This window comes from Sus scrofa, chromosome 16 (genome assembly GCF_000003025.6).
Source record: "Sus scrofa isolate TJ Tabasco breed Duroc chromosome 16, Sscrofa11.1, whole genome shotgun sequence".
Lineage (NCBI taxonomy): Eukaryota > Metazoa > Chordata > Mammalia > Artiodactyla > Suidae > Sus > Sus scrofa.
The window spans coordinates 24328439-24583187 of record NC_010458.4 but is presented as its reverse complement, the minus strand read 5'-3'; the positions used below and the strand labels follow the sequence as shown (position 1 = coordinate 24583187).

Genomic DNA, 254749 nt, shown 5'->3' with positions numbered 1-254749 from the left:
GTCAAGAAAACCTAATTTTGGGAGTTCCTGTTGTGGCACAGCGGAAACTAATCCAACTAGTATCCATGAGGATGCAGGTTTGATCCCTGGCCTTGCTCAGGGGGGTTGAGGATCCAGCATTCCTGTGGCTGTGGTGTAGGCCGGCAGCTGCAGCTCTGATTCCCCTAGCCTGGGAAATTCCATGTGCCATGGGCGTGGTCCCAAAAAGCAAAAAAAAAAAAAAAAAAAAAAGGAAAGAAAGAAGAAAACCTAATTTTAAAATTAAAAAAAAAAGAGAATTTAAGATTTGCAAAGCATCATCTCCTATTATATTTAGTTTGGTTTACATATTGCCAACTAGTAAGTCTGTATATAGTTTGGTCCTCAAATACTAGTTTCCTTTGGCCAAAGTCCCAAGTTCCAGAAGCCAAATATAACCGAACCAAGTGAAATCAACTTAGTTATCATTCAGTAACTATAAAATAATTATGGAATAACTATGAAGTAACCATTATGAGCCTGCTTAACTCTCTGTATACAGTCAAAATATTAATGTAATAAAAAAAAAAAGTTGCCTTTGAGATATAGAAACCAGAAAGACAGGGCAGGTGATGACTCATTAACGAAAATAAGGGATGTGAAAAGAATGTCCTTGAACCTATCTACAAAACAGAAAGAGACTCATAGACATAGAGATCAGACTTGTGGTTGCCAAGGGGGAGGGGTGGTGGGGGGAGGGATGGACTGGGAGTTTGGGATTAGTAGATGCAAGCTATTACATTTAGAATGCATAAGCAATGAGATCCTACTATATAGCAGAGAGAACTATATTCAGTCTCCTGGGATAGACCATTATAAAGAATATAAAAAAGAATATGTGTGTGTGTGTGTGTGTGTGTGTGTGTGTGTGTGTAGGACTGAGTAACTTTGCTGTACAGCAGAAATTGGCACAACGTTGTAAATCAACTATACTTTAAATAAAGATTAATTTTAAGAAGAACCTCCTTAACAGGGACAGGGCAAGATTATGAGTTTGATTTTAGACATGGTAACTTCCAACTTATCATGGGCAAATTAAGTCCATCTGGAAATCAGAAGTACTTAAAGATCATGAAACCGGAAAGTAACATCATAAGCTTTGCAACTTTCAGAAATTATCACTTTAGACAACTATACTTCCAAAGCAAGAACCCAGAAGACACGGGTAAGGGAACTTCAACAGGCCACCCTTTGAGACTTCTGGTTCTAAATAGTAGGCTTAATCTTCAGAGCGGGTAAGAAAAGTTAACTATAAACGGAGGGGGGAAGAGGGCAGAGGAGAGGCCCCCAAGGAACAGCAGTGTTTGCACGAAGGAAGGGAGCTAGCAAAAGGGAAGCTGAAGAACAGAAGATGCTGTATCACAAAGCCAAAGAAAAAGAGAATTTTAAAGTATAAGAGTGGTCAGTAGGGTCAAATGCCTCTAAGGGACAAAAATGGAGCCAAGAACTATCTTCCAAATTTAGCAATAAAGTCTTCAATAGAGTAATGAAGGCAAAAGCCAGGCTACCCTAGATGCGGCATAACCATGTGGTAAGGAGAAAACATTGACACATGTCCTGCAAATTTTGGCTGACAAGGGTAGTAACAGTATGACAAAATAGAGGAATTCAGTAGACTTCTTTAATGATAAAAAGAGATGAGCATATTCTCAAGGCTGATGAGAAGGAACTGATGTAAATGAAGCAGTGGAGGATGTGAGAGAGAGCAGCTAATACGACAGAATCCTGGAGCATCAAGGTGTAACTGCAGATAAAAGCAGGCTCCCCCTTCCTCCAAGATACGATTGAGATGCAGGGAAGTTGACATGAGAGACTCCCACTGGAAACAGAAGGTGTTTCTGAGTTTCTCAGTAGAGCAAGAGGTGAAGGAGCCACTAAGAGAAATGGGAACAGGATCTGCCAAAGTTAAATGAAAAAAACAAGTAAACAGATGGCGTTCCCGTCCTGGTTCAGTAGCTAGCAAACTGGACTAGTATCCATGAGGACCTGGGTTCTATCTCTGGCCTCCCTGAGTGGGTTAAGGATCCAGCATTTCTGTGAGCTGTGGTGTAGTTCACAGACGCGGCTGGGATCTCCAGTTGCTGTGGCTGTGATGTAAGGCTGGCAGCTACACAGCTCCAATTTGTCCCCTAGCCTGGGAACTTCCATATGCTGCGAGTGCAGCCCTAAAAAGACACACACACACAAAAGGTAAACAGAGATGAGTGTCCAACTAGATTACTAGATTCAGGCAAAGCAGCAGAAAACTGAATTGGCAGGACTGATCCCAGGATGAGAGTTTGTAGACAATGGTCCATGCTGTGGAAGGGATGTAGGGGAGCTTGAACTTGTGAGAGGAGCTCGTTAAAGGGCAGGGAATCCAGACAGAGGAGGAAAGGAGGAAGGGCCAGCAAGAAGGTGTTTACTGGAGGTAAATGGAAAAGTCAAAGAGTTGAAGTCTCAACAAAGCCAGAGAAAGGGGAAGCCGAGAGTATTTTAGGAGTAGAGGTAGCTGGAAGGACTGGAAATTGTGGCCAGAGACCAGGCTGTGGATATTCTCAATGGCAAAGAGTTCAGCAGTGGGCTGAATGGAATGGAGACAAATATTGATAGAACTAATGAAATCAAGGCAGTGAGTCAGGATGATGCCTGTGAGAATACTGAAATAACTAAAGTAAAAGCTGGAGTTTGACTGGAGAAGGAAATTATTACGCCATGTCAAAGCCTTCGGTGAGGGAAGGCATTCAAGAGTGTTGGTAAACGGAAAGGTAGGAGGTGGCCGAGCTGGACTTTGTGAACTTCTAAAGACAATGGAATATTACTTAGCCATAAAAAAGAATGAAATAATGCTATTTGAAGCTACATGGATGGCCCTAGATATTATCACGCTAAATGCAGTAAGTCAGACAAAGACAAGGATCATACAATATCACTTAAATGTGAAATCTAAGAAACGATACAAATGAACTTATTTACAAAACAGACTCACAGACTTCAAAAACAAACTTGGAGTTCCCGTCGTGGCACAGTGGTTAACGAATCCGACTAGGAACCATGAGGTTGCGGGTTCGGTCCCTGCCCTTGCTCAGTGGGTTAACCATCCGGCGTTGCCGTGAGCTGTGGTGTGGGTTGCAGATGCGGCTCGGATCCCGCGTTGCTGTGGCTCTGGCGTAGGCCAGTGGCTACAGCTCCGATTCGACCCCTAGCCTGGGAACCTCCATATGCCGCGGGAGCGGCCCAGGAAATAGCAACAACAACAACAACAACAACAAAAAAGACAAAAAAAAAAAAAACTTATGTGAACCAAAGGAGGAAGGTGTTGGGGAGGGGTGAGCAGTATGAACAAACACACATTACTATACATAAAATCAAAAATCAACAAAGACCTACTTTATAACTCATGGAACTCTGCTCAATATTCGGTAATAACCTATATGGGAAAAGAATCTGAAAAAAGAATGGATATATGTATATGTATAACTGAGTCACTTTGCTGTACACCTGAAATTAACACAACATTGTAAATCAATTATATCCCAATATAAAATAAACATTCAATTTAAATAGAGAGAGAGGACATGATGGAGGATGGTGTGAGAAAAAGAATATATACATGTATAACTGGGTCACTTTCCTGTACAGCAGAAATTAACAGAACACTGTAAATCAACTACAATAAAAAAAAATTTTAAAAAGAGAGTGAGAAAGGGACAGTGTTGAATCTCCCATCAAAACAAAGTGCTGTAATGCAGTCAAGTGGGCTCTAAGTAGTTCCATGTGATTGTAAACAGATCTGAGCCACAGGAATCCTCTTTACTGTAAAGGGATAGCCAGACTTGCATTCTCCCCATTGAACTTCGCAGGCAGTCCCAGAACCACTCAGAGAGAAACCCTCTCTGCTCTCTCATACAAGAACTCATCTGAAAGTGGTATGATGAAAATGGTGCAGACCCAGCAGTGACAAGAGCTGGAATCTGATGCTACCCCTGCTCCTGATTGTGTGACCTCGAGTGTATCATTTACTCTTCCTGGACATCGTTTTCCCCATCTGTATTCATTCAATCATCTATTAGTGCATGTAATTTACAATGTCTATTGAAGCTTGATATGTGATAGGCACAACCCTAGATGTTCGGGACATGGCAGCAAGGAAGACACATCTAGAACTAAGGGATCTGCAATGAGGGTCAATTCCAAGTTCTCCCTGTTCAGTGATTTTAATGACCTGCAGTGAGTACACGTGTTGTCTGGCATTTGAAGACCCGAGGATCTTTTGGGACTCAGAAGCAGATATTAAATCAGACAACAATTCCCAGCTTGAAATTCCTGGACACTAAAGAGAGGGTCCTTGAAATTACCCATAATAAACTTTCAGAAAACTGTTTCTATCACTTTAAAAGAGCCAGATGGAAATTTTGCTCAACACATTTATATCACCTCAGTAAAAATTCAATGTTTCTGCCTGATGGTCACATGTTCCAATACACACGTGTACATGTGTCTGCCTTAAAAATGAGGAAAACTATTATTGTGCAATAATTGTAATTTAGCCCCACAAAGTTCCCAAGCAAATTGAAACCGACAGGATTTTTTTTTCTTTTTCTTTTTTTTTTCATTTTAAAAGCTGAAAACTTTCACCTGAGTGGTAAAAATTTTGAGAACCCCAAGCAGAGTGGAAAACCCTGGAATTAGCATTTGAAAACAAGATTTCTTCAAATCCCACCTCAGCTCCTTCTTGACATGTAGCCTTGGCTGTGTTTCTCTGAGCTTCATCTGTAAGACTAGACTGAAATTTACCTTTTGTGGAGTTGAGATGATTTAGTGAGGAATGTTATAGTTTCATGTAGTTTCACATGACATAATTAGAATATTAAGAGTAGAACTGATGGTGTGCTAGGAGGAACTGAGCTACACCAACTTCAAATTCCAGCTACTCACACTGGGCATGGATGATGCTGGATAAATGTCATCTCTGTGCACCTCAGTTTCCTCATCTGTAACATGCGTTATCTTGAGATGACACATATATACCCTGGTACATTATAGAAGTCTGATAAACATTTACGTCCTTTGGGAACCGTTAAGTGTTACGCAAATTTTTAAAAAGTTATTATTCCCACTTTTCTAGTCTAATGTATCATAATGCTTCATTTCCCAGAGATACAAACAGAAACCTAAACCTCCTGTCAAAACACGTGTGATATGTGATAGATGCTAAGGGCAAAGAAGAGTTAAAAACACTAAAAAATGTAAGACATACTATATTTTATATATATATATATATATATATATATATATATATATATATTTTGGCCATGCCCACAACATGCAGATATTTTTGGGCCAGGGATTGAACCCAAGCTACAGCAGTGACCCACGCCACAGCAGTGACAATGTCAGATCCCCAGCTACTAGGCCACTAAGGAACACCAGATGTATTTTATAGTAATAATTATTATAACATATTATTATTACACTTTACCACTCCCATTACTTTGCTGTATTACATTTAGCCAGAACCGGGGGGTGGGGGGGAATACATATAGCTTCTACAGAGCAAGCTAGGATTCAAATCAGTCAACTAAGAAATCCTGTCCTCCTTTGTCCCCTCTCCAGGGAGTCAGTCTCAAAGGAGAGAGGTGATTTTTCAATCTCTAGTCCCGTCTAATTATTGAGTCAGTTATCACAAAGTCTAATCAATTAACATTGTCTGATTAGCATAAAACATCGTTCTTCCCTGCCTGCTTCCATATAGATCCTGGCAGGGTTCAGAGAGCCCGTGTAAGAGTCCTTAGAATTGTTCCCCTGTATCTGACAGATTTGTACTACATCTGGATACAGCCCTCTGGCCATTAGCAAAGATTCCCAAGCAGTGTCCTTTGGGCATAGATTTATTCATCCACTGTAGTTACAGGGGTCACCACGCACATCCCAGATGAGCTCAGGCACTTTCAGGGTGATATGGCCATAGACCACACACATTCCAACCACTTTATTACCTGGCAATTCTGCACGGCCTACGTGCCGACCATATAAATTGTCTACACAGCAAACTCAGGAACTGGTGAGATTAGTCCCGTTAGAGAGCACTAGCTCTGCATTGAAAAAAAAGGGGGATGGAGTTCCCATTGTTGCTCAGTGGGTTAAGAACACCACATAGTGTCCTTGAGGATGCAGGTTCGATCCCTGACCTCACTCTATGGTTGCACAACTGAATGACTTAGGGGCTTGTGAAAAAACGTTGATGTCTGGCTACTCCCAGTTTGGTACTAATAATTGATCTGGGCCCAGACCTGCTTCAGCATTTTTGAAAGCTTGCTGGGTCTTGAATGACCCATACTTGAATGTGTGTGGCCAGGGTTGAGATTTCCAATGACCACTATGGGAAAAAACTCAGGAGATGTGATATATTATTTTTAAAAACCTGCTGACACTGAAGGGGACCTCATAAGTATTTGTTAATTTAGAAAAAGGCATGTTTCCAACATTAGCACATATAGATAATAGATATAGAGCTAATTTTTCCAACACTGCCTACCTTTTGCATCTTTTCCAAGGTCCTACCTGGCATGACAGTTATCTACTCTCATCAACCTTTCTTGCCCCCTGTTTTTTTAATGTTTATTTTTAATGTATACTTATTTATTCATTTTCTTTTTACGGCCACACCAGCAGCATATGGAAGTTCCTGGGCTAGGGGTCAAATGGGAGCTGCAGCTGCAGCCTACACCACAGGAACCCCGAATCTGAGCTGAATCTGTGATCTACGCTGCAGCTCATGGCAATGCCGAATCCTTCAAAATGACCTGAAAAAAAGCCGGGTTTGTAAATGCATTTTATGTGGTCATGTGGAAGCAACCCACACGGCTCATCCCCAGATTGGAACATCTATGCCAGTGTCTTTGTTTCCAGCCAGTGCCATTCTTCTGCTAATTTTGAGTTCATGCCTCTCTGAGAATCACCCACAGACCTTTTTATGCCAAAATTACAGAGTCCTTTATCATCCCTCCCACAGTCTCCCAAAATGAGGAGCCCTGGCGTTTTCTATGTGTGTGTTTGTTGTGGTTTTCTTTTCAATACAGCATGGCTGCTCCTCTAAGCCATTTAGCCCTCACAGGCTCCTTGCCCGAATATGCAACTGATAAATATATTCCTGGCTCAAACAGTAGGCCCCAAATTACGAAATGACTCTCCTCTGACTGGACTTTGGCACCCAGGAAGCCCAATTCGACAGAAGTCTTGAGCAAAGACAAACAATTGTGGTGCCCCAGTCCTTGGCAGATAAATGTCTTCCAGGCACTGACTGCCATTCCGCTTGGAGTTGCCTCACTAGAGCAGATGCGGGTCCGCCGGAGGTTCACCTTTGCAGTATGCATTTTAGAAATAAGCATTCTGAGCGCCGGGCCCACACCCAGGTGAGTCGCTTTTCTCTTCGCCTCTAGAATTTCCCCAGGGCTTTGGTATTGCAAGGTCGGCTGTTTAGCAGCAAAGCAGGTAGGACACTTCCACCCACAATGAGATATCTAGCCCCAGAATTTAAACTTTGCAAAAGGGGGAGAAAAAGCCCAGGTGTGTCTTTCAGAGCTTTCTCGGGAAAACTGCCACTGTTTGTTTCCAGGGATTTCTTTTAAACAAGGTGTTCAGATGTTAAGACCGAGATATTCTTTAAATACTGGACATATGAAACAAAGCCGGTTCTTATGAGCGTGTAATAAACCTGGGTTTATCAGTGTCTCAGGCCTGAGGAGTCTTAAGTTTCAGGAAATGAACTTTCCCTCCCTCAGCCTTCCTAACACTCTTTAGTTATTGGCTGCACCCTCCTTTGTCCCCCACGTGAGGTGAAGGTGGCTCATTTTGCTTCTCCACCTCGACATTCCAAGTTGTGTCCAGAGGCACACACTTTGCCCTTAGGTTGAGGGTGGGTTTCCTCCGTTCGAGAAGAATCCCCATCACCCACGGTGCAGACCTGTCGGCTGGGCTTCCAGCAAAATGCTCTCCTCTTGCTCTGATCCTAATCGGGAACATGAAGCCCACACCAAGCCCATCCAAGAAATAAACCAGCCAGACAACATGTGCTCACAGACCGACTATGCTGTGCCCAGGATGGCCGGAGAACACACAGACCTGTGTCATCCGATACGAGTGCCAGCACTGAAACATTCTGGGCTGTGACAATAGCTGGGCGAAATTATCTACCCAAACACCGTCCCTCTGTCTGATGTGACAGTGACCTCTATTCAACTTGCCTTTGTCATTTGACGCTTGGTTTCACCAAACTCTGTTTTGGACCCTGATGTCCATCGCAAGCCCATCTTCGCCTGCCTCTTGGCTGCAGTGGAAACTGCCATCGGGCCCTGCTAGGCACATGGTTTGCTCACTGGGCTGTGTCTTCCAGAAGGAGACACACAGAGATACTACAGGACCAGGGATTGACTGAAGCACTCTGCCAGGCTTTCCTTCACCCTGGCTCTCCCTCTTGCCACCTTATCTGAGAAGTATTGCTGCATTCAGGAAGTACTGCATTTACTGGGCATCAGGTACAAAGAGGACTCGGGAAGCCAGTTACTGAAAGTTGCTTTCGCCCTCTTGTACTCACCCTGACCCTTTCTTAAGTTAAAAAAATAATTTCGACAACCCACATTCCTGGGTTGTGACTCCTGCTGATCAAAAATGAGAGGCCATGGGGAAGGCTTCCACTGCTTTGAAATTTGGACCCCCTGGGTCCTGGCCATGCTCAGCTGTCCCTGGGAGGGGTAGAAAGCCCCCTCGGCTGGCCCCCCCAGCTCTGAGCAGCTGCACCACTGGCTTGGATTTGGCTTCAATCACTCCCACTGTCATGCCCTTGAGAGTCTGGTAGGGGTGCCCTGCTCAGAACACTCTGTGCTCTGCCCTTTGATATAGAGCTGCGGTCAGAGTGTTCAAACCCATCATGAAATGAGACATAAAGTTCAGCCAAGGAACTAAAATTTGCGAAAGATTTGAAAATACAAAAATGAGGAGTTCCGTTGTGGTGCAGCAGGTTAAGGATCCAGTGCTGTCACAGCTTGTCACTGCTTGTCACAGCTTGGGTGGCTGCTGCAGCACAGCTTTGATTCCTGGCTCAGGAACCTCCACATGCCACAGGCTCATCCCAAATAATAATAATAATAATAATAATAAATAAAATACAAATTTGGTCAAACTGGAGCATCCCTTTGGAGCTAGACTTTCCAAGCTCAAGCTGAGGTGCCATCACTTGCTTATCAACCATGTAAGTCTGGACAGTCTCTCCGAACTCTTACTCAACCTCCCTGTTTCTTGGTTCCTTCATCTGTAAGACAAGGATTGTAGTCACTTCCTAGTACCACAAACTGGGTGGCTTCAAAGAACAGAAATTTATCGTCTCACAGTTCTGGAGGTTCCATGGCTGAAATCAAGGTGTCAGCAGGGCCGTGCCCCCTCTGATACTCTGGGTAGGGACCTTCCTAGTTTCTGGCAGTGGCCAGCAATCTTTCACATTCCTTGGCTGCAGCCACATCATTTCCATCTCTGCCTCTGTTATCACGTGGCCACCTTCACACCATCTCCTCTCTGTGCATATCTGGCTGGCTCCAGATTTCCCCTTTTCTGAAGGACATCAATCATGGATTAAGGTCCATCCTAATGACCTCATCTTCATTAGATGACCTCTGTGAAGACCCTGCTTCCAAATAAGGTCACGTTCTGAGGTACAGGGGTTAGAATGTCAACATATCTTTTTGACGAGACACTTGACGAGACACAATTCAGCCCATAGCAATAGCAATGATAGCACCTACCTAATAAGATATTTTGTGAATTATTTTATGTGGAATGTATTTCATCCGTGCCTGCTATGCTGTAAGAACTCTGTAAATGTGAAGTATGCTTTAAAATAATAACCTTGCTATTTTTTTCACTTTGGTATGCTTTCTGGTGTCGGAGAGGAGGGGATGGAGTGACAGCTAGCCTTCTGGGGAGAGCACATGCGTGCAGACATTTTATCTTAAGCCAACACTACAGTGAGCTCTTGCAACTGGTGAATCACTGGGGATTTTCAGTGATCATTTGTTTGCACACATAAGCATACCCATAAGAGCCGGTCATGAGGGGGACATCATCTCTTATGTCTCTCAAGATAAAATAGAAATGTTAAAACAAAAACAAAACAAACACCAACAACAAAACGCTGTGCAAGTAGAAGAACAAACAGCTCAGAACATAGGTTCCAGCACCAGGAAGCTTGGATTTGAGTTTGAGGTCCACAGTCTACCAGCTACATGACCCTAGGGAAATTCCTTAACTTCTCTAAACCTCCTCCTAGCACCTGCACATGGGAATAAAAATGTGCCCCCCTCTGAGGAATCCCCAAGATAATAAATGCAAAGTGCTTAGCACGTGACGGACAAGCAGTAACTGTATGATAAGTATAGGCATGGTTAGGTTTTTTTTTTCCTTTTCATTTGTAAGTCACAAAATATGTACAGGGTCCAAAGATCAAAAACGTATAACCAGTATACGCTGAGAAGACTTGCTCTCCCCACTCCTACCTTTTCAAGAGGTTTGTGTTACAGGTGAAGTACTTAGAACACGTCCCACGTCTCACCTCACCCTTTCCCAACAGGGAAGGATCTTTATTAGTTCCTTGTTCCCTTAATTAGCTCTTTCTTAGTTCCCGTAGTTTTCCAGTATGTCTTTGTGTGGATTAAAGTACAGAGCCCAAAGGAATCACATGCTCTCCCTTTCTTTCATAAAAGGTGTCATATCATATATAATGTCTTGTACTTTGTTTTTTCTTCTTTTTACTTTGCAATATATCTTGTATCCTTAGAAAAGGAGCTTCCTCTTTCTCCTCACAAATGGTGACTTTCCCATTGTGTGGATTTACTGTTCAGATAACCCTGTCGTTTATTGACAAACATTTGGGTTGTTTCCAATTTTGTGTTCTAAGCCAGTTGCAGTGAATATCCTTATTCATGTATTATTTTGCAAATGGATAATTGTACTTGAGGATTAATTCCCAGAAGTGACATAACAGGATCAAAAGATATCACCTTTGCTGAAATTGCCCCACAGCCCTGTAGGTGGGTGTGAAAGTGTTTATTCCCCCAGAGCTTTGCCAAGGGGAGATCTAGGCCAACTGTTTGGTATTTTCCAATCAAATAGGTGACAAACAGTATCTTTGAATATTTTAATTTGCTTTTCTCTTATTGAATCAGACTGCCCATGACAATGTTTAAGGCTGCATGGGGTTTTCCGTGTGTGAACTATCCATATTCTTGGCCCATTTTCCTACTGGGTCTCTTGTCTTTCACGCAGAGATGATTATGATGACTTTATAAGTTAATCCTTTGTCTCTGGTATGAATTACAATCATTTTTTCCCAATTTGTCATTTATCTTTTGTCTGTATGTTGTGTGTTTATAGTTTTCATATTTATTTTATTTTTCACTTTTCCAATAGTTAAGGAATAATAGACCAGGGATTACAGAGCCTGAGAGTGTCTAGGTCTGTTGCCTCTGGAGAGAAACTGCCTTGGTTTGAATCCCAGCTCTGCCACGAAGTAGGTGCTCCATAACTGAGAAAAATCACTCACCATTTCTGTGGCTTAGTTCGTCACCTTGTCAAGAATTATCACACTGGTAGCAGATCTCTCGTAGGGCTGATGTAAGAATTACGTGAGATAACAAATATAAAAGCTTGGAAGAGACCCTGACATAAACTAATGCTAGCAATTACAACTCAATTTATTTTAATTAAATTTATTTTAACAGTCTGGAAAAATACCCAGACACTCGTTAACAGAAAAGATGGGGGTAAGCATGAAATTGAAGATACCTAAAATGTCAGTTTTTTGTCCTTTGGTTGTATCCATCTTTGGTTTTAATATCCATATTTAATACAAGTTGTTTATGTATGAACTATTATTGGCCAAGTATGGTCATCTGATTTTTTTTTTTTACTCATTTAGTATGGGCAATCTTTACTGAGTTTGCAACCTGGGCTGGACATTGCTTCAGGGGCTGCCGTGTAATACTGAGCATGTTACTGAGGGTCTCTGCCCTCACTGAACTTATCATCTAGTGACAACTATCAGCGAGTAAACGGCACTTGCAACTCAGCCAGGTTCTCTGGGTGAGGTCTTGATGCTAAGGGGACACATGACCCCGAGCCTCGCCGACCCCCTGTGCACCAGCTTCACCTGCTCCAGCCATGCCAAGGACTTTGCTCCTTTCATTGTGCTCCCTCTCCCACACCATCAGCATCCCCCTTGGTACTGAACCATTCCCACCCCCATGCGGACATTGCCTTTAAATATTGGTTCAGCCCTTGGCCTTACTCCGGACACCCCCACTCACTTGCAGCCTCATGGTGTGAAATACACTTGTATTCTGACAATGTTCCAATTTTTATCTATGGTACAGACCTCTAAGCCCAATGTCCAACGACTTATCAACATCTCTTCTTCAAAATGTAACAAACATAACTATTGGTTTCTCCACCCATCCTCACCCAAGCTGCACCACTATTCACCAAGTGACTCAGGTTAAAAACATGGCGAGTTCTCATTGTGGCTCAGCAGGTTAAGAATCCTACTAGTATCCATGAGGATGCAGGCTTGAGCCCTGGCTTTGCTCAGTAGGTTAAGGATCCAATCTGGCTTTGCTGTGAGCTGTGGAGTAGGTTGCAGATATGGTTCAGATCCCACGTTGCTGTGGCTGTGGTGTAGGCCAGCAGCTGCAGCTCTGATTCAACTCCTAGCCTAGGAACCTCCATATGCCACAGGTGAGGCAGGTGTGGCCCTAAAAAGAAAAAAAAAATCATGACAAGAATACTTGACTCTTCTATTTATATCATTCCCACATGTAAAGTAACCGCAAGTCCTATAGGTATTTCCTTTAAAATATATCCCAAATCTACTCACTTCACACTGACTCCACTGTGACCACTTTAGCCCAAATCACTATCCTTTCTGCCCTGCATCCATTCTTGCCCATTCCCAATAGTCAAGTCTCCATCCAACCACCATCGAAATCTTCTGAAAATGTAAATCTGAATGTTACCGCTGCCCTCACATTCCCCTTAGTATTCCCATCAAATCCAACCTCCGCATCCCCGTCCCCAAGGCATGAGCTGCCCCTGCTGTTTCCCCGACACATCTCATGCCTCTTTATGCTCACTCCGCTCTGCTTGCTGTGCCTCCAACGTGCCACCTCAGGGCCTTTGCACTTACCTGTCTCTAGCTTAGAACACTCTTTCCAGACCCTCACATAACTTCTCTCAGAATTCATTCAAGTATCTAATCAAACAGCACCTACCTGTTCTGGCCATGTTTTACTGTGTAAAAACCACTCTGAAACAGTAACTTAAAATAATGCCCGTAATCCCTTTGGCTCATGAATCTGGGGGGTTGACTAAGGCTCAGAGGAACAGTTGTCGAGAGTTCCCATTGTGGCTTAGAGGGTTAAGAACCTGACTAGTATCCATGAGGATGCAGACTCAATCCCTGGTCTCATCCAGTGGGTTAAGGATCTGGCAGGATCCAGCATTGCCATAAGCGGCAGTGTAGGTCACACACATAGCTCGGATCTGGAGTGGCTGTGTCTGTGGTGCGGGCAGGTAGCTACAGCTCTGATTTGACTCCTAGCCAGGGAACTTCCATATGCCGTGGGTATGGTCCTAAAAAGACAAACAAAAAACAAAAAAACACAGAGGTGGGTCTCCCACAAGGATATAGCCAGACGGTGGCTGTGGGGTCATTATGACAGATTATTCACTCATGTCTGTCACCTGAGCTGAGAAGATCCAAACAGCTGAGGGGCTGGAGCAATTGATTCTCCTTAGGAATCCCTCTCTCTCTCGTGTGTGTGTGTGTGTGTGTGTGTGTGTGTGTGTGTGTGTGTGCGCGCACGCCCTCTCTCCACGAAGTGGACTCGGGGTAGTCTGCTACATACACAGCGGTGAAAGACTCCCAAAGCAAGTGTCTTTAGATCAACCTGCAGAACTTGCGAGGCCTTCTCTACCCTAGCCTTAAAAGTCATGCAAGCTCATCCACTGCCCTCTGCTCATTAAAGGCATGAACAAAGACCCCACCAGCTTTGTGAGGAAGACACATAAACCCCATCTTTGATGGGCTTGATGTCAAAGAAGTTGTAGACACATTTGTGAAGCACCACACCTCCACCCTCTGTAAGAAACACCCACCCCAGTCCTATGGCACTTTCTATCCTCTTTCCCTGGTTTATTCTCCTTCACAGCTCATGTCTTAACCAATATTACATGTTGTAGGTTCTAGATTACTTGTTTACTGTATCTCACCATGGGAATGTAGGCTCTCTGATGGTCAAGATGTGGTCTTGTGGCCTCAGCCACCAGTATCATTTGTGACACAGAGCAGACCCTCCGTAAATGTTACTGAATGTTGGCTCATTGGAAGCATGTGGGAGAAGCTTTTTACTAAGACTTGGGAAACCAGGAAAGGGCCTGAAACTTAGAGCGCTGGCCGCTGCCGTTACCTTAGCTTTTCATCTTGATGAATTGCAGGAACGAAACAAACTGGCAGATCCATGGGTTAAGAATGCAGTTCTAATTAGCTTACATTTCTCCACTCAAAGGAGCCACGGTGTCTTATTTATTGACAAAAAGATTCCTTCCTACAGCAGGTGTTTTCCTGCCTGGGTCTATCACAAAGTGTCCCGGGGTGTGAGCTGCTCCTGAGGTTTTCTTTTTCTAAAGCTGAAAACTTCTCTGCATGGCAAGGAGATGGGACCAGGCATACATCAATGCCTCTCCATTTAATGCATTCCTGGCCCGGAGTTAGACCTCCTGCCATGTTGATATACATCACTTTGATCTAGGAAATGACTTTCAAGCTGAGACTGAAACCCTAGGAAATAGGCTTGACTTGATAAACACATTTCATCTGAGAATCCACAAGTACTTTGCAAATATTTCTTACTCAGCCTCATAGCTCAGCCAGGCAAAAGGCAGGTGGTAAGCTTTGTGCATATACAGTCTTTGAGCTACAGAAGATCATTTGTCCAGTGACTCAAAGGGGCTGGGGAGGTGGTACTGGGCTCAGAAGGAGCTATCCAAGATCACTCATCTTTGGAGCTCCCTGGTTGCCTAGTGGTTAAGGATCTGATGTTGTCACTGCAGTGGCCTGGGTTCAATCTCTGGCCTGGGCACTTCCATTTGCCAAGAGTGCAGCCAAAAAAAAAGAAAAAAATCACTCATCTTCTGGAGATCCGAGTTGGCCTAGCGGTGGCATGGGTTTGATCCCTGGCCTGGGAACTTCTGCCTGCTATGGGTATGGCCAAAAAAAAAAAAAAAAAAAAAAAAAAGATCACTCACCTTCTTTGTTAATATTTATGGAGGAGTTCCCATCATGGTTCAGCGGAAACAAATCCGACTAGGAACCATGAGGTTGCGGGATCAATCCCTGGCATCGTTCAGTGGGTTAAGAATCTGGCCTTGCCATGAGCTGTGGTATAGACTGCAGACGTGGCTTGGATCTGGCGTTGCTGTGGCTGTAGCGAGGGCCAGCAGCTGTAGCTCAGATTCGACCTAAAAAAGCAAAAAAAAAAAACCATTTATGAAGTGCATTCATTTCATTCATTTTGATAACACGTTCCTTTCATATAATCTGTTATTTCCTCCTAACAATTCCCTTGAGTTCTGCCTTTATTTTTGCCTCTGATTATCCAGGTACCTGGTGCAGTGAAGCCAAAACATCCAGGTGTTCACACAATTTTTAGTTTATTTTTGCCTAATTTGACAACATTTAGGTGTAAGCTTAAAATACATCCAGGCAAGAACCAGACTGTCCAATTGATGTGCTTTACTCACAGCTGCCATATATATATATATATATCTGTTAACTGAATGGGTCTCCAAATGTCTACTAATTATCAGACTGGTACATCCAGAAATTATTGAATAAGCTATGGCCCCTTAGGTTACTTCAAAGGGGATTTGAGTTGGGGGGCGGGGCCAGGGAGGGGGCAGGGAGGCAGTACAGGAGACCAAGTAAAACCTCAGTGAACTAGGAGTGGAAAGACAGATTCTAAACCCACTTTTGCTACAAACTGTCCAACTTTGAATAGGTAGCATAATCCTCTTACTAGCTTCCCATCTATAAAATATAACTGATAAATTTATACAAAATTTTACCCTCAGTGGTAAAGGTTTAGTGAGAAATAGAGCTTTGGAAATTGTCTAGTAAAACTAGTGGAAAACATAGGTATTGCTTAATCAGAAATTATTAGTGCTGGAGTTCATATCATGGCTCAGCGGTTAATGAACCCAACTAGTATTCATGAGGACACGGGTTCGATCCTTGGCCTTTCTCAGTGGATTAAGGATCCAGCATTGCCGTTGAGCTGTGGTGTAGGCCGGTAGCTTCAACTCTGATTCGACCCTTAGCCTGGGAATCTCCATATGCCTTGGGTGTGGCCCTAAAAAAAAAAAAGAACAAAAAAAAGAAACTATTAATGCATGATATGGACTGAGTTGTGTCCCCTCAGAATTTATATATTGAGGAGTTTCTGTCGTGGCTCAGTGATTAACGAATCCAACTAGGAACCATGAGGTTGTGGGTTCAATCCCCAGCCTTGCTCAGTGGGTTAAGGATCCAGCATTGCCGTGAGCTGTGGTGTAGGTTGCAGACAAGGCTCAGATCCTGCGTTGCTGTGGCTCTGGTGTAGGCTGGCAGCTATAGCTCCTATTCTACCCCTAGCCTGGGAACCTCCATATGCCGTGCAAGCGGCCCAAGAAATGGAAAAATAGACCAAAAAAAAAAAAAAAAAAGGAATTTATATATTGCAATTCTAACTCCCAGTATCTCTGAGTGTGACTGCTTGTGGATCATTAATAGGGGCCCTAATCCAGTAAAACTGGTCTTTATATAAGAAGAGTAAATTTGAACACAGACATGTACAGAGGAAAGAGCCAGTGAAGACATAGGAAAATGGCCACATGCCAGTCAAGGAAAGAGGCCTCAGAAGGAACCAACCCTGCAGACACCTTGATCTGACTTCCAGCCTCTCAAATTATGAGAAAATAAATTTCCGTTGTTCAAACCACACAGTCTATGGTGCCTTATCACAGCCCTGGCAAACGGATAAATGCACTGAGCCCAATATCTAGAAAGGTGTAAGTCCTGCTCTGCAGCCAAGGGCGGGATGTGTGACAACCTCCCTGTGGGATCACGTTGGATCATTCAGGGGATAAATCCAAATCACGGGCTAGGAGGGCAATAAAAGATCAAAGGCAAGGAGCTGGTGCTTTGTTCTAAGGCCAAAGTGTGAGTCATGTTTGTACAGGAGAAAGGGAGTCCTTAAGTCAGAAGTGAGACGAGAATCAGTGTGCCCAGGGAAATTAATGTGGGGCTATTAGTAATGCAAAAGGTATCAGGCAATGCCAGGATCATTGGAGCAGGGTCCTAGTCTCTGATGTGTGAGACATGAACAGACTTTTTCATCGGCTCCCATCACTGCCTCGGTTCTAGGTTTGCCAAATAAGAGACTGTAACTCACTCTGTAGCATTTGCAGTGGGCTTCACCTTCCCTACTTGATCCCCCTGGTCAGTACTGTATTCTCTGAACTAGTTATTCATTGAAGCCGTTCTCAGTGGCAGATAAGAAAGATTGAGGTGTCATGTCACTGGTCTATTTAAGGTGTGGTTTCTAGAACCAAGGAAGTCATATCTATGGGGGAGATGCTAAAACAAAAGGCGAACATGATTCTCTAAGTAAGTGATAAAGACAAAAAGAGAGGAACAGATATTCCAGTGGAAGGCAGCAGACCTGGGACTGGAGAAGCTAGAAGACACTCAAAACATCCACAGAGACAGTAATAAGTAAAGCCTAGAGTAATTCCTAAAACCAATGATAAACCTGCTCAGTGACTCAGGTCAGTGGTGACCTCAAGTTTGGGTTATGTGACATAATGGGCACCCCCTTACTTGAATTCCACAATCCCCCCACCCCCAATGTCATGGATACTTACCAGATAGTACCAAGACGTTTTCCTCAACATTGTATGAACACGAGAATCACCCGAGATACTTTTTTAAAATATTGATGCCTGAAGCCCAACCTCAGAATGCCCGATTTAACTGGCGTGGAGTGGGAATCACAATTTTACAATTCTTATTTTCACTGTCTGTGGGTTATCATATGCAGTTGCTATTGAGACCCGTTGTTCTCCGTCATAAACATGCATCTGCCATTGTCTCTTGATGTGCCTGGTCAGTTCCAGATGAGGCTTTAGTTTTGGTTTTTTGTTTGTTTGTTGTCTGTTTTGGGGGGGTTGGTTTGGGGCTTTTTGTCTGTTTGTTTTGTCTTATTAAGGCCACACCCACAGCATATGGAAGTTCCTGGGCTAGGGGTCAAATCAGAGCTGCAGCTGCCAGCTTACACCACAGCAACGCAGAATCCCAGCTGTGTCTGCAACCTACACCACAGCTTGCTGCAATGCAGGATTCTTAACTGAGTAAGGCTGGGGATCAAACCTGCATCCTCATGTTTAGAAGGTGGGTTCTTAACCCTGCTGACCCACCACGGAATCTCCAAGGATTTAGTTTTATGGAAAAGTCTACTAGAGAATTGCTCATCTATGTGGTTTCAGATAGTAATATGAAAGCTTCCATGAAAGCAGGTTCATCAAGGAGTTTTGGCAGCTTACGTAATACACTTGTAAAAAAATTTGGGGGCTGCCCTGCGTCATATGAAGTTACCCAGCCAGGGATCAGATCTAAGCTGCGGTTTCAGCAATGCCAGATCCTTTAACCCAGGGATCAAACCTGCATCCTGGCACTGCAGAGATACCACTGATCCCATTGTGCCTGTAGAAGATAGAGAAGATTGAAGCTCAAAGGGCCTTCTGATTTTCTGGATGAAAACCCTATAGGCAAGGGTCAGGCTTACAAAAATGGCCTATGGTATCTCCAGTCGTGAAAGCTGCCTAATGAAAAGCAAGTCTTGCAAAAATAAGATGTGAAAAGTTCACCAGGAGATCATACCTAGAGAAATACAGGCCTAGACCACATGATCAAGGGCTGTCTTCATTGTTCATTTATTCACTCATAAAACATTTCCTGAGCACCTACTATGTTCCAGATACTTGATGTGCAAATTGAACAAGACTGAAAAGTTCCTTTGCTCACTGATATTTTTTCTAGAACATCAGCTCTGTTAGTTTGGGGATCACGGCTTCTGATTTATTTTGTTCTGTTGTTTCACGCAGCATTGTACCCTTCATGCCCAAGCAAATAGTGGATGAGTAGTAAATGTTTGATAAATGAATAATAAGTGAATGAATAAACTAAATCAATGGACTATATCATTGCACAGACATGTTTGATATAGGGAAGAACAGGATGCTGTAAGAATACATGGAGAAGTTAGCTATTTAGGGAAGGCTCTGAGGGGAAAAAGAAAATTATGTCAAGGATGAGCTCAGTGTGGTGAATAGGAAACAGTAGATTTAAAGGCCTGAGACGTGAGAAAAAGTAACTTGTGGGGAACTTCAAGTTCAGTGTGACCGGTTTTTAGGTGGGGAAAAAGGGCAGTAGAAGAATTAGGAAGGACATAGGCCACGTTGCCTTCACTCAAGTACCTGTCTTAATTTCCTACTATACCTGTAACAAATTACCACAAATTAGTGACTTAAAACAATATAAGTTTATTATCTTACAGTGTATAGGTCAGACATCTAAGAATAGGTCCCACTGGGCTAAAATCAAGACTTGGGCAGGGCTGTGGTCCTTTCTGGAGGTTCTAGGGGAGAATCTATTTCCTCGCCTCTTCCAACTTCTAGAGACTGCCTGCATTCCTTGACTTAGCTCCTGGTATCTTCAGAACCAACGATAGAGCAGGGGGTGGGGTGGGGTGGGCTGGGGTAGGGTCCTTTTTCACACCTTGAATGTCTCCTGCCACTTCCATCTTCAACATTTTCTGAACCACGTTTCTGATTTGAAGAGCTCACATGATCCTCATCCAGATAATACAAACTAATTTCCTCTTAATCACATGTCAGAGTCTCTTTTGCCATGTAAAGTAACCTATTCAGAGATGCTAGGATTTAAGACCCAATATCTTTGGAGGTCGTCACTCTGCCCATCACATCTTGTTTAAAACCTTGGATATTGCATAAAAGCAGAGGGAAGGTACTGAAAGTGTTCCAGTAGCGGAATGAATGGTTAACATTGCATTTTTAAAAGGGCTCTCTGGATGATTTATGGCAACTGGATTAGAAGGAAATTATTGTTATCTAGGAGAGATGAAGTGTTAGTGTAGACCAAAGACATGTCTGGAGGAAATGAAGGATGGAAGGATTTGATAGTCATTTCTTTTCTGTTTTTCTAAGGCAGCATCCATGGCATATGGAAGTTCCCAGACTAGGAGTCAAATCCGAGCTATACTTGCCAGGCTACACCACAGCCATAGCAACATGGGGTCCAAGCCTTGTTTTCAACCTGCAGCACAGCTCACAGCAACACCGGATCCTTAACCCAGTGAATGAGGCCAAGGATCAAACCCAAGTCCTCATGGATACCAGTCAGGTTCGTTACCACTGAGCCACAATGGGAACTCCATGAGTCATTTCTGAGACTGTAAAGAACAGGTTTTAGTGGTTGATTTGTTATGGGGGATGAGCATGGATAAGACAAGTGCCACCCAAGTCTCTAGCTACGGTGCACCTGCATAAAGGTGCTATTTACCAAGACTGTCAATACAGGATGAAGGGCAGCTTTGAGAGAAGAGGGAAAATAATGGATTTGTTTCAGGATACATTAAGCTCAATGAGCCATGAAGCCATTCCAGTGCAGATGTCCAACTGGGAGTTATGTCCACGGATTTAACATTCATAAGAGATGTCTGGACTGTGGACTTATCTCTGGGTATTATTACATCTACAAATCCAAAGCTCTGGGAAAAGTGTAGCGAGAAAAAGAAAAGACACCCTAGGACAAGAGAGGAACTTGACAAAAACCAGCATTTCAGAGACTATTAAAGGAAAAGGAGTCTGCATAGGAGAGTAGCAGAACAGGACAGAGGGGAAAGAAGTGAAAGAGGTCTGGTGTCATTAAGTCCAAAGAAAGAGACTGTCTTTTTTTTTTGTCTTGCCATTTCTTGGGCCGCTCTCGCGGCATATAGAGGTTCCCGGGCCATGGGTCAAATCGGAACCGTAGCCGCTGGCCTATGCCAGAGCCACAGCAATGCGGGATCCAAGCCTATGCCAGCTACACCACAGCTCATGGCAACGCCGGATCCTTAACCCACTGAGCGAGGCCAGGGATCAAACCCGCAAACTCATGGTTCCTAGTCGGATTCGTTGACCACTGAGCCACATGGGAACTCCAGGAAGAGACTGCCTTAGAGAGCAAGCAAAGTCCACTGCCTTGACTGCTGGGAAGCAGTCAGTAAGATAAGGACTGAAGGGAACCAGGTGAGTGGGCCACTTGAAGTCACTGTTGACTTTGGCAAGAACAATGACCTTGGGGCAGGAAGATTGAACTGTGATTGGAAACAAGGAACAAGAGACCAGAGCCCAAACTACTTTTTTCAAGAAAGTTGGCTACAAGATGATGAGAGAATTTGAGAGGTAGCTAAAAGGAGGAGGTGAGACTTTTTCTTTTAATTTTGGAAGAGAGAGAAACATAAATATATTTATAGCAATTCCTTTAAGTGCCACTGTGACAGGCAGGGGGAGATGGAGGTGGCTGGAAGTAAACATAAAGTTCAGAAAGAGTGTTCTAGGATTTCCTGTCATGGCTCAGTGGAAATGAATCTGACTAGTATCCATGAGGACGCAGGTTCGATTCCTGGCCTCGCTTAGTGGGTTAAGGATCCAGCATTGCCATGCGCTGCAGTGTAGGTCACAGATGTGGTTTGGATCTGATATTGCTGTGGCTGTGGTATAGGCCGGCAGCTGCAGCTCCAATTCAACCTCTAGCCTGGGAACTTCCATATGCCACAAGTGGGGCCCTAAAAGAAAGCAAAAAAAAAAAAAAAAAGTGTTATATTTGGTCATTAATTTGTTCATGTTTAATGTCCAAGACTTGAACACATTCTATTACAAATGGAAAGGAAATGGTAGTAAGAGGGAATTTTAAAAGCGGGAGATACTTGACCATCAAGATCTCAAAGAGATGCTGGGATCTAGAGCTTTGGGGGAGGGATTGGCTTTACCTGCTCTCCCTTGAGAGTGAGAGGCTATGCTGTAAAAGGGTAGGTGCCAGCTCAGGAAAGTGGGGCAGGAAGTTTATAAGACTCCTGTTTCATGGCTTCTGTTTGGGGTTTTCTGTCATTAATAAGATAGTAATCCAAGGTGGTGCTGCAACCAGAAAAAATCCAAATGGTGACCCAAGAAAGAAAAGTTCAAAGCCAGAAAAGCACAGCTGGCGGTGGGAGGGATTGTTCTAAGTGCCAAAATATATATGTCGAAATTTCAGAAAGATGAAGAATAAGTCCTGAAGTGGAGTGTGAAGTGGTAAGTTTAGGACATACACAACTCAAGGGTGGGAAAGCTTGATTTATGAGGTGCTTGCCACAGGAATGGCTAGGCGGGCTGGCTTAAATTCGCAAGAAAACCAGGCAACTTAAGGCTTTGCCAGACTCTCTGGGGGTGACAAAGAGAAACAAGGTTTCTAGCTCCAATGGGTCCATAAATTAGTTGAAAATGTATGAATAGTCAGTGAAAAACGTGTAGCAGGACGACTTGCTAGTTTTCTTCATTGCCGTTATTATTGTCGTTGTTATTGCTAGGTTGAAGATTCAATTACAGTGCAGTACAAGATTTAACAAAAGGATGTGTTGAAAATATAAAGCAGCATATCATTAAGCATTAAATGAGAGATGAGGTAAAAGGATAAGGACTGCGATTCAGAAGGGGGAAAGGAGTAAATAAACTGAGTTGTGAAGATGTTTTGGAAACAAGTACACATAATGGTCATTATAAGTTGACCTGTTTTATTATCTTAGTTACCACCCGAAGCCCGTGGACTGCAATGGCACACCATCGCCCATTGACTGCAGGATGAGTCCCTGGGGCGAATGGTCAAGATGTGACCCTTGCCTCAAACAAATGGTAAGTGTTCATAGTTATTTCCCTCTAATGTCTTTCCCATATGGAGACTGTATTGGCAGCATCTCCAGGAAGATGACCATGAGGCAGGGAGCCCCTCAGTTGAGTTACAAACCCAGCAGGAAAGGCAGATAATCTAAACGAATGTGGCTACCCTTGCTGCAAAAGTTGAATGTGGCTGCTTACTAAACAAGAATCACGAGGATCCATATTCTGTAGAAGAACCCATCAACCCTACCATGTGAGGGCTTCCTTCAAACGACATCAGCGACTACTTTGGGGACATCCATCTTTTTTTTTTTTTTTTTTTTTTAGTGTAGTTGGTTTACAGTGTTGTGCCAATTTCTGCTGTACAGCGTAGTGACCCAGTCATACGTGTATATATATACATTCTTTTTCCTCCCATTTTCTTCCATTATGATCCATCCCAAGAGACTGGATAGAGTTCTCATTGCTTATCCATTCTAAATGCAAGGGGGCTTCCATCTTAAAGCCATTGGCTCAGCTGGGTGTGGAAGGCTATAGTGGTGTGGATGCAGTTTTAGATCCTAATCCCTGTGTGGCCTTAGAAACACTAACATTTCCAACTGGTTCTATACAGTTTCGCTCAAGGAGCATTGAGACCTTTGGACAATTTAACGGGCAAAAGTGCGTGGACGCCGTGGGGGACAGGCGGCAATGCGTGCCCACGGAGCCTTGCGAAGACCTTGAGGAGGACTGTGGAAGTGACTTTCAGTGTGGTACAGGTAGTCCTCCCATTGCCTAGGGTGGGTTTCCATGCGCCCTCAGGAGCCAAAAGAGAGAAACGAGCTTCCAGACACTTATGCTTCCAAGTGTGAAAAGGGGGCCATCTATACAATCCCAACAAAGAATTCGAATATACCTATGGTTCCTCCCCTCTATCCTTAAAGTACGTTTGATGGCTTCAGAAAGAAAGAAAATTCGGCATCAGATACACAGTGTCTTTCCTGCTGTTGACTGCAGGCAGATGCATAAAGAGGCGCCTTCTGTGTAATGGTGACAATGACTGCGGAGACTTTTCAGATGAGGATGACTGTGACAGTGATCCCCGCCCCCCCTGCCGTGAGAGAGTGGTGGAAGAGTCTGAGCTGGCACGGACAGCAGGCTACGGGTCTGTACTCCACTTGGATGTTTCTAGATGGAGATGAGTAAAGATGATCCCTACCCCTCCTGCCATGCTGGAGTGGTAGATGGCTTCAGCTGGTACAAGGAGTATTCTGTCTGAATTACACTTGACGTTGAAAGAAGGTAAGTGCTGAAGCAGAATCTCAAGACGATTTGGACAACCTGCTTGACTTCAGTAGGTGTCTCCAGAACAGATCATCAAGATGGTAGGTGATGACGTCTGAGTCCAGTAGGAGAGGAGACATCTTATTTATCAACCCCCAGAAGACCGTAGTGGTATTAAAATGGCATGTTAATATTTGAAATGGAATTGCCAGTAGTAGATCTGGCAACTCGATTCAAATATTTGAATGGCCAGGAAGGCTGTCTTCCGAGGCAACTCCTCCTGGATCTACACCCGGGGATAAGTTCTCAGGGGGTCCCAGCATTCTGGAATTCACCCAAGAGGAAAAGGAAAGAAGTTCTGATGCCAGGAGGGTTGGTTTTGAGATTCTGGTTCTCATCACGGAGCTGAGGTTTCACTCGTTTCCCCTCAAACCATAGGCACCACGGCAGGGTCAGCTCAGAGAAGAGGTCTTGGACAGTTTAGAATTTAGTTGTACAGGCTAGAGACTATTTGCCTCCAAAACTTGGACAATGACATAGGTGCCGATCTGTTTTATTTCATTTAGTTAGAAAACACTCCAGGGATGTCCACAACAAAGTTTCCATTAATCGTTCTGGGGTGTTTTCAGTAAAGGTACTTTGTGGGGATTTGCTGGCAAATTGTCTCCAGCAGAGACAGAGCTGTTCCCCCCTCCTGTGGCGTATGAACAGAGATGGCACCTCACTGTGGTTCCTCACCTGGAGTGCAGTATGTCTCTTGATCCTCATAATTCCAGTGCCTGGTTCATGGTAGGCACTCAATTAATACTGATGGGTGGGAGTTCCCATTGCAGCTCAGTGGAAACAAACCCGACTAGTATCCATGAGGATGCAGGTTTGATCCCTGTCCCCGCTCACTGGGTTAAGGATCTGGTTATTGCTGTGAGCTGTGGTGTAGGTTGCAGACACGGCTCAGATCTGGCGTTGCCGTGGCTGTGGTGCAGACTGGCAGCTGCAGCTCTGATTCAACCCCTAGCCTGGGAACTTGCCTCTAGTATGGCCCTTAAAAAAAAAAAAAAAGTTGGTGGATAAATAGGTGAATTAATTATTAAAATTAACTATTTAAAATACATGCGTCTAAAACATTGTCAGTTGCAGCAGATGAGATTGAAACTAGGTCCCTGGAAAGAAATCCAGGTTCAGGACTGGAGTCCTGGGAATAAGGATGAAACAAGGAAAGAAGAAGAGAGCAATGGGTAGAGCATGGCTGGGAGAGGACTAAGGCAGTGGTTCTCAACCAGAGGTGATCCTGAACCCAGAGGATATTCAGTCAGGTCTGATGGTCCCAGGGGTGGGGTATGGAAATGAGGAGCTTGCTGGGAGTGAAGGACCATCCGGTGGGTAGAGGCCCCAGATGATGCTGCACATCCTACGATGCACAGAACAGCAAGACGTCAGTAGTGCTGAGCTTGGGAAGAACCCAACACAAAGGAACTGGGCCATTCCTAGGATAGGACCTCTGAATTAGGTCTGGCTAAAAACGGAGATGTCTCCTCTATCCAAGGCAGATGAAACTTCCATTTGTTTAAACGCCATAAGGAAAAACTCCTGGATACCAAGAGTCAGACACCAGATAAAACATTTCACATACCCTTTATTGACATTATAAAATCTCACCATAGCCTGCAGCCTAAAGGTAGGAATCTCAAATCAAATGGATAGTCTCGAAGCCCACACTCAGCAGGGCCTCTTAAAAATTGGTGGCCATGGAATGGGGGTGTCCAAAACCTTATAACCAGGTCACTGCCTGAGCCAGTGAGTTCTGACTCTTCTTGCTACTTTCCTCAGGAAGACACTGAGCCCTTGGGAAAGTTCATTACTACTTTATTTACTTTATTTGGGATCCAAGAAAGTTTTTCTCTCTAAACAAATAGATTTGAAGCAGGGCATGGCGTGTGATAGGTATACTCACTGGATGCACATTTATATCTGATTTTATAGGGAAAGGATAGAGAAATCGCAGCCCTCTTGGCTGAAAAACAATCCCTTGTAATCTGTAGGTTCCCTTTGTTTGGGGGAGAAGAAGATATGTTCTGTAGCATCTGCCAGGGAGTTTCATAGTGAGGTATCCCAAGGGAGTGGCTGGGATCCCTTAAAGACCTCACACCTTAGCAGTCAGGGGTGGTGATGAGGGATCTCACAGGCTGAGCTGTCAGGACTAAGTGAGCGGCTGGGGCCCCAGCTATGGAGAAAGGTTGGCTGAAAGGTGGAAAATGACATAGGCTCTGTTAGAGCCAGTCGCTAGCTTTTTTTTTTTTTTTTTTTTTTTGTCTTTTTGTCCTTTTAGGGCCACACCCCACAGCATATAGAGGTTCTCAGGCTAGGAGTCTAATCTGAGTTGTAGCTGCAGGCCTACACCACAGCCACAGCAAAGGGAGATCCGAGCTGCGTCTGCGACCTACACCACAGCTCACAGCAGCACAGGATTCTTAACACACTGGACAAGGCCAGGGATCAACCCACAACCTCACGGTTCCTAGTCAGATTCACTTCCGCTGCGCCACAACGGGAACTGTGACTAGCATTTTCTAAGTTCCCCATTACCATGAGCAATCACCTGTAACTAATTTAGTCTTCATAAAACCTATTGTTCTCCAATAGCTTTCATTTGCATAATATTTGGAACTTTTCAAAATCTCTTTTGCATATTCCTTCTCTTAGCTTTTCATAATAATCCTGCAAAACAGTTAAGGGCAGTATTATATTCATTTTATAGATAAGAACTGAGTGAAATAAATAAGATCATTTGACTTATTAGTTGCTAGCAGAACTAAAACCCAAGTTTCCCTGACTGATAGAAACCTATTTTTTTTTTTTTCCTTTTTGGCTGTGCCCACGGCATATAGAAATTTCTGGGCTGGGGATCCAACCCACACTGCTGCAGTAACCCAAGCCATGGCAGTGACGATGCCAGATCCTAACTGACTGAGCCACCAGGGAAGTCCAGGAAACTGTTTCTTTTTTTCACATTGCCACCTTCGCTCTCTTTCTCCACCCATGCCTCTCACCACCCACATCACTTCCTCCACATTGCTACAAAGCCAGTAAGTCAACTCCCTAACTTTAAAGCAAAACTAGCCCCCTAGAAAATGAAACTCCTTAAGTAGCTATTTATTACCCAAATATTTGAATTAAGCAAATAGAACAGTAGTATAAATCAGTAAGCAATATTTAAGAAGAGGTTTTAAACTAACATGCTTCATTATAATTATGATATTCCTCAACCCCATGAATGTTATGTATTTATTGACTGCACACCTCTTATAGTAATGGGACTATATTGAAACAGAAGTATTAGGAGTAAACATTCAAATCATAACAGCATGCTTATAAACTGTCCAGTCTGGAAAACCTCAGTAAGTTTTATCAGCAGCCATATACAGTCAGATGTCACAAGTACTCATAGCAATTAATTTATACTTTTTTTTCATTTGAAGGACTCTGATTTAAATTCTCATGCAGGAGTTCCCCTTGTGGCGAGGTGGAAATTAATCCAACTGGGAACCATGAGATTGCAGGTTCGATCCCTGGCCCTCACTCAGTGGGTTAGGGATCCAGCATTGCCTTGGGCTGTGGTGTGGGTCGCAGATGCAGCTCGGATCTGGCATTGCTGTGGCTGTGGCAAGGCCGGCAGCTGTGGCTCCGATTAGACCCTTAGCCTGGGAACCACCATATGCTGCAGGTGTGGCCCTAAAAAGCAAAAAAAAAAAAAAAAAAAAATTCTCATGCCAGGAGAATTTGCTTGTATCACAAATATTTCAGCCTCTTGTCTTGTAGGCATCTGAGATGCTCTAGAAGTGTTGAGGGAAATCCCCAACCCATCTTGCATTCACTGAAAAGATATAAATCCAAACCAGCTGTAAACGATGTGCCATATGCTAGGAATTACGTTTGCACGTGATCTAAGCATAATACCACTTCCGTGGAGGGAGACTTCTCTTCAGCTCACCTGGTAACTTGGAACTGCCTGCAGTTCTAGGTGTGGGTGTGAAAACAAGCATCTCCAAGTGCTGCCAAAGAACACATGGTTTTTATTTCCTAGGCGATGACATTCCATCCATGAGAAGTTTTCATGTTTCTTGGCAGAAAAAAAAATATTGGCTCATTCTAGACTAGACTGGCTGTCTCTGTAGCAGTGGAACCAAGTCAAAAGGTTTGAAGCATTTCTTCCTTAGTTGTACTTTAGACTGTGGATCAGCTTTATTGTAATTTCCAGATGCATCCAGAGAACTGGTCAATTTGCCGTTCTGTAAAACAATTCCTTCAAGCTGGTATTGTTTGGGGTGCAAAAAAGACTTTCCAAGGGGGACACAGGTGAGTTTTAAGAAAATGCTTTCCTCAACTATTAGTTACTTAACAAATCCAACTACAAATAAATCTTTCATTCCGTATGTACATATTTTTCATAAAATTGATAAGGTTGACCATTCAGTGGCATTTGTTATCAAGCCCATTCTCCGTTCCCACCTCCCCTTCTATGATCACTTACTCCCACTTCTCCAAAGAAGATATATCCCTCACCCATCTCACATTTTACTGAGTAGTAGAAAAACCAGGAAACAACTCCAGTTGAACTTGGACTCTAATAACTTGTAAGTCAAGGGATCTCCAGTTCTTTGTACCAACAGCATGGAAAGATGTCCTAATCAACTGTCAGGACATGGACTATAAAAATAGCTTTTAATGGAAGACTAGTGTATGTTTTTCTTTTGGCATAAAATTCAGATGATCAAAGAATTGAGTGACATTGCTATGACAAAATTCCTTTTATTCTTATCGACTTACTTATGTGAGTAAAGTTTCTCGGCCTTTACATCCATAAAAATGGAAAGAAGAAAAAATTGATACTGAGCCCTGCCTTTTTCTAGCAATAAGTAATATTCATCCATGGTATAGTAACTAATCAATTAATTTTTAAAAAGCCCCATTCATTTCACTGAGAGACACTTTTCCAATAAAACTGTAATGTTTGTTAACTATTTTTAAATTTTAATATACTTCAATACTCTACTACTAGCAACTCAATCCAGAAGATTTTTTAAATACTTAGATATTTAGTGTTTTAAAATTTTCAATGAATACTTTTTTGGTACAGAAAAGTGTGAAAAAGTGATGAATTTAAAATTTAAGCATAGGAGTTCCCGTCGTGGCTCATCGGTTATCGAACCTGACTAGCATCTATGAGGACGAGGGTTTGATCCCTGGCCTTGCTCAGTGGGTTAAGGATCTGGCATTGCCATGAGCTATGGTATAGGTCGCAGACGCAGCTCAAATCTGGTGTGCTGTGGCTGTGGTGTAGGCCAGCAGCAACAGCTCCAATTCAACCCTAGCCTGGGAACCTCCATATGCCACAGGTGCAGCCCAAAAAGACAAAAAAATAAAATAAAATAAAATAATAAATAAATAATAAAATTACAAGCATAAAAAATTTAAGCATATAAGTATATTCCATTAGGTTAAAATTCTGAAGCAGAAATGGACTAGGAATACAGATTCAAGCATAAAAGGCGGGTAGGACCATAGGAGAAATCACCCCATCATCATTCATTTTGCCATGAACCTCAAACTGCTCTAAGAAATAAAGTCTATTTAATAAAAAGAATCAAAAGTAATAACATAAAACATGCAGCTGTTAAATAAATATAAACATTGTAGTTACTTGATACCCACCATCACTACAGAATTTCTATTCCATTGGATTTATTTTTAAAGGAGGAGAAGTCAGGAGTTCCCATTGCGGCTCAGTGGGTTCAGAACCTGACATAGTGCCTATGAGGATGCAGGTTCAATCACTGGTCTCACTCAGTGGATTAAGGATATGGTGTTGCCACAAGCTGTGGTGTGGTTTGCACACACAATTTGGATCCAGAGTTCTCATGGCTCTGGTGTAGGCCGGAAGCTGTAGCTCTGAGTTAACTCCTACCTGGGGAACCTCCATACACTTCAGGTGGGGCCATAAAAAAGGAAAAAAAAAAAAAAAAAGAGGCAAAGTCATTATATTTTAATTCTATTATATTTTAATTATTATTTAACTGTTTAATTAATTAATAATTAAATATTATTTAATTATATTTAAGTATTTAATTATATTTTAAAGTGTAAATATTTACAGCCTGCTGGGAAATTATATCCTTTGCAACTACTTAAACTGGGAACATTTTAGAGGTCCAACTAAACTGTACAAGTAGGTATAGCTGATCAACATTTTTTAATAGAGTAGGCAAGCAGTCTTTTTCTGAAGACTACTACCTGAAAAAAAGCCATAAACATTTCCACCTAGAGAACTCTGCATCTTCATTCCCTTGCCCTTCAAGCCCCAGCCTTCAAAACTCAAATCAAATCCGACTCCTTCTAAAATTCTTTTTATGACCCTGCCATGGGGGCTCTTCCTCTTGGGAACCTGTACATCACTTACCTGTACTAAACATTTGGCACATGTATATTCATCCTTGGACTTTTTTGGAAATAGGTGATCATATCCCCAACTCCCTGCCTTGAATACAATTTTCATGAGATCAAAGTTGTATTAACGTCTTACTACCACTCACTGTTTATTACAAACACTACACTACCCATTTTTATAGTAGTCACCGAAAAGTGAATCATCATTATAAACAAAGATCAATGTCATTATTCACTGAAAGTGAAGAGGTATAGGGTCTCTGTTAATGCAGGAAGATGGAAGATAAGTTCACTATGGAATAAAGAAAATGCGCTTGAGGTCTTATTTAAGAAACAAACACAGAGGAGGTCCTCTTGTGGCTCAGCAGTAATGAACCCAACTAATATCCATGAGGAAATGGGTTCCATCCCTAGCTCGCTCAGTGGGTTAAGGATTCAGCGTTGTCATGAGCTGTGGTGTAGTTTGGAGACGTGGCTTGGATCTGAAGTTGCTCTGGCTGTGGTGGTGGAGGCCAGCAGCTATAGTTCCTATTCAACCCCTTGCCTGGGAACTTCCATATGCCAAGGGTGCAGCCCTAAAAAGCCAAAAAAAAAAAAAAATTGAAGCCAAAATGTTAATCTATCACCAAAGATAAGCTATTTCAGTATTTGCATAGTGTTTCTTTTTTTCTCTCTTTTATTCAAGTTATTAGGTCTAATTTTTGCCCCTTATTAGAAATTTAGGGCCATAGCATTTTTCATGAAAGAAATGAGGAATTAATTTTAACTCTATGGTCAGCCTTGGGAAAGACATCCCTGCATCAGTTCCTTAACTTGCCTTTCATTCAAGTTGAGCTGCTATGTTCATCTTCTTTCTAGATTCAAAATTTATTAAGGATGTGCTGTTTGTGTGTAATGATGTTTTTAACTAACCCATTGGCAATAGGATACTCTTCCAATTATTTTTCTTGCATTAGGAATGAGTCTTCAGTAAGCCATCCACACCCTTCGACAATTTGCTCTTGAAATCAACATCCGGATTTGTAATCCCGCTCACTGGAGTTAGGGTTGTGGTCCAGAGCAATGGAAGAGTTTATGCCTTGGGGCCAAAAGTAGTTATAGATGTGAGAATCAAACCTGCATTTTGACCTCCCTGCCCTGAACCATTTATGGCAGATACAGTCTAGACAGCAATGACTATGCTCATTAGTACTTCACAAAGAATGAACTTCTTCTTGTTCATATGTTGGGTTTTGGTCTACAAATCAAAGTTAACATTTTTTTAGGCTAAACAAGATTCCTATCTTTGAATTAAAGCTTGCCAAATAAAAATATTTTACTAGGAGAAAAAAAGTAGAACTTTTGATACTGCCTTGCTGGATGACGAAAATTTTGTGTTCCTCTTGGAAAGTATAAAAACAGGAGTAAAATAAGCCTGAAGCGAATGAGGTTCTTGACAAGCAAGGAGGCAGCTAGAGGGAAAGGTTTCAGTTTAAAAAGAAAGGGGAGTGAAAGAGCCCCAATGTTGATTCACAGATTAAAAATTACATGCATATGTTATACTGGCCCCCCGAGACACTCTGTTCTCAAATAGTTTAAAGGGGTGATATGCTAGCATTGGCTCCTAGTTCACTAAGGGAGGTTAGCTAAGAGGCATAGCGGTGAAATTGGATTCTTGGAGCCAGATGATCTCTTGCTTCCTACTTACTGAATTTTTTTTCCTTGTGGTCAAAAATGCCCTAGTTGCCTAAAAGAGTTTATAAGACCGTCCTAAGGTATGCTTCCTGCCCAAGACACAGAGCAGGTGAACAGGCTCTCGCTTGTGTTCCTAATTCTATCCCACACACACTGAGTGATGGGAACAGGAGCTGACCTCTCTTCCCCCAGCTGCAGGGGACTGCCTGGCATTCACTCCTGATGCTACTTTGTTCACTCTCAGGATCAACATCTTAGGAATGGACCCCCTCACCACCCCATTTGACAACGAGTACTACAACGGACTCTGTGACCGAGTTCGGGATGGAAACACCTTGACCTACTACCGCAAACCCTGGAACGTGGCTGCCTTGATCTATGAAGTAAGTCTCCTCAGAAGAGAACACGTTGTTCAGCTTTGACCTGAAAAGTTATTTCAATAAGTACAGCACTTATCATGTGAAAAATTCAGTAGAATAAGAATTTGATGCAAACATAAGATTGACTGAAAGAAGAGGAGGTGTGCTTGACTCTCTTTAGAAAAAAATATACAGTAGTCTGCAGAGTTCCCATTGTGGCACAGCGGAAATGAATCCGACTAGGAACGATGAGGTTTGGGGATTTATCCCTGGCCTTGCTCAGTGGGTTAAGGATCTGGTGTTGCAGTGAGTTGTGGTGTAGGTCGCACACTCGGCTTGGACCCTGTGTTGCTGTGGCTGTGGCGTAGGCAGGCAGCTGTAGCTCCCATTTGACCCTTGGCCTGGGAACCTCCATATGCCACGGATGTGCCCCTAAAAAGCAAAGAAAAAGAAAGAAAAGAAAATATACAATAGTCTACGATCAAGCCTCAGTAACAGGCACCCAGTGATAGAGTTTTGGTAAATACCTAGACTCTGAAAAACATCATTTAAGGTTCTGATGAGACTAAAAATTCAACTTGTGCTGATTTAAAGGCTAAGTACATTGCTTCCAGGCTACTGAGGCTCCGATTTTGCTGCCTATAAATGAACAACCATCTTTGCATTTGTTTTTCTCCAATAGTCCCCTTTGTAAAGCCTGCTTGACTAATGTGAGTGTTTATTCTCACTCACCTCAAGCAAGCCCCTCCTGTTCTAGTGAAACTACGTCTTAAATCGATTTTTTTTTTTTTTTTTTTTTTTGGTCTTTTTGCTATTTCTTTGGGCCGCTCCTGTGGCATATGGAGGTTCCCAGGCTAGGGGTCCAATCGGAGCTGTAGCCACCAGCCTACGCCAGAGCCACAGCAACGCGGGATCTGAGCCGCGTCTGCAACCTACACCACAGCTCATGGCAACGCCGGATCGTTAACCCACTGAGTAAGGGCAGGGACCGAACCCGCAACCTCATGGTTCCTAGTCGATTCGTTAACCACTGCGCCACGACAGGAACTCCCTTAAATCGATTTTTACTGCACAAAATGCCACCTCAAACCAACCACCTTTCTACAAGTCACCTAAATTCTCTAGAATCACCCACAAACTGTACCCCTCATTCAAAGGATTAATACTTATCACCTTTAAAGATACTTTTTTGGACTAAATGAGATGTAATAAAGAATAATAATTAGCTTATTCTGAACCAGGAACTACAATTATCTGTTTCTTTAATTGGTCCCAATGGGGACCTATAAAGTTTGTTTATTTAGTCATTACAATGTCCTTTACTGTACCTCTTATTTTTACTAATCAGAATTTGTCAAGTGCACTTTGGCCATTTTGCATAAGAATGAGAACCTCAGCCATGGAACCAAACTTCCTGGGTTTCCTTGCTGGCTGGGCCACTTCGTTGCTGTGTGATCTTAGACAAATTTTTTAACCTGTATTTTCTTGTTTGTAAAATGTGGGTGACTATAGAAATCACTTTAAAAGTAGGAAGTTAGGAGTTCCCATTGTGGCACAGTGGAAACAAATCCGACTAGGAACCATGAGGTTTCGGGTTCAATCCTAGCCTCGCTCAGTGGGTTACAGATCTGGTGTTGCCATGAGCCGTGGTGTAGGTTGCAGATACAGCTCGGATCTGGCATTGCTGTGGCTGTGGTGTAGGCTGACGCTACAGCTCTGACTGGACACCTAGCCAGGGAACCCCCATATGCCATGGGTGCAGCCCTCAAAAGACAAAAGACAAAAAAAAAAAAAAGTAGGAAGTTAAATGTTTATTCTACATAAAACACTTTTAACAGCTGCTGGCACAGAGTAAGCACTTAATACATATTAATTATTATTGTTGGCTATATGAGACCTGCATATTAATTTTAATGAATTTTTACTATCATCTACTTTGTAGCAGGACCTTTACTAAATAGTGGGGTGATAGAGACACATAGGTAAGATGCATATGTATGGTCCCTGACTTCTTTACCCTCTGAAAGTCCATTAAATAAGCAATAATAAAAGGAAGAGTTTTTCTGGAGTTCCCTTGTGTCTCAGCAGGTTAAGAATTCACTAGGACCCATGAGGACTCAGGCTCCAACCCTGGCCTTGCTTAGTGGGTTAAGGACCCAGTATTGCCTCAAGCTGTGGCACATGCTGCAAATACAGCTCAGATCTGGCATTGCTGTGGCTGTGTCATAGGCCGGCAGCTACAGCTCTGATTCGACCTCTAGCCTGGGAACTTCCCTATGCCACAGGTGTGGCCCTAAAAGAAAAAAGAAAAAAAGGGGAAGCATTTTTCATTTTGTTTTATTTTAAAAGAAGAGCCATGAGCGCTTATAGAAAACAGATTTGTTAGTCTGTGGGATCAGGAAAGATCTCCCTAAAAAGCTGATGTTCAAGCTGAGACTTGAAAGAGGAGTAGGGATTAACCAGGCCAGTGGGAATGTAGCCTGTATGTATGAATGTGTATAATGTTTGTATTATGGGAGGATGGGGGGAGGGGCGGTAAAGAACATTCCAGATAGTAAAAGCCATGTAAGAGAGCCTTGTGATGGGAAGAAGCCTAGGCTATGGGAATAGAAAGGAGGCTAGAGTTGGAGTACAGTCAGGGTGAGGTCAACTTGGAATAAGTCTAGTTTAGACTTTACCTTAAGGGCAGTGGGAAGACAGAGCGATTTGAAGCCAGGAAGTGTCATGGTTATGCCACACCTTCCCTTTGCATTGAGCACTCTTCCCAGCATGCCTTTTTTTTTTTAAGGAAATTTTATTCACATTTTAGTCTTTCCCATTAAATGGTAAATTTAGGTTTCTTGTCTTAGCCTGTTTAGGCTGCTATAACAAAACACCACAGGCCAAGTAGCTTGAAAACAACAGAAACATATTGCTCACCGTTCTAGAGGCTGGAAGTCTCAGATCATGACCAGCTGAGGGCCCTCTTCTGGGTTAAGGACTTCTCGTTGTATTCTCACACGGTTGGCAGGGGCTTGGGTGTTCTGTGGGGTCATTTTTGTAAAAGCACTAATTCCTTAAATGTGTTGCCAAAACTCAGCTTCTGTCCACCAGTGCCGAACAGAAACATGGAGAGGTTTGGGGGTGAAGGAGAAAAAAATAGCCTTATCGCTTTGCCAGGCAAAGGAGGCCACAGCAGGGTAATGCCCTAAAGACTGTGCCCTCCTTTGGGACAGAATAGAAAATGGTTTTATTGTCTGAGTGTTGAAAATAAGATCATGGTAGATGCAAGTTTGTATTCTTCTTCAAAGTTGTTGTTGGAGTTCCCATTGTGGTGCAGCAGAAACGAGTTGGTATCATGTGGTTGCAGGTTTGATCCCTGGCCTTGCTCAGGGAATTAAGGATCCGATGTTGCTGTGAGCTGTGGTGTAGGTCGAAGATGAGGCTCAGATCCTGTGTGGCTGTGGCTGTGGCACAGGCAGGCAGCTGTAGCTCCTATTCTACCCCTAGCCTGGGAACCTCCATATGCCAGGGGTGCAGCCCTAGAAAACAAAAACAAAAACAAACAAACAAAAAAAGTTGTTTAGTGGCCCCAGGACTGGTTCTGGTGGTCTTCCTCTCTGGTTTTCATTTGTTGGGGATCTAGTTCTGCAGAAAACCTCAAAGATATTGCTGTATATATTCCTCGAAAAGGGACCAGGACCCTGACCCACGGCTGCACTATTGTTTCTTGACTGCTCCTCTCTGGTCTCTGCATCCCCTCCCGTTCCTGATTAGCAACTGTTTGAACCTTCCCTTTGGAACTCAGGGGACGTCATGGAGGTTGAAGCTTATTCCCTAAAAATAAGAAATAGAGCACACAGAAAAGCTTGTTCCTAGGACCCCCACAAGGTCCTGTTTGGTTTCAAATAAAGGCCCCTCCCAAAGGCCCCACCTCCTAATCCCATCACACTGAGGTTAGGATTTTAACATATGTGTTTGGGAGGGATACAGAAACATTCAAACCACAGTGTTCCCTGTGCAGAGCAGTCGCCCAGTGTACGCTGTTGAATCCAAACTGTGCCACTGCCTGAAGAGACATGTGTCTCTTTCCCAGACAAGAGTCATAGCCTGTTTCAGGGGACCTGTAGAAAGAGAGCTTAATCCTTGAATAGCCCTCCCATTGAAGCCTGACCACAGCCAAGGTGGCAAAGAATATTTTAAGTGAAAGTGTTTTATTTATTTATTTTTTTAGGCATGCACCTGAGGCATATGGAAGTTCCCAGACTAGGTGTTGAATCAGAACTGCAGTTGTCAGCCTACGCCACAGCCACAGCAATGCAGGACCCAAACCACAACTGCAATCTATGCTGCAGCTTGGGGCAATGCCGGGTCCTTAACCCAGCGAGAGAGGCCAGGGATTGAACTTGCATCCTCATGGATACTAGTTGGGTTCTTAACCCACTGAGCCACAACAGAAACTCCAAAAGTTTTCATTTTTAGCTAGGTTGTTTAGTTCAGTTTTGTTTTTTTGTTTGTTTTGTTTTTGTTTTTGTTTTTGTTTTTCATGCAAAAATGAATGTGGTTAAAAAAAAAAATCAAAAAGTCCAAACAGCCCAAAAGATTATGCAAGAAAAACTAAGCCTACTACCACTCCACATGCTCATTTATTCACAGTTCTCCTTTTCAAGGGCAAACACTCTCTGTGGTTTGTCTAGTTTTCCAGTAATTTTCTATGTGCATAAAAGCTTAAAAAAGAAAAAAAAGTAGGCAGTAGAGTGTAAAGATTAAGAGGCAACTCAGTGCTCAAGTCCTGGCCTTTTTACTTAAGTTAATTAACATGTGTGAAATACTCAAAACAGTGCCTGGCCCATAAGACTCCAGGAAAGATTAGCTTTATCCTGTCTATGTGTCTGTCTGTCTGTCTTCCTTTCTTTCTCTTTCTTTCCTTCCTTCTTTCTTTCTTTTCACATAGATGTATGTTATGCATCTGTTACACAACTTGCTTTTTATTATTAATATGTTAACTTCAAAAGCTTGCTATATTCTTTGCCCTACATATGCATCATTTCATTATTCCTCATAACAACTTTTGGGCCAGGTGTTGCTGAAACTTGGCCTCTTGTCCACTGTTGCTGAAGAAAAACAGTAGAGACAGAGTTTGGGTGAGGGGGGAAAAATAGCTTTATTGGTTTGCCAGGCAAAGGAGGCCCCCGCAGACTAATGCCCTAAAGACTGTGCCATCCTTTGGGAGAGAATAGGAAATAGTTTTATAGTTTGGAGACCACAGATAAGGATCAGGATAGATGCAAGCTTGTACTTTTCAAAGGTAGTGTTTAGAGGCCCAGGACTGATTCTGGGTGGTCCTCCTTCTTCTTGGAATGAAGAATGCTTCATAACTCTTTCGTTTGTTGGAGGTTTAGTTCTGCAGAAGAACCCAAAGATATCTTTTTGTGTGTGTGTGTGTGTCTTTTGTCTTTTTGTTGTTGTTGCTGCTATTTCTTGGGCCGCTCCCGCGGCATATGGAGGTTTCCAGGCTAGGGGTTGAATCGGAGCTGTAGCCACCGGCCTACGCCAGAGCCACAGCAACGCGGGATCCGAGCCGCATCTGCAACCTACACCACAGCTCGTTAACCCACTGAGCAAGGGGCAGGGACCGAACCCGCAACCTCATGGTTCCTAGTCGGATTCGTTAACCACTGCGCCACGACGGGAACTCCCCAAAGATATCTTAGTGTATATTCCTTGAGGAGGAACCAGGACCCTGACCCAAGGCTGCACTGTTGTTTCTTGACTGCTCCTCTCCTGTCTCTGCAGCCCCTCCCTTCCCTAATTAGCAACAATTTGAACCTACCCTTTGGAACTCAGGGAAGATCATGGATGCTAAATGAGGCCTATTTCCTGAAAACAAGAATGGGGGACACAAAGGCTTTTGTGCCCCGGAGCCCCATGGGGTCCTGCTCAGTTTCACAGGTGTGGGGAGAATCCCTAGTTTACAGACTAGGAATCAGACCAGGCTCAGAGAGGTTATCACGTAGCCCTCAAAGTCAGTGAATCTGTATTTGAACTCTAGCAGTCTCACTTAATGCCTTCAGTCTTCTTTGCTCTACTGCCTTTCAAGTAATTGCCTGACTTTGTCTTTTCCTGTTTATTTTTGGTGGGATTTTTTGTATATTGTTTTCAAGAATACTTCGTTATTCCCTTTTAGACCAAAGTTGACAAAAATTTCAGAACTGAATATCATGAAAGACAGATTCAAGTACTCAAAACTATCATCGAAGAGAAGAAATCAAATTTTAATGCAGATTTAACTATAAAATTCACACCTACCGAAGCAATTGAACAGCTGAAAAGTAAAAATGTAGAACTTGCCAACGAAGAAAACTCAAATCCTATGAATAACAAGGCTCACTTCCGATTTACATATTCCAAAACGGAAACCTACAAACTGTTGTTGTCATATTCTTCTAAGAAGGTAAGAGCAAACGCTTAATATGGAGAATATAAAGGGATATTTCCCAGACTAACCAAACCTCCCCCTGGCTTTTTTTGTCTTTTTAGGGCTGATCCTGTGGCATATGGAGCTTCCCAAAGCTAGGGGTAGAATCGGAGCTGCGGCTGCTGGCCTATGCCACAGCCACAGCAATGCCAGATCCAAACTGTGTCTGCGACCTACACCACAGCTCATGGCAACGCTGGATCCTTAACCCACCGAGCAAGGCCAGGGATGGAACCTGCATCCTCTTGGATACTAGTCATATTCATTTCCACTGAGCCACGACAGGATCTCCAAACCTCCCCTTTTAAGTATAATTATTTAGAACAGCTAGAGCTCACAAGAAAGAGGAAAATAAATAAATAATATTCAACAAATTCTCTAACATGTGGCTAGAATGCTAGCTGGAGAAAAAGCCCTTCAGTAAGGGGGTGAGATGTTTGGTGGTTGTTAACAGAGCAAGCAGGTTAAGAATTCAGAGCTTACTTTGTGATTGAGATTGCGGTGTAATAGACTACTCACTTTATTCTCTCTTCAGAATTACAATGAAAAACCATACTAAGGAATTTGGGTAATTCATTGCAATGTCTTAGAATGATGAGTTATTGCAAAGTGTGTTTCTAAAATCATGATACCATGACATTTGTACAATTGCTTATGAAACTGGTCAGCTTACTTTGCAAGCATACCTTTAATTTGACACTTTGAAAATGTGTTTTGTTTTTTTTTTAGTATTTAAGCCAGATTTAGAAGTTTGTTTTGTCACCTTTGGATAAATATAGAATATACTTTCTGTAGTCAGTATGATGCTGGTGAAATGCTTATTCTCCCTTTTTTGATATCACAGTCACCTATTTAGATACCTTCTTCCACTTTAAAAGTAATCCTTCATCCTTCGTACTTAAATTATGCCTAATTGTATAGTTTTTTTTATGAGTCTGTACATTGCCTCTATATTCACATACACACTCACCCAAATGTGCAGTTGGAAAATTCTTTAAATCCTTTAAGTTTGTTCAACAAATATTTAATTGTGGACTTACTAGGTGGCCAGGCACTGTTCCAGGTGCTTAGAATATGTTTGTGGACCAAACTAACAAAGATTCCTGTCCACATGGAGCTGCAAGTTCAGCAGGATGAGACAGACCAAAAAAAAAATTAAAATATAGCAAACAAAGAAGCTATATAGTGTTTAGAAAATGATAAGTGCTATGGAATAAAATGAAAAGTAGAGTAGTTAAGAGCAATCAGGAGTCTTGGGCCAATGGCAGTATTAAAAAAGAAACTTAGGGTAGGCTTCATTGAGGAGATGAGATCTGAGTAAAGATTTGAAGGAGAGGAAATAGTTCAATAGTTATATTTGGAATGATATATCTGGCAGAAGGATCTATTAAAGACAAGTCCTGGAGTTCCCATTGTGGTTGGGCGGGTAAAGACCCCAACTAATACCCATGAGGATGCAGGTTCAATCCCTGACTTCACTCAGTGGGTCGGGAACTGCATTGCCGTGAGCCGTGGTGTGGGTTGCAGATGTGGCTCAGATCCCCCATTGCTGTGCCTGTGGTGTCGGCCTACAGCTGCAGCTCTGATTTGACCCCTACCTTGGGAACTTCCAAATGCCCCAGGTGCAGCCTTAAAAAGAAAAAAACAAAAACAAAAAAAGACAAGCCCTTAAGATGGGAACATACCTGACCATTGGGCCAAAGTGAACCAGAAAAAGAAAAGTTTAGAGATGTTACCTTAAATCAAATTGTAAAGGACCTTGCAGCCTATTCTGAGAGTTTTGTTTTCCAATGAGTGACATGAGTGACCACTGGAATGCTTTGAGTAGAAGGTTGATATATTCTAACATCAGATTGCTCTCCGTATTGTTGAGAATAAGTGATGAATGCTAACAGCAAAAACAAGGTTTGTTAAGAGCTATTGCAAGAATCCAGGTGAGGAGTTCCCGTTTGGCTCAGTGGTTAACGAATCCGACTAGGAACTATGAGGTTGCAGGTTTGACCCCTGGCCTTGCTCAGTGGGTTAAGGATCCGGCGTTGCCATGAGCTGTGGTGTAGGTTGCAGATGCAGCTCGGATCCTGTGTTGCTGTGGCTCTGGTGTAGGCCGGTGGCTACAGCTCCGATTTGACCCCTAGCCTGGGAACCTCCATATGCCGCAGAAGCAGCCCAAGAAATGGCAAAAAGACAAAAAATAATAATAATAATAATAATCCAGGTGAGAGATGATGATTGTTAAGAAAGGACAGTTATAGAGGCAAATATGACTCCAAAGATTTTAGTCTGAGAAACTGAAAAAAATGAAGTTGCTAACAACTAAAATCGAGACAACTTCAGGAAGAACAGGTTTGGAAAAGACCAGTAATCAAGTGCTAGTTAGATTAAGGTTAAGATGCCTATCAGGGAGTTCCCGTCGTGGCGCAGTGGTTAACCAATCCGACTGGGAACCATGAGGTTGCAGGTTCGATCCCTGGCCTTGCTCAGTGGGTTAAGGATCCGGCGTTGCCGTGAGCTGTGGTGTAGATTGCAGACGCGGCTTGGATCCCGCGTTGCTGTGGCTCTGGCGTAGGCCTGGCTACAGCTCCAATTTGACCCCTAGCCTGGGAACCTCCATATGCCGCGGGAGTGGCCCAAGAAATGGCAAAAAAAAAAAAAAAAAAGATGTCTATCAGACCTTCCATTGGAGATGTCAAGTAGGAAGTTGGTGTTACGAGCCTGGAATTTGGGAAAGAGTCTGCGCTGAAGCTCTAAGTTTGAAAATGGTTGGTATATGGATGGTGTTTAAAGTCATAGGCTTTTTTTTCTTAAAGATTTCTGTTAAATACGGAATCACCCACTATCACCTGAAGTTAAGTCATGTGGTGTGAACAAGCAAGTTTCAAAAACATAAAAAGCTTGGTGTGATGTTCATTTACAGCAAGACTTACCTTTGAAAAAAAATAAGATGTTTTAAACTATGGGATCAGCATGTGCTAACCACAACTACAGCAGGAGAACGTCAAAAGAACCACCCACAAAATCATGAGTGTCAACTGTAGTTTAGTTTTGGCTGGGACCGTCTTTGGCATAAATCACATAGTTCTTTTTCACTGCTCCAGTGTTCTTTTGGGATTCAAGCCATCAGCCCTGGGAGCTGCTAAGGTGTTTATTTTGTCTTGAGAGCCGTTCTTAAAATATTGTCTGTCCCATCTCTGTTATCAGAGATTGAGAGGACACAGTAAGAGACCTGACACCTACATTCTTTGCACCAATCTCTGCCACATATGATTGCCAATATCTGTGTGATTTGGAGCCAATAATTCGATGTCTTTAGATCAGAGTTTGTTCATGTGTAAAATTTGGCTTCATATATAACATCTGCATTTCCTTCCATCACTGATATTTTTAAATCAACTTAGATGTAATTTACATACAATAGAATGCAGAGATTTTAAGCATGTAATTCCATGAGTTTTGACTGTTGTATTCATTTCCTCAAACAAGATGAAAACATTTCCATCACCTCAAGGAAACTCCCTCATGCCCTTTGCATCCAACCCCTATCCCCTGAGAGGCAACCACTGACCAGATTTTTCTGACCATAGCTTAATTCACTTGTTCTAGCACTTCATATAAATAGAACCATATAGTAAGTATATACTCCTTGGTGTCTGACTTTTTCACTCTGTATAATATTCTTGAGATTTATTTATATTATTGCCTATATCAGTATTTTGTTCCATTTTATTGCTAACTGGTATTCCTTCATTGGGAATATAAATTCCTTAATTCCCCTGTTGGTGGACATTTGTCATTTTCAATTTTAAACTATTCTTTTTTTTTTGTCTTTTTGCCATTTCTTGGGCCGCTCCTGCGGCATATGGAGGTTCCCGGGCTAGGGGTCGAATCGGAGCTGTAGCTGCCAGCCTACGCCAGAGCCACAGCAACGCAGGATCCGAGCCGCGTCTGCGACCTACACCGCAGCTCAAGGCAACGCCGGAACCTTGACCCACTCAGCAAGGGCAGGGATCGGACCCACAACCTCATGGTTCCTAGTCGGATTCGTTAACCACTGCGCCATGACGGGAACTCCAATTTTAAGCTATTCTAACTAAAGTCATCTATACGTCTTTTTGTGAACTACTTTTTTATTGATCTCAGGTAACTATGTAGAAATAGAATTGCTGGCCGTGGGGTAGATGTGTATTTACTTTGAGAAGAAGCTGCCAAACAGTTCTTTCCACCAGCAGTGTGTGAGAGTTCCAGTTTCAGCAGTTCTTCATCAACAGCATCGAGAGTATTTTAAGTTAGCGATATCTTGCAGAAACTGCTAAAAAAGTGTATTGCCTATGAAAATTCTAAATTTTGTGATTTTTGAATTCACGATAATGGTGATAAAACTCATATTTCTTTTCTTCTGCTCCACAATGAAGGAAAAAATATTCCTGCATGTCAAAGGAGTAATTCACCTGGGAAGATTTGTGATGAGAAAGCGGGATGTCATGCTGACAAAAACTTTCTTGGATGATGTAAAGTATCTGCCAAGTACCTATGAAAAGGGAGAATATTTTGCATTTTTGGAAACCTATGGAACCCACTACAGTAGCTCTGGGTCTCTGGGAGGACTCTATGAACTAATATATGTTCTGGATAAAGCTACCATGACTGAGAAAGGTATACCTAGAAACAGAGCTCTAACTTCTAAAGCCATTTTACCCAATCACTCTATCTAGTGCTAACCTCTTTCAGTGGTTAAAGGCTTTACAATAGTGTTTCGTAACCTGCTTCTTTGTGAGAACTCTCTCCTTGACTTTCGTCCTCTAAAACCCTGTCAAACAGCAAATTGACTTCTACCTCAAACAAGATGACCTGAGGGGGTTCCCGTTGTGACACAGTGGAAATGAATCTGACTAGCATTCATGAGGACTCAGTTTTGTCCCTGGCCTCGCTCAATGGGTTGGGGATTCAGTATTGCTGTGAGCTGTGCTGTAGGTGGAAGACACTGCTCTGATCCCACGTTGCTGTGGCTGTGGTATAGGCCAGCAGTTTCAACTCCAATTCGACCCCTATCCTGGGAACTTCCATATGCCATAAGTGTGGCCCTAAAAGGCAAAATTAAAAAAAAAAAAAAAAACCAACATGACTTGGTCATGCCATACTCACCTCTACTACTGAGAAATGCACAAAATTGTATTGCAAAAGTAACATTATTTGGTGGTGCTGCTTTTAGTGAAATGTTATTTAAAAGGTGAAAGAGGAATTCCCATTGTGGCTCAATGAACCTGACTAGTACCCGTGAGGATGTGGGTTTGATCCCTGGCCTCCATCAGTGGGTCAGGGATCTGGCGTTGCGGTGGGCTGTGGTATAGGCCAGCAGCTGCAGCTCCAATTCAACCCCTAGCCTGGGAACTTTCATATGCAGAAGGTGTAGCCCTAAGGCAAAAAATAAATAAATAAAAATAAAATGAGGGTAATAATACTTACTTCAAAAGGTCAATGTGAGGATTAAATGAGTCAATGCATACAAAATGCTTAGAGTAAAGCTGAGTGTATGAGTAGTCAATACATGTTAAACGTTGTCTCCCTTCTATGGTATTAGAGGTAAAGGACTTTACTACAACCACCCTTGGGGTAAATTTAAATGTCCTTTACAATTAAGTTGACTACCAAAGTCAGAGAAGACCATTAGACTCTTTTTTTTGGCTGCACCCAAGGCATGCAGAAATTCCCAGGCCAGGGATCAAACCTAAGCTATAGCAGTGACAATGCCTAATCCTTAACCCCTAGGACAGCAGGGAAGTCCACCACTAGATTCTAATATGAAGGCAAAGCAAGGCAGATATAACCTTGCTTTGAGTTCAGCAATAATGTCTAGGAATCCAAGCAAGTGTATTTCTTACGAAATAACAAAATTGGAATTTCATTATGATGTTGATAGACATTATCTAATAATTTCTAACTAAATATATTAAACAGGTATTGAACTACGGGATGTACACAGATGCCTTGGGTTTAATCTGGATTTATCTCTGAATTTTGGAGTTGAAATCAAAGGAAAGATTGATTCAGAAAATTGCTTAAAGAGGGGTGACGGTAAAACTGGTAAGTATGACCTAACCTACTAGGGTAAAAAGAAAGGGGGGGGGAGCTCAGTGGTAATGAACTCAACTACTATCCATGAGGAGGTGGGTTCAATCCCTGGCCTTGCTCAGTGGGTTAAGGATCCAGCTTTGCCTTGAACTCTAGGCCGCAGATATGGCGCTACAGCTCCAATTCGACCCCTAGCCTGAGAACGTCCATATGCCAAGGGTACAGCCCTAAAAAACAAAAAGACAAAAAGATGATTGAGGACTTCCCATTGTGCCTCAGAGGATTAAGAACCTGACTAGTATCCATGAGGATGCAGGTTCAATCCCGGGAGCCTCGCTCAGTGGGTTAAGGATCGAGTGTTGCCTTTTGTAGGTTATAGATGCGGCTCGGATCTGGCATTGCTGTGGCTGTGGTGTAGGTCAGCAACTGCAGCTCTGATTTGACCCCTAATCTGGGAGCTTCTGTGTGCTGCAAGTGAGGCCCTAAAAAAAGAAAAGAAAAAAAAAAGATGGTTGAGGAGTTCCCGTTGTGGCTTAGTGGTTAACGAGTCTGACTAGTATCCATAAGGACGTGGGTTTGATCCCTGGCCTCACTCAGTGGGTTAAGGATCCGACATTGTCATGAGCTGTGGTGTGGATAACAGGCTCAACTCAGATCTGACATTGCTGTGGTTGTAGTGTAGGCTGGTGGCTACAGCTCCAATTAGACCCCTAGCCTGGGAACCGCCATATGCCATGGGAACAGCCCTAGAAAAGGCAGAAGGACAAAAAAAAAAAAAAAAAAAAAAAAAAAAGATGGTTGAGGAGTTCCCTAGTGGCTCAATACTCAATGGGTTAAGGGTCCAGCATTGTCATTGCTATGGCTCTGGCTACTGCTGTGATGCAGGTTCAATTCCTGGCCCAGGAATTTCCACCTGCCACTGATGTGGCCAAAAAAAAAAAAAAAAAAATACGGATGATTGAAATCCATAACTGACTACTAATAAAAATTACCCTTGGAGATTTGGGGTGAGGAAGAGTACATAAGTAATATTTATAAGTAAAATTCAATTTATGTGCCAGATTACACCTTATGAAAGGGGTTCAATAAATGTTTACTAATATTACAGAACTATAAATGCTTCACTTACATTTTCTCTCTCCTCTCAGAAAACATCATGAATGACGACTTCATAGATGATGTTATTTCATTCATAAGAGGAGGAACCAGAAAATACGCAACTGAACTGAAAGAGAAGCTTCTCAAAGGAGCCAAAATGATTAACGTGACTGACTTTGTAAACTGGGCCTCTTCCTTAAATGATGCTCCGGTGCTCATAAATCAAAAAGTAAGCAATGTTTATTTTCAAATAGAAGATTTTTTTTTATTGTCTTAATCAGCGTAACTTAGTGGTTCAGAGGAACAGTCAAGTTCATCTGAAAGAAATATAAGCGTTCAAATGCACTCCCATCCCTGAAAGAAGCATGACATAGAAGAGAGACACAGAGCAGGCACTGGGCCAGCCTGGGCTGGGTTTGTTAGACATATATTTTCTGACTTCTGCAACAGTAAATTCTCTAGGGCTCCGTGTTTACTCTGAGGACTTGATAAGATTGCCTGTATAGAGGCTATAGCACAGATTGGCATCATATAGTTGCCCAGAAACTGCTAGTTCCCTTCCATCTGCCCCAGTGGTCCCTGGCCTCCGGGTGACATCATACTACCACTCTCAATACAGGAGAATCAAATTTATTAAGGGCCTTTGTGAAAGGGAGGTTTTTAAGTTCTCAGAAAATAAGACCAAGGATGAGCAATTCTCATGGTCAGGAAACCCTATCCTTTTTTATTACAGCAGTCTTCAGTTTATAAACCTTTTGAGACTTTACAGTCTGGTACTTAAGGGAAAAAAATCTGCATTATAATTATAAATATATAAATGCCAATGTTATTATAGGCTCATCATTCTCTCCCCAGAATAACGAAAAATGTTATGTGTTTGACTGCCCTGCTTGGTTTGTGCTTGATATTGTCAGGAAGTATTTTTCCTACTTTCTTTTGTAGCTTTCAATTTTCCCTGTATGCTTCACAGTTTTTTTCCCTCAGGTCTCATTTATCTTTGATTGCCTCCTACTTCAGCTTGATTAACTGGAGTTATAAACATGCTGACATTTATGATAGGACTAGTTATTGGAGAATTTTGTTCTTTCATTCTTTGTTATTGTCTTTAAAGAGTGAGGAAAGCCACCAAAACTGCTTCTTTTATGTGAGGGAGAAACTCAGAAACTAGAAAATTGTAACATACTCTCCTTTTAGGTTATGTAAATCTAGCCAATGATAAATGTCCAAGCATAGCTTTGAGCAAGCATAGCAAATATTTTGTCCCAAACTCGAACAAAGAGAGGAAAAAACCTGACCAAATTAGCATGGCTATATACATAAAATTAAAATCAGAAGAGACCCCTTCTGTTATGTTTAAATAATTTTAAATGATTTTTATTTTTTTCTGTTATAGCTGGTTTACAGTGTTCTGTAACCAATTTTCTATTGCACAGCAAAGTGACCCAGTCACACATACATATATACATTCTTTTTCTCACATTATCCTCCATCATGCTCCATCACAAGTGACTAGATATAGGTCCCAGTGCTATACAGCAGAATGTCATTGCTTATCCATTCCAATGTCAATAGTTTGCAGCTACTAACCCCAGATTCCCAGTCCATCCCACTCCCCCCCTTCCTCTTGGCACCCACGAGTCTGCTCAAGTCCATGAGTTTCTTTTCTGTTGAAAGGTTTATTTGTGCCATATATTAGATTCCATTTATAAGTGATATCATATGGTATTTGTCTTTCTCTTTTTGACTTACTTCACTTAGTATGAGAGTCTCTAGTTTCAACCATGTTGCTGCAAATGACTTTTTTTTTTTTTTTTTTTTTTTTTTTTTGTCTTTTTGCCTTTTCTAGGGCTGCTTCCCATGGTATATGGAGGTTCCCAGGCTAGGGGTCTAATCAGAGCTGTAGCTGCCGGCCTACGCCACAGCCACAGCAACACCAAATCCGAGCCGTGTCTGCGACCTACACCACAGCTCATGGCAACGCTGGATCCCTAACCCAATGAGTGAGGCCAGGGATTGAACCCGCAACCTCATGGTTCCTATTCGGATTCATTAACCACTGAGCCAGGATGGGAACTCCTATTTTGTTTTGTTTTTTATGTCTGAGTAGTATTCCATTGTGTATATACACCACATCTTCTTAATCCATTCATCTGTGGATGGACATTTAGGTTCTTTCCATGTTTGGCTATTGTAAATATTATTATTATTTTATTTATTTATTTATTTATTTTGTCTTTTTGCCATTTCTTGGGCCGCCCCCATGGCATATGGAGGTTCCCAGGCTAGGGGGTCAAATCAGAGCTGTAGCCACCCGCCTACACCAGAGCCACAGCAACACCAAATCCGAGCCGCATCTGCGACCTACACCACAGCTCACAGCAACACCCGATCATTAACCCACTGAGCAAGGCCAGGGATCGAACCCACAACCTCATGGTTCCTAATCAGATTCGTTAACCACTGTGCCACGACGGGAACCCCTGTAAATATTATTTAAATTCATTATCTTGAACTCAGTGAAATAAATCTATGTCAGAAGATCTTAAAAAAATTGATTTCGGTGGATGTTTACATTCAGATAGATACCTAAAGTAGCTTTTTTTCTCACCTCTACAAAGGAAGTTCACCTATCCTTGTACTGATCCAAGATTGTTCTCTGAGGAGGTCTTAATAATAGTCTATCATACTCTAGAGCTGATTTTTAAAATTTCAAGTAAACAAAGTACCTGCTGAAGATTTACTACTAGATTTACTAGAACCATGAAAGACTTTCATCAACCCTATTGGGACAGTCCTTCTGGCTGCATGCAAAATAGACTTTATCCTATTTTTAAGGGCAGTTATTGACCCATTTAGAGGAGTAGGCAGTCCATCTAAAATATTTGTAAGTTTCATCCTTCAAGAATTGGAAACCTAGACTTTTCATGTCAATGTTCTACGTAAGAAAATGGCAGCAGTGATGATAAGGGCATGAAATACTTTTTAAATTTATCTTCTTGTAGAGGTTCAGAAAACAGCAAAATATTGTTGTTTTTACTGACTTTGTGGGGCTTTTAAATTTCTAAAGAGATGTGAGATATACCTTAATTTGACCTTGAAATAGATTCCAAGTTAGTTTGTTCTCATAAGTTCAGGTGTCCTTTGGTTAATTGGCATTTAAGTGAGTGAGTTAGACAATATGTAATCACTAATTCTTCCTTTGATAAGTTGAAGAATTCTATTGTCTGTGTATGACGTGTTCGCACAGTGGGGGTGATCTTAATATTAAAATAGTTGGCCCTCCTATTTAATTACGTAAAGAATTGATAAAGCCTCTCCCCATTCACACTAACTGGTTTATATTTCATTCTCTCTAGCAATTTAAATCAATTATCTAGGTATTTATGTTGCAAACGTTTTGTCTTAGAAGAAACACAAAGTTGCATTACTTGAAATTAAAGTCTGTTTAAATATATTACAGAGGAGTTCCCATCGTGTCTCAACAGAAACAAATCTGACTGCTACCCATGAGGACAAAGGTTCAATCCCTGGCCTTGCTCAGTGGATTAAGGATCCAGCATTGCCATGAGCTGTGGGTGTAGGTTGCAAACGTGGCTCAGATCTGGCATTGCTGTGGCTGTGGTGTAGACCAGCAGCTGTAGCTCTGATTCGACCTCTAGCCTGGGAACCTCCATATGCCACGGATGTGGCCCTAAAAGGACCAAAAATATATAATTTTTCATTACTGAGATTTTTCTAAATAAGACACTTGGTTTTACTGAGATTTATTTTCCATACTTGAATCTTATGGCTTTGACTATCCTTTAGTTTATGTGCTTCAGCAGACCCCAGATCACTTCCTGAGGAATGTCTTGGCCCAATCTAAGAATTTTCCTTCAGCCTTTCTCCATATGCAGAGGAAATAGGCTGGACCTCTCTTTCAGCGTGGACTTTGTCATAATCTTCAACTTTCCTGAAAGTATATTAATTCGACTTCCAGCTTGCCTACATGGGAAGACAAATGGCTCTACATTTTACCGCAAGAGAATAGCTGAATTTGGTTTCCTAGGCTTTCCACTACAAACGAGTTATAAAAATGTCAGATGAGAGAAATGACATTTACTGACGATTGCCTGAGAGATAGGAAGTTTATGATTTCCTCTAGAGTAATAGAAGTAGAGATTGCTGTAACTAGCATGGAGCAGATTGGCTTCCTGTACAGTTTTGTTTTGGCATTATAAAGGACAAAGTTATGCTTGTTTTATTGGCTGAAAAGATGTTACATAATACAAGGTCCCCTTTATGAGAACTCATGGGAGACATTACTCTTCATTTTCAGTTTTAAGGACAATTTTGTTTCTCTTGGGAATCAGGTCAGCTTTTCTTATAGGCACGTCCTCATTAAAATCCAGTTGTCTTACTCAACATGCTAGAAGTATCATCAAATCCATGACCCTGGATGGGTCCTCCTGCATGAATTTTGTGCACTTGTGTTGCTTTTGCCTTTGTCTTGCCCTTTCCCTTCATTCTCAAGTCTTTTCTTTTTTCTTTTTTCTTTTTCTTTTTTTTTGTCTTTTTTTGCCATTTCTTGGGCCGCTCCCACGGCATATGGGAGGTTCCCAGGCTAGGGGTTGAATCGGAGCTGTAACCACCAGCCTATGCCAGGGCCACATTAATGCGGGATCCAAGCCGCGTCTGCGACCTACACCACAGCTCATGGCAACGCTGGATCCTTAACCCACTGAGCAAGGCCAGGGATCGAACCCGCAACCTCATGGTTCCTAGTTGGATTCATTAACCACTGCGCCACTACAGGAACTCCCTCAAGTCTTTTCTTGTTGCTCTCAGCCACTCCCATCCACCCACATATCAAACTATCTTCAGCTCTTTCTAGAGCAACTTTGAGTAATAAGGAATTAATTTAGCTACCATTTTGTTATACCGTGCACCCATAAGAGTGCATCAGATGTTAAAGAGGAGCAATTTTTTTAAAGAGCTGTGGTACCAGTGTTCTATGTTTTGGTCCCTACAGTTGTAATGATATAGTGAAAATCATTCCTCTCTCTTGTACAGAGATTTTTAAAATACTGCTCCTTTCAACAAACTATTTTTGGTACATATGGTTTAATTAGTTGGGAACCCTAAAAGAAACCTGAAAATACTTCATATTAAACTGTATTGTTAATCTATTTGAAGGTTAGCACGTTGCAGGGTAGATTATATCTACTGAAAATGAAAGAGAGTTAGTGAGTATAGGGAGAAAATTTTAAGCTGTTTTCTTGCATAACAGAATGTCAAAGTTCATCAGAAGAAAACTGTGGTTCTTCAAGAAAACTTCAAAAGTACATTTTAGTTATTCTTTGTCTTCTTGTAGGTTTCTCAACTCCAGAGTTCGAGGCTCCTCTGAAACCGTTTGCCATTGCACGTCCTTCCTTCTTTATCTCTTTAAACACTGTTTATACATTTCATCCAAATTGTATTTTCTCCATGACCCTCTATTCCTGTATCTTAGATCATCTGGCCTTGACTTTCTTTTGAAGGATAAAACAAGATGAACTTCTTTTCTTGAAAATCAAAATAACTCCACCACATGCTTATGTTGTTTGTGCCAATGTGGAAACATTGGTAAGAGGTTTCATTCCTCCAAATAAATACGTCATAGTTGAAATCTGAACCCTACATGCTAATTCATAAAAGACTGTGCTAGGGAACAGTTCCGTGGACTTCATACTTCATTTTCAATATCTTCTTCTCAACTGTATTTCATTTAGTTAACTTGGCTTCAGCTGTATCACATCTGCTATTTAACCAGTCCATTAATTTGTGCATTATAATAGCACGTGCCGGAGTTCCCGTCCTGACTCAGTGGTAAATGAACTGACTCGTATCCAGGAGGACGAGGGTTCGATCCCTGACCTCGCTCCAGTGGGTTAAGGATCCGGTGTTGCCATGAGCTGTGGTGTAGGTCGCAGACACGTCTCAGATTCCGCTCTGCTGTGGCTCTGGCGTAGGTCAAAGGCTACAGCTCTGATTTGACCCCTAGTCTGGTGACTTCCATATGATGTGGGTTCGGGCCTAAAAAGACTAAAGAAAAAAAAATAGCATGTGCCAATATTTCTCTTTACTTTTTTCAAATCTTCTATTTTTAAAAATAATTTTCAAGATTTCCCTTATCCAGTGGGTTAAGGATCTGGCATTGTCACTGCCGTGGCTCTGGTCACAGCTGTGGTGAGTGTTCAATATGTGGCCCCAGAATTTCCACAAGCCATGGGCTCGGCCAAATAATCATAATCATAATGACCAGTTCTCTGCTATAATTTTTAATCTTGCCTCTTATTTTATGTTTATGTACACATAGTTATTTTATTTTATTTTATGGCCACACCGAAGGCATTTGGAAGTTCCTGGGCCGCTGCAGTGACAATGGCAGATTCTTAACCTGCTGCACCACAAGGAAACTCCAAAGGGATTTTGCAGATGAGACTACATTAAAGGTCATTTTGTTTTGTTTGGCCAGGTGTGCAGCAGCTTGATGTGGGGGTCTCTGTTCCCAGACCAGGGATTGAACCCAGGCTGCAGCAGTGAAAGTGCCAAATTCTAGCCATTTATTTTAAAGTCTATGTCTGATAACGCAAATCTTGGCATCCCGGAGTTCCCGTTGTGGTGCAGCAGAAGCGAATCCAACTAGTAACCATGAGGTTTCGGGTTCGATCCCTGGTCTTGCTCAGTGGGTTAAGGATCTGGGGTTGCCATGAGCTATGGCATAGGTCACAGATGTGGCTTGGATCTGGCGTTGCTATGGCTGTTGTGTAGGCCAGCAGCTGCAGCTCTGATTGGACCCCTAGGCTGGGAACCTCCATATTCCTCAGGTACGGCCCTAAAAAGAAAAAAAAAAAAAAAAAAAAACTTGGCATTGTCCAAGCTCTGTTCCTTGTTTCCATCATTTCTACTGGTTCTCATTTATGTTGGCTCATTCTCTTCATATCTCGTTACTTTTATTGTGGGCTGGATATTATACTTTAAAAATTGCTACCAGAGTAGTAGCTTGAGGCCTTAGATGATTTTATTTTCTTCCAAAGGAAATCTATATTTGTATCAGGAAAGCTTCTGGGAGTACTAATGACTTAGGATTATTTTAAAACTGGGTTGCAGCCTTTGCCAGGGCTACCTCAATTCCAGGTACCTCTTAGTTCCAGGGCTGTAGTCCTTTGGGTCCTAACCCCAAACACAGCTTGTTTATCTTTGTCGTACCTGAATTCCAACGCTTTTCCCTCCAGTAACATGCTGCTCTTCCTCTTAGCTCCTTGACTACATCTTCCGGATATAGGAAATGTGTCAAGGGAACTGGTGACCCAAAAGTACCGAATTTCCACCCCCTCCCCACCCCAAGTCTTAGCCTACTTTTTGTTACCTTGTTAGTTCTCCAGGGCCCTCCAGCAGATTTTTTAAAAATTTTCTTTGACCCCATGCTTGGTATGTGGAAGTTCCCAGGCTAGGGACTGAACCTGACCCCAGCCACTGCAGTAAGAATGCTGGATCCTTAACCCACTGTGCCACAAGAGAATGCCATAGATTTTGGGTTTTTTTTTTTTTTTTATGTTTTTAGGGCCTAACCTGCAGGATATGGAGGTTCCCAGGCTAGGGGTCAAATTGGAAGTGTAGTTGCCAGTCTACACCATAGCCACAGCAACACAGGATCTGAGCCTGGTCTGCAACCTATACCACGGCTCCAACGCTGGATCCTTAACCTGCTGAGCCAGGTCAGGGATCAAACCTGTGTCTTCATGGATACTAATCAGATTCATTTCTGCTGAGCCACGATGGGAACTCTCTGTACATTTTTTAAATTTTATTTTTACTTTGTTCAGCTTTTCTTGTTGTCCTCAGAAAAAGGATCACTTGACATTATTTAATCTATCATCACTCTTCTGTAGGAACTTATGGTATATTTTCTAATCTTTCTTTCTTAAATCTTTAGATTCTAATTTTCTTCTAAATTTTTGTAGTCTCTTATTTCAAATTGCTGTGCCACTGAAGGGTCTCAATTTCTTACACTTTATTCAAACAGATCTTTATCGTTACATAATTAAATTTGATTCAATAGACATACAATACATTCTTCTATATGTGGTGTGTGTATAATATAACTATATTTTCTATATGTGTTATATAGGAAACATTACTATAGGAATTTTTTGAATTCTGCTCTATATGAGTAATCGTCTTTCCATCTTAACACACTTAGATCTCAACTTAATAGTCATTTTCTCGGGAAAGCTTTTCCAAACTTCCCTGTATCTTACTCCAGGAATTTAAGTAAACAAGATAAATCATTATACTTCATGAATTTAAGTATAATTAAATTTGATATTGAGATCCCATCCCTCCAGGCTGCTGGAAAATTCACCCTTCATTCATTTGTTGGATGGGGTTCAAGGTGGGTTTTGCTTGTCCTGATGCTTCTGTCTGGGAAATGAGGATATAATACATGGAAGTATTTAGTCCGCTGTGGCCACCTTTATGATCTCATCATTCAAGCTTACGAGTTTGCTTGAAGTCATGTGGTTCCAAGCCTTCCATGCTGAAATTGTGCATCAGAGTCAATGACAAGACCGTAGCCTGTTCCTTGATATCCACCTTCCCTAGGGGCACCGCAAAGGTCTAGCTCCTTCCCAGAACAGCTGCTAGAGATCTAGTTCTGGTTTCCTGCTGTGAAAAGGCATGTGCTAAGTCTATCCCCTTCCTGGACATGAGGAATGCCCTCCCTCGCTGGCATTTCTCACGCTCCTTCTCCCAGCAAAAATTTCTCGATGAGTTCAGGCCTTTAGAGAACAAAGTCAACTAAGATTTTGCCTTAAGGGGCTTTCTGAATTGGCCTTCGACACCAACCTCCTCTTAGACAAGAGATCGGAAGCACCTGCCTACCTTCTGGAAGAGAGGAGGCGAGAAGAAGGCAGCAAAAACTATTCACAATAAATGTCTGTCAATAAATCATCCTGCTGAAAGTTTAAATCCCTGTTTGTTCATTTTTAAAACACATATACCTGTACTTTATAGCGCCTATCACAGATTCCATTTTACATGCATCCATATGATTATTTAGAATCAGTCTCCTTACCTCTATAATGGAATCGCCATGATTTTACAGAGATCATGACTAGTTTTGATCCCAGGGATTTAGTCTTAAAAGTTAACATCAGAGTTCCTGTTGTGGTTCAGTGGGTTAAGAACCCAGCTAGTATCCATGAGGATGCAGGTTTGATCCCTGGCCTCCATTAGTGGGTTAAGGATCCCCTGTTGCCACAAGCTGCAGCATAAGCCACAGAGGCAGCTTGGATCCCATGTTGCTGTGGATGTGGCATAGGCCTGCAGCTGCAGCTCTGATTCGGTCCCTAGCCTGGGAACCTCCATATGCCTCAAGTGTGGCACTAAAAAGGAAAAAAAAAAAAAAAAAGGCTAACATTATATCTGGGAATAATAATCATTCAGTAAGCTGTGGGTTTTTTTGTGGGGTTTTTTTATTTCCTTTTTTTTGCTTTTTAGGGTCACACCTGAGCCATATGGAGGTTCCCAGGCTAGGGATCAAATCAGAGCTGCAGCTGCCGGCCTACACCACAGTTCATGGCAACACCAGATTCTTAACCCACTGAGCAAGGCCAGGGATTGAACCTGCATCCTTATGGGTACTACTTGGGTTTGTTACCATTGAACCACAACAGAAACCAATAAGCCTTTGTCGAATCAATGAATCAACAAATCAACGAATAAATAATTTAGAAAAAATATTGCACAAGGTCCGTCCACAGAAAAAGATTTAATGTTCTGCTCTCTTGCAGCTGTCTCCGATATATGATCTGATTCCAGTGAAACTAAATGATGCACATCTAAAGAGACAAAATTTGGAAAGAGCCATTGAAGACTACATCAATGAATTCAATGTAAGAAAATGCCAACTGTGCCAGAATGGAGGGACAGTGATTCTGCTGGATGGACAGTGTTTGTGTTCCTGCCCAAACAAATTTCAGGGAATTGCTTGTGAAATCCCAAAATAGAAAATCTCTGAAGGTGAGAACAACTTCTTTGATATTATTAAGGACATAAATATACATTTAGGTGTTAACTTGAAAGCTATCTCTTGAAGTAATTTGCCCTAAACTTTCTAGGTTATCCACATAAACAGAGGATGAAAATGGAATGAATAGTGGAAATGGGCAAATTAGCCTTTATATATCATTTAGCGTGCAGTTTTAACATCTTCTACCTCTATATCTCAATAGAACTATAAACAAATAATAAATTGTAATGACTGTGTTGCTTTTTAATTATAAAAAAGTTCATATAAAGGAAAAATTTTCAGAAATATAGCAAGCATCCAAGTACTCACCATCCAGAATTAGCGAATGTTAAACACATATATATCATGGAATTCTCTTGTGGCACAGTGGAATAAGGATCCAGAATCCAAGCTGCTGTGGTATAGGTTTGATCCCTGTCACAGGAACTTCCACAGGCTGCAGGCATGGCCCCCCCCCAAAAAAATCATATATACTTTATATATGTATATATAGTATACTATATGTGGATATGTGTATATACATTGGCATAAATACTTCAGAACCCCTTTACAAGAAAACAATCACAGGGAGTTCCCTGATGATGAAGCAGGTTAAGGATCCAGCATTGTCACTGCAACACCTCAGGTTGCTGCTATTGTCAGGTTTGGTCCCTGGCCTGGGAACGTCCATGTGCTGCAGTCCCGGCCAAAAAAAAAAAAAAAAAGAAAGGAAAACAATCACAGATACAATACAAATACTTTGTACCACATCACCTCCCCTCAAAAAAAACCCAGATCCATTCCTCTGTCCCATACTACTCAGCTGTGGTCACTTTCTTTTTTTTATTCTTCCAGTTTTACTGATACTAAATTGACATCCAGTACTGGGTTTAAGTTGTACATTTAAGTATACAAGAAGATGACTGACTTTCATACATCGTAAAATGATTATATTACCACAATAAGTTTAGTGAATATCTATCATCTCATCTATCAATACCAAACGAAAGAAATAGAAAAAAAAATTGTTTTCCTTGTGATGAGAATGCTTAGGATTTAATCTCTTAACAGCTTTCACATATAACAGAGCAGTGTTAATTATATTGTTCATGTTGTGCATTGTATCCCTAGTACTTATTTATCTTATAATAGAAGTTTTACCATTTGACTGCCATCAACCAATTCCTCCTCCTCCTACCTCCTGCCTTTGGTAGCCACAAATCTGATCTCTTTTTCCATGAGTCTGTTTGTTTTTGAAGTATAATTGACCTACAACACTATCTTAGTTCCTGTAACACAATATAGTGATTTGATATTTCTATACATTTCAGAATGAATTCCATGATAAGTCTAGTTACCAACTGTCACTATTTGAAAAAAAGAAAAAAAAAGAAAGAAAGAAAAGAAATGAAAGAAAGAAAAAGAAATCATATTATTTTACTTTTTTCCAAAGAGGAATGACTTTAGCTGTGTTTCTAACACTAAGAGGATCTGCTTAGTCTTTCTTTCTGTTAGAAGTAATAAGAATGCTGATAGGTAAGTAAGATTTAACTCAACTGTTAATTATCACAAGATTAGCTAGTTAGATTAACTCCTGTGAAAATCATAGCTTACATCTTTGATTGAATAAGCAGTTTACTAAAAGAAAACGTCAGAAGCAATTATATAGTTTCCTCAAAGATTCACAGCCTCAAGTCTATCATTCAACCATACTTTCAATTATTGCTATAAAATTTTTAATATTACAAGAATATCTTTTGCCCTTCTTAGCAAACACACTTAGAAATCTATATGTACAGTGATGATATACATGTAGATTTGCCTTAAATTTTAAGATAATTGGTTTATCCTACATACTAACTCTGTCTCCCATGTATCTAAAATGTCAATCCAGGAGTTATTGGTGGTTCAGCAGAATAAGAACCTGTCTCTGCAGTGGCTTTTGTTACTGTTGCAGTGCAGTTTCCATCTCTGGCCCTGGAATGTCGGCATGCTGCAGGCTTTGCCAAAAAAACAAACAAACAAAAAAGTCAATCCAATGTTCTGTGTTCCAAAAAGCATTTTTGTAGTCTCCAAAAATCCATACTTAGTACCTCCGTTTTCTACCTATTTTTCTCTATGTGGAATATTCTGTAGCTTTCTCTGATTTCTTTAGCCCTGTCTTCTATTTTTCCAGTTTTTGTTTTGCTTTGTTTTGCTTTTAGGGCTGCACTCTCCGCATATGAAAGTTCCCAGGCTAGGGGTCAAATCCACAGCCACAGCAACGCCAGATCCAAGCCACGTCTTTGACCTACACCACAGCTCATGGCAATGTTGGATCCTTAACCCACTGAGTGAGGCCAAGGATTGAACCTGCACCCTCATTGTTCCTAGTCAGATTCATTTACCGCTGAGCTACAAAGGGAACACCTGTTTTTGTTTTTGTTTTTTCCCAGCTACATATAATCTATACCTTTTAGCCAATCTTTTGAGGATTTTTAAAAAATTGTTTTAATTGGAGTTCCCTTGTGGTGCACTGGGTTAAAGATCTGGCACTGTCACTGCAGTAGCTAGGTCAATACTGTGGTATGGGTTCAATCCCTTGCCCTGGAACTTCCACATGTTATGGGTGTGGCCAAAAAAAATATTTTAATTATGAAAAAAGTATAATTAAATTGTAAATAAATTTAATTTCTTTTTTTTTTTCAAGTCTATTCTTTTTCCTCCCTAACCTTCTGGATTTTTTTTTCCTATTTTTATCTCTTTGAACATGTAAAACATATTCACATATAAATTTCTCTCAGGAGTTCCTGTCATGGCTCAGTGATAACAAACCTGACTAGTATCCATGAAGACAAGGCAATCCCCAGCCTTGCTCAGTGGGTTAAAGATCTGGCATTGCTGTGAGATGAGGGGTAGTTTGCAGACTCGGCTCAGATCTGGCTTTGCTGTGGCTGTGGTGTAGGCTGGCAGCTACAGCTCCGATTTGACCCTTAGCCTGGGAACCTCCATATACTGCAGGTGTGGCCCTAAAAGGCAAAAAAAAAAAAGTTCCTCTCAGAGCTCCTGGGTGGTTCAGCAGGTTAAGGATTCAGTGTTATCACTGCTGTGGCTCTGGTCACTGCTGTGGTGAGGGTTCCATCCTTGGCCCAGGAATTTCCACATGCCACAAGTCTGGCCAGTAACAACAAAAAAAAGTCTCTCAGATTGATCCATAGTATATAGTTTCTATAGTTACTCTCTATAATTAATTTCTTCCTTGAGTACTTCATAATTTTTTATAACAGGCCTAGCCTTCAGTGAAAATAGTTTTCTGTGAGAACCCTGTCTATTCCAAGTAGTGAGAGTATACGCTACGTTAGGGTTAGTTCTCTTCTTGGGAGGCCCTGTTGTTTTCATGCATTTGCACCAGTCTTTATGTAAATTTCTTGGTTTAAGTTCTATATTTTGGGATTGTGAATAATGAAAATCAAGGTCATTTTTGGGAACGAGGGACCTTCAGGTTGACCTTTCACACCTGACCAGGGAAGGTCCATGGATTCCTTGCTGAGACATGAGACCACAGTGAAACCTTTCCTGCTGAGTCTTTCCCTTGAGGAATCGCTTCCAGCCATCTAAATCTGTGAAGAATGAATGTTCAGCTCCAGCTTTCCACTCAAACAGCGATCCCCAATCCTGAGATTGAATACCTTAAGATACCATCTTTCTCTTTTTCTTTCTTTCTTTCTTTTTTTTTTTTTTTTTTTTTTTTTTTTTTGCTTTTAAGGGCACCACCCACAGCATATGGAGGTTCCCAGGCTAGGGGTCCAATCAGAGCTGCAGCTGTCGGCCTAGGCCAGAGCCACAGCAATGCCAGATCCGAGCCATATCTGTGACATAACACCACAGCTCATGGCAACGCTGGATCCTTAGCCCACTGAGCAAGGCCAGGGATTGAACCCGAGTCCTTGTGGATACTGATTGGGTTCATTAACTGCTGAGTCACCATGGGAACTCCCTGGTGAGCTTTTTTAAAAGGGCAAAAACAGAAACGTAGCAAAACAGATATCCATCCTAAGTCAGTTACACCAACACCTTTGTGGTGGATGTTGCCTGGACATGGTTCTTTTTCTTCTTCTTCTTTCTTTTTTCTTTTTTTAATTCTCTAGTTATTCTAATCTATGGCTGGGGTTTAAAACCTCCATTCTGGACCCAGGCCATTTATCACTTCTTTGATGAAATCTCCTCCAGCATCTCCAGGAATCAGTTCTCTATCTACACTCCCTGAGTTCGATTCCCTCTGTTCTTCTGGCACTAATGACATTTACTCTCTGGGCACAAGATGAACAACCCCTCTCCTTTGGAAATATGTCTTATATCTTAATTCTTTATTTGATGAGCTGCATGCAAAATTTCTCAGGCCAGGGACTGAACCCTCACCACAGCTGTGACTCAAGCCACAGCGGTAACAACTCTGGATCCTTAACCTGATGAGCCATCAGGGAACTTAATGTGCATTAAACCTCATTCTTTTCCCAGCACCTACGAAGTGTCTGGCCCATCATGGTACAATAGGATAAGAGGATGAATAAATGAATGAGTGTATTGACTCAAAGTTGAAATCCTGTTAATCTTTAAGATTTGCTAATCCTTGGTCTTCTCTAGGATTGCCAGCCCCCCACCAAAAAAAAAAAAAACAAAACAAAACACTGAGCTGTTGGTTTCCCTGGGATCACATGGGAAGAAAAACACCAGGACTCCAGGACTGTCTAGAGGTAGTCCTTGCTGCCGAATGAAAAGCAACATGCTTCATGAAAATCCCCCCAACCTCTGAAGTCTCCTCTCTCAGATCCACAGAGCTTCTTCTCTTCCTTGAACTCCTATGGTTTCCAGTTTTTTATTACATAATGAGGAGAGTCAGCAGTCAAATATGCCAAGACTGCTTTCTCCCACAGGCAATGCCAATCTCTTGCTAACAAAACAAAATTAAATTAAAAAGAAAGTGTTGGTTAAAAAGACCTTAAAGTCATTGCCAAAGGTCTTTGTATGACGAATACGTTCTGCCAGGTCCATCACCACAAGTCTGTACCATGCAATTTCACTCCTGTTTACATACTTGTGTCATGTTCGGTCATTTGTAGATACGTGCATGCCTTCGTTCTGAAAGTACAAACACCCACCACAAGCACAGCACTCTGCTTTTTAAGTCTTAGCTCTCTGGTTTAACTCTATGTGTCCAAGGAGGAAAATGTATTGTATTTGTAACCAAAAACTATTAGATTCAGTAATGTGAAATTACCTTTATTCAGTCATAGTTTACCAAAAAATGAAAACAAAACAAAAAACAAAACCCAGCAATTCCATATGGTCCCCTTAATACCTAGTGTTACGAGTTGTATAAAGTCTACCCATATAAGAAGTTAATTAAAGGAGCTGGCTGTACAATTGTATTCATTAGATAATGTGGTACTTGAGAGCTTTTAAAGTTCCCGTCATGGCTCAGTAGTTAACGAATCTGACTAGGAACCATGAGGTTGCAGGTTCGATCCCTAGCTTTGCTCGGTGGTTAAAGATCCGGCATTGCCGTGAGCCATGGTGTAGGTTGCAGATGCAGCTCGGATACCAAGTTGGTGTGGCTGCGGGGTAGGCCGGCGGCTACAGCTCTGATTAGACCCCTAGCCTGGGAACTTCCATATGCTGCGGGTGCATCCCTAGAAAAAGGCAGAAAGACAAAAAAAAAAAAAAAGATCTGAGAGCTTTTTAAAAGGTCTGAGGATTCTGAAAAAGGAAGGAGGAGGAAGAGAGGGAGAAGGGGAAGAAAAGAAAGGATTCAAAATATGAAAAGAAAAACACAAAATCAAAATTAATCAATTTTTAATTAAATGCCAAGAACATTATCATGATTATCGTGTCAACTCCACTCCTTGTTATACTTTTTTTTTTTTTTGGTCTTTTTAAGGCTGCACCCTTGCCATATGGAAGTTCCCAGGCTAGCGGTTGCTGTTGGATCCTTAATCCACTGAGTGAGGCCAGGGATTGAACCGGAGTCTTCATGGATACTAATCGGGTTCATTACTGCTGAGCCATGATGGAAACTGCTGTTATTCTTATTAATAAACTTTTTCACATCTTTATAAATAAATTTAAGTTAGTTTTTCTCACTTCAAGAAATTTTCAAGAATATACATGATGGTTGAGAGATCATAATAACAAATAATTTTGAAAGTAAAACCTAAAAAATACTTTTCAAGTTTTTTTTTTTTTTCTCAAAGTAAAAAAAAGATTGTTGGAGTTCTCACTGAGTTGCTGCAGTGGGATTCTGTCCCTAGCCTGGAGACTTCCGTATGCTATGGGGATGGACAAAAAAAAAGAAAAATATTGGTGGATATGAGATAAACAAACATATATGTATTTTGTCTTTTCTAGGGCTGCACCCACCGCATATGGAGTTTCCCAGGCTAGGAATCTAATCAGAGCTGTTGCTGCCACCTACACCATAGACACATCAACGTGGGATCCGAGCCGCATCTGAGACCTACACCATAGCTCACAGCAAAGCCCGATCCTTAACCCACTGAGCGAGGCCAGGGATCGAACCCACAACCTCATGGTTCCTAGTCAGATTTGTTAACCACTGAGCCACGAAGGGAACTCTAGCATATGAGATATATTTTAATGTTAGGTATGGTACAAAGATGGTGCTCTAAAAATAAAAGTCCTGGGCTCTCGAGGGTGTAAAATAGCTCAGAGCTCAAAAGACTAATATTTCCTACTCCCAGAAAGCTGAGTGAATCAGAAAGGATTAGGATGTTAAATGAATACAAATACTGAACTCTGTTCTTAGTCCACTGTTGAGTTTTTGATGGATCTGGATCAAGGTAAAGTTATCATAGTTACTACTGAGACTTCCTTGCAACCTTGCAAATTATAAAATAGCCAAACAAGAGGTTCTTGTCATGGCTCAGTGGAAATGAGCCCAACTAGTATCCATGAGGATGTGGGTTCAATCCCTGGCCTCACTCAGGGGGTTAAGATCCAGCGTTGCCACAAGTTGTGGTGTAGGTCGCAGATGTGGCTCAGATCCTGTGTTGCTGTGGCTGTGCCGTAAGCTGGCAACTATAGATAGCTCTGATTGGACCCCTAGCCTGGGAACCTCCATATGCCACCAGTGAGGCCCTAAAGAGACAAAAGACAAAAAAATATAAAATAAAATAAAATAAAGTAAAATAAAATATAAAATAGTCAAACAAGAAAAGAGCTGAGCCTTGACCAGACCCCCAAGGGTAAGCTTAATAATTTATCAGAGTCCCTTTCCTGGAAGTGGGGGAATAGTGCAGATTCACTGTTGACAGTGAGATTCTCCAACTTCCTCCAAAGGCGGTGTATCTGGTAGAGCATATCCAGCAGGGTGCACCATTGACACACCAGACACTGCCCAATGGGAATCAGCACAGAGAAGTCTCTGGACTAAACTGAGGAAGAATCACCAGAAATTGGGGGAAATGAGGACGTCCTGGCTGCTAAATTTACCTGGCTCATCTTGGATTGTGGTTTCCTGAGAAGGGAAGTCCTAGCTTGCTCCCGCCAGACTGAGTGCAGTACGACCCACACACACCCAGAGAGCACCACCAACTCAAAGAGCAAGGGATGTTGGGGGGAAACAGACTGCATGTTCAGATCATTGTACTGAACTCCAGCCTATATCAAAAGGACCTGGGGGCAGTTCCCGTCATGGCTCAATGGTTAATGAATCCGACTAGGAACCATGAGGTGGCGGGTTTGATCCCTGGCCTCGCTTAGTGGCTTAAGGATCTGGCGTTGCTGTGTGCTGTGATGTAGGTCACAGACGTGGCTTAGATCCTGCATTGCTGTGGCTGTGGCTGTGGTGTAGGCTGGTGGCTATAGCTCCGATTAGACCCCTAGCCTGGGAACTTCCACATGCCCTGGGTGCAGCCCTAGAAAATAAGAGGGGGAAAAAAAAAAAAAAAAAGACCTGGGGAAGCTAGATGGGCTTTCGTGTTTCCTTGAGTATAATGGGAAAACAAGCTTCAGAGAATCACTATATTTAAAAAAATTTTTTTTTCGCTTTTGCTTTTTAGGGCTGTACTCTTAGCATATGGAAGTTCCCAGGCTAGGGGTCCAATCAAAGCTGTAGTTGCCGGCCTATGGCACAGCCATAGCAGCACAGGATCTGAGCCACATCTGTGACCTATCCCACAGCTCATGGCAACGCTGGATCTTAACCCCCTGAGTGAGACCAGGGATCGAACCCATATCCTCATGTATATTAGTCAGGCTCATTTCTGCTGAGCCACAACGAGAACTCCTAAATTTTTTTTAATTGAAATACTGTTGATTTACAATGTTGTGTCAATTTCTGCTGTATAGCAAAGTGACCCAGTCATGCATATCTTGCTGTTGTACACATAGCAAGACACTGTGCCCCAAAAACTCACAAGAGCAGCCCCTGAGTTAGTGTCCCAATATTTATGAAAAACGCCCAAAATGGTTAATAAAAACTAAGCTCTGGAATCCCCAGGCTGCCTAGCAGTTAAGGATCCTGGGTTGTCATTGCTGTGGCTCAGTTTTGATCCCTAGCACAGGAATTTCCCCATGCCACGGGTGAGGCCAAAAAAAAAAAAAAAAGTAAGCTCAGCTTATATTTATCCTAAAAGAAAATAAAGCTTCTCCCTCTCTCCTCTACATACTCTATACAGTACATATATATATATATACTATAAGGTAAGGGTCCAATTTTATTCTTTTGCCTGTGAATATTCAGTTATGATCAGTAACTTTTCACCATTTCACCATGTGCTACCCTACTAAAGTCAATCTGCCTGGAAAGGACAAAAGAGGACAGGATGACATAGAATTCTTTCACAAATTGTATTCTAATGTTTCTTTTCCTAGCTTCATTACAGACACTCCTAAGCCCTCCATGTAACATTATTAAATAAATAGTAGTAGTACATTTCAAAAGCTACTATAGAATTGAAAATAGAAGCATTCCTATTCTTCTGACCAAAAAGAAAATTGTCACTAGGTTATACTCAGACATGACCAGCTTTGTAATAGGACATAATTTTTGTATTAAGGTCAGCTTCCTATGTGAAAAAATCCTAATTTGAGCACAAACTATAGAAAAAGACAAAGCTTGAGTAATTTTTCAAATGGAGAGAATAGTGTATCTAGGGTGAAAAAAAAAATAAAGAGAGAAAGGGAACACAAGGAAAAAGAGTAAAGCCAGGTGATGTACTGAAACTGCAGAACTCCTGGTGGGTCTTGAACCCACAGGCTGTGACTTGACCCCAGCCAAAACCCACAGTAGGACTTGACTACTGCCTTTTTTTTTTTTTTCTTTTTTAGGGCCATACCTGCGGCATTTGGATGTTCCCAGGCTAAGGGTCAAATCAGAGCTACAGCTGCCCCCCACAGCCATAGCAACACCAGATCCTTAACCCACTGAGTGAGGCCAGCGATAGAACCTGCATCCTCATGGATTTTAGTCAGGTTTGTTTCCACTGCACCACAACAGAAACTCCCCTGACCACTGTCTTTTAATTGAAATCACACACCTGGTCTCAGGACTCACTGAAGTTGAGGTTCTTTATATCTCAGTGCAGAAGGAATTCATGAGAGGCAAAGTGATAGGAAAGAAGTTGCTTTATTGAGAGAGATACACACTCCACAGACAAAGTGTGGGCTCTTAGAAGGTGAGAGTGGCTCTGAGAGACATCCCACTGACAGAGTGTGGGCTGTCTCAGAAGGTGGTGAGATTTTATGGGCTGAGGAATTTCATAAGCTAATGAGTGGAATTTCATAGGCTAATTTCATAGGCTAATGGTTATTCCAGCTATTTCAGGGAAGGGGAGGGGATTTCTGGGAATTCACTTCTGGGCCTTTAATGGTTGGCCTGGGAACTCTCATGGCGCCTGTGGGCATGTCATTTAGCTAATGTATTGCAATGAGCATAGAATGAGGCTCAAGGTCTAAGAGAAGTCGAATCTTCTGCCATCTTAGATCTAGTTGGTTCTAAGGGGTTTTTGTCATACCCTCAACGTCTACATCATACTTTTAAAGGCTGTGCCCTGCCCCCTTCCCTCCTGTTTCACTGCGAGCCCTCAAATTCTGAGAGAGGGTAAGATACAAATTGTAGCCAAAATAAGAAAGTAGTGAGTAAATTCATATATAACATAAGAATACTCCTAGAAGCTTTGTCTTTTTGCTCTCCAAGTTAATTGGTTTGATGAAAGACTGACTCCTTGGAGTTCCCATTGTGGTTCAGCAGGTTAAGAACCCAACTGAAACTGACAGCACTAGTGGCCTGAACCTAGCCAGAACACAGATTGGGACTTGAACCCACATTTTAAATTAGCACTCACCCGATGTTCAGGTTCTTTATGCCTCCACGCAGAAGGAATTCAGTGAGAGACAAAGTGATAGGCAAGAAATAGATTTATTAGGGTAGGATGCTTCTGAGAGATGCAAGCAGGAAGCTCTGACCAGAGGATCCGGTGGGCTACAGCTTTTATCATCCAAGGGTGGGGGCAGGGGTCGGAAGAGACTGCTTCTTCCTTTACTAGCTCCTCCTTAGTGTCCTGTAAGGTGTGTATTCAAATCAGCCGAAGGGTGGTCCTCAAACGCTTGCCCTTGGTCTGTCCTGAATACAGGCCTAATCCCACCCCCACCCAACGACCTGAGGCAATTCTCAGGCCTCCACTAGTCAACCAAGCTTGCCTTGCACTGATGACTTTCTTCAGCAGTTTTTTGGTTTTTTTTTTTTTTTTTTTTTTTTTTTTTTTTTTGTCTTTCTGCCGTTTCTTGGGCCAGTCCTGCAGCATATGGAGGTTCCCAGGCTAGGGGTCGAATCGGAGCTGTAGCTGCCGGCCTACACCACAGCCACGGCAACACTGGATCTGAGCCACGTCTGCAACCTACACCTCAGCTCACAGCAATGCTGGATCCTTAACCCACTGAGCAAGGCCAGGGACTGAACCTGCAACCTCATGGTTCCCAGTTGGATTCATCAACCACTGAGCCATGACGGGAACTCTGAGCAGTTTTTAACTTATAGTGATCTCCCAGTGTCCCCTTAATTTCCTTCTTTAACTATGGTCCTTTATCAGGACTTCTACAGCCACCTGTGCCTACTCCATCCCTATCACAACTAGTATCCATGAGGATGTGAGTTTGATTCCTGGTATTGATCAGTGGGTTAAGAATCCAGCATTGCCGCAAACTGAGACATAAGTTGGAGATATGGCTTGGATTTGACATTGCTGTGGCTGTAGCTGTGGCTGTGGCCTGCAGCTGTAGCTCCAATTAGACCCCTAGCCTGGAACTTCCATATGCTGCAGGTGCAGCCCTAAATAGAAAAAAAATAAAAAGACTGACTCCTTAAGTAAAATTTGGATTATTTCATCATTGTCCTAATTCAGCAGGTTTTTTTAGACTTCAGTAAACATTTGTCTGGGGTTGGGTTTAAATTGTAGAGACAATTATTTCCTGCCCTCTTGGGTTTAAGTACAATCTATTCATCCTGTATGCAGATAGGGTAGGGGATCCCCAGAAAACAAAACAAAACAAAACAAAACAAAACAGGCATGGCTTTCTTGACATGCGAGTAGCCATTTTTGGCCTAAGCCATTTTGTGTGCTACGTCTGGCCATAATGTTTGTCCTTGAACAGGTCTCAATAATTAATGCTCTTAAGGGAACAAAAGAATGCAAAACAAATGACTGTTATCAGGCAAGAGAAGTGACAATAACAAAGATAATATATCAGTTGTAAAGACTTCCATTTCTATTTCAGATCAGCCTGAAGCACTCAATGACAAGATCAACTGGAATCTAAAGCATGATGATGTTGACCTTTGCTGACCCTCACGACTTCATGAACTAAAGCTTGGACTCAGTCAACTGCCCCTTCATCAATATACATCTACCCTTAGCTTAAAACTTCCCCAATTTTGTTCTTCTGCTTTGGAAAAAAAACCTCTGGTCTTCTCTTTACTTGCTACAAGTAATAAATCCTTCCTTTGCTAAGGTTTGGTTGTGTCTTTAGGCTCAACACCCACCAAGAAGCAAACCCAACTTTCAGGTTACAATTCTATTGAAAGATGAATTGATTTTTCACTGAAGTTAATGAATACATATTTCTTCCCAGAGCAATCATGTTCTGAAAGGTTATGGCCTCCCTTCATCAAAATATGAAGCACAAGAGTGAAAAAACAAAACCCATTTTGTTTTCAAAACAAAAAGTGAAAGAGAAATAAGCCAAATCAAGGAAGCACCCATTTCCTCTACACAGCCTTTTTAAGCATGCCTGTTCTTATCCTGTTTTCTGCTTGCTGCTTTCCACTTGGCTATTTCATATCTATCCATGCAGGGAAACTAGAATTTCCTTGAATTCCTATGAATCTATTTTGTGAGTTTGTGTTGTACTTTCCTGGCACAGTTCACCTGCATGTTGATAAAAGGAGACAAGTTTACAAAATAATGGAAGTTTTTCGGACCAGTTTTCTGGTCTGGAAACTTGTGAGGTCACTTAACCTTTCTATGTTTTCATTTCATCATCCAAAAGCACCAATGTAGTGACCATCTCCTAGGGTGTTAGACTATTTTAGCCAAGAGTTCTCCTCCAGCTTCCCATAAATGATGGGTTTCAAGGAGGCTGTCCACAGGGAGAATTTGTGTGCAAATTGTATACTGCTTTCATCAGATTCTGAAAAATAAAATAAAATAAAATAAAAGCCACTCTAGGATTTAGGGTAACAGAAGAAAGTAAGAAAATCAATTCATGCTAGAGGAGTTTCAGATCTAGTTAGGGAGTTAGACTTAATGCGGCCAACACAATGGGAGAAACATCAAAAGCAGACAAAAGAGCTTCCTTCCTGGTGCAGCCTGCAGGAGTCCAGGAAAAGGGGGAGATGAGTGGCCCAGCGGCAGAGAAGGCTTCCTGGAAGAGGTGAGATGCCATGTCCTCCTGTTCTATCTCGGGGGTCTTGCCCAGGCTTGTGCGTGTCAGGCACATAAAGATGGTTATTTGTTTCTAGACTTTCTAAAGCTGAAACTGTGTTAAGAGTTGATAAGTATTTGTTAGACCTTTATGCTAACAATTTCAACCATGCTCCTTTTACAACCTGATAGGTACGATAACAAAGCCTTTTTTTTTTTTTTTTTTTTTTTTTTTTGCTTTTTTGCTTTTTAGGGCTGCGCCTGCGGCATATGGAGGTTCCCAGGCTAGGGGTGTGATCCGAGCTATAGCTGCTGGCCTACACCACAGCCACAGCAACACCAGATCCAAGCTGTGCCTGCAGCCTACACCACAGCTCTGGGCAATGCTGGATCCTTAACTCACTGAGGAGGCCAGGGATCAAACCCCCAACATCATGGTTCCTAGTTGGATAGGTTTCCTCTGCGCCACGACAGGAACTGCAACAATGCTTTTAAATAAGGGTCGATAAATATGTTACTGAAATTGTTATTTGTGTTCTCTTCTTCTGTCTTGCAAACTGACTTTAGAAAAAGAAGAAGAAGCTGGATACCCCACCCCCTTTAGGTCTCTGGGTCTCACAGTCACCACTTAGCTCTCACTTTGTACCAGGGGGACGGCCTCATTCTACTATTGCCTAAACAAAGACAGTTCTCTAGCATGCAAATTCATGAAAAGAGATTTGAAGAATTACAACCAGTTTTGCATTCTCTAATCTACTTCTCCCTTCTACTAGAAGGAATTATCGCAGCACCGATGCCACAAAAAAATAACTTTATCTTCTTTAGATGGTATCATTCTTCTGTGTCATCTCTCTTGCATTTCCTGTTTCATTCTCCTGCTCAAGGATTTACATACTTAATTGACTTCACAGGGAATATGCTCACATATGTGATATTTGAAATATATATATTTTAAAAGTAAAATGATTATACTCCAAAAACCAAAAATAAAAACATTGGTGCATGCTGAGTTATGGATAAAGCTTCAGCCTGTCTTTTCTTAGCCAATGCTTCTCTGAAATATGTTTCTAAGAGATTGCTGAACATATGTCAATAACAAATAAAAATTACTTTAATCTGCATTTTGAAATAAACACAAATTGAAATGGAATTCAAATGAATAAACTGAAATTCAATGTTCTCTTAACCAGAGACATGTATAGTTAGCCACGCCATTAACAGTAATTGCTAGATTTCTGTTTATTATGTAATTTTTGTCCAATTTACAGGCACAGAGAGAAAATCATAGAATGATCAAGAATCAGTCATTACTACATAGCGCATGGTAAAAATATGTTGATAATCTGAATAATAAACCGTTTCAGAGTGTCAGGATTACTGTTGCCAAAACTTGGCCTCTGTCCACCAGTGCCGAATGGAGACACAGGGAGAGAGGTTTGGGTGAGGGAGAAAAAACTAGCTTTATCGCTTTGCCAGGCAAAGGAGGCCACAGCAGGCTAATGCCCTAAAGACGGTGCCCTCCTTTGGAAGAGAAGAGGAAGTGGTTTTACAGTTTGGGAGCTGAAAATAGGGCTGTAGATAAAGATCAGGGTAGATGCAAGTTTTCATTCTTCTTCCAAGTTGTTGTTCAGTGGCCCCAGCCTGGTTCTGGTGGTCCTCCTCTCTAGTTTTCATTCATTGGGGGTTTTTGTTCTGCAGACGTCCTCAAAGATATTGTTATGCATATTCCCTGAAGCGAACCAGGACCCTACCCCAAGGCTGCACTGTTATTTCTGAACAGCTCCTCGCTTTACTCTGCACCCCTCCTTTCTCTGCTCAGCAACTGAACCTTCCCTTTGGAACTCAGGGAATGTCCTGGAGGCTGAAGCTTTTTCCCTAAAACTCAGAAATGGGAGACCCAGAAAGTCTTGTATGTCCAGAAGCTCCATAGTGTCCCGCTTGTTTTTAGTATTTCGGTCTTTTGTCTTTTTGTCTTTTGTTGTTGCTATTTCTTGGGCCACTCCCGCGGCATATGGAGGTTCCCAGGCTACGCCAGAGCCACAGCAACGCTGGATCCGAGCCACGTCTGCAATCTACACCACAGCTCACGGCAATGCCGGATCCTTAACCCACTGAGCAAGGGCAGGGACCGAACCCGCAACCTCATGGTTCCTAGTCGGATTCGTTAACCACTGCGCCACGACGGGAACTCCCCGCTTGTTTTTAGTATTTCTACTGACAAGTCTTGCCTGCTAATCTGTTTATCATCTTCCTCGTAGGAGTAACTTGCTCATCCTTTTATTTTTTTATTACTCAATGAATTTTATCACATTTATAGTTGTACAATAATCACACAACCAAATTTTATAGCATTTCCATCCCAAACCCTCAGTGTATCCTCCCACGCCCTAACCTGTCTCCTTTGGAAACCATAAGTTTTTCAAAGTCTGTGAGTCAGACTGCAAAGAAGTTCATTGTGTCCTTTTTTAAGATACCACATGTAAACGAGAGCATTTGATGTTGTCTCATTGTCTGACTTACTTCACTTAGCATGATAATTTGTAGGTTCATCCATGTTGCTAAAAATGCCGGTATTTTGTTCATTTTAATGGCTGAGTCATATTCCATTGTATATATGTACCACATCTTCTTTATCCATTCCTCTGTCAGTGGACATTGTTCCATGTCTTGGCTATTGTATACAAAGCTGCAATGAACATTGGAGTACATGTGTCTTTTCGAGTCATAGTTTTCCCTGGATAGATGCCCAGGAGTGGATTGCTGGTAGCCATCCTTTTAGAGCCCAGATTTGCCTTCACCTTGAAACCAGATGAAGAACTTTAAAAAGTACTGACCTTTGGGCCTCAAAACTAGGTGGATGTTTATTTAATGGTCTGGGGTTAAGCCTGGGAGCTGGAATTTTTTTTTTTTTTTTTAGATCTTTTTTTTTTACAGCCATGCCTGCGACATATGGAAGTTCCCAGGCTAGGGTCGAATCGGAGCTACAGCTGCTGGCTACACCACAGCCACAGCAACACCTGATCCAAGCCACATCTGTGACCTACACCACAGCTCACAGCAACACTGGAACCTTAACCCACCGAGTGAGGCCAGGGATCAAACCTGCGTCCTCTCAAGAATGCTATTCAGGTTTGTTACCTCTGAGCCCCAATGGGAATTCCAAAGGAACTGGGATTTTTTAAATCTACCCAGATGATTTTAATGTGCTGCCAGATTAAAAGCCTCTGCTTTAGACTCTAAACTGTACTGTCCCAGCAGATAATGAACGAGAAGCTTTCTGGTTAAACTAAAGAATGTCTCCATCTCAAGGTCTTCTTCTGGCAATGGCTTATATCTGAAAGCTTACCTGGTCTCATATCTGCCTTGCCTTCCTTTTCCTGTTCCACTCATTCATTGATGGTTTACTATGTGCCAGAGACGGTGCAATTTCAGATTCCTGACAACCCTCCTAACTCCTGACTATATCAAGCACCACCCTTCTTTAAAATACCTACAGGTTTCCAGGCAATCTCAGGGTTTTTTTTTCCCCTGGGACATGACTCTTGCCCTGCCTTTTTACCTTGTCCTGGCAATGACTCCTTCCATATTCCTAACCATATCTTGATTCTGAAAAACATTTTCATTTTAAGAAATACATAATAGGGAACATCCTTTTAATAAAGGATTTTATTGTCATAGTAGTAATTAGCATTAGCTCAGGATTAAATGAAAAACTTTGGTGTTCATTTACTAGTTAATGCAGTAACAAGATCTAGAAATTTACAACCCAAAATAAAGGAGTCAGTTGCCTTTCCTTTGCAATAGGACACAAAGATTATCTTCAGCCCTTGAAATTACCTTAGTGTCTATCTATCTTTCTATCTATCTATATGTATATATTATATATATTAAAAATAAAGGAGAGGAATTTTCATCATGGTGAAGCGAAACGATTCCAACTAGTATCCATGAGGTTGCGGGTTTGATTCCTGGCCTTGCTCGGTGAGTTAAGGATCTGGCTTTGTCATGAGCTTTCGTCACAGATGAGGCTTGGATCCTGTGTTGCTGTGGCTGTGGCGTAGGCCGGCAGCTGTAGCTCAAGTTGGACCCCTAGCCTGGGAACCTCCATATGCTGCAGGTGTGGCTCTAAAAAGCAAAAAATAAAAAATAAAAGAGATAAATCCATGTACCAGTATGTGTTCAGACAAGTATTACAGAAGATTGGCGGGAAATCTGACAAGTTGGGAGCAAATATCATGTCCTTAACTCAAGAATCTCTATTCACCAGTCTGAGACACTAAGGCATCTATGCTAATGAATATTACCAAAAAGTTAATGCATGAACCTAGACTGACACTTACTTTATATTTTCTATGAAATTAATAACACCCTGTGATAAACTTATTAATATGTTCACTATTTAAATATTGGTGAGATAGGTTTAAATACATTTGGAGTTGATTAAAGTTGTCATGATCCTTCTCTTCTTTTTAAGATTATTGTTTTGTTCTAAACAATTATTATAAGGAATTCCTGCTGTTGCTCAGCGGTGATGAACCTGACTAGTATCCATGAGGATAAGGGTTCAATCCCTGGCCTTGTTCAGTGGGTTAAAGATCCAGCATTGCTGTGAGCTGTGGTGTAGGTCCTCAGATCTGGCATTGCTGTGGCTGTGGCTAATACTGCCAGCTGCAGCTCTGATTCAACCTCTAGCCTGGGAACTTCCATATGCCACAGGTGCAGCCCAAGGGGGGAAAAAAAAAAAAGAAAGAAAGAAACAAGCATTACATACACAAAATAAAAAAGTCAAAAAGTCAGCAAAATACAAAACAAGAATTATTTGTGATAATACCTCCACTTAGGTCAACCACTGTTAACTTTTTTTTTTTTTTTTTTTTTGCCTTGTAGGGCCACACCCATGGCATATGGAAGTTCCCAGGCTAGGAGTCAAATCGGAGCTACAGCTGCTGGCCTATCCCACAGCCACAACAATGTGGGATCCAAGCCAGGTCTGCGACCTGCATCACAACTCACAGCAAGTCAGATCCTTAACCCACTGAGCGAGGCCAGGGATCAAACACGCAACCTCATGGATACTAGCTGGATTCATTTCTGCTATACCACAACAGGAACTGCCTTAAATATTTTAAGGGGTTTTTTTTGTTTGTTTGTTTTTTAGGGCCACACCTTTGGCATTTGAAAGTTCCCAGGCTAGGAGTTCCCAGCATGGAGCAGTGGAAACAAATCCAACTAGGAACCATGAGGTTGTGTGTTCAATCACTGGCCCTGCTCAGTGGGTTAAGGATCCGGTGTTGCCATGAGCTGTGGTGTAGGTCGAAGACGCTGCTTGAATCCAGAGTTGCTGTGGCTGTGATGTAGGCCAGCAGCTGCAGCTCCAATTTGACCTCTAGCCTGGGAACCTCCATATGCTGCAGGTGTGGCCCTAAAAAGCAAAAAAAAGAAAGAAAGAAAGAAAGAAAGAAAGAAAGAAAGAAAGAAAGAAAGAAAGAAAGAAGAAAGGAAGGAAGGAAGGAAGGAAGGAAAGAGAGAGAGAGAGAGAGAAAGAAAGAAAAAAAAAGAAAGAAAGAAAGACAGTTCCCAGGCTAGGGGCCGAATTGGAGCTGCAGCTGCCAGCCTACGCCACAGCCATGACAACACAGGATCCAAGCCACGTTTATGACCTATGCCGAAGCTCACAGAAATGCCAGATCCAGATCCTTAACCCACTGAGAAGGGCCAGGGATCGAACCCACATCCTCATGGATACTAGTCAGGTTACTGCTGCGCCACAATGGGAACTCCTATTGTTAACACTTTGATGTGAGTCCTTGATAGATAAACAGATGATAGATCCACAAATACACATTTTATGTAAAGCGAGCTAATAACATACATGGGATTTACTATTCAGGCACTTTTTAAAAAATTTTATGTCAGTCTTCCAGACTTCAGAGCTTCACCTGTAGCTGTTTTCATATTATTAATGTGTAATATCTGGATAAACCTGGTCAGTTATACAAATGCTCTGAGAGCTGAGATAACATGCAAATAAACCTTATATATCAATGTGTGAAGACTGGACAGACCACACATTTCAAAAAAGGAAGTACACCCTGCCTAGCAAAGTTGCACACTCACTGTCAGACTCTGACAGCATCTTCTGGGTCGCTGTGTGCCAGGACTTCAAGTCTTTACAATAAAAATGGTAAGTAGTAGATTTTATACCTCTGCTTCATCTCCTAGCAAACATCTAATCCTTTCTAGGTAGAGTGGAGAGGCGTGGGGGTGTTTCAGGGCCGGTCCTCCAAGCCTTTGGAATTTTTGCTTATCTCATCATTGTTATATTTCCTAACATACTACTAAGGCTTTATTATACCAGAGACGGTGGCTTCAAGAGTTCCGTTTTCTGATTCTAGATTTCAGAATAGAGGAAGAGCTATGCCTTAAAGAAAGAAAAGCTGCGTTCTTCATCTTTGCTTGTTTAGATGGTTGAATGTTAGAAACCAGTGTAGTCAAGTTTCCTTTTATGAGCATTTTGGAACCCTGACCAGCGCTCCAGTGGTATATACATTGGGCAATATTGCCGAGGATGAATGCTATTTTGACAACATACTGTGTTTTATAAAAGGAACTCTTCTGTTTAAGAAAACGCATTTTGTTGTTTTAATTAACAGAAGCAAACAAAGCCCAAATAGTCCAAATCTTAAGGACGGGTTGTGTTCCCTGAAGTTAACTGAAAGTCACCATTTGGAGAGCACTTAAAAGAGTGCTGAGTTCCCAGGGTACCATAACAGCTGGCTACATTCAACCCGTAGCGTTGCTGAACCACAGCATTAATATCCTGCTGCACGGTTTCTATTATTTCTCTGTACAATTGGCTGAGCTCTTGCGTGTGTGCTGTTCTCAGGCTCCCAGAGTCCAGAAGACAGTCCACTTTGTAGCCCACATCCCCCTCCCCGACTCCGCAGCCCCCAGGAACCTAGAGATCCGTTATCCCTTCTCTTGTCATGGAGAGGATTCCTTCCTTTCGCAGCTCCAAGTGAGCAGGTGGGACTGAGGCAAGTACCCCTACAGGTACTCCGTGGGGGGAGGGAGTGCGCCGCAGGCACTAGAATAGAGAGGGCGAAGGCTTCGTGGCGTGTGTTTGAGCTCTGAAATCTTTTGAGCCAAAAGGCGAATGTGCAGGGGTTGAGAGAGTGTAATCTCACCACGAGGAGAGGGGGAGGAGAGAGTCATGGGGAGAGAATACCACAAGGGGGCGCAGCGGGTGGAAATGGTAGTTCATGGACTCTCCCTGCAGCCCCATGGGTAGAGGAAGGCAGTCACCTGTCAAGGTGAGATTTACAAGCCCCTCTAGTGTTTGCAAACTGGGTCTTCAGATCCAGGATTCTTAGAGGGGAGCTTGACCTTCATTACTGATATCGTCTTCAAAAGTAAATAAGGGAACTGTGCTTTATAGGGTTGTTTGGATTTTCTTAAGGGAAACAGGATGATAATATAAGAAAAAAGAAAGAAAGGTTAGCTGGATAGTGTGTGTTTGGTGTCAAACATAAATAAGAGATCATCGTCTTGGAGTTCCCTGGTGGTCTAGTGAGTTAAGGATCCACCACCGCAACTGCTGTGGCGGCAACAAGTTTGATCCCTGGCAGGAAATTATGCATGCAAAAAAAAAAAAGAGAGAGAGAGAGAGAAATATTTCTGTCTTATTATTACCAGAGTAACACACATCTGGAGTTCCTGTCATGGCTCAGTGGTTAATGAATCCGACTAGGAACCATGAGGTTGCGGGTTCGATCCCTGGCCTTGCTCAGTGGGTTAACAATCCGGCGTTGCCGTGAGCTGTGGTGTAGGTTGCAGACGCAGCTCAGATCCCACGTTGCTGAGACTCTGGTGTAGGCTGGCGGCTACAGCTCTGATTGGACCCCTAGCCCAGGAACCTCCATATGCCACGCAAACGGCCCAAGAAATGTCAAAAAAAAAAAAAAAGAGTAACACATTATTAGAGAAAATTTCTCAGAAATATAGATATGCAGAAATGAAGAAATGACCTAATACATATTTAGCATATTTCTATAACCTCAGGGGCAATCACTGTTAAATTCATCCAGATCCTTTTAGAGTTTTGTCATTTAAAAATATATCTTAGGCAGTTCCCCATCATGGCTCAGTGGTTAACGAACCCGACCAGTATCCATGAGGACGCAGTTTTGGTCCCTGGCTTCGCTCAGTGGGTTAAGAAACTGGCATTGGTGTGAGCTGTGATGTAGGTCACAGACATGGCTCAGATCCCACATTGCTGTGGCTGTGGTGTAGGCTGGCAGCTAGCTGCAATTTGACTCCTAGCCTGGGAAATTCCACATGCCGTGGGTTCGGCCCTAAAAAGAAAAAATAAATAAATAAATAAATAAATAAAATAAAAATATATCTTATAGGGAGTTCCCCTTGTGGCTCAGTGGTTTAAGAACCCGACTAGAATCCATGAGGATTCAGGTTCGACCCCTAACCTTGTCAGTGGGTTAAGGATCCGGTGCTGCCGTGAACTATGGTGTAGGTCTCAGACTCAGCTCAAATCTGGCATTGCTTTGGCTGTGGTGTAGGCAGCAGCTGCAGCTCTGATTTGACCCCTAGCCTAGGAATGTCCATATGCCACAGGCATGGCCCTAATTTTCTTCTTTTTTCTTTTTTTCCTTATTTAAAAATAGTTTTCTATAAGCACTATCACACTTTATATAGCATTTCCTTACCTGCTTTTTTATTTAAAATATCTTGAGGAGTTCCCATCATGGCTCAGTGTTTAACGAATCCGACTAGGAACCATGAGGTTGTGGGTTCGATCCCTGGCCTTGCTCAGTGGGTTAAGGATCCAGCGTTGCCATGAGCTGTGGTGTAGGTTGCAGATGCGGCTTGGATCCCTCGTTGCTGTGGCTCTGGCGTAGGCTGGTGGCTCCAGCTCAGATTCGACCCCTAGCCTGGGAACCTCCATATGCCATGGGAGCGACCTAAGAAATGGCAAAAAGACCAAATAAATAAATAAATAAATATATCTTGAAAAATATCCAAGTTATGCAAGCACTTTTAATGAAGAATCATTTTTAATGACTGCATTGTATTCCATAATTTGTTTTAATAATTTCCATACAGTTGAATGCTAAGATTGTTTCTTATTTCAGTTCTCTTTATGGTAACATAGGCGAGACTGTCACAAGCATTCTTTTATATACATTGCCTGATTATTTTCCATTGGCAGAACTACTAGAAGAATAAATGGGTAAAAAAACCAGATATATTTAGACTTTTAATATGTTACCCCCTTGTTAATCTATTTTAAGTTTACCTACTATGTAGTGCCATAGTAAATGAATTTCCCAATTGCAGTTATGGTATATACCTGCTGATCTTTGTAGCACATGAAAGTTATACTAAGGAAGAAATAGATTTCCTTTAGTGTCTCTCTCCCCAACACTGCCTCTGACATTCTATGAGAAGTTAAAGAAAGGCTCGTAGCATATTAAAGGAAGAAAAAAACTCTTTCTATTTTTTCTCCTTGGAAAACATCATAGATCAGTCAAAGGGCCATATTCCTGGATTCTTATGCTCTGCTTACTAGTTATGTGTTTTTTTCACAAGTCACTTAAGCTCTGAGTTTGTCTCCTCCGACAGTGATGAAGATGGTGATGATAGTAACATTCGCACAGGGTTATTTTAAGGAGTAATAAGGGGAGCTCCCGTCGTGGCTCAGTGGTTAACAAATCCGACTAGGAACCATGAGGTTGCAGGTTCGATCCTGGCCTGCTCAATGGGTTAAGGATCTGGCGTTGCCGTGAGCTGTGGTGTAGGTTGAAGACGCGGCTTGGATCCCACATTGCTGTGGCTCTGGTGTAGGCCGGCGGCTGCACCTCCATTGGACCCCTAGCCTGGGAACCTCCATATGCCACGGGAGCGGCCCAAGAAATGGCAAAAAAAAAAAAAAAAAAGGAGTTTCCGTCGTGGCGCAGTGGTTAACGAACCCGACTAGGAACCATGAGGTTGCGGGTTCGATCCCTGGCCTTGCTCAGTGGGTTAACCATCCGGCGTTGCCGTAAGCTGTGGTGTAGATTGCAGACGTGGCTCTGATCCAGCGTTGCTGTGGCTCTGGCGTGGCGGTGGCTACAGCTCGATTCACCCCTAGCCTGGGAACCTCCATAGCGTGAACCCAAAAAAAAAAAAAAAAAAAAAAAAAAAAAAAAAAAAAAAAAAAAAAAAAAAAAAAAGCACTATCAGGAACCACCAACCATGATGTTGGTTTCTTTGTTTTCAGCCCAAATAAATGATTTCCTCAAGAGGCATAAAGACTCCTAGTGAACACAGGAGGAGATGATAATGGCAGTTAACATTTGTGAGCTTTGACCTATGCAGCCCATTAAATTCCTGTAACAACCCTCACAAAGATTTACTGCGATTGTCCCTATTTTCCAGCTGAGAAGATGAAGTCTTGGGAAGGGTGACTCAGTTGCTCACAGTCACAGAGCAACTGAATATTGGGGCTGGAGTGTGGGCACAATTCTATCTGCCCTCAGAGCATGGGCTTTTCTACATGGCTGCATCCGAGAAAAAGTAAAAGAGTAGGTACAGAGGAAGACACAGCAAGGTGGTCCACGAAAAGCCCAGGACGCGCTCTTTGGCGTGTGAGGGGCTTTCCTCAGGCTGGTGATCGCCTCTGTTAGATTTGGGATTCTTCTGCTGTTGCCATTAGGAATCACTTATTTTCAGAATTCTTACTTGATTGAAATCTTGCAGAGCCCCTGGGAAGGGAGACTGAAGGGGGTCCTGGCTGTGGTTCAGAAAGCAGATTCAATGAGCAGATGCTCCCTCCCCCTTGCCCCAAGCTCACCTGCTGGGTAACTGGTGTGACTGACGCCTCCTCCTCCAGGCTGAGTGCAGGAACAGAGCATCAGAAAATGGAACCACACCATAGCCCAAGTGATTATGCACAATTCACTTTTTATTGCCCTCTCCCTATAACTTATGGGTAGAGGAACTGTGGAAACTTGTGAGAATAAGGCAGAAAAGTACACTGGGGAGTTCCTGTCGTGGCGCAGTGGTTAACGAATCCCACTAGGAACCATGAGGTTGCGGTTCGGTCCCTGCCCTTGCTCAGTGGGTTGGGGATCTGGCGTTGCCGTGAGCTGTGGTGTAGGTCGCAGACGCGGCTCGGATCCGCGTTGCTGTGGCTCTGGCGTAGGCCGGTGGCTGCAGCTCCGATTCGACCCTAGCCTGGGAACCTCCATATGCCGAGGGAGCAGCCCAAGAAATAGCAAAAAGACAAAAAAAAAAAAAAAAAAAAAAAAAGGTACACTGGGCTTTGTGAGAAGGACATCAGCTATTAAGAATGATGGGGGTGTTCCCATTGTGGCTCAGTGGTAATGAACCCAACTAGTGTCCATGAGGACATGGATTCAATCCCTGACCTCGCTCAGGGGTTAAGGATCTGGTGTTGCCATGGCTGTGGCGTAGGCCAGCAAGCTCCGATTCAACCCCTAGCCTGGGAATTTCCGTATGTCACAGATTCAGATCTAAAAAGACCAAAAAAAAAAAAAAAGGAAAAAGAAAGAAAGAAAAGGATTGGTTTTGGAGTTCCCTGGTGGCTCAGTGGATTCAGAAGCCAACATTGTCACTGCTGTGGCTCAGTCACAGCTGCAGAGAGGGTTTGATCCCTGGCTCAGGAACTTGTGCAGGCAGCAAGCATGGCCCAAAAAAAACAGAAAAGGAATGATGGGTTTTAGCCACACAGTGGTAAGGAGTGGGGGGTTCTAGGCCCAGCATACCCTTAACCTACAATAGGATCTTGCCCCACTCTCTCCAGCTCTCTCTCAAGCTGCTCAGTAAAGGTAGATGTGGCCTAGGTATTCCTTGATGTTCCTTATCATATGATTCCACATTTTAGAAGCAAAAAGAAACGACAGTAGGATTCTACTTCTCCAACATCTGGCCTTGCAGAAATTCATCTGCAACCTTAGGTAAATCAGCTCGATTCACAGCCCTGCCCTAAATAGAAATAAAAAGATACCTGTCCCCATGACAAGTGTTTAGGTACATTCCCAGTTGTAGAATTTTCTGGGGGAAAAAAGGGATGAGCAGATATCAAATAAGGCACACTTTTTTGTATGTTCATCGTGAGGAGAAAAATAAATCTTTTATGAATAAATCTTAAAGGTTTTAAGAAATGAAATAAAAGTTGGTTTGGGGTTTTTAGGTTTTTGTTTGCTTGTTTGTTTTTGGCCATGCACGTGGCATTTGGAAGTGCCCAAGACAAGGACTGAACCCTTGCCACAGCAGCAACCCAAGCCACTGCAGTGACAATGCTGGGTCCTTAACCCGATGAGCCACCAGGGAACTCCAGTTTGAGGGTTTATTAGTTTGTTTTGCTTCTTTCAGTCATCTTTCAGTTCACACGTGAGCTACTAACAAAGAAATATGTCATCATCACTTTTTATTCAGTGAAGGTTGATTGAGCCCCTGCTCCACGTTGGGCTCTGCTGGACAAGAATGCAGGGTTGCAGGGTGAAGGAGTTCCCTGGTAGCCTAGTTGTTAAAGATTTGGCATTATTATCACAGTGGCACAGGATCCCTGGCCTGGGAACTTCCACATGCTGTGGGCCAAAAAAAAATGAATGCCAGCTGAAGAACACAGGAGGGGTCCTGGCTTCCTGGGGCTCACTCTTAGTGCAGTGGGGCTCCCACATTAGCATGCATCAGAATCGCCTGGAGGTTGGGGATGGAGCCTGGGAATTTGCATTTCTGATAAGTTTCCAAGCAACGCTGATGCTGCTGGTCTAGGATCCACACTCAGAAGACCACTGTTCCCCAGGAGAGGAAAAGTTAATTCAAGTAAACAAGTAAAATACCAGGCAGTGAGCTATGAAGGGTGTAAATAAGGAGCTGAGATAAAACAAATATAGGGGCCTGGTCTTTGATGAGGTGATATTTAAACTAAAGCAATGGTGGAGTTCCCGTCGTGGCATAGCGGAAACAAATCTGACTAGGAACCATGAGGCTGCAGGTTTGATCCCTGGCCTCGATCAGTAGGTTAAGGATCTGGCGTTGCCGTGAGCTGTGGTGTAAGTTGCAAACGCGGCTCGGATCCCAAGTTGATGTGGCTGTGGTGTAGGCTGGTGCCATAGCTCCAATTAGACCCCTAGTCCAGGAACTTCCATATGCCTTGGGTGCAGCCCTGGAAAAGACAAAAAAAAAAAAAAAAAAGACAAAAATAAATAAATAAATAAATAAAATAAAGCAGTGGTTCTCAATCTTGGTTGCACATTGGAATAATGTGAGTAGCTTATAAATCATAGCCCCAGCCCAGACCTGTTACATGGAAACTTTGAGGTGGGAAGTGGGGCCCAGCACAGGCTGAGAATTACTGCACCAAAGAGTGAGAATAAGCTGGGCACAGGAAGGTGGCAGTAAAGACTGTTTCAAGCACAAGCAACGGTTGGTGCGAAGGATTCGAGGCAGTGGAGCACCTGGATCTGCAAGAAGACAGGGTGGTTGGAGGAAAGCAAGAGGAGAGAGGGGGCAAGAGGTGGTTTCTAGAAATAAGCAGCAGCCACCTCTTGCTAGGTCTGGAGGGCCAAGACAAGAAATTTGATCTTATTCTCTTCACCCTGGCAGTCACTGGAGGCTCCCAAGCAAAGGCCTGAGTGCCTTTATCGGCTTCACATTTTGAGGAGTTCCCATTGGGGCTCAGTAGGTTAAGAACCTGACCTTTTTTTGGATAGGCAAGAAATAGATTTATTAAGCTGGGACGATTGTGAGAGATGCAAGTGGGCAGACACAGAAGCTCTGCTAAGAACCCGACTCATATCCATGAGGATGTGGGTTCAATCCCTGGCCTTGCTCAGTGTGTAAAGGATCTGGCATTGCCGTGAGCTGTGGTGTAGGTCGCAGACATGGCTCAATCTGGCATCGCTGTGGCTGTGTTGTAGGCCAGCAGCTACAGTTCCGATTGGACCCCTAGCCTGGGAACCTCTCCTCTATATGCTGCGGGTGCAGCCTAAAGAGCAAAAAAATAATACTAATAATCAAAATAAGTGTAGGGTTTGAGAGGGGAATGGGTTTGGGTCTGCAAATAATTTGAGGCCCAGCAGAGAGCTGGCATCCCAGGGAAATCAGAGCATGAGCCTGTGCTAGAGGAATTCCTCTAGGAGCTGGGGTTCCAGCCCACTTCTTTCAGGGAGAGCAGTGATTCTTGTCCTTAGAGTGTAAGCCAGAGGGTGGTCAATCACTGTCGTGAATGACATGATACCAACCCCAAGAGAAACCCACTCATCCCTCCTCACTCCCTTCACACACGCCCCTACCCTCTTCTCTCACTCTATTTACATCCTCTGCTTCTGCAAAGGAGCTACCTCTTTTTTGTTGCAAGATCTAGACCAATATGTTTAAACAAACAAACAAATTAAAAAAAAAAAAAAAACCTTCTCCGTTATGACACATGAGTTTTAAGACCAAAGCAAAAAGTTCAGATTCTAGAAGGCTGCACTCATCCAGAGGTCAAAGCGCAGGAGGAAACGAGAGGAACCTTTTTCGAGCAGATTTGAGCAGACACTAAATGGGCAGCACCCTTGCTCTCGGAGCAAGTGGGTGTGGGGCTCCAGTTCTGGATTTGGTAACTTCAACAGCACTTCCCTAATTCTTAGAGATACATTCTAAGGGCCCTTTCTTTCCTGTCATGTCTTTCTCTTTAAAAAACATTATAGTATATTATGAAACAAATCACGAACCAAATACAAACTCACTGCCTAGAGGTCACATATGTTGTTGCCATTTTGCCATCTTTTCAAAAAAATCAAAAAAAGTTGAAGCGCTCTTTCTGCCCTTCCCCAATTCCATGCCCCTCCTCCAATTCCATGCCCCTCCTCCCAACAGCAGAGGAAGACCTACTCCAAGAGTAGCAGCTTGCCTTTCCTGCCATGGCTTTTTCTTGTTCGTTTTTTTGGTTTTGGTGGTTTGTGTGTGTGCGTCTTTTTAGGGCTGCACAGAAGCACATGGAGGTTCCCAGGCTAGGGGTCTAATAGGAGCTGTGGCTTCAGGCCTCAGCCACAGCCCCAGCAATGTAGATCTGAGCCACATCTGCTTAAGGCAACGCTGGATCCTTAACCCACTGAGCGAGGCCAGGGATCAAACCCACAACCTTAGGGTTACTAGTCAGGATTCCTTTCTGCTGAGCCACAATGGGAACTCCCTGATGTCGTTTTTATAAAGTAAGTTCTCTTATGATACAGCAGGTTAAAGATCTGGCTCTGTCACTGTAGTTGCTTGGGTCACTGCTGTAGCTCCAGTTCAGTCCCTGGCCCAGGAGCTTCCACATGCCGAGGGTGCAGCAATAAATAAATAAATAAATAAATAAATAAGGGTATTCTCTATTATCAAATATTAAAGATATTTTCTAAACTTTTCTCTAAATGTTTTAAAGATTTGGTTTTCATGTTTAGGTCCTTAATAATCACTTTTATTTATACTTGTGATGTGAAGTAGGCGTCTAATATATTCCCAAGGTGTAACCAGTTGTCAAGTACTATTTATTTTAGTCTGTTCTTTTCCCCTTCTGCTCTGATGCCTCCTTTGATATATGCCCATTTCCTATATATGGATATTGTCTAGTCTCCTAACTCTGTGACCAGTAGGTCCATATACTTATAAAATTCCATGTGTATTGTTTCTTCCGCCTTGCTCTTCTACTCTAGATTCAGTTCTCTTCTTACCCAAGTACACATGCTCTCACCCATTGTCTAAAAATTTCTACAGTTAGTGTTTCTGTTATTTTCCTCCCAAATACAACAAGAATCTAAATACAGTGTAGTGACCCACTGACCATTAGCAAGCAACTCTATTTCTAGTTATTAAAACTTCTGGCTTGAAAGAGATGTACTTCATTTTCACTCAGTTATCTAGAATAAGTTACACAGTCATGCCTCGGCTGCATAGGACAGAGATGTGGGGATGTATAATCCCCATGAATTCAGGGGAACGGCGGAGTTGGGTACCCATTTGGAAGAAGAGTAATGTTGCATTCTGCAATGTATGTTGGGTCTTGTATGACTGAAAACATTTTCATTTTGACTTCACTCATAAATGTTAGTTTAGCTGTATATAAATATTCTAAATTGATACTTTTCCTCAGCACTTTACAGATTTACCCATTGGCTTCTTTTTTCTTTCTTTCTTTTTTCTTCCTTCCTTCTTTCTTTCTTTCATTCTTTCCCCCCCCCCTTTTTTTTTAGCAGAATAAGATTTACTTCTGGGTCAAGCAGCAGAATAGGTGATTTGTGCTCAAAAACCTGGAACTCTCAGACTTAACCCCTTGAATTCTATTGTTGCTGTTTTGTTCTTTTAAGTCTAATTGTCACGCCCTGTAGGTGAAACTGTCTTTCCTTTTAAGATGTTATTTCTTTTTCTCTATACTCTACAGCTTTACCACGCTTCATAGGCATGTGAATTGATTTTTATTTATTCTGCTTGGTATTCAGAGTGTAAATTTAAAGCAGGCATCAACAACATTTCTGTAAAGAGCTAGATAGTTTTTTTAAAAAAAGATATGAATCACTTTGCTGTACAGAGGAAAATGGCACAACATAGTAAATCAACTATACTTTAATTTAAAAAATAATAAATGCCCCCTGAAAAGAGCCAGAGAGTAAATATTTTTGGTTCTGTAGGTTTTGTGGTCTATTACAACTGTTCAGCTCTACCTTTATAGCATGAACACAGCTGTAGACAATGCATAGACAAAGGTTGTGTCAGTGCGCCAAAAAAAACCTTTATTTATAAAAATGGCGGCAGGCTGGATTTGGCTCACAGGCTGTACTTGTCAAAAACCTGATGCAAAGCCTAATGATGTTCTTCAACTCTATCAAATTCTCAGGTGTTATTTATTCAAAAACTATTACTCTACAATTTCCTCTTTCCTTTTTTTTTTTTTTTGTCTTTTGTCTTTTTAGGGCCACACCCATGGCATATGGAGGTTCCCAGGCTAGGGGTTCAATCAGAGCTACAGCTGCTAGCCTACTCCAGAGCCACAGCCAACACAGGATCCAAGCCATGTCTGCGACCTACACCACAGCTCACTGCAATGCCGGATCCTTAACCCACTGAGCAAGGCCAGGGATCGAACCTGCAACTTCATGGTTCCTAGTTGGATTCATTTCCACTGTGCCATGATAGGAATTCCCCTTTCCTTGCTTCTTTGTCTAGAGTCCTTGTTAGGTAAAAGCTGGATAAACTCAATTTATCCCACATAATTTTAACTGCTTTTCTAATTTTTTTATCTCTGTGATTCTGTGATGAATTCCAAATCAGTTTATGACTTCATTTTCCAGTTCACTAAGTTTTCCTTCATCTGTGTCTATGGTGATTAATGGTCTTATTTTGCCCAGCACTTTCCCAGTTTTAGCACTAAAGGCCCATGTCCCAGAAACTTCTCAGCCCTACACAGATGAGGATAGTTTCTCACCTTATCTGTGTCCAATCTATACTTCATCCCATATATTGAATTTATGTTTCAGTGATTAAGTTTTTATTTATAATTTTTTAAGGGCCACTCCTGTGACACATCGAAGTTCCCAGGCTAGGGATCAAATCGAAGCTGCAGCCGAGACTTACACCACAGCCATAGCAACGCCAGATCCAAGCCACATCTGGGACCTATGCCACAGCTTGAGGCAATGCTGGATCCTTAACCCACTGAGTGAGGCCAGGGATCGAACTGCATCCTCATGGATACTAGTCAGTTTCTTAATCCCCTGAGCCACAATGGGAACTCCTTATTTCTAATTTTTTGAATTGGTTGTTTTTGATAATCACCTGTTCTTGCCTGATTTCCCCCCATTTTTGTATCCTATATTCTTATGTTCTTCTTAGATATAGATATTACTAATTTTTTTCTTGATGTATCCTAAATTCTTAATGTCACTTTCAGATTGTTCTATTATTTTAATTCAAGTTAAAGTCAACCCATCTTTCAGTTGTTGATTTTGTTGGGTTTTTGTTTCATATTAATGGTCTCTCTGTATTTTGGAATTTTGTGTTATAGACCCATTTGAAAATGTTTTGTTTGTTGATGGCTTAGTTTTCTCTTTCTAGCTTCCATCTCTCCATCTTTTCTAGTGATGTGCTTATCTCTGCTCCTTATGAGGACTCCAGCCAAGAACCAGGTCTATATTGACAGCTGATCCAGGCCCACAATAATTTTGCGTATCAGCATATTCATTACTAAATCAATCAGCTTCCTGACCCAGATTCTGATTCTAGGGCTGTATCTAGCCCAGCATTTCTCAGTTTCAGCCCATTTGTGTGTTATAGGATGTTTAGCAGCATCTGTAGTCCCAACCCACCCGATCTTAATAGCACCCTTGCCCCCTTACTGTGACAACACAAAACATTTCTAGATATTACAAAATGTGCTCCTTCCACCGCCCCCCCCCCTCCCCGTGCCATGTTCTCATCCACAGGTGAGAACTGCTTGTCTATCCAAGGTAATTCTTAGTGACTGATAATTTGGTCTCCTTTCCTGGCTCTAAGGATGGGGAAAAGTGTATCTGCCCCTGTCCTTGGTTTCAAAGAATGACTCTAGCTCAGGTTTTCAGTTGCTCTATAGAAGCTGAACTAACACATACTTCTGTACCCTGAACCAACAGCTCACCCTGCCAGTCCTTCAGTCCTCCAGTCTTACTCATTTCTGTTCTGTTTCTGACATAGAAAGGTGAATTTCTTTTTTATTTACCCAGTTATATAGTGGGTTTCTTGCCCTTTTTTGGAGGTTCAAGTTCTTCTACCAGTGTTCAGTAGATGTTCTGTGTAAATCATTCTACATGTAGATGTGGTTTTTTCATGTGTTTGTGGGAGAAGGTGAGTGCAACACTTTACGCCTCTGCAATCTTGATCCTTTTCCCCTGAAATTTTTTTTGCAGGTAGCTATGTTTAAATTTTCTCATTTTGTATTCTATCCATCAGTGACATGTTGTTAGGTCAGTGAGAGAGTCATAAACCTTAGCGTACTGAAGAGTTGATTCCCCTTCTCTATCTCTTTTCCCTCACTTCCCTTTAGTTCATATCTTCCCTTTTTTTTCTTCCCTCATCCTCCATCAGTGTTATTGGATAAAGCAACAAAGTACAAGAAATGTGTCAGCGTCAGTGTTGATGAGACAGTAGGACAGTTAGTCCAGTTTCTTCCAAGTCTCTATTACCCTCCCCTTTATCCCCATCCTAACTTGTTAAGAAAGTTGTTCTCAATGTAGTAGTCCCTATACCGGCAGGATCAGCATCACTGAATTGGGAACTTGATGGAAATTCTTAGGCTCAACCCAAGACTGATTGAATAAGAATTTCTGGGTGTGGGTTTAACACCCAGCCACTTGGGTATTAATGTGTCCTCCAGGTGATTCTGATGCATGCTTATGTTTAAGATTCCCTGTACTAAGCTGTAGCTAGAAGTTTGGATCAGTGGTTCTCAACCTGGCAGCACGTTGGAATCACCAGTTGAACTTAAGTTGCAGGAGCCCCAGCCCTAGAGATACTGATCTCACTTGCCTAGGTGGGACTCAGGTGCTTTTTTCTTTTAAGTTCTCCAAATGATTCAAACATCCAAAGTTTGCTTTAGTTATTCATTTACTGCTTAACCCAATTTGAAGATCACTTATGCAAACTCTTACCCAGTGTTTTGGAACTTTAAGTGGATATTGGTAAACTTTTAATGAACAGAGTCTAAAGTGACTCTGGTCTGGAGTTGAATTTCCTGGATTTGAATCTCACTGTTGCCCATTTTCAACTATGTGGCTTTGATCAATATACCTTCTCTGTGTCTCAGTTTCCCCATGGGTAAAAAGAACTGAATAACTATACCTACCTACTTACTAAGGTTGTTATAAAGCTTGCCTAGGTTTATATATTAATGTCTTCAGAAAAATGCCTGTCACATAGCAAAAGCTATACAAAATTTTTCTAAAATATTTATTTTGTAAGTAAAACCTGCAAAGAATTTGCAAAACGAACTTGAGTCAAAATAATTGTTTTGAGAATGGGATTTTAGAAGCATTTAAAAGATGTTTCTCTTGGAGTTCCCGTCATGGCACAGCAGAAACAAATCTGACTAGGAACCACGAGGTTGTGGGTTCGATCCCTGGCCTTACTCAGTGGGTTAAGGATTCTGTGTTGCCATGAGCTGTGGTGTAGATTGCAGACACGGCTAGGATCCCAAGTTGCTGTGGTTGTGACGTAGGCCGGCAGCTGTAGTTCCAACTCGACCCCTAGCCTGGGAACCTCCATGTGTTGCTAGTTTGGCCCTAAAAACCAAAAAAAGAAAAAAAATTTCTCTTTTTTCATTTTGGGAACTTTTGTTTTTATATAACTCACTTTTTCCTCAAAATGCTATACACTGTTTTAAATAAAATGTTACTTCAATAAAAATTAACTTTTTTTTCATTAAAAATGCTAAACGAGAGTTCCGTTAGTGGCTTAGTGGTTAACGAACCCATCTAGGATCCATGAGGATTCGGGTTCAATCCCTGGCCTCACTCAGTAGGTTAAGGATCTGGTGTTACCATGGGCTGTGGTGTAGGTGGTAGATGTGGCTCAGATCCGGAGTTGCCATGGCTGTAGGGTAGGCCGGCAGCTGTAGCTCCAATTCAACCCCTAACCTGGGAACTTCCATATGCTGTGGGTGAAGCCCTTAAAAAAAAAGCAAAAAAAAAAAAAAAAAAAAAAAAGCTATACAGTGTTTTAAAAAATATTACTTCAAAAAAATTAAATGTTTTCATTAAAATTTTCAGGATTTTGCCATATATGTCATATGATTTTTAAAACCAGCCAGTGGGATTATAAAACCAGAACTCAGAATCACTGGTCTGTAGTCAGATTTGAGCAACAAACACTGATAAGCCAACAATAAATTTGATCCTTATGTAAATTCTGGCAGAGATCAAAAGAAGTGGAGTTGAAATAAACATCTGCTGAATTTGACCTACAACAGAAATGTAATTGAAAGAATTCATGAGAAACCTAGCAAAAACGGTTTTAATATATAGGCATTTGGGAGGTTTAACTTAAATGAATACATTTTGTTTTGTCAATGTATGGGCATAGTCCCAAAGACCTACTGGCAATTTTATTCATTACAATCTTGAAAGAGAAGTAGTTGAGTTTACTTTATCACAAGAGGACAGTCGCCCAAAAGAAACTAATTTTATCACATATACCCACAACTGCATGAGACAGCATTTCAGGGCTGGGTGTAATTTTTTAAATAGCAGAACAGACTATCCCAACACCGTAAGGCTAAGATACACACTGTTTAAATTAGTTCCTTAGAGGGTGGGGCAAGGGGAGGGGGGAAATTTCCAAACTATCTGTTGTTAATTATCAAGCAAACAAAGAAGAGACTGTAAGGGTAGAATTGTTGTAACTTCTGATTTCTAAGCAAAGTCCACCTGTAGCCATTGCACAGAGATGTTTTCAGTTCTCAATAGATGTAAAAGTTAGCCAACCTGAGCAAACATTGACTGAATTTGATAACCAGGGCAAGAAGGAGGAAGTTCCAGGAAATAGGCCAAATGACCACATCTTAGTGGCTAGTGGGTATGAAAGACCACATAAAATTTCCGTATATCTTGACCCTTCTACATCCCCATTTTTCTAATCAGTCTTCCCTTCCATATGGGGTAACTCCTTCTATTTAACTTGCAAGCCACATAGATTTAAAAAAAAAAAAAAAAAAAAAAAGGCTGCTGGCACCTGCTGGCACATTCCTGAGAAATGACACTACATCTACCCTTTGATCAGTGAGAAAACCGGTTCTCTTTTCTTTGGGTTCATTACAGAGTGGTAGTCAATCCATCAGAGATGGGGGAATATTGCCTTCTTGGGCAAGCAATGTGCAAAAACTAGAGACATACTGCATCTCTCTCTTTTTTTTTTTTTTTTTAAGCTTTTTTAATGCTGCACCACAGCATATGGAGGTTCCCAGGCTAGGGGTCTAATCAGAGCTACAGCTGCTGGCCTGTGCCTCAGCCACAGCCACACAGGATCTGAGCCACATCTGCAACTTACACCACAGCTCACGGCAACGCAGTCTCCATTAGCACACCCGCTGGATTTTCTTACAGGAGATACCCACTTTTTATGCTACCTGCTTGTTCCTGGAAAAAACAGAGTTGATGACCCCAGATCAGATATTTTGCCTAACCCATGAATTGAATAATTTACATAGTTCTAGATATATAGAAATAGGGTAAAGTTTGGCAAATTACCTTCTGGATAGGCAGCTGATTTGGGACCTTTGGTTAGGAAGCAGTGCCTAGATATGGGAAATGAGGTCAGATTTCAGTGGATAACAGCCTTCTGGAAGAGTGTTTGCCAAGAGAATTGGTAGGTAGTCAGAATTTAGTATCAAATAGACTATTAATATCTGAAAATCATTTTGAAAGGTGTCGAAAAAACAAAAGTAAATGAATAAATGAGTAGATATAAAGCAAAAGCAAGAATAATAAACTGCTAAAAATTGTAGAATCTGAGGGGGCCTGCATGTTAGCATTCATTTTCAATTCCAATTTTAACTTTTAGATATGCTTGCAATTTTTCATAATAAAAAGTGGGGTAGAAAGTTTGTGTCAATACACTGGGCAAATGGAGCTGGGACTTTTGGTACAATACTCCTTCTTCTACATTCTTAACCAGTGCATGTATCTACTGAGTTTCTGTTTATCTACTGAGATATCAGCAAAATATATTTTTCTCTCTAAATGCAAGTAGCTTCTTCATTTTCCCCTCTTATAAAAATGAGATGCATGATGATGATGAGTATTTTCCAAATATATAGGAAAATAAAGAGAAAGTAAAAATTCCACTATCTGAAGAAAACTAGTTAACATTTTAGTAGTTATTTTCCTTTTCTTTTTTTTCTTTCTTTTTTTTTTTTGTGTGTGTCTTTTTGCCTTTTCTAGGGCCTCTCCCGCGGCATATGGAGGTTCCCAGGCTAGATGTCGAATCAGAGCTGTAGCCAATGGCCTACGCCACAGCTCACGGCAATGCCAGATCCTTAACCCACTGAGAAAGGCCAGGGATCGAACCCACAACCTCATGGTTCCTAGTCGGATTCATTAACCACTGAGCCACGACGGGAACTCCTGTAGTTATTTTTCTAGACATATCACTAGAGAGAGTTTAAGATCATCCATATATGCCCCTTGTAGCTATGCTTGTGCTACTTCTCTGCTTTCTGCTCTGCCCAACTAGCTCTGATGCTGCCTTTAATGCAAGGCTCCACATGTCTTCCTTCAAGAAACTTTCGACTTTTCATTCTCACCCCACTCTTAATCCCCCTGACTTGCCATGTTCTGCCTTCACCATTTCTCTTGTCAATGCCTTGAAATTCTCTTTCGTATTCATATGTGAATCTCCCCAATTATTTTGCATGCTACCATGCCATCTTGACTACCCCAAGCTGTTAATACATGTTTGCTGTCAGATTCATAATTTTACAAAAGCCTAATCTGATTAAGGCAAACTATGCTACTGATGTGATTGGTTACTCGGTAGTTTAAAACAAAATTCTCACTTGAGACAGAAATCAGGATATCCATGCCAATCCAGTTCTGCTAAATCATGGGAAACACAGAGATTATAATACATAATATTCTTATTCCAGAAAATATAAGCCAACCTCTCAGCTGATGCAGAATTAACTTGAATTTTTGTCATTTACATTTCCCAAGAGTTCATGATGAGTGATTGGGATAGTCTCTGCAGAGCAGGGAAGTTTCAGGCTCCCTAGATGGGTATTGGCACTGTTTAGGGATATTTTTATTTCATAGAAATAAAACTAGATTTTGATTCTTTAAGAGCAAAAAGAAGTATTTATTTTTTGTTTGTTTGTTTTTCAGGGCCGCATCTGTGACATATGTAAGTTTCTGGGCTAGGGGTCAAATCAGAGCTGCAACTGCTGGCCTATGCCACAGCCACAGCAACTTGGGATCTGAGTTTCATCTGCAAGGTATGATGCAGCTTGTGGCAGCGCCAGATCCTTAACCCACTGAGCAACGCCAGGGATCAAACCCATAGCTTGGTAGATCCTAGTTGGTTTCCTAACCCAATGAGCCATAGCAAGAACTCTGAGAATTATTTTTAATACATCTACTTCAGGGAGTTTCCATGAATTCACTTTTTTTTCTCACTGTACACTTTCTAAATGGTTTCCTGATTTATTGAAATATCTTCCTTATCATCATTGAAAACTTTCAGGGAGTTGCAAAGACTAGATTAATAGACTTGATAATTTGGGCAGTAAAAAGTGCATTTTTCTAAAGAAAGTGAGGAGAGAAATGGGTTGTTTCTATCTTCTTCCTTTAAGTGTAGCACTGTCCTGAGCTGTATCAAGTTTTCAAACTTTGTATTTGAAGAAATAAAGAATATAGCAACAATGATCAATATGTGCCTTCTACATGCCAGACACTGTTGTATTTCAAAAATATCAATTCATTAAATTCTCAAACACTGGGAGATAGACCATTTTTACTGCATTTTTAGGGATCTGGAAACCAAAGGAGGCTAAGTGACTAGCAACCAGCAAGGAAGTGGTAGAACTAAGATCCATCTGGGCTGGCTCCAGAGCCTGTGCCCAAACCATTCCACTTGGCTGACTCTCTAGGCTTCAGAGCAATGGCACTCCGGTATCCTAGAGGTAGGGTACAATGGGAACTTGCTGTTTCATAAACTTCAAAAAAAATGTATCTATGTCTCTCTGGGTGGGTCTTACAAGGTTAATAGCAGATCACTAGTAAATGTGCTAAATTGATGCCATGAGCCTTTCTCTTAAATACATGCTTCAACATATTTCTGTCATTTTGATTTTTATGTTGGTTGACTTCGGGCTCCTTGCCTACTCTCCTGTGCACAAGAGATTTTTCTTCTCTTTGTGTCTGTCGTGCAAAATATGTTAAAGGAAATTTGAAAAGGGGAACAATGCACAGTCAGAGCTATTTCCCTTATATGACCATTCTGTTTTGTATCTGCAAGTAAATACATATTTTTACATAATTATCATAGCATTTTTTTCACTTAAGGTTAACTCACAAACACTCTTCCATGTTGTTACACACTGTTCATAGTTCATTTAATAATTGTAACGTGTTCTGCGAAGCTAGGGTATCATAGTGTACTTAGATATTTTGGTAATTATCAGGATTTTTCCAATTAGAAAAATTGCCAAAAAGATTACTAGGAACCATGAGGTTGCAGGTTCGATCCCTGACTTCACTCAGTGGGTTAAGGACCCAGTGTTGCCATGAGCTGTGGTGTAGGTCGCAGACTCGGCTGGGATCTGGCGTTGCTGTGGCTCTGGGGTAATCTGGCAGCTACAGTTCCGATTAGACCCCTAGCCTGGGAACCTCTACATGCCTCGGGTGTGGCACTTGAAAAGACAGAAAGACAAAAAAAAAAAAAAAAAAAAAAAAAGATTTTTATGCATATAATTGACAGCTGTTTCCTTAAAGTCCTAGAGGTGGTAAAAAATTAAATTTATTATTACTTTATGGGAATATACATTGACAGAAAGGATTTTTAATTTGTTCAGGTTAATTATTTAATACCTAAGACCATATTAAAGAACTATTTTAAATAACTTTTCTTTAATCACCCTTGAATTGAACACATTCAGTTATATTAGGTTAATATTTGCTCTCACATAGGATTTAAGGGCATGCGGGAGGTGGGGGGCTATCTATTGACATTTAATGAAATGCTCATATTTAAATTCCTAATTTAGAATGTATTAAATTTTCATCCCATTTGTGCAAATATATTATACATTTTGCTTTGCCTTTATTTTATCACTGTTGTCCGTTGTTTGTGGCAGGTTTTTCTTCTTTATGAGTTGGTCTTCTCTGTTGTAAATTCTTTAAAAGTCCATACCTTTTTTGGATAAATACTATTGTCCATGCTCTGCTGATTTTCCTTTTAACTCTAGAGTCTATTTGGAAGTTATCCTTACTTACAGAAGGAATTCAATGTGAAGTTAAAATAACATCTATTTGGACATGCTCTTTCCCCATTTTGTTATTTTTAGATTATCATATATGATGGCTCTTTCTTGAGCCATCTATATCTTATTTTTATATTATCATACCTTTTCAATTACTATTGTATAATCCATTCTGTAGTCTAGCAGAGCTAATCTCTCTCACCCTTTCCATCACTGCTCCTCTTTTATCACGATATTCACTGATGTTTTTACCCATGTACTTTTCTAAGTAAATTTTATAATTTTCAAGTTCTTCAAAAAGTACAGTTGTGATTCTAATTGTCACATGTTCAGTATCAAAACAAAAAACAAACGAAACTAGTATTGGAACTAGTACTGGAACTCAGTATCCAGTTTCCTTTTCAGTTACACTCTGTATAGAGTACAATTTACTTTTCACACTTCAGCTTTTAGAGCTGTTCCCACCTCCTCAAGTAGCCCAAAGTATTCTCAGGATGACTGACTTCTCCGGTCAGGGCAGAGTCTGGCCAAAGAGTAGAGAGCAGCCCCTATTGACAATAAAGTCATCCCTTAATAAAACTCTAGTGCTACTTAGGACTCATTCCAGTCTAACCTAGGGAGCCAGCTGGTCACTGGCCATGAAGGAGCTCCTTCTTTTATTTCTGTTGCTTTATTATTATTATTATTATTATTGTGTTACTGCCCATCAAGTTCACTTTCCCTCAGTGTGGTTTAGAGAGGTAAAAGTTATTTAAAGAGTTCAGAAATGTGTGTTCCTTAGATTTTCATGCTCTCCCAAAGCAGTTCCTTCAGGAACACACAGCAATTCTTATTCTCTCCTGAAATACTCTTGAAAACCGCAAGCATGTTTTCGTCAGTTTTTCCATATTTTAAGACAAACTTTTAAACAACAAATCAAGCAAAGTTTGAGTGAGTTATATTCATCCACTAGGCATGTAAAATATTTTCCTAATATAAACCTCTTCAAAGGTGGCTATAAATCATCATTTGAAACTTCTCCATTGAGGGGATGACTAATCCTTTGACCATTAAATTGTGAAATGGAAAATTCCCAAATCACGTGATTCTATCTTAAAGCTATTATTATTTAGGTTTTTTTTTAATTAAGGTGGCTTCAGGATAAAACGTTTATATATGTCAAGTGTGACTTTGCATAAAACTCCAAGGTCCCCTGTCTTAAGAAGTCCATTTTAGTCCTCATGTATCTTAAAATCAGAATACATATCATTTTAAGAGCTTATCAAGCTGTTTTCCAACACTTACAGCATGAGGCTCACCCAAAGGGTTTGCACTGAAATCACTTCATGCAAGACCAGATAAGATCTCACTTGCCCTTCTACCCACAAATAGAGTGATTGCTGGACATATCATTTACGAGGGCCAATTCAAAGGACCCTAATTGTCTCCCTTCTTTTAAGCAATCCTAACACTACACACATACACATAAGCACACACACACGGAAACCATGAATGTGAAAAGTCATAGCTATCATCATAATGAGCTTCAAATGAGAATTCAAAATGAGCTTCCTGAGTTCTCACTGTGGCTCATCAGGTTAAGAACCCAACTAGTATTCATGAGGATATGGGTTCGATCCCTGGCCTCACTCAGTGGGTTAAAGATCCAGCATTCCCACAAGCTGTGGTGTAGCTTACAGATGTGTCTCAGATCCCGCATTGCATGGCATGGCCAGCAGCTGCAGCTCTGATTCAACCCCTGCCTGGGAACTTCCATATCCTGCAGGTGGGGCTCTAAAAAATAAAAATTTTTAACCATGAGCTTGCAGGTTCGATCCCTGGCCTTGATCAGTGGGTTGAGGACCCGGCGTTGCTGTGAGCTGTAGTGAAGGTTCCAGATGTGGCTCAGATCCCCTGTTGCTGTGGCTGTGGTGTAGGCCGGTGGCTACAGCTCTGATTAGTCCCCTAGCCTTGGAACCTCCATATGCCATGGGAGCAGCCCTAGAAAAGGTAAAAAGACAAAAAAAAAAAAAAAAAAAAAAAAAAAGGTGTTTTTGACAATTTGATGGTAACATATTTTATTTCATTTCGTGAAATCTATTCTGAAAAACATTCTAAAAATGACCCCTGGAGTTTCCTCTGTGGCTCAGCAGTTTACAAACCTGACTAGTATCCGTGAGGATGTGGATTTGATCCGTGGCCTAGCTCAGCGGGTTAAGGATCTGGCAATGCTGTGAGCTGTGGTGTAGGTTGCAGATGCAGCTTGGATCCTGAGTTGCTGTGGCTGTGGTGTAGGCTAGCAGCTGCAGCTCTGATTCAGCCCCTAGCCCGGGAACTTCCCTATCCCACAGTGCAACCCTAAAAAAAAAAAAAAAAAAAAAAAAAAAAAAAAGCAAATAGAATACAATAAAAATGACTCCTAATTGCCAAACATAATGGAACCTTCTTATCTCCTCAACAGCACTTGAGTCTTCCTTTGATTTCTGCAATCCCATCCTTCCCTGGTTCCGCACACTCCCCTCCACCTGCCCCATCTCTGTAACAATTCCTTCTCAATTCCCTTTGAACCCACATCTTCCATTTTGGTAATACTCTAGGCACCATCATTTGCCTCCCTTTCACTCTGCGTGTACTTCCTAGATATTCTCTGTCATTCTCAAGGCTTCAGCTACTACCCACTGCTAATGACTCACATGTGTGGCATCTCAAATGCCACATGATCCAAACTGAAGTCATCATCTTTCCCCAGATCTGTTCTTCCTATATCATACAATCTGGTGCTGCCAGGATGGTGCATCCATCAGCTACCCAGTCACCCAAGCTTTGCACTTCCACATCGATTGATTGATTGATTGATTGATTGATTTTGTCTTTTTGCCTTTTCTAGGGCCGCTCTCGGGCATATGGAGTTTCCCAGGCTAGGGGTCGAATCGGAGCTGCAGCTGCCAGCCTACACCAGAGCCACAGCAACGTGGGATCCAAGCCACGTCTGTGACCTACACCACAGCTCACAGCAACACCTTATCCTTAACCCACTGAGCAAGGCCAGGGATTGAACCTGCAACCTCATGGTTCCTTGTCGGATTCATTAACCATTGAGCCACAACGGGAACACTTCCATGTCATTTTCTATTTCTTCACTACCATCAGTGCCCTGCCACCTAACTTAAAAGCACATACATATTCCCTCCTCAAGAACCATGTTCAATGGGCTGCATTCAGAATTCAGGGCTTTATCCTCTTTGACCAGACTATTGGAGGGTCTAGCATCTCACACTCCTTAAATTCATCCTGACTCTGCTACAGAAATGATCTTACTAAAGCTCACATCTGATTATGCAACTTTCTGGCTTCAAATTGTCCAGGGGATTCCTAGTGGCCTAGTGCAGTGGTCAGCAAACTATGGTCTGTGGGCCAAGTCCAGCCTGCTGTTAGTTTTTACAAATCAAGTGTTACTGGCACACAGTCACACTCGTTCCTTTATGTCTTGTCTGTGGTTGATCTCATCCTACAAAAGTCGAGTTGTAAAGTTTCAGCAAATACCATGTGGTCCCAAGAGCCAAAAATATTTACAATCTGGCCCTTTACAGGAAAAGTTTGCTAACGCCAAGACTAGTCGGTAAAGTCTGAACTCCATGGTATGACATGCAAAACCTCCATCCTCTGGCTGCAACCTCTACCTCCAGTCTTAGCTTTTGCCACACACCCTTTAAAACTTACCCTCTAGCAGCGCTTATCTGCTTGCAGTTTCCCAGCACTGAATGATAGAAATTTCTGCGGTAATGGAGATACTTTTCACCTGCACAGTCCAATGTGATAGCCACTAGCCACATGTGGCTACTGAGCTCTTAAAATGTGGCTAGAGAAACTAAGGAACTAAATGTATAGTTATACTTAGTTGTAGTTATAGAATTTTTTTTTTTTTTTTGTCTTTTAGGGCCACACCCACGGCATATGGAGGTTCCCAGGCTAGGGGTGGAATCAGAGCTACAGCTGCCAGCCTACAGCACAGCCACAGCAATGCAGGATCTGAGCCACATCTTCAACCTACACCACAGCTCACTGCAACTCTGGATCCTTCACCCACTGAGCGAGGCCAGGGATCAAACCCACAACCTCATGGTTCCTAGTTGGATTCATTTCCGCTGCACCACAATGGGAACTGCTGTAATTACATAAATTTAAGCAAAGCCACATGTGACTAGTGGCTACCGCATTGGTCAGTGTTGTTCGAGATTGTGTCACCAGCAATATCTTTGTTCACTCTAACGGGAATATTTAAAATATTTAGAATACTTTGTCCATCTGGGAAACACGTTTTAACAGTTAACTTAAGGCTTGCCTTTTCTAAGGAAGCTTTTCTGACTCCTAAGCCCTAGTCTCCCCCCGAAAGAACCGGGTATCCTCCTTCTATGCCCTCACTGTGCCATCCTATTGCCAGAAAATAATTATTATTTTTTATTTTATTTTATTTTTTTAGCCTTGCCTGCCACATGCGGAAGGTCCCCAGCCAGGAATCAAACCTGGGTCACAGAAGTGACAATGCAAATCCTTAACTGCTAGGCCACCAAGGAACTCTGGAAAAAAAATATTTTTAGCTCTGATGTGTCTCCCCCAACCAGAATAGCAGTCCCTGAATGCAGATCCTGGTCCAGTTTGTCTCAGTTTCAGAAGCCCCTAACCCATGAGTTCCCAGGTAACAGTTAAGGATCTGGCATTGTCACTGCTGTGGCTCAGGTTGCTGCTGAGGCAAGGGTTCAATCCCTGGCCTGGGAACTTCTGCCTACCATAGCTAAGGCCAAAAAAAAAAAAAAAAAGCCCCGAATCCAGTGTCTAGTTTGCACCAGAAGCTTAATTAAAATGAGTCAGATAGATTAATTCTACTTTCAAACTTCTTTTTCAACATGTCACTCTTTCCTTCACTTATAGTTCTTTCACAAGTGAAGAATGACAGCTTGGACAAGGGCTAAAATACCCTTGGTTGTGAAACACCACCCCCCAAGCCCTCTGCCACCCATTAGACGTTGACTTCTCTCTGGGAAAAATACCTGGTTACAATCCCCTCAGCAATTTGACTTTGTTCACAGTTTAAAGTTCACTTCCCTAATAGCATCTTTGAGACTTAAAAATGCCACATTCTTCTAAAAGTAATGAGGAATCCATGACCATTCTGCCAAGCTACTTCTTTGATCGCTATAAAATGTGCTCATTTTGACTTTTTTGAGAACACACTGGTTACTAGTGGTGACCCCTTGGCTACTGCAGCTAACTTGTTTTTTTACTTAGTTGTAGTAACTTTTAACATTATGTAAACTAAGGATGAGTTTTGAGTTTTGTGTTTTGAGTTTTCTTGATGACACGAGCCCAGTGTGCTGAGTTGTGTATGCGACACAAACAATCAACAGTCATTAAAAGGAGGAGCCAAAAAATGTCAGTGTCATTTCTGAGAGTGTTGGAGGATCTAGCCCTGTCAGGTGGATTTCAGAGTCAGCCAAGAATCTAAAACTGCACGTGTTCACAGGTGCATGGTATCAAAGCAAAGTTTCCACACACATCCTTTTTCAAATCCAACTTAAATATTGACAATTTTAGGAACTCCTTTCTGCCCATATAGAATTCAGAACACTTTAAGAGACATTACTTCAAAATGCTTTACAATCTCCCAACACAGACATGTTTTAAATTATTGAGGTTTGGAGTTCCCATAGTGGCTCAGCGGTTAGAGAACCCGACTAGCATCCATGAGGACCCGGGTTCAAACCCTGGCCTTGCTCAGTGGATTAAGGATCTGGTGTTGCTGTGAGCTGCGGTGTAGGTCGCAGACGAGACTCAGATACCAAGTTGCTCATGGAATGTTTGCTCTTTTATTTGTCTGAGTTCAAATGCTTCAGAATTCCTGTTGTGGCTACAGCTCTGATTTGACCCCTAGCCTGGGAACCTCCATATGCCGCAGGTGCAGCCCTTAAAGACAAAAAAACCAAAAAAATTAAAAAATTAAAAAAATTAATTGTTGAGGTTTAAAATCAGATGATTTTAATCCATTTCAACTGGTTTTTAAAGCTCTAATATCTTTTGCCTTTAGGATTGAGAATGTAAAGATAAATGATCAAATAATGAATGATGAGGGTGCAGTTTGTTCATCAGGTCACTTCTCTTTCATCCTCCTACCAAATAGTCAGTGCTGCCCATACAAACTCCTATGGGTCCTCTGTCTAAGGGATTAGCACAATGGTTATGAATAGTCTCAGAGCCAGACTGTGTGCAAATCTACCTTCTGCCTTTTGCCACCTGCTTCACCTGGGGCAGCTGCCTCATTCTCAGTGGCCCCGTTCCCCCTCTGTAGAAGGGGGGAAGGAGAACCTCTCACCTGTGGGCACCAGTGAATGTCAGAAGAGCCAATACAGAAGCCTTTTGTACTGAGCCCACCACACAGACACTCATGGAATGTTTGCTCTTTTATTTGTCTGAGTTCAAATGCTTCAGAATTCCTGTTGTGGCTCAGCAGGTTATGAACCTGACTGGTACCCATGAAGATGTGGGTTCAATCGTGGTCTCCCTCAGTGGATTCAGGATCCAGTGTTCCCATGAGCTGTGGTATAGGTCACAGACGAAGCTTGGATCCCATGTTGCTGTGGCTGTGGTGTAGGCCGGCAGCTGTGGCTCCAATTCGACCCCCAGCCTGGGAACTTTCATATGCCACAGGTGAGGCACTAAAAAAAAACAGTTTTTTAATTAAAAAAAAATAAAATGGAGAGGTCCCATCGTGGCACAGCGGAAACAAAACCGACAAGGAACCATGAGTTTGTAGGTTCGATCCCTGGCCTTGCTCAGTGGGTTTAGGATCCAGCGTTGCAGTGAGCTGTGGTGTAGGTCACAGACGCGGTTCAGATCTGGTATTGCTGTGGCTGTGGCATAGGCCGGCTGCTACAGCTCTGATTAGACCCCTAGCCTGAGAACCTTCATATGCCGCAGGTGCCACCCTAAAAAAGGCAAGACAAAAAAATAAAATAAAATGCTTCAAACCTCAAATGCAGATACTTTCACAGCCTTAGCTTAAAATCTGAAAGCTTTGGATTCCCTTCAAAATGGTTTTGAGGAGCTCAAAATTATTTTTTTATTTTTTTATTTTTATTTTATTTTTTGTCTTTTTTAGGGCTGCACCCACGGCATATGGTGCTTCCCAGGCTAGGGGTCAAATCGGAGCTTTGTAGCCGGTGGCCCACTCCACAGCCACAGCAACGCCAGATCCTTAACCCACTAATGGAGGCCAGGGATCTAATCTGTGTCCTCATGAATGCTAGTCAGATTCATTTCTGCCAAGCCACTATGGGAACCCCTCAAAATTCTTAATTAAAAAAAAAATCAATAGTGTACTTTCTAAAAATGCTTAGAAATGTCTGAGATTTCTTGGGAGATATGGAAGAAAAATAGAAGCAAATATGATCAGTGAACTTGAATAGGAGGCTCTGAATTATGGAAAATGGATAATTGTAGAATGTTTCTACCTGACTCCTGACCCACCCAGGGAGTGGCCAGCGGGTAGAGATCCCCTTTAATAGGAATAAATTTCCTCTTGTTACACAAGAGCTACCAAAGAGGTTTACTTTGACTTATAAGCTGCTGGACCAAGTTTCCAAAACCTCAGAAGAACAGAAACAGGCTCTCTGAAAAAATACAGCAAAGTACACCCAGAGCTTCAAAAATGCAGTATTGCCAGTGGATCAAACTTTCAAATGTTTATAAGTACAAACTTTTCTAAAAGCACAGTATGGGCCTTGCATATACTAGATGCTCAACAAATGTTTGGTAAATGAAGTTTGCTAAAATTACCTTGGAGGTATTATTTTCCTTGTGTAAAATATTACAAGACAGTGAAATATCATAGTTGACATATAAAGAAAAATGCCTATAAATATAGTTCTAGGGTAAGAAATGTCCAATATAAGTGATAATTTATAAAAGGGACAATCTATTCCTTTACTTGAGATTTTCCCTTTTAAAAATCATAGTTTTTAGAGTTCCCTGGTGGCCTAACATTTGAGAGTCTGGAATTGTCATTGCCATGGCTTGGGTCACTGCTGTGGCGCAGATTCAGTGCCTGGCCTGGGAACTTCTACATGCTATGAATGTGGCCAAAGTAAATAAGTAAATAAACCACATTCTTACCATTTGTGGTGCTAACCTGGAAACATGAGCCCAGTTGGTGGAACTGAGCCAAAACTATGAGTACTTATCCTTTTTTATAACTAACTAATAATCTTGGAATAAGAGCTTAAGGCAAATAGAACATTGAACTCCATTTGCAAATACAAACTAAAGATTTTAACATGTGTCCAAATTATGTGGGGATCCTTTTTTGTGCATATGCTGTGTAATGATGAAAAACATTTTCAGTTGCGCAGAACCAAGTAAAAATATGCAAAGTAGAAAATCTTTTAAACATTTCAGAAACTAGTATCTGGAAACTATAATCCACTAGGCAGAAAAGTGACCATTTTTAAAGTCATCTTCTTGGGGAATATTTAAACTTTAAGGCTTACTTTGAGTTTGTAGCATTATCCTATATCGACATAATTCTGAGGTTTGTGCTATGTCATCATTATTCCCATTTTCAGATGAGGAAATTGAGGCACAGAGAAGTAACTGCCATAGCTAACATGCAGACCCAGGCCATCTGACTCCATCCAGGCTCTAAAGCTCTGTGTTACTCTTCGTTGAATGGGAAGATGCTGTTTCCATTATGCTTCTTGTGACATTACTCTGTAACAGGATTTACAGAATGGTTCTGTGATTATGAATGATTATAAGCAAATATGAGAATAGTTCTGTGATTATGTTCTGTGACTATGAGCTGTTATGAACTCATCACTGTGTCCCCTAAATCATGAAATTGTACACTTCAAAGACCACCCCAAATAGAGGTACACTGCCTTACTTTTTCTCTGTAGGGATGAAACAAAACAGAAGTGTAAAAAAAATATTTTTAAGAGTTCCCGTCATGGCTTAGAAGTAACAAACTCAACTAATATCCATGAGGATGAGGGTTTGATCCCTGGCCTCACTCAGTGGGTTACGGATCTGGCGTTGTCAAGAGCTGTGGTAGAGGTCACAGACACAGCTCGGATCTGGCGTGGCTGTAGCATAGGCCAGTAGCTGTAGCTCCAATATGACCCCCAGCCTGGGAACTTCCATATGCCATGGATACAGGCCTAAAAAGACTTTTTTTTTCTTTATCCCTTTGGCACACAGTGTTACAGTGCAATTTCTAAAGAAGAAATTAGAATTCTTCTAGGAGAATGAAAACCCCCCTCCAAGTCTTACTGTAGTCTTCTTTGAAGAAGGATCCTCTAGTAGCTAATAACTCTGCTTGCCAAGTTCTACAAAATCCTGTCCCTCTTCATCCTGCCCAGACATCCCAATCCAGGAAGCCTCTTCTCTCAGATGTCCCTAAGGGTACCCCCCTGCTCTGCCCTAAGGGGCTGTTTGGTCATGTGAGATGATCATGAATTCTCAGTTAGAACTTATTGGAAAATTCAGAAGAATAACCCATCTAAGTAACTGTCATCTTGTTCTTGCTTCTTTCTCAGCAGAACCTGATAAATTATGTTCTCCATCTCCTCTCCCTCTCTCACCCAAAGACACACACACATCTGAGACTGGAGGGAAGGGAGCAGGGCACAGTCATTAAAAAATGACATAGCCCTTGAGGACACAACAAAAACTGGTTAGAACTATGTCTGGAGTCCCCTGGGGGCTCAGCAAGTTAAGGATCTGGTGTTGTGACTACTGTAGCATGGGTTCAATCCCTGGCCTGGGAACTTATGCAGACTGTGGGCATGGCAAGAAGCAGAAGAACAAGAACAAGAAAAACTGACCAGGTCCCAGAGGATGGAAGATTCAACTTCCAGTGGACATTATATAGTCATTATTAATATGTTAGCTAAATGACACATACCTAGGCACCATGACAATTCTGAGGCCAATCATAAAAGCCCAAAAAGTGGGTGGTGGCCCAGTTCTTAGAAATCTCCACCCCTTCTCCAAATAATTAGTACTCCTCCTGTCTACTAGCCTAGGATATCAGTCAGTCCTTAAAAACTAACCACCACATATTTCAGGGCCTCTCACCTTCTAAGATGGCCCACACTTAGTCTATGGAATATGTATCTTTCTCAATATACCTACTTCTTACCTAACACTTTACCTCTCACTGAACTCCTTCTGTGCTGAAACATAAAGAACCTGAGCTTCGTTAAGTCCTGAGACCAGGTGTGTAATTTCCGCTAGGAGATTGTGTGTTCCAGTCCCAACCTAGGGTGTGTGGTTTCACAGCCACACAAACATTGATGAATAATTATTAACTTGATTAGTACAGAGATTTATATTTTGACCCTATGTCTCATTTTGAGTTGGGAAAATATTCCTGTACAAATTAGAAGCAACCCTCCTTCCCCCGACCCCCACCTAATTCATGCACACATGTACACTTTCATTTATTTATTTACTTCGCCTTTTTTTCTTTTTTCTAGGGCCACACCCATGGCATATGGAGGTTCCCAGGCCAGGGGTCAAATCCAAGCTATAGCTGCTGGCCCACGCCACAGCCACAGCAATGATGGATCTGAACTGTGTCTGCAACCTACACCACAGCTCATGGCATCGAAGGATCCTTAATCCACTGAGCAAGGCCAGGGATCGAACTTGCAACCTCATGATTCCTAGTTGGATTTGTTCTGCTGTGCCACGACAGAAAATCCAACACACACATACACTTTAAAAATTAATTTTTAAAAATTAACTCTGGATTTCAGCATTTGACAATTTTAAGAAAATTGTTGAAATAGATTGAAAAGAAAAACTTGGAAGTAACCTAGGAGAGTATGGGATTATTTCCACCAGAGGGGAAAAAACCCAAGAGTGAAGTGATTTAACAATTTCTGGTTTATGAAATAACATGTAAGAGTCTAAAGGTTCTCAGTAGCATAACCTCATAATGACTAAAATTAAAAAAAAAAAGGGTGGGGGTGGGGGGTGGATTACAGCCAAGAGGGAACATAATGCAAAATTCTTGGCCTGATCCAACTTCCTTTGGGCTTTAATGTAAATTTACAGAAGAAATGCACTTTAAATAACAAATTATCTGAATATGGTTATAAACAGGTGCCGTCCAGCAATTAAATATAGCATGAACACATCAGATGAGCCAAAATGACAAGGCTCCTTTCCAAAGCACCTGCTTTTCTAAAACAGATTCTTGCTAGAAAGTGCTGTGTATCATATTCCACCTTGTGACTGGCACCCCCTAGGGTTGTGCAGGGCACAGTCAACTCAACCATACCTGTTCTTTTGCCTGCACAGAGCCATCCTTAGAAGTGAGATGAGGAGTTCCCTTTGAGCCTCAGTTATAATAAACCCAACTGGTATCCATGAGGACGTGGGTTCGATCAGTGGCCTCACTCAATAGGTTAAGGATCTGACGTTTCCATGAGCTGTGGTGTAAGTCACAAATGCAGCTGGGATCCTGCGTTGCTGTGGCTGTGGTGTAGGCTGGCAGCAGCAGCTCCTATTCAACCCGTAGCCTGGGAATTTCCATATGCCTCAGGTATGGCCCTAAATTAAAACAACAACAACAATAACAACAAAGTGAGGAGGTTCCCATTGTGGCTCAGTGGAAACAAATCCGACTGGGAACCAAGAGGTGGCAGGTTCGATCCCTGGCCTCGATCAGTGGGTTAAGACTCTGGTATTGCCGTGAGCTCTGGTGTAGGTCGCAGAGGTGGCTTGGATCTGGTGTTGCTGTGGCTGCGGTGTAGGCCGGCAGCTGTAGCTCTGTTTCGACCCCTAGCCTGAGAACCTCCATGTGCCATGGGTGTGGCCCTGAAAAGCAAACAAAACAAAACAAGGCAAAAAAGAAGTGAGATGAAAAAGGAAGTGGGAACCCCAACCACACTGCCAAGCTGAATCTCATTTCCCTCTCCTTTTACCACCTCTCCACTGTTACAGAACCAAACTTGGGTCTGCTCCCCCGCATGCAGTAGAGCCCATCTACTCTTTTTTTTTTCTTTTTTTTTTCATTGTTTCCCAATTTTATTGATTCTTTATTAAAAGTATACTCATTGAATCAATTCTTTCTCATATGAAAAATTATATATGTTAAAAACGAATTGGCAAGTCAAATGCAAATTTTACGTGTAAAGGTTTTGCTTTCGTGAGTTTCCTTTTGCAGCCATTATTTCCAGCAAAGTGAAATTTTCTCAGATTGAATTATACAAATCTAAATGCTACTGTATGCAGTTTTATCCACTATAAATTTTCTTTTGTTTTAGTCTTGCTGCTATTCATATTTTGTTTTTGAGCCCATCTACTGCTACTGGGTTGTATGGAAGCAAAGTGGGGCATTTATTACAAAGACATCAATACAAGGAGGAGGAAGGGTGGCTTGTGCTCTAAGCTCCCAACTCCCCAAAGGATTTCAGCAAAGCAATTTAAAGTCCAGGTGAGGGATGGGGGGGAGGTCACAGGGTGTCTGATCGGCTCATGCACAGTTCTCTGATTGATGGTGAGATAATAGGGCAATGCTGCAGGGGTGAGCATTGTCAATCCTTAGGCTTCAGGAGCCCTGGGGGCTGCATGCTCATCATCATCAGGTACTTAACATCTTCCCCTTGGTAGGAGGTTCACTCTGTAAAACGACTCAGGAAACGTGTATCAGATACTGTTATCTAGGTACTTGAGAGAGGAGCTAAAGCAGAGGATATAGGGAGGGCTGCCTGGGGACCCCATAGGGTCCTGCTGGGTTGCACCACTCCTCTAGGCTTTGAGAGGCAAGAGAAAAGGGAAAGTGGAAGAGAAGGAGGTAGAAATAAATGGGAAATTGGGAGGAATACATGGAGCTAAGAGCAGGTAGCTCCAAAGCCCAGGCGTGAAATTTTAACTCACGTCCCCTTGGACATCTCCCCAAATTAAGTCTGGAAGACCCAGGGATGGCTACAGTTCCTTTAGAGTAGCTCCATGTACGCCCAAGTCGCCGTGACCAACCTGGCTGACCAACAAGGCACAGTGGCCTGTGCAGAAGTCTTCAGTGCCCTGTAACACACAACAAAGAGGTTTTCACATGTCAGAAGGGAAGTGGTTTGAAAGCCTAGTTATTGGAGGCAAGAGGTGAACAAAACTTCAAGTCCCATTCTGATACCCTCTCGCCTTTCCTCTGGGGTTAAGACAACTTTCTAAATTGTGTCACTTCACTTGTGCGTGTGTGTGCAGTTATCCCTGAGAAGCCGCTAGACACTCTTGCTGCTGATTTGGGGGGAGCTGTTGTAGAAATCACACACTGATACTTAGAGGGCCCAAGCGGCTTTCTTCTCTTCCTGTGTCCTGGTAATCGTTCTGCATCTCGCCACAGAGACTTCATCGTCTTCAGCCAGCTCTCTCCTCCTACAATAGCTGCTCTTTGTGGTCCCTTCTTTAGGAGGCAGGTAGGCTGGGGCACAAAAGTAATACAAACCAACTGATCTTGGCTTAAATGTTGTGAACTTCCTCAAGTCAGGAGTGAATTATTTAAGACCCAAAGGAAGAAACTAAAATGGCACCTAGCAAAGGGTAAAGAATTCTCTTTTTCTTTCTTTCTCTTTCTTTCTTTCTTTCTTTCTTTCTTTCTTTCTTTCTTTCTTTCTTTCTTTCTTTCTTTCTTTCTTTCCCTCTCTCTCTTTCTTTCTTTCTTTCCCTCTCTCTCTTTCTCTCTCTTTCTTTTTTTTCTTTTCTTTCTTTCTTTCTTTTTCTTTCTTTCTTTACTTCTTTCCCTCTCTCTCTTTTTCTCTCTCTCTTTCTTTCTTTCTTTCTCTTCTTTCTTTCCCTCCCTCTCTCTTTCTTTCTTTCCCTCTCTCTCTCTTTTTCTTTCTTTCTTCTCTCTCTCTCTTTCTCCCTCTCTTTCTTTCTTTCTCTCTCTCTTTCTCTCTCTCTCTTTCTCCCTCTCTTTCTTTCTCTTTCTTTCTTTTCTTTCTTTCTTTCTTTTTCTTTCCTTCTTTACTTCTTTCCCTCTCTCTCTTTTTCTCTCTTTCTTTCTTTCTCTTTCTTTCTTTCCCTCTCTCTCTCTTTCTCTCTCTCTTTCTTTCTTTTTCTTTCTTTCCCTCTCTCTCTTTCTTTCTTTCCCTTTCTCTCTCTTTTTCTTTCTTTCTTTACTTCTTTCCCTCTCTCTCTTTCTCTCTCTCTCTCTCTTTCTTTTTTTCCTTCCTTCTTTCTTTTATGGCCGCACCCTTGGCATATGAAATTTCCCAGGACAGGGATTGAATCTGAACAGTTGCAGCCTACGCTGCAGCTGCAGCAATGCCAGATTTTTAACCCACTGCACAGGAGAAAGCATTTCTTTCTCTTTTCAGCCTTCCTTAAAACTTACCCCCATGGTAATTAAGTAATTAATTACTTAATATACGTGTATATGTATCAATATATATAAAATCTATTGAGTGTATGTACCATATTTAATATATATTACATGTATATACCATAATTATGTATGCATATATTACATATACACATACATAATATATATGTAGAAATATATATATAGTAATATACACATTTACCCAACAGTAAAGCAATTACAGGTACATTTGCCTTGTTAGGTGCCCTTTTGAAAATTTATTTATTTTGCTGCCATGTGAAGTGGTTTGATGTGGGATCTCAGTTCTCAGACCAGGAATCGAACCAAGGCCAAAATAGACACTGAGTCCTAACCACTGGCAGGGAACTCTGAGCTTGTCTATTTTTACCTTCTTAGTTTACAGTCAACAAACCATTCTAAATCTTGATGATATCAGCCAATATTTTACCTATTTCTCCTATATTTGTATGATTTATAGATATCAGAATGGTTCCCTATCTTTGTTTAAGATGAAGATTAAAATAACAGAACAAACCAAAAGACAAAGGAAATAGAAACAGACAGATATCAAACCATTAATTTACATCCTCTGAGTAGGGTTTTAACCAAATGCAGCTGACTGTATTCCAATATCAATGCAAATAATCTCTATCTCAAAGACACATCTCATTTTTTTCTAATCCTTTTTTTATTATTATTATTTTAAGATCTGCACCTGCGGCATATGGAGGTTCCCAGGCTAGGGGTCGAAACGGAACTGCAGCTGATGGCCTACACTACAGCCACAGCAACGCCAGATCTGAGCAGCATCTGCAACTTATGCCACAGCTCACAGCAATGCCAGATCCTTAACTCACTGAGCGAGGCCAGGGATTGAATCTGAGTCCTCATGGATACTGGTGAGGTTCATTAACTGTTAAACCACAATCGGAATTCCGTCATTGTCTGCATTTTTACCTTCATCTGTCCAACTGGGCTGAGAACCTTTGACTGCAAAATCTGTAACCCCTGTAATTCTTAGGTGTTGTTGTGTCTCTACGGATATGACATCTCAACTTCTGAATTTTTGCCGAAGCGTGATAGTCCCTTTGGTCCGCATGTGCTGCATGACACTATCCACAAGAAATGTGATTTCCATTAAAGGTCTTTATTTTCTGCATTTGCCTTTACTCTTTGCCAGAATTATTCATTACCTTAGTTTTTCAATTCATAGATTATTATAATATCAAAAAGCCCCAATGCCTTCTTTAGCCTGTGATAGTCTAGGCTGTCTAGCAGATTTTGCAAGAAAATTGGTCACTTTATTTTTTTTAATTACTCAAGGAATTTTATTACATTTATAGTTGTGCAGTGATCATCTCAACCCAATTTTATAGCATTTCCATCCCAAACCCCCAGCCCATCTCCCCAGCCCCCAACCTGTCTCCTTTGGAAACCATAAGTTTTTCAAAATATGTGAGTCAGTATCTGTTCTGCAAAGAAGTTCATTGTGTCCTTTTTTTAGATTCCATATGAAAGTGATAGCATCTGATGTTGGTGTCTCACTGTCTGACTTCACTTAGCATGATAATTTTGAGGTCCATCCATGTTACTGCAAATACCGTTATTTCTTTCCTTTTAATGGCTGAATGATATTCCGTTGCGTATATGTACCACATCTTCTTGATCCACTGCTCTGTGGATGGACATTTAGGTTGTTTCTATGTCTTGGCTATTGTATACAGTGTTGCAATGAACATTGGAGTACATGTTTCTTTTCGAGTCCTGGGAAAATTGGTCACTTTAAATGAGACATCTAGTCCCATAAATCTTTTAGTGATTATTTCCAAGTCTATTCTTAATTTCAGAGCAAAATAAATAGTGAGTTAATCTCATTAACCTAAATTTGAGCATAATAACAATATGAATAATATAATTTAATACAAAAGAATCTTTTAAAATTCTATTACATGCTTAGAATTCATGTTGCTGAGAGGTTTAGAAAACATAGACAGGATTTCCCTGGTGTCTCAGTGGGTTAAGGATCCGATGTTGTCCCTGCTGCAGCTCAGGTCACTGCTGTGTCACATGTTTGATCCCTGGCCTGGGAACATCCACATGACACAGGCACAGCCAAAAAAATGGTTAAGTGGATGGTTCTGGTCTAGAAGAGGCTGTCCAATACTGTAGCCACTAGCCGCATGAGGCAACTCAAATTTTAATTATTTAAAGGTAAATAAAATTAAAAATTCACTTCCTCAGTTGTACTAGCCACATTTCTTTTTTTAAATTTAATTTAATTTTTATTTTATATTGGAGAATAGTTGATTTACAACATCCTGTTAGTTCGGGTGTACAGCAAGGTGATTTCGTTATACATATACATACATCCCTTCTTTTTCAGAATCTTTTCCCACATAGGTTATTATGAAACATTGAATAGAGTTCCTTGTGCTGAACAGTCATTCCTTGTTGATTTTATATTTTATATATAGTATTGTATATATATTAATCCCAAACCCCTAATTTACACCCCCCCACACACATTTCCCTTTGGTAACCATAAGTTTGTTTTCTATGTCTGTGAATCTCTTTCCACTTTGTAAATAGTTCATTTGTATCATTTTATTAGATTCCACATGTTAGTAATTATATTTGTCTTTCTCTGTCTGAGGTACTTCACTTAGTATGGTAATCTCTAGGTCCATCTACATTGATGCAAAAGTCATTATTTCACTCTTTTTAATGGCTGAGTGGTATTCCATTGTATATATGTACCACATCTTCTTGATACTAGCCACACTTAAAGTGCTCAATAGCAAAATATGGTTAATAGAAACCATATACGACAGCACGGATGCAGTACAGTAGCACATTTCTACATCACAAAAAATCCTAGTGGACAGGACCTCTCTAAACGTTTATTAACAGTTTAGTTTAAAAATATGTAGTATGATTGGGAGTTTCCTGGTGGCCCAATAGTTAGGATGCAGCACATTTACCACTATAGCCTGGGTTCAATCCCAGTTCTGGGAACTGAGATCCCACATCATGCTGCAGCCTAGATAAATAAATAAATAAGAAAGAAAGCTGTACTTCTTTTTTTAAAAAGTATATATGTATGTGTGTGTGTGTGTGTGTGTGTGTATAATATGTTTGATGTAATTCATAGCAGCTGATGATAAGTTAAGGTTTCATTCACAATTTACTCACTCAGTGTAACACCTGGTGCCCAAAAAGTGCTCAAAAATGTTTGACGAGTGTTTGTAGAATAAAGATGGTGGATCCCATACAGATGCTCAATTGTCTGGCATCATAATATTAAAACAAAACAAAAAAAAAGGAAAAATTTAAGCAGCATAAAGAGAAGCAAACCATTCTATACACAAGTAATCTACATTTTGTGAATTCTGCCAAATTCCAAATGCAAACTTGTGGCAAATTGTTGACACCGCCTTTGCCCCTGCTTGGACAGCTGTGGATGACATCTGCATCAAATCAGCCAGGAGTTATTTATTTTTGAAATGTGCACTGACCCACTTCTAAGCCCAAAGGGTAAAAATGTCACCTTTGTTCATTTCTCAAGAAAAATATTTTTAAGATCCTGCACTGACTGTGAAAGGCAAAGTGTTCCTTGGGGTGTTATCCATAATTCCCTCTTCATTTCAAGCTTTCTGACAGTCATCACTTCTTGACTCCATTCCTAATTGTAATACAAACAGGAAAGCAATTCCAAGCCAACTGGCCTCTTTTCTTCCAAAGAATTTAAAATTATTATTGAGTTTGTGTTTATAAACTCTGTGGTTTGGTGATTACCTGTTCATATTTCAGGGACCGTGAGCTTTTTGGCACAATAGGACCAGTTGATTCAGTCTTATAATCCCATTACCTAGAACATGGCCTCATAGGAGACAACCAATAAGTAATTTTATATGGATAAATCAGCTAAGATTAACAAAGGCATCTCCTTGCCTGGAGTTGTCTTTTAAGTCAATAATACTATTAATAAAGATATAAATACAATTAAAACAACTTCTATAAGCAACCTTTTTTTTCAGATTTCTCAATAATTCCATGTGAAATTAGGCTATCTGCCTTATATGTGCTCTGGTCATGTGGCCATTACTATGGAACTAGAAGGGAGATTTGTTAGAATATCTAGAAACAAGCCTAGCTAGCATACATTTGGAGTGCACAGTTAGTTTACTTGAGGAATCATCCACAGATAACAGAAGTCTCACATCTCCTGGAAATTTATCAATCCCATTTAAAGCTAGAGAAAGGCCAGAACAGCAGTTCATAAAGTGTGGTCTGAAGACCCTTGGGAACCACCAAGTCCCTTTCAAGGAATCCACAAGGTCAAAACTATCTCCATAAAAATTCAAAGATTTTGCCTTTTTTTCACTCTCATTCTCTCCTGACTGTTCAGTGGAATTTTCCAGAAACCTCGCAATTATCTGAAAAGGCTATTAAGATATTCTTCCCCTTTCCAACTGCATATCTGTATGAGGCCATATCTTTATATGTTTCAAACAAAACGATATGTCACAAGAGATTGAATGCAGACCAAATATGAGAATGCAGCTGTTTTCTCTTACACTATACGTTGAAGACATTTGCAAATATGTAAAGCAGTGCTATGCTTTTCACTAAATTTTTTGTTTTGGAAAAATATGTTTTTCATTAAAGTGTCTTCCATGTTAATATGTAATCATTTATTAAGGTTGTTTTAAATGAATTCATAAATAAATGAGAAATTTCTCAGCTAGCACCCACATTAACAAAAACTATTTAGGGTCATCCAATAATTTTTAAGCATGCAATATAGTCTTGAAACCAGAGTTTGAGAACCACTGTACTAGAATATGGTATATACAAATATAAGATAAATGGGCTCCCAGACAGTGATTAACTAAAGAAGGGAAAAAGGAAATAGAAACCTGTTTCTAAGCTTGGCCAGAAGGCTCTGCTAAAAATGCTGACCATAGTTCTTCATCCAATTAGCTAATTACCCACAGCTCTTTTGAGGTTGCATCTAAGTCTTAGTTTACTCTCCTCTATAAACCAAGCCATTCATCTGCTCAGCCAAATATTGGCCGATTTTCAGTTGCATACAAATTGTTTTGTTTCATAAAATATTTATTCTCAAATGCCACACTTAGAATGGTTTTAAATAACAATTCAGTTTTCATTTGAGAACAAGTTCAGGTCTGTTGGCAGTCTAGGCTAAGCTTGAACATGTGATCACAGCACACAGATGCTCCTTCTGAAACCTGGTGCATCTGGGTTGCTGCAAACAGACTGGGTAAACTGGTGCCCAAAACAGCCCCAACTCATTTTCCCAATGGCTTATTGGTTTGTTTAACTTCACATGACATATTTGTAGGTAATAGGGGCTAATGATACCAGGAATGCTTATATTAAATTGATCCTTTTGTATTCAAGAATGCACTGTCAATTTTAATAAAAACTAAAGGGCATTGGTATTTGTGTGTGTGTGCATGTGTGTGTGCGTGTGTGAGCATATTCTCAAATAGATGTCTTTCAGTCTCTTTTTTTCAGTCACTCTTATCTTTGGCTCAGAGAGCGTTTATCACGCCTAATTGCTCTACCCTGATACATTTCCCAAGAGCTCAAAGCTAAGCCAGTTTGATAATATATTTCTCTGTGTCCCTATAGCTTTTCTTGTGTCTTGCATCCTGCTCATGGTGATCTTTCAATTCTCACCACCTCTGTAAAAAACTATTATTGCTTGGCTGGCCCAGTCTTACCTTGACACCCTTCAAAGGACACATGCAAGGCTGGTGGCAACATGATCTAATGACTGACACCCAGCTGGACAGAGTGCAGCTGGGAATTGCTGACTCTGTGAGAATGTAGTCTTCCTCATCTCAGTTCCCCACCCAGGGAAGAAAAAGACTTTTCTGTTCGCCCATTCACTTCACAGCCATGTAAGAAGAATTTTGAGAATGATGTAGCCTCTGAGATCCTCCTTATTAGCCTGTTTCTCCCATTGTTTCCACTGTCTCTCATCTCACCAAACCCTGCCCATGCCTCAAGTAAGATTTCAGGGTCACTCCAAGGGCTTAATAATCTCTCATGTCTGGACAGAAATATACATGAACCATGTTTTTTGCTCTATCGGTCAGCCATGGCCATATCTGAAGCCCTACCCACAGGGCCTGGGATTCTGATAATTAGACATCCCAGAGGTAACATACTACAGAGTAACGGCAGTGTACTTAGGGATCCAAAGACTGGGAGTCCTGCTCTGCCTCAGTTGTTGATTTCCCTCTGCTTGTTTGCCTATTCGTGAAATAGAGATGATGATCCCTGCCTCACACCATCAGCAGGTTTTCAGTAAACTTTTTTTTTTTTTGGCTGCACTTTCAGCATTCAGAAGTTCCCTGGCCAAGGGTTGAACTCATGTCATGGCAGTGACAATGCCAGATGCTTAACCTGTTGAGCCACCAGGAGACTCTGTCAGTAAATGTTTTCTGAATTGATGGATAGATGGGTGGATGGATGAGCAAGTGGGTGAATATAGTTGGATAGAAAGCCATGAGGCATATGTAAGATTGTCAAACACAGGCGTCCCCATTGTGGCACAGCAGAAATGAATCTGACTAGGAACCATGAGGTTGCAGGTTTGATCCCTGGCCTCACTCAGTGGGTTAAGGATCCAGCATTGCCTTGAGCTGTGGTGTAGGTCACAGACACAGCTTGGATCCCATGTTGCTGTGGCCATGGTGTAGGCCGGCAGCTGTAGCTCCAATTCGACCCCTAGCCTGGGAACCTCCATATGCCGAGGGGGCAGCTCTTAAAAAAAAAAAAAAAAAATTGTCTGACACATAACTAAACCACTTCCAGTATAAGCAAAAGGCCAGATTTAGTGGCTTAAAACACACACACACACATGCACGCACTCACACACACACACACACACACACACACATATTTATTATCTTACAGCATAGGGCAGAACTTTAAAATGGGTCTGAGTCAAAATCAAGGTATGAGCAGGGCTGTGGTCCTTCCTGAGGCTCTAAGCATCTGTTTCCTTGCCTCTTCCAGCTTCCAAAGGCTGCCTGCATTTCTTGGCTCATGGCTTCCTTCCATCCTCACACTGCAGAGACTGTGGGACAAATCGGCTTAGCATTACATGCTCACGGTCAGTTGTCTCCATTTCCCAGCAAGATAATATACACTCAGTACCGTCTCAGAGAGGTTCATAGCCCTACTGGTGTTTTTTGTTTTTTGTTTTTTTTCTTTTTCTTTTTACATATGGCCACATCTGTGGCATATGGAAGTGCCCAGACTAGGGGTCAAAACAGAGCTGCACCTGCCAGCCTATGCCAACTTGCCAACATACCATCTACACCACAGATTGAGGCAATGCTCAATCCTTAACCCACTGAGCAAAGCCAGGGATCAATCCTGCATCCTCATGGATATTAGTCGAGTTCTTAACCCACTGAACCACAACAGGAACCTGCCTCCTGATATTTTAAGTCCTTCCTTTAGTAAGAGACTCAGTTGAGTCCTCAAAGACTCAGGGATCCCTTAGCCCTAAATTCTTCCCATCAACACAAGCCCCATCCTGGCCCATGAGGCGGGACATTCAATCAGGACTGACCCCGGTCCTATGTGGCAAGCTGCACTCTGTCCCACAGAAAGATGAGACCCTCTGGGTGGTGCCACCTCCTTCCAAAGCCCCTTTACTATCCTACTTTATTTTCATGCATTCCTAAGGATTAGAATGGGCCAAAAGAACTTTCATAATTGTAGTGACAAAAGGCAATATTTAGCTAAAATCCCAAAAGAGTCATGAATTGTAGAATTATAAATGTGTTTTTAAATTTTATTAGCTTCCAAAATTTAAAAAAAAAAAAGACAGGAGATTACATCATAAGTGTGAAAACTTGCTTTATTAGCTTTTGGAGTCAGAAAACAGAGAGGGGAAATTATACATAAGAAAGATTTCCCACTTTTTTTTCCTTTACTTTTCCTTTGCCAGTCTCTTTCTTTAACTGCTGGGGAAGCAAGGGGAAGTACCATATCCAAAAACAATGACCCTGGTGATTTAAAATTGAAATCTGTGGTTCTTTGTCTTCAGGACAACTAGAGTTTAAGGTTTTACTTCCTCTTAGAGCCCATTACTCTAGGATGTCATTTCCAAACATGGTTGGGAATGCTTGTGGGAATCTTTGTGTCCTGTGTGAGGCAGAACCAACATTTTTGTTGGTCAGTTGGTTGGTTAGTGTGGCCAGCCTCACGGCATATGGAAGCTCCCAGGCCAGGGATCCAACCCAGGCCACAGCAGCGACCTATGCCACTGCAGTGACAACACCAGATCCTTAACCTGCTGTGCCATAAGGGAACTCCTTGTTTTTTTGGGGGGGGGTGGTTGAGAAATTTTAAAAATAGGGGAATGAATGGAGTTCCTGTTGTGCCACAATGGAAACAAATCCAACTAGTATCCATGAGGTTTTGGGTTCCATCCCTGGCCTTGCTCAGTATGTCGGCAATCCGGCATTGCCATGAGCTGTGGTGTAGGTTGAAGACATGGCTCAGATCCTGCTTTGATATGCTGTGGCCTGCCAGCAGCTCTAGATCCAGTTTAACCCCTAGCCTAGGAACTTCCATATGCCATAGGTGTGGCCCTAAAAAGCAAAAAAGTAAGGGGGTGGGGTGGGGGTGGGGATGGAATTCCCTGGTGGCTCAGGGGGTTAGGATCCAGCATGTCACTGCTGTGGTTCTGGTTACTGCTGTGGTGCAGGTTCCATCCTTGGCCTGGGAACTTCCACATGCCATAGGTGCAGCCAAAAAAATAAAATGGGGAAAAGCACAAAGAAGTATATAGCAAACATCAATAGATCCATGACGAAGAATTTTGTCACATTTCCTTGAAGTATTTTCTATCATGAAAAGAATAAAGTGTACATATATAGAGTTACAATCCATCATCATTCTTCCTCAGGCCTATTTCCTACCATTTCTTCCCATGAGGGAGACAGTTTCCATCATGATTTCATTGTGATTCTCTTAGGGTTCCTTCTTTACCTACTAGCCAAAGTCAGTTCTGCTTGTCCTGGCTTGTATAGCCAAGGTCCCAAACCCCCGAGGAGTTTGGGACTAGTTCAGTGCCATTCATTGCTGCGGACTGGGTCTTTCGCCTCATATGCTGGTCTAGTCACTGATCTTGGAGAGAGGCACCAGGCTTTGCGTGTGTTAAGAACAGGTACAGCCAACATGGCAAGCCCAAACCTTCTGTTTCTCCCCAGTGTGAAAGGACTTCCCCAGTGAAAGACCCTTTAGTTCAGTTTTATTGGAGGCAAGAGAAACAATCCTATGAAAAGAACCCAAGAGGAGAATTTCAAAGGCTCTTGACCTCCACCTCATGGGTTGCAAGTCAAATGCCTCCTCTGACCTGAGAGGTGACTTTAATGAAACAAGTAGTTAGAGCAAATTATGGAGGTTCTGTGAAACTCCAGCTAACTTTTGTATTAGGAAGTCAGACTTTTCAAATGAAAGCCACAAATCTGAATAATTACGTACACTCTAGTTTTTACATTTCTTCACTTTTTTTTTTTTTTTTAGGGCCACCCCCTTGGCATGGAGGTTCCCAGGCTAGGGGTAGAATTGGAGCTACAGCTGCCGGCCTACACCATGGCCACAGCAATGTGGGATCCAAGCTGTGTCTATGACCTACTCCACAGCTCACAGCAACACTGGATCCTTAACCTAATGAGTGAGGCCAGGGATCGAACCTGCAACCTCATGGTTCCTAGTCGGATTTGTTTATGCTGCACCACGATGGGAATGTCCTATTTCTTCATTTTTATATTTAAAGTTTAGAAATCCATAGAAAAGCTTAAACAATAATACCACAAACAACTGAATTCCCTTCAGCTAGATTCATCCAATTGCTAACATTTTGCCACATTACATGCATGTGTATAAATAATTGCCTGAACCATTTGAGAGTTGTACAAATCATGACAATTCATTTCCTAAAAATTTAAGTATGTATCTCCTAAGAATAAGGGCCTTCTCCATTTTAACCATGTCATTATCCCACCTAAGAAAAGTAACAATTTCTTTAGCCTTTAATTGGCCATATTAAAATTTCTCCAGGAGTTCCCTGGTGGCCTGGCAGTTAAGGATCCCGAAATGTCACTGCAGTGGCCCGGATCGCTGCTGTGGCTCGGGTTCAGCCCCTGGCCTGCGAACTTCCACATGCCAGAAGCACAGCCAAAAAACAAAAACAAAAGTAGAGTCTGTCTCGGCCCATATGAGTGCATTCACTTATCAAGGATGGAAAGACAAGAGAGAAAGAATTCCTTCTCTCACTGCTGTTAACTGAATGCTTGGCACAGATACTGCGCTGAACATTGAGGAGGAATTGAATGAGAGTCACCTGGGAGAGGGAGCTAGCTGCCCAAGACGTGGCGGGCTCTTACTCCGCCTGGAGTCACACTTATTTTAGAAGCAACTCCAGCTACTCCAGCTACTCCTTTGAGGGCTACTATTCTAAAGACACGGAGATAAAAATTAAGGATTGGGCCCTACCCTGGGCAATTCTGGTGGAACCAAGACATAAAACGCTGTCACGTGATACAGTTAAGTCCTCTGGAAGCCCAGAGGGAAGGTCAGAGCCGCCTTTGCTGGGGGAGGTGAACTCTGGCTGGAGTCGAAGCTGAAGCCTGGGTTAAACAGAATGAAGAAAAGGCGGTATGGACATGTGAGATGCAGAAGCAAGGCCACGTGCGGCTGGAGGTGTGGCAAGGACACAGGAAGGAGAGCCTCCTCCATGGTGAGGTGTTTTAATTTTTTCTTTCTTTTCTGAAGGGTTGGAGAGCCACAGAAGGGCTCTAAGCAACCGTGCGCCAGTTGATCACAGGAAGAGTACACATGGCAGCTCTGGGAAGGGGCTAGAGGCAGAGCAGTTCTGTAAGAGGCCACGGCAGCTACAGAGGTAGAAGTGACGAGGGCAGGGCGCTGGGGCAGGAGAGCAAGCAGGAGGCAGAAGACGCTTGGGACAGAGAAGCACAGAGTCGTGCAGAGGAGACGTGGCTGTGGGTGTTGGGGGAGGGAGGCTAACGCTGGTTTTGGGCTCACGTTTGGGTCCCGTGAGAATGGGTGACTGGGGCGCCCGTTGGACGTTTAGGTGATAATGCGCCTTGGGTGGTTACCTGGTTAGGACAGCAGGAGCGAGAGCCTCAGACTCAGGAGAGACCGCAGGGGTAACGCAGAGGGGGCAGAATGGGGTGAGGAGCCAGGCTTCGGATCAGACAGAGGGTTTGGCTGGATTCTCCAGCTAAGAAAGGAACCCCTTTGAATGGGTGGAACCAACCGGTAGGGAACACAGGCTTTGTTGGTGTCCCTATGCCCTTTGCTACTTCCAGTGCTGTGATCTCCTCTCTCTACTCTTTTCTCCAGTGGCCTCCAAAGTGGAGGCCCCTCCAAAGGAGGGTTCGTAGCCAATATGTTGAGCATGAAGAGAATTTATTTATTTATTTATTTTGTCTTTTGTCTTGTTAGGGCCTCACCCTTGGCATATGGAAGTTCCCAGGCTAGGGGTCAAATAGGACCTACAAATGCCGGCCTACACCACAGCCACAGCAACTTGGGATCTGAGAGGCATCTGTGACCTACACCACAGCTCACGGCAACATCGGAACCTTAACCCACTGAGCAAGGCCAGGGATTGAACTCTTGTCCTCATGGATACTAGTTAGGTTGGTTAACTGCTGAACCATGACAGGAACTCTTGTATTTTTTTTTTAATCTCTTTTCTATTTTTGTTTATCTTTTATAACGGATAAAATATATTCCCAAAGTAGTATATATGAATGGATAGAGTTCACTAACAAATACTCAGATATTAGGGGCATGCTCAAATATATTTTATTGCTAGCTCTACATAATGTAAATTTTTGAATGACCACTTTTGTGTATGACAAAACTCAGGAAAGGAGAGGCTTAAGAATGAGGAGGGGGCTGTGGGTCTCCCATGCCCACTACTCAAAGTTTGCTGGCCTCTTTTAAAAGGTTCTGCCCGCTGATAGGACCCCACATGGTAGAATCCCTGGAAATTGTTCCAGGTTCCCTGCCTCTTTTCCTATTTTAAATGTGTTTTTAGAATCTTAGATGCTGAGAGTTGGAAAACTCTTTGATCAGCTAGTTTTCTGCTTTCCCAGGAAGCAAGAAGGAAGGTTAAGTTAGAGAAGAAAGTTGGGGTCAGAGAAAAAGTAGAGAAAAACCACCTTTTCTTCACACATTAACCTGGAGCCAGTCCTGCATCTTGCAGGTTGTAATGTTTCTCTGATTCAGGTGCAGGAGTTTTGAGGGGAGGAAGGGGACATAATTGTTAAAGTCAAAGAAAATAAGCAGAACCTGTTTCTTGGCTTCTCTTCTATGCGATCTACTCTCATCCTGATCCTAGTTTCTGGGCAGAGGGTGGTTTCTGGTGGCAGGCAATGAACTCACTCTGGGAATATGGGCCTTTGATGACCTGGGATGGGGACTGGCTGACGGAACTCCTGACACCCAGGCATCTGTCAGCAGGGCAATGACGAGCTTTGGGAGGCATGAATTCATCCATGCTTCATCCTGTGCTCTTGTCTAGAGCAGCGCGAGGCTCCTGCCAAAGGCATTCCCTGCTGCGTGAGCAGAAGGCTGAGGCCTGCCCATCTGTCTTCACACACCACCCAGAGCATCCTAGGAAAGGAAGCCACCTGGATGGTGCCAGGGCCTAACTTCAAGCCAAATCACTTTCACTTGCAAACACGTTCATAATTTGTTTTCTGAATAAGTCAATAGAGGCTCTAAATGGCACAGCAGAATCGTCATAGCCACTAGAACCAGGCCGCCTCTCCTTGGAAGGTGGCTGCATGGGCCATTGGCTTTGGGTCACTTACTGCCTAAAGAACTAGAATATGAACTTTGTCATTTTCATTTTTTTTTTTTAATTTTAAAGTATAGTTGATTTACAATTTCTGTCAATTTCTGCTGTACAGCAAAATGACCCACTCGTGTGTGTGTATATACACACACACACACACACACACACACACACACACATTTTCTCATATCCTTCCATCATTTTCTGTCCCAATTGATTGGATGTAATTCTCCGTGCTATACAGCAGGACATTTTTTTTTTTAACTGAGGGGAAATAAATGTTAATAGTTGCTAAACCTTAAGAGCAATAATTCATACAATATTTTAATTTAGGAACAAAAAAGCAAACGTGTTGATGGGCCATAGGTATAAACAGGCCAACCCTGCACAAGTAGTAGTTATACAGACCAGATAGAAACAGGGTAAGGTTTTTCAGTCTGGGGTAGAGGTGAGGATGGGAAGATATAGGGATAGTAGAAGAATTGACCTGGATTATAAAAACAGAAATTCTGTTATCATAAATGATGTTGATGCTGCTGGTAATGAATGGAGTCAGCTGACTTCCTCCATCCTCTTCACACAACCCCCCTCCCCCACTCACTAATTTTCCTTCTAGAGTATTTTATTTCCTTGGGTTGCATAATAGAATTTCACCAGATAGGGAAGAAAAAGCCTGGTATTCAAGTCCACAAAGAATGAACTATTCATGAGACCATCCTTTGCATAGAATTGCTCTGGCTGGGGGAGGGGGAGAGCCCTAAACATTTAATAAAATATCCAGAAGCACTGAGGTGTTAGTTATGTCTCAGTAGCAGATGTAATGTGAGATCTATCCTTTGACTTAGAAACCTTAGAATTATTTTATTTGACTTTATTGCCAGATTTCCTTGTAATTTATGAAAAGCTTTAGAGAGTAGCTACAAAAATAGCAAAAAGGAGATATGCAACTACTAGCCCCATATGACATTATTAGTTCCTTAAAAAAAAATAATGCAAGTAATTCTTTCCAACTCCACCTCTTTCGACACCATCTCAAGAAGGATTCCATGTGAAGAAAAATAGGTCCCTCCTATTTTCTATTCTTTCATCCAAATGAAGGGGGAAATGCTACTGCTATATAGTGTCTGCAAAGTCTTATTAATTTGCTGGTTCAGAAAAATTGGTTACATAGATCCAGAGCATATAGTAAAAGAGGTTTATACCAAAACACTGCTTTTGCACTTTTTTTTTTCTTTTTTTTTTTTTTTTGGTCTTTTTGTCTTTTTAGGGCTGTGCCCGCAGCATATGGAGGTTCCCAGGTTAGGGGTCCAATCGGAGCCAGAGCCACTGGCCTACGCCAGAGCCACAGCAACGCCAGATCCAAGCCGTGTCTGCAACCTACACCACAGCTCATGGCATCACCGGATCCTTAACCCACTGAGCAAGGCCAGGGATCAAACTCGTGTCCTCGTGGATGCTAGTCGGGTTCATTAACCGCTGAGCCAGAAGGGGAATTCCTGCTTTTGCACTTATTAATTATAAGCCACATAACATGGAGGGGCATGGGGAAAAGCAAATGGAATTTTTACATTATTGCTATCAAATAATAATAGATGATTGTACATATTTTCCTTTATAAGGAAAGATGTTATAAAAATTGTATGTTTATTATTATGTAATAATAAGATCAGTTCAAGATAAGACAGATTTGGGCTATTTATTTCAGGAATATATCATGTTACCTAACTGATCTCATGGCTTTTTTCTTGTTTTTATTAAATGTTCAAACCTTTTCAGACACTATCAGCAAGCACAGCTACCATCCAAATGCAATGAAACATTCAATTTTTTTTCTCAAGTATGTTCTACATTTTATTTTATTTTCTATTTTATTTTTTATTTAATGATTTTTATTTTTTCCATTATAGCCAGTTTACAGTGTTCTGTCCGAAACATTCAATTTTTAAAATGTAGTCTTTCTAAATGTGTATATTCCTTCTCCCTCATTTCAGAAAGCAAAAATGAGGTCTACCCCTCAGAGGTGGAAATTGCTAGACTCATCTTTTCCTGGGATAAATGCATAGAAAAAAGCAATAGCCCTACAAACCAGGAAGCTATCCTCGGTCTCTAATAAATTAATTCATTTCACAATATTTATAAAATTCCTTGTGTGTGCAAGACACCATACTAAAAGCTAGAAATCAAAGACAAAGAAGCTGCGACCTGGAGTTACTGTTGTGGCTCAGTGGAAACAAGTCCGACTAGGAACCATGAGGTTGCAGTTTCAATCCCTGGCTTCGCTCACTGGGTTAAGGATCTGGTGTTGCCGTGGCTGTGGTGTAGGCTGGCAGCTGTAGCTCCAATTGGACTCCTAGCCTGGGAACCTCCATATGCCGCAGGTGCAGCCCTAAAAAGCAAAAAAAAAAGAACCTGCCATCCACCCTTAAAGAGCTCAGAGTCCAGAGGTCCAACAACTAAAAGACAGCATAGAAGCCAAAGGAAGGCAGCCTTTCCCTGGTTCTCAGGAACTGAGATCAGAAGTCGGTGATAAGTCTACACTGGACTTTGGGTCACGACCAAGAGTGAACCAGAGGTGGAAAGGAGGTGTATTCCATGAAGACAGGGCACACTGGGTTCTGGAAGATTTGTCTTGTTTTTGGCATCTGTCCCTCATAACCATCCAGGAAGACCCAGGGGTGACTGAGTCGTTCCCTGGTGCCAGGGCCCAGCTGCACTGCCGACTCTAGAGTATTAATAAGCCCTAGTCAGCAATGAGCTGAATGGCTTGGGCTCCCATGGCATTCTTTTTTTTCTTTTTAGGGCCGTACCTGTGGTAATTGGAAGTTCCCCAGCAAGGGGTCAAATCGGAGCTGCCGATGCCAGCCTACACCACAGTCACAGCAACACCAGATCCAAGCCGCATCTGCAACCTACAGCGCAGCTTGTGGCAACGCCAGGTCTTTAACCCACTGAGTGAGGCCTGGGATTCAACCCACATCTTCACGGACACTATGTTGGGTTCTTAACCCATTGAGCCACAAAGGGAACCCATCTCATGGCATTCTGGCCAGCAGGAAGGAAAGGTATGGTGGGCCCCAGTTTAAGAGCTCTACACAGAAGCCCTAGAAATCTCTTCAGCTATGATCCCATTGGCCACAATTTAGTTATCTGGCCATAGCTACTGGCAAGAGAGGATAGAAAATGTCCTATTTGGTGTTGCTGTTTACCTGGCTAAAAAGCGAGAATTGTCTTATAAAACAGGTATTATATGAAATCACTTACATCAGGAATCTAATATATGGCACAAGTGAACCTTTCCACAGAAAAGAAACTCATGGACTTGGAAACCAGACTTGTGGTTGCCGAGGGGGAGGGGGAGGGAATGTGATGGACTGGGAGTCTGGGGTTAATAGATGCAAACTATTGACTTATGGAGTGGATAAGCAATGAGATCCTGCTGGATAGCACAGGGAACTATATCTAGTCACTTGTGATGGAGCATGATGGAGGATAATGTGAGAAAAAGAGTGTGTGTGTGTGTGTGTGTGTGTGTGACTGGCTCACTTGGCTGTACAGTAGAAAATTGACAGGAGGAATTCCTGTCATGGCTCAGTGGTTAATGAATCTGACTAGCATCCTTGAGGATGCAGGTTCAATCCCTGGCCTCCCTTGGTCGATTGCTGATCTGGCGTTGCCCTGAGCGGTGGTGTAGGTCGCAGGCACGGCTCAGATCCTGTGTTGCTGTGGCTATGGTGTAGGCTAGCAGCTACATTTGACCCCTAGCCTGGGAACCTCCATATGCCACAGGTGCAGCCCTAAAAAGAAAAAAAAAAAAAAAAAAAAAAGGAAAGAAAATCGACAGAATACTATAAACCAACTATAATGGAAACAAAAAAAAAATCATTAAAATAAAAAAATAAAACAGGTATTGGCAAACTTTTTCTGCAAAAGGCCAAATAGTAAATATTGTAGGCCACATATATTCTCTGTCATGTATTGTTCTTCTTCTTCTGTGTTTTTCTTACTCTTTAAAAATGTGAAACTTGGAGTTCCCTGGTGGTACGGCAGGTTAAGAATCTGACATTGCCACTACAGTTGATCCCTGGCCCCCGACTTCTGCATGTCTGAGGCAAGGGAGAAAAAAAAAAAAATCCGAAACCCATTTAGACCTTGAGATGCTGCAAAACAGGCTCTGGGCCAGATGGGGCACATGGGTCTAAACTGTCAATGCCGACTATCGAAGAAGGGAAAATTATACAAGGAGGAAAGTGACCATCTCTGACCTCTGCAAGATTATCCACCTCTCAGAGGAAGAGCCTTTTCTCGTTCACCTTTCTAGTTTAGCACAGTGCTCACTCAGCCCATATAGGAGGTGCATAATGACTTGTGACTGAGGAAGGAATGAAAGAATAGAAGGAAGATAGAGGAGGTTAATTTCACAGCCACAATTTCTTAAAATCCCATTTAACCCCAGTGGCAGTCTCTTAACATGAATGGTCTTTGGAATACTCTGTTTTCTCCAGACTTTGAAGCAAATCTAGCCAAAAGCAGACAAAAGTGAATCCCCTGGGCTTTCCACCTGCCTCACCCCCTTTAAGCTCATGCAGTCAGGCAGCCCCCTACAGCTCCCAACTGCAGATGCAGTGCGGTCCCAAATATCCCACACAAAATTGGAGAGGACTTCCCTAGTCGCAGCCTCCGTCCTTGACCTGCTCCGCAGGCAGACAACCTGGCTGTGCCAGCAGATTCCTGGACCTTCCAGGTTCCTCTCTTTGACAGCCACGGTGGCAGGCAGGAGACTTGGTTTTGCCCTTTTACATATCACGTGCTTGCAGGGAATGTCAGCAGAAGCGTTCAGGCTGAACAGACACTTTTTAGTTCCCCTCTTTGTCCGCCTTCTTACTCAATATCCCGAGGGCATAATAGAACTTTTCTTGTCTAAGGCAGCCTGATGGGGCGGGGTGGGGGGAGAGGGTGGGTCATTCAACTGCTTCCCTGACATGTCCCTGCCAGGGCTCAGAGAGTGCCACAGGGCTTGGATTCTACGTGCAGAGCAGACACCACAGCCAAAACGTGAGGAGGGGCCCAGCCCCCCCCAACCCCCAGGCCCCAGGAAGACCCACTCATTGAGACCACCCTCCCGCTTCCTTCTGCAGGAGTCAGGTAACAGCCCTACCCAGGTTTCCTCTTTCAAATCTGTGTGTGATGTTTTACAGCAGGAAAAAGTACCGCCTCCAAGTTCTGGCGGCACAGAGTGTGCTGGCTGGAATCATTGACAGCAAGGCATGTTCTCTCTGTTGGCAAATAGAAGAAGAGGTAGACATCAGACCCCACAACTCAGCCTCCCTGTAGCCAGGAGGGTGGTAAGCAGATAAGAATGTGTCCCTTGCTGTTTTGTACCTGGATAGGGCCTCTCAAGCAGGCCTGCGGGGCTCTGGTATTAAATGAAGCCTCGCAACAAAACCAGAACCATGGTCCTAATTGAGCACAGACGACCCGCTTTCATCTTGGCTTCTGACAAGCGGGTACTCACCCTTTTGATGAAGAGGAGAAATTTCCCAAAGTTTAAGAGCTGGCAGGAAGTGGAGATTTGTGTGAAATTTCTACACAGATTAGGGAAACAGGGCTATGCTGCCATCAACCGTGCCTTCTTAGAAGGAATGCCAGCAAACTGGGACACAGATGACAAAAGGCTGCAGGTCATGTTTCAGAACAGCCAATGACTCCAACGTTTGGTTCGAGCCTTTGGCCCTCTTATACGAATTGCCGCCTCGTGGAAAATTCACAAGGCCTTTCCCCCTACCCCATCCTTAATTAAACTGATAATGAAGTAATTAAAAGAAGAGCATGGGGAGTTCCTGTCGTGGCACAGTGGTTAACGAATCCGACTAGGAACCATGAGGTTGCGGGTTCGGTCCCCGCCCTTGCTCAGTGGGTTAAGGATCTGGCATTGCCGTGAGCTGTGGTGTAGGCTGCAGACACGGCTCAGATCCCGAGTTGCTGTGGCTCTGGCATAGGCCGGTGGCTACAGCTCCAATTAAGCCCCTAGCCTGGGAATCTCCATATGCTGCGGGAGAGGCCCTAGAAAAGGCAAAAAAAAAAAAAAAAAAAAAAAAAAGAGGAAGGGCATGGGCCTATTACTCTGCCTCCTACCAGCTGTGTGACTTTGGGCCAGTCACTTAACCTCTCTGTGCCTCAGTTTCCTCCTCAGAGAACAATAGTAGTACTTACCTCATAGGGCTCTGTTGAGTATAAAATTATGTAAACTTCTTGTGTACTAATATTTGATAACAGATCATAAATATTTGCCACTTAAAATACTTTGGGCTTCGAGATTATTCTGTGTAGAAAAATAGATGAGATTGTGAACACAAGCCAAATCATGGCTCTGCTTTTCTGTCCGTGCTAGGAGACTGTCAGGGGAGATTTTATGTAGTTCAAAACATGCGCCTGTACAAAGTGGGGCATGAACTTCAGATATTCTTACACTCTGAGAAATTAATGGTAAACAACAGGATTGCTCTTTCCAATAAAACCATATCCTTAAAAATATTCCATTAGGAGTTCCTATTATGGCTCAGTGGTTAACGAACCCAACTAGTATCCATGAGGACAAGGGTTCAATCCCTGGCTTTTCTCAATGGACTAAGGATCCATCGTCGCCATGAGCTGTGGTGTAGGTCGCAGATGCAGCTCAGATCTGGCATTGCTGTCTACAGCTACAACTCTGATTCAGCCCCTAGTCTGGGAACCTCCATAAAGGCCAAGGGTGTAGCCCTAAAAAAAAAAAAAAAAAAAAAACTCCATTAAAGGTGTTCATGAATATCAAAGGAATTGAGGTGGGACACCCTGGAGAAGTTAACCTGTTTCAAATAGAAATGTCTGGGAAGGACTCCATTTCTCTTGGAAATATTATTATTATTATTATTATTATTATTATTTTATGGCTGAGCCCATAGCAAATGGAAGTTCCTGTGCCAGGGATTGAATTGCAGCTGCAGCTGCAGCAACACCGGACCCTTTAACCCACTGTACCAGGCCAGGGGTCAAACCTGCACCTCCACAGCCACTGGAGCCCCTGCAGTTGGATTCTTAACCTGCTCTGCCACAGCAAGAACTCTGTTGAGAAATTATTTTAAAAGTTCAAATCCATGCTTCCTACTTGCCATTTCTATTCATCTAGCTAATTTCCCAGCTCCTGCTGGAATCCTGGGGCCCCTCCCCTGGACTCAGGGCTCAGTCACTTGGTTTCTGGGGAAGTTCTACATCCTTGAAGGATATGCTTCATCGAGCAGTCACACCGCCGCCTAGTGGCATATGGGCTAGGTGCAAGCTATTTCTTTGGCGATTGTTCTAGCCTTACAAGTGCTTTAAAAATCATGAATTTCCAGGGTTGGAATCCCATGTTAACAAGAGAGAGGGGTCAGGGGAAGTAGAAAAGATCGTTTATTTGTCTGAGGTGTTAGCAGGGGCTGCCTCTGGGTAAACATTTCTAAAAACAAGAAGGAGGGAGAGGACCATGGCTCACTGGCAAGGTTAAGTCTGAGGTCCCAGGGGTTGTGGTTTAAGACCCTAGCTCCAGAATCAAGACCCGAGTCTGAATGAGGGCTTTGCCATTCATGAGCTATGGTTCTTGAGTGAATTACTGGATTGTACCATGCCTTGGTTTCTTTATCTATAAAATGGGAACAGCGATAACTTCTTCATGGTGTGTTATGAGCTCCTAGCACAGAAACCTTATCATTGTGACTGTTTCTAAGAGTAAGGTGCAGTAGAAGCTGCCAGTCCACAGCTGGCAACACAGGACAGTGGGAAGTTCAGTGGATGAGCAAGTAGAAGACTTGCTGATCGTGGCACTAAATAGCTGTGTGACTTTTGGCAGATCACTTACCCTGTCCTCTTTCTGTAGAATGAAGAGCCTTGAATTCATTGATGTTTTAAGATTTTTTTCTTTCTCTAATACTGTGAGTCTTAGGTCAGTCTTCAGCCCCCAGCCCATACCCCTTTTGCTCTTTATTTTTACCAAAGCCCTGGGTCAAGCATGTCCCAGGCATTTATTGCTATGGTTGCTGACTGACAAGATTGGAATTGTTTCTGTATCAGCCACTAGGAGTATACCAAGTACGTGTTTGGGCAGGGGTAAGCAGCCAGTACCAAGTCCTAGAAGCTGAAGCGTAGTCTCCCATCAGAAGCTGGTCTGGGGTTTCCCTAATACATTTGAAGAGTTCATGACTTGTGCTGTTTTTTGTTTTTTCGTTTTTGTTTTTTTTTTTTTTTTACCTCTGCTAACCGTCCATCTTTCATGGACAGGAAACCAGCAGAACTATTGAGCTGTGTAGATTCAAAGCATACTTCATCAATCCTATTGCCATCTGTGCCGCCAACGCTCGTCAGACTTGTACCTGATTTTGCTCCCAAGATCAAGTTAAAGGCCACCAGAGTTCCCGATGTGGATCAGTGGGTTACGAACCTGACTAGTACCCATGAGGATGTGGGTTCAATCCCTGGCCTCGCTCAGTGGGTGAAGGATCCTGCATTGCCAGGAACTGTGGTATAGGTGGCAGATGCAGCTCAGATCCTGTGTTGCTGTGGTTGTGGCTGTGGTGTAGGCTGGCAGCTGCAGCTCCGATGGACCCCTAGCTTGGGAACTCCCATATGCTATAGGTGTAGCCCTAAAAAGCAAAAAAAAAAAAAAAAAAAAAAAGCCACAAAGCTCACCTGCTGCATGTGACCTATCCCCTACTCTGTCATTCCAATGCAGGGGCCATCTCAGTCAGGACACTTTGCTCTGAGGTGGTAACAAATGGTGGCCCATAAAAGGTAATCATGAAGTAAGACTTTCTGCCCTTCATCCTAAACCTTATATGCAGGTGGCTTGGACATTTGTAGAAATACCACACAAAGGCATTTTGGATCTTTGCGAAAGTGGATATATTAATTTCTTATGGATCCTGTAACAAATTATCACTGAATTACTTGCTTAAAACAAATTATTCTCTCACAGTACTGGAGGCTGGAATTCTGAAATCAAGGCATCGAGAGGGCTGTGCTCCCTCCAAAGACTCTAGAGGAAAATCTTTTTTTGTTTGTTTGCCTCCTGTAGTTTCTGCTGGCTCCCGACATTCCTTGGCTTGTGGCTGCATCACTCCAAGTCCATCTCTGCCTTTGCATGTCCTCCTCCTCTCTTGTCTCCCTTTTTTTTGTATCTTACAGGGACACCTGTCATTAGCTTTAGTTTCACCTGGGTAATTCAGGGTGGTCTTCTCACGTGATTCTTTTTTTTTTTTTGATTCTTAATTATATCTACTTTTTTTTGATTCTTTATTATATGTACAAGAACTCTTTTTGCAAATAAGGTCACATGCACAGGTTCTGAGACATGGACCATTGCTACCATCCAACCCACTTAGCAAGTATAGATGACAGAGGGAAAATGTAGGAAGGCAAGCAACCAGCATCTGCACCTCAGTCCCATTCACCCATATCGAAATAGGGGAGCCTTCGAAGATATCCCAGTCCTTGCCAGTGAATTTCTGCAACTCTGTTAGCAGGAGCTGATCAATAAAAATGGGAGAGTAGAGCCGGAAGGATCCAGGATCCCAGTAGTTGGTTTTTTGGTTTTTTTTTTTTTTAGGGCCGCACTTGCGGCATATGGAGGTTTCCAGGCTAGGAGTTGAATCCAAGCTACAGCTGTGGGCCTACACCTCAGCCCCAACAAAGCAGGATTTGAGCCACGTCTGCGACCTACACCACAGCTCACGGCAGCACCAGATCCTTTACCACTGAGCGAGGCCAGGGATGGAACCCACAACCTCATGGTTCCCAGTCGGATTCATTTCCTCTGTGCCATGACAGGAACTCCCAGGATCCCAACAGTTTTGAATCACTTTTGTACCCAAGTTATTCCACAGGGTGGCACCCCATCCCATTTGCTCAGGTCATGGCTATGGTGTGAGTTTGGTCCCCAGCCTGAGAACTTCCGTACACTGCAGCACAGCCAAAAATAAAAAGATTTTAAAAAGAAGAAGAAAAAGAAACCTTTAGAGAAAAGAAAACAGGATGAGTTGGAACATTTAGCGTGTGGAGCTTGAAAAAAATCCCCAGGATGATTCTACCACACCCTGTGCTTTTTGCCTTCCTCTTTGCTTGCCATCCAAAATACCCTTACTTACCCTAGCAGACAAAAAATAACTTCAGTCAATGGCAAGTGTGCTTGTACAACTCGAGTCATTTTTTATTGTTTTTATTCATACTAGAAATTTGGCATTGTTACATTTTAGCCACACTTATATGTAAGCGATTTAAAAAGCTTCACAAGGAGTTCCCATCGTGGCTCAGTGGAAACAAATCTGACTAGTACCCATGAGGTTGCAGGTTTGATCCCTGGCCCCACTCAGTGGGTTAAGAATTTGGCGTTGCCATGAGCTGAAGTGTAGGTCACAGACACGGCTTGGACCCCGTGTTGCTGTGGTCTAGGCCAGGGGCTACTGCTCCAACTGGACCCCTCGCCTGGGAACTTCCATATGTCACATGTGTGGCCCTAAAAAGGCAAAAAAATAATAATAATAAAATAAAAAGCTTCAAAAGTTTAAAGAAATACTTTGAATCAAAATTTCATCTGGACAGTAAGATGTTTACACATGAGCTTGACCTTACTTAAATGCCATTTTCGCCTCCCTTTTGAGTCATTTTCTTTTTTTTTAATTGAAGTATAGCTGATTTACAATATTGTGTAAGTTTCAGATGTACAGCAAAGTGATATATAGATAGATAAATATTCTTTTTCAGATACTTTTCCATCATAGGTTATTACAAGATGTTGGATATAGTTCCCTGTGCTGTACAGTAAATAGTTGCTGTTTATCTATCTTATATATAGTAGTGTGTATCTATTAATCCTGTACTCCTATTTTATCCCTCCCCGACTTTCCGCTTTTGTTATGCTGTTTGTTTTCTATGTCTATGAGTCTTTCTGTTTGTAAAGAAGAAACATTATTATATTTTAGATTCCATGTATCAGTAATCTCCCATGATATTTGTCTTTCTCTGACTTATGGCACTCAGTATGATAATCTCTAGGTCCATCTATGTTGCCGCAAATGACTTTGTTTCATTCTTTTTATGGCTGAGTAGTATTCCATTGTGTGTGTGTGTGCCACATCTTCTTCATTTATTTGTTGATAGACACAGATTGCCTCTACGAACATTGGGGTATATGTATCTTTTCAAATGAGTTTTCATTTTTTCCAGCTAAAACGCAGGAGTGGGATTGTGGGATCAAAAGGTAACTCTATTTTCAGTGTGGTTTTATGGGGTTTTTTGTTTTTTGGTTTTTGTTTTTGTTTGTTTGTTTGTTTGACTGTGCCTGGAGCATGCAAAAGTTCCCAAGCCAGGAATCAAACCTGGGCCACAGCAGCAACCCAAACTGCTGTGGTGACACTACCAGATCTTTAATCCACTTGTGCCACAAGAGAAGTCCTATCTTTAGTATTTTAAGGAACCTCCATACTGTTTTCCATAGTGGTTGCACCAATTTACACTCCCACCAACAATGTAAGAATGCTCCCTTTTCTCCACACCCTCTCCCAGCATTTATTATTTGTAGACCGTTAGATGGTGGCCATTCTGATCAGTGTGAGGTGGCACCTCATTGTAGTTTTTATTGCATTTCTCTAACAATTAGTCATGTTGACCATCTTTTCATGAGCCTATTTGCCAGCTGTATGTCTTCTTTGGAGAAATGTCTATTTAGATCTTCTGCCCATTTTTTTGATTGTTTTTTTGTTGTTGGTATTGAGGCATATGAGCTATTTGTATATTTTTTGGAAATTAAGCCCTTGTCATTGGCATCATCTGCAAATATTTTCTCCCATTCTTTAGGATGTTTTTTCATTTTGTTCATGGTTTTCTTTGGTGTGCGAAAACTTACAAGTTTGATTAGGTCCCATTTGTTTATGTCTGCTTTTATCCCTATTGCCTTGGGGAGACTGACCTAAGAAAACTTTGTTACAGTTTACGTCACAGAATGTTTTGCCAATGTTGACTTCTAGTTTTATGGTGTCACATCTTATATTTGACCTCTAAATCATTTTGAGTTTGCTTTTATGTATGGTGTGAGGCATGGAGTCATTTTCATTTTCCTCTTTTAATCACTATAACTTAGACAAAGAGAAAGAAACCATTCACTACAAGAAAATATAAAATCAATGGTTTTCATGTCAGTTCACATCCTTCTTCAACCTCCTGGTAATAAATTTTAAGCTGCAGCCAGGTGAACAATCAAAACCATCCCTAGGGGGACAATGGATGAACCAGAATGGTGCCCCAGGTCTCCGAATTGATTGTTGGGTAACTCATGTCACTGACTCCAGGAGGCAGCTGTTTGCAGAAAAGAGAGCTCATACAGTCATCTACCTAAACCCCACCCCCACACCAAGACACGTGTAGACCACACATCAGAAAAAGCAAGCAGCATTGTTTGTCTTCTCTTAGTTGTTCCCTCTTTCCAGGTTGCATGTGATGTTGCAGTCAATCAGGTTGCTCTGGCCAGAGCCCTACATCACCTGTGACTGGTTTCCTCTCCTTATTCATCTCAGCAACTAGGAGTAAAACAAATCTTAACACATCACCTGCAGTGATTACAGATTCTTGGACAGAAGGTAGATTACTAGGGTTTGGTAAAAAAATTTTTGGATCAGAATAGGAAATTTTGAAAGGTTTGTATGTGAGCTGAGATTTTTTTTTTTTAGTTTTTTTTTTTTTTTTTTTTTTTAAGGCCACACCCATGGCATATGGAAGTTCCCAAGCTAGGGGTCTAATCAGAGCTACAGCTGCTGGCCTACACCATAGCCACAGCAACATGGGATCCAAGCCACATCTGCAACCTACACCACAGCTCACCACAATGCCAGAACTCACTGAGCAAGCCCAGGGATTGAACCCCCATCCTCATGGATCCTAGTTGGGTTCGTTAACCACTGAGCCACGAAGGGAACTCTGAGCTGAGAATTTAAACTCCAGCTTCGGGGAGGAACGAATGAAATACTGTATGTGAAATTTTGTTTTTAAATGTGATTATTAGTTCTAATAATAGAATTAGTAATAGTGTAAAACATCAAACTCCAGAATCTTTTGGCCAGATATACAGAGTCTACATAGAAAAATAATTGAGATTATTTGTACCCTGGAATAAGTGACCTTAGCAAAGTACAGGCTTTATACTGGATAGTATAAAGTGGCAAAGTGGCTACAACCCAGAACTAGCAAAGAAGCAAGGAATTACTGGTACCCTCAGGAGAGAATGAAGGAATGCATAAATGAGAAGGTACATGAAAACCCAGAGCAGCCGAAATCATGCAGCACTGTGGAAAGATGAGGGTGCCTGGGAAAAGAGGGTGCTAGGTGTTAAGAGCAGAATATGCATCACGAAAAGCTTGTAACTGAGAGCATCACAAATTTAATGAGAAAAAGTGTAAAGAGCCCCATGATGACAAAGGTGAGAGAAATTGCTCACTTCATGGCAGAGCCTTGTTGCTGTGACTTACAGGAGAGAAAAGTGAGGTAGTAAGTGTGAGGTGATGATATTAATGAATCCTAATTATGAAATACCGAATGCATTTTCTTCCAAATTCAAAAGGAGATGAGACGGAGTAAAAGTGAGTCAGGGGAGAGGTGTTGGGGGAGGATTCCGTAGTCATATTCTGTAGAGTGAGGGTTCAAATATTATCCATCTCTGTGTATGGAATCTTCCGTAACTCTTCATTTCCTTTTTTTTTTTTTTTTTTTTTTTTTTTTTTCGCTTTTTCCTTTTAGGGCTGTACCTGTAGCATATGGAGGTTCCCAGCCTCGAGGTCTAATCAGAGTTGCACCTGCCAGCCTACGCCACAGCCACAGCAACACTGGATCCTTAACCCACTCAGCAAAGCCAGGGATGGAACCCAGATCCTCATGGATCCTAGTCGGCTTTGTTAACCACTGAGCCATGAAGGGAACTCCCAAACCATTCATTTCTAATGTCTAGTTTTCATTTTCCTCAAGTCACAGTCTGGATCCACGGCTGATGAACAGCCATCCCCTGTCTTGATGGGCCTGTTGAAATCTTCCTCTTCTAAGCAGTTCTCGTCACACAAATTTTTCACATGCTGGGAAGGAAGTCTCTAGAAAACCCCACAGATGGCCTCACTTCCCCACCCCCATCTGCTCCATGTAGACCATACACTTTCAGTTTCTAACTTCTCGTCAAGGGCAGAAAGGAACTCACGTCCTAGGCTCAGTGTCAGGAGGGATGTGGACACTGAGAAAAAAGAGAGCAGAACACTTCTGTTTTATTTTCTCTATGCCAGGAGTATCTTTCTCAGCTATCAAGAAAGTTTTATTTCAAAGTTCACGTTTTTAGCAAAGTAAATTTTCTTTTGCTGGTTTATACTAATTTTTTTTCTTTTGCTTTTTTTTATGGCTGCACCTGCAGCATATGGAAGTTTCCAAGCTAAGGGTCAAATAGGAGCTGCAGCTGCCAGCCTACACCACAGTCACAGCATTGCCAGATCCTTAACCCACTGAGCAGGGCCAAGGATCGAACCCACATCCTCCTCATGGATACTAGTCAGGTTCTTAACCCACTGAGCCACAATAGGAACTCCTGGTTTATGCTATTCTTCTATGCAAAAAGAATAACCATAAGAAATAATAGATGAAAGTAAGATCTCTACAAGGTGACAGAATTGGAGGTACAGGGGAAAAAAATGAAAGGACTTGTACTATGGTGTATACATTAAATATTATCTTAAGAGCCAGATAAACTCCTAGGAAGAGATCTGTGTAAACACCTCACTTATATACAAGTTCACTAGACAGAATGTAAATTCCTCAGAGACTCTTCTCTGATTTTGATTTTAGTTAATACAGTCTGAGTGAATTATATCCTAATCAAATGCAAACTAAATTTGCTATAAAAACTTTGTGAAATGGAATACAAAAAAAATACACATGGTTTCATAATGCCACTTACAGCAACGTGAATGGACCTAGAGATTATCATACTAAGTGAAGTCAGACAGGGAAAGACAAATACCACATGATATCATTTATATGTAGAATCTAAAATATGACACAAGTGAACGTATCTCTGAAACAGAAACAGACTCAACCACATAGAGAACAGACTTGTGGTTGCCAAGGAGGTGTAGGATTGGGGAGGGATGGACTGGGAGTTTTGAATTAGCAGATGCAAACTATTGTATACAGAATGGAGAAACAACAGGGAAATATATTCAATATCCTCTGATAAACCATAATGGGAAAGGGGAAAAAAAACAAAAACGCATGACTGCGGGACTGTTTGTTGTTCTGTATTAATCTACATTCTAACCCCACTCCATTGGCATGAAGAAGTCAAAAACTCAGAGCAGAACAAACTTCAGAAACACATAGAAAGTCATATTTAATTTCCTCATCCATTAATGGTTAAGCCATCAGGGGCTGTGCCAAATTCAAAACTTTATCCGTGCAGGAGCTATCCAGTAGCAGAACCAGGGAAAGGTTTGAAGGTTCTAATTTGTAGAATGATGGTGATTTTCAAGCCTGGTCTTTAAAGACAAAGGGTACACAAACGCCTAACTGATCAGGAGACCGAGAGAGCTCAAGGTGACACAGTATTTGGGAGGTGGGCCTCTACCAGTTGCTGAGCAACCTGGCTTCCTCCACTTCAGTTCAACCTGGAAGAGAGAATCCAGTAGGTAAAGAACGAGGAAAGAGTCCAGAGCAGCAGGTGCCTGAGGTCCGATTAGAGGCAACAATGATTCCCAGCAACACTGCAGAGGTTTTCGGCAGGTGCTCAGGCCATCTTCCTGAGGGGAATGGCCACGTTCACCTATGTCGAGGGGAGCCAGGTACACATAACTCCTAGAGAGACCCCACTCCTGCCAAGGGTTTTCTTCTGACTACACTCCACCTCATAGCGTGAGGCCCGGGTGGTCTGCAGTCCCCTCTCCACCTTCATGAGTCACTGACAGAAATGTAAGGGCTGCCACCCCTGCTTCCGCTGCCAGCTCCTCCTCCCTGGGCTTTGCCCGGTCTGCAACAGCCGGCTCCTGCCCCAAGAACTCAATTTGTGGTGAGAGGCGTGTTCCCACATCCTGTTGAAGAGGGGCCTGGTGCTCTCCTCAGCATCAGAGGCTCAGCCAACTGGAATCCATCACAGTCCATTGCGTGAAGTAGACGTTCTGTTAGACAGAGAGCTCTTGAGAATAATGACCAGGGTTCAGCGCTTTTGAAGAAACGAAGGAAATCCTTTCCCCACCTGTCATCTGTGTGATCAGTCATGGAGAAATTCAAGTCAGTTCAGCCCATCAGCCAGGATGCTTAATTTGATGGAAACAAATGTGCCAGGTGTTGTAGGAGTGCCTGTTTGGGTGGGTGGCAGCAGAGGGGTGCTGTTTTTGAGGAAGAAAAATAAAACCAGGTGTCTGCTTTTATATCTCCTTAAGGAAATGGAGTACACATATTAAGTGCATAAATAATGATTCATTAAGGGTCTAAATATCGGGCCAGTGTTAATGGGGGTAAAAGGAAAGAGTCTGCAGTTTCACTGTCTGCAGTAGACCTTGCCATCTACCATCTTCTGAAATGTTGTCACAAGCACTGTATTTTCAGCCAACTTCCCTTAACTCTATCTTAACAATCAAAAGTAATTAGAGTATTTTTGTAATTTTTAACAATAAGGAGTTTTAAGAAAGTTTATTCAGCTTAAGAAGAATCCCCCCTCCAAAAAAAAAAAAAAAAAAAAGGCCAATTCCTTTTTCCAAGTCTACTTACTGGGTATAACAGATCCAGGTCCTTAAAACAGAAAAGTCAGCTTATCCCTCTGGGGGTTGGGGGGAGTGGGAGAGGGCTTGGCTTGTTGGTGGGAACATATCTGTTATTTTCTGTCATCTAGACAATATAAATCATTGAGGCTGAATACTCCTATTGCTTTATGAAAGTTTGAACTGCTTGAGTCTATTCCAAGTTTTCATCAGCCTGCTTCCTCCCCCAAGGATGGTAAGTGTATCTGGCTTACAAGAGAACTTTCTATCTTCTCAGTCTTTTTGTTATACCTTCCAGTCAATCCTTGGCTGAGTGGATCCTAAATTTGTGCAACGTGAGCCATCACCTCGGCAAAAGTGCAACACACCATCCTCACCAGCCTTATTCGCTCTTTTACTTGCACTGGGCAGGACTATGCTGGCCTCCTGGAACATTTCCCCATTACATGTGTATCTCCTTGCAGTTTTTGTGTTATCCTCTGATGCTCCTCTACCTGGGATTCTGTTCTGGGCAATGACGGCAGGGGTAGGAATTAATTTTGTTCCATCAGAAGAACCAGCAATTCGGACCAAATAAGTCATGAGTAATGACATGTTATCTCAACATATCAATAAAAAAATAAGAGGCATTCCCATCATGGCTCAGCAGTAATGAACCATACTAGTAGCCATGAGGACTCAAGTTCGAGCCCTGGCCTCCCACCGTGGGTTAAGGATCCGGTGTTGCCATGAGCTACAGTAGTAGGTCACAGACGCAGCTTGGATCCTGCATTGCTGTGGCTGTGGCATAAGCCTGTGGCTAAAGCTCTGATTCAACCCCTAGCCTGGGAACTTCGATATGCCATGGGTGTAGCCCTAAAAAGCAAAATAAATAAATAAATAAATAAATAAAAGGAAGGAAGAAGAGAGAGAGATAAAGAGACTGATTTGAGTAAAGAGATAAAGAGATAATTTACCAGCTCCCTCCTGATTAAAAGCATCATATGCAACCAAGTGAAAACATTTTCTTCTCTTATTTTATAGGCTCTATTTAGGAAAGAATATCAGTATTCAAATGAGCAGTTCATTCTCCCCATGCTTTAATTACAAAAGTGATACAAACACATCTTAAGGAGGTAAAATCAGACTCAAAGTTATTTTCTTTTTTCAAATAAAGTGTACATTATTCACAATGCCTTGTTAGTTTCAGCACAATGATTCAGTTTTATGTATATATATATATATATATATATATATATATATGCGCAAAGTTTTCTGTTTTTTTTGTTTGTTTGTTTGTTTTTGTTTTTGTCTTTTTTGACATTTCTTGGGCAGCTCCCACAGCATATGGAGGTTCCCAGGCTAGGGGTCAAATCGGAGCCATAGCTACTGGCCTATGCCAGAGCCACAGCAATGTGGGATCCGAGCTGCGTCTGCGAACTACACCACAGCTCATGGCAATGCCAGACCCTTAACCCACTGAGCAAGGCCAGGGATCGAACCTGCAACCTCATGGTTCCTAGTTGGATTTGTTAACCACTGCGCCATGGTGGGAACTCCTCAAAGTTATTTTAAATTATTAGTTACCCACAAGTCATGGGTGTTTTATTTCTTCTGTGCTTTACACATTATATTTTACAAAGATGAGACTTTGAAAGATGAGGAACTTTAAAACTAGTGATAGTCTTTTTTATTACTTTATTTCTCTACAGTTATTTGCAGGTCTTAGAGTGTATTCTATTATAAAAATTAAAAGCAGACTTTCTGGTGAGGTGTTTCCAAATATCCAGAAGCAAGAGAATTAGCTCAGGGCTTCTCAACCTCATCGCTGTTTGCATTGATAGTTCTTTGTTGTGGAGATTGGTCCTGGGCATTGAAGGATATTGAACAGCAGCCCTGACCTCTACCCACAAGGTGTCAAGAGCACTTTCTGGTTGACCATTTCAAAGATGTATCCAGACATTGCCAAAATTGCCGCAATTTTAGAACCACTGGATTAACCTAATATCCAAGATACATTTAAAACCAAACAACATCCAGTTACCGACAGTAGCAATAGGGTATTATTAATTTTCATGTGAAAATATGTAGACAAACTAGCAGCAAAAGAAAACAATTTCTTTTTTCTTTGTCTTTTTAGGGCAGCACCTGAGGCATATGGAAGTTCCCAGGCTAGGGGTCGAATCAGAGCTATAGCTGCCAGCCTGTGCCACAGCCACAGCAATTTGGGATCCAAGCTGCGTCTGTGGCCTACACCACAGCTCATGGCAATGCCAGATCCTTAACCTACAGGGCAGGGCCAGGGATCAAACCCCCATCCTCATGGATCCTAGGTGGGTTCATTAATTGCTGAGCCACAAAGGGAATTCCCAAATGCATTTTAGACTTAGGATATTTTCAACTTACTTTATCAGCATGTAACCCTATTGTAAATGGAGGAAGATATGTATAAATACACTAATGATGGAAATAATAACAAATTGCTTCAAATAACTTGGAAAAGAAATTTCAAGTAATTTGAGATGAAATGTTTATTTTACTTAAAATGTCTTAATATTTTAGAAGACTCTGAGGTTGTCTAGATTGTGAACTATCTCTTCTTAAGAATAAGTTGAGAAGGAGTTCCTGTTGTGGTGTTTCGGAAATGAATCCAACTAGGAACCATGAAGTTGCGGTTCCATCCCTGGCCTCCCTCAGTGGGTTAAGGATCCAGCGTCGCCGTGAACTGTGGTGTAGGTCACAGACGCAGCTCGGATCTGGTGTTGCTGTGGCTCTGGTGTAGTCAGGAGGCTACAGCTCTGATTTGACCCCTATCCTGGTAACCTCCATATGCCACGGAGGTTCATAATAATACAAAAGACAAAAGACAAAAATAAATAAGTAGAGGAGTTCCCGCTGTGGCACAGTGAGTTAAGAATCCAATTGCAGCGGTTGGGAGGTGAGGGTTCAATTCCCAGCCCTGCACAGTGAGTTAAAAGGATCCAGCACTGTGACAGCTACAGCATTAAGTCACAGCAGATTCCATCCCTGGCCCAGGAACTTCTATATGATGCAGGTGTGGCCTAAATTAAAAAATAATAATAATAATAAAGAGGAAGGAGTAGAAGCCCACCTTAAATCTTTAAAAGTTTAAAAGCTCCCGCAGGAGTTCCATCATGGTGCAGCAGAAACGAATCCGACCAGGAACCATGAGGTTGCGAGTTTAATCCCTGGCCTCGTTCACTGGGTTAAGAATCTGGTGTTGCCATGAGCTGTGGTGTGGGCTGAAGACATGGCTCAGATCCTGCATTGCTTTGGCTGTGGTGTAGTCTGGTAGCTGTAGATCTGATTTAGCCCCTAGCCTGAGAACCTCCATATGCCTGGGGTGCGGCCCTAAAAAGCAAATAAATAAATAAATAAATAAAAATAAAAGATTCCGCAAACTAATGTAAGGTGTTACTAACTGGAGAAGCTGGAGTGACATATGGGGGAACTCTCTGTATACTGTCTTCTGCATTCTTCTGTAAATCTAAAACTGTGCTAAGAAATAAAGTTAAGCCTATAATACACATATAATATACACCGGTATGAATCAATTGTCAAGGGAAAAAAAGCAGAGTTAATATTGAAAATGTTTAACAACCATAATTACCTAGGCACCAAGCAAATGGGAGTAACTGGGAGTAATTGCTGATCCACATCTGGCTGTGCTGGTGAGAAGCAGCTCAGTTCAGGAAAAAAGCAAGTTGGGAAACAAGGTTTTCCATTTGTGCAAATTCCATTTCTATCCTCCTGGGAACAGAAAGTGTGCGTGTGTGTGTGTGTGTGTGTGTGTGTGTGTAGCTATGTATTTGTATAGGCACAGCTTAGAAGCACACATGAGAAACTGATAACAGTCGTTGACTCTAAAGAAGCACTGGGTAAGTTACTGTGTAATTTATTGTTTAAAGTAAGTCAAGTTTGAGAGTAAATGGAAACATTAGGATGATTCCATAACAATAGGCATAAACTTGTACTGTAATGGCGATCAGGATATATGAGCCCCCTAGAACCCCAGGCCCGAGGGCTTAGATAAGGGTCAACACTTAAAACAGACTTACTTTTCCCTCTATTGTAAAATACATTGCTGGAGTTCCCGTCGTGGCGCAATGGTTAAAGAATCCGACTAGGAACCATGAGGTTTCAGGTTCGATCGCTGGCCTCGCTCAGTGGGTTGGGGATACAGCGTTGGCGTGAGCTGTGGTGTAGGTCGCAGATGTGGCTCAGACCCCACGTGGCTGTGGCTCTGGCGTAGGCTGGTGGCTACAGCTCCGATCAGACCCCTAGCCTGGGAACCTCCATATGCCGTGGAAGTGGCCCTAGAAAAGGCAAAAAATAAATAAACAAAATAAAATACATTGCTTTTACTCAATTTTTAAATTTTTCAAAGGAAAAAGAGCCCTGGAAAATAGAATGAATATTCAATCTACAATGAAATCAGAATGAAGGAATGTTAAAAAAAGTTTTTAAAATTATTTTTGCCTTTATTATCCTGAAGGAAGGAATTGAGCTATTGTTGTTAGGATTAAGGGCAAATCTGGGTGTTGAAAATTCTATGTAATACATTTATTAAGAGTGATAACAACCAAAAACCTCTAAAGCTAAGCAGTCAGTCTTAGAGATTAAATAGCTGTAGAGTTCAGGCTATTGACTTGCCAGACATATTAACAAACTCAGGCTCTGTTTACTGTGTCTTCAGTGTGTCCCACATCAAAACCTGTGGCTCTTTCTTTCAACATCCAGCTAAAACTTCCAGTGTGGGTAAACCAAACTTAAACATAATAACTCTACGATGATATCCAGGGGTATGTTTCAGTCACATTAATTTAAAATTAGGACATGACATTAACGATTGTCACTTCAGAATTAGGTTACCTGGAAAAAATGATGTTATGTGACTAGTCACTTAGGAGGGAAAAAAACCCACGACAGCAGACAATGATTGGGTGTCTATCTCATGCAGTTCTTGATCTAAGAACTCTACAGGCATTAACCCATTTCATCCTCATTAAAAAAAAAAAAAAAAAAGCCAGGGGAGTTCCCATTGTGGCTCAGTGGTAATGAACGTGAGTAATATCCATGAGGACTTGGGTTTGATCTCTGGCCTCACATAGTGCATTAAGGATCCAGCGTTGCTGTGAGCTGTGGTGTAGGTTGCAGGCTCAGCTCAGATCCCACCTTGCTGTGGCTGTGGTGTGTAGGCCGGTAGCTGCAGCTCTGATTTGACCCCTAGCCTGGGAACTTCCATATGTCCCAGGTGCAGCACTGCCCCCCACCCCCAAAAAAATAATTCCAGTGAGAAATAGGTACTGTTATTATTCTTATTTTATATAAAGAAGATTGAGTCTCAGAGAGGCTAAGTAACTTGCTAGATCACACAGCTAGTAAGTAGCAAAGTCAAGGTGGAACCCAAATCCGTCATTTCAGAGCTGGTGCTATTAACTGTGCCGCAGTACTCCCCCTGGGTCCAGGGTCTGGGTTGGTATCCGAGGCTTAAATTCCAATTCTAAATCAACCACCTCCATATATTCTAAACTAAAATCAGGGCACAAAGATTGGCCATGGGTAGCGTGTTTCATGGATTCCCCCCTGTGGAATCCAAGACATAAAGTTGCTGTGATGAAACAGGACATCACTTAAATCCTTTGGTTTCTGTTTTCTCACCAAGGCAGTGAGAGAGGTGGACCAGATGATTCCCAAGGCTTCACTTGCTTTGTAAAATAGGAACCTCTCCCAGGCTCCAGGCATTCTTTAAAGTGTCTCACAAATACTGATTTGCTTTATTTTCCTGACCGTCTTGTGACATATCTCTAATATTCTCATAATAGAGGTGAGCACGCTGAGTCCCAGGGAGCTTCTGTACTTTGCCTTATGTTAAATGGCTCATTAGACTGAAAACCAAGGAGCCTGGCTCCCAAGTCTGTGCTCTTAACCCCTCTTCTCTACAGCCTCTTATCATTCGGGGCTAAATTGTAGCTCTGGAATACAAGTTACAAAATATGGAGTGAGTCTAGAATAAAAGATTCTTCCCAAGAAACAGATCTTTTTTTCTTCCAGGTGGGGAGCAAATTTTTATACTTATATTTCTTTATGCAGTTTTGTTAAGGCTTAAAGTCATCTGCAGCTGTGATCTCCTGGGAGGCATAGGGCAGGACCTGCCTTCCCCTGTTCCCTCCACCAGCACCCAGACTCTCCCTGGTTCTGTTGTTTCCTGCCTGTTACCTTCAAGCATTGCTTGAGGATTTGAGAAAATCATGCGGATAGAAAAATGGTCATGGGAGGCAAGGCAGAAAACAAGGTATTTTCAGCAACTCAGACACAGGGTAGTAAATTAAAGGAGCAGCATCCAGGCTGGAAAATGCAGCTTTCACCTGGTTTTCTCCTCCTGCTTAGGTTCCTTACCCGCATCCAAAATACACATGTGCTGCAACTTGGTACGGAGAAAAGTGCTTGCTGAAGGCACCCTTTCTTATTTTTCTTTTTTAAGTATAGTTGATTTATAGTGTTGTGTCAATTTCTGCTCTACAGTGTAGTGACCCAGTCATGCATATATATATATTCTTTTTCTCATACTATTATCTTCCATCATGTTCTATCCCAAGAGATTGGATATAGTTCCCTGTGCTGTACAGTAGGAGTTCATTGCTTATTCATTCCAAATGGAATAGTTTGCATCTACTAACCCTAAGCCCCCAGCCTCTCCCACTCTCCTCTCCCTTCCCCTTGGCAACCACAAACCTGACCTGTATGTCTGAGTCTGTTTCTGTCCTGTAGATAGGTTCATTTGTGTCATATGTTAGATTCCACATATAAGTGATATCATATGTTGTCTCTCTCTTTCTGACTTAGTTAACTTAGTATGAGAATCTCTAGTTGCATCCATGTTGCTGCAGATGGCAATACTGCATTCTTTTTATGGCTAATTAGTATTCCATTGTATGTATGTACCACATCACATCTTTTAAACTCACAACTCACAGTATTCAGCTCAGGATCAACCTAAACAATTTCGCAAATATATTAGGATCCTGGGCCAGGTATCATGGGCAGACAAAGAGGAATGAGACAGTTTCTGGACTTTGGAGCCCAGGACAGACCTGATTCTGCATCCGTGTCCTCACAGTTTGTGGCTATGAACCCTTGACAAAGCTACTTAACTTTTCTTTTTTTTGTTGTTTTTGTTTTTGTTTTGTCTTTTGTCTTTCTTTTCAGGGCCGCACTCGCAGCATATGAAGGTTCCCAGGCTAGGGGTTGAATCGGAGCTACAGCTACCGGCCTACGCCACAGCCACAGCAACTTGGAATCCGAGCCACGTCTGCAACCTACACCACAGCTTACAGCAACGCCGGATCCTTAACCCATTGAGCAAGGCCAGGGATCGAACCGGCAAGCTCATGGTTCCTAAACGGATTCGTTTCCACTGCACCACAATTGGAACTCCCTTAACTCTCCTAATCATAATAGTTTCCATCTATCAAGCCTGTGCTGTGGGCCAGTCAGGCACTTTACAAATTCCATCTCTAATGCGAAGGACAGTTGTGGCAGATGTGCACTATTATCCCCATTATATGGATTGTGCACCTGAGGCCCCACTAATCAATGAGGATTCCAGCCAAGTTTCCATGCTTTCACCATGATGTCCTCCTGCAGTTTCAACCTCCATTCTCTTTCTTGCGGAATGGAGTTAAATAATGCCCTCCTCCGAAAAAGTGAGATGGAGCAATATGGATAACGTGCCTGGTTCAGAATTGAGCACGTACATTTACACACTGAACGGTGGTTCTTATTATCATGAAAGGAAGTAACCCCGGAACGTGTAAAACTGCCCAAAGTGCTACATGAGTTAAGAGGAGGGAGCCCATCATCCCAACCGGACAGGATCTGGTTTTGTGGTATTTGAGTGAGGCCTTGAGAGAAGCAATCTGCTGGGGTGTGTGGCAGTGACAGGCCAGGCTGGGGAGTAAGAAAACGTTTTCTAAGTGAATTTATTTTTTATTTATTTATTTATTTATTTATTTTGTCTTTTTGCCTTTTCTAGGGCCGCATCCGCAGCATATGGAGGTTCCCAGGCTAGGGGTCTAATCGGATCTGTAGCCACCAGCCTACGCCAGAGCCACAGCAATGCTGGATCCTTAACCCACTGAGCAAGGCCAAGGATCAAACCCGCAACCTCATTGTTCCTAGTCGGATTTGTTAACCACTGCGCCACGATGGGAACTCCTAGGTTAATTTTAAAGTGCAAAATGGAAGCTGTCTACTTGTGAATCTTCAGTGATTTGTTCTTTTTAAGCCTCAACTTCTTGCTTTTGAGAAAAAAAAAAGCAAACCCACCATGAATTCTTCCAGGTTAAATGGGATTATTGTCACAGAGAAAGGTGACTGGCTGCCCTCTTTACCAAGTGATACCCTGATTCTAGATAAGGACAGAGACGATAGCAGGAAATGAGACTGGAGATGCCAGAGTCTGGAAGTAAAACTTTCCAGCCTGTCCTTGCTGCTTCCTCGTCACGTTCCCTGTGTACCCTAGACTCTGTCCCCTTGAAAGTGAGCCCACTCTGCCTGCTGGTCTGGTTCCAGTGGAATCATTAGCCCTCAGTATGTATCAGTAAGCAGAAAAAAAAAACTCATTTTATTGCTGAGGTATAAAAACAAGTGGGTTTTACTGCCACATCTCCCCATTAGCCAACAGATGGACCTTAAAGGTAGAGGGGAATCAGCAAAAGCTTGCAAACCACAGGGCTGTCGAACATGGCCATGCTATATAAAGCATGCAACCTAAATTTACAGAAGAGCTTGCTTTCATTTTTTAAGTGCAGTTTCTATTTAAAAGGCTCAGCTGTAAAATATGGAAGGAACCACTTCTTGGTCACTTTCTTATTTTCTCAAGTTCAACACAATAGATAAATACCCCGTTCAGAGTAAACCTGACAGGAGAGCTGGAGACACTGTGAGAAGAAAGGGGGAAAGGTTAAGTTGTGATTTAAACAAAGAAACAAAAAACGGCCAGTGGGTCTAAGACAACCAACACGTCTATGTCTAATAGCCCTCCCCCTTCAAGAAAGTCTCACAACTTATTTTGCCATAGAGGAAGATAAATGTTACAATATCTCGCTAACCAATCAGCGACGCTGCAGGCCTCAAACCAGGAAACCCTTTAAAGTGTAGTATTTTAAATTGTGCAAGTGAGACTTCTGGCTCTCAGCGAGTTTTTGTTCCCTGTGCTTGCAGGATGGGAAGGCAGATGTGAAGTCTCTCATGGCGAAGTTTAACAGCGGGGGCAACCCCACGGAGGAAGCCTTGGTCAATAGCCGGCCCTTCAAGGTCACGGGCCAAAACTCCCCTTCAGGAATACAGGCCAAAAAGAACTTGTTCAACAGCCAAGGAAATGCCAGCCCTCCCGCAGGACCCGGCAACGTGCCCAGGTTCGGGTCCCCAAAGCCACCTGTGGGGGTGAAACCTTCTTCTGAGGAAAAGCCTGACAAGGAGCCCAAACCCCCGTTTCTAAAGCCGACTGGAGCCAACCCACGGTTTGGAGCACAGGCTAACCCGGCCACCAGAGACCCCGAGGCGAAAGCGGGATTTCCGAAACCTGCAGGCCCCAAGACCTTCAACCTGCCCAAAGAGGATTCCAAACCTGCGTTTCCCCGGCCTCCTGGGAACAAGCCTGCGCTTCACAGTGCAAACCAGGACCCTGACCTAAAGCCTCTGGGTCCCAAGCCCGGGTCTCATCCTCCAGCCCAGGAAAATGAACCGAAGCCAGCGTTCCCAAGGCTGCCCGGGGCTAAAGGCAAGTTTGTGTCAGCCTCACCGGAGCAGGACCCCAAGCCCCTCTTCCCTAAACCCGCCTTTGGCCAGAAGCCATCCCCTTGTGCCCAGGACCCCCAGGAAGATGAGAGCCCTTCTAAGACGGCGGCTCCACAGAAAGGCCTCCCGGCCCCCCCGGGACCCAAGGCCAGGTCTGGTCCTTTGAAACCTGCCAGGGAAGATCCAGAGAATAAAGAGCAGGGAAGCGAGACCTCAAGTTCTCCTTTTTCTGGGGTCGTTCTGAAACCTGCCGCGAGCAGAGGCACCCCAGGCCTCCCCAAACCTGCTGAAGAGAAAAGAGACGAGAGGAAGATGGATGCTGCCAAGAACGTCTTCCTGAGCAAGATGAATCAGGAGGAGCCGGCCCCTGGGGTTCCTCCTGCCAAGTTCCCTAAGACACCTTCCAAGCCGACGATGACAGGGACCTGGGGCCAAGGTCAAGAAAAGGAAAAGGGGGACAAGAGCTCAGCCACCCCCAAGCAGAAGCCCCTGCCACCCCTGTTTACCCTGGGTCCCCCTCCGCAGAAGCCCAGCAGACCCCCGCATGTTGACCTATCGAAGTTCCGAAAAGCCACTTCTGGAAACAGTGAGTTCTTGTCTCCTTTGCTCGTTCCCGGGTTTTGTTTCACAGCAGAAGGTGTTTTAGCTTCTGGGGAAAAATTTATCACAAGGAATGATTCCGTCAGTGATCCTCCTGGGTATGTGATGACTTTTCTTTGGCATTTATTTTCCTCTGGTGTAGGAGGTCTGAGTGGGTTGAAATCCTTAGTTCTGAGTCGACCATTGTAAGGAAGGGCCAGGTTGGAGGGGGAGGGATACATCTATTCAATTGCTAAATGGTTTTGCTTCATGATAACCATTGCATTGACTCCCTTTGCTGGGTTTCATTTCTGTTGAATGAGACTGAGGTTTGTTCCCCCTGCGACCACAAGAGTTAGACCGAAGGTGAGCCAACCTCTGAGTCAGTGCTGGATGCCCAGGGGACTCTGAATTGTCACAGCTGGAGGGTTGCTACTGGCCTCTAGTGGGTAGGGACCAGGAAGGCTGCTAAACATCCCACAATGAACAGGACAGCCCCTTCCACCAAAGAATTAGCCAGTCCACAATGTCACTAGTACAGAGGTTGAGCAGTCTTTTTCCCAATGATTTTCAGTGTCCACAAGTCTATCCTACATCTCCCTCCTAAGCCTGATATTCAAATAAAGAGATGACTGGGACTCTTCTGAAATGGTACTTATAGTTTTCTAGTTTAGCTGTTTTCTATTTCTCAGTCAGTATAAGGTTTCCTGGATGTTTCTGTTTCATAAAGCAGTACATAAGTACATAACTAGGATAATAAGCCAGACAAAGGGATACATTAGTTTCTTTCTGGCTAAATAGTTTAATTGTCTACCAGAGATGTTACTACAATATGGTACATGCTAAACGTTAGTCCTAAATGACTTGGTAAAGATTTGTAACCCTGCACAGTGATGAAAGAAGCTCCCTTATGCCTAAAAAGGATTAATATTTTAGGCAAGTCATGTGCAACTGTTGTTTATGGTGAGAAAGGAAAAAGGATGCTTATGAGGGACTGCAGGACTGTGAGATATATTTTTTACTTACCCAAGTGTGGTCAATTAAAGCAGATCTAGGTATAGAGGCTGTTTGTCTTCTTTGGCTCTGCAGAAGCATCTCGAAATATGTCATCTTCCTGAGGTCAGTATTCTCAGTGTCAACCAACAGATTGGTGATCAAATCCCACATTAATCCATCACACCGAAAGCAAGTTTGTCATGACCTCATGGTCATTCTCTTGACTCTCCAGCTGTGACAATCCAGCTTCCCCTGGGCATCCAGCACTGACACAGACTTCCAGAAAGCATCAGCTTTGGTACAGTTGCTATGTCCTCATCCATCACCTTCTCATTTGAATGCCGGTTCCTAACTCAGAAATGCTCTCTTTGTGAAACTTTCTAAAAGACCCTATCTTAATTCCCTCTCTCAGTTCTTCTGTGCCTCAGATAAGAAATTACCTACCTAGTGTAACCTCCATTGTATGGCTCTGACTTCAGGCCAGGGAAACTGTTTTGATGTTACTGGGAAATTGTGGAGAGTTTTCTCCTCCGTCTTTATTTCCTCCACCTTTATTTCCACTCCGCTACCATGTTGGCGTGGTGACATCCAGGTGACTGCTGTCACACCCTTGAAAAGCTAATGAAGGCCACTCTGGGCTCTGCAGTCCTGGCAGGGTCCGCACGGAGCTGATTTTCAGTGCCATGTAGCTCTGGGGGACGCAGGCAAAGTCGCTCAGTAAGTGGATTGATCCTTGCCCTCTTTCTCCTCCTCCTTAGAACCTTTTGCCCATCCTGGCGGGGCTCCCCCACTGCTCAGCTGCCCCAGGACAGCATACATCCTAATCCTCTGGTCAGGGCACCCCTTCTCCACCCAGTGGTCCCTCCAGACACATCATGCTCTAAAATGGACCCTCTCCCCTCTTCATCCACCTCTTCCACAAATCACAGCTCAGTCTTCCTAATTTGAACTGACTTCATGTTGGTGTCCGGATAAAACAATCTGGTTCCCAACCTTTAAATTCTGAGGAACAGCCTTTAATGCATGCACATTTTAAAAAAGCATTTAAATTTTTAAAGTGGTTTTTTAAATAGAAATTGCATCTGGCTCAAAACCAGCAAGTATAAAAGGGTACACAGTGAAAAGTACCTTTAGTCCTGGTTCACCATTTGTGGGTCTTTTCACCCTTTGCCCCATAGAAACCACGCTTCTTAATTTCTATATCTGTCCAAAGTTTCTTCATATTTACACAAGCAAGTATAAATATAGATAGCAAGCCCCGTGCTTTTTACTCAAGAAGTAAAATATTATATGCAATGCTTTGATCCTCGCTTTTTAAAAATAAAAATAAAATTCCTGTCTCTCTGTCCCCATTTTTAAAAGGTTACTGAATCTTCTTTAGAGCTGCCAGATGTTCAGGTAAATGGATGACTCAGCTAATTGATTTGACAATTTGTATTGTTTCTAAACTTTTCCCCTTTGAAACAATGCGACAGAAAATAACCTTGTATACATGTCACAAAATAAGCATTTACTTTGTGAACACAGAGAATTTCTTCAGAGTCAGGTCTGCTGACTCCTAAGCAAACCATTGCTAGTTTTCCTAAACCATACTAAGTAATTTAGCATTCCACTTAGAAAGGTTAAAAAGAATAGCAGAATTTGGAAGTATATAGTATTCAAATGAACTAAAGCTTCATCTAATGATTCTGTAGGTTTTCAAACCTAGGGAACTTTTTTCTTAGCCTTTTGCCTGATTCCTTCCATTCCCGGTTCACATCCAATTCCTTAAACCTCTTCCCCAGATCTACCCTCCATCTTTCATCATCTTTGTTCAATATATTAGCCATTAAAAATATTTATTATTTATTGAGGACTTGTTACATATTAGACACATGTTACCCCTGTTTATTCCTGCCCCAAACCCAAAGAAATGGGAATTCCCTGGGGTAACTAAACTCAGAGAGGTTAGATAATTTACCCAAGGCCACGGTGTCACTAAGTTGGGACAGGGCCGGCCCACCTGTCTCTCTGATCTCAGAGCCTGTGTCCCCTTCGCCACCGTCCCTGCTTTGTTCCCTCTCTTGAAACATAGGGTATTATGAAATAATAAATCAAACATAAGTTTGAAACCCAAAGAATCTTTATTCTTCTCCCTTTCTTTATCCTTCGGTTGAAATATCTTTTTATTTGTTTGCTTGTTTTACCATGAATACCCCTATAAGCTCCATGTATAACACTATTTATTTGGAACACAAAAATAATATATTCTTGTTAGTTGCTCAGGTTTTCCCTCCCACCAAATTCTATTTAATCAGAATTTAGTATTCATACTCTCTATAGCCTAGCAATTGCTTTTAACGAATTAGTTAACCCCTGCCAATAGAATTGTACTCAGCTGAATGAATTGTGAAATAAATATTATCCAAAGGGCCTGTATTGTAGATCTTTTCAGTTACTTGCTTGTAACCATAAGCTTGAATATAACATGTTGCTTTTCTGAGCCTGGAGCAAACAGCTGTTCTCCAGAACCATTTAAGGAACAAAAGCCTAAACTTAAAAAAAAAAAAAAAATCAAATATCAAAATGTTTTCTGAACTAACCTTTTCTCTGACTCTTTTTGGTTCCTGGGCCAGTGGTGAAAGGCTTCCCTCTCAAGCATCAGTGAAGCTTGCTCATCAATAACCATGATCCTCAACAGCGAAGTCTGGATTGTTAAGAACCTGTAGCCTAACTGCAGGTTTGCATGTAGAAGTTAGTAAAACCTACTGGTAAACATTCAACCAACCCTTTCTCTAGTCTTGTTCTTGAAATTAAAGAGAAACTAGGACTCATCTTTCCACGTGTTAGCTTTAAGAGTGTTAAGCTCAGCGTCTTGACAACCGAAGGGGTAAAGCCAGGGTCCCCAAGGCAACAGCAAAGGGCTATTGACTGACACTGTCCCTCTCTGCTGTGTGTCTCCTTAACAAACCCGGCCTACAACATTTTGAAGCCAAAGGTGCATGGGTTATTTTCATCAGCAAGTCCCTTGCTTCTAAGGAGGGGCAAGATTTTCCTTCCTAGACCCTGAGGCTATTGCCTTTTTCTTCCTCTTCACTCTCCTTTTATGTGCAAATTACCATAGTAGACAGTTATATATTTTAGAATGTTTGATATCTGTGTGTGCTGCTCCTACCCACTGCAGAAAAGGGGGATTCTGTGCTCAAATACATGTAAGATATTTGGGGCCGAGTAGATTCTTGACAGCAGAATTTCCTGAAGCATTGAGACACCCGCCATATGCTTGGGATCTAAAAATAATGTAGATCCTGGGACAGATTTGCTGAGACGTATCACAGACTGGGCTATTTCAGAACACTGAAAAGCCAGAGGCAAAGCTCTTGGTACCCAAACAATTGCAAGCAGTCCAGCTTCAAGCTGCAACAATGTTCTCCACTTACCTTTCTGCTCGATCATTCTCCAGGTGCCTGCTGTGTGCTTGTGGCTGGTATGGGCCTTACGGCTGGAGTCCACTCTTACACTGAGCTCCAGCCTGAGCTGGATTTCCTTCACTCTCCCTCCCCCATCCCTGGGAAAGCTGTTTTCCATGAAACCTGTGGTTCTTGTTTCTATTCCTGGTTGAAACTTCTGAGGACCCACTTACTATGGGAAGCTTACCTGAGGTTAACTCCAAAACAGAAATGCCCCTGAAAGAGTGTCACTCTCTCGACCACACGCTGTCCCCAGTCAGATCTTTTGAGCTTCCCATTCTTGGTCTGGCCTCTCCAAGGTCTAAAGCTCTCTTCTGCTCTTCTAGAATAAACCAACTCCTCAGTCTCATCCCTGTTCTCTTGAACAATCTGGTTCTGGCTGTTATATCCCAACAGCATGCTTTGGACATTTTTTTTTCTGTCTTTTTGGGGCCACACCTGCAGAATATGGAGGTGCCCAGGCTTAGGGGTCCAATTGGAGCTACAGCTGCTGGCCTACACCACAGCCACAGCAACATCAGATCCAAGCCACATCTGTGACCTCCAACGCAGCTCACAGCAGCACCAGATCCTTAACCCACTGAGCAAGGCCAGGGATTGAACCCGCAACCTCATGGTTCCTCGTTGGATTCGTTTCCGCTGTGCCACGACGGGAACTCCACTTTGGACATTTTTTTAATCCAATGTTTTAATCATGTTTATAAGCAGTCTTCATGGTCTTTATTTTTATATTCTGGCATTTAATTTTACTGTGGGAAAGTCTGAGACTCCCCTGAATTTCCCCCTTGGAAAATGATTTGCTTTTCTGTCTGGATTTCCAAGGAAATCTCTGAGTTCAAAGTTTAAACACTTAGCCACGGAGACACTGCTTTGGGAAAGATCCCCAGTGTTCTCTTTACTTGCTGCGGGTCATAAGTCCTTCCTTCTCCCCAAATAAACAAATACAAACTTAGCCAGGATATATCTGCGTCAATCATTCTATTAATTAGCATTTTCTCAGATGATATTCCTCTTAGCTCTCAGAGATTTTCGCTTCCACATACATGGGAGCCCTACCATTTCTTTTGATCTGGCTGATGGATGACAATCACATCGAATCCAGTGTGATGAGTTTGTCTTTCCCCCAGAGCTGTGACTTGAGTTCTGAATATTGCCTTTAATCTGCTCGCCTGCAGCGTGAAGGTTAACTGTGCTGGTCTTGAGGGCAGTCCTTGCAGGGGACCTGAATGCTGTTCCATTTTCTGAGCTCTCGCTCATAACCCTGTACCAGGGAAAGGCCAACTGTGGCAGGTCCTCCTTCTCTGCCTCTGGGATGACTCTGATGTGGTACTTAGGGCTTCCAGGCTATAGGTTTCACTTTGACCTTCCCTACGCTGTTCATCCATCCCTGTGTCCACTCATGAACTAGAGAGAATCTACAGGTTTTCTTAGCATCACAGTCTTCTCCATATATTGCTTCTGAGCCTAAGGGAACAAGTGGGAAGCTTCACTTGCCTCCTATGGCACCCTCTGTTTCTTTCCTTAGCCACTAGTTTTTGAAGTTTATCTAATGAAGTTGCTTCATTACTTCCCTTTTCTCATGGTGACTTGGGGATAATGTTTTTCTTGCCATATTTTGTTTTTCCTATTTTGTCAGTTAGAAGAAGGACATTCTGTAAGTACCCCCTTCATCATTTGATACCAGCTGAATATTGAATATAACCCAGGAGTCGCAAGGAGGGTGGCAAGATGGTGGAGACTCTGGAGTGCCCACTGACAGCCTTGTTTCGTACTCTCTGGATTGTGCTCCCTGGTCATGGACACATGACCCCTCGCTATCCCCTCCCCTACTCCTATTATGAGGAGTCTTCAGACACAATCGAGAAGGGGGGAGGAGGAGCTCCAGCTACCTGATGGGAGCTTCACTCAGACTGTTGACAGCATCTGACCTCCACCCACCTGCAAATCCCTGAGAGCAATCGTAGTTTCAGTCTTTAACAACCAGTCAGTTTATACTTCGACTAGGAGAGGAGAATGAGCCAGGAAAAGGAGAGGACCACCAGGCTGACCCCTGGGGAAGGCAGATGCCCCTTCTTCAGGGCCTAAGTCATTTTGTCCCTGAAAAGTCCTCCAGCCTATTGAGGTTCCCAGTTCCTTGCTGGGCACACAATCTGGCCTTCAGAATTCTTTCTTAACTGTTCACGTACCAGCTAGACTTTTAATGTTATTTTTGACACAATATTCCATACTTATCATTTAATTTACAGGAAGAAATTTCCTTATAATATCATTCGCTATACCTGTAAGATAGATTATTGCTTTTCTTAGTTATGAAAAGAGAAATTTCTATAAAACCTTTGCAATTTGGAGCAACACGCCATGATTTATCCTGGTATAATAACTCTTCCTATGATCAAGAGGTAGAAGTTGGTATATTTTTAAGGCACTTAAGAGGAAAATATAGAAATATTGCCCAATCAACAGGCATTATATCAACATTCAATACACATGTGCTAGATCAAAGAAGATGTGGCTACTTTATGCATAACTTAAATGAATATTTTGTTTTACAATGACTGACTTAAATAAAATATGAAATGCTTATGAGATGACTTAGTATATAACAAATGTGATCAAAATTATTTAATTTTAAAATAGGTATGCAAAATTATTAGGAGAGTAAATCCTAAGGTATAAGGAAAATTTTTTTTTCTATTTCTTTATTGTTATATCTATATTGAAATGATGGGTGTTCATTAAACCTTTCTTGGTAATCTTTTCATGATGCACGTAAGTCAGATTATTGTATTGTACTCCTTAAACTTATACAGTGCTGTATGTCAATTACATATCAATAAAACTGGAGAAAAATTGGCATGCAACCCATAGAGGTCAAAACATTAAAATGAAATTGCAATTTACTTGAGAAAGAAAGGAGATGAAAAAGAAAGTGACAACTAAGAGTCAAATACAAATGCGTATGAGTCTACTATTCACAAACCTAAAAGCTTTTCCTGATTTACTTTCAGTTGTACTTCACATAAAAAGTTTTTTTAAAAAAAGCACTAGATAAGAAGATTAGGGCAAATGTACATGTTATAATTTGGTCAAGTTCCTGGGCAGGAGATGCCATGTTTCATAGACTCTGCTAAAATAATTTCCAAGCCAAGCCAAATTGAACCTTTTTTTAAAGAATTGGAATTCTATTCTTTTTTTTTTTTTTTTTTTTTTTTGTCTTTTTGGAGCCGCACCCAAGGCATGTGGAAGTTCCCAGGCTAGGGGTCTAATTGGAGATACAGCTTCCAGCCTATGCCACAGCAACAGCCACAGCCACGTGGGGTCCAAGCCGCGTCTGCGACCTACACCACAGCTCACGGCAGTGGCAGATCCTTAACCCACTGAGCAAGGCCAGGGATCAAACCCGCAACCTCATGGTTCCTAGTCGGATTCGTTAACCACTGAGCCACAATGGACACTCCAAGAATTGGAATTCTAGAATAGGCACTTGCCATTGAAGCTTCCTTCTTTCTGCCGATGGCAACTATTTCTACATATGACAAATTCAAATGCAAAAAGTGCCTCTTTGGGTACATATTTTTTTCTCAAAACAAAATGAAATTAAGTTTTACAACACAAGAACAACTCCAATTGTTAGAACAAAATTATGCCTCAAGAGCAGAAATTTAGCTACCTGGCTTTACGAAAATATCTGGAAATTTCCTATCCTCTTAGAGAAATCACAATCATGATAGCTGTGGCATGGTTCTAAAGCCCAGAGAACCATCTAGAGTAGTAGACTGTTTTTCCGGTGTATAAGAAACAAGGAAGAGGGAAAAAAAAAAGAAAAGTCCATAGTTCGAGAATTTAACTGCTATGTAACCCCTAATAGACATGTAGACAAGAAACATGTTTCTCTTCCGTTTAAATTGCCTCTAAAGAAAAAAGATTATACTTCATTTTCTCTGGCATGGCCAAGGCAGAAAAAACATTGAGAACAGCCAATAGCGAAAGATACTATCAGGAAAAAGTAACTGAAGATGAGCCATCTGGTTGTAGAAAAAAAAAAAAAATCTGAACAGAAACGCATGTGAGGTTTTTCTTTCCCCAAAGTAAGAACTCACTTTGTAGAATCAGCTGTTCAGTTTTGTCACAACAGTCTGCCTCTCTCTGCAGCTGTGCTCCTGCACCCAACTGCTTTCTCAGCCAGCAGCAGGCTCCTGGCAAAGAGCTGGTGTTTCTCCAGGGGCAGCTGTAGGTCTGTTGACATAAAGAGGGCACAGGAAAGGTTCTGCCACATAACACTTCTCCCTCTGTGTGTGTATTGAAGTATAGTTGATGTGCAATATTGTGTTAATTTCTGCTGTACAACAGAGTGATTCAGTTACACATATATGTGTATATATATTCTTTTCCATTATGGTTTATCACAGGATATGGAGTTTAGTTCCCTGTGCTACATGGTGATATACCACTCTCTTTTCTTGACTTTCTTATAATTCTCAGAGCAATAAGATAGCTCATATCTGATTTTCAAAAGCAGCCTGTGTGGGGATAGGATTAATGTAACCAGGCAGCTAAAAATCTGCTCCCTCCCCCCAAAAAATGGCAAGGCAGATAAATATCACAGATATTCAAAGTGTGTTTGAGTATTTGGAAAAAGACACCTCGATTAATGTCCCAAAGAGTCCCTCCTGGTGGTTTATTTTAAAATCCTACTACAGTGGCTCCAAATTTCTCTTCCAAATCGTCACCTTAATGAAGTTGAGGTACATCATACACTCTGTTACTGAGGATCTGGACTGCAGCTTCTCCAGAATCCCTGCATCTCTCTGTTGTCTCTCCAATCTCTGGCTTCTGGTTCATCTAGTTTGGGCAAGAAAGCTACACACACACACACACACACACACACACACTCAAACTCATACTCACACACACATATAGCCTTGGCTAGCTCCTCAGCCAATTTTTCCAAAAGCTGTTTTATATGGAAAGAGGATAAAGCAAAGTGTATAAAAAAATACCTTTCAGTCATTCGTGTTACTCTAAAGAGAGTTTTCTAGACCTGATATGAACAGTTGAACAAGCAGGAAACCTCAGTCTTTAAGAGGCTGTCTTTGATTTCTCTGAAGGCTTGAGTTCTTTGTGCTCATAAGGAGAAATGAATTGTGCTCTGGCTGAGGAGTGTGCGACCAGATAAGATTTCTCTATCTCTGCTTTCTGCTAGATCTCTATCTACCAGTTAGGAACTTCTGCCTTCTCCACTAACTCTGGATGATTATCTAATGGACTTTTCTGTTTGGGTGAACTGTTATGAAGTGAAGTAGTATCTCAGTTCAGGCTTCTATCACAAAAATACCATAGACTAGGGACTTAGAAGCAACAGAAATTTATCTGCCACAGTTCTGGAGGATGGCAACTCTGAGATCCAGGCACCGATAGAGTCAGTGTCAGGTGAGAGCCCACTTCCTGACTCAGATGGTATCTTCTCATTGTGTTCTCACATGGCAGAAAGGGGAGGAAGCTCTCTGGGGTCTCTTTTATTAGGGCGTGAATCCCATTCATGAGCGGTCCACCCTTATGACCTATTCACCTCCCAAAGGCTCTGCCTCCCAACACCATCACATTAGAGACTAGGTTTCATATAAACTGTGGAGGGACACAACCATTCCTGTGCTCTCACACTTGCAAATGACAGTCCCCCCCCCCCCAACCCAAAGTCCCCCCCCCCATCTTGGTTTCTTCTTTCTCATCTTTTTCTTCTTTCTCATCTTCTAAGCTATGATTCTTGTTTAAAAATCCTGCTCTTTCCCATCCCTGCACACCATCACCATGCATCGCTTTTCTTTGGAGACAGTGAAGTGCATAAAACCCTCAGGAAAATGCTGAGCTTTATGGAGGTCTGAGGATCAAAGAGGTTGCTAAATTCTGATCTACTGAGAAAACATGGCTAATTACACATGCAACATGATTTTAAAACAGAAAAGCTAGGGTGGGAAATAAAACAAGCTGCTAGTATGCTCCTTAAAAGCTGGATAAAGTTCATTCCAAACACCAGACCCTGTTTCATGGACCAATTTAATGGTCCCCACAGAAGATCAATGAGTAACCATGTGGCTTGAATTTCCAAGGCCACTTCCGGCTTCCAGCTTCTAACTTGCATCAGTTTAGCAACTGCCTCCCTAACCCTGTGCCGTACTGCTGTCACCCAAACAAGACCTGGTGCTTTTCCTTAGTTTTCATTGCAAACCACTCACCAAAAGCGTTTGTGTGCGTGAGTGACAGACTTCCCTGAGGGTGTGTAAAGACAGGAGTTCACGTTGCATTGAGCCTGGAAACATAAAACAGAACATTGGCAACCACCGTTTTTCAAAAGCAGCAAGACCTTTTGCAACTCAGGCTCCTGTCCCCTTCTCTGTGGCTCACCTTTTTTTTCCCCACTTCTTTGACCTCCCCTTCTCAATAGCAAAGAAAAATGAGAACACTCTTTCCCTTTTCTTAATCAGAAAAATTCAATTGTCTCTAACCCAAACCCTTGAATTCAGCTAGTGTCTCCCTTGCACATAAATAGTTTTCTTAGAAGTTCCCGTCTTGGCTCAGTGGTTAATGAACCCGACTAGGAACCATGATGTTACGGGTTTGGACCCTGGCCTCGCTCAGTGGGTTAAGGATCTGGCGTTGCCGTGGACTGTGGTGTAGGTCGCAGACACAGCTCAGATCCCGCCATTGCTATGGTTGTGGTGTAGGCTGGCAGCTACAGTTCTGTTTCGACCCCTAGCCTGGGAAACTCCACGTGCTGTGGGTGCGCCCTTAAAAAGACAAAAAAAAAAAAAAAAAAAAAAAAGTAGTTTTCTTATTCAAAGGCATCTTCACCATCTCTTTTTGGAAGGAGTTTGTGGGACAGGATGGCCAAGAAATGGAAGTGGTTGTATTTTATTACTAGAAACAAACTGCTAGTGAATTGAATATATCTGGGAGAGCCCAGCAATCCTGATAGAAGTACGGGAACTGAATTGTTCCAAATTGCTGCAATAGTCAGTTTGTTTTATCCTCTTATTTATTTTCAATGCCTAATAACCAGAGATTCTTTAAAAATAAGATTGCAGGAAAGCGGCTTTTTTCTATAAATATGGGATTTGCACGTTTTCAGATTCTTGCCAGAATTGAGATATTACCAAGACAGCCATGCAAACCAGTGTCCCTTTACACGTCTTCCTGATCATTGTGACACTGAAGGGTCTCTAAAGAGAAAGATGACCTACATGGATAGCTATTCTGATCAACAGTGTATATATATTACATTGTATATATTCATATATTCAGAAGGAGCGAGAGAACATCAAAGTAACTTAGCCCTTCAAAGGTGTCGAACTTCAAATTGCTTAAAAATGCCCCCAGTGGAGTTCCCGTGGTGGTTCAGTGGTAACAAAACCAACTACTATCCATGAGGACTTGGGTTTGATCCTTGGCCCCACTCAATGGGTTAAGGACCCAGCGTGCTGTGAGCTGTGGTATAGGTCACAGACTCGGCTCAGATCCTGCGTTGCTGTGGCTGTGGCTGTGGCGTAGGTTGGAAGCAACAGCTACAATTAGACCCCTAGCCTGGGAAACTCCATATGCTGCAGGTGCAGCCCTAAAAACGACAAAAGACAAAAGACTAAAGACAAAAAAAAAAAAGAAAAAGAAAAAGAAATACTCTTCTGATAACATGTATATATAGGTATGACTGGCAAACTTTGCTGTACAACAGAAATTGGCACAGCCTTATAAATTAAATTAACTACACATTAATTTTAAAATGTAAAAAAGAGAGAGAGGAGAAAAAGTACTGCACTTTATGTGCACTCTGGAGGAGTGGAGGAGGAGGAAGAGTAAAGGGGATGATGGGCTGAGGGAGGAAGGACTTCTAAGTCAGAGATATTTTCCTGAAAATGAAAAAAAAGCCGAACACAGAGACAGGATACTAGAAGTTAGTGATTACATCAAAACATGGAAATGAGTGAATGATCCATTTAAGCAAACAAGTAGTGTCCTTGGCTGATCTTAAAAATTTGCTTAGCCAGGGAAAGTGCAAAGGTGCTATTCAAATATCTAACATCTGGGTGGCTGGCACCAGAGTCCTGAAAGTCTTTTGCTATGTCAGGCATTAACCTGTTCGTTGCTGGATTAAAAAGACATCAGGGGTTACTGAGGGGTCTTCAGATGGCTTCGGCTAACTAGTCTATTTTGAAAGTTGCTAGCTAAATCGTACACCCCAGCTGACTTGCCCTTCAGCCTGAATGAGTGCAGTGCCTCCCCCACCTCCCACCCTGCCCCCCCCGAACATCTGTTATCAAGGATGCTCACCACTCTCGACCTCTCTTTCCTTTCTTCCTTTTTTCTATTCTCTGTTCCTTTCTGTTCTCATCTCTCCCCTTTTGCCCTGCAGTGGCCTTCAGTTTTGCTCATGTTTCACATAGCACATACAGTTACTATTCTTTAAATTCATAACCATGTTTAAGAGTTCTCCTCATGGCTGACTAGTATCAAACCTGACTAGTATCCATGAGGAGGCGGGTTCAATCCCTGGCCTTGCTCAGTGGGTTAAGGATCCGATGTTGCGGTGAGCTGTGGTGTAGGTCGAAGACGCAGCTCAGATCTGGTGTTGCGTGGCTGTGGCCAGCGGCTACAGCTCTGATTCAGCCCCTAGCCTGGGAACCTCCACATGCTATGGATGCGGCCCTAAAAACACAAAAGACAAGGAAAAAAAAAAAAAACATATTTAACACTATTGGTGATATTTGCAAAGAAAATGAGATAAATTGACTTGGAAAATCTGAACAGTTGTGTTTCTCTGTAAGAACTGCCAGTATATTTTTTAATTTTTTAAAATTAAAGTGTAGTTGATTTACAGTGCTGTGCAGAACTGCCACTATTATTGATGGAGGCCAGAATGACAGGGGAGCCCACAGTCCTGCCCAGGGTGACCGTGCTTATTCCCTTGGGAGGACTCCATGCTTGGAGATGGAGGGTCCCCTCCACTGAAACTGACCAGCAAGGCGAAGGGCTGAGCAGAGTGTTTCTAGGCTCTGAAACTTATCAGTACCCAAGCGCAACTGTACTGGCCTAGTTACCTCGCTACCTATATAACTCATCCCTAGATAACAACATTCATCTTTTTCTTTTTTCTTTTTCTTTTCGCTTTTTAGGGCCACACCTGTGGCATATGGAGATTCCCAGGCTAGGGATCTGATTGGAGCCACAGCCACAGCAACATCGGATCCAAGCCACATCTGAAACCTATACCACAGCTCATGGCAATGCCAAATCCTTAACCTACTGAGCAAGGCTAGGGATCGAACCTGCAACCTCATGGTTCCTGGCCAGATCCGTTTCCACTGCGCCATGATGGGAACGCCTCATCTTTTTCTGTTAACAGTGAAGTATTTTAAGTTTCTACTGAATTAAGTCTCTAATCTTCAAAATAGACCTATGTTCATATACTATTTTAGAGAAATTAGGCCAATGCAAAAGAAAACTGGGCATTTATCCTAAGATAGAGGGTGACTTTCTTCTTTGATGCTGTTTGGTTGATGTTCAAAGCGAGATGAGTTTGGAGAAAAGCTCTCTCAGGTTCTGATGCCGCAGACAGATTGCTGCATTATGCATCTGATGAGAAAAGGAGAGGGTGGATGTGGCATGGATAAAGACAGAGATTTTTTTTTTCAAGCTTGTCGCTGAATTTTCGTAAACTGGAAACTTTCTTTTTAATCTCGCTGTGAAGTTGATAGAGCTTGCAGAAAGCTCTCTGAACCCTTGGTAATTTATGAGAAGTGAGATCTGTTCTAAAGACAGGAGCATTTTTTGCTGTTGTTGTTTTGAAAAATGCAGGCGTTTACACAGTTGTTTTTCATCACAGAGTTCAGAAAAGTTGCTTTGTTGCTGGAGAGACTCGGGGTCTAGCGCAAGCTCAGAGGCTTACTATGGGCCCAAAGGAAGGTTCTTAGCCTCTCCAGGCCTTGGTTTTCTCATCTGTTAATGGTGATAAAAAGTCTGTTTTCTGGAGTTCCTGTCGTGGCTCAGTGGTTAACAAATCTGACTAGGAACCATGAGGTTGCAGGTTTGATCCCTGGCCTTTCTCAGTGGGTTAAGGATCCGGCGTTGCCGTGAGCTGTGGTGTAGGTTGCAGACTCGGATCGGATCCCGAGTTGCTGTGGCTCTGGCATAGGCCGGCAGCTACAGCTCCGATTAGACCCCTAGCCTGGGAACCTCCATATGCTGCAGAAGTGGCCCTAGAAAAGGCAAAAAGACAAAAAAAAAAAAAAAAAGAGTCTGTTTTCTCACAGGGTTATCCTGTGGATTAAATGTATACAATGTACTTCAAAAGTTCCTGGTATATCCTGAAGACTCAAATCCTTATCAGCCATTTAACCACATTTACTAAAGGGGCAATGGAGATAATGTTCACATGAAGACTCCACTGAAAAAATAGTTGAGAAATCGATGGTAACCATCAGCTGTTGCCTCAGGTATGAATCCGTCCTAGGAAGAATTTCCAACAGTCGTTGCAGACTTTAAATCATATTTTATTTTGTTTTAACACAACATACAAGATTTTCATTTTCACAGCATCCACTTGGACCTCTTGATTCTCTCTTGGTGTAAGTAGTTGTTCTACTCTGTGTTCACTCCAGAGCCCTCCTTTGTGAGAGCTGACTTTTCCTGAATGCTTGGAGATTTTCTCTTTGTGTGCTTGTGGGCGGTGAAGCTTCTATTAGACTATTTGCCATTTCTGTTTATGCAGCCGGCTTGTGAGCCAAGACAGAGTTCAGTGGATGAAGAGAGTGACGGAGTGCTGTGGGGCAGGGCCCTGATGGCTAATCTTCACCAGGTCTTCCGCATGAGACCCCTTCCCTCTTAGACACTGCAGCCCCAGAGCACGGCTCCACTTCTCCCACCCAGAGGCAGAGTCATTGTTCCCAGGATTCCTCGCTTCATTCCCGCCAAGCACTCCCCAGGCCCCGTTCCCGCCCCCCCACCCCCAGTGTGCTCTGTCTTTTGAGTGTAGAGCACTCTGAATGGGGGCCCACTCTTTTAGAGCCCTCTTTCTCACTCTCTTTTTTTTTGGGGGGGGGTGCGCACCTGAGGCATAAGGAAGTTCTCAGGCTAGGGGTCTAATCAGAGCTATAGCTGCTGGCCTACACCATAGCCACAGCAATGCCAGGTCCAAGCTGCACCTGCGACCTACAGCACAGCTCATGGCAACACGGGATCCTTAACCCACTGAGCGGGGCCAAGGATAGAACATGCATCCTCATGGATACTAGTCGGGTTCATTACCGCTGAGCCACAATGGGAACTCCTGTAGCCCTCTCTCTTGTGCACTATTTGGGTTCCTGTTTCTTCTTTTAGTATATCTTTTTTTCAAATCTCTTTTTTGGGGCTTCCTCATGGCTTCTGGTTCATTGTGGATTTAATTCCTTGTTTTCTAGTGTGTTTATGGTTTGTTTGTTTTCAACGCTATCTTTTCCATTATTTCTAGAGATGTGGGGTGAGCAGAGCTTGGTTGGGCATGTAGTCAACCATCCACCCTGATTGGGAACTTTAAATCATATATCTAAGGGATAAAACATCAGTAAGGCATTTAACTGTTGTAAATGTCAATACCAGAAAGAAAAAAAAAAGTACTTAATGGGTTATCTTAAAAGAATCATTGAAAATTTTGGATTTATGCAATGTAAAAAACAGTGAAAAATTCAACCATCCTCATGTATTGATAGTGCGTTTGTATCAGTGTAGAGTTTGTCCCCGGTAATAATTAATGACAACCATCCTAAAGAAGATATTGTTTATATGGACTTTTCACTACTTGAATTATGTTTTAAGGAAAAAAATGTTTACATATAATGAGAAATCTTCCTAATGTATAAGGACTTATAAGATCTAAAGAAAGAGCTTTGAGAAATGTGTTTGAGTGCCTCAAAGGGACACATAAGTCATTATTTGGAATTTTAAAAGTTACGTAGGCTCTACAAAAGGATTTGTACTTAGATTCCAGACTTAAGGTATAAATGCTAACAGCATGTAAGTCAGAATCAAGGTTAACTAGAGCAAAGATCAAAAATGTTCTTAATCAAACTGCTTTCCATTCAGTGAGGGGGAGACTATAAATTGATTTGAAAGATATCCATGGGATAGAGATTAATTAATCTTTGATAAATGAAACAGAATTTCTATGAGATTTTATAACCAGGTCAGAATAGGTTGTGCATCATCTCTGATTTTTAAGAGAACACTGATTCAATACGTATGTTGAGTCAGTATCTCCCCATAACACTATTAAATAAATTTGGGGGCAGAGGGTGAACCATCAGAAACCATGGACATTACTGAAGAGACTTTTTATAGTCACACCAGCAAACTGATGGAAGTTACTTCAGCATCTTGATTCAACAAAGAATACTTAAGTAAAAGCCAATTTTCAATAGCAGTAACCTATTTGATAGCACATTCTGCAGTGAAATTAGTCTTTTCCTAGAGTGGACGCATCATCCAATATGAAAATTCTTTGGTAATTTTCTTGAAAAGGCAAGAAATTAATCTTTGTGTAGTCTGAGTGAACAAGAGAGATTTGAATTAATTATACTACCCAATAGTTTAAGATGTTCACATTCATACTCACCAAAATAACCCCTTTAACTTTTGTTTTCAAATTTTCACCTTTTAGTAACTTAAAATAGTTGCAGCAACATTACTGATTTTATTAAGATAAGTATACCTCCTTATGAAAGCAAACTCATCAAACTTGCTTCTGGTTGAAATACTTGAATTGTTTGTTATTTTAACTTTTTGTCATTCTGTTCCAAGGATGGAATTGCAAAATGTTTGAGACTTTATTGCTCTGTTTGTTAAGTTATAACTCGCCTCAGCATTTTGGCAGCTATCAGCTTTCGATAGGTTTATGAATAATCACATTTTCTGGTATGGTCACAAAATTAGCTTAGCAAATCCGTTTTTAATACATTACTCTGTTTTCTCCAGTCATTGAAAACTGAGTTTTCTTCTAAGTTGCTAAATGGGACTGGGTCTGCCAGTAGATGAAGTAAATTTTCACATTCTCAAAATATCTCACTTGACAACTGTTGTAAAATTTTGTTTTTACCCATTATTTCTCAAGGCAGTGTTTCTCCCAGCACAACCTGTGGGCCATCTCCATCAGAAGGGGCTTAGGCACTTTAGAAGACTCAAGATCACTGCCTCCCACAATTCCAATACCATAGCCACGGCTCCCTGAATCAGAACTTCTGGCTTTAGAGCCAAGGTATCTCCTTTTTTAATAATTGCCCAGGAGATTCTTTTGCACATTGACAATAGAAAAAATTTAACTCAAATCAGTTAAATTTTAACTAGCAAAGTATGTTATAAAGTAAATCCAGCTTGTTTTGAGCAGTGTTAGAAGTTTATTTTCCTTAGAGAAGGCCTGGACAGAGTAGGAATGGGAAAGTAGCGTTCGAGGAAAGGGACAACTGGTAAACCAGGCAGTTTGTCAACCACGCCACACAACCTTGTCATAGACGCTGGGCTGGCCTGAAGTGCTACTAGAGCTGGCATTTGGCAGTTAGCTTGCATAGAATCATAGAAGACTTCTGGATAACATTCACTCTTCCATCATGCTAGGAATTGTAGGCAATCTTCCTGAAAGAGGCAAGTCCTCTTAGGATAGGTCCTAACAGGTCAAATGCATACATATGCTTGTTTTCAGTTGTGATTAAAGACCCCTTGGATGCAACCACTTTGGGAACCACAGTTTGAGAGTACCTAAAAAGAAACAGATCTAAATAGGAGACATGGAGACCTTTGAAGATGAACTTTGTCAACTCACATTTGCTTAGAGCTAGGACTACCTGCCGCTTATTTTCTTTTGTTTAAGAAGATAATTCTGCCCTGAACAGCGTTTGAGGATAACGAAATTCTCCTGAAACATCTAAAGAAGTTAATAACAATAACAACAAATAGGAAAGAAACAACAGCACACAAGTGTGTCTGACTGAGGCGCCCACTATTGTAGAGAAAGAAGTGTTGTGAAGAAAGCCTTCTCTTATGCCCTCCTCTCCCTTCAGCTGGGCATTTTAACTTACCAAATATTTCACATCACCTACATGGCTAGGTACTCTGACCTTCAAAGATCTTAAATTATGGCTCCTCGTTTCACCTTGCTTTGGGTCTGTAATGAACTAGTTAGCAAGGAATGTGATGGCACTAAAATAAATTTACTTTTCCCATTTTGTACCTGCATAGGTCACACTAGCCTAGTTAAAATGATGTCTATGACTTGAAAGTCTTCTATTTAATTAAAATTTGTATTAAACAGAGATAATACAGACCCAAATAAAAGCATTTATTTTTACTGCTTAGAGGCACCCCCACAGTGCCTCTGAAAGCTTCCTCAAATTTTTAACCACACACACACACACACACACACACACACACACACACACACACGAACAGCATCTGTACATGCCACCTACAGTCCATTTATACCACCATTGTTTAATGAAGGATAAGAAGGTTAGCAAAGTTACCATGGAGAGAGAGGAATAAAAGCAGTAAAAGATGGGACCAGGGAGGTAGGCAGGGGTCAAACCTTATAAGCCATTTTAAGGACTTGGAACTTTTGCCTAAATATGAGGGTGAACTGGTTAATTAGATGTTCGGGAAGGATTATTCTAGAAACAGTACAAAGAGGTAGGAGACCACGGCAGTGATCCAGACAGGAGCTGGGACTGGAGAGGTGGCAGTAGAGATGGAAAAAAAGAGTGGATCTGAGAGATATCTAAGCTAGTAAACAATGGATTAGCTGTGTGAGGAGACCGTGATTTTTATTTTGAATGTGTTCGTCTCGAGGAGTCCAAGGCATCACATAATTGCAAGGGTCTGGAACCTCATGGGAGCTTCGGTTCTTTCTCTTCATGTTGACATTTCAGACTGCCTCTTGGGATCCAGTGCTTTTCTGAGTGCTTACCTTTCTGTCTGATGGACTGTTACCTAGATCTGCCCTGTCCAATGCAGTGGCTACTAGCCACAGGAGCAGTTTAAGTTTCATCAAATACAACTTAAAATTCAGTTCCTCAGTTGCACTAGCCACATTTTAAATGCTCAGTAGCCACCTATGGCTAGTGATGTAAGACAGCACAGCCAGTAAACATTTCCATCATTCCAGAACATTCTGCTGAACAGCGCTGGTCTAATAATCAGCTGGTACCTCAGCTACATCTCTAAAACTGAGTTAATATCACCAACAAGATTGCACCAGTTACATTCTATTTGGTGCTAGCTACTTCTGTGCCTCAACTATTGCGTACTATGAGTTCCATGAAAGGACTATGCCCTGCTCATGCTCAAGTCCCCTCACACCCAGCAAAATGAGTTTGTATCTATGTGCTTGGCAAGCATTGGTTGAATGAATGAGTAACTGAGCAAGACAATATCTAAAACTCTATTCCAAAACTCTTAGATTTATCCTGATGAAATAACTACTAAAATTTGGAAAGGTAGAATACTATAGCTTGGCTTATAAAACAGCTTCAGTGAGAGGGTTTATCACCCGTAATATAGCACAATCATAGTAGAGTCAGGAGAGGTAGAAAGTAGATGGTGTCTCCTGAGTTGCCTTCTGCCTCAGCTGCACTCAGTTTTAAGGAGACCAGCATTCAACGGGTAATGCCTGCCACCATGTGCCTCTTCATGGAGCCGGCAGCAGCAATAGCATCTGTTGCTATGGCATCTCTGTTTTCATCCCTCAAGTGTTCTGCTCCTAAAGGGCAAGAATATCTGGCCAGATAACCTTAGCGGTAAGGAGAATTCTGGCCACATAGTCTTCCTGGGACTGGTCAGGGTCACGATAGGGACTTCCCCAAGAGTCTTAGTCAACACCCATCCTGCATACATTCATCACAGCATTGCTGCCTGGGATTGCCTCGCACACCTAAGGACTGGAGGATCAGAATAGGAAGTAAGCAGTTGTGGAGGGCCCAGGAGGAATGATAAGGCACATGAAAATGGAACAGGGCAGGAGAGGCAAAGCTTGAGTAGAAACATACTCCTTTACCCCAGCAGCGTGATAGGGTCTGGTATTATTTTCTTGTTTATGCACAAGAAAGAAAGAAATCGTAGGTGGGGGATAATTATTTTGAACATGGCGAATCACTGGGGAATGGAACAGTGTGGACAGCAACAAATAGTTATTTAATCCCAAGCATGTTCTAGACCCTAGAGACTGAATAAAAAGGAGACATGTAGAGCTCCCCCTGTGGCGCAACAGTATCCTTGGCATCTCTGGAGCACTGGGATGCAGGTTCGATCCCCAGCCCAGCACAGTGGGTTAAGGATCCAGTGTTGCCACAGCTGTGGCATAGGTTGCACCTGGGGTTTGGACCTGATCCCTGACCCAGGAACTCCATATGCCTCGAGGTGGCCAAAAAGGAAAACACAGGAAACAAGACATATATCTCTTTTCTCCTGAAGCTTGCCTTGTACTCAGACAAGTCATGGACACATATACTACCCTCAACAAGTGCTAAGGAAAGGAGGGCACAGGCTACTGGAGACTGTGAGACTTGCGAATTCGAGGGGGAGGCTTCCTATTGGAACTGACCCCCAAGCAGAGCCCCCAGAAAGGAGTGCCAAGCAGGCCTAAGACGGAAAAGTAGAGGGGGCTGGGAGAGAGAGAGGAGCATGTGCAGATGTCTGGAGAGAAGAGAGAGCTGGCAGGGCAGGGAGCAAAGTGGATTTTTGTCTAACGCAGAGTGGCTGTGCCAGAAGTACAGGGAAGTACTGAAGAGACAAGCCCCCTGTACTGTTCTCTGTCCCTTAGAAAAGGAAAAGCAGCTCACATCCTTTTTTTTTTTTTTTCCCCTACTCTATGTCTTGCTCCCCCACAGGAATCTGAACCAAGGCTGCCCTTCAGTCACACCATGGGGAGTGATGCCATGGCTGGAGCCAGGCTGTATGGGTGTGATGCCCAGCTCTGACCCCCGGTTGCTCTCGCCATTGGGTGGGTAATGCAAATAACAATAATAATTTGCATGTTTCCTCACCTGCAAATGAGATCAGTAATGCTACCTACCTCCTAAGATTTTTGAGGAATGGCACCAATATTTCCAAAATCAGAGCTCTTAGAACATAAGTGCCTGGCACATAGTAAAGCAGCCTACAAAGGTTGTTTGTTACTAGCATGGGCTGAAAAGACTCTTGTTAACTAGTATGGAAATAAGCATTTAGCCTCCATTTCTGTGGGAAATGACTTACAAACGTCTCTGTCTTTCAATCCACTAAGAATCAGAGCTAAGAAGATTGTCAAACTCAGAAAATTTTCTGTGTGCTCCATGAGATGACGTGTCTTCTAAAATAAGGGATTTCATGAGATTTTTAAGAAAATTATAAAAGGGAATTTGAGGTCATTGTTCTCAATCTTCATTTGCTTGAGGTGGGGAAGCTGAGACCAACTTTGCAAAGATATGTTACCCGTAAAGTAGGAAGTGGGTATTCTTGCAGCTTCTAACAGCTTCAGCAGCTTTGTTGTTCAGAGCCAGAGCTGTAAGCTGCCTTATCTCAGAGTGCACGCAATGGGCACACACAGCCTCAAGGACCAGAGAGAGGCGATGAAGAGCGTTCGGGGACTTGGGTGGCAAGTCCTCAATTTTATATATAAAATTTGAGGTTCAAAAGCTGGAAGTAAAAACAATTGCAAAGTTTCCAAAACTGACTGGGGGAAAAAAAAAGTCGTTTCGCATTCTGAATGATTGATTTGCATTCTAAATGACAGGATGATGATTGAGTCCCTGGTACTATGACCACCCGCCGTTCCAGCACCATAAGTTGCCATGACAGGAATCAACCTGCAGTTATTAACCATGAAGTTGGGTTTAATGTCAAGAGTTCCATTCTGGGCCCAATTCTATTAACTTCGGGTTTTCTTGGACAAGGAATTCCTTTGACCACCTTCTCCTTTCCAAAAGGAAAGGGTTGAACTGGATCACTCCTATGGTATGTTCCAGCTCTGGAAATCTGTGAAATTAAAGGAATAGGTGGGTGCCAGACCTCCGCTGGTTGTTAATTCTCCCAGGAAAGGGAGACCTGTCTGGATAGCAGGGGCATGGTGGTAAGAAAACAGCAATAACAACAACACACTTCATAGGTTAGTCACAGCCCTCAAGAAACCGGACAGGCATCTAGGCTCTAGCTTGCAGCCCACTGTGTCATGCTACTAAATTCAGGATGGGATTGCAATAGGAGGTGTGGGCCATGAAGGGCCTGAAATAATAACAACTGTCAAAAAGTGACCTTCCAGTGTTGCCAGGGCTAGGGTTCCTGAGACAGGGTCCATGCGAAGTAGGATAACTTCCTTCCTCCCATGGGTGCCTGATGCCTAATTGAAATTGTAACCACCCTGTCTCTGGAAATTAGGCTGACCTCTTACCTTCCTGTTTTTGCTCCTGTCTCTCAAGGTGAAACCTCGCCGTGGTTTTACTGGTGCACTCGTCACTGCCTGCACCGTCTCAATTAAAGTGGGCTTGGGAAGAAAGACCTGATGAGTGGCGCATGAAATGATTTGAATCAGAAAATCAGGAGGTTGTGTTGCTACTTTTATTTTAGTTTTAGCTTTAGCAAAAAGCCTCATTTCTGAAAAATTCTAACGTTTCCAGCTTTGTTTCTTGTCCCTACCATTTATGACTGTCTTGAGAGATAAACAGTGTTTATCTTTTCAAAGCTTGGCACATTCAAAGTAAAGCTGCTCCTCATCGCTGATGCCAAAGAAAGACTAATCAATCATATGATCATCCAGAGTGGCGAGTTATCATGTGCTTGGTTTTTTGAAAGTATAGATTTATTGTTGCTGATTTGGGGGAGTCTAGTAGCAGCAGCGTGGCTTTAAAATCATGCCATTCTTAGGTGGATATAAAGATGACTTGGGTTTTGTTTTGGTTTGGTTTTGGCCTTTTAGGGCCACACCTGCAGCATATGGAAATTCCCAGGCTAGGGGTGGACTTGGAGTTGCAGCTTCAGCCTACACCACAGCCACAGCAACGCCAGATCTGAGCCATGTCTGTGACCTACACCACAGCTCACGGCAACACTGGATCCTTAGCCCTCGCAGTGAGGCTAGGGATCAAACCTGCATCCTCCTGGTTACTAGTCAGGTTTGTTACTGCTGAGTCATAAGGGGAACTCCCGGGATTTTCTGAATAAAAGAGGACAACTGTGAGGACGTCCCAGGAGAGCAGCAGAATGTGCTCCATGGGAAGGATTCTACATTGCTGTATTTAGAGGGGGCTGCTCTGGGCTCGGCACCTGCCTCTGGAGCACTTAACACCCTGGGTGTATAAAGTGAGCTCTTCAGTTTTCTGCGTACCATCAGCCATCTGGGATACACTATTCCTCCTCGAGTAAAACTGTCTTGAATCCTTATCAAGGAATTTTAGCCCCTTGACCTCCAGCCACTGAACACCCAGTAGCACTCACTAGCCATTGAAACAGCCAAAATCAACCCCTCCTCCTGCACCCCATCCCCAATTCCAGATGTTTCCTTGGAAGCTGATATTTCCCATCCCCATTTGGACTCTGGTGCAGATGCACCCTGAGCTTCCTCTCTGCCCAGCATCCTATCAGGAGTGGCCAAGAAGAGCACCGGGCAGTCAGCCTACAGTTTAAAACCTCTTTATGTACAGGAAACCTGTAAAAGGCACACTAATAATTGAGCTCATTATGAAATTATAGAGTAGTGATTCCACATACTCTCATGGCAACTTTTGTTTTTCTTCTATTTTTGTCTCCAGGAGAAGGTAGGGGTTTTTCCCGATGAGGTCAAAAGAAGCCTGTCACTAGTTCCAACCATCATACATCCACACTCCAGACCATGTGAGACATTCTCATCTCAGAAGCATTTCAACTCACTCAATCCAGTTCATTGCTAATGTCAGGGACATCCATTACTTGGGGTCTTCTCCCAACCCTGTTTAGTAGATGTCTCAGTTGCTGTTGATATATTCCCTAGCAGCATCCACTGGGACCTCCTTGTTTGATGTTGTCTTGGATTCTTCATAATGAAAATAAGTAGCCAAAACAGAGTTTGCCTGGGTAAACCTCCACTCTCTTCTCTCTTGCCACCCTACACCCTCTCTTCCTCCCTCCAGCTCAGGGGTCTGACTGTCAACCATTCCCAGAAGTTAGTTATCAGTTCTGCTCGTGCCCAAATCATCTCAGCATACAGCGCACACATGCACACACACGTGAGCATGCAAACATATACCCATGACTTTGGGGAATTTCTAAGGTCCTCGCTTTCACAAAAAAAAAAAAAAAAAAAACGACTCAGAAAACTGATTCAGGGGTAGGGGGAGAGCTCTGCCTATATTTTTTGCTTTTAATCTAGTAATTACTGATTTGGAGTTTTGCCTTCTATCTCCTTAGTGCTGCTTTCATCTTGGACAGTAATATGTACATTTTTTTATTATTTCACCATTGAGATACTGAAAAAACTTTCAAAAGGAAGATGTTGAGCAAAAATAAGTGAGCAAGAGAAAGAGAAAGAAAGATATTTTTGGTTTCCTGAAATAGTAGAAAGAACAAAAGACTTGGATAAGGAAAAATAGGCCCCTAGAACTAAGATCTCATGATTTTAAGCTTTGCATCCTTTCATGAATTGCTAAACTTTCCTGGACCTCAAATTTCTTATCTTTGATCAGAGTGGAGGACACTTTTAAGAGTTATCCGTTGCTATGTCATCCCTAAGGTTATCTGATTATTTCATTCTGTACTTGAAAGTCTTATGCAGAAGTAAGAAGATGGCTTCATAAAGAATCAACAAGAGGAGTTCCCGTCGTGGCGCAGTGGTTAACGAATCTGAGTAGGAACCAGGAGGTTGCGGGTTCGGTCCCTGCCCTTGCTCAGTGGGTTAATGATCCGGCATTGCCGTGAGCTGTGGTGTAGGTTGCAGACGCGGCTCGGATCCCGCGTTGCTGTGGCTCTGGCGTAGGCCGGTGGCTACAGCTCCGATTCAACCCCTAGCCTGGGAACCTCCATATGCCGCAGGAGCGGCCCAAGAAATAGCAAAAAAGACAAAAAAAAAAAAAAATCAACAAGAATTTTTATGCCAAACTACGTGAAAGGCACAGAAACAATAAATTTTCAAGGAATTCCAGTCGTAGACTTTTACGGTTGTCTTTGGGAGCAGAGACTCTAATTCCTTAGCTGTTTACTCCACAAGAGGTATAGGGTAGGTTGTCAAAAGGGATTCTTTCCTGCCCCTCCTAACCCCCATCTTGGTGAACCCACTTTGTCTGGTTCTTTTCCCTTTCTGGAGACAAAACTGGTGGTTAGTATTCTACAAACTGTATGTTAAGGATCCTGGTTGCTTTGTCTTCTTTTCTCTTGTCTTTTTCATCTGCCATCTCCTAAAGTCATCTTCTGATCTCCCCCACTGCCTCTATCATCCCTACCCTGACTTGTTCACTTCCCCATCCATCTAATTAGAAAAGAGGTAGCATGGTGTCATCTTAATGAGGCCTTTCCCGTTTCATAATCACCTGCTTCTCTTACTTCAACTATGGTTGGGTCATGTGAGTGTTGGTTCTTACAGAAAGGACAAGAAACAACCAGAAAAAACTTTCTCACTCTGAGAAAATGAAGTGCAAACTGAAAGCATCAGTTTGTAGCCAATACGATGTTACTGAAAGTCAAAAATAAACAAGCTGTGCTTTAAGACAGAAGAAAGAGAGGCTGTGATAATACTGCACTTCAGGCCACCAGTTGCACACCCTAGTAGCACAATGACTTTCTTTTTTTGTAGTTGTTATTTGTGTGTTTCTTTGTTTTTGCTTTTTAGGGCCTCACTCGTGGCATATGGAGGTTCCCAGGCTAGGGGTCAAATCGGAGCTGTAGCCGCTGGCCTACACCACAGCCACAGCAACGCCGGATCTGAGCCATATCTAAGACCTACACCACACAACCCTGGATCCTTAACCCACTGAGCAAGGCCAGGGATAGAACCCACGTCCTCATGGATACTGGTCAGATTTCATTTCCACTGAGCCACAACAGGAACTCCTTATTCATTCTTTTAAAGAATCTACCTAAGGGAGTTCCCGTTGTGGCACAGTGGTTGGCGAATCCGACAGAACCATGAGGTTGTGGGTTCGATCCCTGCCCTTGCTCAGTGGGTTAACCATCCGGCATTGCCGTGAGCTGTGGTGTAGGTTGCAGACGCGGCTCAGATCCCGCGTTGCTGTGGCTCTGGCGTAGGCTGGCAGCTACAGCTCTGATTCGACCCCTAGCCTGGGAACCTCCATATGCCACGGAAGCGGCCCAAGAAATAGTAAAGAGACAAAAAAAAAAAAAAAAAAAGAATCTACTTAAAATATCTCTTTATACCTTAATCTAAACCTTTTACCAGATCAGTAGCACCAACATTAGCTTGAGTTTCACTATTTCTTTAAGGGAGAAGAAAGCCAAATTAATGTTTCTCAAAGTATGGTCCGAGGTCTACATGCATCAGAACTCCCTGAGCTTCTAGGCAAGAGGGCAGACCTCTGAGCCCCATCCAAGATCATCTGAATCAGAATCAGAATCTCCAGAACCTGTTTACTAAATATGCACCTAAGGGATTCTTAAATTTTAAAAACTACTGCGTTAGATCTGAATACAGTAATCAGCCTTATACTCAATTTCTGAATAAATTCTGACAACTTAATAAGACCTTAAAAGGTGATTTCTTTTTGGAGCTAGGTGTCATATTTCAGTTGAAATATCTAAAACGTTAAATATTTTAAGTTTTAAAATAGCTATCTGTATAATTTATTACTATTTCATCTATGGTAAAATAAGGGTACCCTAAAAGTTTTATATGATTGCTTTACATACTTAATTTTTTCCCATCATGCACTAACTTTTTGGTCACTACGTAATTAATTTGTGCTTTTTTTCTGTGTAATGTTATTCTTTTTTTTTTAGGACCACACCCGAGACATATGGAGGTTCCCAGGATAGGGTCTAATCAGAGCTACAGCTGCTGGCCTACACCACAGCCACAGCAATGCCAGATCCAAGCCTTGTCTGTGACCTACAACACACCATAGCTCATGGCAACGCCAGATCCTTAACCCACTGAGCAAGGCCAGGGATTGAACCCATAACCTCATGGTTCCTGGTTGGATTCGTTCCACTGAGTCACACTCCTGTTTCGTGTGATTCTGATTCGATCTCTCTAACTTACTGGGGTTTCTTTAAGTGTAATTCTTATCTTCTAAAGTAGCAGTAGGCCCTTCGACGAGGTGTTATCAGCAATCTACGTGTGCATCTTTGATGCAGTCCTGCAAAAGACTGCATTGGAAGTAATGGTCAAAACGAGCCCTGTGAGCACAAATTGCAGATGTCAAAGTTTACCAAATCAAGCATAAGTAATACAGTTTCAGCAAAGCACATCAGAAGAAACCAAGCTGGAGACTTTAGGTGGGCATAGCTTCTTATGGCTCCTAGCTCCTAACGATAATTTTGAGTTGGTGTCCATTTTATGTTGCTTGTGGTGAATTCCTGGCACCTACAGAAAGCCCAAAATGGGATTACCAAGCTCTTAATCCTTTCCCTCTGGTTTCATCCTGCTAAAACTCCAGGATTACTACTTTTTTTATGGCTGCAAAATCTACATCATATTATCTGCATCTAATATCGCCGTTTTACAGACAGTTTCTTACCAGGCTGCCAGCACTGTCTTGCTGTGCTGTCCACATGTTATATAATAACTATTAACTATTACATATTTATAGGCACACTGCAACCAAGTAACAATGACCAGTCAATGGCAATCACATGAAAGGGCAAAGGGATTTGACTCCAAGTCTGACTGACTCCAAAACACATGGTTTTGACTGAAACTCCACACTGGCTGGCTTTCTTGGACTCTTTTCTCCTTCCTGGCTGACCTTTCTACATGAATTTTGACCAGCCAATTTTTATCTACCCGGGATCCTTAGTCTTTGACCTATACTCCTGACTGGATTTGCTCTCTTATGGCCAAAGATTTCCTTTGTTCGTCAAGTCAGTGATTTTAAAATTAACTATATTTAGACTCAGTGAATTTTTCCACTGGATGACTTCTTATTCCAATTCCAAGTCTGATATTAAATGTTATTCTTGGGAGTTCCTGTTGTGGTGCAACGGAAATGAATCTGACTAGTACCCATGAGGAGGCGGGTTCGATCCCTGGCCTCACTCAGTGGGTGGGGAATCCAGCATTGCTATGAGCTGTGGTGTAGGTCACAGACACAGCTTGGATCCCGAGTTTCTGTGGCTGTGGCATAGACCAGCAGTTGTAGCTTGGATTCGGCCCCTAGCCAGGGAACTTCCGTATGTCACAGGTGCGGCCCTAAGATAGGAAAAAAAAAAAGTTATTCTTTCTACTAGTTATATGACTTATGCCTATACTTGACTGTCATTCTTTCTGTTTAGTGCCTGGTAACATTAATTTCACTACTGCATGCTAAAAATAATGATAGTCCTTAATGTGAATATTAGTGACAAATACAAATTACATCATAAATTTTATTATGTTTAATCTTTACTTTTGTTCTAAGAATGTCAAGATCCAAGAGGGTTTGACATTTCATATTTTTTCTAGCAGAAGATCATTTATTTATTCATATATCCATGCAACAACAAACATTTAGTGAATGACTACCATGTGTTTATGCTTGGGAATAGAGCACCAAGAATGGTATGTACAATTTTTGCTTTCATGTCCCTTATATCCTACGTGAAGAAGCAAATAACACACAAAGTAAATGTATAAACAAATTCAGAGAATTCTTAGTGCTGTGAATAAAATAAAAACAGTTATGCAATCGAGTGACTGAGGAAGTGGCAGACAAAGTGAAACTGTTTTGAATGAGATGTTAGTGAACCCCCCTGAGAAGACAGTATTGAAGCAGAGTCATGAATGACCAGAGGGTCCAGCTGTACCGTGATGTGGGAGAAGAATTTCAGGGCAGAAAGCAGTGAGTGTAAATTCCTTAGGCAGGAATCAGCTTGATGTGGTTAAAAAAACAAAAAGACCTGAAATTAGCTGGAATACCCCAAGTGAAGGGGGAGTGGTTCAAGCTGAGGCTACAACGGTAGGTGTTGACCAAATCCATGGGTCCTAGAAGGTCATAGTTCAGAATTTGTAATAAGATGCCATTGAAATTAGAGCCATTACGAAGAGTGTCACAATCTGGTCTACAGTTGGGACTTCTCGCCAACTGCTGTGTGGAGCATAAAATGTAGGCAAATAAGAATGAGGCTGAGGAGCTCCCATCATGGTTCAGTGGGTTAAGAACCCTACAAGTATCCATGAGGATTCGGGTTTGATCACAGTCTCAGACCTTCTCAGTCTCTTAAATTTTCTACACAAAATTTTTAATTATCATTTTAGTGAAAATCTAAAAATTAATGTAAGCATACATTTACATTAATTTTCATTAAAATACACCTCTATGGAGTTCCCTGGAGGCTCAGCAGATTAAGGGTCTGGTATTGTCATTTTCGTAGCTTGGGTTGCTGCTGTGGTGCAAAGTTCGAGGGACTTCGAGTGCAGAAAAAAAAAAAAATACGTCTCTATTTGCCTCAGACTAAAGAAAAAGTGCAAGTGAAAGCCAATGTCACAATGAAAATAAAAACAAAAGTTTCGCAATAACTGAAAAAAGAATGGAGTAGGAAAATTGGGTTATAATACAGGACATAATATTCTAGCAATACTAAACTCTGAAGAAATATTCCTCACTAGGGCACTTTAATCAAAAATAGACAATGAGGAAGTTCCCTTTGTGGCTCAGTAGTAACAAACCCAGCTAGTATCCATGAGGATGCAGGTTTGATCCCTGGCCTCATTCAGTGGGTTAAGGATCTGGCATTGCCGTGAGCTATGGTGTAGGTCACAGACACAAAAAGAAAAGAAAAAAAAAAAAAAAAAGACAATGAGTATGGGTTAAAAATTAAAAATTGATTTATTCACCGGTTAAAGAGATGCTCCTAATTGCAAATGCTTATCAGCACCTTAAGAAAATTATACAAATATGCCTAATTAAATTTTCCTTCACTAAGGAATGCATAGTAAGGGAAGGGAATGAAGGTTCTTGGATTATCTACTGTGAGCTAGGCACTTGGGAAAGGCACTTTTGTTAATCAATGTAATTAACATAACGCTATGAAGAAGGATTTTTGTCATCTTACTGAGCTTCAGAAAGGTGAAAATTGGAAAAAAAAATGATTAAAAATGTCCAGTGGGGAGTTCCCATTGTGGCTCAGTGGTTAATGAATTTGACTAGCATCCATGAGGACACAGGTTCCATCCCTGGCCTCACTCAGTGGATAAAGGATCCAGCGTTGCCGTGAGCTGTGGTGTAGGTTGCCCATGTGGCTCGGATACTGCATTGCTGTGGCTGTGGTGTAGGCCAGCAGCTGCAGCTCCAGTTCGACCCCTAGCCTGGGAACCTCAGTATGTCACAGGTGTGGCCCTAAAAAGCAAAAAAAAAAAAAAAAAAAAAAAAATGTCCAGCCGTAGAGGAGTTATGAGGAGACAAGCCTTCAGAGAGTCTTTATTGACAAAGCTCCACTGCAGGACAATTTGACAGAACCTATGTGAATATATAATGTGCAAATCCATCATGTCAGCAATTCTACTCTAACACATGTAGTCTAGAAAACTACTGCCACATCCATGCTGAGAAGCATGTAGGTGGCTGCTCATTGCTGCATTGTAATAGTCAAGGGATAAAGGACTAAACAAACTCATGAAATATCCCAGTCACAAAGCACCCTGTCGTAGTTACAGAGAACGAGATAGGCCCACTATATACAATATGACACTCAACATACAGTAATATTAAGGTTTTTATGCCAATATTTCTATGCATGCAGACACAGATGAGTAAATACATAGAAAAAGATAAACACTGTTGGAATAGGGAGTGAAATGTGAAATTTTACTTTTCCTGTTGTAAAACTCTTCCCAGAAATAGTTACTATACCATTTGTATAAATTAAAAGACTATTTTTTTTCTCTTTTTCATTCCTGGGCCAGGGATAGAATTCAAGCTGCAGCTAAGACCTACACCACAGCTGCAGCAAGGCCAGATCCTTAACCCACTTCATCACAGCAGGAACTCCTAAAAAATTTTTTTTTTTTTTTTTTTAGGAAAAGAAGGAAGAGGAAAAGACCTGCCTGAGGTCATACCTCTAGTAGGAGCTTCTCTGTGGCTCTTAATTCTCTCTTCTGTGTCTTCTTTTAGGTCTTGACTTATCATCTGATGTTCCTCTGGTGTCTCTTGACCCAGGGGCCCTCCTCTCTTCTCCCCAGGCACTCTTCCAAAAATAGTGATGACAAGAATAGTCATTGTCATAGAGATGGCAAACATTCATTGAATTGAACCATCTGTTTACACCCCTCTGTCTGCACAGTTGTGCTTTTTACAGTCACACTGGGTTGAGGTCACTTCATCTCTTCCTGTGAGGTGTCGCTGGGAACGCCTGCTCTGTCCAGGCACTGCAGGAAGGGTCTAACTAACTTCTCTGTTGGCAGTTCTGGTCCTCTTTCCTCAGTTCACGATTCTACCTGATCTGATGGTCTAATTTCCCCTTTTCAAAACCATATCATTTTAGCAGGAAAAACTGGCTTCCTGGTGGAACCTATGATCAGGCAATTTCCCTTAATAAACCTTTTCTTTATGGTGCTTCTTCTTACCTAACCTAAAAAAAGGTATCTATCACAGATTAATTTAATCCAAAATTGTGCTTTGTTTGGTATGCAGAGTTGGGGGTGGTGTTTGTTTTATGCATTTGTTTGGTTTTGTTTACTTAGTTGCCAACATTCAAAAATGGAAAGGTTTTATAGAAAAATCTAGGTTTGTTCCCCACATATTTGAAAGATGCTGGAGTGAGCCCTGGCATAGCCCCCTATTGCTACAGGGCTTGCATCTGCTCACTGTAGTCAGTTCCCTGCACAGTGGACAAATGCCTGTTCCTGCCTGGCTTCCATTAACAAATGAGTTTGGATCATCTGCTTTAATCAGCCCTCTATTTGCTTATATTCTGAAGCTATAATATTGTTTCTGCATCATCAGTGTTTACAGCTTCTCTGCTCATAGGTGTCATGTTTCTATGCTGTACTGATTTTTATTTTAAAAGTATTGATTTATTCCAAATAGTCACTGTTCTTTCAACATATAAATCAGTTCATATGAGGAGTTTCTAAACCTTGAATTCTAGAACTTTCTTTGTTCCTAGGTAAATTTTAGTATACTTTTTAAACAATTTAGCATTTGAAGAAAAGAACTTCAGTTATTGTCTTCTGCCCAAATATGTTCTATCTCAGAATAAGAGACACTCTGTAAGCTAAAGGCATCTGACAAAAAAAAAAAAAAAAAAAAAAAAAAAAAAAAAAAAAAACTTTCCTCTACACTGACTTTTTTCCTCTTAATGAAATGTTTAACTTTTTTTTAAAAGGAAAGATTCAAAATTCAGCAATCTGCAGTCAAATTACTGCCTAATTTGAATGCCATGTTATTTTATGAATTGAAAATAAATAAAAACTTTTATTTAAAAACTTACATTTCAAGATCATGTATAATCATGAAAATAATTACATAAACAAATGAATAGTCAACAAAGTTATTGGGGGAGTGAATTTTTAAGAATTAAAAAAAACATTCAGAGACACTGAATGTTAAAGTTAGGTCCGAGATAGGGAAGTTTAAGATAGTGATCAAAGCTTTTCTTTGCTTATTTTCCTCTAATTGATTGGTATATTTGTTTTGATCTCTACTTCTTAACCTTCGTTTTAACTTCTGCTTTGATTATGTATGCAAACACTAATGTTTCAGTATTACTTTTCTTTCCATGTTGATGGACCATTCTAAGGTGGCCAACATTTTCTTGGCAGCTTGCTTTCAAAGCAAAGGGTTTTTTGCTAGTATAGTTACAGTACTTTGTTTTCAACTAAGTTGATTTTCAAAATTTCCCATCCACTATGAGTTTATATCCACTATGGGTTTTTAAATTCTTTGAAGATAAGAATAGATGATTTCAAGCCAGACAAGAAAAATTTCTGTAAAACCAGATTTTCTGAGCCTGTGACCTAGAGTTTTCAAGTCCTTACCTTTGAAGGCTGCTGAGAATCTTCTGAAAATGTTTAAAACACTTTGACATAAATGTCAATATCTATTTATATGCCTATATTATAAAAGTTATTCTATATTAGATCGGATGCCAATCATAAAAGTGTAAGTTCTTTTTTTTAGCAACCTAACTAAATAGGATGCTGTACCAGTAACATTCTGTATAATGAAGACACAGACACACAGACACAACACACACACACACAAATAAAATGTCTTATAAACACATGAAAAGATCCTTAGCCTCACTTAGAAGCATAGAAATGCAACTTAAAATGTCATGTCATATTTTTTTTACCCATTAGAATTGTTAAGACCAAAATAGTTAGCAAAGTTGTGGTAAAACTGGTATTCTACTCTTGTGCTACAAGATACATGAATTGATAAAATCTTACCAAATGGCATTATTTACAAAAACATTTTAATATTCAATTCCACTTTCTAAGAATTTATCCTACAGAAATGGATGGATGGATGGATGGATGGATAGATGGATGGATAGATAGTTAGTTTTTTGGCCATGCCCACATCATGTGGAAGTTCCTGGGCCAGGGACCAAACTCCAGCCACAGCAGTTAACAAGTCTGGATTCTTAACCCACTACACCACAAGGGAACTCCTATCCTACAGATATATTTATACTTGGGATCCAACATACAAGTACAAGAATAATTTTGTAGTTGCAATTGTCTAATAATCTAAAAATGTCCAAAAATACAAAACACACTAGAATTCCTCAAGAGTAAACATAGTTACCAAGCAATTCTCCTCTGGAAAAATGGCCAAAAGAAATGAAAACATATGTCCATACAAAGACATGTTCATACCATCATTATTTATAACAGGTAAAAAGTGAAAACAACTCAAATGCCCATCAGGAGATAAATGATTACACAGATGTGGTAGCATAGAGTGCAATATAATTCAGCCATAAAAAGGGAAGAAGTACTGGAGTTCCTGTTGTGGCTCAGCAGTAATGAACCAACTGGCATCCATGAGGATTCAGATTTGATCCCTGGCCTTGTTCAGTGGGTTAGGATCCCATGTGGCCGTGAGCTGTGGTGTAGGTCAAAGACACGGCTTGGATCCCGAGTTGCTGTGGCTGTGGCATGGGCCGGCAGCTACAGCTCCAATTCGACCCCTAGCCTGGGAACTTCCATATGCTGAGAGTGCAGCCCTAAAAAGCAAAAAAAAAAGGGAGAGATGAATGAAGTACTGTTAAGCACTGCAACACAATTGAAGCGCAAAGACAATTAAGTGAAAAAACCAGTCACAGAAGACCACATAGTGCGTGACTCTGTTAATATGAAACATCCAGAATAGACAAATCTATAGAGACCAGAAATAGATTAGTGGTTGCCTAAGGAAGGGCTAAGAGGGATGGGGAAAAGGAGGTTAACAGTCCAAGGTTTGTTTTTGTGGTGATTCGTATATTCTAAAATGAGATTGTGAGATTGTGAAGATGATTGCACAACGGTAAATATACTAGCACCATTGAATTGTACTCTTTAAAAGTGTATTTCTGTAAATTACAGGAGTTCTCATTGTGGTGCAGTGGAAACGAATCCGACTAGGAACCATGAGGTTTCGGGTTCGATCCCTGGCCTTGCTCAGTGGGTTAAAGATCCAGCGTTGCTGTGAGCTGTGGTGTAGGTCGCAGACGCGGCTCGAATTCCGAGTTGCTGTGGCTGTGGTGTAGGCTGGCAGCAACAGCTCTGATTCAACCCCTAGCCCAGGAACATCCATATGCCACAGGTGCAGCCCTAAAAAAAAAAAAAAAAAGGAAAAAGACAAAAACAAAAAAATAAAACAAAGTATATTTCTGTAAATTATATCTTGATAAAATGATTTTTTTAATTAACTAAATTTCTATCAATTATGAAATGGATCAAATAAATGCAATGAAGAATGTCACAGCTGTGAAAAAAACTCATTGCCTTATTTTTTGCCAATATAGAACACTCTTTAAAAAATTGTTAGGAAAGCAGAGAACAGAATAATGTATGTACCAGGGTCCTTTTTTTTTTTTTTTTTTTTTTTTTTTGTCTTTTTGCCTTTTTCAGGGCCGCTCTCGCAGTATATGGAGATTCCCAGGCTAGGGGTCCAATCGGCGCTGTAGCCACCGGCCTACGCCAGAGCCACAGCAACTCGGGATCCGAGCCGCGTCTGCAACCTACACCACAGCTCATGGCAACGCTGGATCCTTAACCCACTGAGCAAGGGCAGGGATAGAACCTGCCACCTCATGGTTCTTAGTCGGATTCGTTAACCACTGCGCCACGACGGGAACTCCCAGGGTCCTTTTTATGTAGGAAAAAAATGTATGGAATATTTCTTGAAAGACTCCTATGAGACTGGTAACAGCTGTCTTGAGGGGTGGGAATGGGGAGATGAGATCTTAAATCTGAGATTTTCTTTTCAGTATTCCCTCTTTTCTTAAATGCTTTACTGTGTGCATGTTTATTTCTCAATAAACTGTTTTAAATTTGCTTTTTCTAAAGGGAAAGAGGAAAAAAGAAAGTCCAAATCAGGAGTGCCCATCATGGTACAGCGGAAATGAATCCGACTACGAACCATGAGGTTTCGGGTTTGATCCTCGGCCTCGCTTTAGTGGCTTAAGGGTCTGGCGTTGCCGTGAGCTGTGGTGTAGGTCGCAGAGGTGGCTCAGATCTGGTGTGGCTGTGGCTGTGGCGTAGGCCGGCAGCAACAGCTCTGATTAGACCCCTAGCCTAGGAACCTCCACATGCTGCGGGTGCAGCCCCAGAAAAGACAAAAAGAAAGAAAGAAAAAAAGAAAGTCCAAATCAGCAAGGCATGAAATGCCCTGCTGTGTATGACAGATGCAAAGTGTTGTGGGGCAAACACAGATGTGGACAGAGTAGACTCACCCTCAGAAGTTTGCTATCTAACTGGGAAGAAAATAAGTAAGTGGCAAGGTGATTTATGAGAATTTTAAAGAACCTAAAATTAGTATAAGAAACCACAGGTACAAATGAAAGAAAGCTCTCTGAGCAGCATTAGGCTGCATGTGTGTCAGGCCTGAGGACAGCGGTATAGCCACACGACACTTAAAAGGGCTGGTGGCTTTTCAGAAGCTTGGTTGCCACGAATGGTCAGCAACTAGTGTGTTGTTGCTGCAACTAGTTGGTTGCCACGAATGGACAGCAACTAGTGTGTTGTTTCAGACAGTGGCAGTTTAGAAAACTCTTCTAAGAAACCATGATAGAGTATTATCATTCCAGTCTCTCTGCACAGAGAGAAATAGACTTGCTCTTGGAGGTTTAATAAGAGTCTATCCCATGTAGAACACAATGGTTCTAGGCTCGAGGATAATTCGTAATTGGAACACTCAGTATGTGCTGGGTAGGTACCCATATTATTTCTAATTCTCAGAGCCATCCTGCAAATTAGAAAGCAGCAGTCTCATTTTAACAGGCAAGGAAGAAAAAGCCCAGACAAGCAAAAATACATCCCCCAGTGTCCTATAGCTGGTACTGGTTGGGATTGGTAGTCAAACCCAGGCTGAATTATTCCAGCACCAGTATTCTTTCTACCAAACCATTCCACTCCCCACATTGAAAATGGCTTCTGGAGTTACTGTTGTGGCGCAGTGGAAATGAATCTGACTATTATCCATGAGGATTTGGGCTTGATCCCTGCCCTCACTCAGTGGGTCAGGGATCCAGCATTGCCATGAGCTGTGGTGTAGGTCGCAGACATGGCTCGGATTTGGAGTGGCTGTGGCTGTGGCCAGCAGCTGTAGCTCCAATTTGACCCCTAGCCTGGGAACTTCCATGTGCCATGAATGTGGCCCTAAAAAGCAGGGGAGAAAAAGAGAGAAAAAAATGAAAAATAGTTTCTGATGCTGTTTAGGAATAAAGAAAGTGAAAGTAATGTTTACTTGTTTGGTACCTAGTTGGCTGAATAAGGAGTTTAACACCCTGATTCTTAGTCCATTCTGAAAAATCCTAACAGAACCAAGATTATACATAACTGGTTTGGAGAAAAGGTTTTAGTTTTTAGAGTTGATGTGGGTAGATGCCATGTACCAACGACGCAGTCAGATTAAGTAATAGCTAAGTATAGGAATGTTTATTAAGAGCTACAATGTGTCAGGTACTTCTGCATGGTAGGTATATATGACCATTTCACAGAGGAGAAAATGAAGGCTTGGAGAACTCAAGCAGCTTACTCAAGGCCCACAGCTGAGTAATAAACAATAAAATAAAGGTTAACCTAAGAGTGGTGTAGTCTGAATTCAAAGCCAAGCTTCTCTATCCCAGAAATTTTCATTGTGCCCTCTGCCATGAAGCCACCCAATCACAATAAAGATATAGAAGTGGCAAATATAGGCTTGTGTTCCAAGAAGTGCAGCTGTGAAGGAAAAGAGAAAAGGCAGCTGCTAACTAGAGTAGGGGACAAGGGGTGGGAAAGGATATTGTTGTGTTTCTTTAGTGTAGAGGAGATCAAGCCATGTTTAAGATGGGAAGTGCTTCTTGCAGAGAGAAACACATAGTCCAGAGCACAGAATAAGCGTACAATAAATGTTGCTTACTTGATGCAAGTGGAGAAGTTAGTGATGAATGAAGCAGGGCCTATAAGGAAGTGGACTCTGCTAAGAACCAAGAATGGCAATTAGTATTGGCAAGAATGACATTTTTTCTTAGAGAATCAAGGACAAAGGAAATGAAGGAAGCAAGATGTAAGGAGGCTCTAAGTTAGAGCAAAGAGTAAGTGGGGATGCTCAGGTGGAGTGTTCTCCATGCTCTTAGTAAAATGAAGGCTAAGGTTACCTGTGGGAAATGAGGAAGGCATGAGTAGGGTCCGGGAACGTGGGAGCTTTGAAACAACCCTTACGGTAAAGGTGTTAAGAGCTCAGTGAGACTCTGTTCTGAAAAAGCCCATGTTTAGTTAGCTGTAAATGTCTGTGTGGGGGCAGGCAACTGCTAAGGGTTCCATCAAGTATGCATTTAGATTTTTTTTTTTTTTTGTCTTTTTAGGGCCATATCTATGGTATATGGAGGGAGGTTCCCAGGCTAGGGGTCGAATCAGAGCTGTAACTACTGGCCTACACCACAGCCACAGCAACACCAGATCCTTAACCCACTGAGGAAGGCCAGGGATCAGACCTGCGTCCTCATGGATGCTAGTCAGATTCGTTTCCGCTGAGCCATGATGGGAACTCCTAGATTGTTCTTAATGCAGAGTTCACCAGTCCAGACTCTGGAAATGCCACGCAATTGCTATTTGGATGGGCAATAGCCACATGCCTACCAGGCCTAGAGAACATAAAAGTCTCTATTCCATGTGACCAGTTGAATAGCAAAATCTTGGGGCTGGTACATAATAATTCCCAAATAAGTAAACGATGACCTTATCTAAATTATTTCTAAATACTTCAAATCAGGTTCATTTGGTAATGATTTTATTTGTGGCAACCATTATTCTTCTACGATCATCTTTGGTGCAATGCTTCAGACTTTTCAAGATGTTTTCATACATATCAGCTCATCTAATCCTTAAGCCTGTGTGAAGCAGTTGGGATCATATCACTCCTGTTTGACAGATGGAAAGATTAAATCACGTGGCAATTAAATGATTTGCCAAAGACAAAAAGCTCTTTGGCGCTAGAACTGTTGGTAAAATCAAAGTTTTCTAATGTCTGGCCCAATTCTAAGACATCCCAAATTAGGTCTAGGGTCAGGGTTTTATGGCCATTGGGGGCAATATGATACAATGTCTTTGGTTTTGTAGAGGAATCCATGGTTAAAAAGGAAATCCAGGCATTCTCGTCGTGGCTCAGCAGTTAACGAACCTGACAAGTATCCACAGGATGCAGGTTTGATTCCTGGCCTCACTCAGTGGGTTAAGGATCTGGCATTGCCGTGAGCTGTGGCGTAGGTCTCAAATGCGGCTCGGATCTATGGGATAGATTTCCTGAGTCGTCATAGACCTTTGCATTGTAAGAGTATTGTGACAATATCTGGAATCAGTATTTAGTTGTCAAAAGAGTCTAAAGTACAGAGTTTGTGAAATAATGCAATTGATGTTTTCTATTACATGAGTGTACCACCTGCCAATGCTGCCTCACTAATCATCCCCTCCCCCTCTTCCTTTCCCTTCTTTCCTTCCCTTTCAGTTCTGTTTTTCCATTTATAGTTTTAGATCCTGATATAATGTCATCACTTTGGGTAGCCTGTGTTTCCGTGAACCTGGAGCCACCCTTCAGGGCAGGGCCAGACAACCCCTGGGCACCGCTGACTCATGGAGGCCCCTCCTGGTCATTTCCTTCTGGTGAAATGTCCCTGCTGTTCCACCCGTCCAGGCGTGTCTGATCAGGCACATAGGACTTGTGCGAGGCTGTTTCCTGGCTTCCAAGATTAAAGAGAATGAAAAGTTTCCATCAGAAGTTGCTAACCTCCCATATTCTTGATAGCTATTTTCATGCTCTAGAAGGTTTTGCGATTTCTCTCCCCTTCATTCCCAACTCACCACGCTTTCTCTGTAACCAGTACAAACTGTTCCCTACCATAAGTACGGTCAGTTCTCTTTTATTTTTGTCATTAGTCACATCTTTTAAAATTATGGTTAAGAATTTTATTATCAAAACTAGGGAGTTCCCATCGTGGCTCAGTGGGTAACGAATCCGACTGGGAACCATGAGGTTTCGAGTTCGATCCCTGGCATTGCTCAGTGGGTTAGGGATCCGGCGTTGCCGTGAGCTGTGGTGTAGGTTGCAGACATGGCTCGGATCCTGCGTTGCTGTGGCTGTGGCGTGGGCCGGCAGCTGCAGCTCTGATTCAACCCTTAGCCTGGGAACCTCCATATGCTGCGGGAGCAGCCCCAGAAAAGGCAAAAAGACAAAAAAAAAAAAAAAAAAGAATTTTATTATCAAAATTACTACACCTCTTGGAGTTCCCATTGTGGCTCAGTGGTAATGAACCTGACTAGTATCCTTGAGGATGCGGGTTCGATCCCTGGCCTCTCTCAGTGGTTCAAGGATCTGGCGTTGCCGTGAGCTGTGGTGTAGGTTGCAGGTGTGGCTTGGATCCCGAGTTGCTGTGGCTGTCGTGTAGGCCATTGGCTACAGCTCCAATGGACTCCTAACCTGGGAATCTCCGTATGCCTTGGGTGTGGCCCTAAAAAGACAAAAAAAAAAAAAAAATTATTATTCCTCTTGGATAAGTTCTCAGTTTTATAGCAAGGTATAAGTCAAACTCCCAATTGGCCTTTTAGCAAAATGCCCAGCATTTCCTTCTTGAAGCCTTGAGATCCTGTTCCAAGGCCTGGGAACACAGTTCCTGAATGTGACTTGGAATGAGATTGAGCAGCAGGATGCCAGTTCACAAGACTAGCTCACTGCCACCCAGTTGTCCAATACTGTCCAGGAGACCAGCTCTGCCTACTGCCATGAGGCTCATAACCCTGAACAATCCTCTCATTCTTTGAGGAAGAAATTCCAAATGATCTTTTCAATTCCAGTATTTTTTTTCCCCCTTCGGCCATGCCCTTGGCATGTGGAATTTCCCAGGCCAGGGATCGAACCCACACCACAGCAGTGACCACACCGAGTCCTTAACCACTAGGCTCAGGGAACTCCTCAATTCCAGTATTTTAAAGAACCAAGACTACCTAGGCAATACCCCTCAGAGACTGGGGGATGAGACTTATGCGTAGAGATCATAGTTTGGGAAATGTCTCAAATTTTACATTTCTAATTCTTGATGCCGACTAAACTCTAAACTTGTTGTTCTTCCCCTTTGTTTTATTTATGTCATATTTTTTAACTCCTTTCCTGATTTTATTTTAAACTCCTGAATTCCAATTTGTAAGACTTTTTTCCTGCCAGCCTGCATCAGTCATCCATCTCTGGGGGCCCATTTTCCACTAACTCCTGAATGTCTCCTTTCCTGCTATCTGGTTTCTGAAATCAAATTATATCCCAAACACCTATATAGCTGAATTCTTTCACGGATTACAGTCTCCAGAGCTAGTATTGCCCTAATGAAACTGAAAATAGTTGTTCAAAATTGCACTAAAAGGAAAGGTACCAGTTAGAAAAGCTGGACTTATGACAATGTGCTAATATGTTCATTTGAACTTACCAATAATTTCCATTTCATGACTTTGAGACCATGAGCAGAACATAGCAAATAGGGCACAGATACAGTAAGAAATCAACTAAGATTCAGTTTCTAGCTGAGTTAGAATTCCACCTCTAAAGCTTACTGACTCTCTGAACTTGGGTAATTTTCTTAACTATCAAATGGAAACTAGATAATAACATATACCCAAAGAGGTGTTATGACAGTTAAATAAAATTCCATATGCAAAATGCCTAAAATGGTTCCTAGCAAAAAAGGTGATTTATTAATGTAATTATCACTGATCTCAGAAATTTCCTGTAGGTTTAGGATTTATTTCTTCTTTACTGCTTTACTGTAATTCAGTAGCCACTCTTTTCATCACATCAGATTAGATTTTTGCTTTTGAGAGTTCCAATATTATAAATTATATTTTGGCATATTTTATAAAGTCCATATTAGGATTTTAGAACCAATCATATTTCAGTAAGATAAGTCTACCTGTTTTTTTCCCCCTGAAAAACTGATATGCTTTTCCTTAGAATTATTTTGTATATATGCAAATATATCCCCTGCAGTATTTGAAAGTGACCATAGATTTTGCAAAGCAAAATATTCCCCTGCTAAATACCAGTGTCACATAGGAAGAGTTTAGTGTGTGTTCTCCCAAGTTTAATAAGGAACAAGACACACATTAAGCTGTCAAATTATCTCTAACAATGTTTTTAAAAATTTATTATAGTTGATTTACAACGTTCTGTCAATTTCTGCTGTACAGCAAAGTGACCCAGTTAGACATTTATATACATTCTTTTTCTAACAATTTTTTAAAAGTAACTTTTAAAAATAGCCAACGAGTCCGTCTCCATCTCCCAGCCTGCTTTCCTTGGGTTTGCTGCATCCTCAGGCAAGCCCTCTGCTGGTGGTGGTGAGACGGCTGCCAGAGTTCCAGGAAGATCCCCCGCAATAGGAGGTCCGAGCCCAGTAGAAAGGCAATCACACCCCTTCCTGAGCAGCTTGGGTTGCTATAACCAGAGAAGGGAGAGTAGGTGCCAGGAAGGCAGAAGAGCAGGGGCGCACCACAGATGCCCCATCAGAAAGTCTCATAAACCTGTGTAAAGGCGAAACAGGATCATGTGGGCTTCAAGATAGGTTAGTTTTTAGTGTATCCAGTTTGTCATCCTCCACCCATGTCTGTAATTTCTCCCCTCCAGGCCTTAGATCACCGTCATGTGGTGACACCTCCCACTTGTCAAAATTGTTTCCATGAAGAGATAAGTCACAAGTTGCTCATAAACAGCTTTTCTTGCCTTTGGGCAATGGTTTATTCATATCTATCCACAGCGGCTTATTCTCTTTGTGTACAACTTTCAAATCACTTATGAGTCCATCAAAAGCTATATAAAGTAACAGGATGTCATTTTCTTTATTTTGTACTTAGTTGTTTTAAATTTTATTGAAGTATAGTTGATATACAATGGTGTGTTAATTTCTGCTGTACGACAAGACATCGTTTTCCTCTGGCAAATTCACTAGAATGTTTAATGTTTATTCTGTGATAAAAGAGGTTAAGTAATCATAGCTTATTAGACAAATGGTGCTGGGACATTGGTAAATGACTTATGAACAAAAACAACAACAAACCCGTAAAAATAGATCTTACACGTAATTCCAAAATAAATTACTGAGAGCTGAAAAAAAGCTAAATGTAAAAAAAAATGAATCCAAAGAGAAGTGAGAGACAATATGAGGTTAAAAATCATGTGTCTTTAAGGTAGAGAAAGGATTCTTAAACATAACTCTAGTGATAGAAATAATACATAAAACAATTTATTGGAGTTCCTGTCATGGCACAGCCGAAATGAATCCAACTAGGAACCATGAGGTTTCGGGTTCGATCCCTGGCCTCACTCAGTGGTTGAAGAATCTGGCGCTGCTGTGAGCTGTGGTGTAGGTTGCAAACGCAGCTCAGATCCTGCGTTGCTGTGGCTGTGGCATAGGCAGGCAGCTGTAGCTCTGATTTGACCCCTCCATGTGCTATGGGTGTGGCCCTAAAAAGACAAAAAACAAAAGAATTTATTAACTGAATTAGAGAAAAAGTAGCAAGTCCTATATATCAAAAATTTTAACTTTATGACAAAAATGACCTGGACAGAATGTTTCTAACATAAATGTAATAAGTTGGACATTTTTATTTATCAGATTTATAAGGGAACTAATTCTTCCTCCCTCAACCCCCCCCTCCAAAAAAAAGCTGCCAAAAGAGAAAATGAGCTGTTTTTGTAAGAGTTGTGCCTGGCATGGAGTGTCACATGTCAGGTGTGCCAGAGCTGAGAAATTTTGAAAACTCCAAGACGACCATGATAATGAGGAGAGAGCATGAAGAGAGAGGGGAGCATTTTTAATAATTACCATAACTGAACAACTTTGGAGAGAGGCAGGGATATCTAAAAGGAATTAGGAAGCTTTTGTATACTATATGAACAGAGTAGAAAAAAATGGTTGCCTGGGGCCCTAGTGGGGGAAGAAAAATGGAAGCGATAGTCAAAAGGTAGAAACTTTTGGAGTTCCCACTATGGCTTAGCAGGTTGAGAACCTGACATAGTGTCCCTGAGGATATGAGCTCAATCCCTGGCCTTGCTGAGTGAGTTAAAGATCCGTTGGAATGGATTTACAATGAGATCCTGCTGTGTAGCATTGAGAACTATGTCTAGATACTTACATTGCAACAAAACAATGGGAGGAAAAATTATGTATACAGGTATGTGTAACTTGGTCCCCATGCTATAAAGCGGAAAAAAATAAAGAAAAGAAAAGAAAAAGAAAAAGAAAGGATCCGGCATTGCCACAAGTTGTGGTGGAGGTCTGGAATTCATCTCGGATCTGGCATTCCTGTGGCTGTGGTAGGCCAGCAGTTGCAGCTCTGATTTGACCCCTGGCCTGGAAACTTCCATGTGCCACAGGTGCAGCCTAAAAAAAGAAAAAGAAAAGGTAGAAATTTCAATTATAAGATGTATAAAGTCTGAGGATCTAAAATAAAACCTGGTGACTACAGTTGATAACACTATATTGTATAATTGAAATTTGCTGAAAGAGTAGAACTTAAATATTTTCACACACCCCCCCCAAAATAGGTGAGGCAATAGATGTGTCAGTTAACTTGATGGGCAAAAATGTTTCACAATACATATGTATATCAAATCATCACATGATTCACTTTAAGTATCTTACAGTTTCACTTGTCAATTATACCTCAATAAAATGGGGTGGGGGGAGAGGGAATAGAACATTTAAAAATGCCATGTCCTGTAATACTCAGAGTATTAAACTTTTAAAAATATTAATTCAACTTAGGATGCATTTCCTGCGTTTTTTAATTTAAAAATCCTCATTTCTGCCTACTTGGAATGGCCCGTTCTTGTATTTTGAAGATTTGTCTTAATTCATGATATTTTTTGCTTTGCTTTTTAGGTACCAGCAAAGGCCCAACATCTTACTCAACAACTTCCCTACCACCACCTCCACCATCCCATCTGGCCAGCCAACCGCCACTGCCAGCCTCTCACCCAACACAATCGTCAGTCCCAAGTCTACCTCCCAGGAACATTAAACCTCCTTTAGATCTCAAGTAAGCAAAAGATTATCTTCTCATTTCTTTGTCCGTCTCTTACCATAGGTTTTAAAATGATGCTTGGCTAAATGCTGAGGGTTCCATGGTAAACTGATGGAACCACAAAGATGAGCAGATGACAGGGAGGAAGGATGGCTGAGTGGGCTCCTCTCACATTGCCCTTATTTTTCTGTTTTTACAGTGGTTTTCCCCTTAACAGTTCATTTGAAGAAAATTTCCAGTTCCATTTTAGAAATTCCGAAGCATTCTTCAGGTCAGCACCACCACCATGTCCTTCACTATCATCACCACCACTTCCACCACCACCATCATCATCACCACCACCACCATCATTGTCATTGTCACCACCATTACCATCAACACCACCACCATCATCATCACCACCACCACCATCATTGTCATTGTCACCACCATTACCATCATTACCACCACCACCTTCTTTGTCATCATCACCAACATTACCATCACCACCACCACACCATCATTGTCATCATCAACATTATCATCACCACCACCACCACTATCATCACCACCAAAACACTATTATCATCAACACCACCACCAGCACCATCACCACCAGCACCATCACCACCGTTATCATCACCACCATCACCATCATTGTCATTGTCACCACCATTACCATCATTACCACCACCACCTTCTTTGTCATCATCACCACCATTATCATCACCACCAATGCTATTATCATCACCACCACCACCACCAGCACCATCACCACCACCACACCATCATTGTCATCATCAACATTATCATCACCACCACCACCACTATCATCACCACCAAAACACTATTATCATCATCACCACCACCAGCACCATCACCACCACCAGCACCATCACCACCGTTATCATCACCACCACCACCATCATCATTGTCATTATCACCACCATTGTCATCATCACCATCCCCATCATATTTTACTGACTGCTTATGTTGTGGTAGGCACTTTACATATAGAATCCCTATAACGTTATGGAGTGGATAGTGTTAATATCATTTCATAGACGAGTAAACGGGACTATATAGAGGCTAAGTATCTTCTCCAAGATCACATACAATGTATAATAGAAACATGAGTCCAAAGTGTCCATCTGAGTCCAAAGTAAATGTGTGCTTTTAACCCTTCTGCTCAGTAACCTCCTTGAAGTAAAAAAACTGAGCTTTGCTCTGAATACCCAAATTTTTGTGTGTGTATTTAAAAACTGGGAAACTTATTCAAGCCCTTACTTTTCTTAGATGGCACTCTTTAGAAAGTGTAAATGTATGGGTTGTTATATGGGGGTTCTTTATCCACGATTTGCCAGCATAGCTGGTTGAGGAGAAAGCAAGCAGAAGATTGGAATAGAGTGAATGTTGTTTTAAAAATATTCAGACAATGGAGTTCCCGTCGTGGTGTGCGCAGTGGTTAACGAATCCGACTAGGAACCTTGAGATTGCGGATTCAGTCCCCGCCTTTGCTCAGTGGGTTAACGATCTGGCGTTGCCGTGAGCTGTGGTGTAGGTTGCAGACGCAGCTCAGATCCCACGTTGCTGTGGCTCTGGTGTAGGCCGGTGGCTACAGCTCCGATTGGACCCCTAGCCTGGGAACCTCCACAAGCCACCGGAGTGGCCCAGGAAATAGCAAAAAGACAAAAAAAAAAAAAAAATATATATATATATATATATATTCAGACAATGGCAAGCATAGGTCCTTATGGAAGCTCAAAGTACATCCTCCCTTTCCTCTTCTAGAAAACTGCTTCCCATCATTCACCTTTACCACAAATACGTAATATCCCAAAATATTTAGCTACAGTTTGTTTCTCCTTCACTTCAGTCCCCTACCAGATTGATGTTCATTACATTTAAAGTACTAAATATCCATTACCCATACAATAGAATCTATTAATATCGATATCTGATTGACAGCTTTCCTTTAATGCTAACAATCACAATTTAGAGCAGGAGTAGAAAACCCTTTTGTCATGGGGAGTCACGACTAAGTTTCACTTTATTATGTTTTTCGGGGGTGGGTTAAGGACAATTCCAGCTAACTAGAAGGTACTAGACTAGCTTAGTTACTACCATTTTGCATACAAGCTGTGTTGTACATTTGTGTTAACTTCATACCTTTTCAGGCATTTGAGTTTGTGAATCCTAACTTATGATACCCAGCTACCAAATAAGAGTGTACACTATCTACCTGCTAATGTAAAAGTGTCAGAGGAATATTAGTTGCATTAAAATAACTAATACATGTTCTTATATACACCTGATTTCTGTGTAAACTATTTTCCCTTCACCTATATTAAATCGTGTGTCTTTTTCCTAATTTTTTCCCTACTTTGATGAATTTAACCCATTAGATTTTGATCTTAGTGCTTTTGAATTTTATTATGCGACTCTCTCCCAGCTACTGGCTTTAGTTAGGCTTCTAGATCCTATATAATTCTAATGAGAAACTTCAATAATTTTGAACATGAATTCCTGTTAATTTATAAGACCTAAAGACTGGTAACTGTTTGATTGGAGAAGTCATAGAGAGGCGTGCTTAACACTACTCTTACTGTTTGGGGAGTTGCCAAGACCATCCATGGGTTTGATGATCCACTAAAAGGCCACCTAGGACTCAGCATATGGTAGTACTCACAGCAGCTGAGGTCTATCCCAGTCACAGTCTGCTTCTAAACCTAGGAGTGGGCAAAAGTAAGACCTCTCCTTCTCCAGCTACAAAAATGCAATACATGTAGTGTATTGCTTCCCAAAGAAACCTATGAGAGGGAGCTTTTTACTGAGAGCCGGCACGGAGGCACCTCCTGCCTAGCAACTACCAAAATAACAGAACTTCTAGAAAGAAAGCAGGTGTTCCCCCTAAGTCACGTTATTTATACAACCTAGGCTCAGCAAAGCACTCTTGTCATTTAGGCAATTTTTCCTATCAGTGCAGGGAAAGCTTTTGGAGCTGAGTTCCCAGATATGAGGCAACAGCCAATCTTGGTCAAAGATTCTTTTAAAAGATAGCAGCTTCACGGAGTTCCCATTGTGATGCATCAGAAACAAATCCGACTAGTATCAATGAGGATGTGAGTTCGATCCCTGGCCTTGTTGAGTGGGTCAGGGATTCAGGGTTGCCGTGAGCTTTGGTGCAGATAGCAGACGAGGCTCAGATCCTCTGTTGCTGTGGCTATGGCTGTAGCATAGGCTGGCGGTTGTAGCTCCGATTCAACCCCTAGCCTGGGAACTTCCCTATGCTGATGGTGCAGCCCTAAAAAAAAAAGGCAGCTTAGGTCCTGCTATGTTAACTCCTTTCTGTAAACTTACCCCCTAGGCAGAATCCACTGTGATAAGGTGGGGAATAAAAAGTTGAAGAAGGAAGAAAGGATTTCAGAAAGAGACCTATAGCCTGGCCTATACCATCATACAGATGCTGCTCAATTTCCCACCTTTGTAGGAAATTCTTACAACATTGAAAAGATCCTGCCCACCAGCCATGCTCAAATTTTTTTTTCACAATATTGTTTTCATCAGAAATTAGCAAAACCCACCAATGTAATTTTATCTCATTCCTAATTCCATCTTATGAAGGACTCCTAAAATTAAAAAGTTTGAGGCAAGAGCCTCAAAACACATATGCTCAGGAAAAAGATGAAGAGAAACAAGAAACTTAGATGTTACATTGCCTGGACAAGCTAGAATTGGCATAGCTGAAAGCTGTCAGATGGAGAGAATAGAGAAAATGAAAGCTAAAGGACATCTGTGAGATAACTTTTTTTCAAAAGTAAAAATGCGGTATATGGTGAAAGACTTTCAGGCTCCCATCAGAGGCTCAAGAAAAATCCAAAATGAAGAAATATCTGGGTTGCAAACTTTCCCCCACTAGAGGAAGCTAGATAAGACACAAAGAGGAAATGAAAGTATAATGGGTCTTGATATTCAGGCTCACAAATCTATATTTCATGTGGGAGGGAAATGTATAGAATCAACTTTTTTTTTTTTTTTTAGGGCCGCCTCTGCAACATATGGAAGTTCCCAGACTAGGGGTCAAATTGGAGCTGCAACTGCCAGCCTATATCATAGCCACAGCAACTCAGGATCCAAGCCACATCTGCAACCAACACCACAGCTCACAGCAACACTGGATCCTTAACCCAATGAGCAAGGCCAGGGATTAAACCCATGTCCTCATGGATACTAGTTGGGTTCACTACCACTGAGCCACAACGGGAACTCCTGAAACCATCTTTTTTTTTTTTTTTTTTTTTTTTTTTTTTTGTCTTTTTGTCTTTTCTAGGGCTACACCCGTGGCATATGGAGGTTCCCAGGCTAGGAGTCTAATCAGAGCTATAGCTACTGGCCTGTGCCACAGCCACAGCAATGCCAGATCTGAGCCGTGTCTGCAACCTACACCACAGCTCACTGCAACACCGGATCCTTAACCCACTGAACAAGGCCAGGGATCGAACCTGAAACCTCATGGTTTCTAGTTAGATTCATTAACCACTGAGCCACAACAGGAACTCCCCCGGAACCATCTTTAAGTAAAATTGTGAGAGATGGGTACTTCTGTGCTTTTCCACCACACTTCCAAACACACACCTGGGTGTTTCCCAGGTGCTCCCTCTATGGTCTGCAAATGTCATTCATCCCCTCTCTAATGTAAGGTCACTCTCAGGTCAAGATCTAATTGATTTTTTTCTATAATTCAATAATTATTCAATAATTATTTTTTGAGCCACCACTTTGTGCCTTTGTAATAGAAATTCAGGAAATATCAGTAAACAAAATAAAGATCCCTGGAGTTCCCATATGGCTGGGTTGGTTGAGTATCTGGCATTGTCAGTACAGTGGCTTGTGTAACTGCTGTGTCAGGGGTTTGATCCCTGGCCTAGGAATTTCTGCATGCCAAAGATGTAGCCAAGATAGTTAGATAGATAGATAGATAGATAGATAGATAGATAGATAGATAGATAGATAGATAAAGGTCCCTGCCCACCTATAACCTAGGGCAAGAGACATAAGAGATAAAAATAATAAACAGGTGAAAGATAGCATATGTTGGGAAATATCAAGTGCCATAGGAGAAAATAGGGCAGGGTTAGGTGATGGAGTGTGAGGGTGGGGTTGGGAACAGCATGTTGCAACTGTAAAGGGAGATGTGAGGGTAGCTCCCTGTATGGGAAGTTCATCTTGAACGAAGACTCAAGGAAGCAAAGGAGTTAGGCACGCAGACTCCTGGAGGAAGACCATGCCAGGCAGAGAGGACAGACAGAACAAAGCCTAGAGTATTCAAGGACTCAGAAGGAGGTGGCTGGGCAGGTGTAGGTGAACAAGGGAAGGAGTAGTTGAGAAAGACCCAGCTTACACGGGGCCCTGCAGGTCATGATGGAGATTGTGGCTCCTGTTCTAAGTGAAATGGGAGACACGGGAAGAACCTGAGCAGAGAAGTGATGTCTTCCAACTTAGGCTTTACAAATATCGCCTTCCCAGCTGTCTGAGAGCGCCAGGAGGCAGTGTCGAAGAAGGGAAACCAGTTAGGCAGATATTGCAGGTATGCAGGTGAGCTATGGAGGTGGCCCTCAGCAGGATGGTGCAGTGGACGCAGTGAAAGGTGTCCTGGTCATGGATATATTTTGAAGGTAGAGACAGCAGAATTTGTATTTAGGGTATGAAAGGTAGAGAGGCTCCAAGGCGGCTCCAAGGCTTTGAGCCTGAGTAACTCCAAAGATGATGTTTCCATCTCTAAAGCAGGCTTTGCTGAACATGAGCAGGTTTGGTCATGAGAAAGATCAGGAGGGCCTGGCCTGGTTAAGCCTGTGGTGTCTCTTAAACACCCAAGTGGAGATGTTGAGGAGGCATTTGGGCATAAGAGGTGAAGAGTTTGGGGGAGAGTTCTGGGTTATAAATACATATTCGAGGAGTTCCCGTTGTGGTGCAAGAGAAATAAATCCAACTTGTATCCATGAGGATGCAGATTCGATCCCTGGTCTCGCTCAGTGGGTTAAGGATCCAGCTTTGCTGTGGCTGCAGTGTAGGTCACAGACACGGCTTGGGTCCCGAGTTGCTATGACTGTGGTATAGGCTGGCAGCTGTAACTCTGACTCAATTCCTAACCTGGGGGCTTCCATATGCCACAGGTGTGGACCTAAAAAGCAAAAATAAAAAATACATATTTGAGAGTATGGTCATATATCCCACACTTAAAGTCATGAAACTGAAGATCACCAAGGAAGTGAGTATAAGCAGAGGAAGAACTGAACCCCAGGACGCTCAAAATCCACCAGGCCTGGGAGAAGGAAATTCTGCAAAGGAGGATAAAAAGGAGCAACCAAGGACGTAGGAAAGATCTGAGTGTGGTGTCCTTGGAGCCAAGTAAAGCTAGAACTCCTAAGGGGGAGGCAGTGATCGGTTGTCAGCTAAGTAAGGATTCGGCGTTGCCGTGAGCTGTGGTGTAGGTCACAGATGTAGCTCGGATCCCACATTGCCCTCTGTGGTGTAGGCTGGCAGCCACAGCCCCAATTCCACCTCTAGCCTGGGAACTTCCATATGCTGCAGACACGGCCCTAAAAAAAATTAAAGGAAAAGAGATAGGAGTTCCCAATGCAAGGGGATTGGCGATGTCTCTGCAGTGCGGGGATGCAGGTTCAGTCCCCTGCCCAGCACAGCAGTTCCCGCAGTTGCATAGGTCACAAAACAATGGATACTCCATGTGCCACAGCCCAGCCAAAAAAAAAAAAAAAAAAAAAAAAAGATGGTAGAAATAACAGTATGTTTCTACACTTGTGGAAATCGTAATGGTGGAGAGAGAATTCCTGGGACCAAGGACTACAACTACTAAGAACTGAAGCTCAGGGACTGGCTTCCCAAAGGCATAAGTGATAAGGTTCACAGTTCTCCCCAGGCTGTGGAGTCTGGATTACTTCAGGCAAGAAAACGAATCTCTAATTGGGATCAAAGCAAGAATTTCAGGAGATAGCTTGACCTTTTATCATCTGCTTACTTCCCAGAAGTCACTTGTAATTTTCTCCTTTGGGTCAGAACGCCCCGAGAGTGTAAAGGATTGGAGGCAGGTGAGAATTAAAAATAATAAACATCTTCAAAAGGAAAGTAGTTGAGGCCAGTTAGAGTGTGTTTTAAATTGTATTGTTTCTCCACCTAGTGGTCAGATATCGGCTAGCTCTACTTTCTGCTCTTTTACACAGCTGAAGAGGAACTGAAATGGGTCAAAAGAGCTTGTTTATCATTTTCACTGTTCAAATCCACATCTTTAGGGTAACATATCTCTGGGTACCATTTTCAGAAATTAATTAAAAATTTAACAGTATAATTCTTCATGTGAAAACAGAACCAGAGGATGAATACTTTGGTATACGAAGCAAATTATATGGTTATTAATAGTAATGAGACAGGAAAAGTGAAGTAATAAGAAGTAATAAATAATGGAAATGACTAAGGTTGGAAAAGGAAACGCTGAACAGTTCTTACCCTGAGGTCATTCTTAGTCAGTGTAAGATTTTTTTTTTTTTTCCTGGCTCTAAATTTGGAGGAAAAGTAAGAATTTACCACCATAACCTTTTTATCAATTAGGAATGCTTAACATTTTCTGGAATTGAAGCCTTGCCATATCAGTCATCCATGACCAGGCAGTCTTACCTAAGTCCACTGGGAGAGCATTGGCTTAAACAATTCATAGTTTTGTAATTCCTCATGCGTTAAATACCAGAAGACATGTTCCAGAGAAAAGTTCACAGGATTTCGTTCTCAGTGAGGGCAGGTATGGCACAAAGTTTTCTGTGTCACTTGATTTCCTCCTGATTCTTAAAAAAAACTGACAATGAGAGGCTGAAGCCATGAATAAAGGTCATGAATAGCCAATAAAGTTTAAAGGTCAACAACTTCACATCTTCAAATGTCAGGAAATAGAGCTCTAATAGCTTTCGAAACATGACAGTCAGAACATTACATTGATTTTGCCTCTCCAATTTAATTCTGCATGCATAAAAACAAAGAACTGTGGTGAAAGGCCTTCTCGAATAGATGTCCTATTGTAACAGCTGAGGAAGAAAAGCTTCCTTTTCTTCTTAGACTGCTCCCTCTGCTTTGTTTTCTAGGACTTGGGATGTGACTAATTTTGTTATTGGTCTCTTTAACTCTGTGGAGCTTTTCTCAATGCCTGGAACACTTTCTTTGAGCAATTGGTGACAGTTTGATCTCGGTCTGTCCATGACACTCACCTGTCTCTCCCCTTCATCTTTTATCCTTCACTGCTATTCCTATTCTTAACCCTATTTCCTATTTAGTGACGATTTTCACTTCTACATATTAAACCTATGAATTCACAGGTGAATTCAGACCTATATAAAATTAAATAAAATTTGTATGCTATAATGTTGGGTCCATGAATATGCATGTGCATGCAAACATTATCCCCAAGTATAAATGATTTGCATTCAAGTGCAGGCACATAGGTTTAAATGTGCTGTGCAGACACCCTTCATTTTGCAAATATTTGTTATTCATCCAAGTGTTTCAGGAAGTAAACTGCAACCCCAGTAGTACATATATATATATTTTTTGCTTTTTAGGGCCACACCCACAGCATATGGAAGTTCTCAAGCTAGGAGTCGAATCAGAGTTGCAGCTGCCAGCCTACACCACAGCCACAGCAGTGCGGCATCCGAGCCACGTCTGCCACCTACACCACAGCTCATGGCAACACCAGATCCTTAACCCACTGAGCAAGGCCAGAGATGAAACCCGAATTCTTTTTTTTTTTTTTTTTTTTTTTTTTTGGCCTTTTGTCTTTTTAAGGCAGCGCCCATGGCATTTGGAGGTTCCTAGGCTAGGGGTCAAATCGGAACTGTTGCTGCCAGCCTACGCCAGAGCCACAGCAACGCAGGATATGAGCCGCGTCTGCAACTTACACCACAGCTCACGGGATGCCGGATCCTTGACCTGCTGATCGAGGCCAGGGATTGAACCCACAACCTCATGGTTCCTAGTCAGATTTGTTTCCGCTGTGCCATGATGGGAACTCCAGAACCCACATTCTAATGAAAACTAGTCGGATTCATTTCCGCTTCGCCACAAGGGGAGCTCCCCAGTAGTCTTTTTAACTTAATATTCTTCTTCAAAAATGATAGCAAACAATTCACTTTAGTAATAAATGTTAGTTTCTTAGTTTTACTAGGACATCATTAATTTAGCCAAAAAGAATCAAAGTGCTACATATGACAGGAATATTCTAATAGCTTCCTAAAGATGACATCATAATATTAAATTAACAAAGCAATAATCTCTTTCTTCAAAGGGCTTATGGTCTCTTAGTAAGAAGAAAGACTTGTAAGTAATTGCTTTATAATTAGAGTAATCCAGAATAATCACTGTGGTGGCTCAATGTATGACATATGGAAGCAGCTACTGCATGAGCTTAGGAGAGCTGAGAATAACTTCACAGTGGAGGGAGTGTTTAAGAAGAGGTTTAGAGATGAAAGAGAGCCTCAAGCCAGGGATCATGAGAAGGGAGAATTATTCCAGAGAAGGCAAACAACATGAGCTCAGAATGGAAAACAAGAAACCAGTGTTCAGAGAGTTAAGTGCGTTCAGTATTAATATGTGAAAAGAAGATGTAAGGAGAGGAAATAGGAAAACTAAAACTGTTAAAAGAGCAGGAATTCATCTTAAGAACCTGTATATCATGAAAAGGGCTATAAATTTTATTCTGTAGAATGTCAGTGTATTTTGATATCTAAGATATTTACATCCTGTGCTTTTAATGGATATTCACATGAGATCAGGCGCCTTCAAGGTGTATGGCCGAAGAATATGCAGCTCGTTAAAGTTAATAATGCAGAGGTCTAATGTATTTGAAGTACTTAAATTCACACAATATAACTTTCTGTGCTATTTATACATCTAGGCATTTTTATTTAAATAGGAATAATTATGTTCAGGGGGATCTTTAATGATTGGACAACTCAGGCTAAATTCTTTCAAATCGAATGGCTATGTTTATAAGTTTGGTTAACTAAACTCCCTTACATGTTTTACATTGCATGTATAAACTTACATATTGAATTTTATTTTTAAATGTTTTCAGTACCTGACTAAATGAATTTAATAACCCCACTCAGCCAAATGCTCCCAAGTACTTAAATGACTTTTGTAAATCTATTAAACCACATTCAGTTCTCTTAAATATTCCAATCACATTTACAGTTGGATTTTTTTTATACTATTCTCTTTTTTTGGCTATGCCCATAGCATGTGGAAGTTCTCGGGCCAGGGATTGAACCCCAAACCACAACAGTGATAACACCAAATCCTTAATGGCGAGGCCACCAAGGAACTTCTCTTATACCTTGTAAGAAGCATAGCTAGTTCTGAAAATTTTTTAGCATATGAAAGGCAGGGAGAATAGTATAATGAGCGGCTGTGTCCCCTTTCCCAGCTTCAACGTTTATAAATTCATTACCAATCTTGTTTCATCTATACCCCACCCACTTCTCTCTTCTCATATTATTTTGAAACTAATACCAAACATCATATAATTACATCCATAAATATTTCAGTAGGTACCCCTGAAAATACTCTATGTATTAATATAAAACATCAAGTGATTGTTCAAATTGCCAATTGTCTCTTAAATTGTGTGTGGGTTTTTTTTTTTTTTTTTTTGGTTGTTTGAATAAAAATTCAAGCAAAGTCCATGGTTTATATGTTTTGTAATCCTCTTTCAAGCTATAGGTTCACCCTCTTGTACTTTTTACTTACTGCAATTTGTTTGTCGAACAAATCAAGTTGTGTGTGGCCCTTAGAGTTGCCCACAGTCTAGATTGTGCTGATTGCTTCCTTGTACTATAGCTTATATGTTCCCCTTTCCACTGTATTTCCTATAAATTAGAAGTTGGATACAGAGGGGGGCTTGATCAAATTTAGTTCTACTTTCTACATGTATTCTTTCTTTAGTTAGTTAAGACACCTTCCTAGATGATGGTGTATGGTTTTATTAGGAGCTTATAATTTTGGCTGACTCTGTTTTGTGATATCAGCAGCCACATGGACACTCAACACTCAGAGTCCTGGAGTTCCCTCGGGGGCTCAGTGGTTAACGAACCCAACTAGAATCCATGAGGTTTCGGGTTCGATCCCTGGCATTGCTCAGTGGGTTAAGGATCTGGCATTGCCGTGAGCTGTGGTGTAGGTCGAAGACGCAGCTCGGATCTGGCGTGCTGTGGCTCTGGCGTAGGCCAGAAGCTGTAGCTCTGATTGGACCCCTAGCCTGGGAACCTCCATGTGCCGCAGATGCGACCCTAAAAAGCAAAAAAAACAGAAAACAAAAACAAAACAAAACAAACAAAAAAAAAACTTAGAATCCTTACTTTTCAACTAATATAATCAAGTCTAACTCACAAATTTTTAAGTGATGCGACACAGAATGTTTTACTGAATTATCTACTGTAACAAATCTCTTACATATTACAAATACTTAAAATATTGAACGTACATATATTGACACAATGATTAGAAAACTTATTTCACAGATTTTTGTACCATGGGTTTGAATTACTTCATCATTTCTATATTTCATTCTGAATCTTCCAAGATCTAAAAGGACTCACTAAGAGGAACAAAGGTCTTGTCATGATCAATCTCACTGGACTGGACCTTTATACTTATCTAAATAGGAAGCTAGGCATATATGGGTTAAATTTTAAATGTTTATTTTTTAAAGCAAATTTATTAGATAACAGTTTATGAACACATATGCCTAGAATCTAGGTGGAAACTGTGACATGTATGTCCATGGCAATTCTTCCTGTGCCTCAAGAGTACCCACTAAGCACTTTTTTATGGTCTTCGTGATAACAAGGCACTGCCTACACATATTCTTCAAGTGGTGTTAATTTTGTGTTAAAAAGATCACTTTGGCAGCAGTGTAAAGAAGGGACTGTAAGGGTAGAAAGATGAAGAGCAATTCTCATCGCTAGAAGACTGTCCAGAGACCTCTGCATCGGTCCACACTAGTGATGAGAATCCTGTTCTTGCGTCTAGCAGGATGAAGGAGAGTGATAGAAGGGAGAAGGGCATTCTAGCAGATATTAAACATGCAGAACTGACAGAACTTGATAAATTTGATGTGGGACTGCAAAAACGTGAGATTTAAAGGATGACATGAGGCTTAGGTGGCTAAGTGAATTTTGGTGTGATTTTACCAAGGTAATCAGTGGGACATAGAAATAAAGATGGATGGATAGATTAGATAGATAGATAGATAGATAGATAGATAGATAGATAGACAGACAGACAGACAGACAGTTGAGTCTAAAACTCAGAAGTGAAGTCTGGGCCAGAGATTTTCAATGTTGAAGTCACCAACAGTAAGATAATATGTGAAGTTGTGGGGGTCTCTGAGACCACTTAGGGGCAAACGTAGAGTAAAAAAAAAAAAAAAAAAAAAAAATGAGGAACCCAATACAAAGGCACACCATCACTTAAAGGGGAAGTCAGAGAAATGAACCCACAAAGGAAATTGTGGGGTAGTAACCAGAGAAACCAGAAGTGAGCCAGGAGAGATTTCTTACGGAAACAAAGGCAGCTGAAGGAAACCAAAATGGCCAGTAACTGTTAAGGACCACAAAGCAATCAAGCAAGATACAGGCAAAGTTTTTAGTGGACTTGGTAATTAAATCTTTTTTTTTTTTTTTTTTTTTTTTTTTTTTGTCTTTTTGCCATTTCTTGGGCCGCTCCTGCGGCACATGGAGGTTCCCAGGCTAGGGGTCCAATCGGAGCTGCAGCCGCCAGCCGACACTACAGCCACAGCAACTCGGGATCCGAGCTGCGTCTGTGACCCACACCACAGCTCACGGCAACGCCTGATCTTCAACCCACTGAGCAAGGCCAGGGATTGAACCCGCAACCTCATGGTTCCCAGTCGGATTCGCCAACCACTGCGCCACGATGGGAACACCTAAATCTTTTTTTTCTTCTTCTTCTTCTTCTTTTTTGGGCTGTGCCCATGGCCTGTGGATGTTCCTGGGCCAGAGATCAAACACGCACCACAGCAGCAACCCAAGATGCTGCAGGGACAACACCAGATCCTTAACCTGCTGTGCCACAAGAGAACTTAATTCTTTCAAGAGTAGTTTCGGTGGTGGCATTCTCTAGTGGCTCATTGGATTAAGGATCCTGCATTGTCACTGCTGGGATGCAGGTCACTGCTGTGTTGCGGGTATGATCCCTGGCCTAGGAACCTCCACATATTATAGGCAAAGCCAAAAAAAAATTTTTTTAAATTTTAAAGGAGTAGTTTCAGTGAAAGATTGGCAGCAGAAGCCAGACTGTAGTCAGTGAAGAAATGAGTGGGAGGAGAGGAATTAAAGTTGGTGAGTATGGACAGCTTTTTCTGCTTGGGCTGGGCAGAGGAGAATTGTCTTGTTGTCCATGTGAAGGATTTAGAAAGGTAAAGAGGAGTGTTTGTCGTTTGTGAATGGAAGTAACTCAAGCTGAGGGAGAAGACTAGAGTGAGATGTTTAGGGATGGGGAGTAGAAGAAGAACAATAATATAAATAATATGATGACACAGAAGAAAGGGAATACAAGGAGTAAAACAACTGATCAGTCAGATAGGATTCAGAACACAGATGGAAAGAACCTTGGTAGGGTGAGGTAAGGATGAGTCTAACTGCAGATGAGCTTGGAGGTTAAGCTTTTTAAGAGAGTTCGCCCCCAATAACTGCTAGTTTATCAGTGAAATAAGAAACAAGATCATCTGATAATTGGGGAGCAGAGAGGAATAGGAGATTTGAGGGAAGTAGTGAAGGTTTTGAAGACCCATTAAGAAGGATGATGCAAGAGAGTATTGACTAGAAAAAAAAAGGTGTAGTGAGAGAGTTCCCATCGTGGCTCAGTGGTAATGAACCCAACTAGTATCCATGAGGACTTGGGTTTGATCCTTGGCCTTGCTCTGAATTGCCGTGGGCTGTGATGTAGGTCACAGACCTGGCTGGGATCTGGTGTTGCTATGGCTGTGGTGTAGGCCAGTGGCTGCAGCTCCAACTGAACCCCTAGCCTGGGAAGTTCCATATGCAGTGGCTGTGGCCCTAAAAAAACCAAAAAAAAAAAGTGTATGAGATTATAGAATAATGTTGGGGGTGTGGCTGAGATTGAATGCCAATGATGTGTAATATTCAGAAGCAGTAAAATAATTTTCCCTAGCTATGCAAATCTACACAAGATTAGAAACAGAAAATAGAAATGTTCCATAAATCAGGAGGGATTCATGGGGCTCAGGTATTGATAACTGTTAAGAGCAGATGGAGTGAAGCAGTTTGGATGAGGTGCCTTGGGGTCTGAGCCACAAATGATGGAAGAGATGCCAGATGGAGACCATCTGCAAGGGGAAAGGGGTCAAGGATTGGAACTAATGCTCTATGGTGTCCCTCACATAAAGCCAATCATATGCCCTCAGAATCCCAGAATTGACTTATTGATATACAGTCATTTTAACAGAAAACATTACTGCCATGAAACAACAGATTAATTGTAGGAGCTCACTCTGAATGGACAGGGCTGAACTTGAGCTCCCCAAATTCTCCATTTTTTGTAGCAGAAGCAGTAACAATATAACCCCAAAGTCAATTGGGGTTACGGACTTCTGAAAGTTTGGTTTGGTTTGGTTTGGTTTGGTTTGGTTTGGTTTGGTTCGGTTTGGTTTGGTTTTTTGGCCTTGCCTATTGTATATGGAAGTTCCTGGGCCAGGGATTGAACCTGAGCCACAGCAGCGACCCAAGCCACTGAAGTGACAATGCCAGATCCTTAACCCACTGTGCCACAAGAAAACACCTGACATTCAAGTTTTAAATCAGAGCAGATATGAAACAGAAAAGAGTTATTTAAAGGATTCTTTTATTCTTTTTTCTTTGTCATTGTAAGGGGGCTATCTACTTGTTCCATGTTCACTTTCTCTTCTCTCTTATTTTCAGAAGCCCTGTAAATGAAGAAAACCATAATAGTGTCATGCACTCCGATGGTAAGAGTCAAAAAGATGTTTTATTTATTGACTTGTTACCTCAGATACGGAAGTTTGAGTCAATTATTCTCATAGGGTGATTAATGAGTCATTATCATCATTGGTTCATGTAAGACCCCTCTCTGTTTTACTTATCTATTTATTACCTCTTACCTCCATAACCTACTCCCTTTCCTTCCTTCCCCTTACCAGAGACAAATAGTCTAATGTATTTAGTGTATATGTGTCTTTTGTATGTGTTCTTTCATACTGTTGTATGTGTATATATTTCAACGTACATAAATATATTATAGCTCACTCTGGCCTTTTTTTTTTTTTTTACACTCAGCATAATGTGTTTTGGGGACGGCTCATCCGTGTTGTGTGTCTGTGTATTTAATTTGTTGCTGTTAACTACTGCACAGCACTCTATGGTATGCATCCCATGCATTTACATTTTACTTCCAACTTGAATACCGTGAATAATAGTGCAAAGCACTTCCTCTCCACATCCCCACCCATGGTCCTCTAAGAGGCTGCCTTTAAGATGTATATCCAGCTGCAGAATGGCTGCTTGGAAAGTCTGGAATGTTTGTTTTGACTGAGTAGGATGAGAGTGCTCTCTAGAAGAGCTGCTGTATATTCCCATCACAGGGCATGAAGATTCCAAGACGCCTGCCTTTCACTAGTGCCTGGCATTGGGCAGCTTTCCAGTTGTTGCCAGTCTGATACGTATAAAATGATGTTGATGTCTCGTTTCCTTTTCATATCTCTGCTTACAGTTGAGTTTGAGTACTTGATTTGTTTGTTAGCCTTTGAGGTTTCCTCTTCTGTAAGTTGCCAGTTCTATCCTTGGACCATTTTCTTCTTGGAGTTGGTATCCTTTCCTGGTTGACTTGCAGGAGTTCCTTGGTATTCCAGCTATTGACCCCATGTCAGAGGCAGACTTTGCACATATTTTTTCTCATTCTGTCTGTTGTCTATTAGCTTAGTCCATACTGTCCTTTACTGAACATAAATATATCTTGATATAATCAAATTCATTAGTTTTTTTGCTTTGTAAATTTTATCTGAAGACCTATACATAGGAAAGAAAAAAGATTTTATTAAAATACAGTTGATTTACCATGTTGTCCCAATTTCTGCTGTACTACAGGTGACTCCGTCATATATTTTATATATATATATATATATATATATATATATATATATACATATACACACACATTCTTTTAAAATATTGTTTTCCATTATGGGCTATCCCAGGAAATTGGATATAGTTCCCTGTGCTATACAGTAGGACCTTGTTGTTTATTCATTCTAAATGTAATAGTTCACATCTACTAACCCCAAACTCCCAGTTTATCCCACTTCTTCCTTCCTTCCCCTTGGCAACCACAAGTCTGTTCTCTATGTCCATGAATCTGTTTCTGTTTTGTAGATAGGTTCATTTGTGCCATATTTTAGTTTCCAAATATAAGTGATATCACTTACTTGTTTTTCTCTGACTTACTTCACTTAGTATGAGAATTTCTAGTTGCATCCATGCTGCTGCAAATGGCATTATTTCGTTCTTTTTTATGGCTGTTTAGTATTCCCTTGTATTTATGTACCACATCTTTTTAATCCATTTATCTGTCCATGAACATTTAAATTGTTTCCATGTCTTGGCTATTGTGAATAGTGCTACTAAGAACTTAGAGATGCATGTATCTTTTTGAAGTATAGTTTTGTCTAGATATATGCCCAGGAGTGGAAATGCTGGATCATATGGTAGTTCTATTTTAGTTTTCTGAGGAACCTTGATATTATTTTCCATAGTGGTTGTACCAATTTACTTTCCCTCCAGCAGTGTAGGAGGATTCTCTTTTCTCCACACCCTCTCCAGCATTCGTTACTTGTAGACTTACTAATGATGGCCACTCTGACCAGTGTGATATTGAGCATCTTTTCATGTGCCTTTTGGCCATTCATGTGTCTTCCTTGGAGAAATGTCGATTTAGGTCTTCTGCCTATTTTTTGATTGGGTTGTTTTTGTTGTCATTGAGTTGTATGAGGTGTTTTATATTTTGGAGATTAAGCCTTTGTTGGTTGCATTGTTTGCAACTATTTTCTCCCATTCTCTTGTGTTTGGGGGTGGTTTTTTTATGGTTTCCTATGCTGTGCAAAAGTTTGTAAGCTTGATTGGGTCCATTTGTTTATTTTTGTTTTTATTTCTATTGCCTTAGGAGACCAACCTAAGAACACATTTGTATGGCTTATGACAGAGAATGTTTTGCCTATGTTCTCTTCTAGGAGTTTCATATTGTCATGTCTTTTTTGTTTTGTTTTGTTTGTCTCTTTAGGGCCACATCCAAGGCATGTGGAGGTTCCCAGGCTAGGAAACGCCAGAGCCACAGCAACGCCAAATCCGAGCCACATCTTCGACACACACCACAGCTCACGGTAGCGCAGATCCTTAACCCACTGAGCAAGGCCAGGGATTGAACCCGAAAGCCCATGGTCCCTAGTTGGATTCGTTTGCAGTGTGCCACGACTGGAACTCTGATATTGTCATGTCTTATGTTTAAGTCTTTAAGCCATTTTGAGTTTATTTTTGTGCATGGTGTGAGAGTGTGTTTTAATTTCATTGATTTATATGCAGCTGTGTAATTTTCCCAGCACCATTTGCTGAAGAGACTGTCTTTTTCCCATTTTATATTCTTGCCTCCTTTGTTAAAGTCGAATTGACCATGGCGTCTGGGTTTATTTCTGGGCTCTCTCTTCTTTTCCATTGATCCATATGTCTGTTTTTGTACCACTTCCACACTGTTTTGACTACTGTAGCTTTGTAGTATTGTCTGAAATCTGGGAGAGTTATGCCTCCTGCCTTTTTTTTCTCCCTCAAGATTGCTTTGGCAATTCTAGGTCTTTTATGGGACCATATAAATTTTAGGAATATTTGTTCTAGTTCTGTGAAAAATGTCATGGGTAATTTGATAAGAATCACATTAAATCTGTAGATTGCTCTGGGTAGTATGGCCATTCACAATATTAATTCTTCTAATCCAGGAGCATGGGTTATCTTTCCATTTCTTTGAATCCTCTTTAACTTCCTTGATAATTTTTTTTTTTTTTTTTGCCATTTCTTGGGCTGCTCCCATGGCATATGGAGGTTCCCAGGCTAGGGGTCGAATCGGAGCTGTAGCTGCCAGCTTACGCCAGAGCCACAGCAACGCTGGATCTGAGCCGTGTCTGCGACCTACACCACAGCTCACAGCAACGCCAGATCATTAACCTGCTGAGCAAGGCCAGGGATCGAACCTGCAACCTCATGGTTCCTAGTTGGATTTGTTAACCACTGCACCACAACGGAAACTCCTTCCTTGATAAATTTTTTTATAGTGCCAGCAAATAAGTCTTTCACCTCCTTGGTCAGGTTTATTCCTAGGTATTTTATTTGGAGAGAAAAATATTATCTTCTATTTTCTTCTACGAAACTTATATTTAGGTCTTTGGTCTCTTGGCAGTTGACCTTTGAGGAGTTTGTAGAAATCCAAATTTGTTGTCTCTTTATGTAAAGTCAGTTTTCTCATCACTATATTCTGAAATCCACTCTTTTTTCATTAATTTATACTGCCACCTTTACTGTATTAGCTGTATTAGTGTGTTTATGTCTTTGTACACATGGTGTATTTGTGTGTGCATAATGTGTGTTTCTGTTTGCATGTGTGTAATTTGGGTATCTGTTTCTGAGCTCTCTGCTGTGTTCCATTGTCTATTTGTTTTAATATCAATACTACACTGTTTATTATTATTGTTTTATATTATGTCTTAATATTTGGTAATTTGTTGATGTTACTAAACACTTGAGCAGTAAAATATCTTTTTGAAAAATCCTATTAACTTGATTTGTTTGATACATGAAAGTAAATCCTTGGGAGCAAATAAATCAAAAACTGTGAGCTAGTTGTGATTTTCTGGTCATACCTTTGTTCTACACAAGCCCACAAAATCAAACATGTGTATTTTTCATAAAGAAATAAAGAGTGTCTTCATTATGTTTTGGTTTTTGCATTATTTTATGAAAGCCAATGAAATGATTTTGTAATTAAATTCCAAGATTCAAAAAAGCAATAATAGGGATCTAAACCACATGTTCTATTTTGTACTTACATACCTTGGGTAAAGCAAAAGTTCTGTTAGATTATAAACTGATTTGAATATTATATTGCATTTCATAATTCATGTTAAACCACTTCTTAATTAGAGTATATTAAATTGTATTCTTTTTTTAAATACTTTAGGTACTGGAAATCTCGATGAGGTCAGTTTTTCTTTCCTTCTTATATTACTGTCAATAGAATATTTAACCATTACTGTGATTCATTATCTTTTTTTCTTTTTTTGTATTTGAAGGGCCACACCCACAGCATATGGAAGTTCCCAGACTAGAAATCAAATCGGAGCTATACCCCACAGCCTACACCACAGCCACAGCAACACCAGATTCAAGCTACATCTGCAACCTACACCACAGCGCACAGCAACGCCAGATCCTTAACCCTCTGAGCAAGGCCATGGATCAAACCTGCGCCCTATGGATACTAGTAGGGTTCATTACTACTGAGCCACAATGGCAACTCTGTGATTCATTTTCTATTGGTAAAGGAACAAATGAAAATTCTTTGGAGTTAATGATGGTATTTTTTCACTTATAATCTTATTTTATCTGAAATGCTTGAGACATTAAACACCAATTATTACACTGACTCATAGTAATTTTGCAGCACTGAACATGAGCTCAGGTCTGGCTATATATCTGGATTATATAGCTGGATAGAAAATGGAATCTTTTTGTGTTTATTTTCTCAGTCTACTTCTAAAAGGAAAAAAATATGTTTTAAACATTCAAATTTATATGCAATTAAATTTATGTTTGTTTTACTGAGTATTTGAGCAATGAAATATGTGTATGTTCCCTTATTAAATAATTACAATTAATCATCATTGTTTTTCTTGACAGGAGCAAGAGAGTGAAGGAGAAACATATGAAGACATGTATGCATTACATTTTTTTACCATGATATTTTCCTTCTAAGATAAATGCAATGATTTGTAAGAGGGGGTGCAGATAGATATTCAACACTAGAGGAGAGACGCTCTATTGTTCAAATAAAGGGCTTATAATGATAACATTTATTTCAGTACAAGGGACTAAAGATTCTTTTCTTGTCTAAGGATTTTTCAGAGGACCCTGTTCAAATGCCGTTGTGAAAGGAGTTGGGAGCCTACACCCCACTAGATAGCCCACAGGCAGGGAATCCAGGGGTGGGAATCTGTATTTCCCACTCTTGGCAAGTCCTTGGGCAAATGCATTCATGTCCATGTAACACAATCCTCACCTAGGCAGCCCTTCGCCTCACAACTGTTCCATGAGAGACAGTTCAACACAGCACCAGATGCCAAAGTGTCGGCCTGCTAAAGCAGAAAAAATGTTTAAAATAGCTCCAAAAGAGACTTCTGGGTGGCCCAAGACTAAATTTCTCAGAAAATGAGGGAAAGTAGAAATGAGCATCGTATTTTATCTTTTGCTGATTCAGATACCTTAATTTTCTCTACCCAGTTCTTATTCAACTAATTCTGACTAAAAGTTTGGGAATTAAGGTTTGCACATACACATGTGTATGTGCACTTGTACCAGTGAGTGTGCACATGAGAGAGAAAGAGAGAGAGAGAGATGCATGCTATTCATGCCAACAGGCCTCAAGAGCAGGGCCTTTATGGGAGTTCCCGTTGTGGTGCAGTGGAAACGAAGCTGACTAGTATCCATGAGGACATGTGTTCAATCCCTGGCCTCGCTTAGTGGGTTAGAGATCCTGCAGCTCTGATTTGACCCCTAGCCTGGGAACTTCCACATGCTTCAAGTGCAGCCCTAAAAAGCAAAAAAAAAAAAAAAAAAAAAAAAAAAAAGAACAGGGTTTATGGACAGTGGTTTCTACTTGCTGGCATGAGTTTAGGGGTAGCAGAGCCTTTGGAAGGTATCCTCATGTATAGGCCTTCTGCCGTTTTTAAGAACCATCTCATACACCCAGGAATTTTGACAAGCCTTGGCTTTGTGCCTTCACCTGTACTTCAGACACTGCCTTCTGTGGTGGGCAGGAACTCTCTGGAGGGTGAGCCCTAACACATCCATGCCTGCAGATGCTGAAACAACCTAACAATGTTTATCCTCAGAGAAGCATCCAAAGAAAAAGAGAAGAAAAGAGAAAAAGAGGAAAAGAAGAGATTAGAGCTGGAGAAAAAAGAACAAAAAGAGAGAGAAAAGAAAGAACAAGAAATAAAGAAGAAATTTAAAGTAAGACCTCGCTTGCTAATGAATGAAAAGGAGTAACTTCTTTTTTTTTAATATAATGGGTTTTTTTTAATATAATGGCTTTTATTTTTTTCCCTTATAGCTGGTTTACAGAAGGAGTAACTTCTTTTTTTTTTAATATAATGGGTTTTTTAATATAATGGTTTTTATTTTTTCCCTTATAGTTGGTTTACAGTGTTGTGCACGTGTACATTTTTTTAAAAGGAGTTACTTCTTTATAACTTTCACACAAAAGGGGCACCATTTTTGAAACCTTACATATTTGGAAAATTTAATCATTGTTTTCAAGAGTAACTACCTTCATAACAGTAAGGTTTTTGTCCAATACTCTCCCTTATCTTGCACTAAAAATGCAATATAAGAAAATTCAAATAGGAGTTCCCACTGTGGCTCAGTGGGTCAAGAATCTGACAAAGTGTCCGTGAGGATGCAGGTTCAATCCCTGGCCTCACTCAGTGGAGTTAAGGATCTGGCATTGCTGAAATCTGTGGTGTAAATCACAGATGTGGCTCAGATCTGATATTGCTGTGGCTGTGGCATAGACCACAGCTGCAACTCCGATTCAACCCCTAGCCGGGGAACTTCCATGTGCCGTGGGTGCAGCCATAACAAGAAAAAATAAATTAATTTTTTAAAAGTTAAAAAAATAAAATTCAGATAAAATATGGCAGCTTATGAGTTGCATAAAATCCAAATAAAATATAGTTGGAGCTCAAGAAATTCTACGTCGGTTGAGTGAATGAATACTTGGTTGGTTCCTTAAGACCCTTCTTGACTCTCCTCATCATGCATTTCACGTTAACCTACTTATAATAGGAGCTCAGACCCACACACTTAGCTATTCCTGTGGCATGTATAAAGTGGGGCAAGGGACAGGAGTGTCTCTGGATCAACCATACCTGTCTCAGAATCTCCAAGCTACTCTGATGGCTGATGTCTAGACCTGACTTACATTTTTGCCTGTGTTTTAAGCCTGTGTACATATTGACTTCTGATACTTGCTCTTTCTCATCCCTCTTCATCTGCCTGGATTTCTGACCTCTGTCTTCTCTGATGTCTAATTGTGTGACTTCTATTACTGCCACCACTAAGACTGCACTTGCAGAACGTACTGGCCTGGCTAGTCTGTCTTTGAAAACATGACCCATCTGGTGTGGGTTTGATATGTCAGCTACATTTAGAGTGATTATCTGGGTGACAAAACTATTCTTCACTTTAAAAAGGATAACATTATCAAGTTTCCTTTGAATATTTAATTCTTCCAAAACATTTAATATGTGGTTTAAATTATAGAAATGTGATTTATATACAACTTCCCAGTATATTTCTTATAATAAAATAAAGATTCAACAGCAGGGCACAGGGAAAATGTAAAGCTTAGACTCAGTTGAACAGATGGGCATTGAAATTCCAGATGCACCTGTGAGTTATTTGATGGTGTTCATGTTACTAAGCTTCTCTGAACCTCAGGTTTTTATTTCTAAAGTGAGTAAACGATAGCTCTCCTGAAATTTTATTATGGCATTAAATAAAATAATGCACATAAGGTGCTGTATCATTTATAGGTTCTCATTCAGTTTTTCTTACTATATATAATTAAAACTAAGATTGCAGTATGAACATCAAAACATTTTAATCATACAGTCTATATGGTTACGAGCGTTTAGAAATTTTCAAGCGTAAAACATGAAAAACTAATTTCTTAAATGAAAAATTTTATAGCATATCTATTATAAAGAGATTGTTTATAGTTTTGAAGGAATTATATAAAGATTTTCATTGTGGTTTTTTTCTGAAAAATCACATTGTTTGGCTTATTCATTCAAATAATATTTGTTAGTAAGAAAAAATAGGATATAGAAATCATGCCACTAAATATGAATTTGTAATTTTTTTTCCCCCTCTTTGCAGCTCACGGGCCCTATTCAAGTCATCCATCAAGCAAAAGCTTGCTGTGATGTCAAAGGAGGGAAAAATGAACTGAGTGTCAAGCAAGGAGAGCAAATTGAAATAATCCGCATCACAGACAACCCTGAAGGGAAATGGCTGGGCCGAACAGCCAAGGGGTCCTGTGAGTGCCAGTTTCCTAAAACTTCAAAGTGTTTTCTTTTTGGGCCAATATGAATGTGAAAATTCTTCCAACAGGCATTACTTTCATAGGCATTAAGTTGCAAGTATGTTATAGGGTGGACAAAGATGAGAAGATTTTTAAAGGACGGGCATGGCTCCATTTTCACCTCATCTGTGTAATCTTTTTAGTGGGGGAAAAAAATGCAAACATTTATATTATTCCAGGGAGGAGCAAAGAGCATTAGATGCTTCACGGACGTTAAAAGACAAAAATGGTTCGTATGAATCACCTTGGAATCTCGAAAACTGATTCAAGGCTTATCCCAAACCACAACAGTGTTAAGACTTGACAAGGTACAGTGAGCGAGCCTAGGAAGTCTGTAAATCAGAATTGCAAGCAAAGAAATAAAGGGAAGATTTAGAGAGCAAATGTGCAGTGAATAACAACTCTAGGATATTTAAACTTCAGTTACTGAACATGAGTCATTCCCCTTTTGGTAGACGGCTATATTAAAACAACGGCGGTAGAGATTGACTATGATTCCTTGAAACGGAAAAAAACCTCTCTTGGTGCCCTTTCATCAAGACCTGTTGAAGATGACCAGGAAGTATATGATGATGTCGCAGAGCAAGAAAATGTTAGCAGGTATGTTAAATGCAAATTGTACAGCAAATCAAACAGTCTCTTTGTCAGAGATTGTGTATTTTTAAGGTGCCAGAATTTTACTTTCCACATTCTTACTGCTCTCTATCACTAAACTAAATTACCGTTTGCAGTCACTTCAATATGGTTGAAAAGTTGTTTGAAATTCCATAGTCTTTTGTTTTGCTCTTTGGTTATACGTATCCAATACTACTTGAACTATAATGGGCCATTTGCCGGGTGTTGCCAAAGGTGTTGTCAATCCGAAATGCCAGTTTTCAGTATTCATTCAGATGTGATCTTAGGGCTATGCCTAAAATAAATATGATTTTGTAAAATATGAAGCATGAAGTATAAAAGTTAGCTCTGAAAAATATAAGCTTTTTGCTGTGAAATTTCCAAGCCTAAATATATTTGTTATTCTTATTTGAAAACATAACAGAAAAAAAAAATGGGTTTTTCCTATGACTCTGTTTTGCTCTTTAAGAGTAAAAATGTCAAAGCTCAATCCCTTTTGATCCCGGGCATGAACTAAGGGTCCAACTGTCCATGACCCATTCATTCCATTAGATTAGCACGAGCTTCCCTGCAAAAATTATGGGAACATCTTCCTGGGGCTGAGGAACTGAACAAGGACATCCTTTCTGGAGGAGCCCAGAGGGGAAGCTGGCCGTCTTCTCTCACGTACCTTTCCTTCCCTTCTCTCCCTTCTCAGTCTCCAGCTCCCTTTATTCTTGCCTCCTCTTGTCGTCTTCCTAGCTTTGATCTTTCTTGTTCTTTCTTCTCCTTCTTCTTCCATTCTCCTTTTCCTTTCATGCCTTCTTCCTCTAATATCTTCCTTTCCTGGTAAAGCCATAATCCCTTCAAGCTGAAGGAAAAAGAGGAAGAAAATCTCCCAGCGCAGTGAAGAATCTTCATTTTTCTATGCCCACTTTGTGGAATTGGGAAACCCCCATGTGATCCTAAAACTTGTGCTCTGTGCTAGATCTTCACTTGAGAAAAAAAAAAAAAAAAAAACACGTATCTGCATTCTCCACAACTCAAAACACAAAGAAAAACATGTTTTAATTACCAACAATTTTAAACATGTAAAATGTTCAGATGTTAACATACTAATGAGACATATGAAGAACTAAACGTCCCTCTTGTGGTCTTTGAGCTCATGGCATCATTTAAACTTATTTTGCTTTCAGGCAGTTTTGTCTTTCTAAAATGAATGATAGCCTGCAACGCCTTTTACTGTGTTATGACCATAAATTATGCAATATATAGCAAAACATGCAATGTATGCACTGGAGTTCACAGATTGTAAATTGTAATAAGTTACACATTGTAATAAGAAACACATTGACCTTGTTTGAGATTTAGTAAATGCCAATTTGGGGGTTGGTTGAAGTTCCAAATGGCCATATTCTGAGAGTTACAGAATTTTCTGGACACAAGTATATCATACCATGTTTATTATCAACACGTATACCTTATGTTTGTCTTTTATCTTAAAATTTTCTCTATTAAAGAACCTCAGTTATGTTAATACATACATATTCACACTGAAGAACATACTTAAGAAAAAAATAATCCACAAAAAAGGGATGATGTCCTTAAAATGAAGTCTTGTTTACCGTAATAGGTGATTATTTTCCAAAACTAATGCTATGGCCTTTTCCGTTTTCTCTGCTGCGTGCATACCTCCACTCTACAAGGCATCTCTAGTTAGCAAACATGTAGCAGAAAAAGAATTTTCTATTTAACACACTGGGGTTGGAGGAAGTGTGCGTTTTAATGCTCAATATCTTAAACAAGTAAAGCACCACAATATTTCCTAGCTTCTGTTCCTCCCTTATACATAATTAATAAGAAAACGAAAGAAGAGACATCACTTCTACGCAAGCTTTGTTTGAAACTACAGCTGCTGCTGGCAGAGATCTCATAACAGAACATGCTTTGTCCTTAGCAGAACAAGGAAAGATGCTGAGTATAGCTGGCAGCTTGTCCTGGCACGAATAAGAGAAGGCACCGTCCTCTCCTCTGCCTCCCCCAGTCGCCTCCTGGTTCCTCGCACTCCTGATTCCTCCAGAGTAAGGAGTGCTGACTGTGCACTTCAAACTCTGAGCAGACAGGAGGCTTAAAAGCCCAGGTCCTGGCAGCTGTTCCCCCCTTCTTCTCAACTAAGCAATTTTTGTCATAATTAGGAAACGAACAAAAGGAAATACAAATGCATGTACCACTCTTACATCACATAAAACGCTTTCTTCTATGTATGTTCCCCAACCTTTTTCCTGCCACTTATCCTTTCCTCTTCTCCTTCCTCCTCTTTGCTCACACTCCTTCCCCTTACCTCTGGTTCCTCTGATCGATGGTTTGAATTCCAAAGAGGAAATTGAAGAATTGTTCTAGAAATGAAATAATGTATGGCGACTTGGCTCCTGATTATTATAACCCCGTTCTTTGGGAATGGGGTATGAGAATCTCCAAGATGGCATTTGTTTTATTTTCCAGGATTGGCAGCCAACCAAATGTGCAATTTTTTCACATAATTCTAACTGCTTGCTTTATGCTCTAAGGGAGTATCAAAGGCAAAAGCAATGGATGTGAAAGTAGTTTGTAAATAAGTAGAGAATATACTTAAACCTCATCAAAAATCAGTTCCTGGCATTCCCATTGTGGCTCAGTGGAAACAAATCTGACTAACATCCATGAGGACGTAGGTTTGATCCCTGGCCTTGATCAGTGGGTTAAGGATCCAGTGTTGCCTTAAGCTGTGGTGTAGGTCGTAGATGCAGCTTGGATCTGGCGTTGCTATAGCTGTGGTATAGGCTGGCAGCTACAGCTCCAACTGGACCCCCAGCCTGGGAACCTCCATATGCCGCGGGTGTGGCCCTAAAAACACAAAAGACAAAAAAAAATCAATTCCTAATTATATATTAAGCCATTTATAGCATGTTTTTGTCCAAAATTCCATTAGCAAAATATTTTTTATCTCTAGATTAGTGGTAGACATGCGTCAGACCAATTTCTCTTATCCACACTTAAGTTTGAGGAATCAGTAGGTGTATAATTATACCATATGATTATAATATCAGACTGATATCTATTGCTGGCAGATTATCCAAAAGGCAAAAATGGTGACACAGGCAGGGAGTGCAGTGAGGTAGCCAAAACGACATGGTACAGGACAGCAGGATGCTGAGGTTCTCATCTTAACTGTTAAGTTCATTAAAAGGAAGCTTTGACACTTAATTTTTCGGAGCCTCAGTTTCTTTTCTGCAAAATGAACTAGATGACTTCCCAAGTTTTTTTTGTTTTGTTTTTTTGAGGTTTTTTTTTTAAAGTTCCCACAGTCTAGAGTTCCTCTTTCTTTTTTTTTTTTTTTTTTTTTTTTTTTGCTTTTTAGGTCCATACTCGCAGCATATAGAGGTTCCCAGGCTAGGAGTCCAATTGGAGCAACAGCTGCCAGCCTATGTCACAACCACAGCAATGCCAGATCCAAGCTGAGTCTGCGACCTACACCACAGCTCATGGCAATGCCAGATCCTTAACCCACTGAGCAAGGCCAGGAATCAAACCCGCAACCTGATGGTTCCTAGTTGGATTTGTTTCTGCTGAGCCATAACAGGAACTCCTAGACTTCCTTTGCTCTCACAGAATTCACATCTTAATGGGATAAATGGGTAAGAAAACAAATGATTATGAAAGAGAAGAACAGAATGTTATAGAAATAAATTTAAAAATGCAGAAATCTGGATTTAGAGAATCATAAGCCAGAGTTTATAAAAACCCCACGAATAGAATTTCCATTTTTTTAAAGTTCTCCCTTTGAAAAAAAAAAAAAGTAATGCTATTGGACTAAGAGTGAAGTGCTATGATTATAAGAATTGAAAAAATTTAACTTAATGCAATTAAGGTTGTATATAATTCTGGAATCATACTTTTTGGGAAAAAAAAAGTCCATTTATGGAATGATGTGATACTGTATAATCTGAAAACTGCCTCATAGGAAAATATCAGAAGGAAACACTATCACTGTTTAGAATAGTTTATGTAGTACCTGAATCTCACTTGATTCCTATTAGGTTTGTTTTGTTTTGCTTTGTTTGCTTTGTTATACTCATCTATTACCATGAGGAATAATTTTTCTTCCTTTTATTTTATTTATTTATTTATTTAGTCTTTTTAGAGCCTCACCTGAGGCATATGGAGGTTCCCAGGCCAGTTTGAATTGCAGCTGTGGACACCGGCCTACACCGCAGCCACAGCTATGTGGGATCCGAGCCTACACCACAACCCAAGGCAACCCCGGATCCTTAACCCACTGAGGAAGGCCAGGGAACAAACCTGCATCCTCTTGGATGCTAGTTGGGTTCATTAACCGCTGAGCCATGATGGGAACTCTTCTTCCTTTCAGTATGTAACATATGATAACTTTTTTTTCTAGTTAAAGTATAGTTGATTTATAATATTATACTAGTTTCAGATATAATAGCATAAGGACTCAAAAACTTTATAAATTATATTCCATTTAAAGTTATTATAAAATATTGGCTATTCCGTATGCCATACACTGTATCTTGTATCTTATTTGTTTTATATATAGTAGTTTGTAACTCTTAATCCTGTTTCCCTAGCTTGCCCCTCCCTCTATCCCTCTCCACACTGGTAACTGCACTAGTTTGTTCTCTATATCTGTAAGCACTATTTCTGTTTTGTTATACTCATTCATTTGTTTTTTTTTTTAGATTATTTGTCTTTGTCTTCTGATTTATTTCAGTAAGGCTTCCAGGTCCACCCATGTTGCTGGAATGGGCAAAATTCCATTTTTTTATGGCTGAATAATATTCCATTACATATAGATGTAGTTCTATACACACTACATCTTTATCTATTCATCTGTTACTAAACACTTAAGTCATTTATATATTTTGGCAATTGTAAATAACAACCTGGAAACTTTTGACTGGAATGTTATTTCTCATTTATATAACCGCTCAGTAAATGTCCTTCTCTTCCTGATAGCTAAATAATTCATATATTAACTGAATTTGTCTATTTTTTTCCCTAGCCACAGCCAGAGTGGAAGTGGAGGTAAGCCACACACTTTTATCAGCAGTTTCTCCAAGTCTTCAACATTTTTGTGTATATTAGTGACAAAAATGCTTTTGTTTGCAAATAATGAGGAGGATCTGAATGTGGCAGAAAGAACACTGAACTAGGAACCAATGACCTGGAGTCCGGTCCTGGCCTCTGAGCCTGAGCAGTCAATTCTTTTTTCCAATTTTATCATGAGTCACAGGGGGACTCTACTTCCAGTGTGCCTGGGGCAGTTTTGATTTTTGCCAATCATCTGAGTACAGTGATCTGTAGTTTCCCTCAGCACTTTCAGAAGTATCCTTATTTGGATGATACTAATTGGTCACCTTGGCTGTGACTCCTAAAGACTCCTTGTAGTCTTACCAACAAAATAAGGGTTATTAATAGGTGGCAGTTCTAAAATTCTCATCCTAAAAATCAGATTTCAAATTTATTGCCCATATCCCTATATAGACAAGGTACTTAATAAACATTTTGTAAATAAATATTTGACAAATAGCAGATTCCTAAGCACTATATAATAACAAATCAAACAAGAAAAGGATTTAACGTTTAAAATATCACTTTGATGAAATGAAAAGCCACCTTGTATTCCTTTCCTTGTTTCAGCTCTCATCAGTATTGAGAAATTCACCTTTCCTTTCATTTTCTTTTCTTTTTCGTCTTTTGTATTTTTAGGGCCACACCCATGGCATATGAAGATTCCAGGCTAGGGGTCTAATCGGAGCTGTAGCCGCCAGCCTACGCCAGAGCCACAGCAACGCCAGATCCTAGCTGCATCTGTGAACTTCACCACAGCTCATGGCAACACCAGATCCTTAACCCACTGAGCAAGGCCAGGGATCAAACCCGCAACCTCATGGTTCCTAGTCGGATTCATTTACGTTGCGCCACAACGGGAACTCCCCTCATTTTTCTTTTCTTTACTTAGCTCTTGCTCAGGAACTTTTTTTTTTTTTTTCCTCTTTTTAGGGCCACACTCACGGCATATGGAAGTTCCCAGGCTAGGGGTTCAATCGGAGCTGCAGCTGTCTGCCTACACCACAGCCACAGCAAGACGGGATCCAAGCCGTGTCTGTGACCTACACCACAGTTCACAGCAACACCGGATCCTTAACCCACTGAGCAAGGCCAAGGATTGAACCCTTGTCCTCATGAATACTAGTCAGGCTTGTTAACGCTGAGCCACAACGGGAACTTCAGGATCTTTTTCTGAATGTCTCCTCAGTATTAATTAAATTTGTTTTATCACCTTCTTTTTTTCCACGATAAATACTTAACTCCATCCTCTGTTTTTTTTTATTTTTTCCCATTCCTTTCATCTCAGTGCACAGTACTCTTTATCATCCCTCATATTTCACCTCTAAGAATTCCTTATAAAATAATATAAAAAGCTATTAATTTACCTACTCTCTATGGGAGAGTGGGGAAATAAAGCTATTTTTAATTTAAATAGTTACATGAAAGAGATTTGTTTTCTGCCATTAAATAAGACAGACTTCTTATCAAATTTTGAGTGAAGATTTGTGAGCAAATTATAAATTAATGAGGTTTTTTTCCTCCTAATTCAAATAAAGGGATGTTCCCACCTCCCCCAGATGATGATATTTATGATGGGATTGAAGAGGAGGAAGTTGCTGACAGGTAAGGATGCTGCTGATTGGCAGATGGCCTTTTTGCAAATTGCCGTGTATAGTGAAATTGTATAGTTTTGTTTTCTAGTTAGAATAAAAAGAGGGAAATAGTGTTTCCCTGTTAGATTACCAAAAATTATTTGGAAGAACCTTGACAACTATATCAAAAGAAGTGAAATGAAAAAGGGATAAAGGATTACAAGTGTTGCAGATTTTTTTCAAACTTTTCCTGGTCCATTATTGATCAATTAATAATTTATTTTTATAACTTCTGGAAAGTCTATCATTGCATGGCTATCCTTTGTATAGTAATCATAGTTGTGGGCAACCCAAATGAACTGAGATCATATGCAGTCCATGCCAAAACCAGCGTGGAATATTTAATCCTTTAGATGTTTAAAGTTTTTGGTTTTGTTTTTTTTGTGTGTGTATCTTTTTAGGGCCATACCTGTGGCGTAAGGAGGTTCCTAGGCTAGGGGTTGAATCGGAGTTGTAGCCTCTGGCCTACACCACAGCCACAGCAATCTGGGATTGGAGCCATGTCTGCAATTTACACCACAGCTCATGGCAATGCCGGATCCTTAACCCACTGAGCAAGACCAGGGATCGAACCTGCATCCTCATGGATACTAGTCAGATTCATTTCTGCTGAGCCATGATAGGAACTACAGATGTTTAAACTTTTAAATTGGCATATTATGAAATTTAAATAGAGGAGTTCCCACGTGGCTCAGCAGATTAAGGATCCAGCGCTATCACTACTATGGTTCTGGTTACAGCAGTGTCAAGCGTTCAATCCCTGGCCCAGGAATTTCCACATGTGATGGACAGGCAAAAAATAAATAAATAAAGCTAAAAATTTTAAATACATATTTAAATTTATTTATTTTATTTTTTCAGCTGTGCCCATGGTATGTGAAAGTGCCCAGGCCAAAGATAAAACCTGGGTCACAGCCAGGACAATGCTGGATGCTTAACTCTATGAGCCCCCAAGAACTCCCATATTTAAAATGTTAAAATCTATTAACTACTTACTTTTAATTATAGTAAAGCTAAATTGATGTTTAAAACTTAATCCTGACTTAGTTTGCTCTTTAAGAACCAAGAGAATCTACCAAGTAGAAGAGTGCAACTTACCTACTGTTTACTTTGTAACAGCAGTATTGAAAGACCATGACCGGTAAACTTAATAGCTTCATTTTGTAAGTACAATGAGTAGCTTACAGCCTGAATAATCAATGCAGTGTGATTATAAAAAATCTGATCAATGCCTACGTGCTCCAAAGCTCCACGCCACAGGTTGAAGAGAAGAGTAACACGTGGTCCTGGGGGATTTTGAAGATGATAAAGGGAAAAGATGACAGAAAGAAAAGTATACGAGAGAAACCTAAAGACTCTGAGTCAGACAATAATGAAGGTTCATCGTAAGAGTCAACCGACCACCAAATCCAGTGCACAATAACTACACTAATATTAATTTAATCAAATGCTACTAATATTTTATAACCAATAACCAAATTCTGACAGGCTTAAGCCACTTTAATGTTTTTTATTCCATTAGTCATTCTAGCATCATTTACTGTGTCGCTTTAAATTCATGTATTTACATACGAGGAGAACAAAGGGCTCAAAATCATCATATGGCTCAAAAAAGTATTTTGCTTTCCATTCAAACGTGCATAAGCACACATACACAAGTGCACACACACACACCCTCACACCCTCATAACTCTCTGTTTCATAGGATTTTTTTTTTTTTTTTGGCTTTTTAGGTCCACATGCATGGCATATGGAGGTTCCCAGGCTAGGGGTCGAATTGGAACTATAGCCGCTGGCCTACGCCAGAGCCACAGCAATGCCAGATTCGAACCAAGCTTGCAACCTACACCACAGCTCAAGGCAAAGCTGGATCTTTAACCCACTGAGCGAGGCTAGGGATTGAACCTGCATCCTCATGGATACTAGTCAGATTCGTTTCCGCCGAGCTATGACAGGAACTCCCCCACAGGACTCTTTTAAACTGTAGTGTCATATCTAAAAGCTCACAATTCCAACATCACATTTTAGTATATAATGTATTGACTATTCTAATGTATTTTTTACTCTTCAAATAGTCATTCTCTTTTTAAAATTAATTTGCTAGAAATAAAGGACATAATTTGGAATTTCTTTTCTGTAACCGCAATAGTTAAAGTCTTTGTAACTCTCTTTTATAAGAATGATATATTAATTCTACTTGAATTACATATTTACCCTGTCCTGAAATTATTCTAAACATCTTCAATTTGTATAAATAAGACTAAAGCATAAATTTTACCTTCCATCCAAAGATAAGTTGGAAGATAACTTCAGTATAAGTTCCATGCATATGAATTTGAAGGATCTTAATCACACTAGCTGGTGCAGCATATTCTCATTGTTTTATATGTGCCTAATAGATTCACCACACTTATCTGAAGTCTTTTTAAGATATTAATTCCACATAGAATTCCAAATTTTATGTATTTTGTGAGACAGTTAAACAACACTCAATAAACAGGACACTTAAAATTATTAAATAAGCATAACAAATCTTCCCTTGATGCAGCTTTACTCAAATATTGTCCTTACTTAGAAAAGCAGAGATTATTTTTTCTACTCTACTTACACACCAGCTAATTCTGATTTTAGATCACTTGCACTAATGACGTGTCACACTTTAATGTAGCTGTGCACCATTCTCCCAGTGATGGGTGTGTGTGTGTGTGTGTGTGTGTACATGTTTAAACAACAGAAAGTCATAAAAGCAAAGGTCTTTTTCTGTTGTAACTAAAAGCCACTCGACCCTGATCTCATCACTGGTATTAATAAATTCTTATTCTCTAGTTTCACAGGATATTCCTCTCTTGTTCACCATTCTTCTGAACTGGGATATATATGTACATACTGGGGAAATATGGTCATATAAAGATTGCTATGACTTTCATTGATATTGACTCTGCCCTTCTATTCTCTGAGTCAGATCAACAGTTTGGGGCCTGAGCTATGACTCCAAAATATCGAGTCCATTTAATTTAGACTAGTATGATAATATGCCCAAACTTCCTACAACAAATCTAAAAACATTGGTCCAGTAGCTGTGCACAAAACAAACCATTAGATGTCTTGACTCTTGACTTTTTTGGCCAACACTGGAATCCAAAAAAAGTCTTGCTAAATTCCAAATTGATAAACATAAACTTAGGACTCTTCAGAGAAATGGAGAATGAGAAAGGAATGATAGTCAACAGACGATTAGGCTTTATGAGCCTCCGGGCTGTTACTTATTCATGCCTCTCCTAAATAAAAGACTCAATGTCTGTGTTTATATTGTCTGATTATCCTTGTGTTCTCATTTTCTTTCCAGTTTCCCTTCTCCTCCGAAACAAGTGGGTGAGTAATAAAAACTAATTGTATATTTGATAATTTCATTTCTTGCAGATGAGGTAGCAGAAAGGATTGGCTATAGGCATTGCTATCTGGATTAAAGTCCTGACTCCGAAAATAATAAATTGTGTAACCTAGTCAAGTAACTGCACCTGGGGTGGCCGCAGTAAAATAGTGGAAGAGGAAATTTTTAAATATCAATGATTTTTAAATAGTTCTTCTAATCATAAGATCACTATGCAGAAAGGGACAAATGAGTAGGGATGGACCCCAACATTCCCCACATCCTTACCCCAGTTCAGTCAGAGCTTAGTATACTGGACTTCTGCCGAAAGATTTCTAAAAATGCCCTACATTATATGCCACCAAGGTCCTTCTAAATCTAAATCTAATCTATTTTTAAATGTATCATTTATATCATCTTTGGAAAAATTTTCCACTGCTAAATGTAAAACATTTTCCTCTTCATACAATTTTGATCAGCTTACTCTTTTACCGCTGCTGAGACAGATCTTTAAAAGGTTTTTCTTAAATTTATTTTGAACAAAATAAAATGTCTCACAAGAATATTCAGGGGCTTTCAAAAAGCTTATCTTACCTTGTAAATAAATTGAAAGAGCAAACCAAACACAAAAGTAATCTATTCTTCTAGACTGTTCATCTGACTTGTTTTCAGTTATCAATGTGCAAATACATAGGGCTCTAACTCAAATTGAACAATAAGTGATGATGAGCTTATGTCTTAACCTATAATTTCCAAAAACCATTCGGGACTCTCTGTGCTTAACTCCATAGAGAGTATGTGTAAAATGGAACACAAATGTGATCAGTTAGGTAAAAAAAATGTTTCTTGTTTAAATTTTCTTTTGGTCTCAAGTGTGTCTTAAGTGCATGTGCATGGATTAGTCATTTCTTCCCCTCTGGAAACCAACGATATGCCAAATTTTTGCATATTTATTATAGATTTTCCATATAATCTTGAAAAATGCTTACTTTTCATCTGAACAAGTTTTATCCTGTGAAATTAGTTAACCTTAGTGGGAGGAATACACACACACACACACACACACACACACCCCATAAATATACACACACATGAGGGGGGGGTCTTTTAAGGAAATCAAACCCTTGCCACTACCACAGAGCGTTTTAAATTTCTGTGATAATCATTCCTTAAAACATTTGTATTCCCTTCAACTCATCTTTTCAGCTTAATTTGCTCTGGTGCCACTTAATAGGTGCAGAGAGGAAGCATTCCTCCTGCCTTTATTAACAAGAAGTCTAGAAGGAAGAAAGGTGTCTACAGATTGGAAAAGCCATTGAATCAGTTAAGGTCATAACAACTTTCCCACCGACACTGATTCTCAAAACCAAAGTGTCTTTCATTTTAAGGTGGTGCCACACATAATATTACTCTAAGGTAAACGTTAATGAAGAGCAGATCAATGAGTAAGAAAAAGAGTGATAGATAAACACAAAGACTCAGACCTACAATAAAATGATGTATAGTATCATTGCACCCTAAATCCCACAAAAATCTTTCAATCTCTACCCTCTGCCAATGGCCAGGAATATTGATTTTTAAACATCAGCAATCTACTAATCCTGCCATTCGTCACACTTGTGAACCTTTGAATCTCAGTCACTAGGAGATTTTTTTTTCCTGATAACAATAATTATAATCATTGTCATTGCTTTTTTTGGTTGTGGTAGTGGGCTTTTTGTGTTTCTGTTTGGGTTTGGGTTTAGGCTTTTTTTTTTTTTTTTTTTTTTTTTTGAGGGAAATTTAACACAAACATCAGGGGAAATAAAAACTTCTCCCTTTTAAGCACTAGGGAGTGAGTGCTTCCATGAGAAATGTACAGAGACGTCAGGAAAACCTACTTTGTTGTCCTTAAAGCAATCTTTATATTAAAAACACCATCGAATGCTCATATCAAAATTTAAATTAAGAGTGTCTCATCATTTGCTATTCCATCTTTTGTTAGACACGGGAGAGGAAGTTTATGATGACGTGGATGCCTCTGATTTCCCTCCTCCACCAGCAGAGTTGAGGTAATGAAAATGTTCTCATTACAGAGATGTAATGAAAATCAGACTGCTTAAGCAAATTCAGCCGGAATAAACCCGCAATAAACACCAGAGTGCGTGTGTCCTCTGGGTGATCCGATTGGCTCTGTCCTCCTCTCCCTGATCCCAGCATTTCTGTCCCTGGCAGGTTTATGAATGGATAGCCCAGATCCTCCTCCGCCCCTCCCTCCTCTCTCCTGCTTTTCTCCCTCCCCCCCCCCTTCCCAGTGGCCCTTTTTCCATCTCCTGATTATCTTCTGCTCTGTGACTCACTGATGACTGCATTCACTCATTCACTGGAAAAATATTTGAGAGCCTGATTGCAGCTGCTGTCACTGATTCATCCCCTCCCTTTATTTTTACTTGTTTCCCAAAATGTTTTTTGTCTTGAGTGCACTGCTTAGTTTAGGTCTCAACCCTCACCCCGCTGGCTTAAGCCTCCACCGTCCTCCGCAAGATTGTTTCCTTTTATGAAACAGAGAGAGAGCAGATTTTTTTTTTTTTTAATGGTCTTTTTATGGTCACACCAGCAGCATATGGAGGTTCCCAGGTTAGGAGTCAAATGGGAGTTGTAGCTGCCAGCCTATGTCACAGCCGCAGCAACTCGGGATCCGAGCCACATCTGCGACCTACACCACAGCTCAAGGCAACGCTGGATCCTTAACCCACTGAGCGAGGCCCGCAACCTCATGGTTCCTAATCAGATTTGTTTCCACTGCACCACGACGGGAATTCCTGAGGATTTGTATTTCGAAAGGACTTTTTTTTTTTTTTTTTTTTTTTTGTCTTTTTGCTATTTCTTGGGCCGCTTCCGCGGCATATGGAGGTTCCCAGGCTAGGGGTCCAATCGGAGCTGTAGCTGCCAGCCTACGCCAGAGCCACAGCAACGCAGGATCCGAGCCGCGTCTGCAACCTACACCACAGCTCACGGCAACGCCGGATCGTTAACCCACTGAGCAAGGGCAGGGACCAAACCCGCAACCTCATGGTTCCTAGTCGGATTCGTTAACCACTGCGCCACGACAGGAACTCCCTGAAAGGACTTTTAAAAGTTATGTCACTTCCTCACAAAAGCATCAGATTCCCAAAGATTCCATGCAAACAAACAACAAAAACAGTTCAATGGTGAATAGTGACATTCTTCAGCTTACCTAAGCCTTCAATTTAATTTGAAACAAATATTGTAAGAAAATCTAAAATCAGTTAATACAAGAGGAGTATCTTTCGAAAATTCTTTTGAAATAGGAAATAACATGGTAGGGTGCTTTTTTACACTCCAGTAAATATGTAAATTTGATACATACTATGTATAAAAGCAAGAACATCTCTCTAGGTTTTTTCAAGAAAAAAGAAAGATGAATAAAAAGATCTTGGACTTGATGAGTTAAAGGATGAAAGTAACAAAAGGAATACAGTAAGTGGTATTTTCTGAGCTGTGCTGGTAAAAATGCATGAGTGAACTCTATTTTTCACCAACATTGTTAAACCAATTAGAGAACAAGAGGCAGTATCAAGATCGAAGAAACTGAAGGGGAAATATGTTATTTATATAAGAAAACCAAGTTCTATAGGCAAAGCAAGCAAGAAAGATGGAAGGAGAATCATTCTCCTTTTTCAGTTGTCTATGAGAGGAAAATCTAACCCTTAGTAATATCTTAAGTTTTAATATTCCTCACCATCGTGAAGTCGGCTCTATCCCTGAAAGTTTTGTTTTGTTTTGTTTTTTCCTGGACACACTTGAGATACACAGAAGTTCCAGGGCCAGAGTTCAAAACCACACCATGGCAGTAACCAGAGCCACAGCAGTGACAACACAGGATCTTACCCCACTGAGCCACCAGGGAACCCCCATCTCTGACAGTTTTAAACGCATTTTTCTGTTTAACATTGCTATAGAAATGCCACCACATTCCATTAAATAGATCTCTAAGAACTCAGAGTCACACATTGGCACTTTTCTTTAAGCAAAATAAACCCAAGCCGGTTAAACTTCATGCGATATGTACTATTTTCTTTCCTATCGCTTATTTTCAGAGTTTAAAAACACTGTGTGTTCTCCAACATAGCATTCTATTTTTTTTTTAATAAGTTTCAATAAATTGTTTTCAGGAGTTCCTGCTGTGGCACAGAGAGTTAAGGATCTGGCATTGCTGTAACTGTGGTGTAGCTCACAGCTGCTGCTCATCCCTGGCCCAGAAACTTCCATGTGCCATGGTTCGGCCAAAAAAATAAAATAAAATAAATTATTTTCTAAGAGAGATTGTGAGGCATTTTTAACATTCATGTGTATTCTGGTCACTCCAGAGTGCTAATCCAGGCCAGCAATTCCACTGCTGCCCAGGGTACAACAGACAGAAGACACTGAGAGCTAATGCAGAACCTAGGGCAGAATAGTGTGCTAATTCATTTCCCAGTGAATGATTGAAATTCTAAGATTCAAAAACTAAGGCTCAAGCATTTAAAACAATCAAAATATTTGATTGACAAACAAATTTGACAAACAAAACCCTATCTTAGGTAATCAAAATAAAAATGAATATCAGTGTTTAAATTTTTTCATTATTCAGAAATATTCTGATTTTTAAAGTTCCCTCCTGCTGAGACTCACAGTCTTTTCCCAACATCCATATTAAACTCTGGGAAATGGTTCATAACCCTGGTTGCAAATTAATATCACCTGGGAGCTTTTAAAATTTAATTTAGAATTTTAAATTAATTTAACTAAAAGTTCTTGAAATTAGACAAGGGCAGTGGTAGTTTTTAAAAAAGTTCACGGGTGAACCTATATGCGGTGAGGCTGGAGAATCACTGCCTTAGACCTTTTCACCTCTCTTATAGCAATTGGCTTTAGCTGGTAACTTAAGATATGACCCTGGCTTCGTTTTAAGTAGAAATAAAAAAGTTAATATATAGGAAATTTTTTTAGCCATAAAAATGGGTCTTCCAAAAAGTGTTCTTTTTTAAAAAAGCCTTTTCTATGACATTAGCCAAACCACTGTCTTAGAAGGGTTGAAAAATTATCTCGGAAGAGTTGAAAAATACAGGGGGTTCAAGGAGAGGTTGAATCATATGAAATTGCTGATGTGTAACCATGTTAAACTATACTTGAGTCATTTTATATCTTTCGACATAATAGATAATCTTTCACTTCCATTTTAACTCAATCTATATTCTCTTGAAGACTCTATTTTGCATTATGAAATGTCACCAATTATTACAATGCATGTACTGGATTTCTGAGGATGATAATTAACTGAAAATGAAATTTAACAAAAATGTAATGTTATGAGCTAAGTGTCTATTACACATTGTCCTTTTTATATTTTGAAACTAAATGCTATTTTATGTGTGTTCTCTCATCCCAGTCAAGGATCCAAGGCCAGGACAGAAGAAAAAGACCCCAAGAAGCTAAAAAAGCAAGAGAAAGAAGAAAAAGACTTCAGGAAAAAATTTAAAGTATGTGACATTTAGATATACAAAGTTCAAAGTGCTAATGAAAAAGAATTGATGATTTTTAAAAGTGTAGTTATCAATATCACAGTTATCCATCACAACTCCCTTATTTTCTATAAGATTTTATATTTAAATTTATTCCTATAACTAATTAACCAAACTCTCATACATGCACAATATATATATTATAATAATCATCTAAATTTAACTACCATTTAAGCTTTAATAAGAAATTAAGCTAAAAACAGTTAAAATAGTATTAATTAAAAAGAAATTATATATGTATATGTAACATATGTGTGTATATATATATATATACATACACAAACATACACACAAATATATATAATGGAATATTATTCAGCCATGAAAAAGAAGGAAATCCTGCCCTTTTTTCTTTTTTTGTCTTTTTAGGGCCACACCCTCGGCACATGGAGGTTCCCAGGCTAGGGGTCAAACTGGAGCTGCAGCTGCCAGCCTATGCCACAGCCACAACAATGCCAGATCTGAGCTGCATTTTTGACTGACCTACACTGCAGCTCTCAGCAATGCTGGATCCTTAACCCACTAAGCCAGGCCAGGGATCAAACCTGCATCCTCATGGCTACTAGTCAGGTTTGTTACTACTGAGCCACAACGGAAACTCCAAGCCTGCCATTTGTTACAACATGGGTAGATTTTGAAAGCTAAGTCAGACAAGAGACAGACAAAAACTGTATGATATCAATTTAATATGAAATCTTAAAAAAGCAACACTCACAGAAACAGAGAGAAAAATGGTGGTTATCAGAAGTAGGGACCATGAAGAGATGTTTGTCAAAGGGCACAAATGTTCTATTATAAGATGACTAAGTTTTAGGGATCTAATTACAGCATGGTAAGGTGATCAAACCAATAGAATTAAAGCTTTGATGGTAATCATTCTGCAATATATGAGTGTGATAAATCAACACGTGTATGTTTTAAACTTTAAAGTTGTTTTAATTTTAAAATAATTATTATATTAGGTGGATGAGGTTTTAAGCGATTTTTCTCCAAAAATGTTTCTTTAATACTCTTATGGTATCTTTCGAAAACAAAGAACTAGTTATTTAACAAGGGCTTTTAAAATAAATCTATACATAAATGAATTACTTTAATAATAACACATCAATAATGTAATTGTTTTCCCTTATTTTTTCAGTATGATGGTGAAATTAGAGTCCTCTATTCGACCAAAGTTGCACCCTCCATAGCTTCTAAAAAGTGGGGGAACAGAGATCTACAGGTAAAGCCTGGAGATTCCCTGGAAGTTATACAAAACACAGATGATACAAAAGTTCTCTGCAGGAACGAAGATGGAAAATGTAAGTCGCTACTGACTCTGGAGATAGGACACTCCAGAATTTACAACCAAATAAGCGTTAGTGATCACTCTTGTTTATATTAACTCTTTTTTGCTTCATGTTTCATGAATTGTGGAAAACATTAAGAAATTGGAAATCTTGGAGTTCCCATCATGGCTCAGTGGTTAACGAATCCACCTAGGAACCATGAGGTTGCAGGTTCGATCCTTGGCCTCACTCAGTGGGTTAAGGATCCGGCATTGCCCTGAGCTGTGGTGTATGTCACAGATGTGGTTGGGATCCCGAGTTGCTGTGGCATAGGCTGGCAGCTACAGCTCTGATTAGACCCCTAGCCTGGGAACCTCCATATGCTGCAGGAGTGGCCCTAGAAATGGAAAAAAAAAAAAAGGAAAAAGAAAAAAAGAAATTGGAGATCTTGCTCTGCTGAAATCAATGTATTTTACTTTTTACTTTGTTTTCATTTCCCACCTGCTGCATTTGGCCTGAGTTGCCAAGGTAATGCCCAATTAGTGCTTTTGGAAATGCGGTCCCACATACCCCCAGCATCAGCAAACTCTTGTGCACATATTCAAACTGCGGGACTCTGGACCCACCCTTGACTTGCTGATTCGTGAGCTCTGGGGGTCAGACAGAATCTGTGGTCATAACTTCTTCCTTAGTTTGTTAGGATGTACACGAAAGTACTACTAAAGTAATGAGTGGTCCTTGCTATGGCCTCCTTTTGAAATTATATTGCATATGTCACATCTAGAATTTGCAGTTTTCCTACCTTGTAAATTCGCTTGTTTTCATTTCCTATTTGGACCCATTTAATGCGGCATTTTATTCCAAATAAATGCAAGAGGAGTCCTACCCTTTCTGACTTTATCAGTTACTACAGCTGACAGATGGAAATGTTTTTGTCCAATTTTGAAAGGAAGCTTACTTCATTTAAAGTCCGGGGAAGAGTAATTCAAAATTATGTTGTCTTATATTTAAAACTGAATAGCCAGCATGGCTGCCCCATATCAGCTCCGTCCGTCTGCACGGAAAACGTGAACGCTGAGTCCAATTTTAATGACAGGAAGGTGACTCAGGGACAGGAATCAAGATGGCGTTTTTAAGAATAAAACACAGTGACTCAGGGATGGGGAAAATAAATCTAAAGTTTTTGTGGAAGAGGTGTGGTTGGCTTTTACAAGGAATAAATGGAATGTGGGTACAAAGGATAAAAGGCAGGGGTTTTTGGTATTAAGACTTGGAGCTCACTGGAGGTAATTCGTAGACAGAGCTCCAGGAGACAAAGAAAACCCCCATTCACACCTGCATTTGTGAAGAGTTACCCCAAGGGATAGTCTTCAATGAGGAAAAACTACAGGCTTAAAGGGTCATCAAAATACTTTTTAATGTTCAAAAATTTTTAAATTATCAAGTTATGATGAAAATGCCAAAATGGAATATTTGATAGAATGATTTGATAATAATATGAGGAAATTCTTATGACACACTAGTAAGAGAAATAAGAAGCCTGCTTAAAGTAGGCTAGGATTTATGTACAGTCATGTGATGGAGCTCCCGTGGTGGCTCAGTGGTTAAAGAATCCGACTAGGAACCATGAGGTTGCAGGTTCGATCCCTGGCCTTGCTCAGTGGGTTAAGGATCCAGCATTGCCATGAGCTGTGGTGTAGGTCACAGACGCGGCTCGGATCCCTCGCTGCTGTGGCTTTGGTGTAGGCCAGCGGCTACAGCTCCGATTAGACCCCTAGCCTGGGAACCTCCATATGCCACAGGAGTGGCCCTAGAAAAGGCAAAAAAAAAGACAAAAAAAAAAATATGTACAGTCATGTTAAAGAAATACATAAGAAAAAGAAACTAAATTAAAATCCTAATAGTGGCTGGGAGTTTCCTTGTGCTGAAACAGGTTAAGGATCTGGCATTGTCACTGCAGTGGCTTGGGTCACTGCTATGGCGAGGGTTTGATCCCTGGCCTCAGAACTTCCATATGCCGCAGGTACAACCCCCCCCCCAAAAAAAATGCTAGTAGTGGTGATGGACCTAAATGATATGTTTTATTTCCTCTACTTTTCAAATCATTTCATGTTTTTCATGACAGAGAATTGTTCTAACACGTCATGTGGACCTTTTTGCAGAGGACAAGCTTCAGACATATATTGCCCTGCTATCCTGAGACTCCTGTCCTTGTCTAGAGCAATGCTCCTTAACTGCAGTGTGCATACACTCCATGTGGGGATCTTGTTGAAAATGCAGATTCTAATTTAGTAGGTCTGAGGTGAGGTGTGACATTGTTTTTCCCAAGCTCCCAGGTAACTGATGCTGCTGGTTCATGGAACATACTCAGTCACAGGATATAAATGACCTCAAGAACAAACATGCATAGATTCAGATTCGGCATCAGAAACAGAAATTTGGGGAGTTCCCGTCGTGGTGCAGTGGTTAACAAATCTGACTAGGAACCATGAGGTTGCAGGTTCGATCCCTGGCCTTGCTCAGTGGGTTAAGGATCTGGCGTTGCCATGAGCTGTGGTGTAGGCCGGCGGCTACAGCTCCGATTGGACCCCTAGCCTAGGAACCTCCATATGCTGTGGGAGCGGTCCAAGAAATGGCAAAAAAGACAAAAAAAAAAATAAATAAATTGCAGTTCAGATCCGATCCCTGGCCTGGAAACTCCATATGCCACAGGGCAGCCTAAATAAATAAAGAAAGAAAATAAAAATGAGAGGTAAAAATTAAAAACATTACATGAAATTCTGGTAGATTAAAAACCAAGGGATCCTTGTGACTTTTTTTTTTTTCTGGTGCAAGATCAATGCACTTTACAGTTTCCAAGCTTATTGATAACTAATTCAATCCTTAGGTGGTTCAGGGGTCCATCTCAAACAGAATGAAAACCAGATGGTTATATTTACAGCACTTGCATACCTGTTATTTTTATTTAAAGACTTTTGAGGGCTGGACTTTGCTTTAATTTGGCTCCCCCATATGGGAGGTGATGCTGGCAAACCCTGCCACAAGTAGAATAGACTGGAAAGAGGAGGCAGCCAATAAAGCCTTGTTATCAGGGTGATGGTGACCTCATTGAATGAGTTCAGAAGTGTTCCTTCCTCTGCAATTTTTTTGGAATAGTTTCAGGATAGATGTTATTTCTTCTCTAAAGCATTTGAGAAGAATGTGATAGAATTTGCCCATAAAGCCTCTTCTGGTCTTGGACTTTTGTTTGTTGGGAGTTTTTAAATCACAGATTCAGTTTCCATACTTGTAACTGATCTGCTCATATTTTTTTTATTTCTTCCTGGTTCAGTCGTGGAAGATAAGAATGAACTTATTTGCAAGACAGAAAGAGACTTACAGACATAGAAAACAAACTTAGGGTTACCAAAGGGGACAAGAAGGGGAAGGAATAAATTAGGAGGTTGGGATTAACATATATGCACTACTGTATATAAAATAGATAAACAATAAACACCTAGTATGTAGCACAGGAACTATACTCAATGTTTTATAATAATCTCTAAGGGAAAAATCTGAAAAAGAAGATATGTATATTATGTGCATATGTAACTGAATCACTGTATGTACACCTGAAACTAACACAATATTGGAAATCAACCATACTTTAATTTTTTTTAAAGCCTTGTTACCAAAAAAAAGTTACCATTTGGGTAGCTGGAGCTTAGTCATTTGGGAACTCAAAGTGGCAGTATTATCCTATCCATTGGAAAACAAATTGCGGTATTTATACATCAACTCCTGTCCATCAGGAATTGAAGCCTACTCCTGGGCAGGTGGCCAATCGTTCAGAATACTGAGCAAATGGACAAAGAAGAGTTCTGGAAGCCAGAGAAAAGCTATCAGTAAATAAATTAAAAATGCAAGTGCTATCAGTTCAAAGTTGAACCGCAAAGCAGTGAAGCAATAATGGTGAATGGATATGAAAGGGCCGCCAGGAGCATCTGCTGTTGCATTATTCCACAATTTAATTATCATATCTGCTTGATTTCCCTTTCATCTTTCCAGATCTCTTGCTTTCCTGAATTGTTCTAAAATGGCTTGCTTATTCTTTCTCTGAGCTGAATCCTTGACATTCTTAATTTTCTTCATTTCTGGTCCATTCCTCAAATACCCAATAGGACTTGGAATGATTCTCGTATGGATTTAGCCCACTCTCACCTGGATTATTACAATAGCCTTTGAAATGATACATCTATCCTACCCTTCCTCTCATCAATCCACTCACCACACTGTTACCCAAATATTATTTTTAAAAACACGAAGTCTTTAGGGTTGGTATATAAAACTCTTTATGATCTAGCCTCACCCTCATCCACTATTTCCCATTTGCAACTGACACTCCAGGAATACAAACTACTTACTTGTCATTCCCTGAATAAACTATGCTGTTTCATCCTTCTAGGCTATTTTATTCTCCTTGGAATGCCCATAAATTATCTGTTAAAAACATCCTAGTTGTCATCTAAAATTGGAAGCACACTCACTCCCTCCCCCAGCCACCGTCACACAACGACTCTCTCCCTTTCTCCACTCTGCTACAACTGTTATTGCTGTAATTGTTCTTATTTTTTTACCAATCTATCACTCATTACACTCCGAGTTTGAGGGTAGCTTCAATGAATTGTTCTCAACACTGTATTGCCAACACATTCTACACCGCCTGGCACCTTGTTCAGGGCTTGCTGAATTGAGTATAACAGTTCGGGGATAGCAGTTGGATAATCAAATGAAACTCTGACATACTGACATTGGTAGGAAGAAGCCTGTTGAATATCTTAACTTGTTAGGAGACAGAGGTTCTCTGTCTTCCCTTTAGTGATGTGATTCATTGGTTGTGTATCATTTGGAAAAGGTTGAATCTTACAGCTCTTTACTTCTGCATCTAATGAGCAGTAACGGTATTTTCAATCCAACACACAATGACCCTAACATTTTCCTTACTTCCTATTCTTCCTAAATCCAGCAAAGAAAAGAAAATTGTAGTTTATTTAAACCTAATTTGCAACGATAGAAATCAGAGGCTAAAGCATTAGCAATAATCCCTTCCCACTGAGGAGTAGAGTACAAGCCACTTCTACAGGCATTATCACATTTGATCAAGTCTCACACACTCACTTGTACAAGAGCATACTGTAGACGTGTTGAGATCTTAAATATATATTTCTGGCACATTTCCAAATGCTTAGAATTTCTCGCTGATATTTATGCATATTCCTCAATTCAACGTCTCAGAAGCTTGTGAGTTTTCCCACCTCTTGTTACTGGAGAAGAATTTTCTACAAAAAAGTGTGGAATGAGGCATGAGTTATTTGTGGGCAAAATGTTCTCGATTTTCTTTGGGTGTCGAGGAAGGGAAATTTTAAAAGTGCTTTGGATATTCCCAAATCCAACTGATCATTTTTTTTGCTTAGGTAATTTCGTTTTCAATTTTAAAACAACGCATGGGAGTTCCCATCATGGCTCAGTGGTTAACGAATCTGACTAGCATCCATGAGGATGTGGGTTCAATCCCTGGCCTTGCTCAGTGTGTTAAGGATCTGGCATTGCTGTGAGCTGTCGTATAGGTCGCAGACTCAGCTTGGATCCCACGTTGCTGTGGCTATAGCATAGGCCGGCAGTTACAGCTCTGATTTGATACCTAGCCTGGGAACCTCCATATGAGGCCCTAAAAAGCAAAAAAAAAAAAAAAAAATTGAAACGACATATGCACACTGAAGAAAAAATTTTTATTCAGAAATTCTCTAAGTCACCTGATTTGATTTGAAACCCTAAAAATAAGTAGGGAGAGAGAGAGAAGGAAAGAGATCATTTCTATGAAATTAGGATAATAATTTATTTTTACTATTATGCACTACATTTTGTTTTTAGTTTCTATTATATTATGAGCATTTTCCCTTGAAGTTGGACATTGTTCCACTTGCCTGGGTATATCTATGCAATATGATTTTATTGTTTTTAAACTGCATGAAGCCAAATTGAGTAAATTTAACTTTATTTCTGGACTCGCTCACAACAGATGAAATAAGGAGGAAATAATAAAAGTTGTCATTTTTATTAAGTAAAAATGTTGAAAATATTAGAACAAAGATATTTTTCATTTTCTCTAAAAATGGTTTTGTGTAGCCAGGGTAATTTTATATTCACAATACCCTTCTGGAAGGTGAGTCATTAGTCCTGGGACACATTTGCACTGTAGCAAGTCAGTGATGTGGGAAGAAATTAACGGGTACATATGCAGGTGGGTGTTACTTCTGTTTTGTTTTGTTTTGTTTTTGACTGTGCCTGTGGCATGTGGAAGTTCCTGAGCCAGGGATCGATCCCATGCCACAGCAGTGACAACGCTGTATTCTTAACCCCCTAGGCCACCAGGGAACTCCAGGTGTTACCTTTTAACTAGCCCTGCCTCACTACCTTTTCCAATACATTTATTTCAAGCCACTGTGCTCTACTCTCTGAATGTGAAGTTTCCGAATAATAATTTCACATTATGTGTGAAAATCCCTGCTGGGCCAGTGCCCACAGTATTATAGGGCTAACAGAACACACAACAGCTACTCTACATGTGCTCGAACTATGATGAGAGGGTTTTTTCGTTTATTTCGTTTGTTTGTATTTTTTATTAACATTCCCTATGATGACTGTACATGGAACATGTGAGCAAAGAGAACATTTTTCTACTGAAAAAAAAATTGGTAATGGAGAGACTATATGAAACATCACAGTAAGTCAGTTGATTTGACAGTTTCTTGAATCAGGCTTCTAGCAGAATGAAGTTTTAGCAGAGGTTTTTAAAGGAACCAGAAAGCAAAACCTATGCTGTATTCAAAGTTATTAACCCCGTTAAAATGCTATATAATAGTGATTTTATAACTAATGAGCAACACGTTATTTCAGGGAACTAAAATAGAGCAGCACACCCTCATCCCACACTCCAATCCCTTGATAAACTTGTTCTTAAATAATATTTACAATCACTGATTTTTTGGTATTTCACACACAGAACAGCAAGGACAGTGCATTCAACAAAAGAAAAAGCTGTTCCTTAGAACTCTTGAATAGGCAAGATATAGGAGGAAAAGTAATAGGGACTTGAGAATCTAAGAAAACATACTTTTTATAATTAATTTTCTGAAGTTAGGTAATTGAGTTATGTATCATGAGTTATTAACTTTGGTCACTGAAAGGACAGTTTTATGCCTAATTACAGACAGTGTTTTATCTAGGTCTGTATAAGTTCAGCATAACTGAGTTTTAAAAAATAGATTACCTAAAAGCACAGGAAAATAAAAACTTTTCATTTCCACAAATGGTGATTATATTCTCTTTGTTTTGAATTTTATTTCTCTTAATTGTCTGAATAGTTTTTATAAACAACAGAAATGTATTTGATGCCAGCATAACTCCACTCTCTAGCCATATTTTCTAATTTCTTATAAATTTCTCTAATTTTCTATTTTCTAATTTTAATGCAGTACTTTACAAAGCTCAAACAACTGACAATGAGATTGACCTCAGTCAATTATTATTTTTAAATTAAAAATAATAGTCATTATTTTTAAATTATCCATTTAAACACAAATATCATGGGAACACTTCCTATCGTATTATTTTCCAATTTGTTTTAAGAGAAAATTCAGAAATGAAAACAGAACTACCAATTGTAACTAACGAAAAAAAGAGTTCATGCCCCTTACTGTCTATAGAGACTCTTCACATTTTATTCTAAGGTAAAGAAAGATTTGAACCCTGACAAAGAAATCTACAACTTCTAAAAGTCTAAAAGGTTTTTTGTTTGTTTGTTTTTCGTTTTGTTTTGATTTTGCCATATCCACAGTAGGCAGAAGTTCCCGGGCCAGGAATCAAACCCACGCCACAGCTCTAATCGGAGCCCCAGCAATGACAATGCAGGATCCTTAACCCACTAAGCCACCAGGGAACTCCTAAAAGATTTTCTTTTTTGACAGACACATGTAGAATTGAATTTGTTAGAGATGAGCTTATCCCCCCTTAAAAATTATGTTAAATGATGATGTCTACCTTAATTTAAGTCTGTTCATGTGAAACCAATAAAAGAACTGTGATATCAAAGGCTACCCAAGGATCAAAAATATTAATTTTAGATGACCTTACATTAATAATATTTGCCACTTTTGCTTTAATGGAAATAAAAAGGAAGATATGGTCTAATACTCTGAGAACAATGTTACTTTATTGTGCTTTTATCATTTTGATACATGCTTCATTACTTCCATAGTATAGGAAATCAAAGGTAATTTTGATTCTTTTCCAAAGCAGTTTTCATTAAAAAGCTGTGACTTTCTTGATAAAATATATTGGTTGAATTTTTAATCCTGTAATATTTCAAAAGAAAGTTCATTTTCTTAAAACTTAACCTATAATTTCAGTTGTATGATTATAAATTTTTTTTAAAATTGCATGTTAAATCAATGGCATCATGTCATTAATATGTTTAAGAAAGTTTATTATTTTTGTATTGATATTTGCTTATGAGCTTCCTAGTTTATCATTTTTTAAGCATCAACTCTAATTTAAAACTAAAACTAGGAGTTCCCACTGTGGCTCAGCAGTAACAAACCCAACTAGTATTCATCCTGATGCAGGTTCAATCCCTGGCCTCACTCAGTGGGTTAAGGATCTGGTGTTGCCATGAGCTGTGGTGTAGGTTGCAGACGCGACTCAGATCCCATGTTGCTGTGACTGTGGCGTAGGCCAGCAGTCACAGCTCTGATTGGACCCCTGCCCTGGAAACTTCCATATGCCCATGGGTGCGGCCCTGAAAAAGACACAAAGAAAAAAAAAAGAAATTATTTGAAGCTGGATTGACCATACTATAAATGGTACTAATCTGAAACATACAGTAGTGTTTAGGTGATTTAAAAAACTAATAACTACAGAAGTTAGTAATATTAATTAGATGTCAGCAGACATTTCCTCAAGAAAGATAGTCCAGATTTTTTCTCAGGAGTATTTTTGCGTAATAGGGGCAAATGAGGCTTAAAAAATGTGCTTTCTGGAGTTCCCGTCGTGGCGCAGTGGTTAACGAATCCGACTAGGAACCATGAGGTTGCGGGTTCAATCCCTGCCCTTGCTCAGTGGGTTAAGGATCCGGTGTTGCTGTGAGCTGTGGTGTAGGTCGCAGACGAGGCTCGGATCCTGCGTTGCTGTGGCTCTGGCGTAGGCTGGCAGCTATAGCTCCGATTCGACCCCTAGCCTGGGAACCTCCATATGCCGTGAGAGAGGCCCAAGAAATAGCAAAAAAAAAAAAAAAAATGTGCTTTCTGGTATAAGATATGGTCTGTTCTTTACTTAGAGAAATTACTAGAATCCCTGGCATGTATTCTCCTAATAATGATTTGTTGCAGGAAAGATGGTAATGCAAATGTTCATACTCTGTCAGAAGGCAGCAGAGGGGAGTGGAAGATCTTCCACACTGATTATAAGAGAGTTTTTGGAAAGCCTTTAGAATGCACACTCCCCAGGTGACCTCTCAGTCCCTGAGCTGAAAGGGGAGTTGAATCAGTTCTCACTCTGTTTAATTCTTAGACCTGGTGGTATTTAAAATCCCTACCTATGAACTACTTTTGCAATTAGAGAAACTACACTTAGTAAAATTCTTCTTCAAACTGCGTCAAGAGGGCAACACCTTGAAGAAATAGACAAAACTGTGACAGAAGCTTCTACAACAGCCTACAGTAGCTTAGAAAAGAAAATACTGGTTTTCAGTTTAAGGGGAAAGGAGGAAAGATTGTAAATAGAGGAAAAGAGCCAGGTAGGAGAAAAGTTACAAGAGGAAAAGAAAGAAAAGTTGACACAAATAGGACATATATTTGGAGCTAGATAGAATTATTCAATATAGTAGAGCGTGTTCTTTTAACTATTAAATTCTATTTCAATTTCTTTCAGGTTTGTACTATTAATAAAATTTATTTTCTTTTTCTTTCTCAGATGGTTATGTCCTTCGAAGTTACTTGGTGGACAAGTAAGTCCATTTTCTTCTGCTATTATTACTTGCCAAAAGAATTTATGCTTTTCTTTAAGAAACAGTCCTAATATCATTTGTGAAAATATATTCCACTAAACAATCATAAATTTTAAAACAGGAGTTCCCGTCGTGGCACAGTGGTTAACGAATCCGACTAGGAACCATGAGGTTGCAGGTTCAGTCCCTGGCCTTGCTCAGTGGGTTAAAGGATCTGGCATTGCCATGAAGCTGTGATGTAGGTTGCAGACACGGCTCGGATCCCACGTTGCTGTGGCTCTGGCGTAGGCTGGTGGCTACAGCTCCGATTGGACCCCTAGCCTCGGAACCTCCATATGCCGTGGGAGCGGCCCAAGAAATGGCAAAAAGACAAAAAAAAAAAAAAAAACTTTCATTTCACTTGCTATTAAAGCAGTTAGTTGAATTAATCAGAGACCAATTAGTATCTGCACAGTAGGTACAAATATCACCTGTTAACAGTTGATAGTTTGGCCCCTAATTGAGGGCTTTTCTTTACTAATACCAGGCATAGTAGAGTCTTAAGTTGCCTTTTTTGGAAGCATGCCAGAAAAAAGATAATGGTCAATGATTCTTCTATTCTTATGAATAGGACGTTGTCACAGTCTGGTACTAGTGCTATTAGAGTCCCCCTCAATGTTTGAAGATTCTGTTCTAAGTAAACAAGTGCAAGAAATGAACTCCATTATCAGGGTAGATCATATACCCATACAAAGATGTACAGAATTCAGCATAGTAAAGAAATTAAGGAGGATTCACAAACCGTATCCATGAGCAACCTGAAAGAAGCAAATCAAGTACCCTGTCCACAAACCAGTGAAGAGTCAAAAGAAAAATAATCATAATACTTTTCTTTTCCTCAGGACATTAATCACAGTGATAGGCATGGGACTTTTCAATAGGTTTTACTCTATGAGAAGTACACATTTCAAAGAAAGACTATGTGACAAATAAGGGGACCACATCTTCATCAGTGATTATTACAGGATGATTAAGAGAGAACTTAGAAAGTATCCTCTCTAAGTAAATATTTCTTCACCACCTATTGAAGTGAATATATAACAAATGTTTATTGAATGAATGATAGAAAAATCTGTCATCTTTGCATGTGTGTCAGATTTCCATTAGCCAAACCCTCCCTCAGTCTCAGAGAAAGGATCCAAACAGAAGACATAGGGAACTCACAGCATCTGCCAGAATTGGTAGCAATTTGAAATGCCTGCTGCTGCTTCCATGATAAATGCACAAAGGTGGTACAGGAATTCAGAGTGGGTCAAAGTGACAAAGTCACCTTACATTTCCGAACTTTGAAACTATATCCTATGTTTCAAAGCTATATTAATATTTATAATGCTATTTTAATTACTTGCATATCATTCTCTCCTCCATTAGATTATAAGCTTCTTCAAGTAAAAGCTGTGTCTTATATTTATATCTCCTGGTACATAGGAGGCACTCATTATGTGTATAGAATAGATTTTTTTCATAAAGATTTAAGGTCGGATAAAACCTAGAATGTGTAAAAGTCTCCAGAACTACTATTATGGATGCTGCTTATAACCAAAAATATTTTTTAAATTATACAACGTAAGAATCACCATATAAACCATATCCTGACTACTTATTTTGTAACCAGTATTTATATATTTTGTAATTAATATTTACAAATTATAACTAGAAACATTGCAAAAATGATGCACCTGTTTCCCAGGCCAAATATTTTGGTATTTCATTCAACATTTGAAATCCAAATGGAAGTAGTGAAAGTTTGATGTATTAAGGAATATAAAGAAACCACCACAATTTTGGATTAGGGCACCCAGTGGAGTACTGTGCAATGATTTTTCAGTTTGTTCAGTTCAACAAACACTTCTTAGCAAGCACAGCTGGGTGCTAGGCTCCCGGTTCAATCTAAAGATGATTAAGGTATGGTCTGTGTTCTTGGAGCATGTTTTCATTATTTTGTATATCTGTGATATGGACTAAGTTGTGTGTGTGTTTTAAGAATGAAACAAGATTAGATTAAGTCAATGAAAGGAAATGCAGAGGAATGTGAAATTACTTGCCACTTAAAAACGCATAACATGGGCGTTCCTTTCGTGGCTCAGCAGTTAATGAACCTGATTAGTATCCATGAGGACGTGGGTTCAATCCCCGACCTTGCTCAGTGGGTTAAGGATCTGGCATTGCTGTGAGCTGGGGTGTAGGTGCAGACATGGCTCATATCTGGCGTGGCTGTGGCTGTGGTGGGCAGCTATAACTCCAACTAGACCCCTAGCCTGGGAACCTCCATATGCCATGGGTGCGGCCCTAAAAAGAAAAAAAAAAAAAAAAATGCATATCATGTAACTTCTCACTTTTAACTGCCTTATGTCAGATAAAATCATGTTATTAAACTTTTAATGTAAATACTGCTTTAATGTTAGATTCTTTCTTTAAAATAAAAATTATTTTCTACATTTACAGTGATGGAGAGATTTATGATGATATTGCTGATGGTAAGTCTCACACCCACCACAGAGAACACTTATGGTGAATTTCCTGTTCTTAGAAAAAATAAGAAAATAGCTTGAAAATAGCTTGCTGGGTTAATTAGAGCCTTCCAATCTGATCAGAATTTGAATCACCTGAAAATGTTAGGAAAGGTCATTGCCATGGTACAATGAAAAAAAAATTATTTTTGTACTTGACTGGAAATCAAGGGAAACTCATTTGAAAACAAAAGAATGAAAATATTTAGTGAATTTTTCACTGTACTATAAATCTTATAAGAACTGCCTTAGATCCACAAAAATATTTGTACTTGGCCAATAAGTAGGTACTTGTTTCATAACCGGTATCACTCATTAATGTTGTCTAAGCATCATATATTTCTGAATTATTATCTAAAAAATTGACCTCACCTGAAATGAAGCATAGTGTTAGTTATCCTTTTAGTCTCCTTTTAAATGTATGATTCTTACTGATATCTAATATTTTCAACCTCTTCAAAATTACTATCAAAAATTACATTTACAAGCCAGTTAAAATTATCTGAGTCTCCTTTTGATAGAGAATAGATTTGTCCAGAACCTTTGTTGGGATTGTACACTGAGCAATGAATGTTAAATAAATACATGCCTTTCCATTTAACTGCTCTTTCATCAAGTGAGCCAATTCTACTTTTTGTAAATCCCGAACCAGGAGAGTATAAATCATCCCCATTTCCAACCTTGGGATACTTAATAGGTATGTGTTTTGTATAACAACATTTAAATTTATTTTTTCTTTTTTTCTTTCAGGTTGTATCTACGACAATGACTAGCTCTGAGCTTTGGTCATTCTGCGATGTTCATTTGATGTCAATGTGAACTCTGGGTTTTAGTTGACATGTTAGCACAGACAAGGTAGCACATAAAATTAATGCTCAAGACTACTTATTGCCGTTTGTTATAAAATTCTTATAAAGTAATTATAAGTTTTGAAATTTGGGACTTAGAAAATGATTTCTTTACATACATTTTGGAAGACTACATCAATGAGATATAAAAATTATTAAATACCCACTTCTGCCTTAGCTGCAGTTATCAAGGCACTTCTTTTAGACTACCAATAGACAATGCTCCCTTCCTAAAAAAAAAAAAAAAAAAAATCATTTGAGAAAAAATGACTGTGTTGTTTAAAGAAATGTAAAGAAGAACAGCAAAGGAATATAAGGAAGGAAACTTTTAAACTTTCCATAAGGAGAGAACTATTATTTGTACTTCTAATTATGATTGTATCTTAGATTCACTATTCAAACTCTGTGTCTGTTAAAAGGCAGTACTGCCTCCTCTCTTACTAGTGGGTTAAATGTTTTCAAAATTATAATAGTAGCAGAATGTTTGTATAAAGTTTGTCCCTGTTTGTTAATTGTGAATATATTTTAATTATTTGTTGAGAATGGGCACAAAAAGTATGCATACCTAAGATTAAAACTGTAGAAGAGTCTAAAACGTTTTCTTTTTGCAGATATAATTTTGTATTCTGTTTAAAGTACTGATGTAACTAGAGTAGATATGAATGAAGACTACCCTAAAATGGTGAAGAATGAAGTTTGAAATTAACTAGCCTTTTATGGCACCTCTTTACTGTGAAGTTTTTTATTTTTCAATTACTTCTATGAAAGAAAAAAAATTTTAACCACTTTAGTGAAAAGTTGGCCAGCAGAGGGAGTACAAATTAATAAACTTAGCATTTGGGATAGGGTATTTCCCTATTGGTACATTCTTATTCCCAAAGCAACCCCCAAACAAAATATGAAGCATTTGGGTTACAAATCCTAAGAACACTAAACACCATGATTCAAGATGCAAAGACCTAACACTGAAGAAAATAGCATATTAGGAAATTTCTTTCACAAGTTCCAAAATACAAATTGAGCAAATCCTAATGCTGGCTCTGCTATTAATAAACCATGATGCAATATTGGGCAAATCATTCATCCTCTTAGTTGTCTCATCTACAAATCTCAGGATCGGACTAAGTCAGTTTTTCCCAACTTTTTCACTGTCAGTTACCTCAACCTTCTGTAATCCTCCCTCTACCGCAGCTCTGTGTTTGGGAATCTTTTGCTGATTTTTTTTTCTTTTTCTTTTTCTTTTTTTTTTTTTTATGGTTACTATTTTTGGGCAGTAAAGTATTTTTTAATTAAGGTATGTACTTTTTTTGGACATAATGATATTGCATACTTAATAATTGACTACAGACGTACCCATCATGGCTCAGCCATTAACAAATCCGACTAGGAACCATGAGGTTACAGGTTTGATCCCTGGCCTCACTCAATGGGTTAAGGATCCGGCGTTGCCATGAGCTGTGGTGTAGGTCTCAGATGCAGCTCAGCTCCCACGTTGCTGTGGCTGTGGTGTAGGCTGGCAGCTACAGCTCTGATTCGACCCCTAGCCTGGGAACTTCCAAATGCCTCCGGAGAAGCTCTAGAAAAGGCAAAAAGACAAAACAAAACAAATAATAATAATAATAATAATTGACTACAATATAGTGTAAATGTAACTTTTTTGGGGGGAGGTTGCATGCAGAGGTTCCCAGGCCATTGGTTCAAACCCGCCATAGCGGTGACCCAAGCCACAGCAGTGACAATGCCAGATTCTTAATTTGATCAGCCACCCAGCTTTTGCTGATTTTTAAACTCATTGAATAAATAATGATTAATACATTATCCCTGTTTTAGTATTGCAAAGGCCCTTTGGAGAGTCTGAAGAATGGCCCAACTGAGTCAAAATAATTTCAATTAATTGTAAAGGAACTCAAAGACTTCATATGGGTAAAGTGGGATTTCCATTAGGTGCTTTGAAATTTTTAAATAGATCATCTAACTACTATTGTTCAATTTATGCATTCTAGGAGTCTGAGGCCCCCAAATCAGAAGCCACTGATCTTAAGGACCCCCTCAAATTATAAAATATTTTGATGTCTACTTTTTGATAGGGAGAGCCAGTATATGCTCCTGTGATGAATTTATTTTAATATTAGATAAAATTACATCATCCAAAAGTGGTTTTTGTTTGTTAAATTTGGTAACAAATATACAAAATATACTGAGAGTATATTTCCAGTACTTCCAGTAATTTTTTTCTGATTGAGAATAGTGTAAATTCAATACAGTACCATTTTTAAATATTCTAAATTAGATCAAGGGAATAGTTGAGAGTTTTGGTTTATATGAAAAGAAACAGACACATGCCTATGAAAGATTTATATAATAGAGAATCATCTAAATATCAAAGATCCTAAAGTTTTTATTTTAATGTACTAAATACTATTTCTGTTAAGGTTGTATATAAGGAAGTCTGTCCTATGAAAAGAGGGACAAATAAATACCTTCAGCAGATAACTTTGCCTCCTACTTATCAAGAAATCAAGGCTACCACCCTTTCTGTCCTGTAATTTGACCCCATCTCTGTAAGAGTCTTTCTTGGAGCCCATTCTTACCTCTTTTGACTTCTGCCTCAAAGGATGGGATACCTCCTGTTCAAGACCAAACCTTCCACCAATGGTGCTGTTGATACTTTGCCTCCTGTTTTGTGGTAGAAATTGAGAAAACCAAGTGCAATTCCCTTTAACTTCCTATAATGTTCAGCCTTAACGCATATCCAGAACTATCCCAGACAATAAGATGCCACTGCTCAGATTCAAAGCCCTACCCTGTTATCCCATGTCTTCCTGCCTTCTCCGGAGTCTCATTCCTCCACAGTTAATTCATTCTCAATTCCTCCCTCTCTTTCTCTCTCTCCCCCATTCCTCCCTACCTTCCTCCCTCTCTCTCCTCTTCCCCATCCCTCTTTCCTTCCTTCTCTTCCTGTTTTTTGTCTTTAACTTCTCCCTTTGTGCAGATTCCTTCCTCTAAGCTTACAAACATACTGAAGTCTTTCCTATTTGAAATCAAACAACGGGAAACCTTGCCTCAAAGCTACAGCCCATTTCTATTTTTCTTCCCTCATCCCATTGTCTTAAAATGGTAGGAGCCAAGAAAAATGCCTCATAGACCTTCAACCACATAGAGAAATCCATTACCAGAGTTGTGTCAATGCCAGGCTTCCCACAGACTGCTCCTGTGTAGCTAGTGATTGAGCATGGTGGGCCAGTTCCTGAAAAATGCAGAATCTTCCAAAAGCCTTGCTAACCCTTCCCTACCCTGCAAAGCACTCTGAGAATATTCTACCCAACCAACGCTCTCTCCTCCCTTCATGGGGTCAGATTTGCACTGCTGCCTGATGTCTCCCTCCCATTTCCTCTGACACAGGTATTTGCCCCCGACCCCCCCCCCAAAAAAAATTACTGCATTTTCACTCTATCTTGGTGTTTGCTCTCCAGAGGACCTGCACTAAATACAGTAGCAATGGAAATTCTGTAAAAATATACAACTTCCTCCTGAGATCAACTGAATCAGAATCTCTGGGGGAGAAACTTTTCAATCAATTTTTTAAAAATGTTATTGAAGTATAGTTGATTTACAATGTCATGTCAATTTCCGCTGTATCAATCAATTTTTTTTTTTTTTTGGTCTTTTTGTCTTTTTAGGGCTGCTCCTGCAGCACATGGAAGTTCCCAGGCTAGGGATCCAGTCAGAGCTGTAGCCACCAGCCTATGCCACAGCTACAGCAATGCGGATCCGAGCTGCGTCTGTGACCTACACCACAGCTCACGGCAATGCCAGATCCTTAACCCACTGAGCAAGGCCAGGGATTGAACCCAGAACCTCATGGATGCTAGTTGGGTTCATTAACCACTGAGCCACAATGGGAACTCCTGTATCAATCAATTTTTAATGAACTCTAAACATGAGCTTAATGCTTAGGTTTGGAAACCCCTGGTCCCTATTCACACCCTACCATATTCTCAAGTTATATTCAGTCTTCAGCTCTGCTACAATTACACTCAGTCTTCTCTGTGTGGCTATCCCACAAGTACCTCTAACTCACAAGACTCAAAACTGAACTCAATCCTCTTTCCCCCTTTCAGTTAATGATCTGTCTTGTAGATTCTGTCTCAGTAACAAATCTATCATCCATTCACCCAAGCTCAAAACCTAGAAGTTGCTCTACTTCTGTTCCTTCACAGTGTTCAATGGATCATCATTAAATGGATCTCCCCAAAGTAAAGACTCTGTCTTGCTGTGGCTCAGATTCGACCCGTGGCCTGGAAACTTCCATATGCTGCAGGTGTGACTGAAAAAAAAAAAAAAAAGACTCTGTCTTCTTATTTGTTTTACATTCCTATAGTTCACATGGTATCTGAAGCCTTTCATTATGTATTTAATAATGAAAGAATAAATGATGTCTGCAAAGAATGTGTTCATCCAGTGGGCTGCCACGTAAGTAATTTTCCTTATCACTGTTTCTTTTTAAAATTTTTTGTATTAAACATAGTTGATTTACACGTTCTGTCAATTTCTACTGTACAGCAAAGTGACCCGGTCATACGTATATACACAAGTGATTGGCTATAGTTCTTAATCACTATTTCAAATATCATAAAAATTTGAGCAAGGCGTTCCCATCATGGTGCAGCAGAAACAAATCCGACTAGGAAACATGAGGTTGTGGGTTTGATCCCTGGCCTCGCTCAGTGGGTTAAGGCTCTGGCGTTGCCATGAGCTGTGGTGTAGGTTGCAGATGTGGCTCGATCTGATGTGGTTGTGGCTAAGTTTTAGGCCAGCAGCTACAGCTCTGTTTCAACCTAGCCTATGAACCTTTATATGCCTCGGGTGCAGCCCTAAAAAAGCAAAAAAAATAATAATAATAATAATAAGTTGAGCAAAGTAATGGTTCATAAATGCAGATTCAATTTATCAGCATATAGATCATCGATGACCTTGGACTGAAGCCATCAAGTGTGGATTTTGGAATAGGGTTTGGTGTACAAATGTCTATTAGTGATCAACATCTGTGAAAGGAAGGGAAAGAAACATGACTGAGCAGAGAAAGCAGCTGGACTGGGATACTGGATGTAAGCCCAACATCCTCAGCCAATCAAATGGGGGCCTCGGGAATAAATGCTATGAATCAGTGTTATCCCCCTTCA

The 254749-nt window shown here is 41.1% G+C and overlaps 2 protein-coding genes and 1 long non-coding RNA gene across 6 annotated transcripts; 2 read left to right on the top strand and 1 right to left on the bottom strand.

The window, feature by feature from the left end:
• On the top strand, positions 7249-61870 carry C9 (complement C9). The gene is given in 12 exon segments (NM_001097448.1): positions 7249-7412; positions 22983-23088; positions 23687-23831; positions 24070-24217; positions 32696-32834; positions 38977-39243; positions 43677-43917; positions 45220-45345; positions 46482-46660; positions 56247-56355; positions 56358-56475; positions 61088-61870. Coding segments are annotated over 11 exon segments (1629 nt in total). The 5' UTR covers positions 7249-7335; the 3' UTR covers positions 56450-56475; positions 61088-61870.
• Positions 75420-250649, top strand: FYB (FYN binding protein). Of its 4 annotated transcripts, none has more exons than XM_021076648.1 (19): positions 75420-75565; positions 148620-149781; positions 194930-195086; positions 210071-210117; positions 214383-214402; positions 215102-215136; positions 216313-216433; positions 218363-218522; positions 219023-219167; positions 224224-224246; positions 225830-225896; positions 227173-227310; positions 229272-229297; positions 231280-231346; positions 234727-234817; positions 235998-236160; positions 246136-246169; positions 248654-248685; positions 249469-250649. In XM_021076648.1, the coding sequence occupies exons 1-19, from the start codon at positions 75563-75565 to the stop codon at positions 249489-249491; spliced, it is 2514 nt and encodes an 837-aa protein (XP_020932307.1). In that variant the 5' UTR covers positions 75420-75562; the 3' UTR covers positions 249492-250649. The 4 variants fall into 4 exon arrangements, with proteins under 4 accessions (XP_020932307.1, XP_003133956.4, XP_020932306.1 ...); XM_021076647.1 differs by lacking the exon at positions 75420-75565 and adding an exon at positions 120116-120522; XM_005672430.3 differs by lacking the exon at positions 75420-75565 and adding an exon at positions 127530-127755.
• Positions 137927-154741, bottom strand: LOC110257226. Its single transcript, XR_002339538.1, has 2 exons — positions 150801-154741; positions 137927-139022 (listed from the first exon to the last, which is right to left on the bottom strand). It is a non-coding gene; the product is annotated as an uncharacterized LOC110257226 (long non-coding RNA).

Excerpts from the sequence above, each read along its gene's own strand:
- FYB (XM_021076647.1), top strand. The coding sequence starts at position 120,427 with ATGAAGAAAAGGCGGTATGGACATGTGAGATGCAGAAGCAAGGCCACG. Across the intron at positions 120,523-148,619 it reads GAAGGAGAGCCTCCTCCATG|GATGGGAAGGCAGATGTGAA; the intron begins GTGAGGTGTTTT and ends CTGTGCTTGCAG. Across the intron at positions 210,118-214,382 it reads TAGTGTCATGCACTCCGATG|GTACTGGAAATCTCGATGAG; the intron begins GTAAGAGTCAAA and ends TAAATACTTTAG.